Source organism: Phasianus colchicus, chromosome 33 (assembly GCF_987193195.1).
Source record: "Phasianus colchicus chromosome 33, bPhaCol1.hap1.1, whole genome shotgun sequence".
Lineage (NCBI taxonomy): Eukaryota > Metazoa > Chordata > Aves > Galliformes > Phasianidae > Phasianus > Phasianus colchicus.
Genome location: NC_143468.1, coordinates 2,140,992 through 2,353,254, shown reverse-complemented (window position 1 = coordinate 2,353,254; position 212,263 = coordinate 2,140,992). Strand labels below are relative to the sequence as shown.

The 212,263-nt window shown below is 59.6% G+C and overlaps 15 protein-coding genes and 2 long non-coding RNA genes across 30 annotated transcripts; 11 read left to right on the top strand and 6 right to left on the bottom strand.

Moving 5' to 3' along the window:
- Window positions 1–10,736: 10,736 nt before the first annotated feature.
- Window positions 10,737–24,700, top strand: RAPGEF3 (Rap guanine nucleotide exchange factor 3). Of its 2 annotated transcripts, XM_031609790.2 has the most exons (27): window positions 10,738–11,106; window positions 15,984–16,037; window positions 16,286–16,392; window positions 16,487–16,608; window positions 16,685–16,859; window positions 17,079–17,163; window positions 17,340–17,400; window positions 17,758–17,834; window positions 17,943–18,089; window positions 18,704–18,813; window positions 18,963–19,051; window positions 19,467–19,545; window positions 19,761–19,911; window positions 19,998–20,074; window positions 20,269–20,308; window positions 20,411–20,492; window positions 20,571–20,717; window positions 20,795–20,892; window positions 21,420–21,545; window positions 21,649–21,830; window positions 21,906–21,996; window positions 22,744–22,794; window positions 23,059–23,146; window positions 23,236–23,300; window positions 23,505–23,559; window positions 23,664–23,735; window positions 24,380–24,700. In XM_031609790.2, the coding sequence occupies exons 1-27, from the start codon at window positions 10,807–10,809 to the stop codon at window positions 24,496–24,498; spliced, it is 2,850 nt and encodes a 949-aa protein (XP_031465650.2). In that variant the 5' UTR covers window positions 10,738–10,806; the 3' UTR covers window positions 24,499–24,700. The 2 variants fall into 2 exon arrangements, with proteins under 2 accessions (XP_089984369.1, XP_031465650.2); XM_090128243.1 differs by having other exon boundaries at window positions 10,737–11,106; window positions 20,411–20,717.
- A 137-nt stretch (window positions 24,701–24,837) lies between these two features.
- Window positions 24,838–33,689, top strand: ENDOU (endonuclease, poly(U) specific). The gene is made up of 9 exons (XM_090128265.1): window positions 24,838–27,446; window positions 30,642–30,776; window positions 30,914–30,943; window positions 31,092–31,263; window positions 32,002–32,201; window positions 32,280–32,393; window positions 32,604–32,710; window positions 33,009–33,151; window positions 33,344–33,689. Exons 1-9 carry the CDS (start codon window positions 27,380–27,382, stop codon window positions 33,456–33,458), a joined length of 1,083 nt encoding a protein of 360 aa, XP_089984391.1. The 5' UTR covers window positions 24,838–27,379; the 3' UTR covers window positions 33,459–33,689.
- A 9,403-nt stretch (window positions 33,690–43,092) lies between these two features.
- Window positions 43,093–46,899, bottom strand: NEUROD4 (neuronal differentiation 4). Its single transcript, XM_031609823.2, has 2 exons — window positions 46,779–46,899; window positions 43,093–44,511 (listed from the first exon to the last, which is right to left on the bottom strand). The coding sequence occupies exon 2, from the start codon at window positions 44,500–44,502 to the stop codon at window positions 43,510–43,512; it is 993 nt and encodes a 330-aa protein (XP_031465683.2). The 5' UTR covers window positions 44,503–44,511; window positions 46,779–46,899; the 3' UTR covers window positions 43,093–43,509.
- A 10,484-nt stretch (window positions 46,900–57,383) lies between these two features.
- TESPA1 (thymocyte expressed, positive selection associated 1) lies at window positions 57,384–69,106 on the bottom strand. Of its 2 annotated transcripts, XM_031609811.2 has the most exons (15): window positions 68,809–69,095; window positions 68,126–68,251; window positions 66,269–66,451; window positions 65,957–65,999; window positions 65,468–65,517; window positions 65,318–65,371; window positions 65,077–65,113; window positions 64,864–64,947; window positions 63,266–63,474; window positions 61,666–62,591; window positions 61,134–61,218; window positions 58,225–61,043; window positions 58,061–58,093; window positions 57,666–57,794; window positions 57,384–57,560 (listed from the first exon to the last, which is right to left on the bottom strand). In XM_031609811.2, the coding sequence occupies exons 3-12, from the start codon at window positions 66,432–66,434 to the stop codon at window positions 60,964–60,966; spliced, it is 1,734 nt and encodes a 577-aa protein (XP_031465671.2). In that variant the 5' UTR covers window positions 66,435–66,451; window positions 68,126–68,251; window positions 68,809–69,095; the 3' UTR covers window positions 57,384–57,560; window positions 57,666–57,794; window positions 58,061–58,093; window positions 58,225–60,963. The 2 variants fall into 2 exon arrangements, with proteins under 2 accessions (XP_031465671.2, XP_031465670.2); XM_031609810.2 differs by having other exon boundaries at window positions 65,077–65,371; window positions 68,809–69,106.
- Window positions 69,107–71,822: 2,716 nt separating this feature from the next.
- PPP1R1A (protein phosphatase 1 regulatory inhibitor subunit 1A) lies at window positions 71,823–79,862 on the top strand. Its single transcript, XM_090128271.1, has 7 exons — window positions 71,823–72,474; window positions 77,360–77,420; window positions 78,160–78,197; window positions 78,277–78,340; window positions 78,584–78,781; window positions 78,875–78,960; window positions 79,388–79,862. The coding sequence occupies exons 1-6, from the start codon at window positions 72,394–72,396 to the stop codon at window positions 78,958–78,960; spliced, it is 528 nt and encodes a 175-aa protein (XP_089984397.1). The 5' UTR covers window positions 71,823–72,393; the 3' UTR covers window positions 79,388–79,862.
- A 95-nt stretch (window positions 79,863–79,957) lies between these two features.
- Window positions 79,958–94,041, bottom strand: PDE1B (phosphodiesterase 1B). 3 transcript variants are annotated; one of them, XM_090128257.1, is made up of 16 exons: window positions 93,879–94,041; window positions 93,231–93,365; window positions 87,416–87,529; window positions 85,760–85,942; window positions 84,990–85,056; window positions 84,457–84,573; window positions 84,230–84,370; window positions 83,716–83,816; window positions 83,147–83,272; window positions 82,684–82,785; window positions 82,482–82,602; window positions 82,324–82,405; window positions 82,108–82,234; window positions 81,796–81,932; window positions 81,418–81,501; window positions 79,958–81,313 (listed from the first exon to the last, which is right to left on the bottom strand). In XM_090128257.1, exons 2-16 carry the CDS (start codon window positions 93,359–93,361, stop codon window positions 81,294–81,296), a joined length of 1,653 nt encoding a protein of 550 aa, XP_089984383.1. In that variant the 5' UTR covers window positions 93,362–93,365; window positions 93,879–94,041; the 3' UTR covers window positions 79,958–81,293. The 3 variants fall into 3 exon arrangements, with proteins under 3 accessions (XP_089984383.1, XP_089984384.1, XP_031465678.1); XM_031609818.2 differs by having other exon boundaries at window positions 79,959–81,313; window positions 81,393–81,501; XM_090128258.1 differs by lacking the exons at window positions 93,231–93,365; window positions 93,879–94,041 and adding an exon at window positions 88,385–88,935.
- Window positions 94,042–96,029: 1,988 nt separating this feature from the next.
- Window positions 96,030–105,549, bottom strand: NCKAP1L (NCK associated protein 1 like). The gene is made up of 31 exons (XM_031609784.2): window positions 104,478–105,549; window positions 104,272–104,382; window positions 103,935–104,027; window positions 103,777–103,833; window positions 103,497–103,639; window positions 103,323–103,413; window positions 103,086–103,223; window positions 102,938–102,986; window positions 102,705–102,861; window positions 102,548–102,604; window positions 102,188–102,284; window positions 101,852–101,961; window positions 101,633–101,765; window positions 101,461–101,542; window positions 101,101–101,159; window positions 100,689–100,834; window positions 100,330–100,462; window positions 99,978–100,097; window positions 99,677–99,816; window positions 99,379–99,510; window positions 99,077–99,295; window positions 98,841–98,971; window positions 98,660–98,757; window positions 98,325–98,418; window positions 98,156–98,238; window positions 97,983–98,063; window positions 97,689–97,782; window positions 97,362–97,478; window positions 97,033–97,142; window positions 96,859–96,948; window positions 96,030–96,481 (listed from the first exon to the last, which is right to left on the bottom strand). Exons 1-31 carry the CDS (start codon window positions 104,577–104,579, stop codon window positions 96,356–96,358), a joined length of 3,393 nt encoding a protein of 1,130 aa, XP_031465644.2. The 5' UTR covers window positions 104,580–105,549; the 3' UTR covers window positions 96,030–96,355.
- A 93-nt stretch (window positions 105,550–105,642) lies between these two features.
- Window positions 105,643–107,239, top strand: GTSF1 (gametocyte specific factor 1). 2 transcript variants are annotated; one of them, XM_090128270.1, is made up of 6 exons: window positions 105,643–105,857; window positions 105,948–106,074; window positions 106,157–106,246; window positions 106,329–106,404; window positions 106,487–106,685; window positions 107,106–107,239. In XM_090128270.1, the coding sequence occupies exons 1-5, from the start codon at window positions 105,765–105,767 to the stop codon at window positions 106,641–106,643; spliced, it is 543 nt and encodes a 180-aa protein (XP_089984396.1). In that variant the 5' UTR covers window positions 105,643–105,764; the 3' UTR covers window positions 106,644–106,685; window positions 107,106–107,239. The 2 variants fall into 2 exon arrangements, with proteins under 2 accessions (XP_089984396.1, XP_031465645.1); XM_031609785.2 differs by lacking the exon at window positions 107,106–107,239 and having other exon boundaries at window positions 105,644–105,857; window positions 106,487–106,740.
- LOC149913931 (uncharacterized) lies at window positions 107,193–109,983 on the top strand. The gene is made up of 6 exons (XM_090128273.1): window positions 107,193–107,269; window positions 107,721–107,768; window positions 108,439–108,528; window positions 108,661–108,746; window positions 109,114–109,302; window positions 109,810–109,983. Exons 4-6 carry the CDS (start codon window positions 108,670–108,672, stop codon window positions 109,898–109,900), a joined length of 357 nt encoding a protein of 118 aa, XP_089984399.1. The 5' UTR covers window positions 107,193–107,269; window positions 107,721–107,768; window positions 108,439–108,528; window positions 108,661–108,669; the 3' UTR covers window positions 109,901–109,983.
- Window positions 109,984–114,796: 4,813 nt separating this feature from the next.
- ITGA5 (integrin subunit alpha 5) lies at window positions 114,797–136,194 on the top strand. Its single transcript, XM_090128242.1, has 30 exons — window positions 114,797–115,078; window positions 115,924–116,051; window positions 116,752–116,870; window positions 116,987–117,110; window positions 117,458–117,519; window positions 117,732–117,777; window positions 118,022–118,147; window positions 119,192–119,236; window positions 119,348–119,391; window positions 119,500–119,556; window positions 119,940–119,992; window positions 120,102–120,331; window positions 121,374–121,565; window positions 122,573–122,618; window positions 122,697–122,804; window positions 124,156–124,211; window positions 124,303–124,454; window positions 125,155–125,292; window positions 126,385–126,452; window positions 126,540–126,690; window positions 128,380–128,472; window positions 128,561–128,640; window positions 129,278–129,358; window positions 129,444–129,549; window positions 130,836–130,988; window positions 132,444–132,530; window positions 132,637–132,750; window positions 133,564–133,665; window positions 134,099–134,221; window positions 134,731–136,194. Exons 1-30 carry the CDS (start codon window positions 114,882–114,884, stop codon window positions 134,812–134,814), a joined length of 3,165 nt encoding a protein of 1,054 aa, XP_089984368.1. The 5' UTR covers window positions 114,797–114,881; the 3' UTR covers window positions 134,815–136,194.
- An 890-nt stretch (window positions 136,195–137,084) lies between these two features.
- Window positions 137,085–148,072, top strand: ZNF385A (zinc finger protein 385A). The gene is made up of 9 exons (XM_090128275.1): window positions 137,085–137,873; window positions 142,432–142,539; window positions 144,049–144,147; window positions 144,643–144,796; window positions 144,949–145,009; window positions 145,051–145,172; window positions 145,450–145,616; window positions 146,213–146,305; window positions 146,792–148,072. The coding sequence occupies exons 1-9, from the start codon at window positions 137,733–137,735 to the stop codon at window positions 147,020–147,022; spliced, it is 1,176 nt and encodes a 391-aa protein (XP_089984401.1). The 5' UTR covers window positions 137,085–137,732; the 3' UTR covers window positions 147,023–148,072.
- A 944-nt stretch (window positions 148,073–149,016) lies between these two features.
- Window positions 149,017–152,758, bottom strand: COPZ1 (coat protein complex I subunit zeta 1). 2 transcript variants are annotated; one of them, XM_090128269.1, is made up of 9 exons: window positions 151,436–151,582; window positions 151,286–151,354; window positions 150,916–150,997; window positions 150,720–150,811; window positions 150,219–150,274; window positions 149,893–149,970; window positions 149,686–149,737; window positions 149,527–149,565; window positions 149,017–149,202 (listed from the first exon to the last, which is right to left on the bottom strand). In XM_090128269.1, exons 1-9 carry the CDS (start codon window positions 151,559–151,561, stop codon window positions 149,155–149,157), a joined length of 642 nt encoding a protein of 213 aa, XP_089984395.1. In that variant the 5' UTR covers window positions 151,562–151,582; the 3' UTR covers window positions 149,017–149,154. The 2 variants fall into 2 exon arrangements, with proteins under 2 accessions (XP_089984395.1, XP_089984394.1); XM_090128268.1 differs by lacking the exon at window positions 151,436–151,582 and adding an exon at window positions 152,652–152,758 and having other exon boundaries at window positions 149,024–149,202.
- Window positions 152,759–153,001: 243 nt separating this feature from the next.
- LOC149913930 (uncharacterized) lies at window positions 153,002–157,918 on the top strand. Its single transcript, XR_016460781.1, has 4 exons — window positions 153,002–153,628; window positions 156,717–156,777; window positions 157,194–157,322; window positions 157,843–157,918. It is a non-coding gene; the product is annotated as an uncharacterized LOC149913930 (long non-coding RNA).
- A 3,352-nt stretch (window positions 157,919–161,270) lies between these two features.
- Window positions 161,271–170,015, bottom strand: HNRNPA1 (heterogeneous nuclear ribonucleoprotein A1). 2 transcript variants are annotated; one of them, XM_031602803.2, is made up of 11 exons: window positions 169,859–170,015; window positions 168,561–168,677; window positions 168,151–168,297; window positions 167,784–167,994; window positions 167,620–167,712; window positions 167,445–167,537; window positions 167,109–167,180; window positions 166,727–166,900; window positions 161,938–162,148; window positions 161,749–161,813; window positions 161,271–161,603 (listed from the first exon to the last, which is right to left on the bottom strand). In XM_031602803.2, exons 1-11 carry the CDS (start codon window positions 169,871–169,873, stop codon window positions 161,590–161,592), a joined length of 1,212 nt encoding a protein of 403 aa, XP_031458663.2. In that variant the 5' UTR covers window positions 169,874–170,015; the 3' UTR covers window positions 161,271–161,589. The 2 variants fall into 2 exon arrangements, with proteins under 2 accessions (XP_031458663.2, XP_031458664.2); XM_031602804.2 differs by having other exon boundaries at window positions 162,020–162,148.
- A 286-nt stretch (window positions 170,016–170,301) lies between these two features.
- Window positions 170,302–175,652, top strand: CBX5 (chromobox 5). Of its 6 annotated transcripts, none has more exons than XM_031602806.2 (5): window positions 170,302–170,473; window positions 173,589–173,766; window positions 173,864–174,047; window positions 174,744–174,841; window positions 175,057–175,652. In XM_031602806.2, exons 2-5 carry the CDS (start codon window positions 173,630–173,632, stop codon window positions 175,205–175,207), a joined length of 570 nt encoding a protein of 189 aa, XP_031458666.1. In that variant the 5' UTR covers window positions 170,302–170,473; window positions 173,589–173,629; the 3' UTR covers window positions 175,208–175,652. The 6 variants fall into 6 exon arrangements, with proteins under 6 accessions (XP_031458666.1, XP_031458669.1, XP_031458667.1 ...); XM_031602809.2 differs by having other exon boundaries at window positions 170,368–170,505; XM_031602807.2 differs by lacking the exon at window positions 170,302–170,473 and adding an exon at window positions 170,538–170,676.
- An 835-nt stretch (window positions 175,653–176,487) lies between these two features.
- On the top strand, window positions 176,488–179,947 carry SMUG1 (single-strand-selective monofunctional uracil-DNA glycosylase 1). Of its 2 annotated transcripts, XM_090128458.1 has the most exons (4): window positions 176,488–176,587; window positions 177,242–177,526; window positions 178,580–178,699; window positions 179,456–179,947. In XM_090128458.1, exons 1-4 carry the CDS (start codon window positions 176,513–176,515, stop codon window positions 179,807–179,809), a joined length of 834 nt encoding a protein of 277 aa, XP_089984584.1. In that variant the 5' UTR covers window positions 176,488–176,512; the 3' UTR covers window positions 179,810–179,947. The 2 variants fall into 2 exon arrangements, with proteins under 2 accessions (XP_089984584.1, XP_089984583.1); XM_090128457.1 differs by having other exon boundaries at window positions 178,580–179,597.
- A 2,137-nt stretch (window positions 179,948–182,084) lies between these two features.
- LOC149913929 (uncharacterized) lies at window positions 182,085–185,810 on the top strand. The gene is made up of 3 exons (XR_016460820.1): window positions 182,085–183,423; window positions 185,400–185,531; window positions 185,662–185,810. It is a non-coding gene; the product is annotated as an uncharacterized LOC149913929 (long non-coding RNA).
- Window positions 185,811–212,263: the final 26,453 nt, after the last annotated feature.

Genomic DNA, 212,263 nt, shown 5'->3' with positions numbered 1-212,263 from the left:
GGCGTGGGGCACGAGGGGGTTTAGGGGAGGTGGCAGAGGGCATGAAGGCACCGGGAGGGTGTAGGGACATAGGGGATCTGAGGGGGAGGTGGGGGGTGATGGGGAGATGTAGGGGACGAAGGGGATGTGGGGCCACAGGGATGTGAAGGGGATGTGAGGTGGCACAGTGGGGGGTTGTGGAGACGTCGGGGTGCAAAGGGGACAATGGGGGATATGGGGATGTGAGGGCGTGAGGGAGGTATGGGAGCAGGGTGGTGGGGACATGTTAGTGTGTAGGGGACACGGAGGGGTCGGGGACACTGGGACACTGGGACAGGAGAGGGACGTGGGGGGCTGTGGGGGTGTAGGGAGAAAGGGGATACGGCAGCTGCGGGGATATGGGGTCATGGGGGACATGGGACAAAGGGGATGTAGGGACGTGGGAAGAAATGAGAGGCAAAGGGGTGCAGGGAGACTGCATCCCTATGGAGCCACGTGTGGCTGAGGGGTGTAATGACACCGCGGGGTTGGGGACAGGGGGGAAGTGACAACGGTGGGGGGGGGGGGGGGACACGGTTACGGCTCTGCGCTGTTGAATCCTATCCCCGAGCTGCGTGCGGGCTGCAGGCAGGGCAGTCCCTGCTCTAGGTGGCAGCAGCCCCTTTCCTTTCTGTGCTGAGACACCAAACGTCATCTCCCCTTCCCCGCGTCCCTCCGAGGAGCGCTACCCAGAGCGGGGTTTCTCCTTAGACGCAATGGGAACCCCTCCAAACCCTTCCATCCCCCTGCCTTTGTCCTCTCCCTATGGCTGTTGCCTCCAAAGCGTCCCCAAAAGTGTCCCCAGAGGTGTCTGCAAAGCCGTTCACCTCTTGGGGTTGCACAAATCCCATTCCCCCAGCTTCTCCTCATCCCAGCCCTTCTCTTTGCACCCAAAGCATCTTCTGCTGCCGTTGCTCGCAATGAGAGTTCCTCTCTGGATGGCATCCCATCCCACACACATCACCACACCACACAGCTTGGTGTCACCCAGAAGTGGCTGAGGATGCACCAATCCCACTATTAGTGTCAATGATGAAGATATTAAAGGTGGGTGATCCCACTACCCATCCTGAGGGACACCCCTGTCACCAATCTCCATCCATTGGCCCATTGGCCACCACACTCTGGGCATGACTTTGCAACCATCAAACCTTTCCTATTTAGAGCTGTGGGGGTCTGACCCACATCCCGTGTCATTGATGAACATATTAATTAGTGTCAGTCCCAGTGCTGAACCCTGAGGGACACCACTGGTCACTTATCTCCATCCAGACTTCCACGAGCTCCCTATAGATGTTCATTGGGGCTGATGGATGTGGTTGAGGTTTTGGCTCCATTGGGGCACCAGAAAGCACAGAAGACACCGATGAAGTGTGACCAACACACGAAGCCTTGGCTGAAAAGCTGGAAAATGAGAACTCTGAGAAATGAGACCTCTGGTGTGAGACGATCCCACACCTCATTTGGGTTCAGCTGTGCTGAGCTCCAGCCCAATGCCCAGGGATGGGTGCAGCCCTCAGGGGGCGTTAATAAAACCCTTGGGAATGAGCAGCAGAGATCAGCCTGATGTTCTGTGTGTGCGTGGATGTGCTGTGACGGCCTTTGGGTTTTGTTTTTACTGGGAAAAACCTGAAAGCTGCAAAAAAAGCCACCTTTTCTGGCACCTTCTCCAGCAGTCACAGGGATTCAGGTGCTTCCTGCACACACCTGGAAGAGCAATAAGCGGTGTCAGCAAATGCCAGGCAGCCATCCTGTGTCAAAACAGATAAAATCAGCTCCACCGCTGTTCTTTCTGGCTGCTCACACCTGTGTGGTGTGCAAATGATCCAGCAGAACGATTTTTTTCTCCTCATTTGGAGATGATGATTTCCACATCCTCAGCAATGGGGGAGAAACCAAAGGGATTTTGCAGAACCGTCAGAAAAAAACTCCCCGAGCCCATCAGGGAAATGGGAAAGTTTGATGTTTGTGAACGAGCAAGGTTGAACCGGGTCATCGTGTCAATGGATTTGGGAAACCTTGGGTTGTTTCCATAGAAAACAGTGGGACAGTGACTCATGTAAATACTGAGCACGCTGCCTTGCATGGGGACACGTAGATAACGTGGCCTTGAGGACGCAGTGCACTCTGGCTTCTGCAGAAATCCACTGCCATGTGTTAACCACCCACCAGAAGAGCATCAGGAGGCAGAATTCCACACGCAGGGTATCTCCCTATACCTAGAAGTGATGGAAAGCCCAAAGGGAGAGGGTTGGATTCTGGGCAGTGGGATTTCATGGGGCTCCTGAGATGGGAAAGCAAAGAGCGCTCAGCAGCAGCAGGGCAGGAAAATGTGGTTTCATGCCTGAGACAGCAGCAGATCCATAACAAAGATAAGGAAGCTTTGCATGATGACGGGAGTGGGGCTGGGTATTCATCCAGCTGCCTCCAGCACGAGCTGGGGAAAGCATGGAGCTCACTGCCAAAGCTGAGGGCTTCAAAGGGATCCACCAGGATGGGTGCGTGGCTCAAAGGTGTGGGTCCAAGATCTGATGCGTGCATCAGATCAGGACTCAGGAGCACAAGCACTGCACAGAAATAGCTTTATACCCAGGGAAGGAGGGAATAATGTGTGTCCCTTTGATGGGGATGAGATGATGCTGTCTGTGATCCGCATCCCATAGGGGCTGACATCATTGCTGCGTGTCGGGGCAGCAGCGGGAGGCATTGGGCACTGCAGGCTGTGAGTCACCTCATCCCCAGGCAAAGATCTCCGCCAGCTCAGGGGAACTGAGCCCAAGGAGAGATCTCACCCTCATCCCCTGCCAGAACCACGAAGGCTGGGCTGGGTGCTGGCAGGAGCTGCACCCCGATGCTGGAGGAGTCTGCTTTGGGTCAGTGCTTTTTGAGTGTCTCACAGTCAGAGAGCAAAAATGCGCTGATCCTCGTGGATCAGCAAACAGCATCCCGAAGCAAATGGGGTCTGAGAACCATCCCCTAAGAAAACAGGATCCAAGCACCATCCAGGGAGCAACAAACCCCCCAGGTTCCTGTTAATGGCAGCTGAGTGTGCACCCCGTGATCCTCCTTCCTTGCCCAGATGTATCAAGACTGATGCAATCGCTGCACAAGTGCTGCATTCCTTGGGATGCTCAGTGAGAGATGTGTCTCCTGCTGTTCCCATTCAGCATCGCCTTGGTCCACAGCTCTGTCCTTCCTCAGACAAGAGGGCCACGTGGTTTGCAGGTGGGCTTGGGTTTTTTGGGCCTTTTTGGGTTAGGACCCATAAAATGGAGGAAAGAGATGTGGGGAGGAATGACCTTTTCCACCTCGGGATGTGAGATGAGTTTGGAGCATCCTCAGCCCAGCAGAAGAGAAAGCAACCAGCAAAACACTGGAAGCGAGAGCAACCTTGGGATTAGGACAATTAGAAGCTGCTGGGATTTGCATAGCCTAATTAAAGATTCACTGAGCAGACACAACGAGACACAGCCTGAGCAGCCGCCCCGTGCTCAGCATTTCCCTGTGGCTGCCCTGGGTCACGTTTCAGGGCATGATTCACATCCCACACGTAGGAGATCTCTGCTCTCACAAGCTGAAATAGGAGCTGAGTCCTGTGGGACCATCCCACAGAAAATGGATGGGAGCAGCCAGGGGTTTAGGACCCAATTTAGGGCAGAATTTTTCATTTTGAGCAAGGAGGGCAACCTGTGATGCCATCCCAGATACTCCTCACTTTTGTCACTGGGTTTACTTCTCAATCCAATGACCCCAACTCATCAACCCAACAAACCCAACTTCTCAAACCCAAATCCCCAACTTTTCAACCCAACAAACCCAACTTCTCAGCCCAATGAACCCAACTTCTCAACCCCAAACCCTCAACTCCTCAACCCAACAAACCCAATTCCTCAACCCAATGAACCCAACTTCTCAACCCAAAATCTTCATCTTCTCAACCCAACAAAACCAATTCCTCAACCCAACAAACCCAACCCCAAATCCCCATCTTTTCAACCCAACAAACTCAATTCAGCAACCCAATGAACCCAATTTCTCAGCCCCAAACCCCCAACTCCTCAACCCAACAAACCCAGTTCCTCAACTCAACAAATCCAACTTCTCAGCCCAATGAATCCAACTTCTGAACCCCAAATCCCCATCTTTTCAACCCAACAAACCCAATTCCTCAACTCAACAAACCCAACTACTCAGCCCAATGAACCCAACTTCTCAACCCAAAATCCTCATCTACTCAACTCAACAAACCCAATTCCTCAACCCAATGAACCCAACTTCTCAACCCCAAACCCCCAACTCCTCAACCCAACAAACCCAACTTCTCAGCCCAATGAACCCAACTTCTCAACCCAAAATCCCCATCTTTTCAACCCAACAAACCCAATTCCTCAACCCAACAAGCCCACTTCCTCAACCCTATCATCCCAACTTCTCAACCCAATGAACCCAACTTCTCAATCCCCAAACCCCAACTTATCAACCCCAAAACTCCAACTCCTCAGCCCAATGATCCTAACTTCTCAATACAACTCAACCCAATGGTGTTTTTTCCATCTGTTGTCACAAAATGTGTTTCCCCACTCATTGCCAATACCCATAACAACAATTAACCCTGGAACAGCCCTGGATGGGATTTTTTTTTCCACCCATATGAGCACCGCTTCTTGTTGAGCTTTGGACCTTGGACCTTTTCCCTGCCACCAGGTTGCAGGGAGCAAGGCTGAAGTCACTGCAACAGCTGGAGTTTGGCAGCATTGCCTTTCTCCTCCTCCCCATATGCCACGTGCAGGGAAAGCTGCATCGGGGTTGAATCCAGGAGCAAAAGGAGGAAAATCCATCGGGATGCGGGCAGCCCTGCTGGTTTGCAGAGAGCTGGATGCCATCCCAACTCACTGCTTGAGAAGTCGTCCTTGAGGGTTTGTTTTTATTTTTAACCTTTGCAGGAGAATGTAAAAGTTTCAGCTGCGTGAACAACCAGGAAAAAAAAAAAAACAAAACGATTTCAACCCCATGAATATTGAAGCACAAACACGGAAGGAGGAAAAGTGAAGGGAATGAGGAGGTCCCGGCCCTTCCTGGTAAAGGGAGGAGTTCCTGAGGCTTCCTTAAAGCAGCCCGTTGGGAAAACCATTGTTTTCCCTTCTCATCCCACAGAGCTCATGGCAGAGCCTGGTGCTGCAGACTCAGTTCACCCAAATCTGCCCCAACGTCTGCAAAATGTGGGGTCTGTAACTCAGCATCCCCATATTGTGGTGCTAAGGATGCTACACATCAATCCATCCCCATGGCTGCAGCCCTCGTGCAAGCTGTGTTCTTTCTGCAATTCCTTTTCATTTGCTTTTTCAGAGTGAAATCTCCCCGTTCTCATCCATCCATAGCAGTGCCCACTGGGGTTTTGGGGTATTTGGACTGGGAAGGAAAGCAAGAGCTGCTGTTTCCCGATGGGTTCAGATCCATGTTTGCATGTCTATGGAGATGCAAATCTGAGCATCGCCTTCCAGGAAGAATCAGGAGAAACCAACTGGATATGGAAATGCTGAGCAAGACCCATCACGCTCCCCAAGCATTAATTAAGGAGCACTGATTGCTTTTGGGATCCTTCCCCAAGGAGCAGCATCCCTCCAGTGATCCCAAACCATCAGGAAGGCTCCATCACCGTAAGCAAAGGCTATGAGGAAAGGATACCAAGAAATGGTTTCCTCCCAGCAAAAAGGCATAGCTTGTGTTAATTCATGGAGAGTGCTTCGTTCTGCACCAATTAGGAAGCGAAATGCTGATTACATTACAAATCATGCAGGCTAAACCCGAAGGTTATTTAATGCTGGGTGTTGCAGTGAGGCACTCACGAAACTGCACTGGGATAATAATGGTAATAATAATGGAAGTGATATCGCTCAAAGTAACGATGGTGTAAATTAGGAAAGGCTGCGCTGGTAAAAAGGAGCAAAATATGGTTTGAGGACAAGAAATACATAAAGCACCGATGCGGAGGGATAAAGCAGTGTGCTCAGAGCGCTGTAATTTAGAGCCATTTTCCTCACAATCATATTTTCAACACCGGTTTATTATCCTGTTAAACCCAAGAGGTGATAAATACTAAAATCTCTTTGACAGCCACATGCCAGCAGGCATCCTCATCCCTGATACAAAGAGCTGAGCTGCTTCTTGTTCAGAATCTTCCATGCAAACACACCAGAAGACCCTGAAACGATCCCCAAATGGAGAAGGCAGTGAGGAATGGGTGTAGATTTGGATAACAGAGCTGGAATTGCTGCACTGTGCATCACCCTCAGCACTGCACCATCCCTGGGGCTGCGATTCGGTATCTCCATGCTCTGGAAATCTGTGCTCGCAGGGTGAGAAAGAGCTGGGACAAATCTGGAGCCTGCATGTGAGTGGAGCAGGGCAGAGGTTTGCACTCTGCAAGCAGCAGCAGTTGGTTTTTCATCCAAGGGAAACAAAAACCTCTCAAGCACAGCTTTGGGGACACGGTTGTCACCATGTCTCTGCTCTGCGTGCTCAGCCTGGAGGATGACGTAGAGGGTTGCAGGATGCAGAGGTGTGGAGGATGCAGAGGTGTGGAGGATGCAGAGATGTGGAGGATGCAGAGGGATGCAGGGTGCAGAGGGATGCAGGATGCAGAGGTGTGGAGGATGCAGAGGTGTGGAGGATGCAGAGGGATGCAGGATGCAGAGGTGTGGAGGATGCAGAGGGATGCAGGATGCAGGGTGCAGAGGGATGCAGGATGCAGAGGTGTGGAGGATGCAGAGGGATGCAGGATGCAGGGTGCAGAGGGATGCAGGATGCAGAGGGTTGCAGGATGCAGAGGTGTGGAGGATGCAGAGATGTGGAGGATGCAGAGGGACGCAGGATGCAGAGGGATGCAGGATGCAGAGGGATGCAGGGTGCAGAGGGATGGAGGATGCAGAGAGATGGAGGATGCAGAGAGATGGAGGATGCAGAGGGATGCAGGATGCATTCAGTGCAGTTGGGCTCTGCAAATTGAACCTAGAGATGAAGGGATGCAGGATACACGTGGGTGCTGGGGGATGCAGGATGCAGAGGGATGCAGGATGCATGTGGTGCAGTTGGGCTCTGCAAATCGAACCTAGAGATGAAGGGATGCAAAATGCATTCAGTGCAGTTGGGTTTTGCAAACGAACCCAGGGATGCAGAGGGATGCAGGATGCATGCAATGCAGTCAGGCTCTGCAAATCAAACCCGAATCTGTTTGGGTTCTTTTTTCCATTCAGGGGACACCTGAGCCAATGGTACAGCTTTGCTGCAGCCAGGATGCAACCCCTGGGACCCACAGCCTGGTGCTCTGTAGGAAAGGGCAGCCCTGGAGCTCTAAGGAGCAGCAGCTTGGTGTGCCACCAGCACTGTGCAGCATTGCTTTTCCCACAGAGCACCAAGAGCAGCTCACTGCATTCCTGAAATGCTATTTTATCCTCAGCATGATTTATGAAAGAGCCTGTGGATGGAGGGGCTCAGTGGTGGCCTTGTTTATATTGCAGCAGCGAGATGTTTGTGCCCTGAACTGCCCATAAAAACAGGTTTTGTTGTTGGGTTTTGTTGCACGCGTGCTTTGCTTTCTTTTACCAATAAACCATCCCTGAAACATAGCAAAAAAAAACCCAACCAAACAACAATAAACCCTTTGGGAGGCTGCTTGCCCCCATCCCACACTGCTGCTGTGCTGAGATCCAAGTGGGACCCAACCCATGGCCACCCCTCTGCAAACCACCCCGCTCCCAGGAAAGGCACATTGCCACGGGGCCAGGCCTGCCTGCTGCAGGAGATTAATTATTATTCAAGTGCTGATAAAGCGAGCAAGTTAAATGCAGTGATAAAGGCTCAGATAAAGCAGAGCTGCTCTGTTTGCATTTTATGGCAGGCAGGAGCTGCTCGCTGCTAACCGGGCTCTGGTGGCTGTTGGAGCCTTTGGGGATGTGTGACCCTATGCTGGCAGCAGTGGGGTTGCAATGTTCTGACATTCCTGTGCTTGGTTTGCAGCTGGTTAAGCAAATGCTGGATGCACGCAGGGCTGCTGGGTGCACGGTGCTGGGGGTTCTGTGCTTTGGGCAGTGCTGGTCACCTCTGCTCTGTAGAGGTCATCAGATTGGTGACACCCCCAGATCTCTGCTGGATCTGTGTCATCTTGTCCTGCAAGGATGCAGCAGGGGCAGCATTGCTGCAGGATGCTCTCATTCCCCAGCCTGGAGCATCTCTTAGTGATCCAGTGAAGGTGAGACAATGGGGTGCAGGGTGTTGGGAACCATCCTGGGCACTTTTTGCCCTCATTCCTGCAGGTTCTGCACCCCCCAAGGGAACAAACAGAACCACCAACCAGCACAGCCACAGCCTTTAAGAGGTTCCCAAGAATGAGGGATGGGAGGAAGGGAGGAGAACAGCAGGGAGAGCTCCTTGGTGCTGCTGGTGGGGCAGCCCAAGGCCGGGGCTGTGGGGAGGTGGGATGAGCTGCAGGAAGAGGGAGAGGTTATTGGAGGGGTGAGGCTTCTCCCAAAGGCTCCAGGCCTTCCTCACACCTCTTCCTCCTTCCCCACCCACACTTAATTCTCTCTAATCTGCACGGGGACATGCCTGCACGGCACAGGGACCTCTGGTGCACGTCAGCAGGGACCCAGGGGCCGGTCAGAGGTGAGCAGATCCTCCTTGTGCAGAGCACAAAGCAGTTCAGAGCCTTCCATCGGGCTGGGGAACTTTCCAAAGGTTCCTCCCTGCAGCAAGCGAGCCAGCATCCTCCCTGCATGAAGCACTGGGGCCAATTCCTGGCTGTGAAAAACAGCATTTCCACTACAGCATCAGCTCTGTGAGAGCAGGAGCAGCTCCGAATTGCTCCCAGCTGCCAGTGGTCAAAAAGCAACCGAGCAAAAGGGAGGTTTGTGGCCAGAGAGTGCAATGTGTGGATGGGGGTGATGCACACGTGGATGGGGGGGTGAACGCATGGATGGGGAGATGCACACATGGATGGGGAATGCACACGTGGATGGGAAGTTGCACACGTGGATGGGAAGTTGCACACGTGGATGCAGAGATGCACACATGGATGCAGAGATGCATACGTGGATGGGAAGATGCACACATGGCTGGGGAAATGCACACGTGGATGCAGAGATGCACACATGGATGCAGAGATGCACATGAGGAGATGCATAGGGAGATGAGGGGATGCACACATGGATGCAGAGATGCAAAGGAGGAGGTGCACACATGGATGGAGAGATGCACATGAGGAGATGCATACAGAGATGAGGGGATGCACACATGGATGCAGAGATGCAAAGGAGGAGGTGCACACATGGATGCAGAGATGCACATGAGGAGATGCACACATGGATGGAGAGATGCAAAGGAGGAGGTGCACACATGGATGGAGAGATGCACATGAGGAGATGCACACATGGATGCAGAGATGCACACATGGATGCAGAGATGCACATGAGGAGATGCACACATGGATGCAGAGATGCACACATGGATGTGGAGATGCAAAGGAGGAGATGCACACATGGATGCAGAGATGCAAACGTGGAGATGCGCACATGGATGCAGAGGTGCACACGAGGAGATGCACACATGGATGGAGGGATGCAAACAAGGAGATGCACACATGGATGGAGAGATGCACATGAGGAGATGCACACATGGATGCAGAGATGCACACATGGATGCAGAGATGCAAACAAGGAGATGCACACATGGATGGAGAGATGCACATGAGGAGATGCATACAGAGATGAGGAGATGCACACATGGATGCAGAGATGCAAACATGGAGATGCACACATGGATGCAGAGATGCACATGAGGAGATGCACACATGGATGCAGAGATGCCCACAGAGCACCACGACTGCTGCAGTCTGCGCCCACGGTGTGGGGCAGGAAATGTGGCACTGGTGTTTTCTAAGGAAAGGGCATGGTTCCTGCTGCAAAGGAAGGAAGCACTCGGGGTTGGGAGGCCTCTTTGGGGGTCAGGAGGAGCTGCACCTCCAGGCACAGCCCGTGTTCAAGCCGACATGTGGGGCATGAAGGCAGTGCTGCAGACGATCCAGCACTCAGATGAAGAGGATGGTGGGAGGAAAGATTGCAGTTCCCCATCCTACACGACTGCTCCAGGGTGGTGGCAGTGGTGAGGAGCCCAATGTGACCCCACAGTCCCCAGGGTGGCTGCCAGCAGCACAGTGCCTGCAGACTGCTCGCCTTTAGCTGACATTCCTCCCCTCTGGTTGGGCTGTGGGGCTGTTTAAATATAGATTTTAATAGAAAAAAAAGAAGGTTCATTTCAAAAGTGACAGCTCACTTTGGCAGCAAACCTTTGCTTTTTGGCCCGAAGTCCCATTGCCTGCACTCCCAGGACCCTTGGGCCGTGTTCCAGGTCCCTTCCTCTGCCCAAAACCTTTGGATACCGGGGGGCTTCGGGTGATCACAGTGAGAAAAGGGACAGAACGTCCCAGGAGGGAGGGAGACGCGTGGGGACACCGCGGTGCTGAGGGATGGGGCTGAGCTCGGGGTCGGGGGGGGCCATGGAGATGGGAGCTTTGGGGATGGGCTGTCCATATAAAGGTCCCCGGGGTGCGCAGCGCTCGGGGTCCGGTTGGGAACGGGGGAATCGAAGCATTTGGGGCGGGGCGGGGTGCGAGGACGGCCCCGTTCCCTCCTCCCATCCCTTCTCTCTCCGGGGCGGAGCGCGGCGGCGGCGGCGGCGGTACCGGCACCGACCCCGAGCCCAGCCCGGCCCGGCCCGGCCCCGCGGAGCCGCCGCATGAAGGTGCGCGGGGCCGGGACCGCCATCGCTACCGGAACCGGGACCAACGGGGGGGAGGCGGAGCGGCGGGGAGCGGCTCCGGTGGGGACCCATTGCCGACGGACCGGGCTGGAGCGTTGTTTCGGGGCTGTCCCACCCCCCACACAGCCGCCGCCGGTGTCACCCGGTGGTTCCGGTGGGGACAATAAGCGGCTGTCGGTGCTGCTGAAGAAGATGCACTTGTTCCGGAGCTCCAGCTACGAGATCAGGCTGGAGGGAGAGGGGGGGAGCCTGCCCCGCATCCAGGGCATCCGCTGGGTGAGTGCGGGGACAGCGGGGGCTGTGGGTTACGGGGACGTGAGGTTGGTGGGATACGGGGATGTGGGGCAGCGGGGACAGTGGGAATGGGGACATGGGGACAGCAGGGACCACGGGTACTGACCCCACATGCAGGAGCTTGCATGCTGCCTGCCCCCCCCTCTCCCCACCCCCTCTGCGCCCCTCACCAGAAGGAGCATCCCCACCCCCCCCACCCCTCTGCCCCCATCCCATTCCATATCCCTTTGCCAAGAGCTGTTGGCACCTGCTGGACAAATGTCCCCAGTGCCAACCCCTCCGTGCTGGGGGGGTGGCCCTTTCCCACAGTGGGACAAACCTGAAGGAAAAAGAGGGAAAGCATTTCACAGGAGCATCCCACCCCGCACCCAGTGGCTGGGGGAGGTGGAGCCGAGCGGGACCCCCGTGCTGGATGCAAACCTCTGCCCTTTCCCTGCCTTCCCAGTGCCCTGAGGTCCGTTCTGTGCTTCCCTGTTCCCATTCCTTGGCTGTGAGCTCAGTTGTGCAGCCTTCAGCCCCAAGCCGGGCAGATTTGGCAACAAAGCACAGAACAAACCAGGTGCCACCGTGCTCCAGCGCACAGCGCCCGGGCAGAGCACCCCAACCCACTGCCAGCAGGAAACACCTTCCCCACACCCAACCCTGGGTTCCATACATTCCCTCCCCAGCAGCTCAGGCCGTTGCTTACAGGAGAAACCGGTCGCTTGGCAGCGGTTCGGTGCACACCGCCACAGCCCCAACCCTCTGCGTTTCCCTATGGGGGCAAAACGTCCCTTTGCTGCCCCCCTCATTGCTGGAGGAGGGGGGGGGGGAGGCTGCAGCTATCCACCTTCACACAGCCTGGCCGAGGACAAACCTTAAGGAACAAAAGGAAATGGCTTTATTCCGTCTGTTTGCATTCCTGTACAACCTCCTTCCCAAAGCAAAAAGCTCCCCCCGCTGCAATGGAACAACAGAAACCTCTCTGACTTTCTCTCCCCATCCTCCCCCCCCCCAACTTGCACACATGCTTTTATTTTTTCCCTATCCTTCTTGATACTTTTCTCCCCAGGACTTTAAGGGTTTGGGGGCACCATGTTGGGTGTTTGCTCTCTGAGAAGCACGAGGCAGCAGCACATTGCAGCACTTCTGCTTTCAAGTGCTGGACTGGCAGAATTGGGCAAAATGTGAAGCATGGTGGCACACGCAGCATGGCAGAATTGTGCCTCCCTCCCCCTCTCTGTGCGGCCTCCTGGTGCTTGGGGACCATTTGTGGGGAAGGGGACAGAAGGGGCATTTTCCCCAGTGTTTGCAGGTAGGAGGGTGCTGGAGCAGGGAGCAGGAATGAAGGTTGGGTTGGCTGCACCTTGGGGATGCCACATCCCTTCTCTCCATTGCTGAAGCTCCTGCTGCACAGCTCTGTGTCACTCCCTCCCACCTCTCCAGGGGTCTCCCTGGCACCGAATGTCTCCCAGCTCAGTGGGGTGACACCAACCACCGTCCCCAATGGCTGCACTCACCCCATGTGTGCCGTGGTCACCCTATGTGTGCCACAGTCATTATCATCCCGTATGTGCCATGGTCACCCCACATGTGCCATGGTCATTGTCACCACAGGTGTGCCATGGTCACCCCATTTGTGCCATGGTCATTGTCACCACAGGTGTGCCATGGTCACCCCATTTGTGCCATGGTCATTGTCACCCCATGTGTGCCACCATCATCCCATGTGCGCCACGGTCATTGTCACCCCATGTGTGCCATGATCACCCCACTTGTGCCATGGTCATTGTCACCCCATGTATGCCACGATCATTGTCACCCCTTATGTGCCACCATCATCCCATGTGCGCCACGGTCATTGTCACCCCACATGTGCCATGGTCATTGTCACCCCATGTGTGCCCCCATCACCCCATATGTGCCATGGTCATTGTCACCCCATGTGTGCCACGGTCATTGTCACCCCATGTGTGCCATGATCACCCCATGTGCGCCACGGTCATTGTCACCCCATGTGTGCCATGATCACCCCATGTGTGCCATGGTCATTGTCATCCCATATGTGCCATGGTCATTGTCACCCCATATGTGCCACCATCACCCCATATGTGCCATGGTCATTGTCACCCCATGTGTGCCACCATCACCCCATGTGTGCCATCACTGCACCGAGGGGACAGACCCCTCCCAGTGGGGGTTGTGGGGATAACTGAGCACCCTGGCGTGGTGCCTCTCCTTCAGAGCCTGCGGATGGGCGAGGACTTTCTCTGAAGCTGTAAAACCCAAAATAGCTCCTTGTTGTTTTTCCCCGGGATCCCAAACAAAGCAGAACGCTCACTGCCGGCCTTGGCCGCTCGCCCACGGCTGCCGGATTTCTGGAGCCCACCAGGATCCCTCCTGTCCCGTAAGCAGGAAGATGGAAACAGGCAACTCCTTCGGAAGCGCTTTGGAGACGGCGGCTGCGGGGCTGCAGCCATCGAGGGGCTGGGAAGGGGAGGGGGGAGGAGGGAGGGGGGCATCCTGCAGGGCCGGACCTGGGAACCATGGGGTGCCATGGCGTGGGAAGGGGAGCTGGTGGGGAGAAATTTCAGTGAGCAGCTGTCCTTGGGGAGGTTTCTCAGTCTCCTTGGCCGTCCTTGCTTGGAGCAGCACCGTGCCACATCTTGGCTCTCTGCCCCAAGGACGGAGCGGGGTTACGGGGTGACGGCGGAGGCGGCTCTGCTTGGGGACGGGCGCAGTGGGTGGCATCGACCTGCGGGTCCCGCAGCTCCGGCTGCAACCCGGCTCCGGGTTTGCAAACATTTGTTCGACAATCGTCGGTGCGTTTCCTGCTCGGCGGGGCGTCACGCGGCACGGGGAAAGTTTGCTGAGTGAGTAAGAGGAGGCGTCCCCGCGTTGGTGACAGCGGGAGGCTGCGGATGTGGCCGGAGAGCGCTGCGCTCCTGAGCTTCTTTACTTCTGCCCCTTCCTGAGCCTCTTGCAAAGGGCTGCCGTGAGCCCGGGGTGGAGGAAGAGGAGGAGGAGGAGGAGAAAGAGGAAGGCTTTGAGGCGTGGAAAGGTCTGGAGGAGATGGAGCAGCCTGAGCCATGCAGAGCACCCAGCACTGGGTGCCCACCTCCAGCACCCGTCTGCAGCTGGTGGTGCTGGGCGGTTCGGGGTTCCCTCAGCTCCCTGCAGAGCAGTTTTATTTTGCATTAAATTCATTTGTAAGGGAGGATTCTGCAGCTCCTCCACCTTGTATTCCTTCACTGAGGCTTTCAGCTGCTCTGTGCCTCTCAATGGAGTTGCTCAAAGCATCCTTACCAATTCAGGTAAACGGAAGATCTGGCCTAGAAGACTCTGGATTCCCAAAATCTCATTATGGGCACTTCCCAAAATGGCCTTTTGAGCACCTCCACCAGCCCTGCGTGCTGCAGGACCTTCCCAGGGAGGTCTCCAAATCCTCTACAAACAACCTGGGGGCACAAAGCCTTGCCCTGGAGATGCTCTCAGGAGGATGCTCCATAAGGCTCATGCTCCAGCTGCCCTCAGTGCACAATGAAGGGCTGCTGGGAGCTGGTAGCACAGCCCAAAAGGGGGAAAACAGCAGCAAAAAGCAGAATTAGGTGGGAAAAAAAGCATTGCTGATGGCGACGGCCAAAAGGAAGGGCAGTGGTGGAGGACACAGATGTGGCCATGGAGAGGGCTGAGCATCACAACCATCATCATTTGGATGGAATATCCCTTGTGGTTGAGCTGCTCGAGTTTGCAGTGTGCAGAGCAGCATCCCTGGGCCCTTCTGCTGGAATCCGACGTCTTTTCCATCCTCCTCTCCTGGATGAGGCTTCAAAGCTGGAGGAGAAGCTCGGGGCTTTCCCTCGCCCTGCCCTTCCCGCAGGTCGCTCTGATGTCCTCTGCCAGCAGTGAGCACCCGCTCTGCGTCTCACATTCGGTGCCTTTGATCCCTGCGTGCAAAGGCTTTGCTTTTAACTTCCTCCTTTCATCCTTTCATCTCCCAGCTCTCTCCCTTCGGCTCACTCCCCATCCCGGAGTGAAACGTGGCTGCAGGGCAGGTTGCAGGGTTGAGTCCCCACTGTGCACGTGGGGGTTGTTGCAGTGCAGAGATGTGGGATGCATTGAGCCACGTCCACTCGTGGCCCCACTCGGCCATCCCAGCTCCTCCTTGCTGGTTTCCAGCACTGCCTGAATTGTTCTCCTTGATGCACGCTGGGCATTCCATGTTGGTGTGGCTGAAATGGGCCAAAATAGAGCTGGAAATGGATTGTGGATGTGGTGTTGGAGGATTGTGGTTGTGGTTTGTGGATGCAGGTGTTGGAGGGCTCTGTTCTTTGTGAGGGTGGGCAGAACAGAGACTTTGCCATGGTTTCAGGAGGACCGTGCTGGTGGGGGCTCAGGGATGCGTGTGCACCCCCTCCTGGTGCAGAGCAGATGGGGCTGAGAGATGCATGATGTGTGCAGGGAGTGTGGAAGGGGGTTGGGGTTAGGGTTCCGTTGCATTGCATTGCTTTCATTGCATTACACTGCACTGCACTGCTTTCAATGCATTCCATAGCATTGCATTTGGGTTGGGGTTAAATTTAGGACTAGGGTTGCATTGCATTGCTTTCATTGCATTACACTGCACTGCACTGCTTTCAATGCATTCCATAGCATTGCATTTAGGTTAGGGATAAATTTAGGACTAGGGTTGCATTGCTTTGCTCTGCATTGGGTTAGGGTTAGTGGTGAGGGTTAGCAGTTAGGGTTAGGGCTAAGGTCAGGGTTAGGTTTACATTGAATTCCATTGCTTTGCATTGCACTGTTGTGGATTTAATTGCATTTCGTTGCATTTCTCCTTCCTTTTTGGGGCCACCAACAGTTTCTTTTTGCTTTTCCAGACCCCGCTTTTGGATGCTGAATCCTCCCTGGATTATGGACACAGCCTTACCCAGGTGAGAATGCTGCAGAGACACGAGTGTGGCATTCAGAGAAGGGGGAGAAACAAAAGGAAGGCTGTGGTGGAGGAGTGGGGAGGCATGTTGGGACAGTGGACCCTTTGGGATCAGCCATTCCTGGGGCTGGGAATGGAGATCCTGGAATGGGCTGAAGATGGGCACTGAGCAGGTTCAGCACAAAGAGGTGCAAAAAGCTCTCACTGCCCACACCCTCCATGCACCATAGAACCTCATTTCCCCTCCAGGCATCCTCGGAGAAGATCTGGAGAGCTGGAAAGCTCCTTTTCACCTACCTCACCAGCACCAGCCCCAGCCTCATCCGGGACCATAAGCATCACCTGCGGCACCACAGGTGGGACCTCCAGCACCCACCCCACCCTTGGGGACCCTCCTGGATGCCGCAGCCTCATTGCGGGTGTTTTCCTCACGCTTCCCTTTCTTTGCAGGAGGTGCTGCTCTGGGAAGGAGCTGGTGGACTGGATGCTGAATGCAGAGCTGGGCATCCAGACACGGAGCCAAGCCATCGGCGTGGGGCAGGTGCTGGTGGACGGCGGGGTCCTGACGCACGGTGAGGGGGTCCCCAAGGGCATCCCGGTTCACCCATGGGTCCACACCCCAGCTCACGTGCTTTTCCCTCCCCGCAGTGAAACAGGAGTGGCATTTCCAGGACAAGGACACCCAATTCTATCGCTTTGCTGAGTTGGAGCTGAGCCCCGAACCCCGCATGGGGCTGCGGGATGCGGAGGAGCTGCTGGAGGCGGTGACCTTCCTGGCACAGCTGGGGCCTGATGCACTGCTCACCATGGCCCTGCGCAAACCGTGAGTGCTGGGGGGCTCCTGGGGGGCTTCTAGGTGCTCCTGGGGGCTCCTGGGGGTCCTGGTGGCTCGCTTCCATCCTGCTCCAATCACAGCTGGAGGTGCTGCAGATAGGCCATCCTAAGCATCCTTTCCCCTTCTGGAACTGGAGAGGATGCAGGAGGGAGTCCAGGACTTTGAGATGCTCTCAATGACCACTTACCACCCCTGTCTCCCTCCCAGGCCTGCCCAGCGCACAGAGGATGAGCTGGAACTCATTTTTGAGGAGCTGCTCCACATTAAAGCCGTGGCTCACCTCTCCAACTCGGTGAGCGTGAGCTGCACCCTGCTGCCCTCGTGCCTGCATCCATCCCCTCCAAACCCTCCTGCATCCCACTGCCTCCCCTCCACGCCTCCTCCTGCTCTCCTGGCCCTTTGCAGCCACCCCTGGGTTGTCACCCTGCGTGTCCCCTCCATGCTGAGGGTGGCTGCCCCTTGCTGCAGGTGAAACGGGAGCTGGCATCTGTGCTGATGTTCGAGTCTCACCAGCGAGCCGGCACCGTGTGTGAGTGTCCCCACTGAATTCCATGTGCTGGGGGATCACAGGATCACAGAATTGCCAGGGTTGGAAGGGACCTCAAGGATCATGAGTCTCCAACCCCCCTGCCACATGCAGGGCCACCAACCATTCCACCTAATGCTAGAATGGGATGGGATGGCCCCTAGGACAGCATCCCCAGGTTGGGTGGGCATTGCTGTCCGTGTGGATGCTCCTGCTGGCTCTGTGGAGCAGGGGTGGATGGGTGGGATGGGGCGGATGAGGGTGCTTTGGGGTCTCACCCATCTGGCTGTGTGCTGTTGATGGGATGGGGGCTGATGAGGGATGCTCTGGGTCTCACTCACACCACCATTTCCCCCGCAGTGTTCAGCCAAGGGGATAAAGGCACCTCGTGGTACATCGTTTGGAAGGGTTCGGTGAATGTGGTCACCCATGGCAAGGTAGGTGCGTCCCCATGCCTCCACCCCATCCTTGCTGTCACCTTGGTGCCAAGTTGCAAACCTGGCCCGGGTCAGGTTTGGGTTTGTGTTAGCCCTGTCCCCTTGCAGGGTTTGGTGGCCACACTGCACGAAGGGGACGATTTTGGGCAGTTGGCACTTGTGAACGATGCTCCCCGAGCAGCCAGCATCATCCTGCGGGAGGACAACTGCCACTTCCTGCGGGTGGACAAGCAGGACTTCAACCGCATCCTCAAGGTGGGCAGCTGGGATCTCCTGTGCTGGTCATCATCCCAGAACTTTCCTGTGGCTGTGGGGTTTGCTCTGGGATGTGCAGAGTGTGATGGTTGCAGGGGGATGGGGTGCAGTGAACCACCATGCAATGCCAGCAGGGTGCTGGGGTGCAATGAACCACCATGCAATGCTGGGAGGGTGCTGGGGTGCAATGAAGCACCATGCAATGCCAGCAGGGTGCTGGGGTGCAGTGAACCTCCATGCAATGCCAGCAGGGTGCTGGGGTGCAATGAACCACCATGCAATGCTGGGAGGGTGCTGGGGTGCAATGAAGCACCATGCAATGCCAGCAGGGTGCTGGGGTGCAATGAAGCACCTTGCAATGCCAGCAGGGTGCTGGGGTGCAATGAACCACAAGGGTGCTGGGGTGCAATGAAGCACCATGCAATGCCAGCAGGGTGCTGGGGTGCAATGAACCACCATGCAATGCCAACAGGGTGCTGGGGTGCAAGATGCTGTATGATCAATGCATTCTGCAGCCCATGCTGCTTGCTGGCAGCTGGCTTTGCCCAGGGATCAGCCTGGGGAGGACAGGCTGTGGCCACCAAGCCAGGATGAAGGCTTTTTTCCCCATTTAGGATGTGGAAGCCAACACCATGCGCCTGAAGGAGCACGGGAAGGTGGTGCTGGTGCTGCAAAAGAACCTGCAGGGAGGCAGCAGCCAGCCGGCCACGGTGCGGAGCAGCAGGTGACAGCAACAGCTGCCCATCCCCATCCCTCCTGCTGCAGGCACACTGCTGGCCTTTCCCTGAGCCTTCTTGTGGAGGAATTTGGGGAGAATCGTGGCAGTGGGGATGCCAAAGCTGTTCTGAGCGCTGGCTCCTTGATGCACTTCAGGTACCTGGTGATGGCTGGGACGCCAGAGAAGATCCTGGAGCACCTGCTGGAGTTCATGAGGCTCGACGCCACGCTCTACGACCCTGTGGGTAGGTGGGGGCTGCCCTTTTCTCTCCATCAAATCCCTCCTTTGGGCTGGGAGAACTGCAGAGCGTCTCCTCCCTCCTCTCCCACGTCCCCACGCCCCCCCCATGCAAAGCTGCAGAACAGGGAGAGGCAGGAGCCAGGAGATGTCCCCAGCGGGTAAAAAATCAGAACTGCAGAACCAGCATCCAACCTCCTCCCCGCGCCCAACTTTTTATGATTTCCATTCCAAAAAGCCTTTCCCTTCATTCCAAAAAATAATACGTTTATATCTGCATTCTTCTCAACTCTTTCCTTGGCTTTTAGAAGCAAAATGTGACCCAGTGGGAGCTGTGAGGTGGAAAATCCCATGGCAACCCCACAGGGTTGTCCTCAGCCCGGTGCGGGCGCAGCACAGCGGGGCTGTCTGCTCTTTTCCAGACACACTCCTGGGGGATTTCCTGCTGACCTACACTGTGTTCATGCCAACCTCGCAGCTCTGCAGGGCTCTGCTGCATCAATATCCTTCCGCTGCTGATGGGGGGCCCATGGCATGCAGCCCTTCCTGCAGGGACCACCTTGGTCCCTGTCCCCTTACTGGGACATTGGGATGGCGGTGGGAACCCCAAATCTCCAAGCGAAGGGCACATCCCCATTCCTTGTCCTTGTGGGGCGAGGGGTCCTCTCGCTTCCTTTGCCCACATCCTCCATACTGGTGCCCTTAACTGGTCCCAGTTTTCGCGCAGAGCCTCTGGATGGCTCAGAGCAGGAGAAAGCCACCTACTGCCTGCACAAGCGCCGCAAGATCCTGCGCCTGGTGAGCCAGTGGGTGCTGCTCTACGGGCGGCTGCTGCAGGGTGACCGCAGCACCACGACTCTGCTACAGGTACTGGGAGCACAGGGCAGCCCTTTGGGGTTCCCACATCACCGTTGGGTCACTCTGAGTTCTCCCCCCTCCCTGTCCTCCCATAGAACCTCGCTGACCTGGTGAGCCAGGACCCTCGGCTGGGGGCCATGGTGCAGGAGCAGGAGCGGCGGCGGCCCCGAGCGTGAGTGCCGTGGGCATCTCCATCCCATAATGACCCGGTGCCACCTCCATCCGCTGGGTCCTTGTGCCCTCGGGGTGACTGTGGACATCTCCATCCCATAATCACCCCTGTGCCACCTCCATCCTTGTGCCCCTGAGGGCGGCATCCTAAGCGCTGCTGCCCTCTTAACACTGCCTTTCCTCCTCTTGGTGCAGGATGGAGAATGGGGACAGCAGCATTTCTCCCCAGCCCAAGGTAGGGTCAGCCCTGGGGGTGTCAGGAGCAGGGAGATGGGACCCCCAGAAGCGGGGTATCAGGGGGGTGCCATGCTTCCCACTCTCCCCCCTCTCGCTGCAGTCTCGGAGCTCCATGAGCTGGCTCTCCAGCCAAGACGAGGCGGCTTTGAGCAGCAGCTGTGCCTTAAGAGCCCAGGATAAAGGTACAGGGACTGCGGGCACACCCGTGGCACCTGATCCCTCTGGATGTGGTCACAGTGCTGACACCTCCACCCTGACAGTGCCCTACGAGATCTACAGGGCTGACCATTCGTGCCTGGTGACGGTGCTGCCCGTCAACGCATCGGTGCGGGATGTGCTGCAGTCCCTGGCTCCACAGCTCGGCTGGGATGGAGAGCACCTCCTGGTGAAGGTGAATTCATCCGGAGGTGAGTGGTGGTCCCGGGGCACTCCAGGGTCCCTGAGCTCTGCAGCAGCCCAGCACCCATCCTCTCATCTCCTACAGATAAAGTGGGGCTGCAGCTGGACGCCGTGGGGGTGTTCACCTCGCTGGGGCTCAACGAGCGGCTCTTTGCTGTCAGCATGGAGGAGCTGAGCAGTTTGGTGAGCTGGAGGGGGGGTCAGCATAGGGTGGGAGATGCTGGGGGGAATCCTCGTGTTGTGGTTCTGGAGGTGGGTTGGGCGTCGCTTTGCTCCATGGAGAACAGCTGCTGGCATTGCTTCTGGTCCTTCAGCTCCAGGGGGGTCTGTGAGGAGATGGGGGGCATCTGTGAGCTGAGATAGAGGCGATGGGTGGGAGTTTAATGAGCTGAGCAGGAGGGAATAGAGAGAGACCCGTGAGCCAGAATGGAGAGGGTTTGATGAGTGAGGAAAAGGGATGAGAGAGCCACGATAGAGAGGATGAAAGGGATTTCAGTGAGCTGGGCGGTAGGGGGGGCATGAATCCCACTGGAGGAGGTGATTTCAGTGAGCTGAGCAATAGGGGGAGCCATGAAACACAGTGGAGAGGATGGAGGGGATTTCAATAACCGGGCAGAAGGGGGGGACCCATCAACCAAGTGGAGGTGATGGAGGGCCTTGGTGAGCCCGACCCTGGGTTGGGGTGTCCCTCACCCCCATTCTGTGTGCAGACCCCCCATCCTGAGCAGTTGGGCCCCCACGTTGGCTCCTCGGACACGTTGGATCTCATCAGCTCCAAGGACCTGGCCAGCCACCTCACCGACCACGACTGGAACCTCTTCAAGAGCATCCACCAGGTAAGGGCAGCAGCACCTGGATGCCAGGACAGGGGGGTTAAATCCTCCAGGGTGATTCTGAGAGTCCCCCTGTCACATCCTCACCCATCCTCCGCCACGCCAGGTGGAGATGATCCACTACATCGTGGGGCCTCAGAAGTTCCACGAGGTGACGACAGCCAACCTGGAGCGAATGATGCGGCGTTTCAACGAGCTGCAGTACTGGGTGGCCACTGAGCTGTGCCTCTGCCCTGAGCTGGGCAGGAGAGCCCAACTGCTGCGCAAGTTCATCAAGCTGGCTGCACAGTGAGTGTCACCAATGTCCCCTCCCCACTGGGACACGTTGGTGGCTTCCCCGCTCACCTCATCCCATGGCCGCAGCCTCAAGGAGCAGAAGAATCTGAATTCCTTCTTTGCGGTGATGTTTGGTGTGAGCAACACAGCCGTGAGCCGCCTTGCCAAGACCTGGGAGGTAACAGCCTGTGGGTTCCTGCCACCTCCCCTGGGCTCTGCAGTGACAGATCCAAGTCTGCATGACAAAGATCAGGGGTGGCCAAGCTGCTGGGTTCCTACATGAGCTGCACCCCAAAGCTGGGGAGGCAGGGAGCGCATTTCCCATGAAGATCAGGATGCAACTGTTGGAAGGGACCTTAAAGATCATGGAATCATGGGATGGTTGGGTTGGAAGGGTCCTTAAGGATCATGGAATCATGGGATGGTTGGGTTGGAAGGGTCCATAAATATCACAGAACCGTGGGATGGTTGGGTTGGAATGGTCCTTAAGGATCACAGAACCATGGGATGGTTGGGTTGGAAGGGCCCTGAAGGATCATAGAACCATGGGATGGTTGGGTTGGAAGGGTCCTGAAGGATCATAGAACCATGGGATGGTTGGGTTGGAAAGGTCCTTAAGGATCATAGAACCATGGGATGGTTGGGTTGGAAGGGTCCTTAAAGATCACAGAACCATGGGATGGTTGGGATGGAAGGGTCCTTAAAGATCACAGTACCACAGGATGGTTGGGATGGAAGGGTCCTGAAAGATCATAGAACCATGGGATGGTTGGGTTGGAAGGACCGTTGCTGCCAAGCACCCAGAGCAAGCAACATCACAGATCCCAAATAGGGGAATTGGGATGGGGGGCTTGGAGGTGCATGGAAATTTAGGGGGGTTGGGCACAGTGGTTCATGGGGCCGTTCTGACCTACTCTCTGTGCAGAGGCTGCCCCACAAGATCCGTAAGCTGCACGCAGCGCTGGAGCGGATGCTGGTGAGTGCAGCTGCTTCCCATGGAGCTGGAGGGTCTCAGTGATGGAATGGGGCTTAGGGGTCAGGAAGCAGAGCTGGGGGGTCTGTCCCTGCCCCATACCTCTGGGTTTACTGCCACTCCCTGCTTCCCCTAATACACAAAGTCACAGGGATGGCATGGAAGTGGTGCAACTTGTGCTCCCACATTTGGGATGTGCTGTTCCAGGGCACCCCCTCCCCACATCTCTGCTGCCCCATCAGCCCCCATCCCTCTGCCTGTCTCCAGGACCCATCATGGAACCACCGGGTCTATCGTCTGGCTGTCGCCAAGCTGAGCCCCCCCATCATCCCCTTCATCCCCCTCCTCCTTAAAGGTGCGTACCACAGCTTTGTGCTCACAGTGGACTGAGAAACCAAATCCTGGGCTCACCCCGACCCCCCCCATCCCCATCCCCTCCTGTAGACTTGACCTTCATCCACGAGGGCAACCGCACGCTGGCCGAGAACCTCATCAACTTTGAGAAGATGGTGAGTGGTGGGGGGGGCTGCTCCCTTTGGACCATCCTTTGGGGGCACTGCTTGGCCCAGAGCATCCACGCAGCATCAGCCGTGCCCTACAGTGGGGGGTGGGGAGGACATGGGGCAGTTTCTGCTGAAGCTGGAGGGTGTTTTCCCAGCTGGGAGCAAAATGTTGCTGGGTGGCAGCGAGTCACCTTTGTGCATTGCCTGCAGCACATGATGGCAAAGACGGTGCGCGTCCTGCAGCGCTGCCGGAGCCAGGCCCATGGTGAGTGGGGCTGGGGGGTCGTGGGGTTGAGGTGGTCATGGGGCTGGGGGTGTCATGGAGCTGGGGGGGCCGTCGCTCACCTCCTGCTTTCTGTATGCACCCAGCTCCGCTGTCCCCACTGCGGAATCGCTCCCCACATCGACCAGAGGATGCCAGGGCCATCAGGATCAGCACATGTAGGTGTGGGGCTGGGAGACCCTGGGCTCTTAATGAGGTCTACTCGTTTAGTGCATTAATGGGGTCCACTGGTGTGTGCCTGTCATTCTTTAAAAGTGGAGGGGTGTGAACGCTGGGATGGTGCTGTTGGTGCCTTGGCATTTCTAGCTGGGCATCACTTTGCCCCATGGAATGCATCTGTTCCCATTTTCTTCTGCTCCTTTAGTGCCAAGGGGGGGGAGGGGGTGGGAGGATCCGGGAACTGAAACCATGCTGGTGTTGGGGGGATTTCGTTGAGATGGGAATAGGGGGGATCCATGAGCCACACGAAGAGGGTTCAGTGGGCTGAGCTAAGGGTGATGGAGGGGGATCAGAGAGCCACAGTGGAGAAGATGGAGGGGATTTCAGTGAGCTGAGCGAGAGGGGGTGACCCAAGAACCCAATTGGAGATGATGGAGGGGGTTCCAATGAGCTGGGCAAGAGGGGGGACCCGTGAACCAAGAAGGGGTGATGAAGGGGGTTTACAATGAGGTGGGCAGTTTAGGAGGACCCACAAAGCCAGTTGGGGGGACAGAGGAGGAGCCGTGGGTCAGGCTGCAGGCAGAGATGGGGATGTGAGCAATGAGGAGGGGGGGTCTCACTGAGCCCATCCCTCACCCTGCAGGCTCGGAGCAGTCACTGAGCGTGCGGAGCCCCGTCTCCACCTGGGCGTATCTGCAGCACCTGAAAGCCATCGACAGCCAGAAGGAGCTGCTGAGGCTCTCCCGTGACCTGGAGTCCTGATGGGCAGGAGGGAAAGGGAGCAAGGACTCAGCAGGGACGTGGCACTGTGTGTGCTGATGGCACAGCAGCCCCATGGCTCTGCTATGGGAGCCAGACCTATCCGTGCAGTTGGGAGCCCACGGGGGCTGTGGGCAGGTGAGGCCATGGACAGGAGGGTCTGCAGCCCCCACGCAGTGAGCAATAGAGGTATTTTTGTATGCAAGGCTGTGCTCACCTTCTTTCTCCATGCAGCAGCCTGCATTCGCTCCTTGCACAGTCAGGGTGCCCTGGATGCCCCCAGCACCAATGCTGCCTGCTCTGGGGGTGCTGGGCTCCATCCCTCTGTCCTGTTTGCTCCCCTGGGATGTCCTGTGTCCTCCATCTCAGCTCCCTGGAGCTGTGTGGACCCTTGGGCTAAGCTCAGCCACCTGCGTGCCTCAGTTTCCCCACATGGACAGGGGAAGAACAGCAGCAGAGATGGGGCAGCATCTGTTGTGGTGGGAGGAAGATGCAGTGATGGAGATGGGGATCAGATCAAGCTCTTCCCAAACCCCTCCCTGCAGCTCTGGCTGTGCGTGGAGCAATGATTGTCCCAGTGCTATAAGCAGGAGGAATCTGGGGCTGTGGGCTTCACAGCTGATCCCTGCCCCTAAAGTCTTCCCACGTTTGCAGGGTACCAAGCAGGGCTGGGGTACAAGGGACCAGAGCACTGCTGAGTTCCACCTCACAGTTCATGGGGTTGGGTTGCTTACAATAAAATTCCCCATCGCAGCTAAGAGAAGATTCAAATGTTGCAGCCAGCTCCAGGATGGGACTTGGGGTCCTGGGACCCCCCTGTGTCCATGCCATGGCCCTTGGGATCCTCTGCTCCTTGGTTCTGGGGTTGTTCCACCAGTGGGGTGAGCAGGGGGTCCGGTTCCCATCTTCCTTGGCTCCTGAGTGAAGCATTTCCCCCTGTGAATCATTTGGGATGCAGGTGTGACCCGCACAGATCTGGGCAGTGCTGGGCACTGTCCTCAGCTCTGCCATAGGGCCATCCTCCTGCAGCCTCACACAGCCAACCAGCCCAGCTCTGAGCCCCCAATGCTCAGCAACCTCCCCCAAACACTCTTGAGGTGTTTGCCCTTGGGCACAGCATGGTGTCAGTGCTGGAGCAAGTCCTGCTCTGCTGAACATCCCCATTTGGAAAGCTGGGACCAGCTCTTATCACCCCCTGTCCCCCTGGTTTTGGGCTCCACACCCCCTGAATGCATCCAGGTGAGCTGGGGCAAAGCAGAGCATTGATTCCCTGCCATGTGGCCCCAAATCAAGCAGCCCAGATCTCCTTCCATCACCTTCTCCAGGTTCCTTGCCCTCAAGGAGCCCCGATGTGGAGGAGCTCGTTTTGGGGAAGGAAGGGTTAAGTGGGAGCTCTGCGTTTTCCAGCTGGATCCCAGCCTGCGGATTACCTTCAGCCTGCAGATCTGCTGCCTGGGGCCCGTGGTTGTGTCCCAGGGTTTCTCCCTTCCTCCTGCAGACACGATGCTGGCCCCAACATCGGGCTTGGCTGCAGACATCTCAGCTCGAGTGGAAAAGCTGAGCCCTGTCTGCTTCCCCTGGTTCAAGCACCCCCCATTCCGTACACTTTCCATAAGCTACACCCACACTGGGATTTCCCCAGGATCACCTCCTCCTTTAGATCCCATCCCACCAGCAGTTCCCATGGGGAGCAGAAGCCCCACGAGGTTGCTCTCCTCCATGGGGAGAAGCTCTGGGTGCAAGAGAAGAGGGCAGGTGCTGGGCTCCCACCTCTCCATGTGGCTGCTCCACATCCCAACATCTCCTCCTCTTCCTCCTGTGGGGCTGAAGGATCCATCCCCCATCCCAGCATCCCGGAGAGGAGCAGAATGGACGCCCTATGGTTGCAGCCAAAACCCAGTGCCATGGTATCTCTCTCACTTCTTGCAGCCAGGAATCTTTCTGTCTTTTCCCTGTTTCCTCCACCTCTGCTGTTTGTTGGGCATTTTCCCCATCAGTGTTGAACAACCAGCATTAATCAGAGCTCAACCCACGCCGGGTGCCTCAGGCTGATGGCAAGCTGGTCTCAAAGCAATTACAAAAATCCCAAATCTCACAGCATCTCCCAGCTTGGTCATGTGCAGGGTGTGAGAGGTGACCCGTGCACACTCAGCTCATGATGACACCAAATCATCCCAGAAAACAAAAACTGCTGTCAGCACGGACGTGTCAGCGGGGTCAGCAGCTCGGGGAGGAGGATAGGAAATGACAGAGGGGTGAGAAGGATGCCAAACCTTTTCCTTATGGAACTGCTCAGCTGTGTGCCAAGGGGTGCTGTGATGGATGCTGCTGGAAGGGTCGCAGATTGCATCCACTGGGCTGGGTGCTGCTCAGAGCAGGGACGTCTGCTTGGGCTGGGGGTGTGTGTGTGTGTGGGGTGGGGGGTCGTGGGTCCTGCTGGTGGTGATAAAGAGGGGATGGGCAGAAGGAAAACGCAGCTCCCAGGGCTGTGGGCTGCATGCAGGGCTTGTGGTGGGGCTCTCTGGGGAAGCACAGGCAGGGGGATGCGGGGATGCTGCACCCAGTGGCACCAATACCCACCCTGATCCCCCGTGGAGGTGAGGACCCCTCTCCCATCCCCCCAGAATGCTTCCCCTTTGCTCCACAACCGTCACCCTGGGGAAGTGCAGACAGAGGAGTGGAGCAATCCCAGGAGCTGGAATTACCAGCCCTCCTCCCACTTTGGGTAGGCTGTAATTAGGACGCACACGTAACGAGCTCTGGTGAAGTCGGGTTGCAGTTTGCAGTGAGGTCCTTGGTTTCACCAGGCTCCTCCCTCAGCTCTGGGGACCCTCATATAGCAGAGAGAGCTCAGCAGCACCCACATCACTGCCAGAGAGCTGAGATGCTGCAAAGCGCTGGGATGATGAAGGCCTTCATCCTCTTCCTCGGGGTGGGAATGGCCTTGGGCTGTGAGTACCAGAGCTCTGCGTGGGGAAGGGGCTGCACTGGGCTGAAGGAAGGGGGGATTTGGGGAGTAGGGAGCTCAGGTGCACTCAGTGATTGGAATGGGGTCAGATCCTTCCCAAAGACTGGGGGATGTTTCAGTGCTAGAGGGTTTCCCTGGGGGTTCTGCTGGTGATGGAATGGGGGTTGCCCTTCTCTCGGCTGGGTTTGGGCATGCTGCTGTGCTCTCCTCCTGCAAACCCACCTTCCCTCTGCTCCTCCATCCTGGGAGAGCACTGAGGGCAATTTCTCCACTTCCTTACCCACAAACCTCCTCCTTGCTGCTGGATGGGGGTGGTGGAGCCCAGCGGTTGCGAGGCACAACACGGAATTGGGTGTTTTACCCATGGCAAGCACCAGCCAAAGCTCCCAGATTGCCCAACTCAGCCGCACAGCCACACCAGCACAGCTAGAGTGCTCAGACTGGAAGCACACTGGGATGCTCTGTGGCTCCCAGCACCCCAGGCTCTCACCTGGCTTCACCTTGAGCCAGCTCACACCTCGGGCAGTGAGCAGAGCGATGTGAAAGCTGTCATCACCTCCCTGTGCATCACCAGAACTGCTGGTGGCGTCCAGAGCTGCGAGCATCCCTGGTCAACAGGGCAGCACCTGTGGGACAGGTTTGGTGGCAGCAGGTTTGGTCACCCCATCGGTCATCACACAAGAGGTGCTTGTGGAGCTCAGGGATCATCCTTGCAGCTGTTGGTGTGAGCTAGAGGGCTCAGCCCCGCTCTGCATGGCCAGGAGCTGCATGCAATGCAATGCACACGAAGCAAAGAGTTTGAGAGATGGGGCAGAGCAGGGCTCGAAGGCTGCATGGGCAGGGATGGCTGCTGCAATAAGGAGCAGTGTCTGAGCATCGTGCTTTTGGCTCTGCTCATCGGCACGCTGCACGTGATGAGCTGCTGCTATTGCTGCATTCTTGCATGAAGTGTGGACCTGTGGTCTGTTCTCAACTCGAGGAGTTTCATCACCATTCTGATGCTGTGAGCTGTATCTGACGCTCCAGAAGCAGGCAGCTCAGCCCAGGATGAGCACTGAGGAGTTTTGCAAGGCCAAGGTGTAAGAGGAGCTGCTTCCACGTTGGCCTGCCCATGAGGAGTCACCACATTCTCATCCTGATTCATGACCCTCGTTAGGAAGCAGGGATCTGGCTGAGGAGCTGAAGAATTCTTTGGCTCCATACAGGCAGAGTATCCACTGATCTTGGCACAAGCTCAATGCAGACTCCTTCATCGTTTTGGGGTCATTCTGAGGATTTGGCTGCCAAAACCACATCTGTCCTCAACTTGCCTCATTTGGCAACCGCAGAGAGAGGATTCTGCTGGGGGAGGGCAGAAATCTTGAGTCCTGTGTGATGGGGAGCGATGGGTCAGAGATGAGAGCAGAAGGATGAGCCCAGATCCCTCCACACAGATCCCCAGCATCCTTTAGACACAGCATTTGGGCACAACATCCCCTGGGCACAGCATCCTTTGGGCACAACATCCCATGGCACAGCATCCTCTGGGCACAACATTCCCTGGGCACAACATCCCATGGGCACAGGATCCTTTGGGCACAACATCCCATGGGCACATCATCCCATGGGCACAGCATCCTTTGGGCACAGCATCCTTTGGGCACAGCATAGGACAGATGCTGTGCTGAGCACTGCAGGACACATTCCTCTCCTCCTGATCTCCTCCCTTTGGTTCTTCTCCCCAAAGAGTTCAAGCAGCTCTAACATAACCATGAAGAGTTGCAGGCTGCCCTATAGCTGTATTTAGGCTCAAAACTGGTGAGCAAGCATCCTCCTGCAGGGAAAAATCTGGGATGCTGCATCTCTTCTTGCACCTGAGCCTTGGAAGGGAATGGCCAATGCTGAGCTCTCTCTGAAGGCTCTGTGCAGCTCCCAGCCCTGCTGAGCTGCAGTGCATCCCAGTGCTGGGCTTTGCCATAACATGCTCAGGGAACTTCACAGTGCTACCCACGCATGGGCAGCTCCTGCCTTGTGCAATCTCCCCAGGGCTGGAGCTGGAAAACGAGCCTGGATGTGTCATTCGGGGTGACTGATCCCCACTGGTGCTTTGGGAGTGAGAAGGATGGAGACAGGATGGGGATTGCTGCTGCTCATCTGGGCTCCAGACCTGCTCAGCTGGGTGACCTGGGGGCAGATGGAGCAGCACTCACCTCAAACCATGGGATGGGACGAAGTAGAACCACGGGCAAATCTCCTCCAGGAGCACCCCAGGAAGCCAAGCAGCACTCAGCAATGCCCAACTGGGGCTGCTGAGGCAAAGAGGTTCTTCCCTCCCACCACCACCTGTGGGTCCACAGTTTTGGTGGCTCCATAAAGCAGAACTGGGGCGAAACGCATGACAACAGAGCAAGGAATGTGGTTGGAGGGAGAAATCACTCAGTGCAACACTCAGAGGTCACAGCAGGATTGGGGTTTGCCAGTGCTGTCTCCTACTTTGGTGCCTGTGAGTACCCCTTGTCCTTTTGGGACACGACGTGGGCACCACTCATAGCACAGCCTGGGGCTCAGCTCTAATTTTAGGTGTGTAATGGAGCTGCATGATGCATGGATAGTATAAATAGCTCAGGAAGGAGTCCCCTGTTTTCATTGCAAATTGCAAATAAAGGCGTCTGGAATGTGGTGCTCCTCTGGGCATGGGCTGAGATGGGCATTAGTGGGTGAATCAGGGCAGGAACGAATGGAGGAACCAGGAAGGTGCTTCCTGGTGCCAAGTGACTGCAATGTCCTTGTGGCTGAATGACCACAGACGTTGTCCTGAGGACTCACCTAATCCAAACCCAACTCATCCACCCTAAAATCCCAGAGGTTCCCGAGTAGCTCCAGCCATGGAACTTGATCCATTTTGCTCTGCCAAAGTGAGGAGGGAACGGTGCCGGAGCGCACAGGCAGCGCTTTGGGCACTGGGATGCTGCAGATTGAGGGGCTGCTCAGCCCCACAGCAGCAAGAGTTCCTCTTCTCCCCCCTGGACGCCCCCAGTGTGGCTGTCCCCATCCTATCCCTTTGTCTCCATGCTGTCCCTTTGTCCCCTTGCTGTCCACCAGGACCCAGAAGGAAGATCCGCTCCCGGATTTGGGTCTGGATAGAGCAGGACTGCCAACCTGCCCCACAGAACCACACTGTTGTTTCTCTCCCCCAAAGCCCTATACACGGACCCCGACTCCTGCAGGGGACGCTGCGAGGAACCCTACAGCCACGAGGATGAGTGCCACTGTGACTCCGAGTGCTGGAGCCGCAACAGCTGCTGCTGGGATTACCTGGAGCACTGCGGGGCGGGTGAGCATGGATGGGTGGGCAGCACCCAGTAACGGGGTGCAGAGGGCTGAATGCATCCACCTGCGCTGCTTTGCAGTTGGGTGCACAGTCCTGGGCGCAGCTCCTTCACCCTGAGCTCTTCTCTTGGCTCTGTGCAGGTGAGGAAGCGGTGCACAGACGTGGTGAAGGTGAGCAGCATCACCCCATAAGGATTGCGGGGAGCAGCTTCACACCTGAAGGCTTTTACCCAAAAAGGGAGGGCTTGGTGCTGGCTGGGAGCACCCCTCCATGCTTTGGGGTCATGCCATGCCCCCCAGCTCCCATCTCTCTCCTCAGAGCACTTCTCCAGCAGCCACGATGCCATCAGCGATGAGGAGCTGCTCCACGTTTCCGAGCAGCTCTACGGGGCGGATCACAACAAGGCTCAACCCAACGACATCGCCATCAACCCACAGCACCGGGCTGCCCCCGACCAAACGGGGCTCCAGGAGGATCGCTCCCCTGAGCCGTGAGTGTGCTTCAACAGTGCATGGCCAGGAGGTTTGGGCTGGATGGTCTTAAAGGGCTTTTCCAGCCTTAATGATTCTATGGTTCCAAGGGGATGCCATGGCCAGGACCCAAACAGCTGGGCTGGGGGCAGGGATGGTTTCCACGTGGGATCTCTACTCATAGAGTTGTAGAATCATGGAATCATTCACACTGGAAAAGACCTCCAGGATCTCGAAGTCCAACCCCAGCCCATTCCCTCCATGCCCACTGACCATGTCCCCAAGTGCCACATCCTTGCCATTCCTTGTCCCCTCCTGGGTCGGTGACTCCACCACCTCCCTGGGCAGTCCATGCCAACGCATTACCACTCTTTTGGAGAAGAAATTGTTCATAACATCCAAAATGAAGCTCCCCTGGTGCAACCTAAGGCCATCACTTCTCATCCCTTCCTCACCCCAACCTCATTTCAGGTCGTTGATGAGAGCAATATCGTCACCCCTGATCCTCCCTTCTCGAGACTGAACCACCCCGGTCCCCATCACATTTGTGCTCCAGACCCCTCCCAGCTCCATTCCCCTCTCTGGACACACTCCAGCACCTCCACACCTTTCCTGGTGGTTGTTATGACCCAAGTTCAGCACTTGGCCTTATTGGACCTCATCCCATTGACCTCAACCCATGGATTCAGCCCACCTGGACCCTTCTATAGGACCTCCCTACCCCTCTCCTCCCCAGCTCAGGTCCTGCTCTCTCCCAGGCTCTATGCATACGTCAACGAGAAGCTCTTCTCCAAACCCACCTACGCCAGCTTCATCCGTTTGCTGGACAACTACCAGAGGGCAACGGGCCGTGAGGAGGAGGTGACGGCCGAGGAGCTGCAGGAGCAGAACGTCTTCCTCCAGGAGGTGATGAAGACGGAGCTCATGAAGAAACTTTTTGCTTTCCTCCATAAAAAAAGTGAGCGTGGATCAAGGCCGGGGCTGGCCGTGATGGGGTCCGTGTGCTGATCCAGCAGCTCCTTCCCTCTGCATGCAGATCGTTACGGCTCCGAGGAGGAATTCCTGCAGGATCTGAAGGAGATGTGGTTTGGGCTCTACTCCCGAGGTGATGGAGAGAAGGATTCCAGCGGCTTCGAGCACGTCTTCTCAGGTGGAGTGCACCCCAGGAGGATGGGGAATGTGGGGCAGCTCCTTGGGGTCCTGGATGGGGGATTTGGGTTGGGTTGGGGGCAGCACCGTAGAGCAGAGCTGGGATTTGGGGGGTTCAGCCCCATCTGAGCACATCCCTGCTTTAGGGGGGCAAAGCTGGGGGATTTGGGGTTTGGGTGCCCGGCTCACTTCGATTCTCCTTTGTGTTTAGGGGAGATTAAAAAAGGGAAAGTGAGTGGATTTCACAACTGGATCCGCTTCTACCTCCTGGAAAAGCAGGGACTGGTCAACTACTTCAGCCACAACTTCGACGGGCCGGTGAGCCATCCCACGGGGCAATGCAGGATTTGGGCAGGGAGTGCTGACCCCACTCCATCAGCTGCATCCCAAGGGGGGAAACCAAGACCCCCAGAATGTGGAGCAGAACTGCTCAGCCTGATCTGTCCCCATAATGGGACCTTGGGATGGAAGCAGGGTGGGCAGGTCCCACTGCAATGGGCAAATGGGGCAAATGTGGGGCTGGGATTGCCTTGCTTGGGGTGCAGCCAGGCTTTGCTTGGCTCCCACGCCCTGCTATGGAGGATCTCATTCCCAAACCCTCTTCTGCTGCTTCCAGTGGGACACCTACCCTGATGTACTGGGGCTGCAGTTCAGCTGGGACGGCTTCTACAAGGAGGTGGGCTCCGCATTCATCGGCTGCAGCCCCGAGTTTGAATTTGGCATCTACACGTTGTGCTTCATTGCCCGACCTGGGAGGGCGTAAGTACTGCGTCCGTCTGTCTGTCCTCTGGCCACGGAGCCAGCAGTGCCCTTCTGTCCCTATTTAGGATATGGGAAACCCTATGGAGCAGCTGAGCCAGGTCCCACTGCCCTCAGCTTTGGGGTGGGGTTGGGGACATGGGGACACGCCATGGAGGTGACGGTGTGGAGCAGAGCTGTGTGTCCCCACAGATGTCACCTGAGCTTGGGTGGCCACGGCGTCAGCATCCAGACCTACACCTGGACCAAGTCCACCTACGGCTATGGCAAGAAATACATCGCCACAGCCTATGTCATCTCACCCTGAGCCCATCCACATCCCGGCCAGGAGGAATGGGGCATCTGCAGCCCCTCTGCTCCGGGGTCATGGGCTGCCCCACAGCACGGCCCCCTATATGGGGCAGGACTGGTCCTGTCCTGGGAGACGGATGGCCACAGGACCGGTGTGGAGCAGGGCAGCCCATATGGAGGCTGTGGGGGATGGAGGTGGCAGCCCTGGTGCCATCGAGTGTGGCATTGCCTGCTGACAGCAGGAGAGCCGGGGGGCTGTGAGGGATTTGCAGTGGACAGAAGCAACCTCAAGTGGAATAAATACTGATGCTGGAAGGAAATGAGTTCAGTTCCTCATTGCTGTGGGTCAGGGTGGGTTTGGGGTCCTCATCCATCCGGAGCAGCACCCCAAAAATTGTCCTCCCCCATCTCTTTTTCTCCCAGCCCTGCAGCCAACTGGGTGCTAACAGGCTAATTCCTGCTCCAAGCAGCTGCCAGTGGGTCCTGCCCCAAGGAATTGCCCCACTGGGGCCCTCTGAGCTGCTGTGTCCCTCAAGCTGTGTCCCTGAGGCTGTGTCCCCTCCCCGAGGACCATCATAGGGGAACTGGGGGCTGCCTGCACTGAAGCCCAGCTGAACTCTCCCTAGAGACCCCCAGCCCTCCCCAGTGCCCCCCAGCACAGAGCACAAACCCAGGACCCCATGTGCAGTTTGTCCAAAGGAGATGACACCCATCGTAACTCCATCCCCCAAATCCCCACAGAGTCCTCACAACCTGGGGGTGACAAAGACCCCAAAACTGTGCTGAGCTGTGCTGTGCTCCTCCCTGTGCTCAGCCCCACATGTACACCCTCTCCTCTTCCCCTTAGGATTTCGGGTTCCCCTGGCAGGAAAGCCACCAGCAGCAGGGCAACTTCATGTGCGTGCATGTGATGAGTGTGTCCCACCCTATTTACATCCCCTCCTATTGACATCCCACCCCCTCTTCTTTTGCAGCAGCACGGGGTCCCAGGGTGGGGATGCTGAGCTGGCGGGCAGAACTGCTGAGATTGGAGCTGCCCGACAGATGGCGGCTGCAACAGTTCCTGGCGGAGGGCTGGGCGTCCCCGCGCCATCTGCCAGGGGTCACAGGTGACCCCCAAACCCCGCCGAAGGGGAGGGGGCATGCCAGAGTGTGATTTATAGGGATGCACTGGGTTGGGGGGGTGGGACGGGTGGGTGCAGGGTCGGGGGGTGACTCTCTTTCCCCAGCTCTGTCCCATGAAGCCAGGCGCATGCAGCAGCCCAGGAGCTGCGGGGGGATGCTCTCCTGCTGGGGTGGGTTTGCAGGGGGCAGATTGCACAGGGCAGAGCATGGGGGGATGATGATGCCCTGCGTATCTGCTTGCTGGAACCCACCCTAAAGCCTTCCAGCGGAGCTATCAAGGCAGCTGGTGGCGGCTGTTTGTCGCAGGGCTGCCCTGGCACAGCACCCAGCTCCTCCTCCCCAACCCCATCCTCCACGTGCCCACCTCAGATATCCTCCCCATGATGCCCAACTGCCCTTTCCTGTCCATTCAGAAGGATCCCAGCACCACGGAGGATGCAGCTCTCCCTTTTGCATCCCTCCCCTTTGCAGCTCTCCCTTTTGCAGCTCTCCCCTTTGCAGCTGCAGGGCACCCAGGGCTGATTTCCCTGCAGCCATTTCTGGGGTGAATAGAGGCAAACCCCAGCAGGAGCAGCTCACCCACCTCGCTCCCATTCTGCTGCGATGGGGATGGGATGAAGTGCTGAGAGATGCTTGGGGGATGCTGGGGAGCTGCTGTTCGCTTTGTCTGCATCCAGAAGGATATTCCCTTGTTGCTGCAGGCTCTGGAGGTGCAAGAAGGAAGGAGGAGGGCATGTTCCTGGGAATCAACTTGGGCTGGAAGCTGGCAGCCAGGACCTGAAGGCTGCAGATGACACGCAGGAGCAGAGCACAGCCAGAGGCTCAGTGTGGGCACAGTCCCTGGTCCAGCCTTGACCCACAGCATCCGTAGGGATGTGGCCAAGGACATTGAAGATCCTTTGGGGTCCGGCACCCTGTGCACTGCTGGAAGGGACCCCAAGACCTTCCCCATCCCTCCCCATCTCCCTGGCCTGGGGGTGGACTCTGCAGAGAGGAGAGGAACCCCCAGAAAGTGTTGGGAAATGAAACAAAACAAGCAGAGAAGAAAGGGAAGGGCAGGAGCAAGGCGGAGAGGAGGGGCAGGTGTCAGCAAGCTGCCTCCAGCCATCTGTTGCCAGCTTGGGGACTCGGCCCCCCCCCCCCCAGAGCTGCGTCTGATGGGGACGATGCTCAATCTCGGGGGGGACACGCAGCCACATCCCCCACCTGAGCGCAGTCGGGGATGTGGGGCTGAGAGACGGTGTGGGGGAGGCGGGGGGCTGCACCCAGGAGGAACGGGGCTGTCCCCGCGGTGCCCCACAGAAACTCGCCTGGCAGATGTGCCCCCTCCTACAGTCAGGGTTATGCGAGGCGAGGTGAGAGAGCAGCCCTGAAATGTGGCTTTGGGGGATGTGCAAAAGTGATGGGCGTCGTGCAGAGGGGCCGCGGGATGCGGTGAGCACCTCTATGCAGGGCACCGTGTCTGCATCCCCAAATTATCCCCCTGCGTAAGCTGAGCGGCTCCAAAGGTGGGCAAGAGACCCCCAGAAAGATTCTCATCCTGAGGGATGACAGTGGCATGGGTCTTCCCCACACCCCATGGGTCTGACCTGCACCCCACGGGTCACCCCTACACCCCACAACCAGACCCTGGGTGCCACACCATCCCTATGAAAGCTTTGCAGAGTGAGGATGAGGAGGGTCCCAGCTCTCCATGAGCCCTGTGTGTGTGTGTGTGACATCCTAATCCCAAAGGCCGCAGGGAGTGGGATGCTGAGTGGAGGCTCTAATCCTTTTCCGTAAGCGATACGGCCCTAACTGCCCCGATGGGACTCCGACCACATCTGGTCACACAGCCCACGGGGCTGCCCGGCACGGCGCTGCGCTAAGAGGATGAGGATGCAGAGGGGGACAGGATAAAACCATTTACGCCGCGGGCGCTGTTCTCTCGGCGGCGATCAGATGTCGGAGCTGGGGCTCCATCTGGGCACGCGGCACCTTGGAGTCCCCCTCCTCGCTTCGTGTCCCGTGCAAAAAAAGCCCCACGTCATGCAACCACCTGCCATCCTGCTCCCTATGCTCTGTGCTGTGACAGAAATGCCCCCCCAGCAGCCCCCCAGCACCAACCCCGTGCTCTGCCCTGCGCTGCAATGCTCAGCTCTGTGCCGAGGAGGGAGATGCTATCCTGAGCACGGGGAGAATAGGAGTGGGCTCAGAAAGCTGCTATCCCTGCCTTAAGTGGAGGAAATCACCCCAAATAAGCTCAGGTGCTCCTCGAGCATCCTAGAACAGACCCAGTGGCTGTGCCCTGTATTCATTTAGGGATGTGGGAGAGGGGCTGAATCCTGCTGCCAGGCTCTGGGCACCATGAATCCTCCTTTCACAGCTAACGTTTCCCTCTGGGCTGCAAACCCAGAGCCCCTCCTGAGGGGGCATTGCTGGCAGCTGGGCTGGGGGCTGTGCTCAGAGCCGGGTTAACGAGCGCAGCCCCACAGCGCGGCCGTTAGCACATATGGGCACGTGAGTGGGGAGAGACGCGTGCCGGGATCCTGGAGGCGTTTGGGTCAGAGCTCCCTCTTCTCCATCACTTCGCACAGCTGCAGACTCCGTTCCGGCCACAGTGTGAGGGCAGTGATGGTCCAACTACCGAGATGCTCAGAGCCACCCCCCTACATCCCCCTACATCCCTCTGCATCCCCCCTGCATCCCCTTGCATCCCCCTGCATTCCTCCAGCATCCCTTCTTCATCCCCCTTCTTGCTTCCCCCTGCATCCCCCCTACATCTTTCCTGCATCCCCCCCTGCACCCCCCTACATCCCTCCTGCATCCCCCCATATCCTCCCTGCACACCCACCCTGCATCCCTCCTGATCCTCCCGCATCCCTCCTGCACCCCTCCTTCACCCCCCCATGCATCTTCCCTGCATCCCCCCTACATCCCACCTGCATCCCCCCCATATCCTCCCCGCACCCCTCCCGCCCCCCTCCCCACCACGCATCCCCCTGCATCCCTCCCAGCACAGAGCAATGGTTGTGGGTCAGGCACATCGACGGGACGTTGATGTTGACCCACAGCTGTCTGCAGCCGTTGCAGAGCCACGCAGGGCCACAGCAGTTGCCATGAGCTGTGACCAACGGCCGGGGCTGACTCTGTCCCCTCTCCCCATATCCCCCCCCTCCTCCCCCGGTGAGGGACACCCCGTGGGGACGCAGAGCAGCCAACTGTTCCCCGCTGAGGCCGGCGGACCACAGCCCGGGCTAATCCAATCCATCAAGGGGGTAATGAGCTATGAAAGTGCGGATTCAATTAAGGGGGATTGCGACGGAAGGCAGAGCCCGGTGGCAGACGGAGAAAGGAGAGCTCTACCCTCTGAAAGGGTCCATCTGTGCCGCCGGGTCCCTTCTTTGTGCTCCCTGAAAGGGACAGCGGTGCACAAAAGCGGACGCAGAGGCTGCGGTGCTCCCTATTTCCCTGGGGGGGGGGGTGGGGGTGGGGAAACTGAGGCACGGAGGGGCGAAGGAAGCAGCACCAGGTTGGGTTTGGGGAGCAAAACGCACGGCCCTATGGATGCATGATGGTTTGTGGGTGCTTTCTATTTCCTCTTGGAGTTGGGGGTCCCTTGGTGGGTTCTCCATGGCCCCATTGCCCGGGTGAGCCCCCAAGCTCTGTGCTTTGCCCCCTACATTGAAGCTCAGTACCTCAGTTTCCCCATCTGGATGGGGGATGCACCCAGGGGTTCGTGCAAAGTTCCAACCTCCCCTCAGATCCGTGCATCCCTGTGGGATTCCACAAGCCTAGAAATCCCCCCACCCTTTTTTCTTCCCCCCCCTTTGGGGGCTCTTCATCGGAGAGCCGCCCCCTGATTGCAACCTGGGGGGGGGATTGGGATGGGGACGAGTTTAAAGACAGGATTATTCCTGTACAAATTCTGATTAAACCGTCCCCAAGCCCTCCTGCTACAAGATTAAGCAGAGCTCTAATCTCGCCTGAGCAGCAAGACTTCGTCAATAACTCCAAATCTCTCCGCTGTTAGTTTATCTGGTGGGGATTAAGCAGGGAGGTTCCTGAACTTGTATTATAATAGTATTTTTGAAAACAAAAAGAAGGAAAAAGGGGGGAAAAAAAGGAAACGTGTGTGCGCTGGGCAATGCCTGCCAGCCAGCATCGCCTTGCAGCCAGGGCTGGGGCTGCCCCATCCTTGCTGCTCTTTGGGGGAGCACAGAGCTGAGCCCTGGTGGCACCCAAAAGATGTCTTACGTGGCCCAAGCATGAGACCTGAATGCCCCGTATCAGGGTGGGAGGTGGGGGTTTGGTCCTTCCTCATCCTGCACACCCATCCAGAGCATCCTGAGCACAGACAGCCTCACCAGGGCCAGGGAAAGGCCACGCTGACCCCTGGCAGGGATGTTCCCTGGGGTGCCAGGTGGACCCGTGGCATCTTCAGAGCTCCCTGGGTCCCGTGGCAAGGCGTTCCCCCACCATTCTCAGTGGGGCTGGGAATGGTGGCTGTGCTGGGATGGCCCTGGGATGTGGGGTGTTCTGGAGATGAGGGATGTTCTGGAGATATGTGATGCTACAGAGATAGGGGATGATACGGAGACGTGGGATGCTCCGTAGATGCTGAATGTTCTGGAGATGTGAGGTGCTCCAGATGTAGGATGTGGGATTGCCCTGGGAAGTGGGTTGGCCCCAGGATGTGGGGTGTTCTGGAGATAGATGTGGAATGCTCCAGAGGTGTGGAATCCTCCAGAGATGCGTAATGCTCCAGAGGTGCTGAATGTTCTGGGGATATGGAATGCTCCAGAGATGTGGGATGTTCCAGATGCAGGATGTGGGATGGCTCTGGGATGTGGATTGGCCCCAGGATGTGGGGTGTTCTGGAGATGTTCAGGAGACATGGGATGCTCCAGAGCTGCTGAATGTTTTGGAGACATGGGATGCTGTGTAGCTGTGGGATGCTCCGGAGACGTCCGGAGATGTGAGATGCTCTGAAGATGTGGGATGCTCTGGAGATGTGGGACACTCCAGATGCAGGATGGATGGAGCAGATGCTGGGGGAACGCCGGCCCTAATCCCCTGGCCCCGGCCCCGCTGTGTAAACACTCTGTACAGCTTTGCAAACAGATTGAAGCACGGCTGATCTGGAGCGCAGCATGGAGCTTAGGGGCTTCCTGGAGCCAGCGTTGGGATTTAGGTGAATTCCCCACCCTGTGCTGTGGGATGGGGGGCCCAGCCCAGCTCCGTGGGGCTGTGGGGATGTGGGGAGGGGGTTGGCTCTGCCCCAGTCTCCTGGCCCCCAGTAGGGCATAGGGGGAGGTAACAATGGGCAACAATGTGTGGGTTTGGGGAGCGCTGCCCTGAGGAGATACGGATAGTTTCCATGCCCTCAGATCAATGGGAATGAGGTTGCTCTGGGGGTGATCTGATCCCAAACCCCTCTGCCTTTACCTCCTTTGGGTCTGTGGGCATCTTCCACCATTTGGGGACACATCTGCAACTCAGATCCTGGGCAGAGGGAAGCAGGGGGATCTACCCAAACGTCCATCTCCAATATCGTGGAAGGAAGAGGTGCTCCTTGAAACCAAGGATGGGTTGGGTGCTTTGTGCCACGCACGTACCCATGGTCCCAGCTTTGCACCACCCCCTTTTAACCCCATTTAACCTAATCGATGCCCATGCTGAGCGGATGTCCCAGCACACCCCCACATCCCCAGCTGCTGTCCTCAGTGCCACCCCGGTGTCCCCTTGGGGACCACGCACAGCTCCTCACCCATGGGACCACGCTGACCAGCAAGAAAGCGAGCTGCCAAAATCTGCTGTCCTCCCCCGGGGGGGGGGGGGGGGAAAGACGATTAACTCGAGAACCAGCAGCCTGATATTTCAGCTTAGTGGGAAAATCCTCGTGGTTTCCCAAGCTGGCCACATTAGGAGCTCAGTGGCTCACGGCCTTATCAGATTACAAACAATATCAGAATTACAGCTTTTAAAGCTGGGTTTTACAGGGGCTTAGAAATTATACAGCCACCCCATAGGGGGAAGAGGGGCGATTTGGGGCTGGGACCCTCTGGGAGTATCCAAAGGAGCACCCAAAGGAGCACCCAAAGGAGCACCCAAAGGATCTCCCTGCACATAGGATCGTGTCTGTTTGGCTGTGTGCATGCGTGCATGTGCACATGTGTGTGCATGCACATGCATAGGTGTGTACACGCGTGTAATATGTCTGCCATAACCCAGGAGCATGAGTAAGGAAGGTTTGTGGGTCTGTGCACGCGTGTATGTGTGCAATACACAGCAGTGCAGGAGGCTGTGAGTGTGCACACACACATACACACGCGTGCTCACACCCCTTCCTACATGCAGATCCGTGTGTCACTGCATTAAAAAACGTGGGCATAATTTCTGCATCCTCACCTCTGCAACCACCCCATGTGTGCACTGCCCCATCCCAGCTGTGCACCCCACGCCCACCCATGTCCCACTCTGAGTTGGGGGCATAGGAGATCCCCCATCACACATTCCCCATCCCTTTGCAGAGGGGCTGCAGCTGCAGGCCCCCCCAGAGAGCCTCTCACTGTGCACAGCTTGCAGGGATGCCACACTCAGCGGCTCCCATTGGGCTCAGCGCAGCAGCCGGCGTGGGGCTGGGGGGGACAGGGAGGCCCAGAGCTGCATGGGGACACGTGGCACAGCCCCACATTGGGGGATGGAGGGAGGAGATGTCCCCACGGCAGCCAGGAGCTGCTCCAGGTTTTGGGGACAGCTGCGGGGCACGGGGCTGCGGGGGAAACGCGCTGAGCATCAGCGCAATGCACAGCCTGAGTGTGGATGGAGGGGGGCTGGGACACTTGTGCACACACACCTGTGTGTGCTCACGAGTGAGTGTGGGCAGATCTGTATGGGAGAGTGCAAGAGGACGCATGCAAAGTGCTGCCTGCACGTGGCAGTGCACGTGGGACACAGGGGGTGTGCAAGGGCAGGTCTGCGTGCGACCCTACATGCGTGTGGATTTGCACACGAGTGTGAGTGTGCTGAGCACCCTATGAGCACCCTGGGGCAGAGCTGGGGGTCAGATGCCGCCATCCTCACCCCTCCATCACCACCCCCCATGGGGACCCTCCTGGGCCCATCCCCACCCCAGCAACACCCAGAGTCTCTCACCCCATTTTTACTTCCCCTGGGCCCATCCTTACCCCAGCCCACCCCCCACACAGGGACCCCACAACCCCAACACTTCACCTTTGGGATCACACCTCCCATCAGTCCCCCCCATCACCACGCTGACAAGGAAAGCGACAGCCCCAGGGCGATGCTGCTTCAAACAAGACCACGACTTTATTATTTGAGCTAAAAACCCAATTCTGCTTTCTTTACAAAAGGATAAACATTTTCTCTCCGTACAAAAGGGATCTGGAGGGGTGGGGGGCAGGGGGGGAGGGGGGGTTGGTGGACAGGAAACCTCCAAATTCCCACCTCAATACAGAACACTTCTGTATGATGGTGAGGTTTGGCCAGCCGGGCTCAGCAGGCCAATGGGATTTCAAAAATAGTGGCCTGGATTTTCATGAAAAAAACACAAAGTATTGCATAGCCTTCAAAGTTATTGCTCACAGAAATAATCAGGGATGAGCTGGGAGCTGCTGGGCACCGTCCAAAGGACAAGAAGTATCAGCATTAAATACAGAGCTCACCGTGATGATGGGTAACCCTGGGGTTGAGGGCTGGGATTACCCCATGGAAAACGGATCGTCGGGGTCGGGGGGGGGGAAATAAATTAAATAAATAGTGGCTAATAAATAATCCCAGAGCTGCGGAAAGCACGAAAACCCCAGCAACGCACCGGGATGGAGATGGGAAAGGAGGAGGGGGGCGAGGAAATAAATCATCTGCACCCCGCATAAATAATAAATAAAAGAGGGGAAGAAGAAGATGCGCTTCTTTGGGTTGGATGTCTTCAGGTACAGCCAGGGTCGGGGCTCAGCCCAGGTATGGGCACCCATAAAGGCATCACATCTGTGCGCCCGCGATCCCAACCGAGGGACCACGAGTGGGGAGTGGGGCTCAGGAGGAGGATGAAGTCCTAAAATGATGCTCAAGGGGAGGATGGAGTCCTAAAATGATGCTCAGCAGTTTCCCACCCGGTCCCACAGAAGTGGTGCCATCACTCTGGTTGCATCTCTTATAGAAAGAGCCCCACACTGTGGCTGATCTCTCTGCCCCAAGAGTCTGCGTCTACCTCTGTTGCTCCCTGAGGTTGGGATGGAGCTGAGGATGGTGTGAGCCTTGCCTGGATCACGATGGTGGGGTTCTCTGTTGGGTGGGGAGCATCGTGGAGGAAAAATCCCATTGGATTCTGCAGGTGGTCTTGAGAGACCATTGGGGAACCACAGCACCAATGGGGTGTGGGGAAGGGACACGGGCTGGAGCCCACCTGGTGCAGGACACATCACACACAGCACCCCACCACCCCAAGTTGGGACCATGTGGTAAACCAGAGATGTGGAGCAGGATTCCACGGAGCAAAGTTGGGAAGCGCTGTGGGGCAAAGGCTCCTCCACGAGCATCACTGGGGGATGGGGAGTGGGGATACGACCCCCAGGCTCCTCCATCCCGAATGGGTTCAGCTTCTGAAGGAGCAGACCCACAGATACAATCACTCCTCAGAGCTGGTTCTGCTTCTAAACCCACATCCCCCCACGGAAAGCTGTGATGTTCAGTGGAGGTGTGGGACTCCGCAGTGCTCTCAGGAAGGGTTTGCATGACTCCTGGGGGTGGCTCTGAACAGCAGCACGGTGACACGAGTGGGAGGGGACAGGAGGGCCATGGGGACGTCCCATGGGGATGCTCAGGAGTCCACCACACTGCCCCAGAGCAGTGATTTCCTCGCTCCAGTTGCGTCCCATCAAAAAAGAGCTCCTCAACGTGGCCGATCTCTGTGCCAAAAGTTTGGCTCTGACCCTGCTTTACTACTCGTTGAAGATGGCATTGAGTTGAGGCCCGGCCACGTGGTGAGGGTAGGACTCATAGCTCATGTCTATGGGGATCTCATAGCGGGGCACTGCGTTTTGGAAGTGGGTGGGATGTCCATGTGCCCCAGCCAGGCTGACAGAAGGGTAGTGAGCCATGAAGGCGTAGGGCTTATCCAGGTCTGGAGAGCCGTCCTGCTTCAAGGAGAAGTTCCCACTGATGCTCAGGGGCGGCGTGAGGGGACCCTCGTATGGGGGAGTGGTGCAGTCGGGGGGGTTGCCAAAAGAAGCATCCACCAAACTCTTGAAGGCGGGGGGCTTTAGGTGCAGCAGGTGGGTTTCCATCGAGCCGTAGGGCGGGCTGGGCAGCCCCGGGGACTGGTAGGTGAAGGAGTGGCTGGAAATGGCCGACTCGCACCCGGGGTTCTTCTCCTCATGCTTCTCCAGGAATAAGGTCTGCGGCCCCAGCTGCAGGCAGCCGGCCACCAGGTTGCTGGTGGGCTGGGATAAACCTTTGCAAAGCATTTCCACGAAACTCTTCCCTTCTGGAGTCTGCCCCGTTTCGAGCACCTCGGACAGAGCCCAGATGTAATTCCTGGCCAACCTCAACGTCTCGATCTTGGACAGCTTCTGGGTTTTGGAGTAACAGGGCATCACCCTCCTCAGGTTGTCCAGGGCATCGTTCAGTCCGTGCATCCGTGTGCGCTCCCGAGCGTTGGCTTTCACCCTCCGAGCCCTGAACCTCTCCAACCTGGCCTTGGTCATCTTCTTCTTCTTTGGTCCTCTTCTCTTCGGTTTCTCCCCATCATCCTCTTCCTCCTCTTCCTCCTCAATGCTGTCGTGCTCTTCGTTCAAGCCCGGTGCCAAACCGAAAGGTCCTTGCCTGCCGTTCTCTGCCTTCAGCTCATCCTTGGAGCTCAGAGCATCGTCCATCCAGCCCTGGGTGCCCACCAGCTCTGCCATTTCCTTGGGTTTGGTGTATGCCTTTGTCATCTCTCAGCTCTGCAACGAGGGGACAGGAGATGTCAACCAAATCCAGCAGGAACACAGAGTCCATTAGGAACTAAAGTCACCCCCCCAGAGGTACCCACTGCTTTCTGTCCATCAGTGGTCCCTACAGCATCCGTCTGTCTGTCTGTCTCTACAATTACCTCCAGAGGATTTTACAGTGGGCTCATTGTTGCAGTATGGGGCACGCAGCACCCCAAGCATGATTTTTCCCTAAAAGGTTGAGTTTTGGACAACATTAAGGGGCAGTAATCAGCTCCCCATCTCCCATCCAACGCGCCGCACCAGGAGCCAAGGAAGAATTTCCCTAGGATCTTTCTTAGGAACTCAACTTATTTGAGGTTATTTGGGGTTATTCTCTCCCGTGAGTTCGGCTTGGAGCCTGACCTCCCCATCTCCCCCAACCTGAGCACGTTTTATCAGCACATCCTTTACCTCTGCCCTAAGAGCCCAGCCGCTCAGCACAAAGCAGCCGTGGTTTCACATCCATCAGCCCCGCAGATCCTGTCACCGTGCCCGACTCATTTAATAAAGCTTAACATCTAAGCAGCTTTGCTGAAAGTGCGCTGCCCACCGCCCCATCCACCCCACGTGGAAAATCCCACTTTTAATATGAGAGGTAGGGCCGGCAGGTTGGATTAGGGTGTTAATTACTGCGCACCGTATCCCAGGAGGGCCATGTGGCCCCAATTAACTCTCAGGTGGAGCAGTAGGGTAGGAGACCATCAGATGCTTTGAAATCTGGTGAGGGGAGGAGATGATGGAACATCTGGCTGGGATGGAGCTGGTCCTGCCTGCATCCTGGTGGGACCACCAGCAAAGCACTGGGGCTGTGAGCCCCAGCACTGCTCTCTTCCCTTCCCTTTGGAGAAGGGAAATGTTTTCCAATTTGCAGTTTTAGAGACTTTGCTCTCTTTGATTCCTGCAGAATATTAAAAAGAATAGACGAGGAGGGAAATGCCTGATGAAGTCATTGTGGTTGCTTCCCAGTTTGTCAATGAGAAGAAGGAGAACTGGGAGCCCATTGTGGAAAGGGAACCCCTCCAGCCTGTTTTGTTTGGATACCTTTGGTTTTGGATGTCTCCATCCCATATTATCCGAACCAAACACCAAACAAAACCCACTGCAGGAGCAAGCCAATTCAAACTAAAACTCAATCTCCAATTTGCAATGGCTCAGCTCTCCTGTGTGCTCCTCGCTCTCTCATTGTGTTCCCAGGCACTGAGCTCTCACCCCAAAATAAGAGGGTTCCACCTCTATTCCATTCCTGCAGGACCAGGAATTGGATTTCAGCCCTTCCTTCCAAGAGTTCAGGACAAAGAACTGCACAGCCCCTGGAGTGAAGACCCTGACCCCAAACGGGACCACCCAAAGCAGAAGAAACCCCAGGGAAAAAGGGTCCTGGGAGGATGCTGGTATGAGAACCAGGCACAAAACGGGAACTGATCACAGAGCAGAGCAGGAGGGACAAAACACCCACAGGAGGAGCACGAAAATTAGAATTTACTCAACAGCTCTGTGCTGCATCCTGCCCAGGAACTCAGCAGGATGTGGCCCAGCTGTACACAAACACAGCATGCAGAAAACCCAAGAGCTGCCATCGAGAGATGCTGCTCCTTCAGCCCCAATGTGGCCATGGGACGGCCGTGGGGGCACTGCTGTCACCGAGTCCAGGACCCAGGAGCTCCTGCAGCCCCAATCCCACTCTTGGTCTCACTCTTGGTCCCATCCCTCTCTCAGCCAAGCAGAAACAGAGAAGAGGGGATGCAATGGATTTTAGAGGAGGGAAATCTGCTCAAGGGCATCCCTGCACCCCTGGAAAGGTGAGGGGAAGATGCGGGTGCTTTCATCCATTAAATTCAGCCTGTTCTCGGGATGCAGCACTGCAGGTGGGGATGGGGAGAGTTTGTGGGTCCCTATCCGAGAGCTGAGGAACAAAAGCTGTCGGCTGGAGCACATCCCCATCACCTCCATCACCTCCAGCCCGAGCATCGGCTCAGCCCCGACGTGATGGGGGGGGCCGGGTCCATTGCCAGGCAGAACCGGGGAAGGGGGGGGGTCTCGGTCCGGGTCTGTGGTCTCAGCTGGGAGGCAGAGGGACCGGGGGGAGGGGGAAGGGGGTGAACCAGCTGGGGCCGTGCAGTCCCGTGTGCTGCCTTGGGGCAGACGGCAGTAACCCCCCCGCTGTCCCACCGTCGGGGATGCACGGAGCCGGGCGTGGAGGGGTCGTGGTGTTCCCGGGGGTCCCGGTCCGCCCTTACCTGGGCACCGGAGCGATTTCCTCGCTGTCACTCGCTCATGATGGCTGCAGCCTCGGGGGTGCGGACGGCACCGGCAGCGCTCAGCTCCGCTCTCGGGGCGGTTTTGAGAGCTCCGCGTTGCCCGCGGCTCCTGCAGTGCCGCCGCTCCCCCGTGACTCCTCCTCCGGGGGGAGGTGACCGATCCCGGCTCCTCCCGCTTCCCGACGGGGCCCCGACGGCAAAACACGGGTGGGTGCTCCGGGGTGGGCACCCCGAGCGACCCCGGTTGGGTGCGCCTTGGATGGGGATGAGAATGGGTTCCTCAGGATGGACGTCGCTGGGTGGGCACCTCCAGGTGAGCACCACGGGGTGAGCAGCCCCAGATGGGTACCCTCGGATGGGCACCCCTCCATTGGAAACCATGGATGGACACCTCCAGGTGGGTAACCCAAGGTGAGCATCCTCAGATGAGCACCTGCTGGGTGGGCACCTCCTGGATGAGCTCCTTTGGATGAGTGACCCTGAATGGGCACCTCTAGATAGGCACTATGGGGTAAATACCCCCATATGAACACCTCCAGATCAGCACCTCTGGAAAGACACCCTTTGATGGGTATCCCATGATACCCATCATCCCAGCCTCAGGTGAACAACCCCAGATGGGCACTGTGGGATGGGCACCCCCAGATGGGCACCCTACCATGGGTACCCCCGGATGGGCACCACTGGATGGGCACCCCATTATGGGTACCCCTGGATGGGCACCCTTGGTTGGGTATCCCACTATGGGTATCCCTGGATGGGCACCCCATTATGGGTACCCCCAGATGGGTACCCTTCTATGAGTAACTCCTGATGGGCACCCCCAGATGGGTACCTCTCTATGGGTAACCCCAGATGGGCACCCTCAGATGGGCACCCCACCATGGGTACCCCCGGATGGGCACCCCCAGATGGGTACCCCTCTGTGGGTAACCCCGGATGGGCACCCTCAGATGGGCACCCCACTATGGGTAACCCCAGATGGGCACCCTCAGATGGGCACCCCACTATGTGTAACCCCGGATGGGCACCCTCAGATGGGCACCCCACCATAGGTACCCCCCGGATGGGCACCCTCGGTTGGGTATCCAACTATGGGTATCCCTGGATGGGCACCCCCAGATGGGTTCCCCACTATGAGTACCTCTGGAAGGGCACCACTGGACATCCTCCCCAGTTTCCCAGCAGCAGGACCGTCCTCTCTCCACAGAGAGGTTCCCATCCAACAAGAGCACAGCCCTGGGTGCTGCTGGTTCTGCCCCAGGTGCTCGAGATGGGCACGGCGGCTGCGTCTTCCTCCTGGCTGTAATGAGAGTGCAAGGGGGAGTAATTAATTGCTGGTGTGGCCAGAAGGGGCCCGTCTGAGATTACTGCTGTCAGACAAGAGAAGGGGCCCAGGGCTCCTGCCTCCGGGTCTGGCTCTGGGCAGTGGGAGGGGGCAACGGAGAAAAAGTAGAATAGATTAATTAAGGAGGAGAGAGATGGGGAGCCTTGCACGGAGCAGAGCAGGGCTGGCCCCAGCCTCTGCTTCTGGTCTACCTGGGACAGATGCTGCCTTCTCCAGCATCAGTTTCCCTCTTTCCCAGTGCTCCCCAGTACAAACCACACAGCTATTGGTTCCCTTATTCATCCTCTGATTGCTGAACATATCACTCACCTCCTCTGCCCAGAGGGATGCAGACACTCAGGTAAGGGGCTGAGCCCCCACAACCCCAGGAGCATGGGGGTGAAAGGAACAACTGCAGTGGAACCCCAAATCCACCCCCTATTCCCATGCCCACCATCCCCATCCCATCCCCTATCCATCCCCATCCCATCCCATTCCCTATCCATCCCCATCCCATCCCATTCCCTATACTATTTCATCCTATCCCATCTCCATCCCCATGCCCATCCCATCTCAACCCTATCCCATCCCCATCCCCATCTCCATCTCATCCCCATCCCATCCCCATCCCATCTCCATCTCCATCTCCATCTCCATCTCCATCTCCATCTCCATCCCATCTCCATCCCCATCCCATTCCATCCCATCTCCATCTCCATCCCCATCCCATCTACATCTCCATCTCCATCCCCATCCCCATCCCCATCCCATTCCATCCCCATCCCATCTCCATCCCCATCCCATCTCCATCCCCATCCCATTCCATCCTATCCCACCTCCATCCTCATCCCATCTCATGCCCACTCCTGCTGACCATCACTACGTGGGGCTCTCCCAGCACACGCCACCATGGAGGACCCTTCACACTCATTTAAAGCTCTCACAATCACATCCTTGGCAGCATGGGATTACGGGGAATACTAATTAATTCATTAGTGGCTTCATGGCTTACTTCCCAGCTCCAGGCCGGGCCGGTCAGGGCATTGGGGGGGGAACAGATTGCAGCCAATAAATCTGCCTGTTGCCACACCGTCCCCTCCCTGACAGATGGCTCCAACAGGTTCGGATGCACAAAAGGGACAGCGGATCACGCCGGGGGGACACGAACACATCCCCAAGCATGGAGACAACGGTGGCCCCCCAAGCTTGGGAGCACGGCTGACCCCCAGATCCGGGCAGGGCGCTTTGTCTGCTGCCTTTCAGCACCGCTCTGGGGCCGTCCACGTGCCGTACGTTAATCCCATTGTGAGGGGGGCTTTGCATCTGTTCAAGGTTACGGCAGCTCAGAGCTTCCCCCCCTCTCCCCCCCCCCCCCCCAGGATCTCTCGTGCAAGATGTTCCCCTTCCCGCTCCGCTGGCAGTGAGCCCACGAGAGGGCTGGGATGGGGGATTCGATGTAGGGAGGGTGATGTAGGGCTGTGATGGGATTGGAGACCCTCGTATCCCAAGAGGGTGATGCTCTGCTCTGCTGGGAGTTCCCATTGATAACACAGGGCTGCAAGAGGACTGGGAGGAGAGGAGCTGCCCCCTGGCAAAGCGCAGCGATGCTCGGGCTGCCTGCAGCCAACCTATGCCCAGCTGTCCTCTCCCAGAGCCCCACAACCCTGCGTGTCCTCCTGTACCCAGTGTGCCTTCCCATTCCCTCCTCCTGTCCTCCATCCATTCATGGCATCTTCCATACCCCCAAGGTGTCCTCTGTCCCTTCATGGCAATATCCCTCCCCCCCAGCTGTCCTGCATCCCCCCCAGGTGTCCTCCACCCCCACATATGTCCTCCATCCCTCCATTTACCCATCTCTCCCCCCTCTCCTCCTCACCCCACATGTCTTCACATCACCCCATCTCCTTCCCCTCCCCTGTAGCTCCCCCACTCCAGTTCCACCCCACCCCTCCCATCACCCACACACTCTCCCCGCCACCCAATATCCATCCACACATCTCCGTTCCCCAGGCATCAATGTCACAGCTTGGCACGACGTGTCCCCATCCCACTGCACATCCCATCCCTGTGCCTCAGTTTCCCTCTGCTGCAGCCCAGCAGGATCAGATTCCCCCACCCTGATGACACCTGGAGTGGAGGCAGCAGGTCCACGTCCATGTCACCCCATCTGTTGGTGGCACTGGAGATGTCCCCCATCCCAATGCCACCCCCTGACCCTTTCCCATTCCCATCCTCTGCTGGGACACCTCCCCCCAGAACTCCTTCTCAGATGCCCCCACACCTGCACTGTGACGAAGCCACAGCCCTGCAGGATCCTATTTGTGGGGTTGGGGGGATTTGGGGACACCTGGAGCTGCACAATGCACTGAGAAGGACCAGGGGCTGCATTTGGGGTTCGGCAGAGAGAGGGGGATGCCAGCCCCACAGCTCAGAGCAGAGCACATTGAATAAAGGGAAGAACTTTTGTCCTTCCCTCTGCGTGCCCAACCCACGGACCAGCCTCGGTCCCAGCACTTCTCTCCATCCCATAATCTGATTCCCTCTGCAGGGCCGTGGCCTGGAAGGGAGGGTAATTGCCAGAGTAAATATTGTGAAAGCACACGGCTGCCCCGGCCCCGCTGCCTATCGTCCGGGCTGGAATTCCTGGGCCAGTTCGGAAACGCAATTACCGCCTATTAACGGGGTCTAATTTAATCCTGACAGCTGCGCCGAGGCAGCCTGATTTGCATGACATTGGGGAATGCAATTAAAGTGAAATCAGGGCTGGGGGGCCCGGCTGGGCTGTGGCAAAGAGGGGACAGCCCCGACCGGCGCTCACTGACCCGTGTTTGTCACATTGAGCGATGGTGGCACCGGGGTTTGGGGGGGGCGGGGGGGGAGATGCGCTGTTTGACAAAGGGGTCCCCAAGGGCTCGGCCGTGGGGGTCTCTCCAGTCCCAGTGTGGGTCTGGGGGCTGTCACAGCGCGGTGGCAGTGAGAAGGGATCATCTGCATCCCTTGGGAAATGTTCCCATGTCAGGGATGCTCATCCCAAGAGCTCCTGGAGATGAGGATGTGAGGATGAGGAGAACCCACGCTCGTGGGCACACGAACCCTCATGGCAGGAGTTGTTGGGGCTGAGCCCTTTCGCGTGGCTCCCTGCCTCAGTTTCCCCCACTGTGCACCAAAACGGCCCCCATAAGGGTGGGCAGGAGAGGCTGGGATGGCTGGGATGCTGCCCGCGGGCTCAGATGGGGTCTGGAGGCACAGATGGGCTCAGCACCCAGCACTGCTGTCCCCGGGGAGTGACCCCCTGTGCAGCACACGGGGCGCAGGGCCAGCACACGCTCTGGCTCTCTCCACTCTTGGCTGCCTGCAAGACGCCTGATGGCACAGCTGGGAAATCCCAGCTTTGCTCCCCGTCGCCCGCGGCCCCGCAGAGCTGGCAGGGATGCTGAGCATCATCCCGATCTGCTGAGCCCCTGAGAGAGAGGGGTTGGGGACGTCCCCAAGTGGGGGCCGTCCCTGTTAGGAACAGACACAGCGCACGTAGGGGGCGGTGAGTGACACCCGTGGTCCCGTTCAGCGTGGGGGAGGGCAGAACCCCATCCCCGCATTGGGATCCCCAGAGCGGGTGTTGGTGCTGGGGGGAGCAGTCGGTGCTCATCCCGACCCCGCGCCAGCCTGCTTTGCGTCTCAATGCATCTCCAAAGTCCATCCGCTCGTAGCAGCACGGGCGCTGCCTCCATCCCCATTCCTTTGCTCCCGAAGTGGGGGCACAGCCCAGTCTCCATCACCCCCAGCTGCTCCTCTTCCTATCTCCAAACCCCCCCCCCCGGATGCTCAGCACACGGCGCTTACCCCCCATCTTTCCCCTTCCGTACAGAAATGTTTTTAATTTTGCTCTGCACGACCCGATGCTCCAAAGCTCCCGGTGTCCCTGGGCTGTCCCAGCTCTCACAGTCACCTCCGCGTCCCCGTGGAGCATCGCCCGGTTGTGTGCGGCCGGCGGGAGCTGCGAGCACGGCTGTGAGTTCAGAACATCAGTGCCCGACTTGGGATCAGCGTGGGGAACCCAGGCAGTGCGCTGCCCCATAGGAAAGGGAACCCCAAGGCGCGCACTGCAAAGCTCCGAGCGGTGCCGGCTGTGAGCTGGATGCGCATCCCCGAGCGGGAGCTGACATCTGCTGGTAAGAAAACTCAACAGCCCGCTGGGTGTCCGTGTCCCGCGGTTGGATGCTCTCCATCCCAGGATTGGGGGCGCTGGTGCAAACTGGGGGCACTGGGAGCTGCTGGGCGCTGAGGTCCCCAAGTTGGAGAGGTCGTGTAATCCTGAGCACCGCTTGCTGCGTGGGGCAAAGGATGCAGGACGGGCTGTGAGAGCAGAGCATGGGGCAGCACGCAGCCTCGGTGCTCAGAAAGTTGGGATCTGACACTCAGCACCAATTCCTGGGTGTCTCAGAGGCCACTTCTGACCCTTTCACCCATCATAGTGGGAATAGAAGGATCCCTGCAAGGTGGCCGTGGCTCTTAGGATTGGATTCATCCCAGTAAGAGCCTGTCCAGAAGTCCCCAGAGGATGGAGGAGGTTTGTCCTCAGTCCCCTGCCTTGGGCAGGATGAATGGGGATGGAGAGGAGAGGAGGAGGAGAGGAAGAAGAAGAGGAAAAGGGGAAAAAATGGAGTAGGGGAAGGTGAGGAGGAGGAGAGGACGGAGAGAGGGAGGAAGAGAGGAAGAAGAGGTGGAGGAGGGGAGGAGGAGGATGAGGAGGAGAGGAAGAAAAAGAGGAGGAGGGGAAGAGGAGGAGTGTTCCTTGGCACAGATGAGGACACTGCTGCCTGGCTGGCCGTTGTGGGCCCCAGATGTTGCGCTGCGGGCATGGCTGCGCTCCCTGCCCGCTTGGCAGCCTCCTGGCACAGCTGCCTCCCCCACAGCCCCACAACCGCCCCCAGGAACGGCCGAGGTCCCGGTCCAACTGGCCCCGACCCAAATCCCGGCCAGGCGTGAAGATTTCCCAGCCCTGTGCTGCTCAGAGGAAAACAGCCCCAGGGAAATGGAGCTGGGACCCAACGCGGGCACCTGGACCCGGCCAAGGGTGATTTTCCAGGCTGCTGGAGAGCAAAGCAGGGGGATGTTGGCTGGGGTTGGATGTGAGCGTCCTCACAGAGCGTTCTCCCCGAAGAGAAAGGATTGCTCTTTGCAGGGAGTGTGGATTTTAGAATTTACAAGCAAATCCATTAATTAGTTTATGAGCTGGCATTAATTAGAAATGGGTCCTCGAAGGGCTGATACTCCGCGTCGGGTCGTTAGGTCTGACTGACAGTAATAGCAGTGAATTGAGTTAACTGAGATCCTCGCAGCCAGCTGGGTCAGCTCCAGGCTCCTGAATTGGCCTGGCTTACAAACAGCAGAGAGTGCAGCAAGAGGTGATGCCCTGGGGGGGGCTGCGTCCCCTCCTGGAGCCCCTAGGAAGGGTGGGGGTAAACGAGGTGTGCTCATGTTTGGGTGACATCCAAACCCATCAGCGCCCAGGGCTGCTGCATCTCCAGGTAATGGGATGACAGGGTGGCTCAGAGCTTCATGTTAAGGTTGCTGGGGTGGAATTCAGACACCCTCTGTAGGGGTGGAGGGTGTGCAGTGGTGGAGGTGCACTCCATAACCCCCAGTGCCCCCCTCCCCCAGTCCTTTGGGGACCTTTGGGGGCTCAGCATCCTGCTGTCATTGGGTACCACCACCATGGGTGCCCCATCCCCACCTCCTGCTGCGAGCATCTGTGCTTTGGTGCCAAAAGTTTCACCTTTTTAAGGACAATCCCCACGATTTGGGGACAAATCCACCCCGCTCTGTGTAACCATCAGGGCTCTGTCAGCCACAGCCTCCTTCAGGCTTCGCTCCACCCCAAGAAAAACCCATCGCTGCTGATGCCATAACCCACCTCAGAGAACAAGCAGGATGGTGTGTGCCATCTCCCCGAGGACATCCCACTCTCTGGCAGCTCCCAGCAGCCCTTCTGTCAGCAAAACACGGCACACTTTTCACTGCATGATGAGACTTTTCTCACCTGAGGTGGCACATTGGAGGTGGGAGCTGCTGCTGGCGGTGCTGCTGTTGTCGCTGCATACGTTTATCCACCCCCTGTGCTTTCCTTGGCTGGTGCAGAGGGGAGAATGTGCCATCAGAGCACTGCTGTGTGGGTGCACAGCACAGCTGGGTGCTCTGAGCTGCTCAGAAGTGCTGGAAGGTGGTGGTCCCTTCCAAAACAACCATCCCATGGCTCTGTGATCTTCCAGGTCCCCTCCAACCCAACCATCTCATAGCTCTGTGATCTTTCAGGTCCCTTCCAACCCAACCATCTCATAGCTCTGTGATCTTTCAGGTCCTTCCAACCCAACCATCTCATAGCTCTGTGATCTTTCAGGTCCCTTCCAACCCAACCATCCCATGGCTCTGTGATCTTCCAGGTCCTTCCAACCCAACCATCCCATGGCTCTGTGATCTTCCAGGTCCCCTCCAACCCAACCATCCCATAGCTCTGTGATCTTTCAGGTCCCTTCCTACCCAACCATTCCATAGTTCTATGATTCTATGGTTCTGTGATTCTGTGATGGGAGCAGAAGGCAGCTCAGCAAACAAGGTTCAGCCATTGTTCTCTGCACCTGCATGCCCAGGTCTGCTTTTCTGCAGAGAATCTGCTCTAGGGCATTGCCACCACCTGCTCTTAAAGCATCCCCACACTGCTGGAGAAAAGGCTTTGAAATGCACTGGTGGTGGACAACATTTGTCCATCCTCCTATCCCTAAACCTAATGCTCCAAGCTGAAGCAAAGTTCATCAAGTCCATGAGGATTCCCATAGGTCCCACAGGAGGGACACCAGAAGGCACTGAGTTTTGGTTTGGGACAGCAGGGAGCATTGGTTTGTTGGTGTGGGACACCAGAAAGCATTGGGGTGGAGGTCAGGGACACCAGAAAGCTCTGCTTTGCTTTCCCAGCACGACTCCCTGCACACACACACAGCTTTTGGGGTACATCCCCATGGGACCAACCCCTCCTCACCACCACTCTGCACTTTTCCCCGTGCTCTGGGACGTATCCACAGCTCCAAGAAGAAGACAAGAATCTTCTCCCCCACTCCTGGGTAGATCAGCATCCTCCCACGGCGCTGCCAGCATCATCCTCATCGCCATGGCAACCCAGCATCCCCCGGCTGTTTTCGGCACAGCGGGGTGTCAACGCTGCGCATTTGACACCCTGAGCCCCCCACGCAAGGTTGGGCTGTGAAGAAAGTGGGGAGGAGCTCACGGATGGGGCTTTATTTTGGATGGGAGATGCCAGCTGCTGTCGAGCTTGAAGACCAAGCTCCTTCCCCAAGCAGAAGGCATCAGAAGGGAAAGAGATGGGAAATGGATCAGGAGAGCACCCAGGGATGGTGCCCACTCTCCTGTGATGGGCACTGCTGGGAGTGGGAGCCCAGCGTGGATTTCTCCAGCACAGCAGAAGCATTTAAGTCATCTCTGTCACGTCCCATCCCCAAAAAAACCCTTTGTGTACGGGTGGGTGGTGCACGGATGCTCGCAGAGTGGTGGAGGAGATGGGGTTGGTGGTGGGTGCTGCCATGGGAACATCAGTGGGTCAGCAGTGAGGGAGGAATGGTCCAACTCCTAGTGGCTGAGCAGGGGGAAAGGGGAACCCCATCAGCCCTGAAGGGGTTGGCAAAAGGTGGAGGACGTGGCACCAAGGAGGAGGGAGGAGGAGGTCCCCCCCTGCGCACCACCACCCTGTGACACTCTGTGTCCCCAAAAGCCACCAGCCCTCCTTGCATCCAGGGCACCCCAGAGTGCCACATCCCCCTGAATGGGGGCACTGGGAGAGCCTAGAGCCATCCTGCCAGCAGAGTGAGTGAGTGAGACTGCAAAGGGCTGAGAAAAGCCCTCTGGAGTTAACGAACTCTGCTAACGAGAGGGGAATTTCAGGAAGGGAAATAACCCAGGAGGCATCCGAGTGGGAGGGGTCCTGGCACAGGGTTGGATCACAACAGATTGGCCAAATTGGCTCTGAGAAGCATCTGAGCTGGGGCTGGATCCAAACGCCCTCCCCACTGAGCATCCCAGTTCTTCTCATCCAGTTGGGGGTCAGGAACCCCACTGAGCAAATATCGCCCCAGGAGCTGCACCGAAGCCAGGTGGGGATTTGCAGTGAGGGGCACAGGGAAGGGCGCAGGACCTGCAGGCACTGCTTGAAGGTAACAACACCAAGAGCACGGGGTCATGGCCCACGTCCCCTCCTGGGGACCATAGGATGCTCCCATGAGATCCCAAACGAGAAGCTGTGCTTGGAGACTGCTCTCCATCACCAGCACAGCCCCAGTGTCCCTTATGCCTTTTCCCACAGCGAGAAAGCAGCCTAACCCCACAGCTCAAGGCATGGGTGAAGCCCTCCTATGTGTTCCAAACTTCCTCTGAGCACCCAGATCCCACTGGGTCACCCCACAGCCGTGCCATGGGGCTGGAGAGTCCAGTAGAAGATGGAGGTGAGCTGTGGTGCCTTCTGGATGTCCCCAAGAATGTCACCCAAGTGATGGGACATGGGGATGGAGGATGTCATGGACTGAGCAGCCAGCATATGAGACGATGGGAAAGTGGGGTGGGTTGGTTGGGGGTTTGGGGTCTGTCTGCAGGACAGGTTTGGGGGGGATGCAGCAGTGGGGTGGTCTCTAAAGTGGAGAAAGGACTGCAGACATTGAGCATAGGGTCGGTGGGCATCGTAGGAGCACCACACATAGGAATCAATGGGGTGAGCTCTTTTTGGCGCTGAGCAATGGTAGAACAAGAGGCAAGGGGCAGAAAACGGGACACAGGAAATTCCATACTAACACAAGGAAAACTTTGCTGTCAGAGTGATGGAGCATTGGAATGGGCTGTTCAGAGAGGTGGTGGATTCTCCTTCTCTGGAGATGCTCAAGATGCCCTGTGTGGATTCCCACCCGTGAGACCTGACATAGGGAACCTGGTTTAGCAATGCGTTTGGACTCAGTGACCTCCAGAGGTCCCTTCCAAGCCCTACAGCTCTGTGATTCTGTGTGACAGTGCCAGGATGTGGGTTTGCTGCAATAGCACGAGGAATCCATGGGATTCAGCCACCAAACACTGAAATTGGGTCTTTGGTTTGTGGGAAGACCCCACTCATCTGAGGGAGATGGCAGCAGGAAAGCACCCCGGGTCAGAGCGCAGCCTCTGTGGGCAAGCAGCAGGAGGGACAGGACAAGCAGCAATTAGCAGTTTGCTTTATTGGAAGCTTTGTCTGGAGCCTTGTTCACACGGGAAAAGCCACAGGGTGAGCAGGTGGCATTGGTGGCACCTTGGAATGAAGCAGAACCCATGGGCAGAGCACGGTGTCCCCATGTCACCACGTCCCCTGCAGGGGAGGGCAGCGCTCACCATGCCGGCTGCTCGCTATTCTGTTAGGAGAGAGGTGAGATATGTCCCCATCCCATACAGGAGGGGGCTGTGGGTGCCCCTCAGCACCTCAGCCCCCAAACCCTCCCACCCTGATCCCTTCTCACTTGCTTTTCCCCCTATCAGCAGTCTGACCGCCCCGGCCAAGGTGTCTCCCAGGGAGCGCAGGAGGCTTTCCACCACGTCTGCCAAATCCACCAGCACTCCTTCGGCAGCTCTGCTGCTCACCTTCACATCTGTGGGGAGAAATGAGGGTCTGGGAGCTGCCCCCTCCGTGAGCTGTGCCTGCACGGACCACCTCCCACCCCATCCCCAGAGCTGCTTCGTGCTGCAGGGAGCTCAGATCCCACGCTTGGGAGGGCAGGGAGGGATGAAGGACTCCCACCTACAGAGCACAGGAGAAACCCCAGGAGAGTTCTCTGTACGATTGGGATGCTCAGAGAGTTCCTAGTGAAATCTCAGCCCCCAGCCCCACTGATCCCCACACAGGACCCCCACTTACCTTGCCCCACGGTCGGCGTCTCATTGATGGGCACTGCAAATGGAAAAGACACAGTGTGACCAACCCCAGGCTGGGGGGTTTGGGCGTGGGGACAGCCCACCCCACTGGTGGGACAGATGTCCCCTAAGGGACATCCTGCCCCATTGGGATCCTGCTCTACTCACAGCCCACAGCCAGGCAGCAGGCCAACCCAGCCAGCAGCAGCACTGTGTAGAGCTTCATCATCCCCACAGAGCTCAGGTGGTGACCGCAGCTCCAGGATGAGCCCAGGCTCTGTTCTGCCCCTTATGAAGGCAATTGGAGGGGATGGGGTGGTGGGAAGGTGCTGAACCCGGGCACTGGGCCAGTGTGGGATTAGCAGGGATCAGCCCTGCAGCACCTGGGGGAGCACGGAGCGGATGGACCCGATCCAAATCCTCCTGGTCCCCCAGGGCTGCACGTGTGGGAGCAACTCCAGAGTGTCCCAAAGACCCAATACATTGGTTGGCTGCGACCTGAGTCCCCAGGGCACCCTATACACCCCACCAGTACACCCCATACTCTCCCATTATGCCCCTCGGCATGGGGCAGAGCATCTCTCCATCCCATTTTGGGGATGAGGATGGAGCTCAGAGCATCTTCCCCCATTAAAATGCCTGGGGAACGCTGATGCACCAAGGGAAGGGCACGAGCACGGGGAGGAGGTGGATGAATAATCTCCCCACACTGCTTGGCATACAAACCCTGTCCAGGAGTGAGTGTGCACTGGGGAGGAAGGGATTTGCTTCGTGTTTCAGACAGCTGCAGGGCAGCATCCCACCCGCAGCGATCAGCTCCATCCTCACGTCGTGCAGGGATGGAGGCAGCGGAGCGTGGCCCGTCAGGATTCACCTGAGTGCTCTCAGATCTCCAGCAGAACCGGAGAAAACGGGGCTGACATTGCAGGAGAAAGCAGGGAAACTTCTGGAGGAGTTGGGGGTGGGGAGGGGATGGGAAAAGGTTTGGGCTGCGGGGTGGGTGGAGAGCAAAGGAACCGAGTGATGGTTGTGTGTTCCCAAATGTACACCCGTGCTGAGCCTCTGCTCCATGCAGTCCTGGTTTCCTTCTTCTTTGTGCTGCAAAACCCTTTTGGTGTTGCTCGGGGGGGTCTCCAAAATGTCTCAGCCCCTTTGCAGGGGAGCTCAGTGCAGGGTTTGGATAAGAGACCCCTGGGATCCCCTCCCACCACCACTTCAGTGTTGTTCCTCCATTCCAAGGGAAGCATCTTGATTTTAAGACACCTCTTACAGGATGCTCCATCCCACTGAATTAATTCAGCGCCGGCTCCAAAATCCCCAGTTTGGGTCCTGGCAGCACCGAGGGCTGCAATGTATGCATGGAATGTGATGATGTGCATCTCCTGCTGCCCTGGGCTCTGCAGCATGGAGGTGTCACTGTGTGTCCCCTGCTGGTCCCCAGCACCAGCTGCTGTCTCCCAGTGCTGTGTGCTGCTTTCCAGCCCGGCCCCAATGACCACTGATTGGGATGAGGTGCCCATGGGTGTCCCCAAGGGTGGGCAGCCCATCCCCATGGCTTTGCACAGCCCCATCCAGGACAAATCCTGGGGTTGGTGGAGATAAAATCCCATCGTCAGCCCAGGAACCAGGACCAGGCAGAGCGAGGGGAGTGGGGTGATGACCAAGGTGGGATCCCAACCCTTCTGTGCACCCCCCAGGTTGGGGTTCCCATACAGATCCCATACAGATCCCACAGGGTAGGGCTGTGGTGAGAGCCAGACCCGGTGCCGGAGGGGCTGGTGCTTAATCCAGGATAATCCCATCCTTGGCTGCGCTCCACTGGGAAGTCCTTGGGTTGTTTACCCATGAGGACTTTCCATTAATTCCAGTACTGATGCCTGGGGGGCTGGAGCCTTCCTTCCCATCCAAAGGCCATTGGCACCACTTCTCTTCCTGCTGAAGGGTGTTCATGGGGTGTAAGTAGGGCTGGTGGCCCACGGGGAGTGGGGGGGACACGGGTGGGACCCTGTGGGGATGGGGAGGTGCCCCTGGGTGGGATGGAGAAGAGAGAAGTGGGTCAGCTTCCATCAACCCAGGGAATAAAAAGGGTTGGGAAAGAGATGGGGATGGGAAGTGCCAAGGTCACCCTGCCCCCCAATTTGGGACTGTGCCCCCCAATGTTTGGTTGCCCCATTGGGAGCAGAGCGGGAGGGGTTAAGGCTGCAGTCCTGCAGAGCATTGCCGCGGTTTCGTTCGGATGCCAGAGCTGCAAGGAGAGGAAGAACAGCAAAGCCATAAAGATAAGGTGGCAGGAAGATGAAGAACAGGCCCGGAGCCATAAAGCACCCAGATAAGGAAACAGGAGAGAGAGGTTTCGGAGGGGTGAGAAGAGATGGAGAGCAAAATAAACCCCGAGCAGCGCGCGCTGCATGAGTCATGCCCAAAGGCAGCACCTCCTCCCACTTTGCACACCCTGAGAGCCACACGCAGCCCTCACCCACATCCCTGGGACCCCCCAGCAGTGCAGGGACACGGCCTGATCCCACTGGGACCTTTATTTCCAGTGTGCTGTCAGCTATTCCCCAGCAAACCCCCATCCTAGTGTTCCAAGCGCCGGGGGAGCAGCCAACTCCAAAGTGCAAGTGAAGCCCCAAGGAAATGGGGCAGAGGGGGGTGGAGGGGGTGCAGGTGCCAGTCCTGAGTTTTGGGTGCATCCAACGTACTTGTGCATGCATTTGCACACTGCGCACACACACACACACACAGTGTCCACACACGGTGCTCAGCTCTGGGCTGAGGATGGGCTCCGTTGCCTGAAGTGCAGTGGTGCAAACTTTCCTGCACCCGTTGTTGCACTCCGGTGCTGGAGCAGCAGTTTTGGAAGGGGGGGGGGGGGGGGGGTGTGCAGGCAGGAGACCCCCGGTGGGTTCACTCTGTCTGCTCAGGAAGGGGCTCCTCCACGAAGCCGCTGCTGTCCGAGTGCCCACCGACCCCATACAGCATCAAACCTGGAGCGTGGGGATGGGATGCATTGCACCTCTGCATCCCCCCACACACCCCTCAACCTGTGCGCACGCGTGGAAAGAGCCACGGCTTACTTCTACGGAACCTCACAGAGCAGCTGGTTTCTTCATCATCATCTTCATCATCATCATCGTCGTCGTCATCGCTGTCGCTCGCTACCTGCACAAACACAGCAGGGCGCAGTGAGTGGTTGTGCCAAAGAAGGGCTGGAGCACGTGTGCACATGTATGCCCACGTGCAAAGGTGGCCCACGAGCACGCGTGTGCACCAGTGCACATGTGCATATGCAACTGTGCACACGTTTGCAGACGATCTGCAGGCGTGAGCGTGTGCAGGGTTGCTCTGTGTGTGGGTGCAGAGGTGCGTGCGTGCAAGGATGTTTGGTGTGCAAGCATTCCAACGTCTGCACTCAGGTGTGCGTGCAGCAGGATGGCACTCCCACAGCTCCCTCCTGAAAGAGGCTCCATCTGAAGCTCTCAATCATTCAGACCCTGGCAGCCTTCCTCCTTGCTGACCCACCAAGGCCGTTTGCTGCTCCATATCCTCCTGCCCACCCCGCTGCCCACCTCCAGCCCCCTCCCCAGCAGCAGCGCTGACCCCCCTCACCTCTTCCATCTCAAAGGAGTCCACGGCCTCGTTGGTCTCAGCCCAATTGGGGTGGTGGGACACGAAGCTCCCTGCAGTGGGACCCTTCCTGGGGGGCTGCAGCCCCGCTGCGTTGCTCTGCTGCCAGTCAGCATCACCCACCCGGTGCCATCCTCTGCTCCATCCTCTGCTCTGCTGACCCCACTGGTCTCCACCCGCTGCGCAGTGGGACGGAGAGGGCGGTGCCCCATAGGGGTGTGGGGGCTCTCCTGGGTGCTGCCCCCCTTTTATCCCCCTGGGTGAAGTCTCTGAGTCCCCGTTGTGTCCCGGCTGTGCAGGGGGGGCACACAGCCAGCTGTTATTGGTGACCACTGCACCCAACGCTGGGGATGAGGTGACATTCACCCATGGCTGTCCATCCTCTGTGTCACCCCGTCCTGTTCCTGGGGAGCACGGAGCATCTCCTGCCCACAGCAGAGCCCCCGCCGTGGAGTTTTGGCCACATCCCACAGCCATCTCCATCCCTCGCTGATGGTGACATATGGGGACCCCCTGATCAAGCCACGAGGGTCCCCCACCTCCACGTGGCGACGTCCCAACAGCCACCCCACAACCAGCAACCCCCCCCAACCTTTCCACATCATCGGGATCAAAGCAAAACCTCTCCCCCCGGCTGCGTTCCAGCACCTCCCTCACCACCCTGCCCAGGGAACCCCCGGTCCGGGGGGGGGCATACAGACACATCTTGGATACGGCCGCCCTCAAACGCTCTGCGGGTGAGAGGGTGGGGGGTTGAGAGGGGGGGATGCGGATTTCGGGGATGCTGGGGTCGGTCCAGGTGAGGTGTGAAGGGGAGATGCGCTGCAGGGGGGTCTTGGAGACATAGGAATAGAGGCAGAAGAAAGCGTCCGCCGTGGCAGCCAGAGCCTGGACCTGCTGGAAGCGACCTGGGGAGGATGAGAAGGGGGTAAGGGAAAGAGGGGAGGGTTTATTAGGGTGGCGGGGAAGGGTGCTTTATGTGGGCCCTGATAGCTGGTCGTGCTCTGGTCAGCTGGGAAAATGGAGCGACACTCTGCTTCCATGGGGAAACTGAGGCACAGGACCACGATTCCCCGCTTTCTGTAGGGGAACTGAAGCACGGGAGCAGCATCCCCAATTTCTATGGGGGAAATGATGTATGGAACCACCACTTCCAGTTTCTATAGGGGAAGAGATACATGGGACAACCATCCCCAGTTTCTATGCGGGAACCAAGGCATGAGACCACCACCATCCCCTGTTTCTATAGGGGAACAGACACACAGGACCACAATTTTGACTTTCCACGGGGAAACTGAGGCACAGGGCTACAATTCCCCACTTTCTATGGGGGATCTGATACATGGGTCCAGTGTCCCCAGTTTCTATGGGGGAACCGACGCACGAGACCACCGTTCCCAGTTTCTATAGGGCCACCAACCCCACTTTCTATGGGGAGTTGTACCACCACCCCCAACGGAACAAAGCGCAGCTCAGCAGATCAACCCCAGCACCAACAGACAGGGCGGGGGGTCAAGCACAGAATGCAGCCCCCCTCCTCCTCCTCTCCCCATATCATCATCATCCCCCCGGTGCCACTCACTGGCCAGCATCAGGCAGGGATCCTCCATCTCCAAGCGCCGCACCTGAGCCTTCAGGAAGAGCTGGAAGTCGATGCCTTTGGCTCGGGATGGGGAGGAGAAGAAGCGCGAAGGGATGCGAGACACAGCGCCCGGCCCGGGCTGCACAAATCCCAAATTGTATAGGATCTCCTCAGCGTCTGCCTGGCACCAATCGAGAACCTCGGAGATGCTACGGGGGGGAAGGGGGTGTAGGGTTATGGGTGTAGGGTGGATGTGGGGTTGGGTGTAGGGTGGGTGTGGGGTGGATGGGGGGTTGGGTGTAGGGTGGGTGTAGGGTGGATGGGGAGTTGGGTGTAGGGTGGATGTGGGGTGGATGTAGGGTTGGGTGTAGGGTGGGGATAGGGTGGATGTGGGGTTGGGTATAGAATGGATGTGGGGTGGATGTAGGGTTGGGTGTAGGGTGGATGTGGGGTGGATGTAGGGTTGAGTATAGAATGGATATGGAGTGGATGTGGAGTTGGGTGTAGGGTGGGTGTAGGGTGGGTGTGGGGTGGATGTGGGGTTGGCTGTAGGGTGGATGTGGGATTGGATGCAGGGTGGGTGTAAGGTGGATGTAGGGTTGGGTATAGAATGGATGTGGAGTGGATGTGGGGTTGGGTGTAGGGTGGATGTAGGGTGGATGTTGGGTGGATGTGGGGTGGATTTAAGGTGGATGTGGTGTTGGGCATAGGGTGGATGTGGGGTGGATGTAGGGTTGAGTATAGAATAGATATGGGGTGGATGTAGGGTGGGTGTAGGGTGGGTGTAGGGTGGATGTGGGGTGGATGTGGTGTTGGGTATAGAATGGATGTGGGGTGGATGTGGGGTTGGGTGTAGGGTAGATGTAGGGTTGGGTGTAGGGTGGATGTGGGGTTGGGTGTAGGGTTGGATATAGAATGGATATGGGGTGGATGTGGTATTGGGTGTAGGGTGAATGTGGGGTGGATGTAGGGTTGGGTATAGAATGGATGTAGGGTGAATGTAGGATTGGGTGTAAGGTGGATGTTGGGTGGATGTGGGGTGGATGTAGAGTGGATGTGGGATACAGAATGGATGTGGGGTGTATGTAGGGTTGGGTGTAGGGTGGATTGGGATTGGATGTAGGGTAGGTGTAGGGTGGATGTGGGGTTGGGTATAGAATGGATGTGGGGTGGACACAGGGTTGGGTGTAGGGTGGGTAGGATGGATGTGAGGTGGATGTGAGGTTGGGTGTAGGGTGGATGTAGGGTTGGGTATAGAATGGATGTGGGGTGGATGTAGGGTGGATGTGGGGTGGATGTAGAGCTGATGTGGGATACAGAATGGATGTAGGGTGGATGAAGGGTGGGTGTGGGTGGATGTGGGGTGAATGTGGGGTGGGTGTAGGGTTGGATGTAGGGTTGGATGTAGGGTTGGATGTAGGGTTGGGTTTAGGGTGGATGTGGGGTGGATGTAAGGTTAGGGTTAGATGTAGGTGGTTATAGGATTGGGGTTAGATAAAAGATGGACGTAGGGTTGGCTGTAGGGTGGATATGGGGTTTGGTTGTTGTAGGAATGGGTCTCGTGAGCGGACAACCCCCGCATCCATCAGGGTCCCCACCTGGAGCTGGTCAGGTTGGTGAGGCCGGAGGGCGCGCTGGATGCCATGCTGTGCCCCAGGCTGAGGCGTCTGCCCTGCAGAGCCCTGCATGGAGAGATGCCACGGGGTGTCACAGCCTGGGGACAGCAATAGGGACAGCCCTGGGGACAGAGCAGTGCTGGCAGCAGCGGGGCTGAGAGGTGGGGATGTGCAGGGATGGGATCCGGCTCTCACCTGCCGAAGGTTTTATGGTTCCCTGGTAGCAGAAGAGCTGCAAAAAGGAAACAGAGAGGTGGCAGGGAATGGAATGTGACGTCTGGGGAGCTTTGGGGACAGGCCCTGTGTCTGCAGCCCCATCCACATAGCGAAACCATCCAGGACAGCCTGTCCCCATAGGTGTGCTCCCTGTCCCTGCATCCTCCAGGGATGCTCAGAGCTTTGGGGACAGGAAGGGACCCCCAGGGGTGGCTGCTACCTTCAGCTCCCAGCGTCAGGTCGTCCTCAAAGCTGGTGCTGCTGCTCCCACAGCCTGCAAGACAGCATCGCCCCGAGGGGCAACGGGGATCAGAGGTGGGACCCCCACCCTCAGCCCCCTTCGTGCTGTGCCCACAGAGCACCCACGTACCATAGGGACCCAATGAGCACAACTCCTCCGGCAGCGCCTCCAAGGATGACCTGAACCCAGAGCAAAACCCCATGAGGTCAAGCAGTGGGGGGGTGGGAAAGGGGGATTTGAGCACGGTGGGATGAAGGATGAGGGATGAGGGATGTGGGATGAGGGATGAAAGATGAGGGATGAGGGATGAGGGATGAGGGATGTGGGATGAGGGATGAGGGATGAGGGATGAGGGATGAGGGATGAGGGATGAGGGATGAGGGATGAGGGATGAGGGATGAGGTTGGGTTGGGCAGTGTGATGGGGATGCTCAGAGGGTGAGCACAGCACCGCTGCTGCCAAAAGTGGCTGAGCACGGAGCGAAGGGACAGCAGTGCCTTGTGCACAACGCATGCATCCCTGCAGCTCCTGTGCAGCTCCAGCATCTCCCCCCTGGCTGCAGAAAGCCCCAGGGAACAGACAGGGAGGCACTGTGCACCCTATGACCCCTCAGCTCACCCGCAGTCCTGCAGCCACGTCTCTATCTTGCTGGAGGAGCTTCCTGCAGGGAGCAGAGATGAGATAAAGCAGCACGAGGGAGCCGGGTTTGCTGTGGTCACCAACTCAGCGTGGTGCAGAGCTGGCTGCCAAGCTCAGGGATGTGCACAGCTGCTTGCAAGCACTGATGTGCTCTGCACACACACACACACACGTGCACACACACGCACACAGATGCGTCGGCACGTGAAACGATCCGCTTGTGAGCACACAACCCTCTGCATGCACACATCCCCGTGCACAGACCCCCACGTGCTCACGGGCATCGCGGACCTTCGAGGAAAACATCGTCCAGGTGGGGTGACTGCAGCTCTGGGATGTCCTGCATGGCTGCAGCCGCCTCCTCCTCCACCACTGTGGTCCTCCAGCAGCGGCTCTGCCGGGCCCAGGCGCGCCGTTTCTCCCATGAGGAGGGGCTGAGCACTGAGGACCCCTCCATGGCAGCACCAAGAGACCCTGTGGGGATAGGGGAGCCCTGAAGTTGGGGCATTCCTCACCCATTTTGCACAGCAGCCCCACAGCACCGCCACGACATCATGAGGTAAGCTGCACAGCACCAGAAAGCAACTCTTTTGGGATCCCCTTAGGGTTTTCTCAGAGCCTGGAGCTTCCCATAGGAAAGAGCTTTCCCATCCTACCCATATCCCATTCAGTCCTCAAGCAACATCCCTTCCATCATCACCCTCACTGCCATCCCCATCCCCATCCCATCCCATCCCCATCCCCATCCTATCCCATCCCCATCCATTCCCATCCCATCCCTATTCCCATCCCCATCCAATCCCATCCCCTTCCCCATCCCCTTCCCCATCCCCATCCCATCCCCATCCCCATCCCCATCCCCATCCCATCCCCATCCCCATCCTCATCCCATGCCATCCCATCCCCATCCCCATCCCCATCCCCATCCCCATCCCCACCCCATCCCTATTCCCACCCCCATCCCCATCCCCTGCTCATCCCATCCCCATCCCCATCCCATCCTCACCCCCATCCGCACCCTGTGGGTCCATCACCACTCAGTGTCCCCACAGCCCTCCCATACCCCCCTCCCCCATTTCCCATCCAGATGTTCCCAGCTGTTTCTGCCCTGCAGATGCTGCCCACCCTGTGCCCCACTGTGTCACCCGTGGGGACGCTCATCCCCTCACCCTCTGCCACGGCCCCGATCCTGGCTGTGTTCAGAGCCCCCCAGCAGCACCCCCCACCCCAGCAGCCATTGATCTCCCTGCACCCATGGGTGACAGAGCCACAGTTCCATCTCTGGGTGCAATAACTGTCTGTCTGTCCATCCCCCCCTCCCCCCCCCAATGCCTCCGGAGCTGCAGCTGTGCAGAAAGTCCCCAGAGGAGGGAGGATGCGAACGCAGCGCATTCATGTCACCGTGTCACCATGTCACCATTTCCCCATTTCACCTCCCACCAGGCTGGGTGCAGGGCCAGCATGACCCCCCTGCCACCCCCCCAAGGCACCTCTGGCTGCACAGGGTCAGATCCTGGACCCCCCCCCATATGAAGCCAGGCCACGGGATGGGGTGATGGGGGGCTCACAAGCAGCAGCCCCATAGCTGGAGGCTCAGCACACCCAAGCTGACCGGAGACACGTGGCTGGGGCCTTCCCCATACGAGTCACCCAAAAACTGCAGGGAGTTGCTGTGACCCCCCCCAGGACCCCTCCAGAACCACCCCCAACCCTCAGACTGCCCATCCCCACGGAACAAAGGTGCAGTGCATGGCACAGAAGGGATCTCCAGCACATGGCACAGAGATCAGAGACCCAACGTGGCCCCTTCGTCCCCATTGCGCGCCGGAGCTTCCCCACCCCAAACTGTGCCACCCCTGACCCCATCCCCACCACCCCCTTTCGTCCCCACCTCCTCCTCCTGTCCCCATCACCCTCCTGTCCTCATCACCCTCCTGTCCCCATCACCCTCCTGTCCCCCAGTCCCTCTCCATCCCCCCAGCACAGAGCTCTATGCTCTCTCCAAGGACGCACCTCTCCATCACCACCACCCCCACCTCCAAACCCATCTCCACCCATCTCCATCTCCCACCCCCCAACCCACCCCCACCTTCCCCCCCCCTCCAGCTCCCCATTGGCCACAACCCCACACCCATCCCCATCACTCACCCACACTGGGGGGGCACAGGGTGCTCCTTAACCCTACTGAGGGTCCATTGTCTGCGTCCCCCCTGCCCCGCCACTGCGCCCAGCCCCTGCCAGCATCTGTCGTCAGCAGGGAGGGAGGAAATTCATCTGTTTGGAAGAGGAAATAAAAAAAAAAACCATCAACAGCCAAACCTCAAACGTTGACCCACATCCGCCGCCGCAACGGGAAAAACTTAATGAGGCTCTGACGTGAGGGGGGGGGTGGGTGGGGGCTAATTAGAACCCAGCACTCAATGAGGGCTTCATATGGAGATGGAGCAACTGGGGACCCAAATGGCTTTGGGGTCTGGGGGAGGCTGAGGATCCTAAAGCCTGCGCCAAGCTGCAGGTGCCCCCTGTGCTGATAAAGAGATGCAGGCTGTTATCAGCACCCAAACCCCAAAAAGGAGCTGAGGGGGGACCAGGGGTGAAGGTGTGGTGGGGCGGTTGGTAGGGCGCAGGGTTGGTCCCAAAATCCCTTTTTCCAGCTTGATCCGTGTGACGGCATCTCCACATCTTTACCTTGCAGCATCTTCTCCAGGGCTGGGCTGAGAGTTGCTGGGGACAGGACAGGGACAGAGGGACAGAGGGACAGGGGGACAGAGGGACAGAGGGACAGGGGGACAGGGGGACAGAGGGAGAGGGGTGAAGATGGGGACACTCACCTCTAATAAGGACACCACAGCCACCAATCTGGACCTACAGACCACCAAACCCAACGGGATGAAGGACAGAAGGACCGAGGAAGAGCGCTGGGATGAAGATGGCTTTAACCCTTTCCTCCCCAGCGCCACGTCGGTGGCTTTTCCTACCCAAATTGAGGAGCTGCTGTGGGGTAACCCCGTCCCGGTGCGGCTCTATCAAAGCCACGATCCCTTCAAAAAAGGCAACGAGTCGATGCTCTGGGAGTGCTCTCCTGGAATGGTGCTGCCCAGAGGAGGGATATTTTTAGCCTGGGATTGTTTGTGGATCGAGCCCTGATTTAACCATTGCTTTATCCCACCCCAGAGTGCCATTTTCAGGTGTTTCCAAGCCCCGTTCCCTGCCCCATTGCCCTTGGATCAGCGGGTGCAGCTTTGCAGAGGGCAGCGAATGGCTCTGCCAGGCTCACATCCTTCCTCTGGCTCTTCTCCAGGCCTCCAGAGCACAAAGCAATCTCCTCCCGTTCTGCTCTGACCGACTCTCAGAGCTTTCAGCCTTGGGTCCCATCCAGCATCTTCCATCCCCACCCCGCTGTGGGGTGACCCAGGGATTTCAGGGCATGGGGACACCGTATTTAGGGACACAGGGCATCCCATCCCAACTCCATCACTACTGGGGATGCCCCAGTCCCCACTCCCCCATCACTCCCCCCCCTTCCCCTCCTCAATAACTTGGCATCCTCTCCGACCCCATTGGGTTGATGGGATGGATGGAAGCTGGGCGGCGTTTCCCAGTCAAAGCCTGGCGAGGAGCAGCATGGAGTCGACCCACAGAGCAGCAGTTAATTGCTGACAGCACTAACGAGGTCCCCCAGCTGTGGGTCTGCACCCAGGTGCCTACGGGGCAGAGCAGTGCGGGGTGCAACGGGGGCGTCCCATGGTTCCCCATTGAGAAAGGTGGATCCCAAATCAGCAGGAGCATCACACACCGCACCCCATCACGTCTGGGGTTAACCAGGATGGGGCACAGCCCTCTCGGGGTCACCGACCCCACTGCAGCATCACAGGGATGGGGAGCTGATGGCACACGAGTGCTTTGGGCATCAATAATTCACTCTGCATGACATCAGAGAGGGGCACGGCTCTGCCACGGTCCCAAAGGAAATGAGGGGGGTCAAGTGGGGTGGGGGGACGACACGGATTTGGGCACTCCTGGTGGATTTTTCCCCACCCCCATTCTGGTGAGGATGGAGAACACAACCCATGAGACAAAGGGATGCCAGCATCACCTCCCCCCCCCCACCCCAAAACCCACAGCATCCATCCCACTGCCGTCCCCCCCAGCCCATCTTGGGGACAAATCCCACCTCTGTTCCATCACCCATACAAACCAGGGGGGACGTGGAGAGCCCAGCACAGCACCCAGCGGGGCGGGGGGGATTAAGCAGCCCCACAACCCCCCCCCCTCTCCCCTCTCCTGACCTACTTAACAGATTCCTGCTGCCAGAGCCATGAATAAGTGATGGCAGCTCCGTGACAGACCGGGAGGCTGCAGCACTGCCCCACTGCATCCCCACAAGATTGGGATCCAGGATTTGGGGTCTTTGGGATCGTCATGGTTTGGGGTTTGTGTCCCTCGGGGCCATCTGTTGCCCCATAGTAGGTGGAAATGGGATTCCCCATATGGGGGAGGGGGGGGGTGATGGTGGAAGAAGAGCAGCTGGGCGACCCAGGAGGGGACCTGGGTGGATTTGGGGAAGGAGCCATTGGCTCATGGGGGCACTGAGGGTGGTGGAACACCAAAATGCAGCAGTTCAAAGCACAGGGGATGGGCAGGAATGGGGGTAGGGGGCTGAACAGGGAACAGGGGACAGGGATGGGGAGCAGGGAGCAGGGAAAGGGGACGGTGGGCAGGGGATATGGGGCTGAACAGGGATGGGACAGGGAACAAGGGATTGGGGATGGGGTGTAGAGAACAAGGGACATGGGACAGGGGCAAGAAACGGGGAACAGGGGACAGGGAAGAGGGGATGGGGACAGGAGATGGGGAAAAGGGACAGGGAAAAAAGGGCAGGGAACAAAGGATAGGGAACAGTGGATGGCCAGGGGACAATGAAGAGGGAATGGGATAGGAGATATGGGAAAAGGGCCAGCAGATGGACCTGGTGCCCCACAGACCCCACCAGATGCCAGGGACAGATGATACAGAGCAAAGGACACCTGAACGCATCCCTGTGCCCACCCTGGGGGTGTCACAATTTGGGGTCCTATGGCAGCAGAGGGGGTGGCAGCGCCCGTTTGGGGACACAGCGTGGATCAGTGGGGTGGGGGTTGGAAGGGGGTGGAGTTGGGTTTTAATTACGATGTGCTGCGGGAGGGGCTCTTTCTCACCAGCTCCAGACTAATCCTCTCCAACGCCCAACAGCAGCAGCTGCCGGGCTGGAGGTCAGAGCTGGGGGTCACTGCGTCCCCTGGGACATACGGGGGAGATGTGGGATGGGGGACACATGGAAATGCTTCCCCACCACCCCCCCTGGGGGGGGCGGGCTGCAGTATGGCAGCCTCACAGCCCACATTAGGGTGGCACCGGGGGTCTCCATCCTTGAACTGTGCGTCTTCATTTATAGGGTTGTATCCAGGGAGAGCTGCCAATCTCCGTCCCATCCACCACCACGGGGGTGAGGGGGGGGACGACACACCTCTCCCCACATCGCCCTACAACTTATGGGGTCGCCGCTGTGGGTCGCCGTGCCCTGCGGGGACGGGGAGGAGCGGTGAGGGCGATCGATGCTGAGAGAAGGAATTTGCACCGAGGGCAGCGGTGCCGGGCGCAGCACGTGCGGACTTTGCACGCGCATCGCCCACGTGTGTGCAACGTGTCCGTGTGTCTGTCTGTCCCTGCGTCCCGTGCTCAGGGGTCTGCTCCACGTGTCCATGCGTCCTGGAGCTGCGCGTCCTCTTGCGTTCATCCCCACCCCCAACCCGTGCGTCCATCCCCGCGGGTCACCCTGTCCGTGTGTCCGTCCCAGAGTCCGTTTGTCTGCCTTTGTGCCGTGTGTCCTTGTGTCTGTCCGTGTGTCCATCCCTGTGTCCCGTCTGCCTGTCTGTCTTTTTGCCTCCGTTTCTGCCCTCCTGCCCGTACGTCCACCCTGCGTGTGTCCGTGCGTCCGCCCTCCTATCCGTGTGTCCGCCTTTCTGTCCGTGTGTCCGTTCTTCTGTCCGTATGCCCTGCCCTTCTGTCCGTGTGTCCGTCCTTCTGTCCGTATGCCCTGCCCTTCTGCCCATCCATCCATCCATCCCTCCATCCTTCTTCCCGTGCGTCCGTCCTTCTGTCCACGTGTCCGTTCCCTCTCTCTCCGCTCTCCGCTCCACCTGCCCATCCGTCCGTCCGTCCGTCCGTCCTGTCCGTCCGCCCCGTTCCCCTCCCGGGGCCTTTTCCAACCAATGGGGCCGCGCTGTAGGGCGGAGCGGTGCGGCGTTCGGGACCGGGAGCGGTGGTGGCGGTGGTAGCGGAGGAGCGGAACAGAACCGGGGCGGAGCGGGGCGGGGCTGGGCGGCACCGGGAACCGCCGGTGAACACCGGGAACGGCACCGGAGGAGCTGCCCGCCATGGAACCCAACGGTCCTCGTAAAATCCAATTCACCGTACCGCTGCTGGAGCCGCACCTCGATCCGGAGGCGGCGGAGCAGGTGGGGACAACGGGAGGGGAGAGGAGGAGGGGGGGGGGAAAGGCTGCTCTGCAGACCCCCAAGGGACAACGAGGGGACATCGCGTGGGGGGGGGGGGTCTTTCCGATAGGGGAGGGACCCCTAAGGGACAACAGCCCCCCCAACCCCCCCCCGATAATCCGTACATCCCGAGGTTTGAGGGGGGGGGGACACCACTCTGTGACAGCCCCCCCCCCCCACGGTGCCGTGGTGAGGACGCGGGACTCTGCGTGGGGTCCCCGCATTTTTTTGGGGGTGCACGGGGTTGGGGAGGGGGGTGCGGTGACCCCAATACGGGCCCACGGTGGGGGGGGAGGGGGGGGGGGTCAGCACTGGGGATCCCTCCGCAGCCCCGTGGGGTGGTTATGGGGCACGAGTTGGCCTTTGGGTTGCCGGGGGGGGGGGGGGTGTAGGGTTACCCGGACCCCACGGCCCTACAACCACCCCCGTGTTGCTCAACCCCTGGAGGGGATCCAGCAGAAGGGGGGGGGGGGGGGTAGGTGGCTGCAGGGCGGTGTCCCCCCCCCCTTCCCTGCCCTCTGGTTCTATAGGGTGACACGGTGGGGTGGGGGGGGGGAGGTGAAGGGGGTGGGGGACGAGTGTTGGGCGGCAGCACCCCACAGCTGGCAGAACCCAGAACCCAAATTCGGGTTCTGAGCGCATTGCCAAAACCTTTTGGCTCAGCGTGCGGCCCCAAAATAGCAGCAGGTATTGCATGTCCCAGAGTTGGCAACGTGGGTACAACCCCCCCTTTATTCCCCCCCCACACACACACACACACCACCACCCTCCCCCCAAACACACCTCCAGCACCGTGCAGCTCTCAGGAGTTCCTCCAGCCCCAAAATCCTATGGGCTGAGACTTTAGGATCCCGACTTAGGGTCGGGCTGGGAGTCCTTAAGGCAGAGCAAAGGATTAAAGGGGGACCATGGAAAGGGTTGGGGGGCACCATATAAAGGGTTGGGGGAACCATGTGAGGAGCTGGGGGGACCGTGGAGAGGGTTGGGGGGGACCATATGAAGGGTTGGGGGTGACCATATAAAGGGTTTGGGGTGGCCATATGAAGGGTTGGGGTGACCATATAAAGGGTTTGGGGTGGCCATATAAAAGGTTGGGGGGTGACCATATAAAGGGTTGGGGGGGACCATCTAAAGGGTTGGGGTGATCATATAAAGGGTTGGGGGAACCATGTGAGGAGTTGGGGGGACCGTGGAGAGGGTTGGGGTTGACCATATGAAGGGTTGGGGTGACCACATAAAGAGTTGGGGGGACCATATAAAGGGTTGGGGGGCGACCATATAAAGGGTTTGGGGGGATCCATATAAAGGGTTTGGGGGGGACCATATAAAGGGTTTGGGGGGACCATATAAAGGGTTGGGGTGACCATATAAAGGGTTGGGGGGTGACCATATAAAAGGTTGGGGTGACCATATAAAGGGTTGGGGGGGACCATCTAAAGAGTTGGGGGGCGACCATATAAAGAGTTGGGGGTGACCATATAAAGGGTTTGGGAGGGACCATATAAAGAGTTGGGGGGCGACCATATAAAGAGTTGGGGGCACCGTGGAGAGGGTTGGGGGTGACCATATAAAGGGTTGGGGTGGCCATATAAAGGGTTGGGGTGGCCATATAAAGGGTTGGGGTGACCATATAAAGGGTTGGGGGTGACCACGTGCCCTCAGCATCTGGGTATGAGGGGCTCTGCGAGCTGGAATAAATAGGGGGGGGGTCCCCACCTCTCCCTCTCCCCTCCCTGGATAAATGGGGTCCTGCTGACCCCCGGGTTGCTGCCCCCCACCCAAGGGGGTTGTGGGGCTGAGCTCAGTGGGGAGCATCGCGCTGTGGTTAAATATGGCCAAGCAGCATCTGGGGTCAGAGCAGCAGCTCAGGGATGGGAGGGGGGGCTCAGAAAAGGGTCCCCAAACCCACCTTGGATTGAGGGGCACAGTGGGATGGGGGGGTTGGGGGTCCCGTGCCCATCCCTGCCTCCAGTTTACCCTCCCAGCTGAGTTTGGCTGCGTCCCATTGGATCCTATTTGGACCCAAAATTGACCTCAGCCCCCCCTGCACCCAATGCCCCAATGCCCCCAGTGCCCCCCACCCCAGGGGGGCAGGGATGGGGGTCACAACACCACTGCTCAGGGTGCCAACATCCCCTCTGCCACCCCAAATCCAGGAGGAGGACTCTCACAACCCCATCCTTTGTTCTTCACCATAGGGACCCATAGCTTTTAGGGGATCCTAACCCCCCCCCTCCCCATTTTCCCGACCCTTTTAATGAGTTTTCCTTTAATTTGGAACATTCCCGTCGCTCGTTAGGCCACAGCTTTTAAAGCAATCGTTGTGGAATCCATAGAAGGTATCCACACACCCGGTGGGTGCAGGAGATAAAAGTCTTCTACTGTGTCCCCAGTGCAAAATTATTGAGGGAAATGAGAGCGTTCACCCCATAAAGCCAGGATGGAAAGTTGTAGGGCCAACCCTCACCGATTCCTTTTGCTGAACTCATCTTTCGGTTCTTCAACCGATGTCTGAATCCCTGTTGGTTTACCATCACCCTCTGCATCACCTCCCTGGGTTAATTTTTTGGGGGGTGTCCCCGCTTGGAATGGTTTAATGCTGCGTTCTCCTCTGTGGGGTCTGTGAGGAGGATGTGGGGCTGCCCTCCTCTGGGTGTCCCCATGCCCTGCAGGGCTGTCCCTATGCTTTGCTCTGTCATGCTCAGGGCTGGGCTGGATCCACCCAGTAGGGCTGCTCCCAAATCCCATTCGCTTTCCAGCTCCTTTTTGCTCCTCGATCCTTTTCTTTTGCCCCCCCCTCCCCCCCCATACATCAGCCCTATAAGATGGGAGGGATGGAAAGGACCCCCAGCCCCGCTGAGCCCCGCAGTGATGCCGTCCCCATGGTGGGATGATGCTGCTGGGCTCGGCTGCTGCAGCTTTGAATCGATGCTCTAAAAATAGGCTGGGTAAGAGAACGGAGAGGTGGGGGATCCCAGCATCCCCTGTAGGGCCGGGGGATGGAGCATCCTATAGGGCTGGGACCTGAGAGTCTCTCTGTGGGGTTGGAGAATGGAGCGTCTCCTCTGTGGGGTCAGGGAATGGAGTTTCCTATAGGGCTGGGACGTGAGTGTTCCTCTGTGGGGCTGGGGAATGGAGAATCCCTTTGTGAGGGTTGGGGAACGGAGCATCTTATAGGGTTGAGGACCTGAGCGTCCCTGTGTGGGGCTGGGAAATGGAGTGTCTGTCTATGGGGTCAGGGAATGGAGCATTCTATAGGGCTGGGACCTAAGCATCCCTCTGTGGGGCTGGGAAATGGAGTGTCTGTCTATGGGGGGTGGGGAACGGAGCATCCCATAAGGATGAAGACCTGAGCATCCATCTTTGGGGCTGGGAAATGAAGCGTCCCTCTGTGGGGTCAGGGAATGGAGCATCCTATAGGGCTGGGACGTGAGCATCCTTCTGTGGGGCTGGGGAATTGAGTGCCCCATAGGGCTGGGGATGAGAGCATCCCTCTAATGTCAGGGAATGGAGCATCCTATAGGGCTGAGGACCTGAGTGTCCCTCTGTGGGGCTGGGGAACGGAGTGTCCCTATGTGGGGTCAGGGAATGGAGCATCCTATAGGGCCGGGAAGCAGAGAAGCCTCCAGGACTCGGGATTGGAGCACCCCAGGGTGCTGGGATGGGGAGGGCTGTGTGTCCATCCCTGAGCAGGGATTGGGGTGCAGTCGCTCTGTGGTTCTCAGCTCTGTCTGTGTGACCTTGAGTGGGTCACCCCTCTGTCCCCTGCCTTGTCCTGAGGGGTGACAATGGCTCCAACCCCATGGGGGGCATTTGGGGTTCTCCAGCAGCCCGGAGATGCCTTGGGATTACTCTATGGGATCCCATGACCCAGATCCAGCCCTGAGATCCCATCCCATCGCTCCATCACTGTCACCCCGAGCCCTGGGGCAGAGGAGGTGATGGGGGGGGCGGGGAGTTTGGGGGGAGGGGGGGAGAGGTGACAAAGGGCCGGCGGTGGGGCTGTGGGCCGGGAGCGGTGGGTGATGGGGGGGGGGCGATTTTGGTCTCCCTTTAATCTCCGTTTAAAATCCAGATCGCGGGTTTCTATGGCAACCGGGAGGATGCGGGGAGGGGGGGTTGAAGCGGCGGTGGGGCCGCAGGGTGGGTTGGGGCCGGGGCTGGGGCTGGGGCTGGGGAGGGGGGCTTCCTTCGCTGCCGGTTCGTTAGCATCTCATCAGCATCTCATTAAGGCAGCGCAGCTCATTAGGGAATCCTCTCCGGGAAATTCGGTGCTACTCAGTCAGTGGGTCAGCGGGGAAGCAGGGCGAGCAGCAACGGGACACGGTGCCACTGCGCGGCACCAAGCAGGGTGACAGGGCCACCAAACCCCCCAAGAGGGGCCACCAAACCCCTCAAAGGTGCCACCAAACCCCTCAAAGATGCCACCAAACCTCTCAAAGGTGCCGCCAAACCCCCTCAAAAGGGCCACCAAACCCCCTCAAAAGGGCCACCAAGCCCCCCAACGGGACCACCAGATGCGTGGGGAGGGATGCTGCAGGTGACCTTGGGCAAGGACACGGTGACAAGCGCTGTCCCCGAGGAAAGGCAGAGCCCCGGCGCTGTCACGGCCGCTCTGTCCCCACGCTCTTCCCGGCACGGCGGTATAATTAGCTCCCGTTTGTCGTTAAGGAGATGTTGATGTAAAAACCACCTGCGTCCCTCAGCCGCCGGGCAGGGCAGCGTCCCCAAGGAGCCACCGCCTCCCTTTTGGGGACAAGGACACGAACGGGCGACGCCGCGGTGCCGGGGGATGTGGGTCGGGATGGAGTTTGGGGCGTTCCCGACTTTTGTCCCCGCTTTACAGATCCGTCGACGCCGACCGACGCCGGCCAGCCTGGTGCTGAGCAGCGACCAATCGTCCCCAGGTGGGTCACCGTTTATGTCGCGGTGTCACCTCGGGGTCTGCGGGTAGCAACGAAGGCGCACCGCGGGGACAACGGTGACCGTGCGCTGCGCTGCGCTCCGGTCTTCAGCCCATTCATCTCCAGGGGAAGCAGCTGTTGGTGACGCGCTTCCCCCCCCCCCCCGCTTTGTGCCCTCCCCGGGATGCCCGGCACGTCCCTGGGGTTGGGCATGGAGGGGGGGAGGCGGAGTAGAGGTGATATTTGAGAGTTTCACTGCCCCCTCCCCCGCCTGGCCTTTGGGGACGGGATGTGACCCTGCCGGCTTCCTGCCCCATCCATCTCCTCTCTCATGGGGTGGCTCAATATCTCTCGTTTTGGGGTGGCTGGGACACTGCGTTCCCAAACGCTGTCCCTGGGTACTTTGGGGACAGCAATGTGGAAAACGAACCACGGGGCTGAGTTTTATCACAGCACTGGGACAACCAAAATAGGGTCAGGATGCGACCCCTGCCAGCCCGGTGCCACAGGATGGGGGCAGCTGTGGGACCCCCCACCCTGACCGTGTCACCTTCAGAGGGATGGTGATGAGGTGCTGGTTGCCACGACAACGCTATGCTTTGTTCCTGGTGCTGAGTGGGTCCCAGAGCAGCACTGTCCCCATCCCCATATGTCCCCATGTTGGTGCTCCGTGGGTCACCAAGCACCCATGGGTGACACCACCCCTTACCACCCGCTCCTTCTGTCCCTATGCTGTCCCCAGAGATCGACGAGGACCGACTCCCCAACGCCCTGCTGAAGGTAAGCGATGACTTGAGGTGTCCCCAAAACCCCGAGGTGTCCCCCTACCACATCACCCCCCCCTCTGCTTGCTTTGCAGTCGGGTCTGGCCATGTCCCCCCGGCAGAGGAAGAAGGTGTACTGCACCACCCCCACTGTGAAAGGTACCTGAGGTGACATCAGGTGACATCTCCCTGGGTGCCACGGGGGGACACGTGGGTGGCCAAGTTGTGATGCCACCTCCCTGGTGGCACAGCGGATCCAAAGGGGCAGGAGCACAGCTGGGGACACGGGGATGCAGGGCCACGGCGTGCAGGTGCCACCAAAGGGGACAGGTGGCTGCCGGTGGGGACAGGGAGGGGACATCATGAGGGCTCGGGGACACAGCCACGCTCCCTGCCTCGCAGAACTGCAGATGATGGTGGAGCATCACCTGTGCAAGCAGGCTCGGGGCGAGGAGGACGAGGAGGTGGCTGCTGGAGCTCAGGAGCACAGCCCAGGTTGCTGCCACCACGGTGACACCGAGCACAGCCACAGCCCTGGGGGCAGCTGCCCGCTTGCCCAGGCTCAGCCAACACAGCAGGGTGGCCCAGGCCCAGGTGACAGTGAGTAGCCATCACCACTGTCCTCTTCCCTGAAGCTGAAGGGGGGGGTGGGGGTTTGGGGTCTGCGCTCACCCACCCCAATTTGTGCCTCAGGGACCCACGGGGATGAGCGGCAAAGTCCGGGTGATGAGGGCACCCATATAGCACCGGGGGGAAAGGGTGCTGCTGGCAGCCTGTAGGTACGTGCTGGGGGGGCTGGGGGTGCATACTGGGATGTGGGGTGCGTACTGGGATGCTCTGGGTGCAGGCTGGGACACTTGGGTTCATAGTGGGATGCTGTGAGCGCATGCTGGGATGCTCTGGGTGCATGGGGGGACACGGGTAGCATGCTGGGGGGCTGGGGGTGCATAGTGGGATGTGGGGTGCATAGTGGGATGCTCTGGGTGTGTATTGGGACACTTGGGTACATACTGGGATGCTGTGAGCGGATACTGGGACTCTGGGGTTGCAGACTGGGATGGCGTGTGTCCATACTGGGGACGCTGTGGGGACACTGATCCAGGGGGACAGCGTGGCAGTGGGGGGTGACAGCAGACAGGGAAATGGCTGCACCCCCCCCCTGCTGTCCCCACACGTCCCTCTGTCTCTCCATCCCTCTGTCCCCAGGTGCTGCTGCCCCCATTGGAGCCGAAGCGCCGCGTGCTTTTTTTCTATCAATCATTTTCTAAGATTCCGACGGCGTTCGTGACGGATTTTTTTTATCTCCCACCCCCTCCCCAACCCCCTCCCCCCCCTCCTTCCGCTATGGGGACAAAACCCCCTCTGTGTCCCCACTGCCACCACCGGAGTGACCCCAGGACCCCCCCCGGTGCCCCCGCGCTTCATCCTGGGGGGCACAGCTCCTTGTTGGAGGGTGGGGGGTGATGGCACACCGGTGCTGCACTGCGCACACAGCTGTGCACGTGGGTTTGTGCACAGGCATTTGCACACCCACCCACCCTCCCGTGCAACGCATCCGCGCACTTTACACACGCGCTTCGCATGCGCGCCGCCGCGTGGGCACAGATGGACACGCGTGAACACACGTGTGCACGCAGAGCTGAGCACACCCACGCTGGTATTAAACGGATCCTTTCCGCAGCGTCTCCTCCTTGCTCAGCACCGGGTGGGCGCATGGAGAGCCCAGGACCCCCCATTGCATCCCCAACCTCCAACCCTTCGGCGCAGCTCCCCTCACGGCTCAGAGCTTGGGCTGGTGGTGGCGTACGGTTTATTAATTGCTCGTTAGCAGCTGCTCTTGGTTTCACATGCGTGTGCGGGCGGGCGCGAGGCGGAGCTGTGCCAGCAGTGATGGAGGCACGACGTGACCGCATGGTAGAAAAGTACAAAGACACACAGCTGTGTGCTGGGTTATGTACAGTGCTGGGCCGGAGCCGTGGGGTGATCCAGGCACCACGGAGGGGGAGGACAACGGAGCTGGAAGATGTTCCAGGTTGCTGGAGATGTGGGGGTGCTGGGGCAAAATGGAGCTCGGCAGAACCGCTGTGCAGGGGGTGCTGGAGAGCTCGAGTTTGGGGTTCTGGAGGATGTCGGAGCCAGGATGTTGGAGATTCTTGAGCACGTCGGAGCCAGGAGATGCTGGAGCACTCCAATTCAGGTTTTGGAGGGCATCAGTTTGGGGTTCTGGAGCACATTGGACCCAGGATGCTGGAGATTCTCGAGTACAGTGGAGCCCAGATGCAGAGGATGCTCGAGCACGCCAGAGCTTGGGACACTGGAGGATGCTGAAGCACGCTGGTGCCAGGATGCCAGAGGGAGTGGGGTCTCCTGGGGGTGTTTTGGAGCCGGGGGAGGGGGCTGGAAATCCATCAGGGGCAGCAGTGCATGCAGCACATTGCACCTATAGGGGCTGGAGGCACAGAACTGGGGGTGCTGGAAGAACCTCAGGGCCACTGTGGGTACCAACTTTGCCCCCCCTCAGCTGGCCCCAATTCCCAGCTCCCCAGCCTTGGGGTGTCCCTGGGGCCGGGTCCCCAACCCAGGAGTGGCACAGAGCCATAACTCAGAACCCACCCCATGCCAGAGATGCTCCATATGGGAACAGATTCAGCATCTGCCATCTCCCCACAGGTGGGGTGGGATGGGGACAGCACAGGGGGGACACCTGGGGACACCCAGCAGTGCGAGCACAGACCCAGCGAGAAAAAGGGGGGCCCACAGTGACCCCTGAGGTGAAAACAAACCCCTTACAGCTCCTCCATCCTTCAGACCCCTGCCACCCCCTTCCCCAACACCTGGATCCCCTGTGGGGCGAGAAGCAGATTTCTAAAAAGCCATAAGGACAAATCCCGCCGGCGCGGCAGTGAGAGGCTCAGCATCACCATCACCCGTGGATCAGCACCACGCAGCTTGGTGGACGGTTTGGCACAGGATTGGGGGGGGAATCCCAGGGGTCCCGGCCCCCCAGGACCCGGCGCTGCCATCAGAGATGCTCTTGGCACAGACCCCGGCGGCTCCTTCCCTGCGAATGGTGCTGAAGTCGATGGCATCAAAGACTTTGGACTGAACGGCATCACTGGGTTGGATGAGGACCTGCCACCCCAAAAGGGACGGTCAGGGTTGGCGTGAAACGATCTGCACCCCAGGGTGCCCCCATGCTTTGGGTGCCCACCTCGCCATGTGCTATTCCACCTCACCATTGTGCTTGTGCTGGGTGGGGGGCACGGGGGGCTCCTCCTCGTAGGGTGACAGCTCCTCGATGGACACTTGGTTGGTGATGCCTGTGGGGTGACATGGGGACGCTTAGGGGTCCCCGGGGATGAGCAAAACCAGCCTTATTTGGGGGTCACCTCCAATGGGTTGTCCTTCTGTGGGTCACCATCCCATAGGCCACCTCTCCATGGGTCACCTGTCCATGGGTCACCAACCCATGGATCACCATCCCATAGGCCACCTCTCCATGGGTCACCATCCCATGGGCCACCTCTCTGGAGGTCACCTCCCCATGGGTCACCATCCCATGGGTCACCATCCCATGGGACACCACCAAAGGATGTTTGGTGGCTGTCACCTACCGCTGGCTGCCCTCTCCTTCCATTTCTGTTTGTTCTCCTGGATGTATTTGGTCCAGGTGGAACGAAAGCTGGCCAGGTCAGCCTTGATGTCCCCAAGCTCCAGGTGTTCATCCAGGGATGTCTGTCGCCACTGTGAGCTGTGGGGGCAGAGCCACCAGTGTCACCCCCACCCTATGCGTCCCCATATCCCAAATGCAATGGGTTCTCCCCTCAACGCTGAGCCCCACCGCTCAGGGGAAAGGGGAAACTGAGGCACAACCACACAGCTGAGCCTGCTGGATAGATGGGGGGGGGTGGCTGCTGGCCCCCAACCTGGCCTGCTGGCCGCCTGCCGGGTTGCCCTTGGCTTTGGAGCCATCCTCATTTTGGGGCAGCACCATCTTCTCTGCCACGTCGGTCAGCACAGAGAAGGTGGGCTCCACAATGAAATCAATGAAACCTGTGGTGGGGAAAGGGCACAGTGATGTGAGGTGAGGGCTGTGTCACCCCAGGGTTGGGGACAGGGTTGGGGACGCGACCACCACTCACCAATCTGGGACTGAGCCACCAGCGTGGAGGTGCGGTCGCAGAGGGGCGAGAAGGGCAGCCCCAGCTCAGCCTCCTTGTCACCCTGCCCAGGCACAAAGCGTCCCCAAAGAGCGGTGTGGGGGTCCCCCCCCCAGCCCTAGGGGACACGGGGGCCATACCTGCCTGAAGAACTCCTCCATCAGCGCTTTGGTCCAGCGGCTGTGCACTGCCCACTGCTTGGTGGGGTGGCTGATGTCGGCCGCGTGCAGCAGCAGCGACAGCACCTTGGATTTGTCGATCCTGGGGAGGGCATCCAGGATTCAACGTTGGCCCCAAAATGTGTCCCCTCCCCAGTGTCACGTCCCCAGAGCCCATGCTCACCTCTCCAGCTGCTGCAGTGCAGTCTTCATGGATTTCACCTGCTGGAAGTGGCAGGACATGTCGGTGGCCAGGACCATCTCGATGACCAGAGCCCGCAGCTCCCTGTGCCAAGAGGGGACGGCGCTGTCAGGGATCATGGGGACAGCGGGGACAAGGGGGAGGGACAATGGGGATGGCAAGGACAATGGGGCCAATGGAGATGTCAAGGACAATGGGGATAATGAGGACAATGGGGTCAGTAGGGATGGTGAGGGCAAAGGGGACAGTGGGAACAAGGGGGTCAGTGGGGACAATGGGGACAATGGGGATGGCAAGGACAATGGGGACAATGGGGACAATGGGGTCAATGGGGATGGTGAGGGTAATGGGGACAGTGGGAACAAGGGGGTCAGTGGAGACAGTGGGGATGGCAGGAATAATGGGGATGGTGGGGACAATAGGGAGAGTGGGGATGGGAACTCACACAAATTCATCCTTGGTGAGGTTGACGAAGATGTTCATCTCATCATCCTGCATCATGCGGAAGACGGCGCTGATGTGGTGGTTCTCCAGCACCGAGCGGTCGTTGTAGAGGATGGCACAGTCTGACCTGGGTGGAGGGGACAGTGGGGACACGTGGTGGCACTGCTCAGTGTCCCGTATGGCAATGTCAGCGTGTCCGTGTCCTGACCCTACTGCTGGCCCCGTAGTTTCAGAACATCTCTATCTGGGCCATACTGGTGGTCACACGGTGCCAGCACATCTGTCCCATGACTATGGGGTGACGAGCAGCACTTCCTTGCCCCAAAATGTCCCACGTGTCCCCACAGTGGGTCCCCTGTTCTGCTCTCTGTGCCCATGCCATGTCCCCATGCTGTGCCACATCTCCAAGCAGAGCCACAACCCCATGCCGTCCCACATCCCTGTGCCATGCCATGTCCCCATGCTGTGCCACAACCCCATGCCATCCCACATCCCTGTGCCATGCCATGTCCCCACGCAGCATCACATCCCCATGCTGTCCCACATCCCCGTGCTGTGCACGTCCCTCACTTGGTCTGGATGTGGAAGCTGTTGGTGGTGCCCGTGTGCTCGTAGTCGTGGATGGCAGCAGCAAAGATGATGGCCAGGACCTCAATCTCCGTCAGGTAGTGCTGGGGGACATGGGGTGAGGGCTGGAGGGGGGCACACACTCCAAAAAGGGACAGGGACAGCTCAGTGCCACCCAGCGAGGGGGCAGGGAGCAGAAGGGCACAGGGTCCTGAGTGCGCGTGCAACCCCACAGCTGCGTGTGACAACACGTGTATCCCCATGGCAGAGCGTGACCCCACAAAGTGCACGTGACAACCAGGTGGGGGTGACAGCACGAAGTGCCCCCTCCTCCTCCCCCAGCTGGGGGTGACCCCGACCCCCTGCATCCTCACAGTTTTTCCATGGTGACAACTGAGTCGCCAGGCGGTGCTGCCTGTGTGACAACAAGCATCCCTGGGCCAGAAAAACCCAGGGAATCCCTGTCCCCTCAGTGTCCCCACAGTGTCCCCACAGTGTCCACACGCTGTCCCCATACCAGCATGCCAGTGCGGAGCAGGAAGCAGTGGACAGTCTGGGTGACATCAGCAGCGTGCGCCTGGTTGTGGTAGGGGTTGCGATACTTCCCGTAGCCAACCTCCAGGGCATCCAACAGCGTGGTGAGGAACATGGCGGGGATCTGTGGGGACACACACGCGTGTGTCACGCTCGTGCAAAAAAGGGAATAACGCCCAGGGGACGTGCCTGGGGATGGGGTGGGTGCACCTTGAAGCGACTGTTGAGGTTGTGTCGGGTGAAGAGCTCGTAGACGATGGTGCGCAGGGAGTGCTCCTCTGTCACGCGGTTCAGAGCGAAGACGTCGAAGCACCACAGGTCGAGGCTCTGTGGGGGGATGGGGCACGGCCCGGGGGCACACACAGGGACTCAGTGATGCCCGGAGATGCTCAGAGATGCCCAGTATGGCAGGTGATGTCCAGCGATGCCCAGAGATGTCCAATGTGGGCAGGTGATGCCCAGTGATGCTCAGTAAAGCTCAGCAACACCCAGTGATGCCCAGTGACCCCAGTAATATCCAGTGACACCCAGTGACCCCCAGCAGTGCCCAGTGCTGTCCTGTGACGCCCACTAAAGCCCACTGCAATGCCCAGCAGTGCTTAAAAACACCCAGTGATGCCCTGCAGTGCCCAGCGATGCCAGTAACATCCCCAAGCCACCTCTCCCACACATCCCACGCTGAACCCCTCTGCACAGCTGCCTTTGGTGGGGGGTCCTTGGGGTGCTGTCCCCCTCCCCAGTACCTTCAGGCAGTTGAGGACAGAGGTGGAGTAGCTGGGCCCCACAGCTGTGTACGTCCGGCGGAACATCCTGCAAGGGAGAGGGCTGGTGGGCACCAGGGGACAGCAGAGGGGCAGAGACTGAGCTGAGTGCTCAGGGATAGACATGAGTGCTGAGGACCAACACAGATGCCAAAAGACCCAGCTGAGTTCTTAGGGATCCATATGGCTTCTCGTGGTACCACTTGGGGCTGATCTGGAGCTTGGGGACCCACCTGGATACTGGGGACTTTCATGAATGCTCAGGGATCCAATGGAGTTCTTGGGGATCCATCTGGACTACTGGGGAGTGATTTGGTTCTTTGGGGCCCACCTGGATGCTGGGGACCCATCTGGCCTCTTGGGGATCCTTATAGATTCTTGGGTACTGAGCCAAAGCTTGGAGACACACCTGGTTGCTCAGGGACCCATCTGAGTACTGGGGACCAGTATAGTTTCTTAGGGACTGATCTGGTGCTCAGGGATCTGTATGGATGCTGAGGCTCAGGGACCATCCTGAGTTCTGGGGACCCACACGGGTCCTTAGGAACATATCTAATGCTGTAGGGTCACCTGGCTTCTTGGGGTCACACCCAGACAATGGGGTGTTCAGGGACCCACCTGAGCTCTTGGGAACCCACGGGGTCCAAGCTGAGTTCCTGGGGACCCACTTGGTTTACTGGGGACCGCTCTGCTTCTGGGGACCCACGTGAAAGCTCAGCCCTCCCCGACCCCCTCACCCATCACATCCCCACCTCTCCACGAAGATGCCGGCCTGCACTGCGTGCACAATGCTGCGGAATTTGGGTTTCTCCTCCGCCCGCCGCCCTTTGGCACGCGCCTGCTGGGTGAAGGTGGCAGCCAGCCAGTCCCGCACCTCCGAGGGCACCGCGTCCGAGCGCATCTCCCGCAGCTCATCCTCCGTGTCCAGCATCTGCCTGCAGGGACGGGAGGTGACATCGGGGGACGTCACCGCATCCCCACGTCATCCATCTGTCCGTCCGTCCAACCATCCGTCCATATATCTGTACATCCATCTGTCCACCTGTACATCCATCCATCCATCCGTGAGTCCAATCAACCATCCATCCATACGTCTGTTTATCCATCCATCCACCCATCTGTCTATCCATCCATCTGTCCATCGGTCCATCCGTCCATCCACCCATCCACCCACTCACCCATCCATCTATCCATCTATGCATCCATCTATCCATCCATCTATCCATCCATCCATCCACCCATGCATCCATCTGTCCATGCACCCATCTGTCTATCCATCCATCCATCCGCCCATCCGTCCGTCCATCCATCTGTCCGCCCACTCACCCATCCATCTATCCATCCATCCACCCGTCCATCCATCTGTCCATCCACCCATCCATCCATCCGTCTATTCATCCACCCATCTGTCCATCCATTTGTCCATCCATCCATGCACCCATCTGTCTATCCATCCATCCATCCGTCCGTCCATCTGTCCATCAGTCCATCCACCCATCCATCCATCTGTCTACTCATCCACCCATCCACTCATCCACCCATCTGTCCATCCATTTGTCCATCCATCCATGCACCCATCTGTCTATCCATCCATCCATCTGTCCATCAGTCCATCCGTCCATCCACCCATCCACCCACTCACCCATCCATCTGTCCATCCATCCACCCATCCATCCATCCGTCTATTCATCCACCCGTCTGTCCATCCATTTGTCCATCCATCCATGCACCCATCTGTCTATCCATCCATCCATCCGTCCATCTGTCCATCAGTCCATCCACCCACTCACCCATCCATCTATCCATCCATCTACCCATCCATCCATCTGTCCATCCATACATCCATCTGTCCATCAGTCCATCTGTCCATCCACCCACTCACCCATCCATCTATCCATCCATCCATCTGTCCATCCATCCATCCACCCATCCATCCATCTGTCCATCCATCCATCCACCCATCCATCCATCTGTCTATTCATCCACCCATCCACTCATCCACCCATCTGTCCATCCATTTGTCCATCCATCCATGCACCCATCTGTCTATCCATCCATCCATCTGTCCATCAGCCCATCCGTCCATCCACCCATCCACCCACTCACCCATCCATCTATCCATCCATCCACCCATCCATCCATCCATCTATTCATCCACCCATCTGTCCATCCATTTGTCCATCCATCCATGCATCCATCTGTCTATCCACCCACCCACCCATCCATCCATCCATCCATCTATCCATCAGTCCATCTGTCCATCCACCTATCCACCCACTCACCCATCCATCTATCCATCTGTCCACCCATCCATGCACGAACCCATCCATCCATCCATCCACCCGTCCGTCCATCCGTCCGTCCACCCACCCACCCACCCATCCCTCCCCTCCCACCTCGCCCCACACCTGGTCTCATCGATGTAGACGGCCTCCAGCAGTGATGCTGTGTACTCCAGGTTCCTCTTCAGCTCCTCCACGTTCACCTCTCCCGTCTCCAGCTGCTTCACCATGTAGCGGAGCCTGAGTGGGGTGGGGGGCAGCTGGAACCCCACTGTGACCCCCAGCACTGCACCGAGGGGGGCAGTGAGAGGGGACGTGGATGGGATGAGGTGGGGGGGTAGGAGGGGGGGTCCTGGGGGCACCCAGTGCTGAGTACCAGGGGTGAGGGCTGAGCTGGAGCACCCCGCATCCCCAAAACCCCGCACCTCCAAACCCCACATCCCTAAAACTTTACACCCCCCAAACCCTGAACCCCTAAAGCTCAGCACCCCAACTCCCTGCACCCTTAAAGACCAGCACCTCTAAAACTCTGCACCCCTAAGACTGCAGCCTCAAACCCTGCACCGCTAAAACCCTGCGCCCCTAAAATCTTGCACCCCCAAACACTGCACCCCCCCAAAATCCTGAACCCTCAAACCCTGCAGCCCCCAAATCTGCACCCCTAAAACCCCCCACCACCAAAACTCTGCACCTTTAAAGTCTGTATCCCTCCAAACCCTGCACCCCAAAACTCTGCACCCCTGAGCTCCCTGCATCCCCCACACCCCGCACCCCCAAAACCTCAACCTCCCCCCAGTGCTCATCATCCTGCACCCCACACACTGCACCCATGGGCACGCAAACGTTTGCTTGCACGTGCATGCCCAAACTCACACGTATGATGCACGTACACACCCATTGCACACCGAAATGCACGCTCGTGTACCTGCGTGCAACACGTGCGCGTGCTGGGCACACTCACATGCCCAGCAACGTACACCGATGTGTGCACCACAGATGCACAGATTATCGTGCACACGAGCACACGCAGCACAATGCATACTCACCATACGTGTGCACATGTGCAAACACCAACCCACACGTGCAATTACTCACCCCAGCGCACGCACGCTTGCACAATACACGCACGGCATGCTTATCCAACGCAGCACACGCGTGTGCACAAAACCGTGGCACCTCCCCAGCTCCCACAGATGGTGAACCCTCCCCGTCTGTCACACACGTGTGCACGCAGCCCCCGGCCGTCTGTCTGTGTGTCCGTGTGTCTGTCGTGGTGGGGATGGAGGCGGGGGGGGGAGGGAAATCCCATCTGCCATCCGCTGCCTGCACTGCGCTGTCTGCTCGCACAGGGATGGGGATGGGGACAGAGTGGGGACGCGTCACGCTGTCCCTGGCTCAGCCCTCTGGTCACCACGGCCACTCTGTCACTGCCCCCTGGCGTCCCCTTGTCACCAGCGCTACTCGTCGGGTCCCCATCGCTGTCACCCAGGTCCCCTTGGCACCACTAAGGACCCCTCAGGTACCCCACAGATCCCCATCAGTGCCATCTGGTGCTGCCAGGTCCCCATCAGTGCCATCCAGCACCAACCAGGATCCCACTGATACCCACCAGGTCTCTGGTACCCATACCTGATGTCACCAAGTCCCCCCATTGCAACCAACCACGTACCCAAAGGTACCCCCCCAAGTCCCCATCGCTGCCCCCTGGCACCAACCAAGACCCCATAGGTACCCATAGGTACCCCCCAGGTCCCCATCACTGCCACCCGATGCCACCAGTTCCCCATTACTGCCACCACGTGCCACCAAGGACCCCATAGGAACCCCCCAGGTTCCCATCAGTGCCACCTGGTGCCACCAGGTCCCCATCAGCACCACCAATCAAGACTCCATAGGTACCCCCAGGTCCCCATCAGTGCCACCTGGCACCAACCACGACCCCATTGGTACCCACCAGGTCCCTGTCACCAATACTTCATGTCACCAGGCTCCCAGCAATGCCACCCAGCACCAACCAGGTCACCATTGGCACCCCCCAGATCCTTGTCACTGATGTCACCAGGTCCCCATCAGTGCCACAAGGCACCAACCAAGACCCCATTGGTACCTCCAGGTCCCATCAGTGCCACCTGGTGCCACCAGGTCCCCATCAGTGCCACCAATCAAGACCCCATAGGTACCTCCCAGGTCCCATCAGTGCCACCTGGTGCCACCAGGTCCCCATCACTGCCACCATATGCCACCAAGGACCCCATAGGAATCTCCCACATCCCCATCAGTGCCACAAGGCACCAACCAAGACCCCATTGGTACCTCCAGGTCCCATCAGTGCCACCTGCTGCCACCAGTTCCCCATCAGTGCCACCAACCAAGACCCCATAGGTACCCCTAGGTCCCATCAGTGCCACCTGATGCCACGAGTTCCCCATCACTGCCACTACGTGCCACCAAGGACCCCATAGGAATCCCCCAGGTCCCCATCAGTGCCACCAGGCACCAACCAAGACCCCATAGGTACCTCCAGGTCCCATCACTGCCACCTGGTGCCACCAAGGACCCCATAAGAACCCCCCAGGTCACCATCAGTGCCACAAGGCACCAACCAAGACCACATAGGTACCTCCAGGTCCCATCAGTGCCACCTGCTGCCACCAGTTCCCCATCAGTGCCACCAACCAAGACCCCATTGGTACCTCCAGGTCCCATCAGTGCCACCTGCTGCCACCAGGTCCCCATCAGTGCCACCAATCAAGACCCCATAGGTACCCCCACGTCCCCATCTGTGCCTCCTGATGACCACCATTCCCCCCCCCCCACCCACCAGATCCCTATGGGGGCACCAACGACATCCCCAACCACCACCACCTGATGCCACCACATCCCCGCTCCCCAGGCAGCACGCCGTCCCCAAGGTAAGTGACACCCACCCCCAGGGCCACCACATTCCCACGACACTGCCCACCCTCCACAGGCCTTGGGGACACCTCGGGGGGGTGACCGCCCCACGGCAGCCCCGCTCCCACGACCGTCACATGGGGACGATTCCCAGACGGGGACCCCGATGCGCGTCACCTCCGGCTGTGGGTCCTGGCTTAGGGCCCGGCGTGGCCCCGAGGGATGGCCACGATTTAATTAAAGGCTGATTAAGAAAGCAGCGGTGGCAGCTTCCTGCCGGCTCCTCCGGCCGCCCGCTCCCTGGCAGCCCTCGGCCTCGTTAGCGCTAATGAGAGCTGGCAGCGGGCGCACGGCACGGCCCAAGGCAGCACCCGGGGCTGTGTGCACAGTTGTGCACAGGCGTGCAAGGCTGCACGAGGCCGCGCGTGGTGGTGCAAGGCTGCACGTGGCCGTGAGAAGCTGCGCAGGGTTGCACGTGCTCGTGCAAGGCCGCACCGAGTCGCTCGTGCTCGTGGTTGCACGAGGTTGCACGTGCTTGTGCAAAGGCTTAAAGTCCAGCAGGAGGGACGTGTGCTGCAGCAACGCAAGAGAGGACAGAGCCGTGACCTCACATGGATTGTCACCAGCTCTGGGACCACGCGGGGCCATCGGGGCCGTGGGACAGCATGGGGGGGGGGCACGAGGACACTGCCAGCACCGCCAGGGGGGACACAGCACCACATCCCCAAATCCCTCAGTGCCACCCCCTGATCCCACACCTCCCCCCCCCACACCTGCTCTTAATGAGTTTTGAAGCCTCATTAGCGTCCTCCCCCAGCCCAGCTTTGGGGGGGACACGTGTCCCCCCTCCCTGTGGTGTGACAGCACGTGCACACGCGTGTGCGCATGAGCAGAGCGCTGCCAGCCACCCCCCCTGCGCTCACACACGTGTGCACCGATGGCTGCACGTGCGAGTCCACCTGCAAACATGCAAGAAAGCACGCACAAACACACGTGTGTGCAAGCATACATACATGTGGAAGCACACATGCAGTCGTGGCTTTTTGCAGGTGTGCACATGCAAGCGCACACAAGCGTGAGTCAACGCAAGCGTGCAACGCACACGTACAGCACTGCACGCCCCAGTGCCCGGCAGTGGGGGCCACCACGTCCCTGTGAGGTGACAGTGACGGCGGTGAGAGAGCGGGGGGGGGCGCAGGGAGGGGGGCTGCCAGACGTCACACTCACAGCTTTCAAGCTGGAGAACTGCGGGGGAATGTGACCTTGGGGACGGCAGGCAGCGCCTCCCCTGCACGGCCACACAGCCCTGGGGACACTGATCTGTGGGGACACTGATCTGTGGGGACAGTGATCCGTGGGGACAACCCCCCCCCACCCAGGGAAACTGATCCATGGGGACACCCCACCTCCCTTTGGGGACACACGCTCTCGTTGTGGCGCAGCCACGCGGGACCCCCGTGTCACCAGCTTTTGTGGAGGAAGCTGAGTGTCCCAAGCAGAGCACAGGGAAGGCCACCACCATGCGACACGGCCACCAGCACAACCTGTGTCCCCCACCCACTGCAGGGACACAAAGCCTCGAGGTGACACCACTGTCCCCAGGGCCACCCCAGCGCTGCGGACCCCCCCCTGTGTCACCAACACTGCACCCTCACAGCTCCCTGCATCCCACCCTGAGGACACCCACGTGTCCCCACCACCCACAGCAGCACAGGGATGGGGGGATGGCAGTGAGCTTGAGGGCGGGGGGGGGGGGTGAGAGGGGGGACAATTTGGGGACGGGGCAGCGGTGGCACAGCCCACACATTTGCACACCTGTGCGCACACAGCGCTCGCTCAGGTGCACGCACACCCACACCCGCACCCACGCGTCACCACGTGTGCACAATGCACGCAGGTGCACTCCCCCGCGTGCTCGCTGCCTCCAGGTGGCTTGCACACGCAGCCATTTGCACACGCAAGCCATTTGCACGCCCAGTCATTCGCACACTCGTGCTCACGCGCGCCCCACGGCTTCTCGCACTCTGACCCAGCTGGTGTGCAATGTAGGGTTCTGTCACTCTTCCCCCCCACTGGACACACACACGTGCGCAGCTGTGAGCACCTTCGCACCCACGTGTGCACGTGCAGCAGAGCACACCCACGTGTGCACCGGGGGGCACGAGGGCTCGAAGCTCATACGTGAGCACACGCGTGGGCACCGTCGCACGTGGGCTCCTCCGGTGGGAATGGTGACATTGTCACCCCCACGTGTCCCCCCCCCAACACACACACACAGATTTGGGGGCACCTGAGACCCCTGCCCAACCCTGGCAGCCCCCTCCCCCCCTTCACCCCAGCCCCCAGGTGCATTCTGTCCCCAAGGGGGGGTCCTGGAGCCCCCACTTTGAGTGGTGAGGGTGCTGAGGGAGGCTGGGGGGAGGGGGGGTTCTGGGGTGTTTGGGAAAGGGGGGCAGAGAGAATTTAGGGGGGTGTAGGGCAGCAGCTGAGGGTTCCAGGAGGGAATCCCTTGTTTGGGTTGAGGGGGGGTCCTGGTTTTTGGGTTATGGCAGATAACCTGGTTTATGGAGGGGGGGCTCCTGATTTATGGGGTGGTTTCATTGGTTCTGGGGGGGGAGTGCTGATTTTCTGAGGGATCGTCCCAGGTGGTTTGGATTTGTTTTCTCTTGGGGGGGGGGAGAGGGGGAACTGGTTTATGTGGGGGTTTCACAGATTGAGGAAGGGGTCCTGATTTGGGGGGAGGTTCTGCTTTTAGAGGGAGGTGTCTGGTATATGAGGGGCACTTACAATTTAAGGATGGGATCCTGATTTTGGGAGGGGGTCTCGACTTGGGGAGGGGGCCCCGACTTTTTGGGGGTCCTGTCTTTGGTGATGAGGGGGGTTATAGGATCCTGGCTTTGGGGGGAACCCTGTTCATGGAGGGGTCTCAGTTTGTGGGCTGTCCCAGCGTATGGGTGGGGGGGTCCGGTCCATAAAGGGTCCCGGTTTATGGGGGGAGGGGGTGTCCCTGTTTATAGGGGGGGTCCCGGTTTATGGGGTGACTCACAGAGCCCGCAGTTTGACCCAGATCTTCTTGCTGGGGGCCGATTTGATCTCCAAGGGGGACGGGCATCCTCCGGCCGGGTCCAGCGCGTCGCGGTCGGGTTGCAGCCCCGGGAGGCTCCGCGGTGCCTCCATGGCCCTGCGGCACCGGCACCGCGCTCAGTCCCGGCCCTACCGGCACCGGGCCCGGCCCGACGGGCGGGCAGAGAACGAGCAGCGCCGGTACCGCCCCGCAGCCGCCTCCCCCCCGCCCGGTACCCGGAGGCTGCGCAAGAAAAGCAACACCGGTCCGGGCGGCGGAGCTAAGATGGCACCGGGTACCGGGGGTGGGAGAACCGGGAGGGGATGCACCGGAGATGGGGGGCACCGAGGATGGGGAGAACGGGCAGCGGGGAGAACGGGGGGTGGGGAGAACAAGAGGTGGGGAGGACCGGCGATGGGGAGCGCCGAGGATGCGCCGGGAATGGGGAGAACCGGGAAGGGGATGTAATGAGGATGGGGAGAACGGGGGACTGGGGAGAAGCGGGGATAGGAAGCACAAGGGATGGGGAAAAGCGGGAATGGGGAGGACAGGGGATGGGGAGAAGCGGGGTTGCACCGGGAATGGGAAGAGCCAGGGATGGGGAGGAGCGGGGATGCTGTGCGCTCCTACCCGGGGATGCTCAGCCGCGAAGCTCCGGTGCTGCCGTGCCCCGCTGCCTCCGTGCTCCGCTGCCCCGGCGCTCCCGGTTCTGCCTCCGCTTCAGTGCCGCTCTCGGAGCGCTCGGGGTTCGCCGCAACTTTCCCGGAGCCGACACCGGCTGGAGGGCGGGGAGGGGCGGGGGGAGCCGGGGGCGGGGGCACCGGGACGCGCCCAACAGCGGGCACGGACCCACGTTGGGGATGGGGTACCCCAAAGACCCCTGGGGGGTTATGGGGGAGTAGCCTTGGAACCCTTTGGGGTTATGGGAAAGTATTTGTGGACCCCCGTGGAGTTTTTTTGGGGGGGGACACTCCATACCCCCATGGGGCTGTTATGGGAGGGGTACCCAGTATGGGGCTGTAAGGGTTGGGGTGCATTTTTAGTGTTGTGGGGTTATGTTGGGGTACCCCAACACCCCTATAGACCGAGGGGGGGGGGTACCACAGCATCCTATAGGGTTATGGGGGGGGGGGAGGTACCCAGGGCCCCCACAGGGATGTGGGTTTGTATCCCAGGATCCCTATGGAGCTATGGCAGAATGGGCACCAGTGGGGCTATGAAGGGGGTCGTCGTCCCCCCCCAAGGATCCCACAGGGTTTGGCAGTGTGGGAACAGGCCTGAGACCTCCCCCCCCCCCCATGCCATGCCCCACACAGAGGGGCTGCAGCTGAGACCTGAACCATTTGTCACACATCACCAAGGCCAGGCATGGCTGGGGGGCACCAGGAGGACCCCCCCCCTCCCAAACTGCAAGGCAACAGCAGCCCTGGACATAACGTAGGACCTACTCTAACACAGCCAGAATGTTCATCCGTTCATTAGGACTTTCCAGGACAAGTGATGCAGGTGGCAGAGGGTCTGGGGGCAGCAATCTTGGGGGGGGGGGGGGCGCACATCCTGCCCCCATCCTATGCCCCCCATCCCATCCACATCCCCACTGAGTTGAACCTCAGAGGTGCAGAGGCCAACGCCGGGGGTCTGGGGGTCTCCAGGTACACCCAAGGAGGATTTTTGGGGGTGTCACAGCTCCAGGTGCGCCCTGGCAAGGTTGAGGGGGGGGGAGGGAACACAGCAGCCCCCACGCTGCCTCGCACAGCCCACGCAGATCCACAGCCCCCAGGGAATATTAATCAGCCCTTACGTAAGGACTGGAGGTGTGCGCTGCGCCCACCTGCACCGGGGAGGGGTCCGGGGGGGGGGGGGGGTCCTTTTGTGGGGTGGGTCGAGGGGGGTCACAGCACCTACAGCTGCCTGAGCCCCTCCAGGATGGTCCTCTCCTGTGCTTGGTGCTGAAGCCCACCCTAAAGCGGGGGAAAAGGGGGGGGGCTGAGCCTTGAGGGTCCCCTGCTGAGCTTGGGTGCGTGGGCCCACCACGTGTAGCAGGGAGAGCTGCAACGTACCCTGCAAGGGGCAATGGGGGGGCCTAAAGTTATGGGGGGGGCTTAGAGGGAAGCTGGGCGCAGGGATGGAATAGGGGGGACCCCAAAATAGGGGTGTGGGGAGGATGTGGGGGGGGTGGGGGGTGGGAGGGGCCGTGGGCAGGGATGAGTGTGAGACAAAGGCGCGCTGGCGGCAGCTCCTTACTGCTTCATCTCGTGATTGATGAGCGCCAAAATAGACTTTTGCAGCAATGTGGAATAATTGGGCACGTTGAGAACGTTAATCCGGGGGAGAGGAGCAGAACAGAGGGGGGGGGGGGATGAGACCCGCGGGGAGACGTCACCTCCAGCCCTGCTGCCATCGGCCCTGCTTGAATTAATAAAGCAATTAACGGCGGGTTGAGGTTCGGTGGCACCTCGAGGCTGTGGGGATGTGGAGCTTTGGGCCATTCACTGCCCCAAAGGGGGGAAGGGGGGGTGGGCACAGCTGAACCCCCGGGGTGTCGGAGCTGCCAGTGCCATCTCCTGGTGACTCATCCCGGAGCAGCCGGCCGTGAGCTGAATGGAAACGGCCGCCCGGGCGCCTCCTTCCCTCGCCCCATTAATTCCTTTCCCTCCAAACCCCCCCCCCCCCCCCAAAAAAAATGAGAAATAAACACCCTGAGATGGGGAGAAGGAAGGGATGAAACGTGATTTGAAACGTCGCCAGCCAGGAAAGACAAAGGGAAACTGAGGCATCGGCTGCTGGGGGTCCTCGAGGCTGCAAGAAGCAGCAGCTTTAATTCAAGCTGATCAATCCCACGGTGGATGGGTTCCCCAAAGCCTTGGGGACACACCTGAATCAACCCCCCCTCAGTGCCCCCCGTGAGGACCTGCATCCCCAAGGCCACCTGGGCACCAGGAAGCAGCCACAGCCACTGGGAAAACGCCGTTTAAGTGAAGGAGGTGATGCTGGGGATGGGATGTGAGAACATCCAGGAGCAGGTGGGTGCAAAGTGAGGGCAGCAGGGAGGTGTGAGGGAGGGGGTGAACCCTGGGGATGGATGGGAGCAGGGGGCAGGGATGCTTTCAGTGGGGTGGGAGCCTGCTGAGCAGGTTCTCCCTGCACACCTCCCGGTAAGCATTGCGGAGCAGCACGTAGGGGAAGCAGCTCTCCAGCATGTCCACAGTCAGGAAGGACGACTCCGCTACAATCTGGGGAGGTAAGGGATGTGATGTTAACAGCTTCCTCCCTCCCCTCGTGCCTCAGTTTCCCCTTTTGTCCCAAGCAGGCAGCGCTGGGTGCTCCCTCCCCGGATGTCTCTGAGCCCGAGCTACAGATTGAAACATTTGCATTTAAATTGCTTTGCAGTGCAGGGCGATCGTTCCCTGAATACCAATCCAGGGCGGGGGGTGCGCGGCCCCCACATCCAGCCCCCCAGATGGAGACAGGAGTGGGGTGAGGGCTCGGAACCCCAAAGCAGCTGCAGGCTGGGGGTTGCTGCACACGAGCTGGGCACAGCAGGAGCCCAGCAGCCCCCCAAGGACCCTCCAGAAGCCCCCCCAGGACCTCTTGTCCCTTCCACACTCACCAAATGCATGAGCAGAGAGACGGCGTCGCGGTTCCTGGAGCGCAGCTTGTCCGACTCCTGGCCCAGCTGCAGGAGGCTCACAGAAGCCAACTGAGGGATGGATCCTGATCAGCACCGGGCCGTGTTCACCTCCAGCAGGAAGGGCTGCACTCCCTCCCTCCCTCTCTCACTCACCAGCAGGAACTCCTTCAGGTGGGTCTCGATGTTCTTATTGTGGAGGGTGAAAAGCGCGGCTGACACGTGGATGATGGCCTTGGCCAGGCAGTGGATGTTGTTGTTGTAGCCTGGGGACACAGCGAGGTTGGGGACGGCGCAGGGCTACTGCTCTGCCCACTTGCCTTGGCTGCAGTTAGGGGGCAGCAGACCTGCTCTAGCATAGCTGCCATTGGGGTCCTGCTGTCCCCAACGACCTTCAGCTGCAGCTGTGGGACCTCGGGGGTCCCAGCACACACTAAGGGAGAGTGGGGTCAGTGGGGACACAGCTGGGCACGGCCAAGCCTTACCATCCATCTCGGTGTTGTAGACGGATGCTGGGTCGGAGGCCAGCAGGGGCAGGGACACAGCCACAAAGACCAGCAGCAGGCAGGCCACCTTGTAGTCCTCCTCTGAGGATGAGCCATCTGCCCAAGAGGGAGCTGACATCAGTCAGGGGTCCAAGGAGGAAACCTCGGAGACCCCAGGGAGGTGACACGGGGTGGGGGTCCCAGGGGAGGACATGGGAGGTGACAGCAGGCATCCAGAGAAACATCTCAGGGGGGTGGTTGCAGCGACAGGCTGCTGGTGGAGGATCTCAAGGACAGCCCCCCAGGACCCTGCAGACCCCACAATACCCATCTTGCTGCCAGCGAGGACGTTCACCAGGGCAGGGTCGATCTCACAGGGGATCCCCGCAGCTGAAGCCAGCTCGAAGATGCTCAGGGTGACCTGGGAGGATGAGGACATGCCAGGCTGGAGCACACAGTGCCATGTAAAGTCACACTGTGTCATGAAGCGCCATGCAGCACCCCACAGCACCACGAGGTGCCAACAGTATTGTGCCAGGCAGAAACAACCAACCCCTACACGGGGACAGCTGTCCCAAGCATGGGAGGTGCCACCCTGTCCCTGTCCCACTCAGTGCCCACCTGGATGTCAGTGTCAGGGGTGACCACATCTGTCAGGCACTCGATAGGGCCCATCAGGAAGGGGCAGTGGTGGGAGAAGACCTGCAGGGAGAGAGTGCTCACTCTGTGAAGTAGAACCCAGGGTGATGCCCACGGGGCTCACATCGATTCTGTGGGGCACAGAGGGCACCCACCTCCCGCAGGCCCTGCTGTGCCATGGCACGGAAGCTCAGGATCTCACCGATGATGGTCATCCTCTTCAGGACATTGTCGGCTGCTGTGGGGGAAAAGGGGTCAGCAGAGATGTGTGTGTGCACAAGTGTGCAAACGTGCAAGCCTGTCTGCGTACAGGCCAAGACTCACAGGTCAGCCGAGGCAGCAGAGCTGCCATCTGCTCAGGCTTGCAGGAGCTGGAGCGCAGCTGGACCAGCGTGTCCATGTTCTCATTGACCAGTTTCTGCAATGGATCACAGCAGTGGGAACACTGTCCTGGTGCTTTTGCCCCAGCTTGACCCTTGTTAGCAAGCCCAAGGGGCAGGCAAGGAGCTGGGATGGTCCCCAGGGTGGAACTGCCTGCCCTGGTGCTCCAACACCCACCCCTAGCACACTGAGCCTGGTCCCAGGACCACAAGCCTGGTGTCAGCACATCCAACCTGGCCCCAACACCTCAAACCTGGCCCCAAACACCCCAAACCTACCTTCAGCTCAGCGACCTGGGAGCTCACATGCCACATGAGATTGTCACTCAGGAACTTCATGCCATACGGCCCGATGAGTTCAGCCAACGCTCGCATCTCTGTGGGGATGGAAACAAGGATGGGGACATCACAGGGGGACAGAGGGGATGAACCCCCACGCTGTCCCCTCCGCATTCCTCACCTGAAACATCAGAAAACTCAGCAGCACTGAAGGATGGCTCGCCCTCACGGGGCACCGTGGTGAAGGCCTGCAGGGCAGGTGCCAGGACGATGGCCCCAGTGCTGGCCTGGCGCAGCAGAGCCTCCAAGTACCTGCAAACATCGAGCTGCTGACACTGACAAACCAGGATCCACAGCACCAGAGATCTACATCCCATTTAGGAGATAACCCAGGCACCTGGGGACGCTGGCACCCACCAGTTGGTGTAGATGGTGGTGAGGGTCTGCTCCCCGCTGGCATCACGGGGCTGTGTCTGCTGCAGGAGGACGCTGCGGATGATGCGTGCCGTGTCCAGGCCCACAAAGTGTGTCAGTGATTGGATGAAGGTGATGTAGGCACCCAGACCCACCAGCACCTCTGAGGGACGAGCCACCTCCTGCGTGGCCTGGCTGTAGCACGCCATGGCCACGATGGCCCTGCAGGGACAGCATGGGGGTGGCTGTAGATCCAAGCCCAAAGATCTCCTCCCCACCACGCAGCTCTGTGTCCCACAGCTTACTTGGTGAAGCGTGCTTCCAGGTGGCTGCTGAGGTACTCAGCCGGTGTCACCGTGTGCTCAAAGACTGTGAAATTGGGCACGTGGTTGAGGCTCAGGGACAGCTCGGCCAGTGTCAGGTGCAGCTTGTCCATGCTGGAGGGGGGACAGATGCTGTCAGCCTCACCACGGCCCTGTGGGGCTGTCCCCATCACCATCGTGGCCATGTCACACTCACACCCAACAGCTGGTACCAACCACCCTCGTGCTCACAGCTCTGCACTCCCACAGCCTGTGCCCACCCTCCCAGCCCTGCTCTCACTTGGTGGTCACGGTCCGGTCCTTCCTCTGGCTCTCAGCCCCTGGTTTGCCTCGCTCAGGTTCCCCTTTCTTGGATGGATGCTTCAGGGTCTTCTTGTTACGAGCCTTGCTGACGGTGGAGGCGCAGTGCTTGGGCAGCAGCTGGTGGCCACGGGCAGAAGGTTATGATCAGAGCCTCCAGAACCAGCAGCCACCATCCCCAAGGTTGAATCAGGGACATCACATCTGTCCCACACAGCCTCTGGTGTCCCAAGGTTGTGGAAAATGTGGACAGAGACCCCAGAGGCCACAGAGGCCCTCACCTGCTCACTGAGGTTGTGCTGCTCAGCACAGGCATCCATAATGCAGGCGCAGGCCTGCCGGGCCATCTCCTCCAGGAATTTGTTGCACAGCCCCAATGCTGTGGCCTGGAGCTGGGGATACTGCAAAGGAAAATGCACAGCATTGTCACAGCGTGTCCCCACCATGGGACATCATGCAGGCACATGGCACAAAGGCCACGGTCGCATCCACAGCATGCCACCAGTCACCCAAGGTCTCGTCCCCATCCTCCATCCCCTGCCACAAGCCACCAGAGGTGCCTGGCTCCTCCACAGCTGCATCCAGACACAGTGCCCATGTCCTCATGTCACCGCCCTGGGCAGCAGGGCTCACCTCCTCTGGGCACATGGGGTGGACGCAGCGGGAGAAATGGTTGCAGAGCAAAGGGAAAGCGATGCTGTAACGCAGCATCGAGGGCTCCTCCATCGTTGCCACAAACATCTTCTCTATGGGACGAGGGAAGAAACTGCAGGGATGGAATGCAGAGGGGCAGAACATGTGTCAGTGGGTCCGTCAGTGCCTTTGCTCCTATATCACGTGTGTGTTGTCCTTGTCCCCCACGCCTGTGTCCACATTCTCTGAGTCTACATCACCTCACCTTGCCCAGCCTCCCCCGTAACACATGGGCATCTCCCCACGTGTGCTGAGGGGCAGGAGCCAGCCAAGGTGACCCCTGTAACTCTGGAGCTCACCAAAGATCAGAAAGGTCGGAGGCCTCGGCCAGCAGCTCCTCCAGGGAATCAAGCAGTTTGGTGTGGAAGACAATGAGGTTCATGATGCGACCCACGTCGGGGTTGGTGCTCAGTGGCAGCACAGCCTTGGCCACACTGGTGTAGGCCTAGGGGGGACAGCAGGCTCAGGGGCACAGCTGGGAGCACTGGGAGCACTGGGGATGGGAGGATGATAGGGATGGGGTCCAAAGGTGGTGGAATGGTGAGGGATGGGGAGAAGGGTGAAGAAGGGAATGAAGACAGGGATAGGGACAAGGCTGGGGACAGCAGTAGGGAAGGAAGTAGGGGCATGGATTGAGATGGGAAAACAGGAGAGGGATTGGCACAGGGATAGCAGTGAGGACAGGGATGGGAATTGAGAAGGGGACAGCACCTGCAGCCGGAACCAGTCCAGGCGGAGTGGTGTGAAATCAAACTGCTCCTTATCATCAACTGCAGGAAAACAGAAATGTGGCCATGAGGAGGGGCTGAGGAAGGCAGGCTGGGTGAGCTTCAGGTTGCTTGTGCTGACTGGGAGGTATAGATCCAGGGGGTGCCAGTCTGGATGCATCACACTGGTAGATGCCAGCTGGGGGTGGCAGTGTTCACCCCACAGGACCCCCAGGAGTTGTTGTCTCCTCACTGTCCCCAGGAGACTGCAGCTGGGTGCCCAGCATAGCTCCAGGGCTGCTGCTGGGCTGCAGGGCAGGAGGACATCAGTCCCGGAGACACACAGCAGGTTCAGGGTCCTTACCTCCCTTGTCAGAGAGAGAAGAAAGGGAACTGACAAAGGACGACAGGATGATGGACTCCTCCTCGGGGCACACAGAGAGGTTCTGCGGGGACAGAGACAGGGACAGGATTGGGGACAAGCAGGATAGGCAACAGAGGATAGGGAGAGTCCCAGGTGTGGCATTCTGTGGTACCTGGATGATTTCACTGAGCACCAGAGCATCGAAGCGGGCCAGGTACTGGACGTGGTAATGCCGCAGCACCCCGACCTGCCGCCGCACCAGGCTCCGCAGCTGCTCCATGAGGAAAAGGATCTCTGCAATATGGCTGCCACCAAAGATGCCCATCAGAACAGGGGCAAAAAGCCCAAAATTCACACACCGCTGCCTGCAGCTCCCCAGCACCACGCTTACTTGTCAGCAAAGTCCTCCGGTGTCTTGGTTTTGGTGACATGCTCAGCGTGCCTCACCAGCCAGCTCACCTCGTCCCGGCAGAACGAGAGTGCCATGAAGACAAAGAGAGCCTGGGCACAAGCAAGCCATGTTAGAGGGCACGTGGTGCTGCCACTGGGCTGGCACCAACAGCCCTGAGCACTACCAACACACAGCACTGCACATAGACTCAAAATGTAACCACAGAGCTCTCACACCCAACCCCGTGCCTCATCGTGTCCCTCTCAGCCACCCATCTCCATGACAATGTTCCCCTCTACCTGTCTCCCTACACTGTCCCCTTTCCTTTGTGCTCACCTTGGGTCCCAGCAGCCCAGGCTGATCCTCCAGCAGTGCCTCAAGCTCACGCACAGCCCCACGCAGGTACACCCGTCGGCCCCGGTGCAGGGATCCACTGTGGGAGGGTCATGGTGGGGCTCAGAGCCCCCACCACCACCCCTCCAGCCACCCCGCTCACCCAGCAGGGATACTGCAGGCACCACATAGCAAAGGTGGGAGCTGTGGTATGGGCTCAATACAGATTGGGATCCCAGTGATCCTCTGCAACGCTCAGCTCTCTGGGACATGTTGGGACCCTGAGGTCCTTCCAAACCTTTGGGATATCGTGGGGACCTCCTGGCACCCTGGGACCCTCCCCAGCCCCCTGAGCCCCCTAACCTGTGAGCCACGGCATGTTCCTTGCACTCCTTGAGATCAGCCACCCGCTTCCCATAGCTGCAAAAGGAACACAGCTGGGCAGTGCCACATACGAGACAGCCTCTGGCACCCAGCAGAGCCCCCAGTGGAGACCCCAGCCCCGGGGGCAGCCATTTACCCCTTGAGGCTGCTGAGCAGCTCCTCAGTGACTTTGTGGATCTGTAGGGCCTCGTCACGGAGGAGGGTGATGTAGAGCGAGCCCTGCAGTGCCAACCGCCACAGCTCCAGGCACTGTGGGGACGTCCCCAGAGCCCCCGGGCACACCAGGAACCCCACTGTTGGGCAGAGATGTCAGAGAACAGTCAGACACCACGGGAACATGGGGGATCTGTGGGCACTTTGAGGACTCACTCAGGATCCAGCGTTCCATCACCTCCAGGGAAAGGTACTCGCAGGCCATCTGGGGATGCAGGCGTTGGTGTCACCACTCTGCCCTCCCGCACCCTCCCCGAGGTGGCATCCCATGGCACCAAGGTCCCCACTGAGTGGTGGCACTCACGGTGTCGGAGCTGGCAGGGCTCAGCATGGTGCCAGCAGTGCTGAGCAGGCTGAGGAGTTGGTCACTGCGCCACTGCTCAGAGCCCTGGTTCCTCCGTGCAAAGAGGAAATGGAGGGACAGGAGTGCACTGGTGACAGCCTGGAGGACAGGGGGACATCATAGGATGTGTCAGGGCCAGATGCAGGGGATGGATGTGGCCCTGCTGGCTTGCAGAACCCTCAGGAGCTCCCAGCCCACCTTGGTGTGTGGTCCAAACTCCTCTGTCAGCTTCTTAAGGGGGTGGTCGTATTCCAACACCATCTGGCCCAGGCGGGCAAAGCTGGAATCACTGCAGAGATAATGACACACGTGTTGGGGACAATCCTCAGTGACAGCCCAAGGGGGGACAGTCCACAGGGACAGCCAGCTCACCTGGCACCGTGGCTCATCTCATGAGCACAGTGGTACATGCCAATGAGCACCCGGCGGTCCTCGGTGCGAGCCAGCAGTAGGATGAGGGACACGTAGGTGACAATCAGGTCCAGGTAGCTCTTGGTGAAGTCATAGTTGACATGCTAGGGACAAGGAGACTGTGAGGATATGGCCATAGCATGGGCTGCACCAATCACTCCCCCAAGTTTACCCCATAAACCCTGTGAGCACCTCAAACTCCCCTGGGGACCCCTCCTGGCACCCCCTGGGTATCACTCACAATGTCAAAGAAGCACTGGTTGGCATCAATGGTGTTCAGCAACTCATAGACGTGGTCCTGATAGGGAGACAACAAGGAGACAACAAGGAGACAACACGTCACTGCTGTCCCTCCCAGTCTGAAATGCCAGCAGTGCCCCCCAGCACCCCACAGCTCACCCTGAATTCCAGGACATCCACAAAGGAGTAGTAATAGGGTCCCAGCGCACGGACAATGTCCCCCTTATCCTTGTGCACCGGTCCCAGGTGTTGCTGCAAGGGATAGAAGGGGACATCCAGGTAGGGTGACACAGTGGGGACACAAAGGGTGGGGTGACATGGGATAGGGGGTGGTGGAGTGACACAGGGACAGGGATGGAGGAGAAGCCAAGCAGCTATGACACAAAATGGGGCGACTCAAAGCAGGGTGACATGGGGGCACGACAAGGAAGTGACACATGACAAAAGAACGATCAGGATGGATGTGACACAGTGTTGGGGCAGCAGCGTCCCTCACCGTGCTGCTCCTCACATCCAGGTTAGGAAACTTCTTGTTGATGAACTTGACAGAAGGCTCCATAGCTTTGTCACAGAGGAAAGATGGCCGTGTCTTGGGGTCAGAACAGGTCTGCAGGGACATCCTAAAGTTAGAGCCCCCACAACCCCACCACACCCCCCGCCACAGCCCAGCAGCCTCCATTTCTTCATGGCCCCACCCCACACCTTCTTGATGTTGTAGATGCGGACGAGGACACCCCGGCCTCTGTCATTGAGGATCGTCAGCTTCTCAGCAAACTTATTCTGGTAGACGGAGGGCAGCGACATGCTGGCAGCGTACCGGAGGGGGGGAGGGGGCCACCCCGTATCCCCTTCTCCCTGATCTGCCCCACACCCCCAGCACCAACTTCCCCTTCCTCAACTTCCTGGGCTGTGGCCGTGGGCCACGTGATGCCGCCGCCGTGTGACGCCGCCACCGCCGTGGGATGCCACCAAAGCTGGTGACGTGCAGCACCGCCTGCAACCCTGTAACACTGGTCACAGGCAGAGCGAAGGCCATCGCTGTGTGACACTGATCACAGCCACACAGTGCTGGCCAGGGCCACGTGGCATCAGCCATGGTCTTTTAAAACCAGCCTCAGCCCTGTGTCATCATCCTGGACCATGTAACACTGCTCACAGCGATACAGTAGCACCCAGAGCCATTTGTAGGTTCACAGGACACAATCCAAAGCCATATGACACCATTCACAGCCCATATGACAGTGTTCAGGACTGTGTAACACCACACAGACTCATATACTAGCCCTCAAGGCCCTTATAACTCCTTGCAACGCTCACACAGCACCTTCCAGGACCCATACGGCCACCCTTAGGTTGCACACAGCACCCTGCAGGATACATACAGCATCCAGGACCCACACAGGGCCCTATAACACTGCCCAGGACTATACACCAACACACGTGATGCAAAAAAACACCACACAGGGTCCTATAAGACCCCTCAGCTCCCACATAACACCATCTGAGGCCCCATACCACCCTCTGGGGCCCATAACACCCTCTGGGGCCCCATAACACCCTCTGGGGCCCCATAACACCACACAATGTCCCATAACACAACCTATAGCCTATAAAACCCCACCCAGGGCTACGTAACGCCCTTCAGGCCCACGTTACACCCTGCAGATTCACAGAACGCCTCCAGCACTACTCAGAGCCCGATAATCCCACCAGAGCCATAAAACAACGCTAAGGTGCCTCCACCCCGGCGCCGCGGCGGAAGTTAGGCCGCGTTGCCACGGCGACCCCGAGGGCGGAAGTGGAGCCGCGCAGGCTGCGGCGGAAGTTAGGCCGCGTTGCCACGGCGACCCCGAGGGCGGAAGTGGAGCCGCGCAGGCTGCGGCGGAAGTTAGGCCGCGTTGCCATGGCGATGAGCGGGGCCGTTCGGGGGTGGGAGCGCGGGGCTCGGTGGCCGGTAGCAGGCCGCTGGAGCCCGACGCGGAGCTCAAGATGGACCCCGAGGCGCTCGTCCAGTGTCCCTACGACAAGGCGCACCAGATCCGGGTGTCCCGGCTGCCTTACCACCTCGTCAAGTGCCAGCGGGTGAGCGGGGCGCCGCGGGGCCGTGAGGCGCGATGCAGGCCTGGCCTCCCTTCACGCGCTCAGCGCCTTCTCCTCCTTCGCTTCCCCTAGAACAACCCGCAGGTGGCTCGCTCGATGGAGATCTGTCCTTTCAACGCCAGGCACAGGATCCCACGAGCCGAGCTGCAGAGACACATTGCCTGCTGCCCCGACCAGCGCCTGCTCTTCGACTCTCAGGGTACACGGCCGGCCACTCCCCAGCTGCAGCACGGAACCCCTCACTCAGACACACGTCCCTACTGTGCTCTCTGTGTTCACAGGGTCGTCCATGTGCACCGGTGACCAGGCAAAGCAACCCAAGGTCCCCGTGGCCTGGCAGGCCCCCCCGTGCCAAGAGGACTGGGAGGCAGGTGAGTGTCCTCAGGGTGTCAAGTGGTGCCTCCCCCGTGCCCACCCAAGGCTGGCACAGCCCTGTCTCATTATCCTTTGCAGAGGTCAGTGAGCTGGAGGAAGCTGCACCGTTTATCCTCGACACCACTATCAGTGAGCTGCCCCTCCAAGGAGACAGGTAGGAGTGTGTGGGGCAGAGAGTGCTCTCTACAAGGTGCTGCCCACCCTGACCCCTTTGTCTTGCTCTCCCTCCCCCCCAGCACTGCTCTGACTGCACCCCCAAACTGGAGCGAAGGTGTGGGTCCTGCTGCAGCAACGGTGACAACAGGACACCTCGTGAAGGGGCCGGGCCAGCAGGAGCAGAACAGACCAAGGAGGGTGGTGGCACAGCCGAGGTGGTGCCCACCTCCCCACTAGGACCAGGGGAACCACGGTGCAAGCAAGGGCAGCACCTGCTTGGTATCTGCTGCAGGGAATGGTTGTAGCAATAGGTTTTAAAAACGTTTTGCAAATATGTGGCTTGTGAGTGTGCATGGTGTCCTGTCGCTTTTGGTGGAGGGGAACTGCTTGGCATTGCTGATAGGGGACAGCAGCAAAATGGGGACCATAGTGGGTTGGGGAAGGGGGTTCCAGTAGGATGAGAGTTGAAGGATGGGGACAAAGAGGATCCTCTGGTGTGAGCATGTCATTGGTCCACCATGTTGCTTGTCCCCTGCACTGCTTGCCTGTGCCCTCAGCATGTTCCGTGCAGCCTCCTGCTTGTGGGGGGAGCAGCAGTTGCATTCTGGGGCCTGTCCATGTCTCCATACCCCCCACAGCACATCCCCATGGCCGGCCTGCGTTCCAGCACTGCCCCCCATAGCATCCCTGTGTCCCCAGGTGCCTCCATAACACCCCTGCTCTGCCTGTACCCAGTCCCTCAGCAGTGTGTCCCCAGGTCACTGGTGCCCCGTTACCCCCCCCCAGCCCATCCCCTTATCTCAGATGGGGACAGCACAGAAGAGGACGTCCAGAACCATCCAGCATGGCCAAAATTGCACCAGGTAACCCCAACCTCCCCTCCAGCTCCCACTCACACCCCTTCCCCTGACATGTAGGGTCTGCTGCCCACCCCCCCTTGGTGTACCAGATCACCTTTTCAGCCCCCCCCCCCCTCACCAGAACAAATGAAACATTTGCAGCCTGGTACCCAGTGGGTGCTGCCCAGATTTTGGGCTCAGGGTTCTATTTTAGTGCCTCTTACACAATTTGGACACTGCGTGCTCAGGCTGCATCACCAGGGCAGTCAGGCCATGGGTTTCCCCACCCGGCAACAGAGGGGGGGGGGGGGAATGAAGGAAGCCTCTTTAGCCCCCACCCTGCACGATCCTCCAAAAGATGTGTCACCACATCCCGTGTGACACCAGCCAGCCCATGCACAGCTCTGGGTGTCCCCCCCTCAATCCTCCACCCCGCTCCCTAATTTCTCCCCCCCTCTTTTCTTTTTTCACACAGGATGTTTCTGGCTGGGGGGAACCCACAGATCCCCAGCCCTGCCAGAAGGTGAGGAGAATTCGGAGGAGGCTCCGGATTTGGGGCGGGACGGATGGAAATGGGAATTTGTGTGTCACACTGCCTCCCCTGGCCGGGCTCCCACCCACCCCCAGCACACATTAACCCACGCCAGCCAGGACAATCGCACCAAAGTCAGTCGTGGGGACCCCGCGGGGCTCAATTTGGGTAGAAATCCTGCTTTTTGCAGCAGTTCACAGAGAGGTCAGCTATTTATCCTTCCCCGTTTGGCGGGGGGGAGCACGCAGGCGGGGTCGCGTCCGTCCCTCCTGGCTGGGCAGAGGAGGAGTGATCTGGTGTTGCAATTAATTCCTCCCTCGCCGGTGCCAGAATTGCAGCTGCAGAGAGGTTTTTATACAGCTAATAACTCCTTTTAATGTACATCTGGCAGAATCTGCACATCCTGGGCTCGGCCCATCTGGGAGACTCTTTTCCTCTCTCAATCTCCTATCCAGAGTCTGAATCCTCATCACTGAGCAGGAGGAGCTCCTTCCTCCCGTCTCCTTACTAGGATTTAACCTACCTTTGCCTGAGCTCCCATTTTTTTTCCGCATCAAAACCCATTTTTTTGAGTTTATGGGGGGGGTTAACCCTCTGATTCTCCTCCCCACGGGGAGAATCAGGCCTCCCTCCTGAGTTTATCTCCTCTTTTCCTCCGTAGCATTCCCCAATCCCCACTGCCTGTGCTGCCATCCCACGCCGCAGAGCGGAGCCTCTTCCCCTGCTCCCACCTCACAGTGCTGCCCCACAGGTGGAAATCCGGCCCAATCCCTCCTTGCTCCTCAAGGGTTAAAGAGGAATTTCTCCGGCTTTGTGCCTCGCTTGTTTAAAAGCATCTGACTGCTTCGGATTTGCTTGACATCTCTCCCCTGTGGTTTTGCAGAGCAGTTTCATGTGTGCTTTGAACCGTGCCAATAACGGCGTTGCAACACTTGCCGAGAGTTTTGCTCAGAGGGTGGATCCAGCCGGGTAGGTTGAAGGAATGGGTTATTTTTGTCAGGGAAATGAATGGTAAATGACAGGCGTTCCCCCCCACCCCCCCTTTTTCCACCTATTTTGCCCCGTTGAAAGCAGTTGTGGATCCTCACTGTGCTCTCAGAGGAGCGATGCTGGGGGAACTGCAGCGTGGCTCCCAAAAATCTCCATGGGGCGCCCTGGGGTGGTGCTCTGAATCCCATGTGTGGGGTGCTTGCTTGTCAGCCACCCCTCAGCAGACCCCAGAACTGCAGCCAGGCCTGTTCCCCACACCTTGGTGTCACACCTTGGTGAAGCTGTGGGGCTGGGGGAGGCAGCAGCAGCATGCAGTGACTTTGCTTTCTGCTTTGACACCCCGCAGCAAAGCAGCAGTTGCCCCATCCAGCATTGGATCAATGCTGGTTTCCTCTTGCACGTGCAAGGAGGGTTCCCTTTGCACCTCTCAGCAAAGCCTCTGCTCCTCAGCCACCACTTCTGCTGCTTCTGGCAGAGCCGTCGGAGCGTCGGATTTTCCTTTTGCCTGGGCCACAGCCAAGGAGGGCATGAGGAGGTAGGGAGGAACGGGCTGGGTTTTGGACAATGAGCATCACTGCCTGCTTCCAGCACGCAAGCAGAGGCTCTGCAGCTCCCATCTGGGTCGCTCCAGGGTGTGAAAAGTCGTTTGCAGGGTGCTGCTAGCTGACAGCTGTGAGCTGAGGGCAGGAGGAGCTGCTGGGATGGCTCCCGTGTGCATGCGAGGGGGGGTTTTCCTGCACTGAGGCCGGATGTTTTTCCCAGTGCATGGAGAAATTAGGGGCTGGGCTGCCACACCAGGCTTGGAAACACAGATCTCTGCCACCCTCATCATCCTCTGTGCTTTGTGAGCACCTGTGTAGAGCAGACAGAGCCCGCTGTGCTTTGTGGTGGCTCTTCTACACTCTTTTGGGGTGATTTCCTGCCTGTTTGGTGTTGCCTTGCTATCCCCAACCCCAATAACTCTAACCCTAACCCCAAGTACTTCAACCATTTCTCCCTGTTCTCTTCCATGGGGTGATGAAACACCATGTGGTGCCACAAGCACCTGGACCAGCAGAGCCACCCAACCTGCACCAAGGGGACTTCAGCTGAGCCCCCCACCCAAAATTGCCAGCAACCCCTGGGAGATGTGAGCAGTGAGTACCTGGCCACCCTGGCAGTGCAGCGTGAGCTCGTCTGCACGACACCCATTAAAAATTCCCCTTGCCTTAACTCACACCATCTCCCTGCTGTGATTCACGGTGAAGGCGGATGGGGGGGAAAAAATAAACCAAAAATTTCCCATCAAACTGCTCCTGAAAAAGGCAGGAAGAGGAGGAGGGCAGCAGCTAGCCAACGTCTGGCAGTTGTAGGCAAATGGCAGCGAAGAGGCCCTGGCCATAAAGCAGCTCTGTCTGCCCTCACCGAAGGGCAGGGAGTGCTTTGAAGTCGCTGGGTGTGAGATGCGTCCCGCAGGTTCTGTGTCTGCAGAGTGTCTGCTCAGCACCCAGGGAGGTGTGAGGCTCAGCCCCAGGGGGATTCCCTGAAGGAATCGCTCCCTCTGCAGCTTCTGGGGGAGTTTTGGCACTTTGGCTTTCAGTTCAGATGGGATGTGAGGAGATCCCAGCACCAGGCTGGCTCAGCAGCTCTACCTATCCCCCCCCTCCTGCTGCCAAAATCAGGGCTGAGCGTTGCCACAGCGGCCACAAAGCGGGGAGCAGCTTCCTTCCTTCTGCAGGGCATGCCCTGCTGTGCTTGCAGCCTCACACGAGGGGAAATTCGGGCACAAAGCAGAGCTCAGGGAGAGGACTTTCCCTGCCCCAAAGCTCACAGCTCTGTGGGCACGGCTCTGTGTGGCGAGCAGGGCTCATTAAAACAGGAAATTGGGTGGAAAAACAACAAATGGCCCAAAGCAGCAGGGCTGGGGTGAGGAGGGCAGTGCAGTGTCTGTGTCACCTTACGGTGCTGAAGCTGAAGCTCGTGCCCTTACAATGCCCCACACTCAGGGTTGGTTTTATCACAAGCACTGCGTCGGTCTGGGGGGGGCTGTGGGGTTTTGCACAACGTCAGCTGGCTGCAGTGGGGCTGAGCTGGGAGGGCTGGCAATGGGGAGGGCTGGCACGTCCCCAAGGGGCCCAAAATGGGGTTGGGAGGGGGGCAGGAGGGCACAGCTGGCAGCGTGCAGGTGTGTGTGTGTGCAGATGCAGGGTTGATGTTTGCACACTGCGTGTGTGTTCCTGTCCCAGTGGGGCCTCCTGTTACACGTGTGTGTGTCAGTCCCTGCGGTGCCACCTCTGCCCTGTGGCTGTGGCAGGTGTCTCTGATCATTGCCATGCCCACATCCCTGTGTTTTCCTGATCACAGTTCAGTGCCATGGCCTTGCCCACATCCCTCTCTGTGTCCCTGCTTGTGCCCTGCCTGTGCCACGTCCTTGCCCATGCTTTAGCCCACAGCCCTGCACGTTCCCATGCCCATTTCCCTGAGCATTTCCACGTTCCCACCTGTATTTCTACCCACATCCCTGCCCGTGTCCCCACACATTCCCATGTCCCTGCCTGCCCCCCCGCTGCCCCCCTTCCTGGCTGTGTGTGCTCTCCCCAACGCCTGCAGTTCCAGTGCCTTTTTGGGAAGCATTCGGCGCGTGGGGCTGCACTGCACAGCACTGGGCCCCGTGCCAGCCTTGGGATGGCTCCATTCCCTGCACCCCCTGCACGGTGACACCGAACCCCCGGCACACGCGTGTGCACCCCGGATCACCGAGCTTAACCCCCCCCCCCCCGCCTCCTTCTTTTCCCCACCTTTGGGTGCCCCCGTGTCTCCCTGGGGATTTTCCCCCCTCGGCCACCCACATGCTTTTCCCATCCCAGCCCCCCCAAATGCTGCTGTGCCCCAGCAGAGGGAGGGGGCAGGGGGTGACGTGGCCCCGCTGCAGGCCCAGGCTATATAGGGGCTGGCGGCGGCGGTGAGTCAGGCTTGGGGCCCCCCGCAGCCCCCCCTCCCCCCCCCTCCAGGCCCTGCAGTGACTCAGGGACGCCCTGGCCATACTTAGCCGGGGGCACCCGCACCCTGACCCCGGCATCGGCATCCCTGGGTGGGGCTGGGGGTGTCCCAAGCACAGATGGGGGGGCCCACAGGGTGTCCTTTGGGGGGGGTGGGGTATAGGGGTGGTATCTATGGGGTGTCTACGGGATGGGGGGCTATGAGGCAGGAGGGCTATGGAGGCAGGAGGGCTATGAGGGGTCCTGGAATGGGGTAGGGGAAGATGGGAGGCCATTGGGTGCCCCCCCAGAGGAGGGTTGTAGGGCTGTTCTGAGAATGGGGGGTGGGTGGAGGGATGGGGGTCCACAAGGATGGTACCCATGGGGTGTCTGCGGGATGGGGGGAAATGGGGAGCACCCAGGGAATGGGAACTGTGGGGAATGGCAGCCGTGGGGTGAACCCGAGGTGGGGCTGTGGGGGTGTCCTGGGAATGGGGAGCAGAAATGGGGCTGGGGGTGCAGGGAGCCACACTCTGGGGAAAAGGAGGGGGAAGGGGGGAACCAGGCCTTAGGATCTCCATGGGAAACAGAACAGAGGGGAAACTGAGGCACGAGCAAACAGCGTGCAATGCACGGTGCTGACACGGGGTGAGCACAGCAGACGGTGCCCGGGCACACGCGTGTGCACCAGGGGCAGAGGCCAACATGGGGCCTGGCGTGCGAGGGCAGGAAGGGCTCCGGCGCCAGCACATTGTTCAGCACCCGCCGTCACTTCCCCGTCCCCAACCACGGAAATGTCCCCATTGTCCCCACAGGCACCGTGGGGGCACAAACACCCCCCCCCCCCCCCACACACACACACACACAAACACACACCCCCTCGTGTGCAAACCCCCGCGCTCAGCACCCAAAGGTGAAAAGCAGCGGTGCGAGCAGCACCCCATGCTGCACAGAGCGGGGGGCTCCCATCCCATCCACACCACAGGGGACAAAGGGACACCCCCATGTCCCCCCCTCTCCCCCCCTGACCCCAAATCCCCCGGACCCCCTGCCCAGCTGTGCCGGCCGCCATTGCATCAGCGGCGCAGGAATGCGGCGGCCCCGCAGCAGCCGTGCGAGGCCCCGACCCCCCCCTACCCCCCCCCCTTTGCACAGCCCCCCTCCCACCGCGGCCCCTCGCACGCCCAGGCACCCCCCTCGCACGGGGCCCTGCGGGGGGGGCACCTCTTGCACGAGTAGAGAGGGAGAAACGTGCAAACGTTGCACGCTCAGGCAGCCGACGCTCAGCGCTCTTTGCGCGGTGGGGAAACGTGCGGATTTGCACACACACGTGGAAGGAGGAGGCGGGCGTGCATTTTGCACGCTCGTATATTTGGGGGTGTATTTGCACGCTCACACACTGGGAGGTGCATTTGCACACTCGCCAAGCGCGGGTCCCCAGCTGTGCGCCCTTGGCACAAAGGGATAACGGCACCCATGGCTGCTCGCCTTGCACACCGTTGCACAACCACCCTGCGTTTGGGCACTGTCCTCTTTTGGGGAGGGGTCTGGGGGGGGTTCCCCCCACAGTCGTATGGGAACGGCTCCAGCTCCATTTCCACCATTTCCTTCCTGGAAGCGGCTCCGGCCCCCCTGGTGTCTCCTCACTGTCCCACTCACGTCTGCTTCCTGTCCTGTGCCCCCACCCCCCACTTCTGCCCCACGTGGACCCCCCCTCATTGTCCCCCGGCCACAGTGTCCCTTTTGTCCCCTCCCTGTCACAGTACCCCCGTGTCCCATGCCACCACATCCCCACACTGTACCCACATTCCATTCCCTGGGCTCTCACCCTCCTGCCCCCCACCAGTGTCCCATATCCCCATATCCTATATCCCCATGTCCCCATATCCCCATGTCCCCGTCCCCAATGTCCCCATATCCCCATATTCCCATGTCCCCAATGTCCCCATGTCTCCAATGTTCCCATATCCCCCTATCCCCATATCCCTTTGTCCCCAATGTCCCCATGTCCCCAATGTCTCCATATCCCTATGTCCCCATATCCCCATGTCTCCAATGTCCCCATGCCCCATATCCCTATGTCCCCATATCCCCATGTCTCCAATGTCCCCATGCCCCATATCCCTATGTCCCCGTATCCCCATGTTTCCAATGTCCCCAAATGTCCCCATGTCCCCATATCTCCATGTCTCCAATGTCCCCCATATCCCCATGTCTCCAATGTCCCCAAATGTCCCCATGTCCCCATATCTCCATGTCTCCAATGTCCCCAAATGTCCCCATGTCTCCAATGTCCCCCATATCCCCATGTCTCCAATGTCTCCAATGTCCCAATGTCCCCATGTCCCCATGTCTCCAATGTCCCCCATATCCCCATGTCTCCAATGTCTCCAATGTCTCAATGTCCCCATATCCCCATGTCTCCAATGTCCCCATGTCCCCATATCCCCATGTCCCATATCTCCATATCCCTATAACCCCATATCCCTATATCCCCATGTCCCATATCCCTCTATCCCCATATCCCCATGTCCCCGATGTCCCCATGTCCCCATATCCCCATATCCCTATAACCCCATGTCCCCAGTGTCCCCACATCCCATATTCCCATCCATTTCCTGTATCCCCACCCCTTTGCTCCCCACTTCCCGCCGTCCCACTGGGATAACCCCATTCTCAGTGCCCAACGTCCCCGTCCCCACACTGAAGTGTCCCCATCCCCCTGTCCCCATCCCACCCCCTTGTCCCATTGCCGACGTCCCCATTCCCGACGTCCCCATTCCCTTTACTTTCCCCATCCCTCCGGCTGTCCCAGTTCCGCATCCCTTCTCCCGGTCTCCGTTCCCCCCCGGGGGAATCCCGCTGCTCCGTCTCCTCGTGGCGTCCCGTCATCCCGGTGTCCCCCCCGGGAAATTCCTACCACCCCCCCCCCTCCCCCCAGGTCCATCCCGGTTCCCGCTGTCCCCAATCCCGGTGTCCCTCTGTCCCCGTCCCCCCCTCGCAACCGCTCCGGTGCCGGTCCCGGTGCTTTGGGGCCGTGGCTCCTCCCCGGTGAGTCACGACGGGGCGGGGCGGGGGCGGCCCGGACCCCCCCGGGCACTTTCCGAGGGGACTCCGAAGCGGGCGGCAGCGCTGAACCGGGCAGCCCCGCTCCGCCATGACCCCCCCGGCCCCGCCGCGATGGCCCCGGAGCCGTCGGTTCCGTTACCGGGCGCTGCTCCCGGTGCTGCTGTCGCTGCTGCTGCCGTCCGCCGTCGCTTTCAACCTGGAGACGTCGCGGCCCTTCGCCTTCCGGGGGTCCCCCGGGTCCCTCTTTGGTTTCGCGTTGGATTTTTACCTGCCCCGACCCCACAGGTACCGGGAATGGGGCGGAACCGGTACCGCCCGACGGGGCGGACGGAGGGAACGGGGCGGAGGGAAACGGGACGGGGAGACGGGAACGGGGAACGGGGGCGGGAGGGAGCGGCCCCAAAGGGATGGGGAGCGGCCCCGGGGCGGGGAATGGGAACGGGGAACGGGGATGGGGAACCGGGAGCGGGGCGGGGAACGGGACGGGGAACGGGGAACGGGGAACGGGAAGCGGATCCGGGAGACGGGACGGGAAAAAGGGAATGGGGACGGGATGGGGAAGCGGGAATGAGTAACGGGATCGGGATGGGGAGCGGGAGCCGGGAAACGGAAACAACCCGGGGAGGAAAGGAGGGCGGGGGGGGGCTGAGCTCCGTCCCGGACCCCCGGCGGCCCCACCGAGGCGAACCCCCACCCCCCGCCGGGGGTCCCGGAGCGCTTCCTGTAACCGGAGCCTGGAACGGCCTCGGGGAGGGGGGGGGGGAGGCGGTGAAGGAGCTCGGCCGGACCCCCCCGCCCCCGACCCAGAATGGCGGTGATGGGGCCCTCAGGGTGCCACACATCCCACCCCCCCCCGGGGTATTTTTGGGGACCCCACTCCTCCATTCCACCGCAGTGCTGAGGGTCCCCATTTCCCGTCTTTGTGGGTCCCGACCACCGTCGTGCCCCCTCCTCCCCCACGTGTCCCGCCCCCCCCCCTCCCCCGAACCGTCGGTGGTTTTGGTGACTCAGAGCCATGACCTCCCCCCCCCCCCCCCCGGACGGGACGCCCCCGGGTCCCCACATTCCCATGGGGTGACCTTCCCTGAACGTGTTCCTGTCGTCCCCCTCCCCACCCCACCCCCCCCCAGTGTCAGCATCCTGGTTGGGGCTCCCAAAGCCAACACGAGTCAACCCAACGTCACCCAGGGGGGGGCCGTCTACCACTGCCCATGGCCCCCCAGCACTGACTGCACCCCCATTGACTTCGACCACATCGGTAAGGGATGGGGATGGGATGGGCACGAGAGTGGGGGCAGCGATGGGGACAAATGTATGGGCAGGGGATGGGGATGGGGAGAAGGATATGGGGTTGGCAATGGGGACAAGGATGGGACGAAGCCGTGGGGTGGGGAGGGACAAAGCAGAGGGAGAGGATGTGGGGGCAGGGATGGGGATGGCTGAGCACGGGGGTGTGGGGTTGGCAATGGGGACAGGGGTGCGAACAGGGATGGGACAATGCCATGGGGTGGGGATGGCTGTGAGGATGGCTTAAAGGACACGGGGACAGAGCACAGCTGGGTTTGGGGACAGAAGACAATGGGTATGGGACAGTATGTGATCAGCTATGGGGGTGGCACAGGGATAGGATATAGGGACAGGGCACAGCCAGGTATGGGGACGGGCACAGCTGGGGGCAGGAGCTGCAGGCACTGGGCCAGCGTGTCCAGGGGGGCAGAGCCACGTAACCCCAGCACCCCTCTGCCCCCCCCCCCCCACCTCCCACAGCTTTGTGCCCCCCACGTTGTCCCCCCCTGCGGTGGCCTTGGCCCCATGGCTGAGCGGTGCCTGCTTGGTTAACCATAAACCCAAGGGCACTTCGGGAAGGTGTGCAGCTGAGGTTGGGGTCCTGTGGGTTCTGGGGGGGGGGGGGAGAGGGGGGTCTGACCCTTCTGTGTGTGCTCCATCTCCCCCTGCAGGGACCCGCAGCCACCCCAATGACTTTGGGGGCAACAACACTGAAAACCCCGACCCCATGGAGTTCAAATCCCTGCAGTGGTTTGGGGCCACGGTGCGGGCGCACAACGCATCCATCCTGGTATGGGGGGGGGGGGTCTGAAGGAAGGGGGGCACAAGGTTGGGTTATATGTGTATATATGCAGACCCTTCCTTGTGCCCCACGTTTATCTGTGCCCCTCCCTTCCCCCCCCCCAGGCTTGTGCCCCCCTGTACAGCTGGCGCCCCATAAAGGATGAGGGGGGGCGAGACCCGGTGGGCACCTGTTTCCTCTCCATTGGCAACTTCTCCAAGTTCGTTGAATACGCGCCGTGCCGCTCAGGTGAGACCCCCCCCCCATGGGACCCCACCCATGGGACCCCCACCACCCACTGCCCCCCTTCCTCCCCCACACCAAGCCTGACATCAGGAGGTGACACCCACACGGACCCCCCAAGCGTCTCCACCATCCATGGGTGACCCCCCCCCTCCTCTCACCCTGGGGTGGCGCCTCACTGTTGGGACCCCCCCCCCCAGCACCCATGGGACCACCCCCTTACATCCCCTATGCCTAATGCTTGGAGTGGGGGGGGGTGACACCTATGGGACCCTGGGCAGCCCCACACCCAGAGGGGGGGCACCCATGGGACCCCAACCTCCCCTCCCCCCCCCCATTTCTCTCCCCCACAGATCTGAACTCTGAAGCTGGGCAGGGCTACTGCCAGGGGGGGTTCAGTGCGGAGTTCACCCAGGTAGGGGCACAGGGGGGGGCACTATAAGGGGACATAGGGGATATTGTGGGGATGGGGGGCCCTGGACCCCCAGGGCTGGGGGGGGGGGGCGGGCAGAGTGTGATGGGGTAAATGGGGCAATGGGGGGGGAGGTATAGGGGGGTGTCGGGGTGGGGGGGTGTAAAGTGGGGGGGCACTGGGGGTCCTTGGGCTGAACGGTTGCATCTCTGCAGACTGGACGTGTGCTCCTGGGGGGTCCTGGCAGTTACTTCTGGCAAGGTGAGACCCCCCCAAAACCCCCCCAAATACCCCTCCAAGCACCTAAATACCCCCCCCAGATACCCCTGCCTGCCCCCAACCCCCCCCCAACACCCCCAGCTGCCCCTAAACACACCCCAAACCCCCTCCAAACCCCTCCTCTACCCTTCCGTGTGTCCCTTAATGCCCTCGTGACCCCCAAATACCCCCCCCCAACCACCACCCATGGGTGCTGAGATGTCCCCCCTTCCCCCCCCCATCTCAGGGCAGGTGATGTCGGCGACGCAGGAGCAAATTGCTGCCTCCAATTACCCCGAATACTTCATCCAGGATGTGGCTGGGCAGCTGCAGACTCGCCAGGCGGCCGCCACCTATGATGACAGTTATATGGGTAGGTGGGGATGTGGGGGGGGGACAGGGGGGGGGTTTGGGGACACGTGGGGACATCGAGGCAAAGGTGTGGGGACAGGTGGATGTGGGATAGACACGGTGATGTGGGGAGGTGGGGGTGTCAGAGGTGGGGGGGTGTGTGGGGACGTGGGGACGAGGACATGGGGACAGATGGACGTGGATGTGGGGACATCAGAGATGGGGATGTGTGTGGGGACATAAGGACAAGGACATGGGGACAGATGGACATGGATGTGGGGGACATCAGAGATGGGGTTGTGTATGGGGACATGGGGACATGGGGACAGACGGACATGAGATGGACATGGGGACATCAGAGATGGGGATGTGTGTGGGGACAAGGGAAATGTGGGGACATGGGAACGTATAGGGACATGGGGACATGGAGACAAAGATATGGGGACAGACGGACGTGAGATGGATGTGAGGGATGTCAGAGATGGGGATGTGTTTGGGGACATGGGGACAGACGGACATGAGATGGACATGGGGACATCAGAGATGGGGATGTATGGGGACATGGGGACAGACGGACATAGATGTGGGGACATCATTAAGGAGTTGTGTATGGGGATATATGGGGACATGGGGACAGACGGACATGAGATGGACATGGTGACATGGAGGACATCAGAAATGGGGATGTGTGTGGGGACATGGGGACAAGGACATGGGGACAGACGGACATGAGATGGACATGGGGGACATCATGGATGTGGGGGACATCATTGATGGGGTTGTGTGTGGGGACATGGGGACATGGGGACAGACGGACATGAGATGGACATGGGGACATCAGAGGTGGGGATGTGTGTGGGGACATGGGGACAAGGACATGGGGACAGACGGACATGGATGTGGGGGACATCATTGATGGGGTTGTGTATGGGGACATGGGAACATGGGGACAGACGGACATGAGACGGACATGGGGGACATCAGGGATGGGAAGGGACGCGGGGACGTGGGGAGGGGACACCTTTTGGTGGGGGGGGGGACAGCAGTGACACCTGTCACCCCATAGGGTATTCGGTGGCAGTTGGAGAGTTCAGCGGGGACGCAACGCAAGGTGGGTGCTGTGCCCCCATTGGGATGGGGGGGGGACGACAGCATAGGGTGTCCCCCCCCCTCCCCAGCTGGGTGTGACGTGGGTTCATGCTGTCACTTTGTCCCTTTGCAGACTTTGTGGCCGGTGTCCCCAAGGGCAACCTCACCTATGGCTACGTAAGGCTGAAAGGGGGGGGAATGGGGGTTGTTTTTTTGGGGGGGGGGGGACACAGGATGCTGTGGGGTTCCCTGTGTCTCAATGTCCCCCATCTGTGTCCCCCCCAGGTCACCATCCTCAATGGCACCAACATGAAGTCGTTGTACAACTTCTCAGGGGAGCAGGTGGGTTTTTTTTGGGGGGGGGCTTTGGGGGTTTTGGGGTTCCCACGGGGGGGGGGGGAGCTCATAGGATCCCCTAGGAGGGAGGGGGGTTGTGGGGGTTTGGGGTGAGGGGGGTGTTTGGGACCCCCGTAGGACCCTTGAATGTAAGGGGGGAGTGGTGGGAGGGGGGTGGTTTGTGTAAGGTGGGGGGGGGGGGGCACCCATGTGGGTCTGGGGTCTCCTATGTGAAGTGGGAGCACCCATATGGGGGGGGGGGGGCAGGGGGGGGGTACCTATTGGGGAGCAGCTGTATAGGATGAGAGCATCCATAGGGGTGGGGGGGGGATGTGCAATGGGGGGGGGGGCACTCCATAGGGTCCCCTCCATCACCCCCCCCTTAACAGATGGCAGCATATTTTGGCTACGCAGTGGCAGCCACAGATGTGAACAATGATGGGTGAGTCGTGTCGTCCCCCCCCCCCCACCCAAAACTTCCCCCCCAACCCCCCCCCCCCATATGGGTGCTGGGACCCCCCCCCCCCCAACCTGAGCTCTGACCCTCGCAGGCTGAGCGACCTCCTGGTGGGGGCCCCCCTCTTTATGGAGCGCACAGGAGATGGGAGAGTGCAAGAGGTGGGCAGGGTGTATCTCTACCTGCAGGGGGGGGGTCACCTGTCTACCCCCCCCTCCTCCATGCCCCCCAACCCCACCATGGCCCTCACCGGACCCCAGGAATTTGGGCGCTTTGGAAGCGCCATCGCTGCGCTGGGGGACCTCGACCTGGATGGATTCAATGGTGGGAATGGGGGGGGGGTCAAGGGGGGTGGGGTGGGGGGGGATGTGTGGGGGATGAGGGGTGTTGGGGGGGGTATAGGGGATGGGGGGTGGGGGGGGGCATTGGGGTGATCAGGGGGTGGGGGGGGGCGCAGGTAATGTGGGGTAAGGGGGTGGGGGGGCAATGGGGACACGGGTTGTGGGGGGGGGGTGTAAAAAGTGCTGGGGGAATGGGGGGAACAGGGGGAAGTGTGGGGGGGGCACAGTGCTTATGGGGGGGGCTGCGGGGGGTACTTTGGTTATTGGGGGGGGGGCACAGGGCTATAGGGTGCCATGGGGGGGGGTCTTCATGGTGTACTAGGCTATAGGGTGCCATGGGGGGGGGGTCTTCATGGAGTACTGGGCTATAGGGTGCCATAGAGGGACTGCAGGGGGTACCTTGGTTATTGGGGGGGGGGTACAGGGCTATAGGGTGCCATGGGGGGCTGCAGGGGGTACCTTGGTTATTGGGGGGGGGCACAGGGCTATAGGGTGCCATGGGGGGGCTGCAGGGGGTACTTTGGTTATTGGGGGGGGTCATAGGGCTATAGGGTGCCATGGGGGGCTGTTCATGGGGTACTTTGGTTATTGGGGGGGCACAGGGCTATAGGGTGCCATGGGGGGGGGGTCTTCATGGGGTACTGGGCTATAGGATGGCATGGGGGGGCTGCAGGGGGTACTTTGGTTATTGGGGGGGGCACAGGGCTATAGGGTGCCATGGGGGGGTCTTTATGGGGTACTGGGCTATGGAGGGGGGGGGCACAGGGCTATAGGGTGCCATGGGGGGGGGGTCTTCATGGAGTACTGGGCTATAGGATGCCATGGGGGGGCTGCAGGGGGTACTTTGGTTATTGGGGGGGGTCATAGGGCTATAGGGTGCCATGGGGGGGGTGTTCATGGGGTACATGGGCTATGGGGGGGATGCATGGGATGCTCAGGGATTGGGTGGCACAGGGGGGTGCGGTGACCCCCTCCCCACCCTACAGCCCCACTGACGGTGCTGGTGGGGGGGGGGGGGGGTCCAGATGTGGCAGTGGGGGCTCCGCTGGGGGCCGAGGATCGCCGGGGTTTGGTGTACATCTACAGTGGGAGGGGGGCTGGGCTGCACCCCCACCCTGCCCAGGTGCTGAGGGGGCAGTGGGCGCCCGGCCGGAACCCTGACTTCTTTGGGGCCGCCCTACGTGGGGACACCGACCTGGATGGCAACGGATACCCAGGTGAGGAGATGTGGGGTAAAGCAATGGCACCCGTGGTGTCACCCCGTGGATAGGGACACCCACCCCACAGCATTGCCACCCCATGGCCATGGACGTCCACTCCACCACCCCATAGCCATGGGCACCCACCCCACAGCATTGCCACCCCATGGATAGGGACACCCACCCCATGGCAGTGCCACCCCATGGATAGGGGTGCCACCCCATGACCATGGGCACCCACCCCACAGCATTGCCACCCCATGGATAGGGACATAGGGACACCCACCCCATGGCAATGCCACCCCACAGATAGGGACACCCACCCCACAGCAGTGCCACCCCATGGCCATGGGCACCCACCCCACCACCCCATGGATAAGGACACCCACCCCATGGCAGTGCCACCCCATGGTTGGGGACACCCACCCCACCACCCCATGACCATGGGCACCCACCCCACAGCAGTGCCACCCCATGGCCATGGACACCCACCCCACCACCCTATAGCTATGGGCACTCACCCCACAACATTGCCACCCCATGGATAGGGACATAGGGACACCCACCCCATGGCAGTGCCACCCCATGGCCATGGGCACCCACCCCACCACCCCATAGCCATGGGCACCCACCCCACAGCATTGCCACCCCATGGATAGGGACACCCACCCCACAGCAGTGCCACCCCATGACCATGGGCACCCACCCCACAGCATTGCCACCCCATGGACAGGGACACCCACTCCACCACCCCATAGCCATGGGCACCCACCCCACAGCATTGCCACCCCATGGATAGGGACATAAGGACACCCACCCCACAGCAGTGCCACCCCATGGCCATGGACACCCACTCCACCACCCTATAGCCACCCCATAGCCACCCCACGGCCATGGACACCCACCCCACCCACCCCATGGCAGTGCCACCCCATGGCTGAGGACACCCACCACCCCACAGCAGCGCCACCCATGGGTGCCCCACAACCCATTGCCACCACCCACACCTCACCCTCTCCCCACAGACCTCCTGGTGGGCGCCTTCGGGGTGGACACGGCCGTGGTGTACAGGTGGGTGCCATCACCCAACCGGGGTGGGTGGGGGGTGTCCCCTGGGTGCCCACCCCGTTCCTGACACGCTGTCCCCAGGGGTCGCCCCATTGTCCATGCCAGCGCTTCGCTGGCTGTTGTGCCCACCATGTTCAACCCCGAAGAGCGAGGCTGCGTCCTGGAGGGCACCGACGTCCACGTGCCATGGTGGGTGACAGTGGGTGGCACTGGGAGGGGCTTGGGGACACCCAGGGGACAGTGGGGATGCCCAGGAGACAGTGGGGTGGGGGGTATTTGGGGGGCACAGGGGGTACGAGGGGGCTTGGGGACGCCCAGGAGACAGTGGGGTGGGGGGTATTTGGGGGCATGGGTGGTGTGGTGACAGTGGGTGGCATTGGGGGGCACTGGGGGCACTGGGGGCTTGGGGACACACAGGGGACTGTGGGGTGGGGGATATTTGGGTGGCACTAGGGGGTACAAGGGGGCGTGGGGATGCCCAGGAGACAATGGGGTGGGGGGTATTTGGGGGGCACAGGGGGTACAAGGGGGCTTGGGGATGCCCAGGGATGTGGGGAAACCCAGGAGACAGTGGGGTGGGGGGTATTTGGGGGTCTCGGGTGGTGTGGTGACAATGGGTGGCACTGGGGGCACTAGGGGGTCACTGGGGGCTTGGGGACACACAGGGGACTGTGGGGTGGGTGGTATTTGGGGGGCACGGGGGGCTTGGGGACGCCCAGGGGGTGTGGGGAAACCCAGGAGACAGTGGGGTGGGGGGTATTTGGGGGTCTCGGGTGGTATGGGGTTGGTTTTGGGGTTTGGGGACAGTGGGAGGGGACATCTGGGGGTGATGGGGACCTCGTGGTGCGTGATGGGGGCGTGGGGGTGCTGGGGGGGGTGGCACCTGGGTATGGGGTGGGTGCATATGGGGGTCCCTGGGTATGGGATGGGTGCATATGGGGGTCCAGGGTGTGGGGTGGGGGCCCTTGCATATGGGGTGGGGGTCCCTGGGAATGGGGTGGGTGCATATGAGGGTCCAAGGTGTGGGGTGGGGGTCCCTGGGAATGGGGTGGGTGCATATGGGGGTCCCTGGGGGTGGGGTGGGTGCATATGGGGTGCCTGGGGATGGGGTGGGGGTCCTTGCATATGGGGTGGGGGTCCCTGGGAATGGGGTGGGTGCATATGGGGGACCAAGGTATGGGGTGGGGGTCCTTGGATATGGGGCAGGGGTCCCTGGGTATGGGGTGGGTGCATATGGGGGTCCCAAGATGTGGGGTGGGGGTCCCTGGGTATGGGGTGGGTGCATATGGGGGTCCCTGGGGGTGGAATGGGTGCATGTGGGGGTCCCAAGATGTGTGGTGGGGGTCCTTGGATATGGGGCAGGGGTCCCTGGGTATGGGGTGGATTCATATGGGGGTCCCTGGGAATGGGGTGGGTGCATATGGGGGTCCCAGGGTGTGGGGTGGGTGCTCTGGGGGGGGGCCACTGACATGCAGCGGACGCTGTGGGGAAGGGGAGGGGAGGTCCCATGGGTGCCCCTGCTGTGTCCCACCCCCCCCAGCATCAACGTCAGCTTCTGCCTCAACGCTTCGGGTCGCCACGTCCCCGGTCCTATTGGTGAGTGTTTGGGGTGGGGGGCACTGAGGGGACACTGAAGGAGGACACCGAACCCCAATATTGGATGTGCCCCCCCCTTTCTCCCCCCCAGGCTTTGCAGTGGAGCTGACCCTGGATGGGCTGAAGGCTCCAGGGGGGAGGCGGGCGCTGTTCCTGGGGGGTCGTGAGCCCACCCTGACCCTCGCTGTCCCCGTCCCCAACGGAGCGGGCGCACGGTGCCACAGCATGGCTGTGTTCCTACGGGTATGGGGTGGGGGGGGGCTGGGGGTCCTGAGTTGGGGTGGGGTACCTGGGGGTGGGGTGGGTGCATATGGGGGTCCTTGGGGATGGGGTGGGGGTCCCTGGGAATGGGGTTGGTTCATGTGGGGGTCCCTGGGTATGGGGTGGGTGCATACGGGGGACCCTGGATATGGGGTGGGGGTCCTTGGGTATAGGGTAGGTGCATATGGGGTGCCTGGGGATGGGGCGGGTGCACATGGGGGACCATGTGGATGGGGTGGGTGCATAAGGGGTCCCTGGATATGGGGTAGGGGTCCTTGGGTATGGGGTTGGTTCATATGGGGGATTCTGGGTATAGGGTGGGTGCATATGGGGGTCCTTGGGGATGGGGTGGGAGTTCCTGGGTATGGGGTAAGTTCATGTGGGGGTCCCTGCAGATGGGGTGGGTGCATATGGGGGTCCCTGGGTATGGGGTAGGGGTCCCTGGGTATGGGGTTGGTTCATATGGGGGTCTCTGGGTATAGGGTGGGTGCATATGGGGGTCCTTGGGAATGGGGTGGGTGCATATGGGGGTCCCTGGATATGGGGTAGGGTTCCCTGGGTATGGGGTTGGTTCATATGGGGCTCCCTGGGTATGGGCTGGGATGCACGGGGGTGTCCCGAGTGGGGGGTGGGGGTTCATGGATGCACCCCACAGCTCTGCTCTCATCCCCCCCCTCTGCAGAACGAGTCGGAGTTCCGAGACAAGCTGTCACCCATCGCCGTGGGGCTGAGCTTCGCCCTGGACCCCCACGCCCCCCCCGATGCCCACGGGCTGCACCCGGTGCTGGCAGCCACCACACGCACCCGCCTGGAGGCCAAGGTGTGTTGTCACCCACTGCCACCCACTGTCACCCCACAGCACCCACTGCCACCCCATGGCTCCCAGTGGCACCCAGTGGCACCCAGTGGCACCTGGTGCCACCCCATGGTGCCATCGCGGTGCCATCGTCCCCATCACCTCTTGTGTCCCCTGTGTCACCCATCGCCCACGTCCCCCATTGTCCCCATACCCCCCACTGTCCCCATCATCCCCCCAAGGCCCCCCACATCCCCCCCCATCCCCATTGGCCCCCATTGTCCTCTGTCACCCCCCATCCCCACTGTCCCCCCTTGTCCCCATGTTCCCTATTGTCCCTTCTCACCCCCCACCTGCTACGTCCCCCCATGTCCTCCTATGTCCTTGATCGTCCCCCATTGTCCCCACGTGCCCCATTGTCCTCTGTCATCCCCCCCATCCCACCATCCCCACTGTCCCCCATTGTCCCCGTGTCCCCTATTGTCCCCTATCACCCCCCCACCCCTCATTGCCCCCATTATCCCTGCTGTCCCCTATTGTCCCCATGTCCCCCATTGTCCTCTATCACCCCCCCATCCCCACTGTCCCTATTGTCCCCGTGTCCCCTATTGTCCCCTATCATCCCCCCACCCCTCACTGCCCCCATTACCCCTGCTGTCCCCTAATGTCCCCTATGATCCCCTCACCCCCCAAGTCCCCCCATCCCCACTGCCCCCCATTGTCCCCGTGTCCCCTCTTATCCCCTATCACCCACCCCCCCACCCCTCATTGCCCCCATTACCTCTACTGTCCCCTCTTGTCCCCATGTCCCCTGTTGTCCCCTATCATCCCCCCACCCCCCAAGTCCCCCCATTGTCCCCCATTGTCCCCTATCACCCCCCCATCCCCTCTGCCCCCCATTGTCCCCATGTCCCCTATTGCCCCCTATCACCCCCCCACCCCTCATTGCCCCCATTACCCCCATTACCCCTACTGCCCCTAATGTCCCTTCTCATCCCCCCACCCCCCAAATCCCCCCCATCCCCATTATGCCCCATTACCTCCATTGTCCTCTATCAACCCCCCACCCCTAATTGTCCCCCATGTCCCCAACTGCCCCCCATTGCCCCCCCCCAGGCTCACATCCAGTTGGACTGCGGTGAGGACAACGTCTGCGTGCCTGACCTGCAGCTGGAAGCATTCACGTAAGTGGGGGGGGGGGGCAATAGGGCACCATGGGGTGGGGGTCCGCCTGTTGGGGGGGGGTCCCATAGGGCTGTGGGTGTCCATAGGGACCGCCGTGCTGTGTACCTGGGGGATCGTAACAGCCTCAACCTGACCTTCATCGCCCGCAACCAGGGTGAGGGGGGGGCTTACGAAGCTGAGCTGCACGTGCGGCCCCCCCCCCACGCACAGTACACCGGGGTGCTGCACCCCCATGGGGTACGAAATTTTGGGGGGGGGGGAGGCACTGAGGTTGGGGAAGGGGTCTTGGGTATGGGGAGGACATTGGGGTGTTCCTGTGGTATAGGGTGGGGGTCTCTGGGGATGGGGGGGGCATGGAGGGGCGTCTGAGGGTGTGGGGTCTCTGGGTATGGGGGGGACATGGGGGGTCTGAGGGTGTGGGTGGGGGTCTCAGGGTATGGGGGGGGGTGGGGGGGGTCTGAGGGTGTGGGGGTCTCTGGGTATGGGGGGGACATGAGGGGGTCTGAGGGTGTCTGAGGGTGTGGGGTGGGGTCTCTGGGTATGGGGGGGGATGGGGGGTCTGAGGGTGTGGGGTGAGGGTCTTAGGGTACGGGGGGGATGGGGAGGTCAGAGTGTGGGGTGGGGTCTCTGGGTATGGGGGGGGGTGGGGGGGGTCTGAGGGTGTGGGGGTCTCTGGGTATGGGGGGGGGAATGGGGGGTCTGAGGGTGTGGGGTGGGGTCCCTGGGTATGGGGGAGATGGGGGGGTCAGTGTGTGGGTGGGGGTCTCTGGGTATGGGGGGGGATGGGGGGGTCTGAGGGTGTGGGTGGGGGTCTCTGAGTAGGGGGGGGATGGGGAGGTCAGGGTGTGGGGTGGGGGTCTCAGGGTATGGGGGGCATGGGGGGGTCAGAGGATGTGGGGTATGGGGGTCTCTGGGTATGGGGGGGGGATATAGGGGCAGGTCTGAGGGTGTGGGGTGGGGGTCTCAGGGTATGGAGGGGCCATGGGGGGGTCTGAGGGTGTGGGGTGGGGGTCTCAGGGTATGGGAGGGGGGGATGGGGGGGTCTGAGGGTGTCTGAGGGTGTGGGGTGGGGGTCTCTGGTATGGGGGGGACATGGGGGGGTCTGAAGGTCTGGGGTGGGGGTCTCTGAGTATGGGGGGGGGATGGGGGGGTCTGAGGGTGTGGGGGTCTCTGGGTATGGGGGGGACATGAGGGGGTCTGAGGGTGTCTGAGGGTGTGGGGTGGGGGTCTCTGGGTATGGGGGGGGATGGGGGGTCTGAGGGTGTGGGGTGAGGGTCTTAGGGTATGGGGGGGTCAGAGTGTGGGGTGGGGTCTCTGGGTATGGGGGGGACATGGGGGGTCTGAGGGTGTGGGGTGGGGGTCTCTGGGTATGGGGGGGGGGGTCAGGGTGTGGGGTTGGGGTCCCTGGGTATGGGAGGGGATGGAAGGGTCAGAGTGTGGGGTGGGGTCTCTGGGTATGGGGGGGATGGGGGGTCTGAGGGTGTGGGGTGAGGGTCTTAGGGTATGGGGGGGGGAATGGGGGGTCTGAGGGTGTGGGGGTCTCTGGGGATGAGGGGGCATGGGGGGGTCTGAGGGTGTGGGGTGGGGGTCTCTGAGTATGGGGGGATGGGGAGGTCAGGGTGTGGGGTGGGGGTCTCTGGGTATGGGGGGGATGGGTGGGGTCTGAGGGTGTGGGTGGGGGTCTCAGGGTATGGGGGGGACATGGGGGGGTCTGAGGGTGTGGGGTGGGGGTCCCTGGGTATGGGGGGGGGAGTATGGGGGGGGGGACCCCAAGCACAGGATGGGTGCCCCCAGGGATTGGGTTGGAACATGGGGGCGCCCCCAGGTGTGGGGTGCCCATGGTTGGGGGCTGCCCCACAGCACCCTGAGGCGGCAGCATCACTGATGCCCCCCCTCCCTCCCCCCCCCACCCCCATTTTCCCCCAGAACTTTTCAGCACTGAGCTGTGAGCTGGGGGGGGGCAACGGCTCGAGCCCCCTCGTGTGCGACCTGGGCAACCCCATGAAGGCAGGGGCCAGTGTGAGTGAGGGGGGGGGGCACAAAAGAGGTGGGGGGATGGGAAGGGGATATAGGGGGCACGATGCGACGTCCCCTTCTGTCCCCACAGATCTGGGGGGGGCTGCGCTTCACGATCCCCCACCTCAGTGACAGTGGCAAAAACGTCCGCTTTGAGCTGCAGATCCGCAGGTGGGGGGGTTTGTGGTGGGGGGGGGTTGTGGGGGGGGGGGGGTCCCGGTTGGGTTTGGGTCCCCAGGGATGGAGGGGGATGGGGTGAATCCCACCAAGTGTGGGGCAGCGTTGAGGGGGGTCCCTTTTGGTGATGCTTTGGGGTGGGGGGGGGGCATCTTGGATGGAGGGGTGGGGGGCAGGAAAATTCCATTTTGTAGGGGATGGATTGGGGGGGGGATCCCAATTGGGGGTAATGAGGGGGGGGGTCTCATTTTGTGGCATATTGGGGTGGGGGGGGGGTTCATCTGTGGGTTGTGGAGAGGGGGTCGAAAAGAAGGTGAGGGGGGGTCCTATTTTGGGGGGGGGGGGAGGAGAAATGATGAGGAATCCAATCTGCAGCCATTGGGTGGGTGGGGGGGTCCTGCAGGGGGGGCACCTCACAGTGGGGGGGGGGGTCCCAAAAGGGTGGGGTGCCATTTTTGGGGGGTTGGGATCACACACTGAGACCATTGAATGGGTGGGGGTCCTGCAGGAGTGCAGATGTGACACCCCCCCCCTCCAGCCTTTCTCCGTGGTGAGATGGTTCTGGGGGTGGGGGGGAGGGTGGGGGGGGGGGGGGGGGGCTGTGGGTGACCCCTCCCCAATTTACCAACAGCAAAAACGCCAACAACTCCCAGAGCGAGGTGGTGGCACTGCTGCTGGAGGTGCGCGCAGCCACGCGCCTCTCTGCCTTTGGGTGAGTGACACCACTGGGGGGGGGCACCAGGGGTTGGGATGTGGGGCTGAGCCTCTCCTCCCCACCCCACCCCCCCCCACCCTAGGGTGTCACGACCTGAAGTTGTCACCATCCCTGAGCCTGGCTGGGTGCCCCCACAGCCCCCCCAGCACCTGGAGGACATCGGACCGCCGGTGGAGTTTGTCTATGAGGTGGGTGGGGATGTCACCAAATCTAAGGGTGGCCCCCGTGTCCCCAAACCTTTGGCTCCCCATGTCCCCAGTCCCAATGGTCCCACTGGCCCCAGTCCTGCAGGTCCCCACATCCCCAACCCTGGGGGTCCCCGTGTCCCCAGTCCCAGTTGTGCCCACGTCCCCAACCCTGGGGTCCCCGTGTCCCCAGTCCCAGTTGTGCCCACGTCCCCAACCCTGGGGGTCCCTGTGTCCCCAGTCCCAGTTGTGCCCATGTCCCCAACCCTGGGGGACCCCGTGTCCCCGATCCTACAGATGTTCCATGTCTCTATAAGTGTCCCCATGAATATCCATGGCCCTCCATGTCCCCAACCCTGGGGGTCCCCGTGTCCCCAGTCCCAGTTGTGCCCATGTCCCCAACCCTGAGGGTCCCCATGTCCCCATCCCAGTTGTGCCCACGTCCCCAACCCTGGGGGTCCCTGTGTCCCCATCCCAGTTGTGCCCACGTCCCCAACCCTGGGGGTCCCCATGTCCCCAATCCTACAGATGTTCCATGTCTCCATAAGTGTCCCCATGAATATCCATGGCCCTCCATGTCCCCAACCCTGGGGGTCCCCGTGTCCCCAGTCCCAGTTGTGCCCACGTCCCCAACCCTGGGGGTCCCTGTGTCCCCAGTCCCAGTTGTGCCCATGTCCCCAACCCTGGGGGACCCCGTGTCCCCGATCCTACAGATGTTCCATGTCTCTATAAGTGTCCCCATGAATCTCCATGGCCCCCCATGTCCCCAACCCTTCTTGTCCCCATCCCCGAGGGTCCCTAATCCCACAGGTGTCCCCGTGAACCCAGGAGGTCCCCATGAACCCTGAGGGTCCCCATGTCCCCAGTCCTACAGGTCCCCATGTCTCCAGCCATGGGGACCCCCATGTCCCCCCTCCTAGTGGCATCCATGTCCCCAGTCTTGGGGGTCCCCATGTCCCAGTGGTCCCCACGTCTCCAATCCCAGTGGTGTCCATATCCCCAGTCCTGCAGGTCCCCATGTCCCCATCCCCGAGGGTCCCTAATCCCACAGGTGTCCCCATGAACCCTGGGGGTCCCCATGAACCCTGGGGGTCCCCATGTCCCCAGTCCTTCAGGTCCCCAATGTCTCCAACCATGAGGAGCCCCATGTCCCCAATTCCAGTGACCCCCACCCATGGGTGTCCCCACATCCCCAACCCCATGTCACCCATATCCCCAACCCACGGTTGCGACGTCCCCATGCCACAAATGCCACCACACGATGTCCCCACCCCCCCCCGTGCCCCCAGGTGGTGAATGAGGGTCCCAGTGCCATCAGCCATGGCACCCTGGAGCTCAGCTGCCCCCTGATGCTCGGTGATCACCCCGTGCTTTACATCGTCGGCCATTCGGGGCCACGGAACTGCAGTGCCAGCCACAGCCTGGACAGACTGCAGTTGGCGGTGAGGCCGTGGGGATGGGAGTGGGGCACGGGGTGGCAATGAGAGATGGGCACTGAGTGGCACTGGGTGGCACTGGGTGGCAGTGAGAGATGGGCACTGGGTGGCTCTGGGTGGCACTGGGGACATTGGGTGGCAATGGGTAGCAGTGAGAGATGGGCACTGGGGGGCACTGGGGGCACTGGGGACACTGGGTGGCACTGGGTGGCACTGGGTGGCAGTGAGAGATGGGCACTGGGTGGCACTGGGGGCACTGGGTGGCACTGGGTGGCAGTGAGAGATGGGCACTGAGTGGCTCTGAGTGGCACTGGGGACATTGGATGGCACTGGGTGGCAGTGAGAGATGGGCACTTGTGTGGCACTGGGTGGCACTGGGGACATTGGGTGGCACTGGGTAGCAGTGAGAGATGGGCACTGGGTGGCTCTGGGTGGCACTGGGGACATTGGGTGGCAATGGGTGGCAGTGAGAGATGGGCACTTGTGTGGCACTGGGTGGCACTGGGTGGCAGTGAGAGATGGGCACTGGGATTACTGGGGACACTGGGTGACATTGGGTGGCAATGAGACATGATTGCTGGGGGCACTGGGAGGCACTGGGCAACAATGAGAGATGGGCACGGGGGACATTGGGTGGCACTGGGGGTTGGGTACTGGGATTACTGGGGAGTCTGAGTGACACTGGATGGCACTGGGTGACAGTGGGTGGCAGTGAGAGATGGGCACTGGATGGCACTGGGGGCACTGAGGGACACTGGGTGGCACTGGGTGGCACTGGGTGGCAGTGAGAGATGGGCAGTGAGTGGCTTTGGGTGGCACTGGGGTCACTGGGGACACTGGGTGGCACTGGGTGGCAGTGAGAGATGGGCACTGGGTGGCACTGGGGACATTGGGTGGCACTGGGTGGCAGTGAGAGATGGCCACTGAGGGGCTTTGAGTGGCACTGGGGGCACTGGGGACATTGGGTGGCACTGGGTAGCAGTGAGAGATGGGCACTGGGTGGCGCTGGGTGGCACTGGGGACATTGGGTGGCAATGGGTGGCAGTGAGAGATGGGCACTTGTGTGGCACTGGGTGGCAGTGAGAGATGGGCACTGGGATTACTGGGGACACTGGGTGACATTGGGTGGCAATGAGACATGAGTGCTGGGGGCACTGGGCAACAATGAGAGATGGGCACGGGGGACATTGGGTGTCACTGGGTGGCACTGGGGGGTTGGGTACTGGGATTACTGGGGAGTCTGAGTGACACTGGATGGCACTGGGTGACAGTGGGTGGCAGTGAGAGATGGGCACTGGGTGGCACTGGGTGGCACTGGGTGGCACTGTGGACATGGGGTGTGAGTGGGGGACGAGGAGCATCACGGGAGGGGACAGAGGTGTCACCTGGAGGTGGTGAGGATGGCACTGGGGGGGGGGGACGGGGGCACAGCACGGTCCCCAACCTGACCCCATCCCATAGGAACAGGAGCAGAGCCAGCACAGCCACGCACTGCAGCGCCGGGACACGCGGGGGGGGGTTGGTCCTCCCGGCCCCCCCAGCACTCTGGTGAGTGCCCCCATCCCCACGTCCCCATCGTGGGGCACGTGCCATCGCCTCGTGGGTGCCACCCATGGGTGCCATCACCAGTGACACCGTGGGTGGGGGTCCGCAGGGCTGCCCCGAGGCGGAGTGCTTCAGGCTGAGCTGCCCCATGGGGGGGTTGGAGAAGCAGCAGAGGGCGATTCTGCACCTCAGCGCCCGACTGTGGGCACGATCCTTCCTGCAGGTCAGCTGGGACCCCCCCACAAACCCCCCCTGGATACCCCAAAACCCCCCCTGACCCCACCCCCCTCCCCTTGGGGACCCTCCCATCACCCCCTGGGACCCCCATCACCCCCTGGGACCCCCATCACCCCCTGGGATCCCTCAGCAACCCCCCCCCATCCCGATTCCCTTCCCCCCCCCCCCCTATTAGCACCACAGCCCACCAAGACCCCCAGTGCACCCATCCTCCCTCTCAGCAGCCTGGCACCTTTCAGGGACCCCCATAGAGCCCCCCAACAGCCCCCTGTGCCCCTCTGTGCCCCCCCTACAATCCCCACAGCCCACCTGCCCACAGGGACCCTCAGCACCCCTATCCCCCCCCCACCCAGCACCCTGTCACTTTGCTGGGACCCCCATATTGCCCCCAACAGCCTCCTGCCTCCCCCACCCCCAACATCCCCAGCTCCCATGTGCCACAGTTCCCTGGGGGTGTCGTGGTCTCCCATGGGTGCCTCCAGATCCCCTGTGGGTGTGAATTTGGGGGTCCACTCCCCGCTCCCCTCCCCCCCTCTGGGGCTGTGGGTGCTCAGTAAGCACATTGTCACAGTGCCCCAGGGTGGGTGCCAGGTCCCCACTGCCCCCTGTGGGGGGGACATAGGTGTGGGTGGGCACCCATGGGTGTCATTGGGTGGGTACCCATAGAGATGTGGGTGGGCACCCGAGGGTGTCAGTGGGAAACTGTGGCTGTGGGTGGGCAGCCACGGGTGGCAGCAGGTTCCGGGTGCCCACGTGTGTCGGTGACACCCATGGGTGCTGACACTCCGTGCTGCTGCAGCGGGAGGTGCGGGCGCAGGCGCTGCGCTGCGATGCTGAGTACCGGGTGCTGAGGCTGCCATACCGGGTGCGGCCCCCCCATTACCCCAGCCAGAGTCTGCAGGTGAGGGGGGGACCCACGGGAGTGGGGGTGGGGGGCAGAGATGGGGCTGTGGGGAGTGTGGGGGGCTGGGGGTGGTCCCACGTTGAGCCCACGGGTGATGCTATGCGAGGCTGGGGCTCTGGGGTGGGGGTGGGAGCCCACGGGTGATGCTGGAGGTGATGCTGGGGGGGACCCTACAGATGGCACTGTGGGGTGATCCCACAAATGACACTTTGGGGGATGCCGTGGAGCGACCCCACGGGTGACATTGGGGTTGACGCTGTGGGGTGACGCTCCATGGGGTGACCCTACAAGGTGACGCTATGGGTGGCCCAATGGGTGACGCTGTGCTATGACCCCATGGATGACACTGGGGATGATGCGTGTGGGGTGGTGATGCTGTGGGGTGATGCTGTGGGGTGGTGACCCCCACGGGTGTCTCTCTGGGCTGCAGGTGGTGACGGGGTTGCAGTGGGCGCGTGCTGAGAGCAGTGCAGGGGTCCCGGTGTGGGTGGTGGTGCTGGCGGTGCTGCTGGGGCTGCTGCTGCTCGCCCTGCTCAGCTACGGCCTCTACAAGGTGGGTCTGGGGGTGTTGAGGGGGGGATAAAGGGAGCAGAGGATATGGGGTCGTGGGGGGCAGCAGGGGACATGGGTGGCATAGGGGTTGCGGGGTCTCCAAGAGGCATGGGGGATTTTGGAGGACATGGGGGATGTGGGGCCATGGGGGAACATGTGGGTGGCACATGTGGGGATGTGGGGGATGCAGGGATACGGGAGACCCCAGGGTAAATGGTGGCATGAGGGGACGTGGGGTCTCCAAGGGACATGGGGGACGCAGGGGCATGGGAAAGCGCAGGGGATGTGGGGGGCACAGGGGACACGGGAGGATTTGGGGGACATAGGGGGATGGGAGACCCCAGGATATGGGGTCTCCCAAGTGTCAGGAAGGAACATGGGGGATACGGGGGCAGGGAAGACCCCAGGGTGGCACGGGGGTCTCCAAGCGACACCAGGGGATGCACAGGGGGTGGCACAAGGGATGTGGGGCCACAGGTCACCCCCTGACCCCCCCCTTATGCCCCCCAGCTGGGCTTCTTCAAGCGCTCGGTGCCCTACGGCACAGCCATGGAGAAGGCACAGCTGAAGCCCCAGGCGGCCTCGGAGGCCTAAAGGGGTCCCCGCACCGCCGGCGTCACCCGGACGGCGCCGTCACACCGGGCACAGCTACAGCGGGTGCCAACAGCTGGGACAGATGGCAGCACCGGAGCGGGAGCACTGAACCCGGCGGCACCGCTGGATGGCACCGGGGTGGGCACCACCGGCACGAGTGGCAGCGCCAGAGCTGTTCCTGTTGGGCACCGCCGCCGTGCAGGGGACGATGCTGCCATGGGTGATGGCACCGTGATGGGCAGCGCTGCGCCCACAGCGGCACCGCGATGGGGGTCACCGTGATGGCACTGCTGTGCCAACGCTGTCACCGTGATGGGTATCACTGCCATGGCACCGCTGTGCCAACGCTGTCACCGTGATGGACGTCACCGTGATGGCACTGCTGTGCCAACACTGTCACCATGATGGGTACCAACACCATGGCGCTGCTGTGCCAACACTGTCACCACGATGAGCATCACCATGATGGCACCACTGTACCAACACTGTCACCATGATGGACGTCACTGTGATGGCACTGCTGTGCCTACAGTGTCACGGTGATGGACGTCACTGTGATGGCACTGCTGTGCCTACAGTGTCACCGTGATGGGTACCAACATCATGGCGCTGCTGTGCCAACACTGTCACCACGATGAGCATCACCATGATGGCACCACTGCTGTGGTCACCGTGATGGATGTCACCGTGATGGCACCACTGTGCCAACACTGTCACTGTGATGGACATCACTGTGATGGCACTGCTATGCCTACAGTGTCACCGTGATGGGTACCAACATCATGGCGCTGCTGTGCCAACACTGTCACCACGATGAGCATCACCATGATGGCACCACTGTACCAACACTGTCACCATGATGGACGTCACTGTGATGGCACTGCTGTGCCAACCCTGTCACCGTGATGGACGTCACCGTGACGGCACCGCTGTGCCAAGACTGTCACCATGATGGGCATCACCATGACAGCAGTACTGCGCCAACAGCGTCACAGTGATGGGTGTCACCACAACAGCACTGCTGTACCTCTACCACCACCATGATGGGCATCACCATGACGACACCACTCTACCAACCCTGTCACCGTGACGGATTGGCACCGCGACGGCACCGCTGTGCCACCCCGTGTTCACCACAATGGATGTCACCACGACGGCACTGCTGTACCAACCCTGTCACCATGCTGGATGTCACCACGATGGCACTGCTGTGCCAAATCTGTCCCCGCATCACCCCGGACCACCCCGGACTGTTGTCACAGTGCCACGCTCTGCACTGCTGGTGCCCCCCAGCGCGGGCACCTCACTTTGCACTGAGCCCGCGCCCCTCATTTTTGGGGGGGGGGGGGACACAACACCCAAATCTGCCCCCCCACCCATCCTTCCCCCCCCCCCCCGGGGGTGTCCCCCCCCCTCCCGGGGGCTGATTGCACTACAGCAACGCGGAGGGGGGGGGGGGGGCGCACAGGCGGACCTGAGAGGGAAGGGGATGGGGGGGGATGGGGGGGAGCAGCTTCGGTTTGTATTTAATTGAGGGGGGGGGGTGGGGGAGGAGGGGGCTTCGAAGGGGGGGGGCCCCCAATAAATGCGTCCTGCCCACTGCTGCGTGCAATGGGTGCCGTAAGGGGGGGGGAAGGAGGGGTGGGGAAGGGGGGGGCGGGGGGGGGGGGGGGCACAGTTGGGTGCACACGCGTGGCTCTGGCATCGCTGCTGCCGGCTCAGGTTTCGGTGACATCCATTACCGCGGCCATTAGCAGCCGGGACGCGTCGGTTCTCAATTATTCATGCCCCCCCCCTCACCCCCCCTCACCCCTTTTCCGTTCCCCCTCATTGCACCGCTGTTCCTGCATAGGGGGAGGGGGAACTCCGACATCCAGTGCCCCCCCCTCCCCCTCCAAAAAGCCCTGCTATGGAGACCCCCCCCCCCCCCCCCATGCACAGGACCCCCCCCCCCCACCCCTTCAGCTTCAATGCACCCCCCCAGCACCCATAGGACCCATCACTGCACCCCATCGCTTCCCCCCCCACCCATTACACCCCCAACCCCCCCAGACTGTGAACTGCACCCACAGCCCCTCCGTACCCCTATAGGACCCCCCCCCCCCCTTCCAGCACCCATAGGACCCCATGCTGCTGCCCCCCCCCCCCAACCCCACGTGCGCGCCTCCCCCGTCACGTGACGCAGCAGCTGGCGGGCGCGCGCTTTGGGGGGGCGGCGCATGCGCAGAGGCGGAGGGTTTCTTGGGGGGGGGGGGAGTTGGGGGGGGGGGGTCAATGCGTGTGCCCGCTGCAGCCCTGCGCGCACCCCCAACCCCTCCGGCCGAGGTCAGGCGGAGGAGCGTGTGTGTGTGTGTGTGCGTGTGCAAATGGGGGGGTGTGCAAATGGGAAAGAAGCACCCAGGGTGGGGGAGGCAAAAGTGGGGGGCGGCCGTGCACGGCTTTTCTCCGGGGGGGTGGCGAGGTGTGCAAGCAAGGAGTGCAGGCGTGCAAGGTGTGCAAGGCAGAGGAGCATTTGTGCCCATTGGGGGTTTGCACGGGGGTGTGGGGTGTGAAGTGCAACGCTTGGGGGGGGCTGTGTGTGTGCTGTGCGTGTGCGCGGTGGGTGTGCAAAGGGGGGCGTGTAGTGTTGGTGCAAGGGTCTTGCACGAGAGACCCTTGTGCAATGCAGTGGTGGCGTCCACGTGAAAGTTTTGCATGAGGGGTGCACGGTGGCGCGGTGTTGGTGCGAGGGTTTCGCACAGCGGGCGTGCAAATGGTGTGCAATCGTGCAAGGGGGGTGCAAATCCGTGCAATGGGTGCGCAGGGGAGCGTGCAGGGCTGGCGCAGTCGTGCAAGGCTCTTGCACGGGGCCTGGTGCCCCACCTTAGGCCCTGGGGCGGGCGTGGGTGCGGGTGTGGCGGGGTGGGGGCTCCATTCCCATGGCAACCGCCCCCGCCCCCGCCTTGCACACGCGTGTCCTGACGTGTGCGCAGGCGTGTGAGCTGCTGGCGTGCGGCGCGAGGCCGGAGCCGCCGGGGACACGCGTGGCCGAGGGGGGCGGAGGACGCCCACGAGGACACGTGAGTGGGTGTGCAAGGCCTCGCACACGCGTGATCTCGCACATGCGTGTCCTTGCACGCGCGTGTTGGGGTCACGTGGGGCTGTGGGGGGGATGTGAGGGATGTGGGGGGGAGGGAGCAGCAGGTCTGGGTGTCACCAAAGGCCACCAGGAAGGGATGTGGGCATCACGGTGTCCCCAGGAGCCCTTGGAGGACCCAGGTCCCAGTGTCCCTAAAACCTCTTGGAGGACCCAGGACCCCTTGGAGGACCCAGGACCCCTTGGAGGACCCCGGTCTTGGTGTCCCTAAAATCTCTTGGAGGACCCAGATCTCGGTGTTTCCACAACCCCTTGGAGGACCCAGGTCCCGGTGTCCTTAAAACCTCCTGGAGGACCCAGGACCCCTTGGAGGACCCAGGTCCCGGTGTCCCTAAACCTCTTGGAGGACCCAGGACCCCTTGAAGGATCCCGGTCTTGGTGTCTCCAGGACCCCTTGGAGGACCCAGAACCCCTTGGAGGACCCCAGATCTCGGTGTCCCCAGGACCCCTTGGAGGACCCAATCTTGGTGTCCCCAGGACCCCTTGGAGGACCCAGATCCCAGCATCCCTAAAACCTCTTGGAGGACCCAGATCCTGGTGTCCCTAAGACCCCTTGGAGAACCCAGGACCCCTTGGAGGACCCAGGTCCCAGTGTCCCTAAAACCTCTTGGAGGACCCAGGTCCCGCTCTCCCTAAAACCTCTTGGAGGACCCAGGACCCCTTGGAGGACCCAGATCCCAGTGTCCCTAAAACCCCTTGGAGGACCCAGAACCCCTTGGAGGACCCCAGATCTCGGTGTCCCCAGGACCCCTTGGAGGACCCAGATCCCAGCGTCCCTAAAACCTCTTGGAGGACCCAGATCCTGGTGTCCCTAAGACCCCTTGGAGGACCCAGATCCCAGTGTCCCTAAAACCCCTTGGAGGACCCAGAACCCCTTGGAGGACCCCAGATCTCGGTGTCCCCAGGACCCCTTGGAGGACCCAGGACCCCTTGGAGGACCCAGGTCCCAGCTCCGTGGGAAGGAGGCACCCAACACCCCCATGTCCCCAAGGGCCATCAGGAGGGGACCTGATCACCCACCCCGGTGTCCCCAATCCCCCCCGATTCCATGTGTCCCCAGGACCCAATGAAGGACCCCAGTCTGGATGTCCCCAGTGCCCATTGGGAGGGGACACGGGGGGGGGGATTCAGCTGTAGGAAGTTTGGGGGGGGGGGTTGAGGAAGGGGAGGGGGGGACACACGTGGGTGTCCCCAAACCTTATGGGAAGGAGGGACCCACCATAGAAGTGTCCCCTGGCACCACCAGAAGGGGAAAACGGGCATCCTGGTGCCCCCCCACCCCCCGGACCCACCGGGAATAGGGGACGTGGGGGGGCACGGTGATGGGGGGGGGGGGGGGGGGCAACTCCAGGTGTCCCCAGGTGCCACCAGGAGGGGACCCGACACCGGGGGGGGGGGGTCGCCCGAACCCGATGTGAAATCGCTCCCCGACCCCGTTTGTCCCCAAACCCCGTGGGAAGAGGATCGGGGGGGGGGGGGGGAGGTTTGGAGGATCGAGGTGGGGGGGGGGGGGGGGGCTGAGCCCCCCCGCGGTGCGGCTGCCCCACTTCTGCGCGGCGCCATTGGCTGCGCTGTGCGGGGAGGGGGGGGGGGACACGGGCACACACACACACACACGGACACGGACACACCGGGGGGGGCACGGGGACGCGGACAACCGCCGCCACCGGGGCCGGGGGGGCCCCGCAGGTAAAAATTCCCCCCCCCCCTCCTCCTCTTCTTCCTCCATTCCCTTCCCTTCTTCTGCCGCGTTTCCTCCCCCGGTGGCTGCAGCACCGCAGCCGCTGTGCCCCCCCCCCCCCCCTCCCTCCTCCTGCAGTGCCTCCGGCCCCCCCCCCTCTTATATCCGCATCCCCCCACCGCTGTGACCCCCCAGCATCTTTATCCCACCCCCCCCAGGACCCCTTCACCCCCCCCCCCCCCATATGGCTGATTCCCCCCCCCTTGCTGTAGGGTCTCCTGCAGGACCCCCGCAGCATCACCCCCCCCCCCCACCGCACCCCGGTGACCCCCCCCCCTTATGACTGACCCCCCCCCCTTGCTGTGACCGCTGCCCCCCCCCCTCTGGCCCTCCGCAACCCCCCAGCATAAACAGACCCCCCCCCTCCATTACGTCCAACATCCCCCCCTCCAATGTCCTTACAGCTCTCCTGCATGGCTGTGCCCCCCCCCCCCCAAGCATCCCTGTGCCCCCCCTAATTCTCTAATTCCCCCCCCAGCACCTTCAGGACCCCCCCCCCCATTATGGCCAACATCCCCCTCCAACGTCCTTACAGCAATCCTGCATGGTTGTGACCCTTCTCCCCCCCCCTTCAATTCTCTGCCCCCCAGCACCTTTTGGACCCCCAGATTATATCTGAAGTCACCCCCCCTCCCCCCCCCCATAACGTGCTGTGTCTCTCCCTCATGGCTCAGCCCCCCCCCCCAATTCCCTGCCCCCCACTCAGCATCCTTAGTACCCCCAGCACCTTCAGGACCCCCCTGCAGCCTTAGGACCCCCCCAGCATCTTCAGGAACCCCCAGCATGCTTAGGACCCCCCCCCCCAGCACCTTCAAGACCCCCCCAGCTCCTTTAAGACCCTCCTAGCACCCTTAGGACCCCCTCCCCCCCCAGCACATTCAGGACCCCCCCAGTCCCTTTAAGACCCCCTTAGCACCCCCCCAGTTCCTTTAAGACCCCCAAGCCCCCTTAGGATCCCCACCCCAGCACCTTCAGGACCCCCCAGCACCTTCAGGACCCCCTACCCCCCTTAGCCCCCCCCCCAGCCCCTTTAAGACCCTCCTAGCCCCCTTAGGACTCCCTTCCCCCCCCCCAGCACATTTAGGACTCCCCCAGTCCCTTTAAGACCCCCCAACACCCTCAGAACCCCCCCCCCATCCCCTTTAAGACCCCCCCAAGTACTTTTAGAACCCCCCAGCACCTTCAGGACCCCCCATTAAACCTTAGGACCCCCCCCCCATCCCCTTTAAGACCCTCCCCCAGTACTTTTAGAACCCCCAACACTTTCAGGACCCCCCATCCCCTTTAAGACCCCCCCAGTACTTTTAGAGCCCCCCAGCACCTTCAGGACCCCCCTGCACTCTTAGGACCCCCCCATCTCCTTTGAGACCCCCCCCCAGTACTTTTAGAACCCCCGAGCATCTTCAGGACCCCCCCTGCACCTTTAGAATCCCCCCATCTCCTTTGAGACCCCCCCCAGTACTTTTAGAACCCCCCCATCCCCTTTAAGACCCCCCCAGCACCTTCAGAACCCCCCCTTAAACCTTAGGAACCCCCAATCACTTTTAGGCCCCCCCAGTACTTTTAAAACTCCCCAGCACCTTCAGGACCCCCCCATCCCCTTTAGGACCCCCCCCCTCCAGTATTTTTAGAACCCCCCCCCCCAGCGTTTTTAGAACCCCCAGCACCTTCAGGACCCCCTCTGCACCCTTAGAACCCCCCCAATCCCTTTTAGGACCCCCCTCCCCAGTACTTTAAGAACCCACCCCCTTTGAGACCCCCCCCCAGCATTTTTAGAACCCCCAACACCTTCAGGACCCCCCCCTGCACCTTTAGAACCCCCCCATCCCCTTTAAGAGCCCCCCCAGCACCTTCAGGACCCCCCTGCACCCTCAGGACCCCCCATCCCCTTTAAGACCCCCCCCCAGCACCTTCAGGACCCCCCCTGCACACTTAGAACCCCCCCATACCCTTTAAGACCCCCCCCTGCACCCTTAGGACCCCCCCATCCCCTTTAGGACCCCCCCAGTACTTTTAGAGCCCCCCAGCATCTTCAGGACCCCCCCTGCACCCTTAGGACCCCCCCATCCCCTTTAAGAGCCCCCCCAGCACCTTCAGGACCCCCCCTGCACACTTAGAACCCCCCCCATCCCCTTTAAGACCCCCCCCCTGCACCCTTAGGACGCCCCTGCACCCTTAGGACCCCCCCATCCCCTTTACGACCCCCCCCAGCACCTTCAGGACCCCCCCATCCCCTTTAAGACCCCCCCCCAGTACTTTTAGAACCCCCCTGCACCCTTAGGATCCCCCATCCCTTTTAGGCCCTCCCCCAGCATTTTTAGAACCCCCCAGCATCTTCAGGACCCCCCCTGCACCCTTAGGACCCCCCCATCCCCTTTAAGACCCCCCCCTGCACCCTTAGGACCCCCCCATCCCCTTTAGGACCCCCCCAATACTTTTAGAACCCCCCAGCACCTTCAGGACCCCCCTGCACCCTTAGGACCCCCCTGCACCCTTAGGACCCCCCCATCCCCTTTAGGACCCCCCCCAGCACCTTCAGGACCCCCCCCCACACCCAATCTCCCCCCCCACAACGCGCTGCGTCTCTCCTCCATCGCTCTGCCTTCCCCCCCCCCCCCCATCCCCCATAACCACAACGAGGGGGGGAGGTAGGTCAGAGGTCAAGCGGGTCAGAGGTCAAAGGTCAGAGGTCTCCTACAGCCGTGGGCGGCCCCCCGGCCCACCCGCCTCCCTCCCGCAGGGCCGGGCCATGCTGCGGGCCCCGTGCCCGTTGGGGCCGCCCCACGGCCGCCTCCTTCTACCCGACGCCGCCGCCGCCGCTCTCCGCCTTTTACCGCCGTTACCGGGGGTGAGCCGATATTGGGGGATACGGGAACGGGGGCGGCCGGCTGGACTGGGGGGGCGCTACGGTGGCCGGGAGGGGACAAGGGGCGCCCCGTTGCGTTGCCATGGCGACGGGAACGGGCCTAGTGGGCCCGGGGCTTCGCGGTGAGCCTGGGTGGGGGGGGGGGCGTTCAGCCTTATGGGGGTCCGGCCGGCGGGGGGGGGGGTCATGTATACATCGTGGCTGCCGCCCCCCCCCACAATAAGCAGCATTCCTTGAGGAAGCTGAAAGTTGGGGAGAAGGGGGGTGGGAATCCCGGCTCTGAACGCGGCGTTGGGCGGCCGCGTTCCTCGCTGGGCCTCTGCCATGGCCCCGTGCCCGACCCGTGCTGCCTCCGTGCCACCGGACCTGCCGGCCCTCGGCGGCCACGCGCCTCCGTGTCCCCATGGGAGCCGCGGCCCTGGCGACAATCCCGGCCAGCTGCCCCGCTGCGGGCCTTGGCTGTGGGATAAACGGCTTCGCCGAGCTCCGCCGCCTCGATTTTGGGGTTGTTTCCCAAAGCGGTGACACGAAGCTCGGGCTGAGGCTGAACAACAGGCGGGGTCACATCCCCGGGGTTTGGGTTGGGAGAGATTCCTGAGGAGCTACGGAATGGGGCGGGGGCGGCTGATGGGGGGGGCTGACCCACAGTTTGGATTGACCCCCAGCTTAGGATGACCCACGGCACGGGTTGACCCCCAGCTTGGGCTGACCCACGGCACGGGCTGACCCACAGCACGGGTTGACCCCCAGTTTGGGCTGACCCACAATTTGGATTGACCCCCAGCTTAGGCTGACCCCCAGCTTGGGCTGACCCACAGCACAGACTGACCCACAGCTTGGGCTGATCCCCAGCTTGGGCTGACCCATGGCACGGGCTGACCCACAGCACGGGTTGACTCCCAGTTTGGGCTGACCCACAGTTTGGATTGACCCCCAGCTTAGGCTGACCCCCAGCTTGGGCTGACCCACAGCACAGGTTGACCCACAGTTTGGATTGACCCCCAGCTTAGGCTGATCCTCAGCATGGGCTGACCCACAGTTTGGATTGACCCCCATCTTAGGCTGACCCACAGCACAGGCTGACCCACAGCACAGGCTGACCCACAGCACAGGCTGACCCACAGTTTAGGTTCATCCACAGCTTAGGCTGACCCACAGTTTGGGTTGAACCACAGTTTGGGCTGACCCAATGTCAGGAGCAGCTGATGCCCCCCCCCCCTTCCCTTCCTCTTTCTCTAGTGAGGATATATCAAGCTGTAGCCCAATATGTAGTAGTGGCTGACCCACAGTTTGGGTTGACCCACAGCTTAGGTTGACCCCCAGCACCCCCAGCTCCTCCTAGAGCACCCAAAGTACGGGGAAGATACTTTGGAGGGGTTGGAGGAGTGCTCTGGGAGCTAAGAGATTCCTGAGAGTGGCTTTGGGGTGCAGGATGTGACCCCCCCTCCTCCCCCAAACACACACACACACACACACCCCCCCATGCTGCAGATGGAGCCGGTGCCCAAAGCGGTGCTGGGAGCGGCGCTGGCCAAACCTCGGCGTCCTGTCATCGCCTGCAGCGTCTGCCAGATCCGCTTCAACTCCGAGGTGAGACCCCCCCCCAAAACATGGGACCCCCCCATATACACACACTGGGTCCTGCCCCGCTGTGGGGCACAGTGGCTGGGATCCACGGGTTGTCCCGTGCCCTCGTGGTGTCCCATGTTCCCATGATGGGTGTCCCCATGGTGTCCCGCATCAGAGCAACCCGTGTCCCCAGGGTGGGGGTCCTTGGGGTGCTCCATGTCCCCAAAGTGGAGGTCCATGGGTGTCCCATGTCATAAGAGCATCCCGTGTCTCCAGCGTGGACATCTCTGGGGGTATCCCATGTCCCAAGGGTGCATTGTCCATAGGGTGGGGGCCCTTTGGGTGCTCTGTCACCAGCATCGGGTGTCACCGTGATGTCCCACACCTCCTGGGTTGCGTGCGGGCTTCCTTAGGCACCGTGTCCCCACAATGACCCACGTCCCCAGGGTGGGGATGTGTGGGGTGCTGCCGTGTGCCCCCCAGGGGGTGGCTGCAGTGCTGACCCCTTGTCCCCAGAGCCAGGCAGCAGCACACTACCAGGGGAACCGGCACGCACGGCGCTTGAAGGGACTGGAGGCCGCCCGTGCTCGTCGTGGGGGGGACACTGGGGACAACCAGGACCCCCCTGCACCCACCCCCAACCCAACAGGGGAGACGCCTGAGCGTAAAGGTGGGTTTCTGCACCTCGAGGAGTCCCCAGGTGTCCTCGTGTCACCCCAGGGTGATGTTTGCCTGCTTGGGTCTCTTCCGTCCAACCCCCTCCTCCCCCAGGGTGAGGTGTGTGTGTGGGGGGGTCCCAATTGATTCTCTATGTGCCCGCAGGCGAGCAGCCCCCAACGCCTGCAGCTCCCAGTGCCCCCGGGCCCCCTTCCCCCCTGATCCCCCTGCTGTGGCCACAGAGGCACCGGGGGGGACAAAGGGGGGACCTGGGGGTGCAACGGAGGGGGAGGAGGAGGAGGAGAAGGCGAAGGCCAAGCGGCTGCTTTACTGTGCCCTCTGCAAGGTGGCTGTCAACTCCCTGTCCCAGCTCGAGGCACACAATAAAGGTGGGCAGAGGGATGGGGAGGGGACAGGAAGACGTCGAAGGGGATGGGGGGATGCTGAGGAGTGCGGGGATATGGGAACACAGGAGGTTTGGGGGTGCATGGGGGGGGCTCCGTGGGTACAGTGACACTGTTGTGATATTGGGGTGTTACGGAGAGAGAGAAAAGAACTACGGGACATTTGGGGGGAGGGGGAGGGCATTGGTGAGGGTCTCAAAGGTTCAGGGAGGGGTTGTGTAGGTGATGGGGGTCCCCAGGTGACGCCGTGCTGTGCGTGCAGGGACAAAGCACAAGACATTGGTGGAGGCACGCAGTGGGCTGGGACCCATCCGCGCCTTCCCACGTCTGGGGGGTGGCACAGGGACCCCCCCGGATGAAGCCCCCGAGCGCTCCTTCCACTGCCAGATCTGCAACGTCCGCCTCAACTCCGAGCTTCAGCTCAAGCAGGTACAATACCCCCTCCACCCTCCACCCCCCACCCCCCCCTCCTTCCAGATACCTTCAGGACCCCCCCAGACTCATTCGTGGTCTCCCAACCCCACTGCCCCTCCCCAGAATGCTGTGAGATGGTCAAGGGTTCCATAGGATCACTCAGACCCTTCTGACCCCCCTTAGAAACACACTGAGGACTGCCCCCCCCCCCCCCAGAACCTCCCCAACCTATCTGAGTCCCCCTGAACCCTCATGGATCCCTCCCATACCTTCCTGATTCCATCGAGACCCCTTAGGACCCTACAGGACCACTCCAAACCTCTCTGAGACCCTTCCTCAAGCCTTTTTGACCCCCCCCCCCCAGGGCTCCATTCGACCTTCATACATCTCCCCCAAGCTCTCCTGAGCCCATTGTGATCCCTGAGGACCCTACAGCACCATCCCCATGCCCCCCCTGCGACTTCAGCCTCCCCCACAAACATCCCCCAGACAGCTCCATGTCCCCTATAATCCTCCCAGAGTCTCCTGAGCTTCCCAATCTCATCCTTGACGTGGGTCCCTTATCTTTAATCGCTGCTCAACCCCTCTGTGTCCCATCCCCTTCCCTCCAGCACATCTCCAGCCGACGGCACCGGGATGGGGTGGCTGGAAAACCCAACCCACTGCTGAGCCGCCACAAGAAACCCCGGAGCCCCCCAGAGCTGGTGAGATGGGGAGGGTATCTCTGGGGCATGCTATGGGGCAGAGGTGTCTATAGGGCATCCTAGAAGCGTGTTATGGGGCAGGAGAGTGTCTGGGGATAGCCATAGTGTGTCTGGGAGGTGCCTTATGGGGTGGGGGCATGCCTGGAGGTGTCTTTATGGAAGAGTGAAGTCTGTAGGGTGCCTCGTTGTATTTTAGGGTGTATCTCATGGAGCTGGGGGGGGGGCTGGGAATACTTACAGGGTGTGTGGAGGTGCCCTGTGGGGCAGAGGGGTGCTCACAACTACCTATAGGGTGATTAGAGTCCTACGTAGGGTGCTTGGAGCATGCCTGGGGGTGTATGTAGGGTATCTGAAGGGGGGACCTTGGAGGTGGGGGATGCTCCAGGGTATCCCTGTGGATCTGGAGGGGTCGGAAGGGGGGGTGGGAGGTCGTGGGGGCGTGGGAGGTTGTATGGGGGAGTACTGACCCCCTCCCTGCTCCCGCAGGCACCGCTGCCCTTCCCCAAGGAGCTGCCGAAGGCGCTGGCAGGAGGGGGGCTGCTGCCTCCCCCCCTGGCCCTGGCAGCAGCCGCCGCAGCCATGGCCGCCCCCCCGCTGGCACTGCGACCCCCAGGACCCCCCCTCCTGCCCGGCCCCCCCCTGGCACCCGCCCTGCTTCGTCCTGCCCCAGGACCCCTGCGTCCTGCCCATGCCCCCCTCCTCTTCTCCCCATACTGACCTCCCCCCCCACACACACACACTCCTGCAACCGTCGCCTGGCAACCGTTGCCTAGCAACCGGCCAGCAATTGGTACCCAGCTGTCACCTGACAGCTGTTGCCTAGCAACCGTTACCCGGCAACCACCCAGCGATGGTTGCTTAGCAGTGGTTACCAGGCGCCCACGCGGCGGTTCTCCTCCAGCACAACCCAACAACGGTTGCCTGGCAACCGGATGTGGCAATCAACCCGGAATGGTTACCTAGCAACGGTTCCCTAGCAAACAGCAATGGTTACCCACCAAAGGAACTGCCTGGCAACGGTTACCTGGCAACGCACCCCGCATCCTGCTTAGAGACCTCCCTGGCAATGGTTACCTAGCAACAGGACCGGCATCCTGCCTGGTAACGGCACCTAGCAACAGTTGCTTAGCAACCCTCGGCAGTGTTTACCCAGCAACCAGCACCTGGCCACGGGCCGGTGACTCCCTCGGTGATGTTTACCCAGCAACGGGACCCAGCAACAGTTGCCTGGCAACGAGACCCTACAGTTACACCCGGCAACGGTTGCTTAGCAACCGGACCCCGGCAGTGGGACCCAGCAACGACAACGGTTACCTGGCAACGGGAGCCAGCAACTGCACACAGCATTGGTTGCCTGGCAACGGTACTCGGCAGCGGTTGCCTAGCAACCATGCGCATCAGTGGTACGCAGCAACGGTTGCCTGGCAACCGTCACGTGACAAAGGGACCTGGCAACAGCCCCTGGCAGCTGCACCCAGCGACTGAGCCCTACAACCACCCCCTAGCGACGGCACCTGGCAACGCCACCCGGCCCATCTCCATGGCAACGGTCCATAGCAACGGGCTGCACCCAGGAGCTGCACCCAGCATCCGTCCCCAGCACCCAACGCCTGGCAAGCCCCCCCCCAACCCCCCCAAATCCCTGCTTTTTGGGCTCAGCGATTGTTTTTTAACTGGAATTTGGATATTTGGCAGGAAAAAGATGAGCCCCCCCCTCCCCCAGCCCTTTTCCCCCCGGCCCCACTGCACAACTCCCATGGGGACGGGGACCCCCAGCATCCCCCCCCCCACCCCCGGGGGCAGGGTAGGGGGGTCCGGGGGGGGGGGGGTCCCCAAAACACCCCCCGGTACCTCAGGGAACCGCTAAGCAATCAGTGATGGCTCGCAGGGAAGGGAGCCCCCCCCCACCCCGGGTTGCTCCCCACCCCCCCACGGTGTCATCCCCCCCCCCAAGCCATGACCTCTTGCACTGAGGGCAGCGAGCCCTGCACACACCCTGGGGGGGGGGAAGGGGGCACCCATCCTTACCCCCCAGGACCCCCCCACTGGGCACAGCCCATTGCAATAATGCGGGGGGGGGGCTGGGGCACCCCCCCACCCTGTAAATAATTCCGTTCCCAGCTCTGGTATTGCCCCGCCAGCACTGTGCCCCCCCCCCCACCCACCCCTATCGCTTCCCACCCCTCACTGACCCCCCACTAGCACTGTGCCCCCATCACTGTGACCCCCCCACACACCCTTCTCACTTCCCCTGCTATCACTGTGCCCCCCCCCCCCCATAGCCTTACTACCCATCACTGTGCCCCCCCCCCCCCCATATCACTACTGCCCCCACACTTGGCACTGTCCCTCCCCATCCTTACTGCCCCACAACTCTCACTGTGCTCCCCCCCCCTTCCTTACCACCCCCACTTGGCACTGCCCCCCTCCCTCCCCCATTTTTATTGCTCCCCCCCCCCTCTAAGTCAATACTGTGATATAAGCAAAGCAATAGCAGGCCGAGGGGGGGGGGGGGGAGATAACGGTTTTTGGTGTTTTGTTGTTGGTTGTTTTTTGTTGCAGGGGTGGGGGGACAGCAGCTGTCACCCTCCCCACATCTGTCTGTCCGTCCCCCCCACCCTGCTTTGCCCCAATAAACGGACGAGGTTTGAGCCTGGACTCATATTTTTTTTTTTGGGGGGGGGGTGGCACAAAGCCCCCCCCCCCCGGGTGTGTGGTGTCCCCATTTCCCCAAGTTTTTGTCACTGGGGGGGAGGGGGGGGGGATGGCACAGGTAGAGACAATGCAGCACACAAAATTGGGGGGGCACGATGTGTTTTTTGGGGTGCAGGAGGGGGGGGGGGGGCGAGTTAACGCAATAACGACCACTTGATCTGCTCCTTTGCTGACTGCAGCACCTGTGGAAATGGGGAGGGGGGGGGGCAAAGTCAGGATGGGGGCGCCCATGGGTGCTGGGAAGGGTTGGGGGGGAGAGGGGGAAATGGTGGGAGATGGTCTGGGGGTGTCTAGGGAAAATGGGGGGGGGCACAGGGATGGCTCTGGGGGCACAGGGGAGCTCCCAGGTGACACTGAGGGGGCACTCATGGGCACAGGCATGGTGGCAGGGATATGGGGAGGGGGGGGTTGACATGGGGGGGACATGGGGGCACGCAGGGACACCGCAGAGGTGCTTTTGGGTGGGGGGGGGGGGAGGAGGGGAATGCCCCTTGGGGGGGGCTTACCTGAGAAACCGTCTGCTCCGTGAGGGGCACATCCTCACCCTGCAGTGCACAGAATGCAGTAGTTACTGGGGGAGGGGTGGGAATACACTGCCCCCCACTTCCTCACTGCCTCCCCCCCCTCCATCACCCCCCCTGTCCCCCCCTCTGCCCCCCCCATACCCGCACTGCCACGCGGTGCACCACTTGCTGTGGGTCGCTCTCCAAGACAACACTGTGAGGGGGGGGGGAAGGAGAAAAAAACAAGATGGGAGGGGGAGCAGAGCGCTGTCAGCACCCCACAGCCCCCCCCCCCTCAACCCCCCCCCAGCAGCCCTCAGCACCCTGGGAAGGGGGGAACACCAAGAGGGGGGGCACACATGCACTCACCCTCCATCCACAATCTCATCCACGGCCAAGAAGAGCCCCTCCATGTTCTCCAGCAGCGCTCGCTTCTCCACGTTCTTCCTATGGGGGGGGGAAGGGGGGGGACACACACAGACTCAGCACCCCCTGAGTGCCCCCCACCCTGGAAAAGAAACCCACCCTACAGCCCCAAACCCCCCACCATGTACTCTCACCCCAGTGTGTTTTACAGCAGCACCACCACAGTTGATTTAGTTGGTCTGTGCACCCACGGGTGCCCCCTCCCCCTGCTGCCCCCCCACCCCACCCCCCCCAGCACCCATGGGTGCCCCCCCCCCAGACCCTCATACCGCAGCATCTGGCTGAGTGAGTCGAAGAGGCAGTTGAGGACGGCTGTGAGCATCAGCTGTGGGGACAGCAGTGTCACACGGTGGCATTGAGGGATGAGGGCACACAGAGGTCCCTAACCCCCCCCCAACCCCATAAAACCCCCCCCTCCCCAAATTACCTCCCCTTCTGCCCCCCCCCCCCAGGGCCTGGCACCTCCAGGTGGCCCCTTCTGCATCCTCCCTCTGTGTCCCCCAGCTCTGATGGCCCAAAATGTCCCCTCCCTTTGTCCCCTATGATCCCAAGCTCCCACCCTTACTGTCAGCCCCTCCCCTGGCATCCCCCACCTCTGTGCCCCCTCCCCACATCCCCAGTTACCACCCCACTGTCCCCACCCTGCCCTGGAACCACAGATACCCCCAACGTGCCACCCCAGTGTCCCCAACCCCATCACCCCACACATCCCTCCTATCCTGGCACCCCTGGGTGCCCCCACCCTGTCACCCCCCCCCATCCCCATCCACCTCATTCTCATGGGAGCTGCCAATGACGTAGAAGTAGAGGTCAATGCTGCTCTTGTAGACAACAGTCAGTCCCTCCAGCAGAGCAATCTCACCTGTGGGCACAGCAGCGTCACCTCCACGGCCACCAGGGATGGCTGTGATGTCCCCAAGGTGGGGAGGGACAGCCCCCCTCTCCCCCCACCCCCAGGACACGCACTGTCTGTACGGTGGGTCTTGTTGAAGATGTTCTTCTCGAAGGCTTTCTGCTCCTTGACGCTGGGATACGTGTCATCGTAGTACTGTGGGGACAGTGGGGATGTGAAGCACCCAAAAGGCCCCACACCACCCTACAGTGGGCCACCAACCTGCTCCCCGGGCCACCAAAGGTGTCTGTGTGTCCCACCGCCCCGTGTCCCCATCTGTGTGCCATCCCTGCGCCCACACCCCTTTACATCCATCCCCACCTTCCCCATGTTGGCGCCCTCCCCATCCCTCACCCTTTTATCCCTCTGTGCCCACAATCCCCATCCCCACACCCCTCCAATCCCACCTCCTTGTCCCCTCCATGCCACCACCCCCCCCCTCACCTTGGCGAAGAGCCGATCTCCATCGTTATCCAAGATGATGACAGCTTTGACCGTGTACAGAGACGGCTCCTAGGAGGGCACAGCCACCAACCATCACACCGTGCCACCCTAAACCCGACACCCTTTGGGATCCCCGTGCCGTTCCCTCACCTCTCCCCACCCCCATCGGGTGGCACCGAGGACATGGGGGGACAGCAACTTTGTCAGCAGTCCCCACGTCGTCCCCGTCGCTGCCGAGCTCCCGGGACCAAGTTCTGTGATGCACTGACTGCCCATAGCCACAGCCGGAGTGTAGGACAGAACCTCGACCCGGGTGCTGCCAGGCCACCGCCGTGGGGTGGGCACCCACAGGCAGAACAAAGCCTCCCCCCCCCCCACCTTTCACCCCCCGGTCAGCCCCATAGAAACCCCACTTTCCTCCCCCAGTCACCCCTCCTGGCAGCTCCCTCCATTGACAGCCCCCCACTGGATCCCCTTCACCCCCCTTTGCCCACCCACTACTTGCAGCCCCATAGGAGCCTCCCCACTGCCCCCAATTGACCCCCGTCACCCCCAGTGACCCCCCCTCCCCGTTTTACCCCCCCTCTGAAGTGCCCAATTTGCCCCCATTGCCCCCCCCCCCAAAAGAGCCCCACATTTGACCCCATTCGAACCCCCCATTTATCCCCCAAAGGACCCCACAATCTACTTCCATTACCCCCCACTGATCCCAATGAAGCCCCCCCTTTGAGCCCCCCCTTTTAACCCTCACTGAAAACCCCATTTCCCCCTATTTCCCCCCACTGCCCCCCCTCATTTTATCCCTTCCCCCCCCCAGTTACCCCCACTGCAGCCACCCAGAGACCCCCCCCCACTTTAACCCTTACTTTAACCCCTCATTGCCCCGTACTGAACCCCTCCTCGCCCCCCCATTGCAGCCCCCCTCCCATTTACCCCCATTGCCACTCTTCATTTACCCCCATTGCCCCCAAACCCCCCCCCCGTGACCCCTTACTGATGCCCCCGGCCCCCAATGGAGCCCCACTGCCCCCCCCCCCTCTTTTAGAGCCCCCCATATACCCCCACCCCCCCCATATTGAACCCACAGCCCCCCCACAGCCCCCCACTTACCTCCAATTCTCCTCCCCCCTTTTAACGGTGCCCCCATTTCCCCCATAAACCCCCCCCAACCCCATAAAACCCCCCCACCCACCCCCCACAGCCCCCCATTGCCTCCATGCAGCCCCTCACCGCCCCTCTCTTCCCACCCCATCCCCCATTAATACCCACGGCAGCTCCCCTTTCCCCCCACCGCCCCCATTTGCCCCCATTTCCCCCCTTTCAGCCTCCCCCGCCCCCCCCTCCCCCCCCCCCCGGCCGCCCCTACCAAAATCAGCGCCTCCATTTTGCGCTCGCCGCTGCCGACGTGGAGCCGGAAGAGCGGCCGCTGTTGATTGGCTGCTCCGCTGCCAATCACGCCGCCGAGCCCCGCCCCCCTTGTCTCATTGAATGCGCCCGGCGATAAACTGACCAATCGTTGCGAGGTCTCGCTCGGTGGGTGTGCCATCTTTTCCCATCCTGCTAATGATTGGATTTACGATCCGTCAATCATCAGCGCTATCCATTCCCGGAAGTCGAGGGGCCGGCACTGTTCCCATAGTGACCAGGGAAGCGCTGACGTCACCAGCTTTCTAGCCGCGCTCTGTTATTGGCCGGCTCCTCAACCACATGACCGGAAGTGGCTTCATCTCTAATGGGGTCATGACCCCCGTTTGGGGGCATCACCTTTGACCTTTGGCTTCTCCAGAATCGGGGCTTTGGGGACCTGGGGACGCAGTGGGGGACAACGAGGGGCCGTGAGGAGCCGCGGGGGGGGGGATGTGTCGATGCAGACATTGGGATGGGGTCAGAGCAGGGGGACAAACACGGCCCACCCCACAGCGCCCAAGGGAAGTGGGGTGGGGGGGGGTGTTAGGGGGGGGTCCATGGGTGCCCCCAGGGACTGCTGTCACTTTGTCACCCCAGAGGGAAGCAGGCCGCCCGCTGCGGCCGGGAGCGGATGTCCTGTGCCCCACTGATAACACCCAGCCGTGGGGGTGTCACATTTGTCACCCGTTTCCCTGTGAACCCCCCCCCATTGTCCCCATCTCTGTGCGTTCCCACATCCCCACCCTATTTGTGCCCCCAATCCCTCTGCCCTCCTCCTTGTGTCCCCATTACCCCCCCACACCCCACACACCACCCCATTGCCCCCACCCACTCTCTGGGGTGTCCCCGCCCCGAGGTTGGCACTGTGGGGACGTCCCCCATCCCTGCTCCCTTTACCCCCAGCATGGCTCTGCTGTGAGCGCAGGCACACACCAGGTGGGTGGCACACGCGTGTGCAAAGGGTGGGCGCGTGTGTGTGCAAGGGTGTGCGAGGGGTGGCACACTTGTGTTCAAGGGACACGTGCAAGGGGTGGGTGTATGCATGTTTGTGTGCCCCAGGCACACATATACACACACTTGTGTTGGTGTGTTCACACCTGGATGAAATGCAGGGGTCTCTGTGCCAGGTGTTTGCACATACGTGTGTGTCTGGGGGTCGGTGTGCAGGCACAGTTGGGGATCTGTGCATGCGTGTGCAAGGGGTGGGTGCACATATGTCACTGTGTGTGCTTGTGCTTGGGTCAGTGCACGTGTGGGTGCAAATAGGGGGGTGCAGCCACTGTGAGTGTAGGTAAACAAGGGGTGGGTTTGGGGCAGCATCTGGGTTTGGGGCAGGATCTGGGGCAGGATTGGGGCAGGATCTGGGCAGGTTAGGGGCAGGATTGGGGCAGGATTTGAGCAGATCTGGGGCAGGATTGGGGCAGGATCTGGGCAGGTTTGGGGCAGGATTGGGGCAGGATCTGAGTAGATCGGGGGCAGGATTGGGGCAGGGTCTGGGCAGGATCCAGGCAGGATTGGGGCAGGATCTGAGCAGGTTTGGAGCAGGATCCAGGCAGGATCTGAGCAGATCTGGTGCAGATTTGGAGCAGGATCTGAGCTGATCTGGGGCAGGTTTGGGGCAGGATCTGGGCAGATACGAGGCAGGTTTGGGGCAGGACTGTGCCAGGATCCAGGCAGGTTTGGGGCAAGATCTGAGCAGATCTGGTGCAGATCTGAGGCAGGATCTGGGCAGGTTTGGGGCAGATTTGGGGCAGGATCTGGGCAGGATTGAAGCAGGATCTGAGCTGATCTGGGGCAGGTTTGGGGCAGGATCCAGGCAGGTTTGAGGCAAGATTGGGGCAGAATTGGGGCAGGTTGGGGGCAGGCTTGGGGCAGGATCTGAGCAGATCTGGTGCAGATCTGGGGCAGGATCTGGGCAGGTTTGGGGCAGGACTGTGCCAGGATCCAGGCAGGTTTGGGGCAGGATCTGGGCAGATCTGGGGCAGGATCTGGGCAGGTTTGGGGCAGGATTGGGGCAGGATCTGGGCAGGGTTGGGACACATTTCGGACTGGCTTCGGGCTGGGCACAGCACACCATCCCTGGCCAGCTGCCATCAGGGCCGGTAGGGCTGATAACGGCCCCAAAGCTCTGCGGTTCGGCCCCTCCAGGAACAAGGGGAGGGGGAGGAGGGGGGGGAAATGGGAGGAAACGGCCCCAACGGCCCCACAGAGCGGATGGCACTGAGCTGCTGTGGGGTCCTGCTGTTATTGTGGGGTCTGCTGGGTTCGTGTTATTGTAGGGGCTGAGATAACACAGGTTTTAGGGCACTGTGTCGTTGTAGGGTCACCCAGTGCTGTGTTATTGTAGGGTCTCGTGGTGTTATGGGGTCTGTAGGTGCTGGGTTATTGTATGAACCCTGGCACCATGTTATTGTAGGGTCTCCCAGCACTGGGTTATTGTAGGGTCTGTCAGCACTGGGTTATTGTAGGGTCTCTTGGCACTGGGTTATTGTAGGGTCACCCAGTGCTGTGTTATTGTAGGGTCTTTCAGCACTGGGTTATTGTAGGGTCTCCCAGCACTGGGTTATTGCAGGGTCACCCAGCACTGGGTTATTGTAGGGTCTCTTGGCACCAGGTTATTGTAGGGTCTTTCAGCACTGCATTATTGTAGGGTCTCCCAGCACTGGGTTATTGTAGGGTCTTTCAGCACTGGGTTATTGTAGGGTCTCCTGGCACCGTGTTATTGTAGGGTCACCCAGTGCTGTGTTATTGTGGGGTCTCTTGGCACTGGGTTATTGTAGGGTCCCTTGGCACCATCTTATTGTAGGGTCACCCAGCACTGGGTTATTGTAGGGTCTCCTGGTGTTATAGGGTCTGTAGGTGCTGTGTTATTGCAGGGTCTTTAAGTTCTGCGTTATTGTATGGCCTTGGCTCTGGGTTATTATAGGGTCTTTCAGCACTGGATTATTGTAGGGTCACCCAGTGCTGTGTTATTGTAGGGTCTCCTGGCACCATGTTATTGTAGGGTCACCCAGCACTGGGTTATTGTAGGATCACCCAGTGCTGTGTTATTGTAGGATCTTTCAGCACTGGGTTATTGTAGGGTCTCCCAGCACTGGGTTATTGTAGGGTCACCCAGTGCTGTGTTATTGTAGGGTCTCCTGGCACCATGTTATTGTAGGGTCACCCAGCACTGGGTTATTGTAGGGTCTCCTGGCACCATGTTATTGTAGGGTCTTTCAGCACTGCATTATTGTAGGATCACCCAGTGCTGGGTTATTGTAGGATCTTTCAGCACTGGGTTATTGAAGGGTCTCCCAGCACTGGGTTATTGTAGGGTCTCCTGGCACCATGTTATTGTAGGGTCACCCAGCACTGGGTTGTTGTAGGGTCTCCTGGCACCATGTCACTGTAGGGTCTCCTAGCACTGGGTTATTGTAGGATCACCCAGTGCTGTGTTATTGTAGGATCTTTCAGCACTGGGTTATTGTAGGGTCTCTTGGCACCGGGTTATTGTAGGGTCTCCTGGTATTGGGTTGTTATAGGGTCTGTAGGCGCTGTAGGTGTTACTGTATGAACTCTGGCACCGTTTTATTGGAAGGTTTCCCAGTGCTGTGTTATTGTAGGGTCTCTCGGAGTTGTGTTATTGTAGGGTCTCTCAGAGTTGTGTTATTGTAGGGTCTCTCAGAGTTGTGTTATTGTAGGGTCTCTCAGAGTTGTGTTATTGTAGGGTCTCTGGGCGCTGTGTTGTCACACAGACGCGGTGACACAGAGGTGACCCCCACCCTACAGAGATGCCAGTTGAGCCTTTTGCAATGCCCCACAACGTTGGGCAATGGGATGGAGCAACGTGGGGGCACCGGGGGGGGGAACCCACAGCCACACCCTGAAAGCAGAAGTGGGAACCCAAAAAAGGGGGGTGGGGTGGGAGTTCCCCCCCCCCCAAAGGGGTCACGTGGGAAGGTGTCACTCCTCCCTATACCTTGGATGGGGAAACTGAGGCACGGTGCTGCTGTGGGTGATAATCCCTTATCTGGGGCTGCAGGAGGAGTGGGAGCCCTGGCTGTGGGATGGGGGAACCTGGAGGGATGCGGGGAGCAGCCGAGGTGAGTGGGGGGGGATAAAGGGGGGTAAAAGGGGGGGGGGGTAGGGGTGATGTGGGGACACGGAGGGGGGACAAAGTGGGGATCATAGGGACAAGGGGAGGGGGGGGCGTGGAGGTTATGGGGGGAGGCAGTGAGGGGGTTTGGGGAGGTTTTGGGGTTGGGGGGGGGGGGATTTTGGGGTCTGGGGGGGGGAATGGGGAGGGAAATTGTGGGGCTGGGGGTGCCAAGGGATGGGGGTAGGGGAGGGAGCTGGGGGTCCAATGGGGTGTGGGGGGGTGGGGGAGCTTGGGGGGAGGGGGGGTCCCAGGGGTGATGGAAATGTGGGAGGGGGGGGTTTAGAGATGCTGGGGTTGCGGGGGGGTGGTCGTAGGGGCGGGGCTAAGGGCCCGCAGCCAATCAGAGGCGCTGTTCCGCAGACGCTGGCGACGCTGGGAGAGTTCGGGGGGCGGGGCCACATCCTGACTCCGCCCATCGCCCCGCCCCCTCCGGGTCCCGCCGAGGTGGAGGTCACGTGGCAGGAGATCCTCTCCCTCAGCGAGCTGCAGGTGGACCACGCCCCCCGGATAGGCCACGCCCCCACATAGACCACGCCCACACATAGACCACGCCCTTACCCACCAGCGCGGTGCTGCAGCGCCACCTGCCGGCAGCACGCGGCGCATCTCACCGCCCCCCCCCCACATTTCCATCACCCCTGGGACCCCCCCCACCCCAGCTGTGCCCCCCCGGAGACCTCCAGAGCATTGTCCCATTGCACCTCACAACCTTGGGCCCCCCCATTCACATCTCCCCACTCTGAAGCCCCCCTCATTCACATCTCCCCGCCCTGAAACCCCCCCCATTCACATCTCCCCACCCTGAAGCCCCCCCCATTGCACGCCCCCCCTCCATCCTCACTCCCCCCACCACAAAAGACCCCCACAGCACTTTCCAGTGTCACCCCCCCCCACCTCCCCAAACGGGACCCCCTTTCCATTCTTCCTCCCCCCCCATGATGTCCCCTGAACCCCATAGGGAGCAATGGGGCCACCGGGTGCCACCCCTCACCCCTCATTCTCCCCCCAGGGCCTCGACGTGGCCGCCGACCCCTCCTACGACCCCCAATTCTGCCCCCTCCCCCCTCCCACCCCCCTTTACCCCCTCCAACCCCTCCCCCCTCCCATCCCCCCAACACCCCCACCATTCCCCCCTCATTTCCTCCCCCCATTCCCCACCCCTCCATGCCCTCCCCCCGTCCCCCATTACCCCCAACCCCCCCCTCCCTCCGCCCCCCCAGCTCCCCCCACCCGCAGCAGCCGCGATGCCCGCCGAGCTCTGGCTCTCTCGTTGCCCATCGGTCCCGATGCCATCATCAACCTCCCGGCGGAGGATTTCAACGCTCTCCTGGGTCGTTCTCATCTATCCGGTGCTGAATTGGCTTTGGCTCGAGATATCCGCCGTCGGGGCAAGAACAAAGTAGCTGCTCAAAAATGCCGGCGTCGAAAATTAGAAGCCATCGCCGGATTGCAGGAGGAACTGGGGAGACTGGGGAGGGAGAGAGAAAGGCTGCTGAGGGTCAGGGGCCAAGCGGAGAGGGCGCTGGGAGCGTTAAGGAGGGACCTGGCTCACATCACTGCTCAGGTGTTGGGGACGCTGAGGGATGGAGGGGGGGATCAGCCCCATATCTGTGGGGCAGCCGCTGAGGGGTTGGGGGTGAAGGTGGAAGGGGGTGCGGGGTTTGGGGAGGGGGGGAGCGAGGAGGGGGGTGCTGATGTTCTGCACCACGTGGAGCCCGATGGGGGACTCAAGTGATCCCCGAGCTCCCCAGGGAGCTATAGGGCCACTGAGAGATCCCTGAGCCCCATGGGGAGCAATAGGGCCATTGAGAGATGCCTGAGCCCCATGGGGAGCAATGGGACCCCTAAGTGATCCCTGAGCCCCATAGGGAGCAATAGGGCCACTGAGTGATCCTTGAACTCCATGGGAAACAGTGGGGTCCTTAAGTGATCCTTAAGCCCCATGGAGAGCAATAGGGCCACTGAGTGATCCCTGAGCCCCATGGGGAGCAATAGGGCCATTGAGAGATCCCTGAGCTCCATGGGGAGCAATGGGACCCCTAAGTGATCCCTGAGCCCCATGGGGAGCAATAGGGCCACTGAGAGATCCCTGAGCCCCATGGGGAGCAGTGGGGTCTTTAAGTGATCCTTGAGCCCCATGGAGAGCAATAGGGCCACTGAGAGATCCCTGAGCCCCATGGGAAGCAATAAGGCCATTGAGAGATCCCTGAACCCCATGGGGAACAGTGGGGCCCCTAAGTGATCCCTGAGCCCCATGGGGACCAGTGAGGTCCTTAAGTGATCCCTGAGCCCCATGGGGAGCAATGGGACCCCTAAGTGATCCCTGAGCCCCATGGAGAGCAATAGGGCCACTGAGAGATCCCTGAGCCCCATGGGGAACAGTGGGGTCCTTAAGTGATCCTTGAGCCCCATGGGGAGCAATAGGGCCACTGAGAGATCCCTGAGCCCCATGGAGAGCAATAGGGCCATTGAGAGATCCCTGAACCCCATGGGGAACAGTGGGGCCCCTAAGTGATCCCTGAGCCCCATGGGGACCAGTGAGGTCCTTAAGTGATCCTTGAGCCCTATGGGGAGCAGTGGGGACCCTAAGTGATCCCTGAGCTCCATGGGGAGCAGTGGAGTCCAATGCAGCACCTAAGTACACCCTGAGCCCCATAGGGAGCAATAGGGCCACTTAAAGATCCTTGAACTCCATGGGGAACAGTGGGGTCCTTAAGTGATCCTTGAGCCCCATGGAGAGCAATAGGGCCACTGAGAGATCCCTGAGCCCCATGGGGAACAATAGGATCATTGAGAGATCCCTGAACCCCACCGGGAGCAATAGGACCCCCAAGTGATCCTTGAGCCCCACAGGGAGCAATGGGGCCACTGTTCCATCCTGCACCTCGTGGAGCCCAACGGCAACTTGAAGTGATCCCATCAACCCCACGGGGATCAGTGGGGCTGCTGGGCACCCGTGGAACCATCCTGCACCCCATGGAGCCCAATGGCACCTTGAAGTGATCCCTGAACCCCACGGGAAGCAATGGGGCACTGGGTGGCCACAGTGTTATCTTGCACCCCCCCATAGGGAGCAATGGGGCCAGTGGCCACCCCAGGGCACACTTGGGTACCTCCTGCATCCCTTAAGAGAGTAATGGGGTCCTCCAGTGTCCATGGTGCCATTTTGCACCCCACAGAGCCCAGCAGTGCCCCTGTACCAGCTGTGTCCCTTCCTGTGCCATCACCCAGGGCGATGGGTGACACTGTGGGGACAGCACCGTTCCCCAATGCCACCGCTGTACATCGAAATAAACCCAGGCAAAGGCCACCAGCACGTGTTGCTCTGTCACCCCACGTTGTCCCCACTGTCTGTCAACCCCATGTGACGCATTCCCCGTTACCCCTGTGCCACCACCAGCCCCACATCTGTCACCTTGTGCTCTGTCACTCCAAGGTGACGCCCTGCAGCCCTGCTCCCACTCCTGAGGTCAGACTGTGCCCATCACCTACACCTCCATCCCTTCGTATCTCCATCCCCACTCCCATCCCCTCCAGCCCCACAGCATCCCCAGCTCTGTCCCCAGTCCCAATCTGTCCCCACAGCTCCCCTCTGTCCCCATCCTCTCCCACTCTGCTCCATCCTATTGCAGTCCCTCCATCCCAACCCTGTGCCACCAATCTGTGTCCCACCCACCCCCCCACCTCCCTCCCATTCCCCCTGCAGCCACAAACGGGACACCATTACAAAAATACCCTTTTCTTTATTTACAAAATCCCGATGCCAACCACACATCCTGGGGCTCCCGTGGCACTGCAAGAAAGGCAGAGCTGTGAGCAGGGCAATCCCCAAATCCCCCCCTCCCCCCTATAACCCTATAACCCCACATCCCCCCCCACTGCTCACCTCTGCCTGCAGCCCCAGGGTGACCCATGGGCTCCTGTCCCTTATCCAGCAGCTCCTATAAAAGCGAAGTGCAGACGTTAAGTGGGTGGGTGGGGGGAAATTAGGGGTGGGGAGGGGGAATGGGGACCATCCTCTGCTGGTGTGAGGATATGGGGGGGGGGGGGTCGGAAGGAAAAAGCTGCTCTTACCTACAGCATCCCTGCCCTGGCTTAGCTGCGCTCTGCGATGCCACGGGGGGGGGTCCTGAGGCAGGGAGGGGGGGGGGGTGATTGATGGCAACGGGGCAACGGGACACAGGGAGCACCCAGGGGGGGGCAGTGGGATGTGGGGTGGGCAGGCGGGGTGGGGAGTGTGAGAAAGCCCCAAATTGGGGGACAAATTGGGGGGGGAGAGCAGCCCGTGAAGGGCTGGAGTGGAGGTGAGGGGGTGGGAAAGGGGAAAAGGGGGGGTGGGAGTGTGAAATGGGGAGGACCTGAGCTATCCTGCGCCGGTGGCTCTGCGGCGACCGACACCAGAGGGGCTCAAGACAGCAGAATTTTTTGGTTTTTTGGTTTTTTTTTTTTTAAAAAAAAGGACACATTTATTCAGCGTCATTTTTCTGTTACAGTCAGCGATCGACAGCACGGGTGCGCAAATAAAACCGAGGCTCCCGGGAGGCCTCGTTAAGGAATGCTTTTCCACGGCACAGAAAAACTAAAAGAACCTGTTATACAATTAGTCACAATTACAGTCCTGTTCGCAAAGGAGACTTCTGTCTAATACACGTCTTCACGTCGCAGCCACCCCCCTCCACAACTGTGATTTTGGCTGAGTTCACAACTCGGGTAACCTGCAGCTTCCCTGTCCCTTCTCTCTGGCTCTCCTCTCCTGCTAAGCTTTGTTTCCTGTTGAATAACATGGAATAGAGTTAATCTACAGCACCCCCGAGACGTCGGGCTGCTCCTTTCCGCCCGACCCTGATGGTGTTTTTGTTTTGTGGGAGGTTTAAACTGTTGTGTGTTGCTTCTGCTGCGTGGCAGCCAAGCTTACCTGCGGGCGTCAGAACCTCCTCCCTCCTCCGTAGCTGCCGCCGCCGCTCGAGCTGCCGTAACCTCCTGGCGAGGAGAGACACAAAAAAGAGGAAGGGAGAGAAAAAAAAGGGGAATGAATCAATGACAGCTCGGTATTATGGGAGGGTTTGGGGCACGCGCCCGGCCCCCGCCGAGGAGCCCCGCGGACCTGGGTGGTCGGAAATGCTCCAAGGAGAGCGGCGTCGGGGTGCACCCGCCCCGGGGAGCACGGAGCCCGCGGGGTGACTCACCGCCGCCGTACGGCCCCGAGCTCCGGCCCCCGAAGTTTCCCCCTTTCATGGGACCGAAGTTGGACGACTGGTTGTTGTAACTGCCAAAATCGTTGTAGTTGCCGCCTCCGCCGCCGCTGAAATTGCTGCCTGGAAAAGGGGAACGGGGGGGGGGGGAGGAAGAAGGAGGGTGGGTTATGGTGAGGGTGGGTTATGGTGAGGGTGGGTTATGGTGAGGGTGGGTTATGGTGAGGGTGGGTTATGGTGAGGGTGGGTTATGGTGAGGGTGGGTTATGGTGAGGGTGGGTTATGGTGAGGGTGGGTTATGGTGAGGGTGGGTTATGGTGAGGGTGGGTTATGGAGGATTTGGGGAGGTGGGAGGAGATGGAGGGCGAGGAAGAAGAAGGAGGGTGGCTTAGGGAGAGGGTGGCTTAGGGAGAGGGTGGCTTAGGGAGAGGGTGGCTTAGGGAGAGGGTGGCTTAGGGAGAGGGTGGCTTAGGGAGAGGGTGGCTTAGGGAGAGGGTGGCTTAGGGAGAGGGTGGCTTAGGGAGAGGGTGGCTTAGGGAGAGGGTGGCTTAGGGAGAGGGTGGCTTAGGGAGAGGGTGGCTTAGGGAGAGGGTGGCTTAGGGAGAGGGTGGCTTAGGGAGAGGGTGGCTTAGGGAGAGGGTGGCTTAGGGAGAGGGTGGCTTAGGGAGAGGGTGGCTTAGGGAGAGGGTGGCTTAGGGAGAGGGTGGCTTAGGGAGAGGGTGGCTTAGGGAGAGGGTGGCTTAGGGAGAGGGTGGCTTAGGGAGAGGGTGGCTTAGGGAGAGGGTGGCTTAGGGAGAGGGTGGCTTAGGGAGAGGGTGGCTTAGGGAGAGGGTGGCTTAGGGAGAGGGTGGCTTAGGGAGAGGGTGGCTTAGGGAGAGGGTGGCTTAGGGAGAGGGTGGCTTAGGGAGAGGGTGGCTTAGGGAGAGGGTGGCCTAGGGAGAGGGTGGCCTAGGGAGAGGGTGGCCTAGGGAGAGGGTGGCCTAGGGAGAGGGTGGCCTAGGGAGAGGGTGGCTTAGGGAGAGGGTGGCTTAGGGAGAGGGTGGCTTAGGGAGAGGGTGGCTTAGGGAGAGGGTGGCTTAGGGAGAGGGTGGCTTAGGGAGAGGGTGGCTTAGGGAGAGGGTGGCTTAGGGAGAGGGTGGCTTAGGGAGAGGGTGGCTTAGGGAGAGGGTGGCTTAGGGAGAGGGTGGCTTAGGGAGAGGGTGGCTTAGGGAGAGGGTGGCTTAGGGAGAGGGTGGCTTAGGGAGAGGGTGGCTTAGGGAGAGGGTGGCTTAGGGAGAGGGTGGCTTAGGGAGAGGGTGGCTTAGGGAGAGGGTGGCTTAGGGAGAGGGTGGCTTAGGGAGAGGGTGGCTTAGGGAGAGGGTGGCTTAGGGAGAGGGTGGCTTAGGGAGAGGGTGGCTTAGGGAGAGGGTGGCTTAGGGAGAGGGTGGCTTAGGGAGAGGGTGGCTTAGGGAGAGGGTGGCTTAGGGAGAGGGTGGCTTAGGGAGAGGGTGGCTTAGGGAGAGGGTGGCTTAGGGAGAGGGTGGCTTAGGGAGAGGGTGGCTTAGGGAGAGGGTGGCTTAGGGAGAGGGTGGCTTAGGGAGAGGGTGGCTTAGGGAGAGGGTGGCTTAGGGAGAGGGTGGCTTAGGGAGAGGGTGGCTTAGGGAGAGGGTGGCTTAGGGAGAGGGTGGCTTAGGGAGAGGGTGGCTTAGGGAGAGGGTGGCTTAGGGAGAGGGTGGCTTAGGGAGAGGGTGGCTTAGGGAGAGGGTGGCTTAGGGAGAGGGTGGCTTAGGGAGAGGGTGGCTTAGGGAGAGGGTGGCTTAGGGAGAGGGTGGCTTAGGGAGAGGGTGGCTTAGGGAGAGGGTGGCTTAGGGAGAGGGTGGGGTGGAGGATTTGGGGAGGTGGGAGGAGATGGTGTGCAGCTTTGGGATGCAGGTGGCTGATGGCCAGGGGGAGGTGAGCCATAGGGGAATCTGCGGCCACAGGGGTTCGTGGGGAGGGGTGAGGGGTCCCACAGCCTGGGTGAGGGGAGGCAGGGAGATACCCCACAGTTGGGGTCGGAAGGGAGGCATGGAGATATCCCACAAGTGGGGTGTAAAGGGGGGGAATGGAGATACCCTACAACTGGGCTGTGAGGGGAGCATGGAAATGCCCCACAGCTGGAGTAAGAAGGGATGCATGGAGATATCCTACAAGTGGGATGCAAAGGGAGGCATGAGATACCCTAATCTGGGGTGTGAGGGGAGGCATGGAGATAGCCTACAACGGGGGGGTGAGGAGAGGCATAGAGATACCCCACAACTGGGGGGTGAAGGGATGCATGGAGATACCCCACAACTGGGGGGCGAGGGGAGGCATGGAGATACCCCACAGCCCCAAAACTAATTGGGGTGTGATGGGAGACACAGAGGTACCCCACAACCAGGATTAACAGGTAAGCCTAGAGACATCCCATAAGCCAGACGTGATGGGAGCATGGAGGTACCCCCACAACCAGGATCTGACAGGTAAGCCTGGAGATACCCCACAACAACTGGGATGTGATGGGGAACCTGGAGGTATCTCACAACTGGGATGGGATGGGAAGAAGCCCTGAGGTTCTTCACAGTCAGGATGTAACAGGTAAGCCTGTAGGTACCCCACAACCCCACAACCATGGTGCAGTATGAAGCCACAGCCCCACAACTGGGGTGTGATGGGAAATGTGGAAGTGCACCGTGGCTGGAGGGAGATCAATAGGGAATTTGAGGGCACCCCATAATTGAGGTTTAACAGAGATCCCAAAGATACCTCATGGCTAAAGAGGGAGCCCAGAGGCAGCACAGGGCTAGGAGTTTAATGGGACCAGGATGGAATGGGAAGCCTAGAGGCGTGTCCCATAACTAGAATGGATGGGATGGGAAGCCTGGAGGTGCCCCATAACTAGGATGGATGGAATGGTGCCCCAAAACTGCAATTTAATGAGAAGCCTGGAGGTGCACTGTGGCTGGAGCACCCCGTGGATGCAAGGTTTGACAGGGAGCCCAAAGGCACCCCATGGCCACAGGGGGCTTAGAGTGAGCACAGAGGCATCTCAAGACTGGGATTTAAGGAGAAACCTGCAGACACACTGCAGCTAGAAGGGATTCAACGGTTAGAATGGAAGAAGCCTGTGGATAAAAGGGTAAAACGAGTAGAATGGAAGTGCCCAATAGGTGGGACTTAATAGGGAGTGCAGAGGCAGCTGTGCCCTATAGCTGGGACACAACAGGGAATGCAAAGGGAATCATGCCCTATAGCTGGAACTTAATAGGGAGTGTAAAGGCAGCCATGCCCTATAGATTGAGACATAAGGGGGAATGAAAAGGCAGTGTGCCCTATAGCTGGGACATGACAGGGAATGCAGAGGCAGCTGTGCCCTATAGCTAGAACTTAAGGACTGCAAGCAGCCGTGCCCTACAGCTGGAACTTAACAGGGATTGTAAAGGCAGCTGTGCCCTATAGATTGGGACATAAGGGGGAATGCAAAGGCAGCGTGCCCTATAGCTGGGACATGACAGGGAGTGTAAAGGCAATGCCCTATAGGTGGGACATAACAGGGAATGTAAGGGCAGTGTGCCCTATAGCTGGGACATGACAAGGAGTGTAAAGGCAATGCCCTATAGACTGGGACATAACAGAGAATATAAGGGCAGCTGTGCCCTATAGCTGGGACACGACAGGGAATGCAGAGACAGCTGTGCCCTATAGGTGGAACTTAACAGGGAGTTTAAAGGCAGCGTGCCCTATAGCTGGGACATGACAGGGAATGCAAAGGGAATTGTGCCCTATAGCTGGAACTTAATAGGGAGTGTAAAGGCAGCTGTGCCCTATAGACTGGGACATAACAGGGAATATAAGGGCAGCTGTGCCCTATAGCTGGGACATGACAGGGAGTGTAAAGGCAATACCCTACAGATGGAACATAACAGGGAATATAAAGGCAGCGTGCCCTATAGCTGGGACATGACAGGGAATGCAAAGGGAATTGTGCCCTATAGCTGGAACTTAATAGGGAGTGTAAAGGCAGCTGTGCCCTATAGATTGGGACATAAGGGGGAATGCAAAGACAGCTGTGCCCTATAGCTGGGACACGACAGGGAATGCAGAGACAGTTGTGCCCTATAGCTAGAACTTAAGGGCTGCAAGCAGCCGTGCCCTACAGCTGGAACTTAACAGGGAGTTTAAAGGCAGCCATGCCCTATAGATTGGGACATAAGGGGGAATGAAAAGGCAGTGTGCCCTATAGCTGGGACACGACAGGGAATGCAGAGACAGTTGTGCCCTATAGCTAGAACTTAAGGACTGCAAGCAGCCATGCCCTACAGCTGGAACTTAACAGGGATTGTAAAGGCAGTGTGCCCTATAGATTGGGACATAAGGGGGAATGCAAAGGCAGCGTGCCCTATAGCTGGGACATGACAGGGAATGCAAAGGGAATCGTGCCCTATAGCTGGAACTTAATAGGGAGTGTAAAGGCAGCTGTGCCCTATAGATTGGGACATAAGAGGGAATGAAAAGGCAGCTGTGCCCTATAGCTGGGACAGAACAGGGAATGCAGAGGCAGCTGTGCCCTGTAGCTACAACTTAAGGACTACAAGCAGCCGTGCCCTACAGCTGGAACTTAACAGGGAATGAAGAGCCAGCCCAGGGCTGGAGGTGCCTTAAATGTAGAACCCAGGGATCGAGCGTGGCTCTGTGGCTCACCTGTGCCAGCTTCAGAGAGGCCGTTCCGCACAGCCAGCGCGGGTCCCCGGGCAGGACGGCGGCCTCCACTGCCACCCCCGAAGCCCCCCCCGCCGTTGTTGTAGCCATCGTAGGTGCTGCTGCCGCCGTAACCCCGGTTGCCACCGGAATAACCGGGACCGCTGCCGCCGTAACCTGGTGGGAGAGGAGGAAGGAGGGCGCTGAGCTCTGCCAGCCGTCCCTGCGGGCGTTTGGAGGCCGGGCTCCGGTTTCGGCATTGCGGTGGGCTGCGTCTGCGGTGTGTGGGCCAGGCCACGGGGCTGGCTGGCGTCCTTGGCTCGTGGCAAGCGGTGGGGAGCGCCGAGAGCCGCCCCCTGGGAGAGAGATCCCGCTCTGGCCTTACCGTCATTGCCAAATCCATTATAGCCGTCTCCGCCGCCGCCATAACCGCCACCGCGGCTGCCACCAAACCCACCTGAAAAGAACAAACCGTTGTGTTCAATCCGTTCCATCACCTGGGAAGGGGGGGGGAAAAAACGGCGTTTTTTAAGGTGCTGGAGTGAAAATTCAGACGGCGTGGAGGGAGGAGAGGAGCTCCGGCAGGCAGCCGGGGGGGAAAAGTGGGGGGTGGGTGGTGGCAGCCGAAGCAGCGGGCGGCATTTGGGTTCAGAGTGTGAGCTCTGGGTCGGGCCGGCGGCGTCCCTGCAGCTGGGGGCTGTCCCCAACCTGAGCCACTTACCACGGCCACCGAAGTTGCCACCGCGGCTGAAGTTGTCATTGCCACCAAATCCACCTCCACGGCCACCTCCGAAGTTCCCAGAACCGCTGCGGCCTAAAAAGCAGGGGGGAAAAATGGCCTTTAGGAACGGAGCAGGCTGAGCTGTAGCAGCAGGCAAGGCTGTGGATGCGCTCACCTCTCTGGCTGGCTGAGGCGCTGGCCATCTCCTGCTTCGAGAGGGCTTTCCTCACCTCGCAGTTGTGGCCGTTCACAGTGTGGTATTTCTGAACTGCGGGGATGGAGGGGGGGGTTATGGGGTGATGGGACCGAGCCCAGGCCCCCCCAGAGCTCTGCACTTACTGACTATCTTGTCAACAGAGTCGTGGTCATCAAAGGTGACGAAGGCGAAGCCCCTCTTCTTGCCACTGCCACGGTCTGTCATGATCTCAATGACTTCAATTTTGCCATATTGGCCAAAATAGTCTCTCAAGTGATGCTCTTCTGTATCTTCCTTTATGCCGCCCACAAAAATCTTCTTGACTGTGAGGTGGGCTCCGGGTCGCTGCGAATCCTACGGGGGAGAATGCAGTGTGGGTTTGGAGCCCTGGGGTGTCCCAGCTCTGTGTGGCTGAGCTGAGGGAATGGCTGAGCTTTGCTTGAGCTCTGTAGGACGGGCACAGCTTGGCCTGGAACGGTTTGGCCACAGCAGCAGCAGCTCCCTTCCTACCTCTCTGGACACTGCTCTCTTTGGTTCAACGACTCTGCCGTCCACTTTGTGTGGCCGTGCATTCATGGCAGCATCGACTTCTTCCACTGATGAATACGTGACGAAGCCGAAGCCCCGGGAGCGCTTGGTGTTTGGGTCCCTCATCACCTGGCAGGACAGAACCCCGTTAAAACACAGAAGAATACAACTGAGGGGCCCACAGACCACCCCCACACCTCAGAGTGCCCCTACGCCTCAAGCTGGGGACATTCTGGGGAACCATCAGCCCCTCCAGCTCCACACAGCCCACCCCACCCTCTCAGACCCCATTGCTGCGTCACCCGTGAGGCTGAGCGGTGACAACTGCCCTGCAGTGTCCCCCTGGAGATGGGGAGGAGCTGCCCACCCCTCAGCCAGCCCACAGAACTCACCACGCAGTCGGTCAGGGTGCCCCATTGCTCAAAGTGGCTGCGGAGGCTCTCGTCTGTGGTTTCGAAGCTGAGGCCGCCGATGAAGAGTTTGCGGAGCTGCTCCGGCTCCTTTGGAGACTGCAGGAAGGTAAAAGCATAGAGGTGAGTGCCACAGGGCAACCCCAACCCTAAGAAACCCCTCAGCACTCCCCCCATCCCATAGGACCCCCTGCTTCTCCCCACCCTTCACCCCACTTTACACAAGCCTCATTATCCCCACAGCCCCAGTGGGTCTTTCTGTATCCAAATCCCCTCCCTGGGAGCCCCCCTGCGCTGCCCTCTTCCTCTGTTACCCTCAGACCCTTCCAACAGTCCTAAATGCTCCTATGGACACTGCTGACCCCCATGTGGACCCCATGGGAGGGTCCTCCCCCCCCAGACAAGACCTTTCCTATAGGCGCACCCACTCCTACAGGCACCCCAACCCTCCCTGCTGAATTCTACAGAGATCCTCATTCTCTTATCCCCCCCCAGGCCCTTCATATGATGCCACCCACTCCTAGAAAGGTCTCCCACCCCCAAATTAATTCTACAAGGGTGGCCCTCGCCCTTTTACATCCCCCAAACCTTTCCTGCTCCTAAACCTTTCCTACTCCCACCCACCCCTACAGCCACCCCCCCAGCCCCAGACACCTCCCACCAACTCTCACGTTAACCCCCCACCCACTGATGAATCCCATGGGGCTCCACGCACCCCAGCAAAGCCCCACCCTCCATTCCCAGCACCCAGCGCGACCCACAACCCCCCCAAACAACCCCCCACAACGCCCCCCACCCCTCCGAACCCCCCTCAAACCCTTCCAGGGGACGCTCAGACCCCCCACCCCCACCCAAACCCTCCTCATCCCGGCCCATTAGTGATGCCAAGCCCTATAAGACAGCCCCCCCCCCCTCCAAACCCCCCCCCCAATAAACGGCGCTGCACTGAACCCGACCTGCGCACCGCGCATGCGCAGCGGCCGCCATCGCCCACCCCGAGCACAAAGGCGCGCACGTGGCGCGGCGCGCGGGGCGCTGCGGGTCGGGGAGGGGGGAGAGGGGGGTGGGGGGGGAGAGAGGGAGGGAGAGCGCTGCGCATGCGCCACCGAGGCCCCCCGGCGCGAGGCGGGCAGTCAGCGCATGCGCGCAGAGCGCCGGGCGGCAGGCCCGCGCAGGCGCAGTGAGCGAGGCCCGCGCGGCGCCGAGAGGAGCGGCGGGGGCGGGGAAGGCCGCGGAGGGGCGGCGGAGCGGAGCGGGGAAAAGAAAAGAGGAGAACTCACCTCCGACTTGGCCATGGCGGCGGTGCGGGGCCGGGAGGGCTGGGCGGCGGGCGGCTCGGCGCGCGATGCTCCCTCTGCGAGGCGCCGACACAGAAAGGGGCCGAGCGAAGCGAGCGCCGCCGCCTCACTCCGCCGCCCCCGCCGAACGCCCGCCCCCCGGCCGCTCCCATTGGGCGGCGCCCGCCGCCCCGCGCCCCCGCGACGCCTCCCATTGGGCAGCGGGAGGGAGCGCTGCGGGCTCATTGGTCGCGTTCGGCCGCTCCGCCCGCGCCGCCACCGCTAATTGGTGGGGAGGAGGGAGATCCCGCCTCTGCTCCTCGTCGATTGGACGAGGCTGGCGCGGCTCCGCCCCGCGCTGCTTTTCCCGCTCCGACCCGGAGACTCCCCAGCTCTCCTCCGATTTGTTCTCTCGCTGGCGGTCCCACCTCTCGCCTCCTGCTCATTGGCTAGCGCGGCGGCGGCTAGATTCTCATTGGCCGGCCCCGCCGTCACTCAGCGCTGCCCCGCGGCGGGACCGGCGGAGGTCAGCGAACACTGCGCAGCGCGGCGGGCGGCATCGGCGGCGACTCCCGGCATCGGCGGCGAGCGGGGGCCGCCCGCCCGGCAGCGCCCAAGGTGCACAGCGCTCGGCGCATGCGCAGCTTGAGGTGGGGGAGGGGGGACTTGAGGAGGGGATGGAGGGCGCATGCGCGCTGCGGGGTTGGCGGCGCCTGCGCGCTGCGGCCGGGTTTTGGCGGGCGGAGCGCGGAGCGGCGGCGGCTCGGAGGGGCGGTGAGAGCGCGGCGGACGGAGCCGCTCCGGTGCCGCTCTCCGGACAGGTAGCGGCGGCGGGCGGCGGATGAATGGGAGGCAGGCTGGGGGCGGGCTCCGGCGAGGAAATTGGCAGCGGCGCGGGCCAATGGCAGCAGCGGGGGGCGGGGGCGAGTAGCGGGAAACTCGTCCAATGGCGACAGAGGAGGGGAGGGATTCGGCGGGGAGCGACGGCGCGCTCGGCCAATAGGAGCGAGGCGGGGGCGTGGCGGCGTATAAGCAGGTGTTAACAGTCGGCGCTGAGTGACAGTGCGACCGACCAATCGGAGCGCGGGGGGGTGGAGGCGCAAAGTGGCGGCAGCCAATAGGGTGAGTCGCTGAGGCTGCGCCGCTTTTCTCTTCAGGGCAGCGTCGTGCGCGGAGCGGCGGTGCTCGGGCCGGGCCTGAGGGCGGCCTTAGGGGGGGCTTTGGGGGCGGCGATGTCGGCCTGAAGGCGGACAGGAGCTGGTTGAGCAGCCTCGATGGCTTTGAGACGGCTTTGCCAGCACGGAACCGCCTTCAGGCCCGGTTCTGCTCGGTGCGGCCTTCCTCAGCGCTGCGCCGAGGCCTGGTTGGGCCCCACCAGGCCCTGTGAGGGCTCTGCCCCATCCCTGGGGCTGGGGGTGGGGGGGTGTGGGTGTGACCCCCTCCCTCAGCCCCATAAAACCCCCCTAAAGCTTCCCTTCCCCCTGCACCCGTTGCTTGTAGCCCCCGTCTGTTTGTTTCCCCCCCCCTGGGGGGTGAGGTTGAGGTTTGGGGTCCATCTGGATCCATAAGTGTGTGGTGATGGCGAGGTACTGGAGTGCTGTGTTCAGTTCTGGGCTCCCCGGTACAAAAAAAAAGGCAGGGATCTCTTGGAAAGAGTCCAGCTGAGGGCCACAAAGATGGGGAACGACCTGGAGCATCTCCCTATGGAGAAAGGCTGAGCGAACTGGGTCTGTTCAGCCTTGAGATAAGAAGACTGAGAGAGGTCCTGATCCAGGTCTGTAATTATCTGAGGTGTGGGGGGCAGAGTGGCGAGGCCTGACTGTTTTTAGGAGTGTGTGAAGACAGGATAAGGGGAAACAGCCAGAAACTGCAGCATGGGAAGTTTGGTACAAATGTGTGCAAGAACTTCTTTAGGTGAGGGTGGAATTTAGCACTGGAACTCCACGCTGGAGGTTGTGGAAATCTCTGGAGATATTCAAGACCCACCTGGGCACCTACTTGTGTGACCTGGTGTAGGGAACCTGCTTTGGCAGGGGGGGGGTTGGACTGGATGATCTCTGGAGGTCCCTTCCAACCCCTACGATTCTGTGATGTGGGGCAATAACTCACCCTCAGCCATCTGTAGGGATGCTCAGAGGCCCCAAGGAGGCTCAGTAACTTCGGTGTGGTTTGTTTCTCCTGTCATCACCCGTTACGTTTCTTTACAGCTCTTCAAGAGGAAAAGAATTGCAGGGGAATGGGACGGGTGGGAGAGACCCTCAAGTTGGATGGGGTGAAAGAGAGCTCAGGGCTGTTTTTTGGGTTCGTTTAACCCACATCTCCAGCATCAGGCTGATTTATATCATGAATACACAGAGGTGTAATGAGGCGGAACCCCCGTGTGGGGCAGCCCCCCAAAAAAGCAGCAGACGGGATTATTTTCAGGGTTTCATTTGTGCTGTGTGTGTGTGGGGGGGGGGGGGTTGGGGATCCCCTGGGACCCACGGCCGCGTCCGTCTGTCCGCTGCAGCTCTCAGTGTTGTTCCTGCCTTTTCCCAGGGCCCCCAGCTCCGCCTGCTTGGCTCCATAAATCACTCCGGGGGGGCCATCATTGTGGCGTCGCGGCGCCAGCTCCAACCCCCCCCCCCTCCCATCCCCTCCCCTTTCTTCCAACCCTCAGCGTTTTGGGTTTCCCAGGACAGGAGCAGCCAGCTCTGCTTGGCTCCTTTTTTTTTTTTCTTTTTTCCTGCTTTTTAGCCATTTTGGGGTTAAAAACTGCGTTTTGGTTTGGGGAGCTGTTAGGTTGCCACTCTCTCTGTCCGCATCCCCCAACCATCAGAACAGAGGAGTTTAATTGAATCCCTTTACCCACCCCAGGGTGGGAGAGCAAAGCAAGTTCACGCCGCCTCTTTTTGCCTCAAAACCTCCCTTTTCACCTCAAAACCTCCCTTTCCAAACCAGCCCCATTCTTTTCTTTTGTTCCTCCAGGAAAGGACTCCGACACGCGGCCTTCCCAGGAACTGCTGCCCCTCCAAGGGATGCAGCAGCCTGGGGGCATTGGGTTTTTTCTCCCCAAAACCCCCCCTTTTCCACCCAAAACCATTGCCAAAAGATCACACCGTCTCAGGGGAGGGGTTAGATGGGTTTTTTTTGGGGGGAGTGATGCTTTTGGCTTTGGGCAGCAGCAGGAAATACCAAGCAGGGAATGGGGTGGATGAGGAATTTCCTGGCTTTTTCGCTCAGGCTCCGTTTTCTTTAGGGGTTTAATCTGAAAAAAAAATTTAAAAAAAAATCATAATAGATGTGTGTGTGCATGCATTAAAAGCAAAGCACTCAACCCAAGGTTACAACAACACGTCCTGGCTGCGTGCCCTGCTGTGGGATTCGCCTTAAAAGTGATTATTTTATTTTATTTTTGGTGAGGCCGACACCTGGGCCCACAGTTGAGAGAATTCAACGCTTAGAAGCTGTGCCAATAAAGAACAAATTCAGCCCCAAAAATGGTGGTGGTGTTGGGGTGGCTTTAACCCCCCCCCTGTTGCATTTAAAACTCCCTGAAAAGAGGGGGAGAAAACGTGGGGTTGGCTGAGATATTTTAGCAAATCCTTTGTGAATTCGGATGTTTCCTGCGGGTGTTTTGGGGCTCTGCTGCCAACTGGTGTTTTTTTGGTGTTTTTAAACCCCAAATTCAGCTTGTAGGGGGGGGGAGGAGAGGGGTGTCCATGCTAACCTGTTGTCCATTCACCTCCCCCAGGATTTGGGTCGCGTCGGTGCGTGGGCTCCCCGTGCTACGCTATGGGCAAGAAAAGCAAGAGGACAGCAGACAGTTCGTCCTCTGAAGACGAAGAGGAGTATGTGGTGGAGAGAGTGCTGGACAGGAGAGTGGTGAAGGGTCAGGTGGAGTATTTGCTCAAGTGGAAAGGCTTCTCTGAGTAAGTTTTCCCCCCCCCCTTGAAATTCTTTTCTCTGTTGACTGATGCGAGTTTTGGTTGGCCCCCCCCCCGTGGTGTGATGGTGATGGTTTTGCAGGGAGCACAACACCTGGGAGCCGGAGAAAAACCTGGATTGCCCTGAGCTTATCTCAGAGTTTATGAAAAAGTATAAAAAGATGAAGGAAGGGGATGGAAACAAAGCAAGGGAGAAAGCAGAGAGCGGCAAAAGGAAAGGGCTGCCCGCCAGTGCTGAGGATATCAAGGCCAAGAAGAAGAGGGAGGTGAGAATGGGGGGGGATGGTGTGGGGGTGGGCAGGTAGTGGTGGGGGGCAGGAATGCAGTGTGACCTCCATGGGGGCTGGAATGCAGCGATGGGGACAATAACCTGAGATTGGAAGGGACAGGAGGCCAACATCACTACGATGGGGGCAGGAATGCAGCATCACCACCTTGATGGGGGCAGGCACCCAGTGATGGGGGCAGGAATCCAGCGATGGGGACAGAAAAACAACATCACTGTGATGGAAACTGGCACCTGGTGTCACCAACATGGGAGACAGGCACCCAGTGTCACTTTGCTGGGGACAGGAATGCAGTGTCACCACCATGATGGGGACGGGTGACCAGTGATGGGAAAAGGAATGCAATCTCACCTTCATGGGGACAGGAATCCAGCAATGGGGACGGGAGCCTAATTGTCTTTATGATGGGGACAGGCAACCTTTGTCACCAACACAGTGATGGGGGAAGGAATGCAGCATCTCCACAGTGTGGACAGGCAGCCAGTGATGGGGACAGGTGCCTTAATGTCACCCCAATGGTGACAAGCACCCAAATGATGGGAATCAGGATGATGTCCCCAACCCCGTGACCCTATGAGTGGCACAGAGTGGGGTTATACCCCCCTCCCTGCGCCCCCCAAACGTGACTGTAGCACCACAACCCCTAAAAACCTATTTTTTCCCCCAAATCCACAGAGCAATGACATCGCCCGGGGCTTTGAGCGAGGCCTGGAGCCTGAGAAAATCATCGGGGCCACCGACTCCTGTGGAGACCTCATGTTCCTCATGAAATGGTGAGGATGCTGTTTGTCCCCCCCCCAACCCCTCCCACGTGAATGTCTGCTGCTTTGTCCCCCCCCCTCCCTGTAGATCCAGGGTGGATTTTGGGGGGGTTATTTCTAGAGAAAGGTCTGAGCAGAAGGTTGAGAGCTGCAGCTCGGTGGGTGCTGGGTGCTGCTTTAACAGCCTCTCTTTCTCCCACCCCCCCTATTCCCTTTCATCCCTGCAGGAAGGACACGGATGAAGCCGACCTGGTGCTGGCAAAGGAGGCGAATCTGAAATGTCCCCAAATTGTCATCGCATTTTATGAGGAGAGACTGACCTGGCACGCATACCCTGAGGACACGGACAGCAAAGAGCGCGAGGCTGCCAAGAGCTAAGGCAGCCCTGGGGGCCCTCCTGTACATAGCCCCCCCCCACACACACCCCCTCCAGTCACATCCCCTCCCTCTCCGTGTCCCCAGGGTGTGCCCTGCCCGTCCCCAGGGGCAGCAGAAGGGATACGGTGGGGGAAAAGGGGGGGGGGGGAAGGGGTGGTGACAAAACACTGAGGACCTTTGGTGAAGGATGGACCCCGGTGGGGTCTCTGTGTTGCCCCCTGCCCTGTGTCCTCCCCTTTAGCCATGGGGAGGAGGCCAGGTCTGAGGGGAGGGGGAAGGGAGGGAGGGATGAAGGGGGAGGGAGGGGGGGGGGGGCAAAAAAAAAAAAAGCCCCGTATTTGCTCTTTTTCTAACGTCAATGTTTTTAACCTGGGCTTCCCCCCACCCCGGGGTGTCCCTGTGCCCCCACCTTGTATTTCCTTCCAATAAAAAGGGTCACTTTTCAGGAGTCGGATGGTTTGTCGGGGGGGGGGATGATACACGGGGGGGGGGGCTGGGGGCAAGCAGCCTGAATGTGGGGGGGGGGCGGGGAATGGCCGTGTCCTCTCCGTGGCCTCACCTTTATCGCCACCTGGTGGTCGCGACGCGGTACTGCAGCGTGGGGACGCTTCTGGAGGGGGTGGGAGTGACATCAAGGAGGGGGGGGACACCGCATGGTGACACCAGACGGGGGGGGGGGCGTGACACAAGACGTTGAGGGGGGTGACACCGCATGGTGACACTTGGCTATCCCTTAATGGAGGTCCCCAGCCTCGAGGGACTGCCTTTGGTGGAGGGGTGACACGTGGGGTGGCACCCTTGGGGACAGCGTGTGTGGCTCAAAGCACTGCAGGCAGCGGGGAGGTGACAGCAATAGAGCTGGGGACACTTGGTGGCTTTGGGGACACTAATGGCTCAGGGGGAGCCGTGGTTTTGGGGACCCTTGGTGGCTGGCCCTGGGGATGCCGGTAATACGGAGATGTTGTTGGCCCGGGGAACATCGATAGCTCAAGGGTTGTGTTGGTTTTGAGGATACCTGGTGGCCTTGGGGACATTGGTGACACGGGGTTATTGGTGGCTTTGGGGACACGGGTGCCGCACGGCGCTCAGTTCCGCCCTCCGCCGCCAGGGGTCGCCCTTGTGCCACCGCAGCCCGCGCAGCGTCACCCGCAGCGCCCCCCCAAGAGGGGCGGGGCGATTCTAGGCCACGCCCACTCACGCTGTACGCTGGGGGGGTGGGAGCGGCGCAAAGCCCGGCGGGAAATTCCCATCGTACACCGCGCGCCGCTAGCAGACAAAGGCTCGGCGGGAACTCCAAGTCCCAGCATGCCTTGCGCGGGGTCAAGGGGCGGGGTCAGGGGGCGGGGTCAGGGGGCGGCTGCGGGGCCCGGCGCGGCGCAGGTAGGCCCGGGTGGACGCTATGGGGGGGCCGTGACGTCACGTGACGTCATGGGGAGGGGGGGTTCGGCGAGGGGGTATTGATGGGGGTCGTGGGGAGGAGTGGGGGGTATTTAGGGTCAAGGAGGAGGCGGTTGGGGGGGTCCTGAGGGAGGGTTTGGGGGTGGGGGGGGCACTTATGGGGCCCTGGGGGGGCAGTGAGGGGTAAGGGGGCTGTGGGGGGGGGGGCGAGGTGGGCGATGATGGGGTTTTAAGGGCGGCAGTCGCAGGTAGGGGGCCCTGAGGGGCATCTGGGGGTCCCTGGGGGGGTGATTGAGGGGCAGGGAGGCTCTGAGGGGGGTTGGGAGGGTTTAGCAGAGCGATTAAGGGGTGGGGGGGCGGTTGGTGGGGTCTAGGAGGGCAATTATGGGGCTCTTAGGGGGGCTGGGGGGCCTGGGGGGCAGTTAGGAGCGAGGGTTGCTGTGCTAAAGGGAGGATTGTGAGGCTCTGGGGCTGCCCCCGTTCCTTTTCCCTCCCCGTGTGCCCCACGGTGCCCTTATCCCATACCTCCCCCTGCGGCTGCTCCGTATCCCCTCCCCCCGAGGCTCTGGGGACGCCGTCGGGATGGCAGTGTCACCTCCCTGTCACCTCCCTATCACCTCCCCTTTGTGTCCCCAGGCGCAGCAGCCGGCAGCTGATGGCAGCATGGAGGAACATCCTGAACCGGCGGTAACCACAACGGAGGCGGATGGATTGGCAGAACGTTTCCTACAGCTGGAACGAGAACACAACTCGCTGCTGAGGGAGCTGCCGCCCTTTGGGGCACCCGTCAGCCACGTTTACAGCCCCTTGGATTACGCCTGGGAGCCTCACCGTGACTTCGTGCGTCGCTATTGCCGTGGCCCCAAGCGAGTCCTCTTCCTCGGGATGAACCCCGGCCCCTTCGGCATGGCCCAGACTGGGGTGCGGCTGGGGAAACTGAGGCACGGCATGGGGAAGGGGTGGGAGGAGGTTTGGTTTCCGTCTGTGCCTGCTGAAGGGTGGTGGGAAGGGGAAACTGTGGTATGGATGTGGCTTTGGGGGGGGGTTTGTGGGGAGTCTGCGTGCGTCCTCGTGGAGGTGAGGGGGAAACTGAGGCGTGAGTGTGTGGTGTGTGCAATGTGTGCTGTCTTTCTTTGCCATCATGCAGATAGGGAAACGGAGAGCTCTGGGCTGGTTGAGGGTGGCTGTGCCCAAGGGGAAAGTGTTTATGGACCCCATAGAGCTTTGTGGAGCTGAAAGAGAGGGAAGCTGAAGCACAGAGGGCTCCCTGAGGCACTGCATGCTGTCCCTGTGGAGCCAGAGGGCAGGGAAACTGAGGCACAGTGAGGTAGGGCAGCTCTAGAGGTGCTGTAGGGTGGCTATGCCCAAGGGGAAAGTGTTTATGGACCCCATAGAGCTTTGTGGAGCAGAAAGGGAGGGAAGCTGAAGCACAGAGGGCTCCCTGAGGCACTGCATGCTGTCCCTGTGGAGCCAGATTGCAGGGAAACTGAGGCACAGTGAGGTAGGGCAGCTCCAGGTGGGGTGGCTGTGCCCAAGGGGAAAGTGTTTATGGACCCCCTAGGGTTAGTGGAGCTGAAAGAGAGGGAAGCTGAAGCACAGAGGGCTCCCTGAGGCACTGCATGCTGTCCCTGTGGAGCCAGAGGGCAGGGAAACTGAGGCACAGTGAGGTAGGGCAGCTCTAGAGGCACTGTGGGGTGGCTGTGCCCAAGGGGAATGCGTATAGACCCCTCAGTGGAAACCATGAGGGAGAAAAGTGAGGCTCAGACACGACCAGGAGACACATAGGGATGCTATGGGGTGCCTATGGGGTGCTGCACGCTGTCCCCATGCAGTCACATAGAAAGGGATTTGAAGCTGGAACACCTCCGTGTTGCTTTGGGGGCGGCTGTTCCCCTCCTTCCCCCCCACCAGAGCTCAACGTGGGGCCACCACAACACAAAAATCACCCTCTGACCCCTTTCCCTGTCCCCACAGGTCCCGTTTGGTGAAACCCGACACGTCCGCGAGTGGTTGGGTGTCAGCGGTGAGGTGGGGAAACCACCATCAGAACATCCTAAACGCCCGGTCTTGGGTCTGACCTGCAAGAGGGCAGAGGTGAGCGGCACCCGTTTTTGGGGGCTGGTCCGGACCCTCTGCCCAAACCCCCACGTCTTTTTCCGTCACTGCTTCGTCCACAATCATTGCCCCCTCCTCTTCCTCGCTTCCAGCGGTCGCAATTTGGCTCCCAGCGAGTTGCCCCCTGCCCAACGTGTCCAACTGATGGGGTTATGTGACCGAGCATTGGCACGGGCTGTGGGATTATTGGGGGTGCAAATGGTGGTGGGAGTTGGGCGTTTTGCTGAGCAAAGAGCCCGCAGGGCTTTGGCTGCTGCTGGGGTGACCGTAAGGATTGAAGGTTTCCCACATCCTTCACCCCGCAGCGCCCGAGCCAATAAGGGTTGGGAGGAGCAGGCGAGGGCGAGGCTGGGGGAACTGGGGGTGCTGGAGTTGTTTCAGGAGGAGGGGGGGTCACCAGAAAGGGATGGGAGTGGATCTGAAAGGCCGTTGGTCATAAAGGAGGAGGTGGAGGAGGATTAGAGAGGGTCCGTGTCTCAGTTTCCCCTCTGGAGGGTTGGGTTAGGAAAGGGGGAGGGTGTGGGTCTGTGCCTCGGTTTCTCCACTTGGGTGTGTGTGTGGGGGGGGGGATCCAGGCTTCACGTGTGCCCCTATGAGGAGGTGGTGGGTTGGGGTTTTTTTTAGGGGGTGGCAAAGGATGGCTCCGTGCCTCGGTTTCCCTCATTAGAAAAGGCTGGGTTCCCTTTAGGAGGGGGAAGGGGGTGGATCCTCACTCATCCCTCTCCCCTCTCCCAGCTCAGGGTCTCATTTCGTGCTGCCCAACCCCGTGCCTCAGTTTCCCCTCACAGAAGAAAGGACCCCAACCCCAGGATGGATTCTGCCTGGGGACCCAAACCAGCAGCTTCCAGTTTCCCCAGTCTGAGTAGTGTAACACTAAATGGGCTGAGGCACAGTGGGGCAATTTCCCCCCACCCCACACACAGAGCAGTGCCTCAGTTTCCCCCAAGAGCAGCCTGGCAGCCCAGCTCTCGTTCCCCACTCAACTTTGGGGTTTTTCACCCCATAATTTCCACTGAAATCCCTCGATTTTGGGTACAGTTTTTTAATCAACACTTTATTAAAGGACCCAACAGCCCCGCTTGCTCCTAGCAGGGGAAACTGAGGCACGGGGGGGGGGAAGAGGGGGGACGTGGAGTGGGGACAGTGACAGCATTAGGGTGACAGTTTCCCCATGTCCCCATGTGTGCCTCAGTTTCCCCTGCCACCAATAAACGCTGTGTCCCATGACGGTGGGCTTCGTGTCATCCTTGGGGAGCTGTGTACCCCAAAGTGTGGGGCTCTGTACCCCTTTTGTGGATGTCACCATGTGGTGGTGTCCCCCACCAGCGATGGTTTGGGGTTCCACCCCCAATTTGGGGTTGTGGGGTGGGTGGGAACACTGATCTGGGGGTGCAGGATGGGGGCAGAGCTCGGTTTGGGGCTGAAAGATTGGGGTGTATCCATATTTTGGGGGTACATCTCTGTTTGGAGGGGGTACAGCATGGGGGAACAACCCTGTTTGGGGGTACACCTCTGTTTGGGGGTACAGGATGGGGGTTCAACCCTATTTCTGGGTACAGGATGGGGTTGCATCCCTATTTGTGGATACAGGATGGGGGTACATCCCTGTTTGGGGGTACAGGATGGGGGGACAACCCTATTTGTGGGTACAGGATGGGGGTGCATCCCTATTTGTGGGTACAGGATGGGGGTACATCCCTGTTTGTGGGTACAGGATGGGGGTGCATCCCTATTTGTGGGTACAGGATGGGGGTACATCCCTGTTTGTGGGTACAGGGTGGGGGTACAACCCTATTTGTGGGTACAGGATGGGGGTACACCCCCTATTTGTGGATACCACCCCTTTCTGGGGGTGCAGGCAATGGGAATATCCCAAAATAAAGACACATGGATTCCTCAATCCCCCTCACTCCCACCCTGTCTCCCCCATCCTCTGCCCCCCCAAGTTGATTTACCCCACATGGGATATTTGAACTGGGTGGGGGGCACCCCTGTACCCCCACCCAACTCCCCCCCCCCAGTCAAGCAGAGTTGCTGTGTGTCCTTCCTTCACTTTGGGAAAGGAAGGATATGGGGGGGACCCCCCACACCCCCCTCTCTACAACCACCCCACAATTTGGGGTCGGTTTGGGGGGGGGTCACCCCACACCCCCACCCCCAGAGCGATGCAGCCAGGGGAGGGGGGGGGGGCTGAGGCTGCCTTTGTTGTGTGGTTCCCCAGCTGCTGCCGGGTTCATGAACTCGAGACTATTGAGAGGGGGTTGCGTGGTGACAAAGGGACACGAGAGGGGGGAGAAGGGGGTTGGGGGGGGGGGGTCTATGGGGAGGGGGCCCCCGGGCGGCTGCAGCACAGATGCTTCCCGACGTGGTTGCAGCCAAATAACTCCAGCTTGCAGCTCCAGGTGTTGATTTATTGCCCCTGCAGCTCAGCCCCAGCCCACCCCCACTGTTTTATTCCTACTGGGGGGGTGGGGGGTGGGCAGCAGCCCTGAGGGACCCCATAGGGATGTGGGGGTGCGCCGTGAAACCTCTGCTTTTCCCTTTGGGGTCATTGCAGCATTGCTTCCCAGCATCATCTCTCTGAGGTGTTCCTGCAGCCTTCGGGGTCCCTATTTGGGAACATGGGGGTGTTGGGTGGATGCCATGGGGCTTTATGCACCCCTACATCCACCCTAAGATACCCCATAATCCAGGGGTGCACTGAGACCCCAGACCTAAACCTTGGGGATGCGTTTAGACCCCCCCAACCTAAATCCTGGGGTGCACTGAGACCCCAAACCTCAAACACTGGGGGTGCACTCAGACCCCAAACCCAAACCCTGACTTGCACTTACGCTCCGGACCCAAACTTTGGGGGTGAACTTAGACCCCAAACCCAAACCTTGGGGTTGCACTCAGACCCCAAACCCAAACCCTGGCTTGCACTTAGACCCCAAACCTTGTGGGTGCACTCAGACCCCAAACCCTGGGGGTGAACTCAGACCCCAAACCTTGGGGTTGCACTCAGACCCCAAACCCAAACCTTGTGGTTGCACTCAGACCCCAAACCCAAACCTTGGGGTTGCACTCAGACCCCAAACCCAAACCCTGGCTTGCACTTAGACCCCAAACCTTGTGGGTGCACTCAGACCCCAAACCCTGGGGGTGAACTCAGACCCCAAACCTTGGGGTTGCACTCAGACCCCAAACCCAAACCTTGTGGTTGCACTCAGACCCCAAACCCCAACCTTGGGGGCGCACTTAGACCCCAAACCTTGGGGGTGCACTCAGACCCCAAACCCAAACCTTGGGGTTGCACTCAGACCCCAAACCCAAACCTTGGGGGCGCACTTAGACCCCAAACCTTGTGGGTGCACTCAGACCCCAAACCCAAACCTTGGGGTTGCACTCAGACCCCAAACCCAAACCTTGGGGGCGCACTTAGACCCCAAACCTTGTGGGTGCACTCAGACCCCAAACCCTGGGGGTGCACTCAGACCCCAAACCTTGGGGTTGCACTCAGACCCCAAACCCAAACCCTGACTTGCACTTACACTCCAGACCCAAACTTTGGGGGCGCACTTAGACCCCAAACCCAAACCCTGGGGGTGAACTCAGACCCCAAACCTTGGGGTTGCACTCAGACCCCAAACCCAAACCTTTGGGGCGCACTTAGACCCCAAACCCTGGGGTTGCACTCAGACCCCAAACCCCAACCTTGGGGGCGCACTTAGACCCCAAACCTTTGGGGCACACTCAGACCCCAAACCTTGGGGTTGCACTTGGACCCCACACCCAAACCTTGTGGGCGCACTTAGACCCCAAACCTTGGGGTTGCACTCAGACCCCAAACCCACTCCACAACGCTGCTCAACATCCCAAAGCAGGAACCCAGGTGACGTGGGGGTCCTGGTGGGTGCTGTGCCCCATATATTGGGGTCCCAGGGGTCTCCCCATGCCCTGGAGGGGGTGGAATTTGTCCCTGCACTGCATCGGGCAGCTCTGATGAAGAAGGATTTATGTTTGGTCTCCGTTAATCGGGAATTTGGTGTCAACAAGAAAAATCTGCGCTGTCCGGCTCGGCAGCTTCCTGCTTTATCATTATTATGGTAGGGAGCTGGATTTGGAAATTTAAGGCAAAGATGGCTTTTAAATTAAATTGGAGCACGATGAAAAGCAACCCCTGGCCTCTGGTCCCCGGGTGGGATGAGGTCGGGGTTGGGGTCCTGTGTTGGAGATGGTGAGAGGTGCAGGGGTGGCTTTGGGGGTGTCTCCCCAGCTCTGCCTCCCATTGCGGGGGGGGGTTGGAGTTAAAAATGGGGCTAAAACTGTTCAAAATCATGTTTTTTTTTTGGCTAAGATGAAGCACAGAGCAGAAATCACCCCAACGTGACCCAATGGGACCAGGATGGGGGGGGTATCGGGGTGTGGGGGGGACATTGGGGTCTTTTGGCACAACGGGGACGGGTGTCTCTGGGGTCATTGGGGTTGTTGGAGCTCCTGCTTGGATTTTTCTCTATTTTTTTTTTTTCCACGAGGAAAGCGTTCCCAGCCCTAATGTGTCTGGGCACGAACCGACACATCCCTGACAAATTACAAGGCGTAATTAATTCAGCCATTAATGAATCAGCATCTTTACGGTAACAGGGCCATTAAATACCCAAAGGACGGACACCTCGAGGGCCGGCGCCGATCCCAGGCACCACCAGTGACAGAGACACGGGGTGGGGATGATGGAGGGGGAATGGGGGGCTGGGAGGGGGGCATTGGGATGGAGGGGGGCGTGGGGGATGGATGGGGGGTATGGGGATGGGAAGGAAATGGGGATGGATGGGGGGTCGGGTAGGGATGGATGGGGGATGGATGGGGAACGATGGAGAAAGGAGGATGGATTGGGAGAGGGGGGATGGAGGGGGGGTTAGGTGGGTGAATGGGGGATGCAGGGGGAATGGGGGATGGATGGGGATGTGGGGATGGAAAGGAAATGGGAATGGAGGGGGATGGATGGTAGGATATGGGGATGGAAAGGGTTATGGGGGGTGGATTTGGGGTATGGGGATGGGAAGGAAATGGGGGGTATGGGGGGTTGGGTAGGGATGGATGGGGGATGGATGGGGAACGATGGAGAGAGGAGGATGGATTGGGAGAGGGGGGATGGAGGGGGGCTTAGGTGGGTATATGGGGGATGGAGGGGGAATGGGGGATGGATGGGGATGTGGGGATGGAAGGGAAATGGGAATGGATGAGGGGTTGGGTGGGGATGTGGAGGATGGATGGGGATGTGGGGATGGAAGGCAAATGGGGATGGAGGGGGATGGATGGTAGGATATGGGGATGGAAGGGAAATGGGAATGGATGAGGGGTTGGGTGGGGATGTGGGGGATGGATGGGGACAAGGGGGATGGATGGAGGTATGGGGGATGGAGGGGACATGGGGGTGGGTGGGGACATTGGGATGGATGGGGCTATGGGGGATGGATGGGGGGTATGGGGATGGGAAGGAAATGGGGATGGATGGGGGGTCGGGTAGGGATGGATGGGGGATGGATGGGGAACGATGGAGAGAGGAGGATGGATTGGGAGAGGGGGGATGGAGGGGGGGTTAGGTGGGTGAATGGGGGATGGAGGGGGAATGGGGGATGGATGGGGATGTGGGGATGGAAGGGAAATGGGGATGAAGAGGGATAGAAGGGGGCATGGGGAATGGGGGATGGATGGGGACAAGGGGGATGGATGGGGACAAGGGGGATGGAGGGGGACATGGGGGTGGGTGGGGGCAGTGGGATGGGTGGGGGCTTGGGATGGAAGGGAAATGGGGATGGGTGGGGGGTTGGGTGGGGTTGTGGAGGATGGATGGGGAATGGGGGATGAGGGGGAGAAGGGGGATGGAGGGGGGGTTAGGTGGGTGAATGGGGGATGGAGAGGGAATGGGGGATGGATGGGGATGTGGAGGATGGAAAGGAAATGGAAATGGATGGGGGTTTGGGTGGGGATGTGGAGGATGGATGGGGATGTGGGGATGGAAGCGAAATGGGGATGGAGGGGGATGGATGGTAGGATATGGGGATGGAAGGGAAATGGGAATGGATGAGGGGTTGGGTGGGGATGTGGGGGATGGATGGGGACAAGGGGGGTGGATGGAGGTATGGGGGATGGAAGGGGATGTGGGGTTGCATGGGGAGTGGGGTATGGATGGGGAATAGGGAATGGATGGGGACGTGGGGACTTGGAAGGGCACACCTTGGAGAGGATGTGGTGATCAGAGCGGGTTGTGGGGCTCAGCAGCCCCCCAGGGGGCAGCCGTGGAGCAGGAAGGGGCTGTGGGGCACAGGAGGGATTTTGGTGCTTCTTGCAGCGCTGCTTTTCTCTTTTTTTCCCCCCATTTTTGGGTCGGAAAAATCCCTCACAGTGCCAGAGTAGCCCTGTTGGGGACTACATCTCCCATAATGCACCCGAGGAGGGCGGGGTGCATTATGGGAGATGGTGCAGCATGGGAAATGTAGTCCGGAGATGGTGATGGGGGGGGGGTCACTCCTACATGCTCAGACCCCCCCTCTCCCCCACAACCCCACCCCACCCATAGAGCCCCATCCTCAACCCTCCCCATCCCTCCTCCTCCAGCCCCACGCATCTCACACCCCTCCTCCCCCCCCCTTAACCCCCAACCTCCCCCCCCCCCCTCCTTCTCCCCGTTTTGCAGCATATGGCTCAAAGCTGTCGGAGGGAATTCCTGGAGCCTCAGGCATCCCTGATTTACTGCAGCTCTGACAGCTTTATGGCTCGTCCTCGAGTGCGCCCAGACGGCCGCGCGGCTCCGAAGCTGCACTGCAATGTGAATGCAATGGGGATGGACCCCCCCCTTCCCCTTCCCCAACCCCACCACCACCGACCCCCCCCTTCCCAGGGCACTCCATCACCGCGCCACTTAGTAACTAAAAGTTCCTAATAAATAATTTTTACAGGGAATGAAGTCCATATATTATCGAGCGCCTCCGTATTTCAAGGCTGTTGTCATATCTGACCGCCTCGCCTTCCCCCCGCGTCGCTGTCAGGACGCCAAATGGCTGCTCAAATATTGGAGACCTTTTGGGATTGGGGCTCGTTAATTTCCCCCCCCCTCCACACCTCAGGGTGGGGGGGAGGTAAATGAGGATGGTTCGTCGTGCTCAGCTTTGGGGTTGGGTCCTGCTGTGGGGTGGGGGGTTGTGGGGAGAGGGAGGCAGCGGTGGGGAGATGGAGGTGAGGGAGGGAAGGGGGAGGGATGGAGGATGGAAGAAGGATGGAGGGATGGAGGAAGGAGGGAGAGATGGAGGGAGGTTGGAGGGATGGAAGAGAGGTGGAAGGGTGGAGGAGGATGGAGGGATGGAAGGAGGAGGGGAGAGGGATGAGGGGTGGAGGGATGAAGGATGGAAGGATGGAAGAAGGATGGAGAGATGGAGAAAGGTTGGAGGGATGGAAGAGAGATGGGAGGATGGAGGAGGATGGAGGGATGGAAGGAGGAGGGGGAGGGATGAGGGGTGGAGGGATGAAGGATGGAGGGATGGAAGAAGGATAGATGGAGAAAGGTTGGAGGGATGGAAGAAGGAGGGATGGAAGGGTGGAGGAAGGATGGAGAGATGGAGGAAGTATGGAGGGATGGAAGAGAGATGGAAGGGTGGAGGAGGATGGAGGGATGGAAGGAGAAGGGAAGGGGAGGGATGAGGGATGGAGGGATGAAGGATGGAAGGATGGAAGAAAGAGGGATGGAAGGATGGAGGAAGGATGGAGAGATGGAGGAAGGATGGAGAGATGGAGGAAGGATGGAGAGATGGAGGAAGGATGGAGGGATGGAAGAGAGATGGAGGAAGGATGGAGGGATGGAAGAGAGATGGAAGGGCGGAGGAGGATGGAGAGATGGAAGAAGGAGGAAAGAGGGAGGGATGGAAGAGGGATGGGAGGTGTTTGTGGCTCAGACCATGGGTGTAACAGAGCTGAACATTTAGGGGAAAGGAGGGGAAGGGAAGGGAAGGGAAGGGAAGGGAAGGGAAGGGAAGGGAAGGGAAGGGAAGGGAAGGGAAGGGAAGGGAAGGGAAGGGAAGGGAAGGGAAGGGAAGGGAAGGGAAGGGAAGGGAAGGGAAGGGAAGGGAAGGGAAGGGAAGGGAAGGGCTGAGTGGGTTTTCTCCTTCTTTCAGTCACCAAATGGAAACCATTGAATGGAGAGAGGCAGAGGAGCAGAAAGGCCCAAGGACAGCACAGCAAACAGACACTGCAGTGGGCAGCAAAATAAACAGTGTGGGGAGCAGAGAGGGCGCAGGATGGAGTGAGATCAGCTGGGAGATAGGAAGGATAAACACAGGGGAGACAGCGGGACGGACAGACAGACAGATGGAATGAGATAAGATCCCCCTCCCCCCATATTCCTGCCATCACTGGGTGGTTTTGGAGCAAAAAATTACCTTTTTTGGGGGGGTCATTAACCTCATTGCTGTGTCAGGGTGATGTCAGGGTGGGGGAATCTGGTTCCTCCCCTCTTCTTTGTGCCCCATGGGTGCCATCAACACCCCCCATGCGATGCCCCAGTGTAGAGCAATACCCCATAGGTGCCCCATAGGCACTGTGATCACCCCCCACGCAATGCCCCACGATGCCCCCCCCCTCCCCAGCACCCCGTGCCTCAGTTTCCCCCCCCTTTGCAGAGCAGCCGCACGGCGCTGCGCTTCGGGGAGGAGGGAAGCGAAGAAGGACGACGAAGCTAATTGAAAACGAAGGGGAAATTTTTAATCAGGGCGAATGTAATTACTGCAGCTGGAGTTGGGCCAGGGCAGAGGGTTAATGGCCCCGTGGCTTCAATTCAATCTTCCCCTGAGCTCGGCCTCTCCTTCCTCCCGCGGATGGGAATTGCTGCGCAACCCCGGAGCGAAGCGTCTTCCTCCATCCTTCCCTTATTTCCTTCCTCTTTCCCACCCTCTCTCCCTGCCCCCCATCCCCCTTATCCCCACATTCCTCACCCCCATATCTTCCATCCCTGCGTCCTTCATCCCTGTATCCCTTCATCCTCCATCCCTGCATCCCCCATCCCTCCAGCCCCATCCCCACATCCTCCATCCCTCTGTCCCCCATCTCCATATCCTCTCATCCCTCCATCCTTCAGTCCTGCAGCCCCATATGCTCTCTCTGCCTCCCTTCACCCTTTATCCCTTCCTTACACCTCTGCATCCTCCATCCCCACATCCCCCATCCTTCCATCCTCCATCCCCACATCCCCACAGCCCCCATCCCTCTATCCTCCCTCCTCCATACCCACATTCCTCATCCCTACATCCTCCATCCCTACATCCTCCATCCCTTCATCCCCCATCCCTCTAGCCTCCATCTCCACATTCCCCATCCCTACATCCCCCATCCCTCTATCCCCACATTCCCCATCCCTCCATCTCTCCATCCCAACATTCCCCATCTTTCCATCCCCCATTGCTCCATCCTTACATCCCCCATCCCTCCATCCCCGCAGCCCCCATCCCTCTATCCTCCCTCCTCCATACCCACATTCCTTATCCCTCCACCCTCCATCCCTCCATCCTCCCATTCCCATATCCCCTATCCCTACATCCCCCAGCCCCATATCCCCTATCCCTACATCCCCCGTCCCCCATCCCCATATCCCCCATCCCTCCATCCCCCATCCCTCTATCCTCCATCCCCACATTCCCCATCCCTCCATCCCTCCATCCCCCAACCCCCATCCCTCCATTCTCTATCCCTACATCCCCCATCCCCACATTCCCCATCCCTCCATCCCCCAACCCCCATCCCCATATCCCCCATCCCCATATCCCCCATCCCCATATCCCCTCATCCCTCCACCCCCATCCCTCCATTCTCTATCCCTCCATCCCTCCGTCCCTCCATCCCCACATTCCCCATCCCTCCATCCCCATATCCCCTCATCCCTCCATCCCCTATCCCTACATCCCCCATCCCCCATCCCCCATCCCCCATCCCTCCATCCCCATATCCCCCATCCCCATATCCCCCATCCCTCCATCCCCATATCCCTCATCCCCATATCCCCCATCCCCATATCCCCCATCCCTCCATCCCCATATCCCCCATCCCCATATCCCCCATCCCTCCATCCCCCATCCCTCCATCCCCATATCCCCCATCCCCATATCCCCCATCCCTCCATCCCCCATCCCTCCATCCCCCATCCCCCATCCCTCCATCCCCCATCCCCATATCCCCTCATCCCTCTATCCTCCATCCCCACATTCCCCATCCCCCATCCCTCCATTCTCTATCCCTCCATCCCTCCGTCCCTCCATCCCCACATTCCCCATCCCTCCATCCCCATATCCCCTCATCCCTCCATCCCCCATCCCCCCATCCCCACATTCCCCATCCCTCCATCCCTCCGTTCCTCCATCCCCACATTCCCCATGCCTCCACCCTCCATCCCTCCATCCCCATATCCCCTATCCCTACATCTTCTATCCCCCATCCCCATATCCCCTCATCCCTCCATCCCCCATCCCTCCATCCCCACATTCCCCATCCCTCCATCCCCATATCCCCATATCCCCATATCCCCATATCCCCATATCCCCATATCCCCTCATCCCTCCATCCCCCATCCCCCATCCCTCCATCCCTATATCCCCTATCCCTACATCCCCCATCCCCATATCCCTATATCCCCTCATCCCTCCATCCCCCATCCCCCCATCCCCCATCCCCATATCCCCTATCCCTACATCCCCCATCCCCCATTCCCCATCCCCTCATCCCTCCATCCCCCATCCCCATATCCCCCATCCCTCCATACTCCATCCCCATATCCCCTATCCCTCCATCCCCCATCCCCCATCCCCCATCCCTCCATCCCCATATCCCCCATCCCTCCATCCCCCATCCCCCATCCCCATATCCCCGCACCCCTCCCTCCCTCCCCGCACCCCATGGCCGTACCGGGCCGTACCTCAGCTGCAGTGCGGGGAGGAGCCGCTAGGGGGAGGCAGAGAGCCGCGGCCGGGACCGCACAGAGCCGGGATGGGGAGGGGGGGGGGAGGGAGATTTTGGGGGGGGGAGAGTTGGGGTTTGGGGATGGGGAGGATTTGGGGTGCTGTGGGGGTTGAGGGGGGTGCAGGGTATAGGGTGGGGTGGGGTCTGGATGGGGTGGGTTTGGGGTAAGATGGGGGGTTGGGAAGCTTTGGGATTGGAGATGCTGTGGGGTTTGGGATGCTGTGGGGTTGGGGTTGGGAATGGGGTGCGGACTGGGGATGCTGTGGGGTTTGGGTGCTGTGGGGTTGGGAATGGGGTGGGTATGGGGTGGGGGTTGGGAAGCTTTGGGATTGGAGATGCTGTGGGGTTTGGGTGCTGTGGGCTTGGGGTTGGGGTTGGGGTGGGTTTGGGAAACCTTGGGATTGGAGATGTGGGGTTGGGGATGCTGTGGGGTTTGGGATGGAGATGGGGTGGGGTTGAGGTGCTGTGGGGGACTGGGGATGCTGTGGGGTTTGGGTGGGGGTTGGGAAGCTTTGGGATTGGAGATGCTGTGGGGTTTGGGATGATGTGGGATTTGGGGTTGGGAATGGGGTGGGGACTGGGGATGCTGTGGGGTTTGGGTGCTGTGGGGTTGGGGATGGGGTGGGTATGGGGTGGGGGTTGGGAAGATTTGGGATTGGAGATGCTGTGGGGTTTGGGATGCTGTGGGGTTGGGGTCACTGTGGGGTTTAGGATGCTGTGGGGTTGGGGATGGGGAGGGGACTGGGGATGCTGTGGGGTTTGGGATGCTGTGGGATTGGGAATGGGGTGGGTTTGGGGTAACATGGGGGGTTGGGAAGCTTTGGGATTGGAGATGCTGTGGGGTTTGGGATGCTGTGGGGTTGGGGATGGGGATGGGGAGGGGACTGGGGATGTTGTGGGGTTTGGGATGCTGTGGGATTGGGAATGGGGTGGGTTTGGGGTAAGATGGGGGTTGGGAAGTTTTGGGATTGGAGATGCTGCGGGGTTTGGGATGCTGTGGGATTGGGGTCACTGTGGGGTTTGGGTGCAGTGGGGTTTGGGGTTGGGGATGGGGTGGGTTTGGGGTGGGGTGGGGGTTGGGAAGTTTTGGGATTGGAGATGCTGTGGGGTTTGGGATGCTGTAGGATTGGAGTCACTGTGGGGTTTGGGAAACTTTGGGATTGGAGATGCTGTGGGTTTGGGATGCTGTGGGGTTTGGGGTTGGGAATGGGGTGGGTTTGGGGTGGGGTGGGGGTTGGGAAGCTTTGGGATTGGAGATGCTGTGGGGTTTGGGTGCTGTGGGATTGGGAATGGGGTGGGTTTGGGGTAAGATGGGGGGTTGGGAAGCTTTGGGATTGGAGATGCTGCAGGGTTTGGGATGCTGTGGGGTTGGGGTCACTGTGGGGTTTGGGTGCTGTGGGGTTTGGGAACATTTGGGATTGGAGATGTGGGGTTTGGGATGCTGTGGGATTTGGGGTTGGGGATGGGGAGGGGACTGGGGATGCTGTGGGGTTTGGGATGCTGTGGGATTGGGGTTGGGGTTGGGGTGGGTTTGGGAAACCTTGGGATTGGAGATGTGGGGTTGGGGATGCTGTGGGGTTTGGGATGGAGATAGGGTGGGGTTGAGGTGCTGTGGGGGACTGGGGATGCTGTGGGGTTTGGGTGGGGGTTGGGAAGCTTTGGGATTGGAGATGCTGTGGGGTTTGGGATGATGTGGGATTTGGGGTTGGGAATGGGGTGGGGACTGGGGATGCTGTGGGGTTTGGGTGCTGTGGGGTTGGGAATGGGGTGGGTATGGGGTGGGGGTTGGGAAGATTTGGGATTGGAGATGCTGTGGGGTTTGGGATGCTGTGGGATTGGGGTCACTGTGAGGTTTGGGATGCTGTGGGGTTGGGGATGGGGATGGGGAGGGGACTGGGGATGCTGTGGGGTTTGGGATGCTGTGGGATTGGGAATGGGGTGGGTTTGGGGTAAGATGGGGGGTTGGGAAGCTTTGGGATTGGAGATACTGTGGGGTTTGGGTGCTGTGGGGCTTGGGGTTGGGGATGGGGTGGGTTTGAGAACATTTGGGATTGGAGATATGGGGTTTGGGATGCTGTGGGATTTGGGGATGGGGATGGGGAGGGGACTGGGGATGCTGTGGGGTTTAGGATGCTGTGGGATTGGGAATGGGGTGGGTTTGGGGTGGGGTGGGGGTTGGGAAGATTTGGGATTGGAGATGCTGTGGGGTTTGGGTGCTGTGGGATTGGGAATGGGGTGGGTTTGGGGTAAGATGGGGGGCTGGGAAGCTTTGGGATTGGAGATGCTGTGGGGTTTGGGATGCTGTGGGATTGGGGTTGGGGTTGGGGTGGGTTTGGGAAACCTTGGGATTGGAGATGTGGGGTTGGGGATGCTGTGGGGTTTGGGATGGAGATGGGGTGGGGTTGAGGTGCTGTGGGGGACTGGGGATGCTGTGGGGTTTGGGTGCTGTGGGGTTGGGGATGGGGTGGGTTTGGGGTGGGGGTTGGGAAGCTTTGGGATTGGAGATGCTGCGGGGTTTGGGATGCTGTGGGGTTTGGGGTTGGGGATGGGGTGGGTTTGGGAACATTTGGGATTGGAGATGTGGGGTTTGGGATGCTGTGGGATTTGGGGTTGGGGATGGGGTGGTTCTGAGCCCCCCTTCTTTTTTCCCTTTTTTCCTCCTTTTTTTCCCCTTTTCCCTCCTTATCCCCCCCCATTCCCCCCCCATTTCTCCCCATCCTTTCCTTTCCACCTTCTTCCCTCCTTTTCCACCTTTCTTCCTCCTTTTCCATCCTTCCTTCCCCCCCTTTTCCCCCTCTATTCATTTCTTCCCCCATTTTCTTCTTTTTTCCCTTTTTTTCCTCCTTTTTTCCCCTTTTTTCCTCCTTTTTTCCCCTTTTCCCTCATTATTCCCCCCCATTTCCCCCCATTTCCCCCCTCCTTTCCTTCCCTCCCTCTTCCCTTCGTTTCCACCTTTTTTCCTCCTCCTTTTCCATCCCCCCCCCTTTTTCCCCTCTATTCATTTCATCCCATTTTCTCCTTTTTTCTCCTTTTTTCCCCTTTCATTTCCTTCTTTTCCACCCATTCCCCCCCATTTCCCCTCATTTCTCCCCCTCCTTTCCTTCCCTCCCTCTTCCCACATTTTCCACCTTTCTTCCTTCTTTTCCATCCATCCTCCCCCCCTTTTCCCCCTCTATTCATTTCTTCCCCCATTTTCTCCTTTTTCCTCCTTTTTTCCCCTTTTTTCCTCCTTTTTTCCCCTTTTCCCTCTTTATCCCCCCCCATTTCCTCCCATTTCCCCCCTCCTTTCCTTCCCTCCCTCTTCCCTCCATTTCCACCCTTTTTCCTCCTCCTTTTCCATCCATCCTCCCCCCCTTTTCCCCCTCTATTCATTTCTTCCCCCATTTTCTCCTTTCTTCCCCTTTTTTCCTCCTTTTTTCCCCTTTTCCCTCTTTATTCCCCCCCCATTTCCCCCCATTTCCCCCCCTCCTTTCCTTCCCTCCCTCTTCCCTTCGTTTCCACCTTTTTTCCTCCTCCTTTTCCATCCCCCCCCCTTTTTCCCCTCTATTCATTTCTTCCCCCATTTTCTTCTTTTTTCCCTTTTTTTCCTCCTTTTTTTCCCCTTTTCCCTCCTTATTCCCCCCCCCATTCCCCCCCTCCTTTCCTTCCCTCCCTCTTCCCTCCACTTCCACCTTTTTCCCTTCCCCCCCCCCCCCTTTTTCCCCCTCTATTCATTTCTCCCCCTTTCCCCCCACTTTCTCCCCTTTTTCCCCCTCCTTTTCCCTCCTTCCCCCCTCCCTCATTTTTCCCCCTTCCCCCCCCCCGCCCCCCCCCAGCCGCATTCCCTCATGGCTCAGCTGATGACGGATCGCAGACCCCCCCCCCTCCTCCCCCCCCCCTATTTGTCGATCCGATGGAGCGGGGGGGGGGGGGGGAGGGGGGGGTGTGAAAGGGTCACGGTTGGCCTCGGGCGGATTGGGGTGAAAAGGGCACGGGGGGGGGGGGGAATGGGGGGGGGAGGGCGTGTAGAACGGGGTCGGGACGGATCGCTGCTGTGACCTGCCAGGACCTGCGGCTGGTGGGGATCCCCGAGGGGATGTTTGGGCTGGTAGCAGATCGATCCTGGGGGGGGGTCAGATCCATTCTGGGGGGGCTCAGATCCATTCTGAGGGGCTCAGATCAATTCTGGGGGGGCTCAGATAAATCTTGAGGGGCTCAGATCCATCCTGGGGGGCACAGATCGATTCTGGGGGGCTCAGATTCCTCCTGGGGGGGTTCAGATCCATCCTGGGAGGCTCGGATCAATCCTGGGGGGGTTCAGATCCATTCTGGAGGGGCTCAGATCCATTCTGAGGGGCTCAGATCAATTCTGGGGGGGCTCAGATCCATTCTGGGGGGGCTCAGATGCATCCTGGGGGGCTCAGATCCATTCTGAGGGGCTCAGATCAATTCTGGGGGGGCTCAGATAAATCTTGAGGGGCTCAGATCCATCCTGGGGGGCACAGATCGATTCTGGGGGGCTCTGATTCCTCCTGGGGGGGTTCAGATCCATCCTGGGAGGCTCGGATCAATCCTGGGGGGGTTCAGATCCATTATGGGGGGGTTCAGATCCATTCTGGAGGGGCTCAGATCCATTCTGAGGGGCTCAGATCGATTCTGGGGGGGCTCAGATCGATTTTGGGGGGCTCAGATCCATCCTGGGGGGGCTCAGATCAATCCTGGGGGGGCTCAGATCCATCCTGGGGAGCTCAGATCGATTCTGGGGGGGCACAGATCGTTTCTGGGGGGGTTCAGATCACTCCTGTGGGGCTCAGATTCATTCTAAGGGGAGGCTCAGATCAATCCTGGGGGGTCTCAGATAAATCTTGAGGGGCTCAGATTCATCCTGGGGGGGCTCCGATCAATCCTGGGGGGGGCTCAGATCGATTCTGGGGGGGCTCAGATCCATCCTGGGGGGGTCAGATCAATTCTGAGGGGTCTCAGACCGATCCGGGGGGGGGGTTCAGATGCATCCTGGGGGGCTCAGATCGTTTCGGGGGGCCACAGATCGATTCTGGGGAGCTCAGATGAATTCTGGGGGGGCTCAGATGGATCCTAGGGGGCTCAGATAGTTTCTGGGGGGGCTCAGATGCATCCTGGGGGGGCTCACATAAATCTTGAGGGGCTCAGATTCATCCTGGGGGGGCTCCAATCAATCCGGGGGGGGCCTCAGATCGTTTCTGGGGGGGCTCAGATCGTTTCTGGGGGGGCTCAGATGCATCCTGGGGGGGCTCAGATCAATCTTGGAGGGCTCAGACCAATCCTGAGGGGTCTCAGATGGATTCTGGGGGGGCTCAGACCGATCCGGGGGGGGTTCAGATCCATTCTGGGGGGGCTCAGATGCATCCTGGGGGGCTCAGATCGTTTCGGGGGGCCACAGATCGATTCTGGGGAGCTCAGATGAATTCTGGGGGGGCTCTGACCAATCCTGGGGGGGCTCTGATCGTTTCTGGGGGGGCTCAGATCCAGTCTGGGGGGCTCAGATCGCTCCTGTGGGGCTCAAATTCATCCTGGGGAACTCAGATCCATTCTGGGGGGCTGAGATCGTTTCTGGGGGGGCTCAGATCAATTCTGGGGGGGCTCAGATCGCTCATGGGGGGGCTCAGATCCATTCTGAGGGTCTGAGGGGCTCAGATCGTTCCTGGGGGGGTGGGGGGGGTTCAAGTCGATCAGGGGGGCTCAAATGACTCCTGGGGTTCAGGTTAATATGGGAGGATTCAGACCATCCTGGGGGGGGCTCAGATCAATTCTGGGGGTCTCAGACCATCTTTGGGGGGGGGGCTCAGATTCCTCCTGGGGGGGCTGAGCTCGGTGTAAGGTGAGGAGGGGGCTCAGCCCATTCCGGGGGTCTCAGCTCTGTGATTCTCACCTCTCTGCAGCCCCTCCTCTCAAACTTCACTTTGCGGCCCCCAGGGGGGGGGAGGGGGGGTCCGTCGGAGGGTCCCGGGGGTTCCGTGGGGCGGTCCGAAGGGGGGGGGGGGTCCATTAAGGGGGGGGGGGCTGTGGGTTCGGGACACTGTCTCTCATCCGGGCCGAAAAATACGGGAATGGGATGGAGATGGGGGGGGGGGGGGGAAGCAGAAAAAGCCCAAAAAAAAGGAAAAGAAATTGGATCCGGGGGGGTCACGTGGGGCGGCTCGGACCAATAGCCGTCCTCGACGGGACCCCCCACGGAGTTGTGGGGGGGGGGGAGAATGAAGGGGGGGGGCAGCGCCGCGGGTTTGGGTGCGGAGGTTTCGCTCCGAAGCTGTTGGGACCCACAGCGGAACCCCGTCCCCCCCCCCCCTGTTTGTGGTCCCGAACAGCGGCACCGCCGGGACCCCCCCTCACATCCTTTCCCCCCCCCCACAACCGGCTTCCCCCCCCCCCCCCCCCAGGGTCCGTCCGCGCCGTCGGAGCCGCGGCCGCAGGTGAGAATCGTCCTCAGTTTCTCTTTTTCTTTCTCTTTTCCCTTCTCTTTCGCACTTCTGCTTTTTTCCTCCTTTTTCTTCTTCTTTTCCTTTATCTTTTTGTTTCTTTTCCTCTCGCTTCCCCTCTTTTCTTCACCCCCTTTCCCCCCCGCCTTTTCCTCTCCCTTATCTTCCTTTTTTTCCTTCTTCCCCCCCCCCTTCTCCCTTTTTCTCCCTTTTCCCTCTTTCCTTTTCTCTCTCCTTCCCCCCCAGTTTCCTTTTCCTCCCCCTCATCCCCTCCTCTTTCCCCCATTCCCCCTTTATTTCCCTCATCCTCATAACCCAAACACCAAACTTCCCCCCCCCTCCTCACCCCCCCACTCCTCCTCCACTTCTACATAGAAAACAACACCTAAAAAAGTGCATTTTAGGCCATCCCTCCCCCCTCCCTTCCCCATCCATCTCTGGGGGCTCTCATTGGGGGGGCAATAGATGGGGGGGGGGACACGATGGTGCAGAATCCCATCCCTGGGCACCCGGTGATCCCATGCAGAGGATGGAAACCTCCCCATTTTGGGCTAAAAAAGCACAGAAACGGAAAAAATGAGGAGAAGCGAAGGCTGAGCAGCTCTGAGCCCCCCCCCGTTCCCCCCCCCCCCCCCCCGTAGTACTAATTAATCCCAATTACCACCGATAAAAGAACGGCTCCAGGTTAATTGGCGCTTCCAATACCTTCTCAGCCATTCGTTAACGTGGGACGAACGGAGGAGCGCTTCTCCTTTAGGACAAACTCCGTGCCCCCCCCCCCCCGGAAACCCCCCCTATTCCCACCCTATGCAGTCAGACCCCCCCCCATCCCCACACAGCGCTCCACGTTCCCATCCCCTCCCCATTTTTCCCCCCTCTTTTCCAGGACAACGCACCCTCTATACCTCCATCCCATTGGAAACCCCCCCCCCCGACACCTCCCCATCCCCCCCCCCCCCCGCCTTTATCTCCTCGTCGGAGCCCCGAATAAAAGATTTACACCTCGCATCCCCTCTATTGATTTTATGGAGCGTCGCTCCGCCGCCGGAATCCATCAGGACGGCGTTGCTCCCATCTGTCTGCGTCCTACTGAGCTCTGATTTATGGCCGCGGGGTCGAAATGGGGCCGAGGGGGGGAGGGAGGGAGGGAGGGGGGGAGGATGAGGAGGGTGGGAGGAAGGCTGTGGAATCCCCGTGCTCTGAGATCCGACTCTTTGCCTTCGGTGGGTGCCTTTGCTGCTGGGGTTCAGCTCATTCCCTGCCCTGCTTGGGGACGTGCCCCATTTCTGTGATGTTTTTAGGATTTTGAAGCCCAGCTGAGCTGTCGGCTTTTTTAACAACCAGCCCTCCTTGCAGTGAGTCCCCCTGCACCCAATTTATCCATTCAATTTGGGGATGGGGTTGCAATTTGGGGATAGCATTGCAATTTGGGGATGGGGTTGCATCCTAGGGGATGATGCACGTGCAATATGGGGGATGCACTTGCAGCCTGAGATAAGATGGGGCTCAAAACACACTTTTTTGCTGGGTAACTGCAAGGATCCTTATGGGCTGGATCAGCAGCAGGAGCTGCTTCTGCCTGGGGCCACCCATGGGTGCTGGGGAGAAGGGGGGCTGCCATGGCATCGCTGCATCCCCAAAGTGCAATCGCCTCATCAGGTTGCAATTGCGTCCCTTAGGCTGCGAGTGCATCCCATCCCAAACTGCAATCTCATCCCAAACTGCAATCCCATCCCAAACTGCAATCCCATCCCAAACTGCAATCCCATCCCAAACTGCAATCCCACCCCAAACTGCAATCCCACCCCAAACTGCAATCCCATCCCAAACTGCAATCCCATCCAAATTTCAATCCCATCCCAAATTGCAATCCCACCCCCAATTGCAATCCCATCCCAAACTGCAATCCCATCCCCAATTGCAATCCCATCCCCAATTGCAATCCCACCCCAAATTGCAATCCCATCCCCAAACTGCAATCCCATCCCCATATTCCAATCCCATCCCCATATTCCAATCCCATCCCAAGTTGCAATCCCATCCCCAGGATGCATTCCCACTCCCAATTTCAATCCCACCCCCAAACTGCAATCCCATCCCAAACTGCAATCCCATCCCAAACTGCAATCCCATCCCCAAACTGCAATCCCATCCCAAACTGCAATCCCATCCCCATATTCCAATCTCATCCCAAACTGCAATCCCACCCCAAATTGCAATCCCACCCCAAATTGCAATCCCATCCCCAAACTGCAATCCCATCCCCATATTCCAATCCCATCCCCATATTCCAATCCCATCCCAAGTTGCAATCCCATCCCCAGGATGCATTCCCACCCCCAAATTCAATCCCATCCCAAACTGCAATCCCACCCCAAACTGCAATCCCATCCCCAAACATCAATTCCATCCCATACTGCATTCCCATCCCAAACTGCAATCCTACCCAAAACTGCAATCCCATCCCCATATTCCAATCCCATCCCCATATTCCAATCCCATCCCAAGTTGCAATCCCATCCCCAGGATGCATTCCCACTCCCAATTTCAATCCCATCCCCAAATTGCAATCCCATCCCAAACTGCAATCCCATCCCAAACTGCAATACCATCCCCAAACATCAATTCCATCCCAAACTGCAATCCCACCCCCAAACTGCAATCCCATCCCCAAACATCAATCCCATCCCCAATTGCAACCCCATCCCAAACTGCAATCCCATCCCCAATTGCAACCCCATCCCCAAACTGCAATCCCATCCCAAACTGCAATCCCATCCCCATATTCCAATCCCATCCCAAACTGCAATCCCACCCCAAACTGCAATCCCATCCCAAATTGCAATCCCACCCCCAAACTGCAATCCCATCCCATACTGCAATCCCATCCCCAAATTCCCCCCCTTGGCTCGCAGTGACATCCTACAGATTGCAATCTGACCCCGCAAACTGCAGCTTTGGGGCCCTCAGGGCTCTCCTGTTGCCTCCCCTTGCCTCGCAGCGCTGCTCCCTGATGGGGTTTTGCTTCTCCCTCTGTGGTCTTGGCGCCGTCACACCTGGCTGAGAGGCTTCCAGGGGTGTAATTAATGCTTTGGAAGGGGTTCAGAGGAAAAGGGCGTGCAAAGGAGGGACTGCAGAGGCTGCAGGGGTTGAGATAAGAGAGGAAGGAGCAGAGGTGAGCTGTGCTGGGGTTTGGCTGCTGGGGATAACCTGGAGCAACTGCAGGGCCTGGTGGGGAGCTGGGAGGGGGGAGAGATGTGTAAGGAGGGAGTATGGGGGGATTCATGCAGCCTCTCTGCTAATGGGGTGAGGTTGAAACGGCCCCAAGCTTGAGGTGCATTGCCTCGAAGCTGCATCACCTCACATTGCAGCTGCATTGCCCCACGCTGCAGCTGCATTGCCCCCAAATTGCAGCTGCATCACCTCACGTTGCAGTTGCATCACCTAACATTACAGCTGTATTGCCCCACATTGCAGCTGCATCACCTCACGTTGCAGTTGCACTGCCCCAAATTGCAGCTGCATCACCTCACGTTGCAGCTGCATCACCCCACATTGCAGCTGCATCGCTCCATCTTGCAGCTGCACTGCCCCAAATTGCAGCTGCATTGCCCCACATTGCAGCTGCATCACTCCATATTGCAGCTGCATTGCCCCCATTTTGCAGCTGCATCATCCCATATTGCAGCTGCATTGCCCCACGCTGCAGCATCATTGCCCCCAAATTGCAGCTGCATCACCTCACGTTGCAGCTGCATCACCTCACACTGCAATTGCATCACCTCACATTACAGCTGTATTGCCCCACATTGCAGCTGCATCACCTCATGTTGCAGCTGCATTGCTCCATATTGCAGCTGCATCACCCCACATTGCAGCTGCATCACTCCATATTGCAGCTGCATTGCCCCAAATTGCAGCTGCATCACCTCACGTTGCAGCTGCATTGCCCCCAAATTGCAGCTGCATCACCTCACGTTGCAGCTGCATCACCGCACGTTGCAGCTGCATTGCCCCATATTGCAGCTGCATTGCTCCACATTGCAGCTGCATCACCTCACATTGCAGCTGCATTGCTCCATATTGCAACTTCATCACCCCATATTGCAGCTGCGTTGCCCCACATTGCAGCTGCATCGCTCCATATTGCAGCTGCACTGCCCCAAATTGCAGCTGCATCACCTCACGTTGCAGCTGCATCCTCCAGATTACAACTGCATCCCCCACAGGAGGGAGGAACATCGCCCCCCAACATTGCACTCACGTCCCCCCCAATCTGCCATCCAAACCCCCAACATTGCAATCATATCCCCCATAAAGAAGGAGGAACATCACCCCCCTCCTTGCAGTCCTACCCCCTAAATGCCAGAAGGACACCCCCCAAATTGCAGCAGCCCACCCCTATTTGCAACTGCAGACAAATCAGTGAGGTGACAACAACTTGACCCCCAATCACCCCCATTTTGGAACCCCAGTGCCCCCCCCTGGACAGCAGCAGCCCACCTTGGGGTGCCCCATTGCCCCCCTAAATCCCACGTGTGCAGCAGCACAGCAATCCTCCATCTCCCCTTTGCATAACTCAAGGCTTTTGGCACCAGGCTCTTTAGGAGAAGGATTCTCCGGTCAGCTGCAATAATAAAGAGATAAATAAAGCTGTGGAAAGTCTCAGGCTAGCTGCTTAAATACGTTTTATGGGGTGATTAGGAGAAGAGCCGTCCGTTTGAGTGGTTTATTTGTAGCTTTGCTCTGCGCTGGCGGAGGTGTTGGAAGGGTTTCCCATCCTCGTTAGGAGCTGACGGAGTGTTGGGCTGCGGCGCATCCTCGGCGCACGGAGAAAGAAATCTGTTGAAGGCAGACATTTCCCCCTATAAAAGTTAATGTGATGGCGCACGAATGGCTCTGATCCGCCCCGAGAGAGGATGGGTTGGGGATTAAACACACACACAAAAAAAAACACCCCTCAATGAGCCCAGCTCCCCAAGAGTACGGCTGCATGCACGGCTCCATCGTTCTTACAGCATCCTCACAAATGGGTTCCCTGCCAGGACCCCCCCTCCCCATGCACACCCCCAAGTGGCTCCCAGGTGCCTGCGTCACGCCTGCTGCTTGCCTTAATTCCTCCCCACTGCAGCATCACTCCCTGCTCCTCCTTTGCTAACGACTTGCCGGCCTTGTTGTAACAACCTTGGCCATATTTGCAATCACAGCTCTGCTCCCATGTCTTCCCGTGAGCCGAAGCATCCTCATTTTCCCTTATTTAACCAAGCTTCCAGATTGCTCGTACAGCAACCACTCATTTTTTTGTGGCTGGCTTGCATCCTTGTCACAGCTGGAGGAGAGCTGGAAATCACCCTTGGTTATCTCTGCGTGCAAAATCCACCTGGAAGATCACAGCCCTTTGCACAAAGGTTCTTTTCCCCAGCTTGCCCCAAAATCCTTAGGAGCCAAAGGGCAAGATATGAGCACCAGACTGCAGCATCAGCAATAGAAACGAGAAGCTGGCCTGCTGAGAGCAAGGAGCAAGTCTGCATCAGTGCAGTCGGATGGTGGTTGGGTGGTTGGCTGCCACCTCACGCCATGATTTTGCTATTGAGTTGGGGTCCAACCCGATGGTTGAGATTGTCCACAACCCAATGGCTGAGTTTGGTTGTAACTCAATGGATGAGGTTGGTTGTAACCCAATGGATGAGGTTGGTTGTAACCCAATGGATGAGATTGGCCATCACCCAAGGGATGAGGTTGGTTGTAACCCAATGGATGTGGTTGGCCATAACCCAATGGTTGAGGTTGGCCGTAACCCAATGGTTGAGGTTGGCCATAACCCAATGGATGAGGTTGACCATATCCCAATGGTTGATCTTGGCCATAACCCAATAGCTGAGTTTGGTTGTAACCCAATGGATGAGGTTGGTTGTAACCCAATGGATGAGGCTGGCCATCACCCAATGGTTGATCTTGGCCATCACCCAATGGATGAGGTCGACCACAACCCAACGGTTGATCTTGGCCATATAACCCAATAGATGAGCGTGGCCATAACCCAACAGCTGAGCTTGGCTGTGGCCCTACCAACCCCACACTGCACCCAACCATCCCAAGGAAACCAACGAGATGTGGCACGAAGGCCACATTTCCTCAGTTTTCCCTTTCCCAAGGGCTCTCCATCAGGATTTTCACCATTTCCCCTAACCCTGCAGCCAGCAAAGCATCACTGTGATTGCACCAACCAAGTCTTCCTGTGTCTGTCCATCTGTCCAAGCCTGCAGCCTTTCCCCATTCAGGTCCCTACATCCACCCCAAACATTTCTCCCATACTCACACCTCATTCCCCACCCGGAGCCCCCAGCCTCTCTCCTCCCATCCCATTCCCCTTCTCTTCCTTTAGGACAGAGCACTCCCACGCCAACCACCGTCTCCATCCCATCCCCACGAAAGAATTATGACCCCTTCCTCCCCCACCTTTCTGTATTTATTCCTACTCCCGGGAAAGACACCGCAAACTCTGCTTCACCCCGAGCCCTCGCTGGAGTTCAGAGGATGCAGGGACGCATTCTGCCCTCCTCTCCTCCATCCAAATACCATCCGTAAGGCTACGAGGGAGAGAAGCAGCCATAAATTGCTGGTATTTACACAAGGAGTGGTTGCACGGGGCCATAATGCATTTTGCACAGGGTGAGAATATCGCCTTTGTGCTCCAGAGCTCAGGCTGGGCTCCCTCCGGGGCGATCTGTCAGCTCAGCCTTTCTCTCTTGGCTTTATTTATTTGTTTGGCGTCTCAAAGGGCGGGCGGTGGGGCAGGGAATCGTCTGGGGCCGCCCGACAATGGGAAATCTCAGGGTCTGTTGATCCCGGGGGGGGGGGATTTGGAGGGGGGGAGGTTGGGGGGTGGATGCTTTGCGTCTCCGTGTCCCCATTCCCAAGCATTGGGGGCTGCAGGTATGGCCCCATCCATGGAAATTCCTTCTGTTGGGAGGATTGGGGAGATGCTGCACAAGGAGCAGCCCGGGTGGTTTTTTATTTTGGGGGGTTTGTTGCTTTTTGATCCATTTTCCCCACCCCCATGGGTGGCTCTTGGGGTCCCCCTTCCCACCTCTGCATCCCGTATCCCTGCGTCTTCTCCTTGTCCACACCTTTGCACTCTGCATAGGAGGGGCCACCAGCCGTGGGATAACGGTAGCAGGGTGCTGGACCCTAAGGTTAATTAAAGCTTAGGCTAATTAAAGGTAGTAATGGGTTTCTATAGATGAGAATCTCTTCGGGGTGCCTTAAAAGAAGGAAAAGAGGCTCTCTGGGTACCAAGCTCAGCTCTAATCATCCATTCATGCAAATCAGGGCACGGCGTTTCATTGCTGCTCCTTTGGGGGCTCAACCCGGGCCAAATTTGGAGAAAATCATTAAAAATATACATATATATGGGAAAAGAATCCATGAGATTTTGCTACAACCAAAACCCAACGAGAAGAAACCCCTTTTGCAGCAGGAATTCCCCAGCTGATCTGTTTTCCTCACCCCACACCGGAGGGATGCTGAGAAAGTGGTACCCACGCAGAGGGGGGGGAGGGTTGCATTGCACACCCCCAGCACAACACTGGGACGATGTCCCATATAGAGTGGGGGGCTCTGAGCTCACCCACCTCCCCCTCCTGCAGCCCCAGGTGGGGAATCACAGCCGAGCAGAGCGCAGTGCTGCAGGCATAAGGCTGTGGATGGGTGTATTTACGGCCCTGTGCTGCCCATCCGTCTGCAGGAGCCTTATAAAGAACCCCTGGCAATCACCTACAAGCAGCACTGCTTGTTTGTGGGTATTAAATGTGACCTCGAGATTTACATCCTGCTGCCTGCGCACAGAAAGGGGCGGGGATGCGCAGGGAAAGGGCACCCATCCGTCTGTCTGTCTGTCTGTCTAGCTGGGAATCGCAGCCCTTGAGCAGAGATGTCGGAGTTGGGGTTCACTCTGAGCCCGCTGAGAGGATGGTGGGGAGGTGGGGAGGGGGCTCAGCCCCTTCTGAGGGTCTCAGCTCTGTGGGTGGGAGACATCAGCACAGCGTGGGAATGGGGAATGTCACCAGAGAGGGGTGATGGAGAGATGGACGGCGGGGACAGACGGACCGCAACCATCCCTGACCCCCGAAGCCCTTCAGCAATGGGGTGAATTGTCCCTTATTCTCAGCACCAAATCACCCCAATTCCATCCCCACATCCCCAGGCAAAGGGAGCACAGCACCGTGGGATCCCCTCGCCCCCCATGAAATGGGAGCACGGGGCGCACAGAGCTCACACCCCAAAGATGGGATTTGGGATGCTGGTGATGCTGAGCAAGGAGAGCACTGCTGGAGCTGCACGGATGGCTGCTTTGGGGCCAGAGAATGAAAGCAAATTGCAAAGCAGCATTAAAAAACCACGCTGCCGCCTTCTCATCCGTGCCCAGGAGCAGAGAGCCTCCTGTCCTATTAATATCAGCCGGCTCAGGAAGAGGAGAGGGAACATCTTTATCTCTTCCATCCGGTGATGCCTTGTCCTCTCTCTCTTTTATGGCTGCAATTCCCCCTTTGTTCAGCCCCACGTGCTGCACGGCGGGGAGAGCCGCTGGAGCATCTCGAAATATAATTAGAAATCTAAATATGACACCACTGTTCCACTCGGAGACCCAACCCCATAAAACACCCGGGCTGTGATTTGTAAAACGGCGCCGTCCGTACATCCACCACCAGCTCAACCTCGTGATTGCTTAAAGATCACCCACCAGTTTTCAATTACCTCCTATTAATGTATTTACCCGGAGTATCTTTTATCAAGCTGCAAGTTGTTGGATTATTATTATATATATTTTTTTTTTTTAGGTTTTTTTTTTGCAGGGAGATGGGCTGGCTTCCCTAAACGGCGCATATTTCAGCATTAGAGCCGCTCGCTATCAGCGTGGGCTGAGTGATGCCAGCAGTGGAGATGCTTCGGTGCTCCATCTCCTGGTGTTTAATTCTGCTGGAGCTTCAGCTGCTCGTTAGGGATGGTCACTGAGGATGCTAATGAAGGGGAGGGGGGCTCAGGGGGGGCTTCTGATGGAGGTGAGGCAGAGGAGTAGGGTAGGGGGCTGCAGCCCGTCTTCATCCTCCCCATCCACTTCTCTGCCTCGCTTTCCCCTTAGGGACACAGCTGTGCCTCAGTTTCCCCTTAGGAACAACACTGAGCCCTGCCTCAGTTTCCCCTCAGCTTCCTCCCTGCACACAAATCACAGCTTTCCCCAACCTCACATCTTCCTGCTGAGACCCCAATGTTTGTCCCAGCACCATCCCTGCTCTGAAATCCCCTCCGGCTCAGAGAGGAGGGTCCTGAGGTGGGATTTTCCATCACCCCCCACCCCGAGGCTCCGTGCTGAGTCCCTGCATGGAGACAATTTTTTGGGACAATTCACCCCAGAATGAGGCTGAGGATCACAAGTTGGTTGGCAAAGACACGTGGAGCCGTAGGGGGAACGAGCTGCTGAAAGCCAGGATGGTTCTGGCACGAGTTCATCCCAAAAGAATCCGAGCAGAGTGTGGGTTTGGGGGCGTTTTCCATTTCTGAGCCATTTTTCACTGCATTGCGGTGTTGATTTGGGGGTTATTATCAAATATAGAGAAGAAGGAGCGAGTCTGAGGCAGAACCAAGAAGTTTCGCTCCTCTACGCCCACCCAGCAGCGCTGAGGACGTCCTTGCATTTGCTTTCCTTTTTTGGGGGGGATGTTTATTCATAAACTGGAGAGATTTTTCCTGTTTTCTCCACTTTTTTTAAAAAAATATCATTATTTTCATCATTATTTTCAGAGTACATAGGCTCAGTGCTCAGCCACAGGAGAATGGCGGCCTTTGGGCAGAGCCAAAGTGCACAACTTCCATTGGGTGCAGCAAGACACAGAGCCTTGTTTTAGTTGGCATGGTGGGGATGGGTTGGGGTTTGGATTGTTGGCTTTTTCCAACCTTAATGAGGGACTTTTTTCGATCTTAACGACTTTGATGAGTGAGCATTGGGGGGAACGGGTTGGGTTTGGACTCAATGATCTCAGAGGTCTTTTCCAAGCGTAACGACTCCATGCTTTGATGTTGGTTGTGATGTTGGTCTTCCAGCTCATTTCCAACCTCAGTGACTCCATCGGGTTTCAGAAGAAGAATGGATCTGTAGGATTTCAGCCTCCCTGACCCCCCATCTCCTCCTTCCATAAGAAAAAAACCCAAATGCTGTCCCCATAGCGGGGCTGACTGCAAGCAGAGCGCTCTGCAGAGCTCCAGACTCAATTGCTGTCGTTCTTATTATTTTTATTTAAGGACCAGGGAGGCCCTGAGGGAAAATCACCATCCTGGTGCCAGAAGATTTAAAAATCGTGCCGCTGTTTACCACGCTGGCTCTTCAGCCCTTCGAAACCATAACCTTCCTTTTTATAGCAACAATTATGCTAACGATAACATTATTAAACCGCATGGGAATGACCCCTAAATCAAAAGGGGGAAGTTTCCCCTGCGAGAAAATCGTGGCCCATTGGAGACTCGGGGTGGAAGGAATCACCACCCCTTCCACCCCCAGCCACAGCCAGTTTGGTGGGTATTTATATATTTTTAAGAAGATTATTTATGGTTTATTTTAGACGCCGGATCATTTGGCGCTTGTTTCATCAATTTGTCACTGTTTTTATTGTCACCAATTGCCCATAACTGGAGTGCGTTTAAAATGTCATTGATCTTGATATTATGGTGTCATAATATGACAGTAATAGTTGTATCTTGTACAGAAAGCCCACTTCCTAAGATTGATGGCTTTCACCGCACCAATTATATTCTGTCCATCTCGGTGATAAAGAGAGCGTTGGAGGCATTCAATAGATAAATTAGATATCTTTTCAATTATTCCCTTTATTTTATAGGGTCACGTGCCTGATTAACAACTTTTTACTTCTGTTATCAAGCCGGCGGATTCTCAATGCTCGCTCCGTGTCTTTTAATTCTGTGGATGTAATGAAAGGCATTGAGGGCTTTGTGCTCTGTGATCGTTTTGTGCAGTGACAATCTCACTCTTCTCGGGAGTCCACGAGTGCTGCATTCCCTTTTATCCTCCAGGATTCCAAAAAATAATCCCTTCCTTTTTGCTGGAACGCTCCCTGAGATGTGAGCTCAGCCCCATCTGGATGTGTTTCTCACATCTCACATCTCCGTGGATGTTGTGGATGGTTGGAGGCAGAGCTCTGGGATGCAGATTGCCCCGTGTCAGCGTCTTTCTGGAGCTGAAGGAGTGGATGGGTGGAGAAGGTGGTGGTTTCAGGTAGGATGTGGCCTCTTCTCTCTGTGTTCCAGGTTGGGGACGTTGGCACCGGTTGCTGTGACTGAGTGTCCCCATGCCCACATGAGGATGTCCCAGTATATCCCAGTGGTGCTCCCATGGTGCAAGCCTGGAGGGCTGCTGTTGGCCAAGACCAAGTTCCATGTCTGTAGGAGAATCTCCCACCTGGAGATATTCTCATGGCACTGTGAGAGCCTGGAGGACCACTGCTGGCCAAGACCAGTTCCCGTGTCCACATGAGGTTATCCCAGCACTGAGGTGCTCCCACGGCATCGTGTTGAGCCCTGAGGTGGCTCTGAGGTGGTCACAGCGTGGTGACATTGCTCTGGGTTGGTTGGGTTTTGTTGGCTTTGTGGGACCCCAAGCATCCACATCAGGGGGACCTCATCATCTGACTCCAGCTGCTGCAGGGCGATGGCAAATGCAAGGAGACATTCGGCCACACACTGCCCTGACCCCATTCCTGCTCCCCCACCGGGGTGGGACAATTTGTGATTTGTAACACATCAAATCCCCAAAAAGCACTTTTTTTTTTTTTGCTCCACACCAGAGACCCTGGGCTGCCCCTACCCCAATTCCCTCCCATTGCAGACGTCGATCCGTGCAGGCAAATGGAAACACGGCGCTGACGAGCGGCTCCCCTGCAGAGCAGTTCTTCATCCCAACCTGCAACGAACACAAAGAGCAATTCAGGTGGAGTTACCCCGAGGAGATTTATGACGTCCAGGGAGGCACACGCCATTCGATACCGAAGCATGAATCAAAGCAGGACAGCAGGGATGTATTTACATCTGCGCCGCGCGCGCACGGATATCGCAAGGAGAACACAAAGTCAGCTGGCAATGGATGGGGGCTCTGGGAGGGTGGTGGGGGGCACTTCTGAGCTTCGTGGGTGTAAAAGGGAACGGAAGGGATGATGGTAATTGTTGTGGTTGAGCTGCGTGGCTTCCCAAGTCTGAGCCAAGGGATGTACGTGTGAGGATGTGGCTGGGATTTCGTGGCTGGGGGCATCGGGGAGGAAAGTCCTTGGGTTTCATGGTTGGGAATGAATTTGAGAGGAAAGCCCTTGGGTTTCATGGCTGGGGATGAATTTGAGAGCAAAGCCCTTGGGTTGAATGGTTGGGGATGAGTTTGAGAGGAAAGCCCTTGGGTTTCATGGTTGGGGATGAATATAAGAGGAAAGTCCTTGGATTTCATGGTTGGGGATGAGTTTGAGAGCAAAACCCTTGGGTTTCATGGCTGGGGATGAATTTGAGAGGAAAGCCCTTGGGTTTCATGGCTGGGAATGAATTTGAGAGGAAAGCCCTTGGGTTTCATGGCTGGGGATGAATTTGAGAGCAAAGCCTTTGGGTTGCATGGCTGGGGAATGAATTTGAGAGCAAAGCCCTTGGGTTTCATGGCTGGGAATGAATTTGAGAGGAAAGCCCTTGGGTTTCATGGCTGGGGATGAATTTGAGAGGAAAGCCCTTGGGTTTCATGGCTGGGGATGAATTTGAGAGCAAAGCCCTTGGGTTTCATGGCTGGGGATGAATTTGAGAGCAAAGCCCTTGGGTTTCATGGCTGGGGATGAATTTGAGAGCAAAGCCTTTGGGTTGCATGGCTGGGGATGAATTTGATAGGAAAGCCTTTGGGTTTCATGGCTGGGGATGAATTTGAGAGGAAAACCCTTGGGTTTCATGGCTGGGGATGAATTTGAGAGGAAAGCCTTTGGGTTGCATGGCTGGGGAATGAATTTGAGAGCAAAGCCCTTGGGTTTCATGGCTGGGGATGAATTTGAGAGGAAAGTCCTTGGGTTTCATGGCTGGGGATGAATTTGAGAGGAAAGCCTTTGGGTTTCATGGCTGGGGATGAATTTGAGAGGAAAGCCCTTGGGTTTCATGGCTGGGGATGAATTTGAGAGCAAAGCCCTTGGGTTTCATGGATGGGGATGAATTTGAGAGGAAAGCCCTTGGGTTTCATGGCTGGGGATGAATTTGAGAGGAAAGCCCTTGGGTTTCATGGCTGGGAATGAATTTGAGAGCAAAGCCTTTGGGTTGCATGGCTGGGGATGAATTTGAGAGGAAAGCCCTTGGGTTGAATGGTTGGGGATGAATTTGATAGGAAAGCCCTTGGGTTTCATGGTTGGGGATGAATTTGAGAGGAAAGCCCTTGGGTTTCATGGCTGGGGATGAATTTGAGAGGAAAGCCCTTGGGTTTCATGGCTGGGGATGAATTTGAGAGGAAAGCCCTTGGGTTTCATGGTTGGGGATGAATTTGAGAGGAAAGCCCTTGGGTTTCATGGTTGGGGATGAATATAAGAGGAAAGTCCTTGGATTTCATGGCTGGGAATGAATTTGATAGGAAAGCCCTTGGGTTGCATGGCTGGGGATGAATTTGAGAGGAAAGTCCTTGGATTTCATGGTTGGGGATGAATTTGAGAGCAAAGCCCTTGGGTTGAATGGTTGGGGATGAGTTTGAGAGGAAAGCCCTTGGGTTTCATGGTTGGGGATGAATATAAGAGGAAAGTCCTTGGATTTCATGGTTGGGGATGAGTTTGAGAGCAAAACCCTTGGTTTTCATGGCTGGGGATGAATTTGAGAGGAAAGCCCTTGGGTTTCATGGCTGGGGATGAATTTGAGAGCAAAGCCCTTGGGTTTCATGGCTGGGGATGAATTTGAGAGTAAAGCCCTTGGGTTTCATGGCTGGGGATGAATTTGAGAGGAAAACCCTTGGGTTTCATGGCTGGGGACATGTTTTGGAAGAGAACCCTTGGATTTAACAGTGACTGTGGATGGAGAAGCTTCCGTGTGTCCTCACATTGGTTGGGTTTCACGTGCTCTCTGGTCCAACTCTTATCCTACATTTCAACCCATGCAAAACCCAGCGTTGTCACCACTTGGTGCAACACCAACCCTGCTAACTTGGTGATGATTTTGGGCCCCTTTTGCCAGGAAATGGTTCCCTCCACGTGAAAACACCCAACCCAGAGCTGTGACGTGGTGTGGACCCTTTGGTTCTCCATTGAGGCTTTCTGGAAAAACTGATTCTGTGATGGATGACCTTTTAATGGAGAGAAATAGACCACCCTGTTTTAAGTGCGAGGTTTAAGTGAAGCCAATGATTTAAACAACTTAAAGTCCATTAAACAAAAGGAGAACTTGGATCTCATCAACTCATTCATTCTGAGAAGCGCCCGGCCCGGGATAAACATGACACTAAGGAGCCATCTGAGTATTGCTAAAACATACGCCTGCTTTCATAATAAAATGTTTTTAAGGGATGATAATGGTTACCTTGAGAGCGGTTCGCGTTAGAACCATTTGAATTCCCTCTGCTGAGATCCTTCAATAGGTGCCCATCCACTAATGGAAAGGAGACATTTCGGAGATGTGAAGGAGTTGGAGATGTTTTGGCCCTATTTGAAAGCGGTGGGGGCACAGGGAGCGATGCCAGCCCCTTCCCCATCTCCACACCCCACATTTTCCCCTCTTTTCGTCCCAGGTGGGTGTGGATGGAAGCCAAACGTGCCATAAGACAAAGTGAGCTGATGGGAAGCGGAGACCATCGCCTCCATCACTGACAAACAGGGAGAGGTCGGGTTGGTGGTCCTTGGGTTTCCACTTGGGATGGTCCATTGGGGTTACAGATGCTGAATGAGTTTTGTGGGTAACAGAAAATGCTCATAATTCCCCCCCTATATTCAGTGCTTCGGGGTTTCTCAGCAAGTTACCAGCAGGGCATCAATCAGGGTGGGGAGGACGAGAGCCTCATTTTTTCCCCATACAGATAAAATTTCTCCTCTTCTCATCTACACAAACCCCACCCATAAATCCTCAGGCTCGAGAAAATTCAGGGCAGAAGTTTAAAGCAAACCTTACGATTTTAATGCCCGGGCTCAACGAAGCATGGAAACATTTGCTCAGCATTAAGTGTGTGCTTAGCACCCCGCAGGAGCCCAGAGCTGCACACAGCAGTGCAGGAACTCCCTTCTTCCTCCCCAGTTCATCCCTTGTAGAAGCAGAGCGCGGAGGCAGCGAGCCAAGCATCCGGCCAACGCTGCAGCAAGATTTATCGGAGGGGAAGGGACCTGCTTTCTTGCCTGTGATTAATAAGGAGAAGACAAGAAACCTCCTCAAAGCCCCAACGGAGGCATTTCCCTGGTTTGATGGGGTCAATGAGAGCCGAATTCCAGCGCGATCGCCGCCGTAGATATAATTTCATCGGGGGGTTGGAGGGTCCCTTCCATCCCTCCCACTGCTGCAAGAAGAGATCTGGAAATGTCTCTCCTCCCTCCGTCCTTCTCCAGGACTCGGTGACCCTGCGGTGATGTTTGGCAGCGGTTCGGTGACGTTTTTGGGAGGAAAACAGAGGAAATCGGGGTCTGGTGAGGCGGATCCCCAGTGGGAACGGTGGGGAGGGAGGAACTGTGCTGCAGAGCCCGTGCTTTGCGCATGACGGCACTGCGGGCAGGGATTGCATTGGGGTCAGCTTCCCAGGGCAGGCTGCTTCCCAGGGCTTCATTCTGCTTGGGGAGATGGAGGGGAAAGCTGAATGCATTCCTACAAACACTTCCAAACTCCTCTCCCATCCTGACCAGCTCTAGAAACCCCACCTTGGGATGCAAAGATCCAAAATCCATCCGGACGTCGCATTTACCCACCCCATTCAGCTGCATCCATCCATCCCCAGCTTCGGGTGCAGGAGCTGTGCTGGTGTTCCCAGCCGTTACCAGAACCCTGAGGATGAATTCCCAGCTTTTTTCCCCAGCCCTGTCCTTGCATGTTGTCTGCTCTCACATCACTGCTGGATGTGGCATGGGAGCCCTCGGTGCGGCCACAACTCAGG

Coding starts and splice junctions, on each gene's coding strand:
- RAPGEF3 (XM_090128243.1), top strand. CDS start 10,807: ATGAAGGTGCGCGGGGCCGGGACCGCCATCGCTACCGGAACCGGGACC. Junction 16,393..16,486: donor CATCACCTGCGGCACCACAG/GTGGGACCTCCA, acceptor CTTTCTTTGCAG/GAGGTGCTGCTCTGGGAAGG. Junction 21,546..21,648: donor TCTTCAAGAGCATCCACCAG/GTAAGGGCAGCA, acceptor CCGCCACGCCAG/GTGGAGATGATCCACTACAT.
- ENDOU (XM_090128265.1), top strand. CDS start 27,380: ATGCTGCAAAGCGCTGGGATGATGAAGGCCTTCATCCTCTTCCTCGGG. Junction 31,264..32,001: donor GAGGATCGCTCCCCTGAGCC/GTGAGTGTGCTT, acceptor GCTCTCTCCCAG/GCTCTATGCATACGTCAACG. Junction 32,394..32,603: donor CTTCGAGCACGTCTTCTCAG/GTGGAGTGCACC, acceptor CTTTGTGTTTAG/GGGAGATTAAAAAAGGGAAA.
- NEUROD4 (XM_031609823.2), bottom strand. CDS start 44,502: ATGACAAAGGCATACACCAAACCCAAGGAAATGGCAGAGCTGGTGGGC.
- TESPA1 (XM_031609810.2), bottom strand. CDS start 66,434: ATGGAGGGGTCCTCAGTGCTCAGCCCCTCCTCATGGGAGAAACGGCGC. Junction 62,592..63,265: donor TCCCTGCCTGATGCTGGCCA/GTGAGTGGCACC, acceptor CATCCTCCCCAG/GTCGCTTCCAGCAGGTCCAG. Junction 61,044..61,133: donor CTCTGTGAGGTTCCGTAGAA/GTAAGCCGTGGC, acceptor CCCACGCTCCAG/GTTTGATGCTGTATGGGGTC.
- PPP1R1A (XM_090128271.1), top strand. CDS start 72,394: ATGGAACCCAACGGTCCTCGTAAAATCCAATTCACCGTACCGCTGCTG. Junction 72,475..77,359: donor ATCCGGAGGCGGCGGAGCAG/GTGGGGACAACG, acceptor CCCGCTTTACAG/ATCCGTCGACGCCGACCGAC. Junction 78,341..78,583: donor CACCACCCCCACTGTGAAAG/GTACCTGAGGTG, acceptor CCTGCCTCGCAG/AACTGCAGATGATGGTGGAG.
- PDE1B (XM_090128257.1), bottom strand. CDS start 93,361: ATGGAGGCACCGCGGAGCCTCCCGGGGCTGCAACCCGACCGCGACGCG. Junction 84,371..84,456: donor ACCTCAACAGTCGCTTCAAG/GTGCACCCACCC, acceptor GTGTCCCCACAG/ATCCCCGCCATGTTCCTCAC. Junction 82,603..82,683: donor GCACTGCAGCAGCTGGAGAG/GTGAGCATGGGC, acceptor TGCCCTCCCCAG/GATCGACAAATCCAAGGTGC.
- NCKAP1L (XM_031609784.2), bottom strand. CDS start 104,579: ATGTCGCTGCCCTCCGTCTACCAGAATAAGTTTGCTGAGAAGCTGACG. Junction 102,605..102,704: donor CTGCTCAGCAGCCTCAAGGG/GTAAATGGCTGC, acceptor TTCCTTTTGCAG/CTATGGGAAGCGGGTGGCTG. Junction 100,463..100,688: donor TCCGACCTTTCTGATCTTTG/GTGAGCTCCAGA, acceptor CCATCCCTGCAG/TTTCTTCCCTCGTCCCATAG.
- GTSF1 (XM_090128270.1), top strand. CDS start 105,765: ATGGACCCCGAGGCGCTCGTCCAGTGTCCCTACGACAAGGCGCACCAG. Junction 105,858..105,947: donor ACCTCGTCAAGTGCCAGCGG/GTGAGCGGGGCG, acceptor CGCTTCCCCTAG/AACAACCCGCAGGTGGCTCG. Junction 106,075..106,156: donor CCTGCTCTTCGACTCTCAGG/GTACACGGCCGG, acceptor CTGTGTTCACAG/GGTCGTCCATGTGCACCGGT.
- LOC149913931 (XM_090128273.1), top strand. CDS start 108,670: ATGTGTGCTTTGAACCGTGCCAATAACGGCGTTGCAACACTTGCCGAG. Junction 108,747..109,113: donor CAGAGGGTGGATCCAGCCGG/GTAGGTTGAAGG, acceptor GACACCCCGCAG/CAAAGCAGCAGTTGCCCCAT. Junction 109,303..109,809: donor GCCAAGGAGGGCATGAGGAG/GTAGGGAGGAAC, acceptor TGGTGCCACAAG/CACCTGGACCAGCAGAGCCA.
- ITGA5 (XM_090128242.1), top strand. CDS start 114,882: ATGACCCCCCCGGCCCCGCCGCGATGGCCCCGGAGCCGTCGGTTCCGT. Junction 117,111..117,457: donor ATACGCGCCGTGCCGCTCAG/GTGAGACCCCCC, acceptor TCTCCCCCACAG/ATCTGAACTCTGAAGCTGGG. Junction 117,520..117,731: donor TCAGTGCGGAGTTCACCCAG/GTAGGGGCACAG, acceptor GCATCTCTGCAG/ACTGGACGTGTGCTCCTGGG.
- ZNF385A (XM_090128275.1), top strand. CDS start 137,733: ATGGCAACCGCCCCCGCCCCCGCCTTGCACACGCGTGTCCTGACGTGT. Junction 142,540..144,048: donor TTTTACCGCCGTTACCGGGG/GTGAGCCGATAT, acceptor CCCATGCTGCAG/ATGGAGCCGGTGCCCAAAGC. Junction 144,797..144,948: donor GGAGACGCCTGAGCGTAAAG/GTGGGTTTCTGC, acceptor ATGTGCCCGCAG/GCGAGCAGCCCCCAACGCCT.
- COPZ1 (XM_090128269.1), bottom strand. CDS start 151,561: ATGGGCAGTCAGTGCATCACAGAACTTGGTCCCGGGAGCTCGGCAGCG. Junction 150,998..151,285: donor GAGATCGGCTCTTCGCCAAG/GTGAGGGGGGGG, acceptor CTGTCCCCACAG/TACTACGATGACACGTATCC. Junction 149,971..150,218: donor TCACTCAGCCAGATGCTGCG/GTATGAGGGTCT, acceptor CCCCCCCCATAG/GAAGAACGTGGAGAAGCGAG.
- HNRNPA1 (XM_031602803.2), bottom strand. Junction 167,995..168,150: donor AGAGAGCAGTGTCCAGAGAG/GTAGGAAGGGAG, acceptor TCTCCCCCGTAG/GATTCGCAGCGACCCGGAGC. Junction 166,901..167,108: donor TAATGGATTTGGCAATGACG/GTAAGGCCAGAG, acceptor CTCTCCCACCAG/GTTACGGCGGCAGCGGTCCC.
- CBX5 (XM_031602806.2), top strand. CDS start 173,630: ATGGGCAAGAAAAGCAAGAGGACAGCAGACAGTTCGTCCTCTGAAGAC. Junction 174,048..174,743: donor AGGCCAAGAAGAAGAGGGAG/GTGAGAATGGGG, acceptor CCAAATCCACAG/AGCAATGACATCGCCCGGGG. Junction 174,842..175,056: donor CTCATGTTCCTCATGAAATG/GTGAGGATGCTG, acceptor TCATCCCTGCAG/GAAGGACACGGATGAAGCCG.
- SMUG1 (XM_090128457.1), top strand. CDS start 176,513: ATGCCTTGCGCGGGGTCAAGGGGCGGGGTCAGGGGGCGGGGTCAGGGG. Junction 176,588..177,241: donor CGGGGCCCGGCGCGGCGCAG/GTAGGCCCGGGT, acceptor TTGTGTCCCCAG/GCGCAGCAGCCGGCAGCTGA. Junction 177,527..178,579: donor TCGGCATGGCCCAGACTGGG/GTGCGGCTGGGG, acceptor CTGTCCCCACAG/GTCCCGTTTGGTGAAACCCG.